Genomic DNA, 278,349 nt, shown 5'->3' on the forward strand with positions numbered 1-278,349 from the left:
ACTTTTGTATGCATGATTTTCTGTTTTCTTTTCTGCATTCTTTTTCGGACTTCATTTACCTTCCAGTTAGGAATTGCTCCGGATAGTATAATTTTTTTAATTTTTTCTCTAAACATAATTTCAACAAATTGTTTTAATAAATTTTATTATTTTTTTAATATATTTATTATTGGATTAATTTCGATGAATTTCCTTATTATTACTCTAAAAAAGTATATATAAATATTTTAATGGAAAGAAATATATTTTGTTTGAATATTATTTTTTAGTAGCAAGTCATACTCACCCATCATTTGTAAAAAAAATTAGCTCCCTAAATCTTTACTATTAAAATATATACATAAATATATTAATTGATTTATAAAATATAATTATTAATTAATTAAATAATGAATAATACTATATTGGAAAATTCAAAATTTTTGAAGTCCTTAACAAATGGAACCTTATATAATTGCATAGGTTCTTACCAATATTGCACATGTTTAATCAGGTGTCTCATACTAAAACACAATAGGTTGTTAATTTGGGGTCTATCAGTTTAAGCACATAATTTAAAACGTGTTAAATTAAATCATTAAATATAATTATTAATTAAAATAAGACCATAAGTGTATTAAAAAAATAAATATAAACCTATATAACGATTAATTATATAATTTTTCAATTTTTATAAATATATATATATATATATATATATTAAAATAAATAATAAATTTGTTAATCTTTTTATTTATTCACTTTTAAATATTTCAATATAGTTAATCTTTTTATTTATTCACTTTTAAATATTTCAATATATATAACTTAAGAAAAAACAAAAATTAAGAGAAATATTAAAAATTAGATATATAATTTTTATAATTTATTAATTTAAAAATATTTTAATAGATATAGTATAAAAAATATTTTAACTAACATTCTTTTAAATTAATTATTAAGTTAGGTTTTAATATTTTGTAGTTTTAAAAATAATTTTATTAAGTTTGTTTTTATACCTAATTTATTAGTTTATTGGTTTGTATTATAGATAAATTCATAAGAATTTGTATCTATAATTAAAATTTATAACTCAGATTTTAAAAAAATGGTTCATTTATCTCACTGTACAATTGAGAAAGTGTTTTTGAACTAAAATTTATTTATTTATTTAATAAATAAATAAATAAAGATTATGACAATTATTTTTAAATAAATATTGTTTAAGATTATTATGTGATAAAATTGTGTTGATCCTTACTTTACGAAATCTCAAACTTAATTGAGTTGTCAGTCAAAGGAATTGTTGTTATATGGACTGAAATTTAATGTAGATTGGAGTTAAAGATATAATATTTTTAAAATCTAAAAAACATGATATTTATAAAATCTCATATTACATGCATACAAGATAAATGTAATATTAGAAAGGTATGAAATTTTAAAAAATAAAAAGGGTAATATACGATTATCTATACATTTAACTAATTAATAACTAAGTTTGAAATATCTTTATATATAATTTTTTTTAAACTGTATTTTTAACATTTTTTTTAATTACTCTTTATACATTTAATTTTTTTTGTTTCAATTTATACCTTAAATATTTAAAATTATTTAAAATATTATAAAATCGTTTGTTTTAAAAATATGTACAAATTTCTCTTATACGTGGTATATCATTTTTTAAGTTTTATTGTGAAAAAAACTTTTACCTTCATCTTGAGATGTCTTCATTAACTCTATTTTCAAATGTCTCATCTTCTAGCTAGTCTAGTGGTAAAAAGAGGTGTATACTAACCCTAAGTTAATGGGTTCGAGCTCATCAGACGACAAGTTCTGTGCCTGGTTAAATGTTTAAGTGTGTTTGCGGAGTACATACTTAATATGTTGTCCCATTTCTTTTCAAAAAAAAAACTCTATTTTCAAATGACGACGCATCTGCTCTATTTCATTTGCATACTAAGACAATAACCAAATTGTTACTCATTCGTTTTTTTTTTTCATATTTAGATATTGTGTCTTTGTGTTGTAACATCAAAATCATCTATAAACAAAAAATAATAAATAATATTAATGTTGAAGGAAATGAAAATATTTAATAACCATATATATTAGTTAAAATGTAAATAATATGATAAAATTATAAAATATGATACCGTAAACAAACTCGTAATATTATTGAATCGGTCAACTAAATAAAACTTACACAAAAAGTGTGGCTATCCCTTAGTGAGAATGAATTGAGAGGGAGAATTAATGTAGTTTGATTTAAAGACAAAATTAATTTATTAGTCAAAATAAACTATAATTCAAATATGATAAAATATAACATAGTTGGAACCTTAGACTATATAATTTTAAATTAGTTATCAAGGTGTTCAAATTTCAACCATTTTTCTAATAAGAATTGTTCATATTTAAAGTTTGAAAGAGCTTAATTATTTTAAACAAAAATAAATATAAAAGTAGCAATTTCAATAAAAAAAAATAAACATACATGAAACAATTCAAATAAAATAATCTATAAGGAGATATTTAAAACTTAATTAAACTTAACATTATATAAATCTGGCCTAAAAAGAGTGAAAGGGTAATAAATGAGCATACCTTATAAATTGAAAAAATAAAATACAATAATACATAAAATTATTTATCAACATCAAAAACAATGACGTCCAAGTTCTCTTCTTGCACCAGCAACAAGAAATCCAGTCTCATGATGACCATTGTTCTGTGTTAGTATTTTAATCTATTTTACAATTTCAACAACATTTTTATATATGAATAATTATGTGTTTATATATATATACAGTAGGATTAATGGTGATAAAAGTTGAAGGCAAGATTTGCATCGAACAGATACCCGTTGATTTTATTGATTTTATTGATTTTATTGACATTCCTACCAGCAAAACAAATTGCTTGAAATATTGCAAGCAGAAGTACAATGGCAAAGGAAAATTTTATTACATTATTGATTGGAAACAATATAGATGTGATTGCTCTTACAAATGCAAAAAAATTTAGGGGCGCTTGGTTCAAATAAGGGAATGAGAATAGGAATGGGATTAATAGATGTGTGGAATGAGATTGGGTATGATTGATAGAAGAGTAGTGTTTGGTTAAGAGCAGTAATAATTACCATTACCATTGAAAGTGTTTGGTTTGGTTTAAGGATTATTATTGATAGTATTTTATTTGTACAATAATTCATTTTATAATTAATTTTATATATTTATAATTTAATATACTTATAAATTTATTAATTTTATTTATTAATATTTATTAATACTCAATTAAAAATTATATAAATAAATAAATAAATTTAGTATATAGTTGTAAAATAAATAAATATAAAAAAGAAAAATAATTAGTCAAACTAAAATAAATTATTAATAAGTTTGATATTACATTTTTTTTCTCTATATTATATTTTTATTAATTATTATCATGATTATTGATGATTATTGATGTAGTTTGATTGGTTTATATTATAAATTTTAACATGTTTATTTGAATAAAATTAATTTGATAATTATCAATTTATATTAATATATTTTTTGATACGTAAAAATTTATTATCTATTACTAAAATTAATTAAATGAGAAATATTAAAATTATAAAATACCATGTTAAATAAAACAATTAGAAACAATAAATATGAAGTGAAATTATATATATATATTTTTTATAAATACGTGAAAACAACCATCATCCCAATTAATAAAACAACAATTCTTCTGTTCTCTTCCTAAATATATAAAAGTATTTAAAGTACCTAATACAACAAATAGAAAATTAACATAAACTTAACATAAATTGCATATTCCATACATACTTCATGGATTGGAAGATGGTTGAACAAACCCAAGCACATAGGATCGTCTCATATGACTTGGCAACGCGAACATAACTTCTGCTTTCGCAGGGTCCTTGTAGTAAATTTCAACAATTTTACCAACATCTATTTGAGGTATACCGATGCTAATTAGTTCATCAATAACATCCTGCATCTTTGCAGCACTTAAAATTCAGATTTAGATTCAGCAATCAAAGCATTTGTAACAACATTATATTGTGATGCCATTTGGTCACAAATGGAATCAAATTTGGTACTAAAGTTGTCCAACTTTGAGTCAATCCTTTGTTGAAGAGGTTCTAATTTTTTCTTCTTGTGGAAACTTTCCCTTCTCGGTGAAAGTTTGTTTCTTTTCTTGGATGATTTGTTGTTTGATGAAATTGTACGTGAGCCTTGTGAGTGAGAGACGGCAACGGGTTCATCTTCACCATCCGATGAAGAATTCACAATCACATTCTTTTGCCAACTAGGATCCATGCTTGCGTCAAATATATCTTCAGCTCCGAGCCCTGTTGCCCTATCTTTACCCCACACCATGTCTAGTTTACGCAAATATGGGAATGTAAAATCCCGCAACCCAATGGCATTTGGGTGAGTCTATACAAAATAAAATAACATAACATTCAGAATATGTAAAAATAAATAGAAAGAACTATCAAAGTAAACGCTCAATAAATAATCGAAGAGAGTTTAGAACGTCTTACCAGACACCATTCATCAAACCACTGTTTTTCACATTTGATCTTATGCTCAACCTCATCCCACTGACAACCACTTTGCATACACATCTCCGCAATGGGATTGTACTTGCCTTTAAGATTTTTTTTATCTTTGATTCAATGTGAGGAGTAGCTTCTTTATTGAAATCGGGAATCTTACGTATTATCATCTTACGTAGTTGACCCATGTAATTGTTCTTAAATCCAGAGTCTACTTTCCATAATGGATCACAAGCTAACTCTTGGAGGGCATCAATCAAAGCATCAACCTCATCATCAGTCCAAAATTGTTTGTTTTTTCCACGTCCACAATAAATAGGTGTAGATGTAGACATCCTACAAAAAAAAAAACAATAATAACAGAAAATTGAATACAATATATAAACTTTATTAAATATAAGTTATAATTACAAAATTTCTAAAATATATGAAAATCTAAAGCACAATAAATGAATTATAGATATAAAAAACTATCAAGTACAAATCATTCAAGAATTAATTCAAATCACGTTGTTGTCATAATAAGCATAAGAAGCAAACACTAATCAACATTATTGTCATTGGATCTAGTGGACCACATGTTATACATATTAGTAGCAATATTATTTCTAAATTCTAGCCACTCATTACTTGGATTAATTTGTGTAATATGTTCTACTTCTTCGTCATCATCACTTTCCTCATCATTGTTCTCTTCTTCTTCTTCTTCAATAATTGACTCTTGTGGATCGACACTCATATATTTGCGAATCAAGTTATGCAAAAGACAACATGCCATTATGATGCGAACTTGGATTTGAATGGTAAAGAATGAAGGGGATGCAAGAATCTTCCATCTTCCTTTTAACAACCCAAAACATCTTTCTATAACATTTCTAGCTTTGGAATGCTTCATATTGAAGTATTCCTCTGGGGTCTCTGGTCGATGTCCATCAAATTCTTTCAGATGATATCGTTGTCCTCGATAGGGAACAAGAAATCCTTTTGCATTGCAATATCCAGAGTCAGTCAAGTAATAACAACCTTCATTGTTGAACAATAAATACATATTGAGTAATATGAAAAAATGAAAATACAATTTACATTGATGAATAAATATATCAATGCAAATTACCTAGAGGGACTCTTAAACCATTAGGTCTTGAAATTGCATCGCGAAGTACGCGACCATCATGTGCTGAACCCTCCCACCCAGGCAATACATATATAAATTGCATTTTTGGGCAACACGCCTAATACGTTTGTTGAAATACAACCTTTTCTCGTGCGATACCGAGATTTATTCTCATTAGGTGGTGTAACTTTAATTAACGTTCCATCTAATGCTCATAAACAACCCTAAAAATTGAAGGAGTTTATGATTAGCCACAATAGTCAACCTTACATAAACTAATTATTTACTCTATTTTTTATGTATTATAATATTAAAATACCTGAAAACATTTCCATCTCTCATCGCGACAATCCTGAGAGATAGGTTCTGGCTTCTTCAATAAAATTGGATGTAATTTCAAAATTGCATGAAGAACTGAATGGAATTGTCGACTCACAGTTTCTGTACTACGGTAAAAAAGTAGAGAAATTGTTCTACTTTTTTTATGATGGGACAAGATATATATAAACATTGCTACAACTTCCTCTATTGATGTGTTTCTAGTCGGCATCAAACCTCCAATATCTCTTACCATATCACACAATACTATAAAGGTTGCCCTATCCATTCGAAGTTCACTAATGCATGCCGCATCATACTCAATTGTCAATCTAGCCATCCATATAGTTCGAGAGATTATTTTTTCTTCTTTTGTTTTAATATCACGAATCCTTTCTCGAATGTAGGAACACATGATTACATAAGATTGAGCAAATAAAAAGATCAAGATATTGTTTGTTGTTTGTTGAACCAATAATAACTTCTTTAGTTTTCGTTGTTGTTCAGTAATAGGAGGGCGAGCCATTTTCAGTAATAATGAAGATGAGCTGATGAGAAATAAGAAAAATAATAATATTCAACTATGAGAATCACACAAAACCAATATATATAACAAAAACAACAATATTAACCGGTAAAATACTCAAAATATATTAAATCACACATAACAAACATAATTTATATATATCTACTCAAATAAAGGAAAATCAAATTATATCTACTCAAATAAAGGAAGATCAAATATATCTACTCAAATAAAGGAAGATCAAATATATCTACTCAAATAAAGGAAGATCAAATATATCTACTCAATTAAAGGAAAATCGAAATATATCTACTCAATTAAAGAAAAATCAAAATTATTTGTACTAACCTGGGAACTGAGAAGATGAGAAGCAAGAACCTGTCAAAAAAACATGGAGAAGAGAAGAATAGAGAAGACGATAAAAGAGAAAACATAAAAATAAAAATAATAATAATAAATAATAATAATAATAATAATAATAATAATAATAATAATAATGGAGAAAGTGGACGTAGTAAAAGGGGGAGTGGAGAGATTGGAAGGGTTTCATTCCCCCAATATTGAGGGGATTGAATGATTCCCGTATACCCGGGAATCAAATTTACTGTTCATCAATTAAAACCACGTACCAAACATCTATATTTATTCCCTTTCCCATTCCAGAGTACAAAAACCACGTACCAAGCACGCCCTTAATAAATAAAGGTAAATCAATAATACATTAAACCTGAATTATGTTCCCATTTTCTAAAATTGATTTTATTATTGTATATATAAATATTTAGCTTTGTACTAATAAAAATGCTCAAACTTTCAAAATTTTAACTATAGGACTAGTGACCTTACTTCTTTAAGCTTAAACTTAATTATTTGAAAAATGATTTTTGGCCAAATAAATGAAAAGAATTGAAGTGAGAACATTGATAAAAAAAAATAAAACATCAAATTAGTAGTCTTAAGAAAGCAAAAAAAAGTGCAAAAACACTATAATTCATTTAATTAAGGATCAACTAAACAAAGTTTTTATTTTTATTTTTATTCATTTTGACCAATAATCAAGCTATTTTAGGTACTTTGACTTTGTGGATCAAAGACAATCATTCGATTAATTAAATGTTTTAAGTGGTCTAAATGTAAGTTTTGAGGTTTATTTTATACAGGGTAGGGCAATGTGGTAAGCCCAAACACTAAGTGTGTGTTCCTAAGGCAAAAATGAATAGGAGGGATGTCAACGGTACCTTACCCGTTAAGTAGTGGTTAAGTAGTGAGTATTCATCCCCGAATCCGATTATCATTTATAACCGATCCCGACAGTATTTCTCTTCATATCCCCATCCTCGACAGGTACCCCATTACCGATTAAGTTTTTATAAGATAATATAAGTTGAAGAATAAGAATCATAACTTTATTGAATAATAAATAATTTTAAAATTAGTAAATCGAAATGTTGAAAAAACAAATAAAAACATTACTTACTTTACCTACATTTTTATATTGTAGGTGTTGATGAAGATAACAATTTTATTGTAGAGGTGAAGAAACATGTTAAAATGAAGTTTGAAAAAAAATTAAAGAATAAAGAGAAAAAAGATGTAGAAAAATAACATTTTGTTATTTAAAAGAAAAGTTAAAAATAAAGATTTAAAGAGTAAAGAAGAGAGTAATAACTTTTTTTTTTTTAGAATATTATAAAATAAAGTTGAGGTGAAATGCATGTGAATAAGAACAAAAATAAATGATGTATCTATATATATATAATGATGCTTAATTTTTAAAGTGTCCAGATTGCCGGGTCGAGAGCTGTGGTTAATTTGGATATTTATGTGAGAGTAAATGGATACTTGGATCGGATTGTGGGTTGACCCGCCCATAAACTTAAAACGGTTAAAAATAATTTTAAAAATTTATTTGTAGGTTTCGAACTTGGAACCTAACAAAACAAGTACAACCCTTTAACCAACTAGGCTAACAACACTTTATATTTAAGATTCAACACCAAATTTGATGAACGCGAGACATTTTAACAATAAAAGTTCAAATTTTTAACTAACTAATCTATATATATATAATGATGCTTAATTTTTAAAGTGTCCGGATTGCCGGGTCGAGAGTTGTGGTTAATTTGGATATTTATGTGAGAGTAAATGGATATTTGGGTCGGATTGTGGGTTGACCCGCCCATATACTTAAAACGGTTAAAAATAAATTTAAAAATGTTATTTGAAGGTTTCGAACTTGCAACCTAACAAAACAAGTACAACCCTTTAACCAACTAGGCCAACAACACTTTATATTTAAAATTCAACACCAAATTTGATGAACGCGAGACATTTTAACAATAAAAGTTCAAATTTTTAACTAACTAATCTATATATATATATAATGATGCTTAATTTTTAAAGTGTCTGGATTGTCGGGTCGAGAGCTGTGGTTAATTTGGATATTTATGTGAGAGTATATGGATACTTGGGTCGGATTGCGGGTTGACCCGCCCATAAACTTAAAACGATTAAAAATAAATTTAAAAATGTTATTTGTAGGTTTTGAACTTGCAACCTAACAAAACAAGTACAACCCTTTAACCAACTAGGCTAACAACACTTTATATTTAAGATTCAACACCAATTTTGATGAACGCGAGACATTTTAACAATAAAAGTTCAAATTTTTAACTAACTAATATATATATATATATATATATAATGATGCTTAATTTTTAAAGTGTCCGGATTGTCGGGTCGAGAGCTGTGGTTAATTTGGATATTTATGTGAGAGTAAATGGATACTTGGGTCGGATTGTGGGTTGACCCGTCCATAAACTTAAAATGGTTAAAAATAAATTTAAAAATGTTATTTGTAGGTTTCGAACTTGCAACCTAACAAAACAAGTACAACCCTTTAACCAATTAGACTAACAACACTTTATATTTAAGATTCAACACCAAATTTGAGAACGCGAGACATTTTAACAATAAAAGTTCAAATTTTTAACTAACTAATCTATATATATATATATAATGATGCTTAATTTTTAAAGTGTCTGGATTGTCGGGTTGAGAACTGTGGTTAATTTGGATATTTATGTGAGAGTAAATGGATACTTGGGTCGGATTGTGGGTTGACCCGCCCATAAACTTAAAACGGTTAAAAATAAATTTAAAAATGTTATTTGTAGGTTTCGAACTTGGAACCTAACAAAATAAGTACAACCCTTTAACCAACTAGGCTAACAACACTTTATATTTAAGATTCAACACCAAATTTGATGAACGCGAGACATTTTAACAATAAAAGTCAAATTTTTAACTAACTAATCTATATATATATATAATGATGCTTAATTTTTAAAGTGTCTGGATTGTTGGGTCGAGAGCTGTGGTTAATTTGGATATTTATGTGAGAGTAAATGGATACTTAGGTCGGATTGTGGGTTGACCCGCCCATAAACTTAAAACGGTTAAAAATAAATTTAAAAATGTTATTTGTAGGTTTCGAACTTGCAATCTAACAAACAAGTACAACCCTTTAACCAACTAGGCTAACAACACTTTATATTTAAGATTCAACACCAAATTTGATGAACGCGAGACATTTTAACAATAAAAGTTCAAATTTTTAACTAACTAATCTATATATATATAATGATGCTTAATTTTTAAAGTGTCCGGATTGCCGGGTCGAGAGCTGTGGTTAATTTGGATATTTATGTGAGAGTAAATGAATACATAGGTCGGATTGTGGGTTGACCCGCCCATAAACTTAAAACGGTTAAAAATAAATTTAAAAATGTTATTTGTGGGTTTCGAACTTGCAACCTAACAAAACAAGTACAACCCTTTAACCAACTAGACTAACAACAATTTATATTTAAGATTCAACACCAAATTTGATGAACGCGAGACATTTTAACAATAAAAGTTCAAATTTTTAACTAACTAATCTATATATATATAATGATGCTTAATTTTTAAAAGTGTCCGGATTGTCGGGTCGAGTGATGTGGTTAATTTGGATATTTATGTGAGAGTAAATGGATATTTGGGTCGGATTGTGGGTTGACCCGCTCATAAACTTAAAACGGTTAAAAATAAATTTAAAAATGTTATTTGTAAGTTTCGAACTTGCAACCTAACAAAACAAGTATAATCTTTAACCAAATGTGATTGAGATATGGTTTGTCGAGGGATAATAGACCGGTATCATTTGAAAGTGGTTAAAGAAATATGAATAAAATATTTAATTGACTAAAGTGTGAGGTCACGATGTTAATTATTAAAAAATATGAATCAAATATTTGATTGACAAAGTGAAAGTGTAAAGTCACGAAATTGGAGATTCATTCGGAAAAAATATGTGATGAAACATGTGAGAAAATAAGTTGTTTTATCTAAGTGAATAAAATGTGGAATGAGAGCGTTATATTTTTATTTTAATAATTTTAAACATTAAATAAATATTATTATAATTTTTTTAATTTATCCTTATCCGTGTAATCGCACGGAAATTTTCCTAGTTTAAGATAATGTTTGTCATGATAAAGTATTTAAAAGATCATATTAATTTTTAATAAAAAATATTTTATTTTTATTATTAATATAAACGAGTATTGAGTTTGGGTTTCGCACGCTCTCCATCCCCGAATCCGATCGGGTACTTTTTTTCCCTCCTCACGCCCGACCCTGATTTCGAACCCGATTTAAAATATCCGAACCCGACCACCGATTATCCACGGGTATAGGGTATAGGGTATAGGGTATAGGGTATATGGTATAGGGTATAGGGTATAGGGTATAGGGTATAGGGTATAAGGTATATGGTATAGGGTATAGGGTATAGGGTATAGGGTATAGGGTATAGGGTATAGGGTATAGGGTATAGGGTATAGGGTATAGGGTATAGGGTATAGGGTATAGGGTATAGGGTATAGGGTATAGGGTATAGGGTATAGGGTATAGGGTATAGGGTATAGGGTATAGGGTATAGGGTATAGGGTATAGGGTATAGGGTATAGGGTATAGGGTATAGGGTATAGGGTATAGGGTATAGGGTATAGAGTATAGGGTATAGGGTATAGGGTATAGGGTATAGGGTATAGGGTATAGGGTATAGGGGTAAGGATCTGCTGTCCCCAAATAATGTTCCACTTGCTGTCTCATTTATCAAAACAACATAATTTTAATAAATTAGACAAATAAAAAATTATATATATGAAATAAACCCTAAATCCTAAACTCTAAACCCTAAATTCTAAACTCTAAATCCTAAATCCTAAATTCTAAACTCTAAAAAATTATATATATATATATATGACATTTTATTTTAATATTTAATTTTCTTTTTCCTCTTTCCACACTCTTCTCTCTCCTATGAGACAGCAAGTGGAACATTATTTTGGGACAGCAAATCCGAAGCCAGGGTATAGGGTATAGGGTATAGGGTATAAGGTATAGGGTATAGGGTATAGGGTATAGGGTACATCCTTAGTCAATAGTATCCAATGTTATGAATATATTTTCTACTTCGTTTATTGCTTTATTAATAATATTGTTGAAGCTCATATAATGTGTTTATTTATGATGATAATATGTCTAGTTAACATCTGTATAACTTTAGCTAATAATTTGCTAATCTGTATAACTTTAGCTAATAATTTGCTAGTGAATAAGTTTAATTAGTTTCAAAGTTTAATTACTAATTTTGTTAATGAATTAAGTTTTTGATATGTAGTATGAAAATATTAAAATAATATAATGTAATTGTAATAAGGAATTAAGTTATGATATATATGGTATCGTGTACTTAACACTTTTGTGCATTATTTGTATAGTTAATTATAGGTAAAAATGTCTCATATTTTGAATGAGATTGGTCGAAAAATTAATTATATTGAATGTTATATTGAGTTACATAAATGATCAATTAGATATTACGTCGAGTTTATAGAAAAACTAATATAATATAATAATGATAATATTATATATATATATTATCTTAAATTATAACCTTCATTCTTAAACTCAAGATGATAAACGGTTGAACAACTCGAGGTTGAAGACGAGATGTTGAAATGTTGATGATGTATTCTTCAATATTCAGAAACTCGTGAGTTACAAGTTGACAGTGTGCTGACTAATAAACCAGCGAAGAGGTAGAATTCAATAGACATTGAATGTTATGGTGAAATAACAACCGAATGAATTCCGAAATTACTTGTGAGTCTCTAGATCCATCCAATAACGAGATGGAAGTGTGTTGCATAAAAGAAAACCAACTAAAAAGGTAGAATCCCATGAACTTTAAATGTTGGAGTGAAATCACACCTGAAAAAAACTCATCCTAATGAAAACATGGAAATGTGTTGACTAAATAATTAGAAAAAAACACATATGATTGGATTAAGACCAATAAAAATATGAGTATTGATTATTGGGATAAAACAACAACTGAAAACAAAACTCAGATAAAATATGATTACCGAAAAATTAATAACATCGATCAATAGAATTATTTGAAAAAAAATAAATTATTAAAATATAATAATAATTAATAAAGCATTATTAAAGACCTTCCCATAACCTTTATATTAGGGTTGACCGGATATTATAATAGTTATTAAATATAATAATTATTAATTAAAAAGAGATATTAAGTGTATTAAAAATATATGTATAAATCTTTATAACCATTAATTTTTTGATTTTTAAATATTATATATATATATTAAAATAAATATTAAATTAGTTAATCTTTTTCTTTATTCACTTTTAAAAATTTCAATATAGTTATATGTAACCTTTATAATTTAAGAAAAAAAAGAGATATATTAAAAATTATATATGTAATTTTTATAACTTATTAATTTTAATTTTTTTAATATATATTATAAAAAATATATTTTAATTAACTTTCTTTTAAATTAATTATTATAAGTTAAGTTTTAATATATATATATATATATATATATATATATATATATATATATATATATATATATATAAAGAGAGAAATGATTAGGTGAGTGAATGACTTGTCATCCGTGAAAAAATCAAATAATTTCTCTCTTTTCTCTTTTTCCTTCCACTTTTACATTTTCCATGTTAAGTCATTCCCTCTAAATTCTCTCTATCACTTCTCATATATATATATATATATATATATATATTTTTTTTTTTTAAAATTTTTTATTAAATTTGTTTTTATACATAATTTATATCTTGGTTTGCACATAAATTCATAGCATACATGAATTTGTATCTAGTTTAATTAAAATGTGTAACTCAGATTTCAAATAGATGGTTCATTTATCTCGAGAAAGTGTACGTTTTTTAACTAATATTTATTTACTAACTAAAAAACTGAAAAAAAAAATTATGACAATTAGTTTTAAATAAATATTTTACAAATAATGTTTAAGATTATTATGTGATAACATTTTGTCAATCCTTACTTTAATTATCTGGTTGGATACGATCTCAAACAGTCAAACTTGATAGACAATAATTATTGTTATATGGACTAAAATTTAAATGTATAATATATATAAAATCTAAAAATGATATTTATAAAATTTCCTATTGCTTGTCAAAAAAGAAAAAAATGTAATATTAAAAGTTAAGAAATATTTTTAAAAAGAATAAAAAGAATGTTAGTGTAACAAATGAGCTTACCCTTATAAATTGAAAAAAAATCAAATACTATAATACATAATTATTTATCAACAACAAATAATTAATCAATCAAAAACAATGGCGAAGTTCTCTTCTTGCACTGACAACACAAAATTAAGTCTGTGATTACCATTAATTTTTTGTGTTAGTATTTTATTATTACAATTTCAACAATATTTTTACACATTAATGATTATGTGTTATATGTACAATAACAATAGGATTAATGGTTATGAAGCCAAAACTTGTATTAAACCACTTCCTTTACATAGTTACGACAGTCCAATTGGAAAAATTTTTTTATTTAAAGAATGTGAAGAGACTTACAATGGAAAAGGAAAACTTTATATTTTATATTCTTCATTGGGCTCAATATATTACGAATACTAAACTTTATAATTTTCGATGAAATCTTAATAAATAAGGCACTAGGAGAAAAAAAGACTTTCTGTAATGAGAAGTCAACGGTGGTTTACAAATATATTTGGTTTACAAATATATTTAAAAAGCACTAGGGTTAATTAATAATTTACTAGGGTTAATTAATAATTTTATCCCTGAACTTTTTTTTTTCTATTTTCTAAAATTGTTATTAAAGTTCTTTATACTGAATAAAAAATAAATCTAAAATGCTCTCTAACTAACTAACTTTCAAAGCAGAATTTAACTACAGGGATTAAGGACGAGTGACCTGACCTTTTAAAGCTTAATTATTTGAGTCATAATTGTTTTTTCTTTTCTTTTATTTCACTTTTTTAAATTTAAATTTAATATTTCTTTTAAACATTTTGTTCAGTTTTATTTATTTAATTTATTTTATAAAATTTGCTTTTCTTAGGAAATTTATTTTATTACGTGTTAAAAATATTTAAAATAAAATATTATTTTAAAAAATTTTAAATAAATTTTGACAGTTTTAAAATGAATTGATTTGGGTTCAAATTTAAACCAGGCAAGGATTAGTAGTAATCAAATTATAATTTAATTTTTTAGAAATCCGTTTTTAAATTAATTAAAAATATTATTAATTTAAAAACAGAGTCGTGAATTGTTTTTTTGAAAATCAACCCACTAGCATACGTTTACACACATATTTTTAGCCAGAGTTTCTTTTAGTATGTAGTTGAGTGATACTCGAGAAATAGTTTAGTGCTTTATCCTCTGTACCCGTTTTAAAAAAATGGTCTCAACTTATCAATTTGGCTTTTAAAAATCAATTGTATAACGTTTTATTTTAACAAATTATTCTTCCGGTTTAAGACATGCATATGTTTATGCATATTTAAAAATTATAACAACAATTATTTAAATGCTGGTACCTGTTGCTAATGATGACTTTGGAAGAAAATATCTATAGAACATTAGTTTGAAAAGTATTAGGATTTAAAAATCGGTTGTATAACGTTTTATTTTAACCAATTATTCTTCTAGTCCTAAACATACATAGGTTTACGCGTATTTAAAGACTTATAACAACAATTATCTAAATGCTAGTACCTGTTGTTAATGATGACTAAGGAAGAAAATACCTTTAGAACATTAGTTTGAAAACTATTTTTTGTGTGGAAATATCCCAAAAATATTTTAAAATCATTTTTTTATTTTTTGGAATTTTTAGAAAATGGTTTGAGGTTCCAAATTTACAAAAAAAATTGGAATTTGAAAAAATAGGACCAAACAGGCCTTATGACCGCTGTCCTAGGTCCCGTGTTCGTTTTATCGGTCGTGGCTAAAAAAACCATCGGTCTTGGTCGAGAACCCCTCAGTATGGGTTCAGGATCCTCGGTCTAGGTTCAAGATCCTCGGTCGGGGTGTTAAGGCCTCTCGGTCCTTGACTAGAATTCTCGGTCCTATGTGGAAGTCATCGGTCATAGATTTATGAGTTTTCGGTCGGGTGCGAGACTCCCCAGTCTTAGGTTTGACTTCTCGGTTGGACGCCTCAGTCCTAGGTTTGGGTATTCTTAGTCGGGTGCGAGACTCCTCAGTCATAGGTTTGATTTCTCGACCAGATGTAAAAATACTTGGTCGGACCTTTTAGTCCTAGATTAAGCCTCAGTCGAACCTGTCATTCATAGGTTAAATTTTTTTGTCGGACCTCTCGGTCCGGACTGAAGATTCTCGATTAGACTCCTCGATCCTGGTCGGAGTTCTCGGTCCTCAAAAACTTCAAAATTGTAGGTTTTGCAATTTTGATGGAGGCTTGGATTCTTTGATCCAATGGCCTAAGTAGCTTCATAAAGCTCCCAATAATATTTAGAACATCATCCAATGTATCAATCGACCTGGGTGATGATAAATTCATTCAAAATAGTTTATGGCCAAAAATCGGGTTTTGGTTTTAAATATGTTTTGAAGTGTAAGGAGTTTGTCAATAGCTTTTTTATACTTTATATATTTGATTGATATCAAAACATGAACACTCACTGTTAATTAGGACCAATTCAAGAACGTAAATTTTTTAATTATTTTGAAAATTTTGATTTTGATCAAACATGATCAGGATGGGTCAAACATGATCCAAATAGCTATCCAACATCATTAGAAACATGTTGGGAAACTTTTTTAGCTGTTGTTCTTGAAGATTAGTTCAAGAACAGAAAACCCAATTTTTAAATTTTTCCAAATTTAAATTTGGGTTTTACTTTTTAAGACCGATTGATCGATTCTTACTTTGACAAAAAGTTTATAAATAATCCTAAGATCGATTTCCAATAATAAAAAATCAAGAACTAGGCAACATACAAGCTTATGAAAACTGAAATATAAAAATTTCAAATTCAAACTGGAAGTATGAATTAAAGAGTGATTGAAAGCATACCAATGATTGAAAAACACTCCTTAGACCTTAGGGAAACTTTAGGGTTGCTCAAATCGAAACTTTAAGACGTTATGAAAAGATTTTGAAAAATCCGAAAACTTGAAAATTTAATGGCGAATTTTCTATAAATCTTGATTCGAAGCTTGAAAGTTGTTCTCTTGTGTTAGATAAATTAGATAAATAATTAATAAGTAATTAATTATCTAAAAACATTTAACCAGGTTAATTTTTGTGCAGGATAAAGAAAACCAAAAAACAAAGAAGATCAGTTTTCCTTAAAAGACAAATGCAAAATTTAGCAGAACCGAAACCGGTATCATCGGTCTTATAAAAGACAACGCAAATCGGTATTATGTTCGGTTATCTATCAAAGAATTTCAACTGGTTATCTGGATCGGTTCAGTAATAAGAATTGGTTTTACCGCTCAACTAGTTGACCGGTAGTATGATCAATCATTCGTTCAGTCTTTTACTTAAAGGATTGCAACCGGTACTATCTCATCGATCTTATAAAGACGACGCAAATCAGTATTATCTGATCGGTTTTATGTTTGGCCATTTATACAAGAAGCGGAACCGGTAGTGAATCGGTTCGGTAGTAGAAAACGGCTCTACCGCTCAACAAACTGATCGGTAAACTTATCGGTTATGTGTTGTGAAGTGGAACCGGTAAACCAACCAGCAGTCCGACCGGTAGTATCTTCGATTCATAAAAGACGGCGCAATCGGTAGTTTATTCGGTAGTTTATTCGATAGTCTATCCGATATTATACGGAATCAGTAGTTTGACCGGGTTTTACTCTAAGAAGCGGAACCGGTAATATTCATTTAAAGGTAGTTTGACCAGTTATTCACAAAGGGAAAAATCGATAATTCGATCGGTAGTTTGATTGGTCAGATCCAAGAAGCGGAACCAGTTTTATGCTAAGACGACCTTACACTAAGCGCAACCGACAATTTCATCTTTAGTGTTATACAGAACAATTTTAGCAATTACAGAAGGGAGCCTTCACATGTCCAGATTGTATTATTTCCATTTTAATACAAGTCTGATGAAACCTCTTGGGAAACAGAAGTCTGCAAAATAAATTTAGATCACTATTTCGGTCTAAGTCCGATACAGTCCACTTGGAGCATATGATTATCACATTACCCTAGACAAACTAAATCATTAGAAGACAAATTTGCATGCTGAGCTGCTCCTCGGAAATCATTATCAAATTAATGCCATGTTGACTTATTATCAAACAAGATCAGAGGATATCCCAAAGTTGTACTATGCCAATCCTCAACCAATCAGATTCAAGAAACGAAGTACCATCAAGTAAATATATATATCCGTTGAAGAAGAATATGATCGTTGTCATATTCTCTATTTAAGATAACAGAACTCAACCGGATCAACAACCGGACACACCATAACAATTCTGTTGACAAACTCCACAATCGTGCTCACTATTTTCCATCTATTGTTATAAAATTGCTTAAGCTTTTAAATCATTGTGTGTTAGAAATTTAAGTGTATTACAAGTTCATCTATTTTGTGTGAGTGGTGAGCACTAGAAGTTGACAAAATCTGTTTCTGTTCAATAGAGTGAGTTTAATGAGAAGTAAAAAAACGAACCGTCAATTAGCCTTGGATGTTCGATGTAAACATTGTAAACAGTATGAATACTCTGAGTGAATATCCTTCTCAACGTTTGAGAAGAAGGGGTGACGTGTTTCAATTAGTTATAAACTGTTAAAAATATAGACAAACATGTCTTTACGAATTTTTTTTTTGTCTTTTTTAAAAATATTATTTTTAGGAGTTTTTTTTTTATTTTTTTTTTAAAATAAGTTAAAACATTGAAACACATAAAATAAATAAATATAAATTGTACAACTGTAAAAACAAAGAGGACAGGGTTTTAAGCCTAAAATTAGGTATACCCTAATCATTTGAATGAGTTTAGATTGCATTCTTTGTTTTTTAATTATGCAATTTTATTTTATCTCATTGGTTAATAAATTATATTTTTTCTTTTTTTTATTAAATAATATTTAATAGAGAAATGATTGGGAGAGGAAATTTGAAAGAGGGGATGAGAGAGAATGATGTGGCGCAATTTGATTAGCAAAAAAACAAAATTTCTCTCTCTTTTTTCTCTCCCCATCTTTTATCAATTTTCCAACGAGTGATGTAGTGACACATCATTCTTTAAAAATAAAATAAATTAACATTAAATTTTAAAAAATAAAATAATAAATTTTAATAAGAATTTTAATTAAAATTTTATCTATGATATTTATTAGATGATAATGTAATTAATAATTCTAAATTTATTGAATTTATAATTTGTTAATTCAAATTATTTAGTTGATTAAATTTAAAATAAATAATAATAATAATATTTTAGGAATAGAAATAAGATTATGATTAATATTAAACTTAATTATATATGAGTTTATGGATCAGTTAGTCATACATCCTCTTTAAATCATAACCTTCTTTTATTTATCCACCTACGAGGTAGACTTAGTTCTTATTTTACAGTTATGTACTCCAACAATAGTATCCGTCCATGAAGTTTGGAACTATAATATTAGTGAAGAGATTTTTATGATTTATAAAATTCTTCCTTTTACACCGTTTGTGTCATTCGATACGGAATTCCCTAGCACTATCTATAAGCCCGACGTTCCAAACTATTGCCTTTCGAGTCTACCTCCTGAAACTAACTATTTTTATATGAAGGCCAATGTAGACGCCCTTAAGTTAATCCAATTTGGTCTAACACTGTCAACTTTTTCCGACCCTCTTTCCGAATCCGTACTTTCGTTTGTATGGCAGTTTAATATCAAGGATTTTGACGTTGATTCAGATGTTCACAACTCAGACTGTATAGCACTTTTAAAGAATCAGGGTATTGACTTTGCAAGGAACAAAATAGATGATATTGATTCGGGATTGTTAGTCTCTATGTTGACGGATTGTGGAGTGTTGCTCTAAGATTCCTCGCGTTTGGATCACTTTTCATGGTGCATATGATTTTGGATTCATCGTCAAGATTCTAACTGGAAATCCCCTCCCATCGGATCCGATCATGTATTCATGTTCATGGTTCTAGTCATGCAAATATTCGGGGAATCAGTTTTCGACCTCAAACACGTTATGAAGTCTTTTAATGGACTCTATGGTGGGTTAGACAGATTGACGAATACTCTTCAAGTGGAAAGAAGACCGAGCACTCAGAGTCATCAGGCTGGTTCAGATAGTCTTCTTACGATGGAAGTATTTTTTAAACTCCGACAAGATTATTTGGATAAACTTCCCCTTTACAAAATTAATGAATTCAAAAATATTATTCATGGACTTGAGTTATCCTTAATTTCTGCATATCAACCTCACCCTTAACCATGTATATTGTAAAACTCATATTAATATATATAAATGAGATATTTTTAATGTTTTTTCAACGTTAAGTATATTATTTTTTTTAATTCATGTATATATAAATTCTGTAACTATATATATATTAATTAACAAATTATTCAATTATTGTCATGAAAATTAATTATATATATTCATGTTTATGAACAAATATAATTTTTTAAAATTTTATTATTTTAAATATTATTAGTAATTAAAAAATATTCAGGGTTTGTTTGACTGAAAATTAATAACCCATATATTTCTGGATTTGTTTGATTGGTTTATAAGAGATAATAAAGAATTAAAATAAAGAATGAATAATACAAATATTTGAATTGATATTTTAATATAAATTTTAAAAAAAAATGTATAAATTATATTATATCAAACTATTTCTGTTATTTAAATAATGAGAATTTATAGGAGATATAATTTGAAAGTTCTTTATTTTCTCTCATCCGCCTTCTCTCTTCCTTTAGTGTAGGGACCTATCTATGTAGAGGTTTGGTGGTATGAAAACTCGCCCAGAAAATAATTTTTTTTATAAATAATGATATAGAGCGATTTGGGACAGCGAAATTCAAGTGTTTAAGATTTAAGGTTTAGAGTTTATTTAAACATATTATTAAAATATTTAATGTGAGAGTTTGTTATAAATTATTGAGTTATTTTAACCGTTAAAATATCAAAGAAATGAGTAAAATAATAATAGTGAGAATAGGAATAAATGGATAAATTAATTTGTAGATATAGAGAGAAATTATTTAATAAAAGGAGAGATAAATTAATTAATAGGAGGAGAGAATATTCTAAAAGGTGTGTCTTAATTATTATTATATTTTTATTTATTTATTAATTCCACAGGCCACGTAGACCATCGCTCGCTCTCCCAGTCGCTGTCTCCCAGTAGAGATATGTATCATTCCTCTTTTTTTATACAGGTTAAAATGTGAATATACCCCTAATTTTTTAAAAACTTTCAATGTAATTCAATATTTTGTTTTATTCAATTATTAAAAATATAATAAAATTTACTCAATTTATTCAAAAATTTTATGGTTATTTAGTTAAGTCCAACACACCTAATAGATTAGGTCCGTCCCTGCTTTTAGGTACATGCTTTTGATTGAAAATAGGGAGAATTAACTTGTTTTTTTTAATCAAATTAGGATCGACAATTGTAGTAGTAGTCAATCTATTTCAGGCAGAGTCTTAAGCAGGCGGCCACTTCAGACTATGTTGTGAATATCTACTACATATATCCATGATACATGATACACCAGGTCCTTCTTCCATATTAGATTACATGCAAACTAACAGGCAGACCTCTGTCTGGTGCGAACCATAATGAAGCCGGGTTAGACAATGAAGTTAATTGGGAGACTGTAATCGAACCCCGATAGTCAAATCTTCTAATGAAAGAACTGATGTTCGTTCTAAAGTCGTTTTTATCGAGAATTTACAAACTCGAAAACCTATTGAGTAATACTTTTTATTTTTTATTCTTTTTATATCATAATTTGTCATTGATTGTGCTCAAACGATATTTATCAATTTTAATATAAATGAACATTTAAAAAAAAATCTGATTAGTGCCGGCCTGAGGTAGGCTGCCCGAGCCTAGGGCCGCAAATGAGTCAAGTTGGTTGTGAGCTGCTCGCGAATCGTTCGAGTTGAATCGAGTTTATGAATATAAATAAGTATTTTTTCTGAAATATTTGAAAATTTAATTTTAATTCAAATTTTTTGAGTTGAATCGAGTTTGTAGGTAAATAATCGAGTAGAACTCGAACTCAAATTTATACATTCGTTTAAACTCGAGTTCGAGTCGAATTAAAAAATACTCGACTCAACCTGCTCACTTAACTTGTTTGCAGCCTTACACAAACATACAAACCTGCTGATTTTTAACCTAAGAATATCAGCTACATATATAGAGGAGTGAAGAAGATAATTAAAGAGGAAGTTGAGTTAGTAAAAAAGCGAAAAGATTTGTTTTCTTGTTTGAGATTGGGGCCATGATATATGGTCTGCTCACGCCCCTCTATTATAATAATATTATCAAGAGCGACCCTCGCTTTAAATGGCTGTAGCGTTAATTAAACTCTACTAAATCCATAGTAACTAATTAAATTTGTAAAGGTGGAATCAAACAAAGCTAATAATAAATTAGCAAAAGGTAATTCTTTCTACTCTTATATATATTCGGGCTCATAAATCATCTCTATTATTATTATTATTATTATTATTTATAAGAAGCACGATTCTCTTTCCTTCCTGCCTTCATTTTAGATTTGATTTAACAACCACTTTATTTTGTTCTATATGTACACTTTACAAGTAATTTTTACTAGAATTGCATATTTTACAAACTACTATCCATTGAATGTAATAATATACTCCACATTATCATATAATTTATGAATATGAGTTGGGTTGAAATGAGTCAGAATTCAACTCATATATATATTTTCAATAATTGGTAATTTTTTAAATGCACCATACCATGAATTTGACAAAAAGAAAAGAAAAATGAGAAAATGAAGGAGCACAATAAACAATGTACTGGTAAACTAATGCAAAAGAAAAAAAAAACTTTATTTTGAAGTTAAATGTGCAAATATCAACAATTATAAATTAAACTAAGTTCTAACAAATATTATCACAAATTAATCACAATAAAATTAGGTATACAAAAAATAGTAGAAAGGAAAAACCTCAAGTCTTAATAATAAAATTTAACGGTTCCATTTTAACTTTTCGGGTGATTATCATAATTTACACCACAATAAAAAAATTGTGTTTTTCTTTTAATATTAAATTTATTATCATTCTCGTCTCCTTCTGTTTAGAAATCTTAATATTTTTTTTGATTCAGTTGAACTTAACCTCGTTTCATCGGTGAAACCAATAAATTAAAATAACAAGTGAGAAAAGACATAATCTAATTATTCTAGATTTATATAAATAATAAAGACGTAATATTTGTTATATATATATTCCAATATGACTGAAATAGAAGAATGAAACATACAGGAGAGGTGTTAATTTGTAGCTGCTGCCTCCCACTAATTAACTTTATCTTTAGTACGTAAAGCATCTCTCAAAGGAACTCCAATATCCCAAACAAACATGACCAATTAATTCATTATAGCCACAGAAAATCTTTTTTTTTTTTTTATTTTAAAATTTTAACCCCCATAAACATACAACAAAATATTAATAATAGTAAAAAGATAAGACAAGAGAGTGAATCTTATTCCTTGTTTGGACAAGGCCTAATCAACCAATGCCTTTTTGGTACCTATATATATTTAAGATTATATAAGCCATCTGAGAAGTACGTACATACTCTCAATTATTCATAGCTAATTGCTTAATTGATCCAATCTAATATTTAAGTAGTGTTTATGGCCAGTAATTTAAAGACTAAGATGCAGTTTCTTAGGTATTCAATTCATTTCATTTCATATAATGATCATGATCTTAGTAATTTGGAATTTTATTTTCAGAGCAGCTGGTAGTAACAAGCGTGCCATGAGCAAATTAGTTGGTAAGGTAGATAAGCAGCTCAACAAAAGCAAGGTGGAAGAACCGATTAGAAGCCGAGATGGGTGCTGGGTCCCGCACCCTCGCTCGGGAATATACTTTCCAGCCGGGCAAGAGTGGGTCATGAACGACGTCCCCGAGAATGCAGCCGTGTTTAACCGCACCTATTGGCTTAGGAGTGTAGATGGGGTGGACCAATCTGATCAACCTAATTTAATTACCTCGGCTGCCCCTGCCTCCATCTCCTGATCAATTATTGAAATTATACAACTTCTATTTACAACTCAAGGGGAAATATCTTATAATAGTAATAATATGTACCTATAATTAAATATTGCTTTAAATTTGAGTTGCCACTGTTAATTTATATATATATATTAGTTAAATGGTTCAATGTCTAAACTAAACTCTTTATATATGGATTATTACTATAACAATGTTAATAAAATTAAAAATACTCAATAACTTAAATTTTTAAAGATAACAATGAATTAATTAAATAAAAAAAATTTAAACTTCAAATACTCAAAATTTAAATTGTTTTGAATCTAAAACTAATATATCAAGACTATTATATCTATATAAATTAATTATATTAGTTAATAAATTCAATATATTGAATTATATAATTTGATATATTAAAAAAAATATTAATATATTTTTTAATTTTTATATTTAATTATTAATTTATAATTTATTGACTTTATATATATATATATATATATATATATATATATATATATATATATATATATATATATATATATATATATATATATTTATGAGAGAGTAATTAAGATATAAACAGTGAGAATAAAAAAATATATATATTTCTCATTACTTATGATAAAGATGAAAAGGTTGATATTTTTAAGGAGAAAATGTAATATAATTTTATATTAATTTAATTAAATTTAAACATCCACAATTTTCAACTATGAATTTAGGTTCGATTTTTGAAACATTACACTCTTTTTTTTGGTTAATATTGTTAAGAAAATAGATGCTATTTTTTTTTATCTCTTTTATGAAAAGTCTAGTCAAAATTAAGTTTTCATGTACAAGTCATGTTTGGAATTTTGGAAATGTTTATTTAGTAGTAAACATAATTTAATTTCAATGAAAACAACAAAAACATTAAATTTATGCAGTTCTTTGATCTTGTAAAATTTCTTAAGTTAAATAGAATAATGATGAAGGATGCGAATTTTAGGCCACGAAGTCTGAGATATTCTGTTTAACAACCAAATATTCTCTCCTCCCTCTTTTAATTAATTTCTCTCACTCTTCTCCCCTCGTTAATTAATTAATTTATCTCTTATCTCTTTCCTTAATTACTATAATATAGTATATTTAATTAGTGTTTAGAATTTATAATTTAGGGTTTAAATTGGAAGATAAAAAAATTAATTAGTAAATATTTAATGTGAAATATTATTTTTAATTATTTTTCTTCTAACCGAAATCTTAAACCCTACTTAAATATACTTTATAGGTTATACAATAGATTAATTAGTCTAAAAAAGAAAAGAGATAAATTTATTAGTGAGAGTGAGAAAATAAGAATGAAAAGGATGAGAGATAAATTAATTAATTAATAAGGAGAGTGAGAAAAATTAATTATCAAGGAGGAAAGAATATTATGTGATCAAATCAAATATCTAATATTTGCGTCCCCTACCATTATGTTAAATATGCTAAGTTTTTATTTTTTTTTCAAATTTGTGAATTTGAATGGCGAAAATATAATTAGATGAGTTAAATTTAAAATAAAACATTAACTTACATTTGACATACAAAATTATAAATATACCGCTATTATTGTTACACTTATGACCTATTCACTAATTTTGTCCCTAAATTTTATTTTATTTATCATATATATCATTATGAACTTAAATTTTTTTTATAGTGTTTAATTTACATAATTTTAAATTTTAAAATAAATTATAGACATGACTTCAATTAAAAATAAATTAAATTATTTATATCATGTTTTATAACTTTTTTTTCTTTTTTCTTATCTATTTTAGTATTTTTAAAGATTTTTAAAGATTTTTTTAACTTTATATTTTTTAAAATTATTTTTAATTTTATTTTAATATAAATATTATAAAATTTTATTTATTTTATAGATAATATATATTGAGATATTATATATTTAAGGAGAAATGATTGGGAGAGGGAATTTGAAAGAGAGAATAAAGGAGTGAATGATGTGCACAATTTAATTAGCCAAAAAATAATAAAATTTCACTTTCTTCTCTCTATCTTCACATTTTATCCTTACATTAACCAATGATTAGTCTTTTATCTTTACATCAACCAATGATGTAGTTTTTTCCAACCAGTGATATAGTGACACATCATTTCCTCCCTATTCTCTCCCTCAAATTCCCTTTCTCCCATCACTCCTCATATTTAAAATATTGAGATATTATATATTTAAGAAATACTTTATTTAAAATATAAAATATTATTATAGTTTTATATTTTGCAGTTCACTAAATTTATGTATATATATCATTAATTCCCATCAACAAAAACATAAATAATAACTTAAAGCATTCTTTAGTTCTTGCTCTCTATTATCTCTTTAAGGCTTAACTTTATATTCGTTTGAAATCGATCTTGGATAAGGTACGTTTTAATCTTTTATTAATCTTAACCTATGTTAATGAATGGATTTTCATTTCATATCTTTTACAAATTCCTTTAATTAAAATAAATTTTATTAAAAGATATATCATACGTACTTCTCATATAATTATGAGTTAGATGAAAGAGATAAAAACAGATAATAACTTTGAATAAAACCATATATTCTATAAATAAATAAAATATGAGTTGGGTCTATAATAGCAAGAAACTTTCACCCAAAAAAATATATTTGAAGTACTTGATAAAAACAATATACATATACAAAATAAAAGAATAATGTTAAATATTAAAAATATAGACAAACATTCTTTTAGAGAATTTTTTTTGTCTTTGTTAAAAATATTATTTTTAAGAGTTTTCTCATTATTTAAAAAAAAAAACATTCAAACACATAAAATAAATAAATATAAATTGTACAAATATAAAACAAAGAGGACAAGGTTTTAAGCGTGGAATTTCAGTCAAGATTTAATTAGGTGTACTCTCAATAATTTGAATGAGTTTAGGTTGCATTCATTTTTTTTATTTAGATTATCCAATTTTATTTTATCTCATTGGTTAATATATATATATATATATATATATATATATATATATATATATATATATATATATATATATATATATATATATAAATAACTTTTTTTCTCTGTTTTGTTAATTAATATTTAATATAAAAATAAAATAATAATTTTTAATTAGAAATATAATTAAAATTAAAATTTTATCTATGAATATTTATAAGATGATAATGTAATTAATCATTCTAAATTTATTGAATTTATAATTTGTTAATTCAAATTATTTAGTTGATTAAATTTAAAATAAATAAATAATAATAGTAATAATATTTTAGGATTAGAAATAGGAATATGGTTAAAATTAAACTTAATTATATATAAGATATTTTTGGATCAATTAGTTATAAATTCTCTTCAAACCATAACTTTATTTTATTTTTCCACTCACAAGATTTAGTTCTTATTTTATAGTCATGGACTCCAACAATAGAATTCGTGAAGTTTGGAATTATAATCTTAGTGAAGAGATTGATATGATTTATAAAATCCTTCCTTGCACACCGTTTGTGTCATTCGATACCGAATTCCCCGGCACTATCTACAAGCCCGACGTTCCAAACTACTGTCTTTCGAGTCTACCTCTTGAGACTAACTATTCTTATATGAAGGCCAATGTAGACGCTCTCAAGTTAATTCAATTTGGTCTAACACTGTCAACTTCTCCCAACCCTCGTTCCGGATATGTAAGTTCGTTTGTGTGGCAGTTTAACATCAAGGATTTTGACGTTGATTCAGATGTTCACAACTCAGACTCTATAGCACTCTTAAAGAATCAGGGTATTGACTTTGCAAGAAACAAAGTAGATGGTATTGATTCGGGATTGTTAATCTCTATGTTGACGGATTGCGGAGTATTGGGCTCTAAGATTCCTCGCGCTTGGATCACTTTTCATGGTGCCTATGACTTTGGATTCGTCGTCAAAATTCTAACCGGAAGTCCCCTTCCATCGGATCTGATCATGTTCATGGTTCTAGTCAGGCAAATATTCGGGGAATCAGTTTTCGACCTCAAACACGTTATGAAGTCTTTCAATGGACTCTACGGTGGGTTAGACAAATTGGCGAATACTCTTAAAGTGGAAAGAAGATCGGGCACTCAGAGTCATCAGGCTGGTTCAGATAGTCTTCTTACGATGGAAGTATTTTGTAAACTCAGACAAGATTATTTGGATAAACTTCCTCCTTTCAAAATCATTGGATTCAAAAACATTATTCATGGACTTGAGTTATCCTTAATTCCTGCATATCAACCTCAACCTCAACCTCATTATATTCTTATACCTTATTATTAATCATGTATATTGTAAAACTCATATTAATAGAAATGAGATATTTTTAATGTTTTTTCAATGCTATAAGTATATTATTTTTTGAATTCATGTATTTATAAAGTATATGTATTATCAAATCATTGCATGAAAAATAATTACACATATTCATGTTATGTTTATGAACAAATAAAGTTTTATAATTTTAAATATTATTAGTAATTAAAAAATTTATGGGTGTTTTGTTTGACTGAAAATATACAGCCATCATATATTTATGGGGTTTGTTTGATTGGTTTACAAGTTAAAAACAAATATTTGAATAATTTTCAAATAATGTATAAATTATATTATATCAAATTATATAAATAAGGAGAGATTATAGGGAGGGAGGGAGAATTTGAAGACAAAACAATTGTTTTATTTTCTCTCACAAGACTATGTTCTTGTCAATATCCACCACCAGGTCCTTCTTCTTCTTCTTTTTCCATATTAATTAGACATTTTCAATCTCACTATAATTAATGAATGAAGCCGGGTTAGACATTAATGAAGTTAATTCGAGCCCCGATAGACAATAGACAAATCATCTTCGAGTGAGTACTACTGATTGTGCAATATTATTTATTACCCACACTCAGGGTCGAGATGATTGATGAATTGGAGGGAGGATATGCCACAACTTCATCACACAGACCTGGAGATCTGCCTTTTTTTTTTTCTTTTGCAAAACAACTTTGTATTTTTCATAATTTTCTCCTTCATGCTTTGTACTATGTAAAATACAGTACTTCAAACAACCATGTTATCTCTTATTTTGTCTTTCTCAGAACACCATCAAACCAATTAGCAATTAAAAAATAGTTAACAATTAAAAATAAATATGTATAATTAATTAATCATGAAGTGTAAAATAATTACCATCCCCAAAATAACTTAAATACGTTTTAAAATATTACTTTATTTAAGTCAATATTAAAACAATATATTTTAAAAAAAATTTAAATATTTATTTTTATTCAAAACTAAATCCACTCTGAAAATATATATACCATATATTTCTAGGTTTGTTTGATTGGCATATAAGATATACTAGAGAGTTAAAATCAAGAATTAATAAAAACAAGTATTTGTATTGTATATCAATATATTTTTAATAAATAATAATATTATTTTTAACAAAATGTATAAAATAAATTAGTTTCACAAATACTTACAAGTGTTATTAATATTTCAAAAATTATGTTACTTTAAAAAAAAAAATTATATGCAGGTATATATATATATATATATATATATATATATATATATATATATATATATATATATATTATAGTTAAATATATTTAAGATCTTTATTTCATATATAAACATATGAAAAGAACACCATATTTACCTACTAACTTACTCAATGTTTCAAATTTACTTATAAATATTTTTAAATTGAACCCTAAGACGGGGAAAAAGCTTAGACCAAAAAGACCACAAACCATTTCACCAATACAATTTTTAATAATTAGATCATATGTTTAATATATATTTAATTTTGTTAATTAATAATTTTATTATAAAATAAAATTTAATAAATTATTTGAAAATATGATTTGTATTGAATTTTTTAATAAGTTTAATTATTTTAATTTGTATATATATTTTATTTGAAGTCAGATAATTATATATTTTATAATATAATAATAATTTTTTTAAATAAAATTAACTATTTTAATATATATATATATATATATAATTATATTTATAATATATTATTATTTAAAATATATATAATTGTTTTCTTATTTACTAGAATATATAAGTTACTAAGTTTTGCCTATTATTTATTTACTAAACCAAAACTGAATATAAGAGATTATGATAATTATTTACAAATAAATAGTTTACAAATAATATTTTAAGATTATCATGTGATATAACAACTACTGAGCTGAGATCGTTTATTTTCACGCCAGCTTCCATAATTTAAAAAAATAAATAAACTTAATTGAGTTGGATGATTTCTTTAAGTAAATAATTACGTGTACTGAAGTTTAACTGTTCTTTTAAGTCAAAAGTTGTAATATTTATAAAATCTATAAAAGACCTAATATTTATAAAATCTCATATTACTTTTCATAAAGTAAAAATATTATATTAATTAAAAGGACAAAGAAATATTAAAAAAAGAAAAGAAAGGGATACCATAAATACCCTTATAAATTCACTGATCACCAATGTGAAGAAAGAAAATAAAAATACACAGCTATTTGAAACAAGAAAGAATCAATTACGTACCAATGGCCAAGTTCTCTTCTTTCACCAACAACAAGAGTTTCAACCTCATGATCACCATTGCTTTCACTTGTTAGTATTTTACTACTAATTAATTATCTTACTATTTCAACAACATTTTTTTTACATATTAATTAATGATTATTATGTGTTTAATTATATGATGAACAGTAGGATTAATGGTAATGACAGCTGAAGCCGAGACTTGTATGAAAACGCTACCCTTACTTAGTTATGACATTCCTACGGACAAGAAAAATTGCTTTAAAGAATGCCAGGAGAATTATAATGGCAAAGCAAAATTTCATCTTGTTGTAATTTGGGATCAATATATATGTGATTGTTATTACGAATGCAAAACTTTATAATTTTTTAGTGAAAGTTTAATAAACAAGGGTTAATTAATAATTTACCCCTGAACTTTGTTTCCATTTTCTAAAATTGTTTTTAAGTTGATTTTGCTATTTGTATTAACAGAAAAAAAAAAAAAATCTGAAATGGCTCACTAAATAAATTTAAAATTTAACTATATTTTGATATTTGCATTGTCATTTATTTTTCTTAAACTGATACTAATTATATGAGTATTAGCTAGATATAATATTTTTAATTAGTTAAAAACCTAACACTAAATTATAATTAATTTTTCATATTAATATTAATAAATAAAATTTAGTAAAAGAGTTATAAATAATATTATAAAAAATAAGAGATTACATATCTAAAATTTAATAGTTCAAATGTGTTGTTTATTATGTCTCTAATTTCTCATAATGTAAATTATGATCGGATAATTCTAATCCTTAATGAAAATTAAAAAATTTGATTAAAAAACCATTTATCACTTAAGTTATCTTTACTAAAAAAAAATATTAATAAAATATCTTTGAAAATAAAATTTTCAAATTAAAAAAAAAAAAAAAAAAAAAAAAAAAGACTAATCCCATTATATTTATTTTCTACAAGTGTAACTCATTTAGTAAAACTTATGTGAGAGAAAATAGAAATTATTAAGAACTTGTTGAAGTGTGGGATGATCATTATTCTTATTAGTTATTAGTACTGTAGAGTTAATATTATCTATAAACTTTAATACAAAATTGATTCTCAACCATTTAGTTAGGTAAAAAACATATACACCTTTTTATTTTCTGAATTAATTATTTCATGTTAAAGAATATAAAATGAACCAAGTGGTATAACAACATGAACTCACGTCCTAAAGATTTTTATTCAAATTTTCACTCCGAATTATTATAAATGAAAAGGATAAATTGACCCCCACCTATTTTAATTGAGAGCCAATGTTTTGAAATAAATACAGTTAAAGAGTTGAAATAAAATTTTTATTGTAAAATTGGAGTTTTTTCAAATGGTAAGTGTTTATTTTTAATTACATCATTAAGTATCAAATTTATTTATAAATAATAATAATAAATAACACTATATAAATAATAATTACAAAATTAATTATAAGAATTTATTTATTTAAATAATTAATAATATATTTTTTAAAATTTTTAAATATAAATTAAATATAAGAAACCAAATTAAGATTCTTATATATAAAATGAAATTTAAGTATGCAATTAATCATAGTTTTAAAATGTACTGTTTCATATGGGTACAATCAGTCAAATCGCGAAACGGGTGATGAAATGTTTAGACTTTTAATATAAATACGATTACCTTTTTTTTTTTATAAAAATTAAAAAAAAAAACCTCAAACAGAACATTTACGGTTAAAAAATGAGTTATCATTTTAATGAATCTCTTTGTTTCATTCTTAAGTCCAAATAATCAACTGAAGTAAACTTTAATTAAGCTTCAATATATTTCATACTTTCTCTCTCTCTATATATATAATATATTTAATTAATCTCAACATTTATTCATCTGTAAAAATTATTTACAAATACAAATTTTTATTTAAATTGATTAATTTAATGATATTTTTATTTCAATCAATGAATTATCTAATTTAAAAATAAGAAATATATTCTATATATTTTAATATTTGATTATTAGTTACTAAAGTAACACATTTTCTTTATTTAAATATTATTAAGGAGGTAAATAAGTGTTGATAATAGGGAGAGTGTAAAAGTATGATTAACTCAAAAGTCATAATATATAAACGTAAATCCACGTGTCATTTAAATTAATATATATATATAACAATATTAAGTGATTTAGTGATAAAAAATTTATAATTCATCTTAAACACAAACATTTGAATTTTAAAACAAAAGCATTTAAGTACTTGCATAAATGAATTAATGTATATAATTGAAAAGATGTAATATTTATAAAATCTGTATTTTTAACAATAAAAAAGTAAACAAAAGAGATATATTATAATTGAAAATATATACATTTCATTAATTAAAGGGAAGATGAATAAATGTGAGGAAGATAATGAGCCTAGCATTCTTTTATAAATTGACAAATTAACCAAATGTGAAGATATAGAAGAAGAAAGATCAAAGTTGTTTTTATCAAATAGTTATAGAGATCAAAAACAAAGACTCAACCAAAAGCAATGGCCAAGTTCTCTTCTTGTAGCATCAATATCAATGTGGTCACATTTGTTTTCTCAGGTACCATTGCTAATGAATCATCTTACAATTTAGATAACATTTTTCAGATGATATATACATATGAGACGGTTAACGATGACGACGTGTTTATATGTGCAGTAGCGTTAGGATTAATGATAACGATGACGATGGTTCATGCCGAAAGGGATAGTATTCCTATCAACAGAACTTGTATTGCCCGATTTGAGATCAATACTTGCAAACCTTCCACCTGTCAGCCAGAATGCCTTAAGAAGTACAAAGGAAATGGATTTTGTGTTTCTAGTGGATTCGGCCCTCTTACTTGTGCATGCACTTACAACTGCAATACTCTATAGTTTCTTTCACAAATATTGTATTCTCTTGTGCTATCTTAATGTAGGAGTCATTATGTCTTGAATTCTTGATAAAATAATAATTTTATTTTAGAAACTATATCAAAATATTTATTGAATTTTGTTAGAAATTGTAAAAAAATTATGATACGATCAACACTTCAGCTTAAACCTGGTTCGGTTTTGAGTTATTTAAATAACTCAAAAAATTCATCATTTACTCACTCTCATTCATCAAATCATTTTATTAATTAATCAAAATATTAAAATAACTTCTATTTAAAATTATTATGGCAACAGAAAAAAAATCCAGTCTCACGATGACCAATGTTTTTTGTGTTAGTATTTCTATATATATTTTACAATTTCAACAACATTTCTATATATGAATAATTATGTGTTTATATGTATAGTAGGATTGTAGGAATAGTGGTGATAACAGCTGAAGCCAAGATTTATATCAAACCTTTTAATAAGCAGTAGTAGTAGTCTATCCTTTTCAGACAGAGTCATAAGCAGGCGGCGGCTTCAGACTATATAATATGTCGTCAATATCTACTACTACATATATACACTGTGATACAATATTACTTATTACCCACTCAGGATCCAGATGATTGAATTGGAGGTAGGATATGCCACAACTTCATCACACAAATGTTCTGTATTTTTCCTTTTGCAACTTATAACTTAAAAACAACTTTGTATTTTTTTTCATTTCATGTTTTGTAAGAAAATTATCATCCCCAAAATAATTTAAATACGTTTTAAAATATTAGTTTATTTAAGTCAATATTAAAACAATATATTTATAATTTTGTTTTTGTATAAATATGTTTTTTATTCAAAAATAAATTACTATGAAAAAATTATATATATATTTAGTTAATTTTTAACATTTATTCATCTGTACAAATTATTTACAAATACAATTTTTATATAAATTGATTAATTTAATGATATTTTATTTCAATCAATGAATTATCTAATTGAAAAATAAGAAATATATTCTATATATTTTAATATTTGATTATTAATTACAAAAGTAACACAATTTTAAGGTGGTAAATAAGTGTTGATAATAGGGAGAGTGTAAAAGTATATATGATTAACTCATAAGTTATTATAAACGCAAATCCACTTGTCATATAAATTAATATATTTATATAAATATAAATAAAAACATTAAGTGATTTAGTGATAAAACTTTTATAATTCATCCTAAACACAAATATTTAAATTTAAAGTTTTTAAATGGTTTTAAAACTATTCATTTATGTACTTGCACAAATGAATTAATGCATTTAATTCAAAAGATGTAATATTTATAAAATCTGTATTTTTAACAATAAAATAAATAAATAAATAAATAAAAGAGATGTTGTAATATTATAATGGAAAATATATACATTTCATTAATTAAAGGGAAAGATGAATAAATGTAGAGGAAGATAATTAATTAGCCTAGCATTCTTTTATAAATTGACAAACAAAGACTCAACCAAAAGCAATGGCCAAGTTCTCTTCATGTAACATCAATATCGATGTGGTCACATTTGTTTTCTCATGTTAGTATTATTCCTACCATGGTTAATTAATCATCTTACAAATTAGATAACATTTTTTTAGATAATATATACATATTAGACGATTAACGACTATGACATGTTTATATGTGCAGTAGTGTTTTGATTAATGATGATGACGATGTCTCATGCCGAAAGGGAAGTACAAAGGAAATTGACTTTATGTTTCGAGTGGTTTTGGCCCCTAGTTGTGCATGCACTTACAATTGCAGTACTCTATAGTTTCTTTCACAAATATTTTATTCTCTTGTGCTATCTTAACGTAGAAGCCATTTAGGCTTGAATGCTTGATCGATAAAATAATAACTTTATTTTGAAACTATATCGAAATATTTATTAAATTTTATTAATTGTAAAATAATTATGATACAATCTCATTTCAAATTAAGTTTAGTTCGGTTTTAAGTTATTTAAATAACTCAAACAAAATATTATTTCAATTTTTATTTCTTTTCTCAAATAATTTAATTTATTAATCAAAATATTAAAATACACTCTATTTAAAATTATTATTTATTATATATATATATATATATATATATATATATATATATATATATATATATATATATATATATATATATGACTTTTTATTAAAATTTTTTTTTTTCAAAATCACTTCCCATCATCAATTTTCTTTCTCTAGGTTAGCCCTTAATTACTTCATCATGTGAGAGAACTGAATTAGTAATCATTTTAAAATATGAATTAGGTTATTTATTAGATTAAAAATATTTAAAATTGAAAAAAAAAAATGAATTAACTATATAACTAGTAAACACACTTAATCATTTGATGAGTCGTAGAATTTGTCGTATGAAGACCTTTGAATTCATGAACTCTTTTGTGTTTTTATGACTTTTATTATATTAACACTACGTCGTGTTTCACAAAAATAAATATTTAAAATTAAATAAATTTAATATTTAAAAAAATATTTATGAATATTTATTTCAAAAGAATAAACGTGATTCAATCAATCCCATACCTTCAACTAAATTTATAAATATAAATGAACCATATTAAATATTATGGTTCTAATTTTAGTCTAAGAAATTCAATATTTATTTATTAAAAAAGTAAAATTATTTTAAAATAATGGTAATAATTACATATTAATAATAATGTAAATTATAAAAGATATAATATTTATAAAATCTATAAAAGAGACAATCTTGTATTTCTTAAAAAATAAAAAATATTAATAAAATAGATATGTTTTAAGAAAAATAATAATAATAATAAATGTCTTACAAATAGAAAAAATCAAATAGTTAGAGAAAATTGATCAAAGTTTTCTTGTTACACCATTTATTAGTTGGCATGACAATGAGACGTGGCATGGCAATGAGATGGTGAATGTATCTCCGTTCAATTTTATTTCGAAAATTTATTTTTACTATTATTTTCGTTCCGTAGATTTTGGAAAATCCCCGCAGGACACGGTTTATATTCATATTTTCTAAATAAAATATATAATAAAATTATTTAAATGTATTTTTTAATATAATATATCGTAATATATTAAAATTTTATATTATTATACAGAAAAAATTTAAAACTCTTAAAAAATAGAATTATTAATAAATAAATATATTGATAATTTTATATATTTAATTGTGTTTATAATTGTTCGGAACAGAATCAGGATGAGATCGAGACGAGACGGGGACACAAATATCATTCTCAGTCAACTACCGGTCAAACCAAAGAAAAATCGCCATAAACGAGACAATTCGATTCGGTTACCGTAAGACGGTTTTAAATTGTCATCCTAATACACAACAATCCTAATACACAATAGTATGTTGACCCCAAATGTAATGCAATCGATCTATACATTAGCATAGAACTATCTTAGAGGACCCTTAAAAAGAATTTGAAATATGATTTTGTTAAAATTTAAAAACTAAATCCATTGCGATCTTGCTAATAGAGAGGATAACTAATAAACTAAATTAGATTAATTTTATTAAATTTATATTAATCTATTATATATATTTTTATTATTTTTAAATTATTCAAAAAATTTAAAAGAAATAAAATTTGCATTAGAACCATAAATATCTAATTTCGGGTTGAACCTCCCCGGGTCGGTAAGTAGGTTTGGGCTGCCCTCTAATATTATTATTTTTTCAATAGAGGTAACATAGAAGCAGGAGGGTGAAAGAAAGGAAATGTGAAGGGAAGAAAAGTGAGAGAGATTCTTTTTTTTTATATACAAAACTTGGTCTTTGGGCTGCCCAGGGGTGGGTCTGCCTATAGGGTTGTTGGGCACGCCCCCTGGCCGGCTCTTCCCTGACCATGACCAATAGTATAAACAACTTCGACATCATGATCATTAATTAGTCATTACCTTTGTTTTATCATGTTAGTATTATATTATTGCTAATCTTACAATTTCAAAACATTTTTTACATATTAATGACTATGTTTTTTATATGTGCAGCAGCAATAGGATATTCAACTTTACCGCTATAATTGAGTTCAATCGTTGATCTCAATTTCATGTTAGGTAGAATAAAATTTGTCTCACGATTTCCTATTCCAATTGTCTTGTTTCCGACAGATTTTTTTTTTTTTGTTTCACCAATAATCAACCTTGTAGGTTGGGAAGGCCGTCCCATTCTTGAGTGAGCTAGAGCACAACCATTTTGAAATGCGTTTATCATTTCGGCTTATTCTATTTCAGAGATTTATTTTTACTATCGTTTTTGTCCCGTTCAATTTTGGATAATTCTCACGAGCACCGTTAAAACATATTACCTAAAAATTACAATTTTTGTTTGATACAACTATATAAATTATTTTTTTAATATTATATATATGGTAATATATTTAAAATTTAAATTATTATAAAAAAATAAATTTAAAATTCTTATAAAATATTAAGAATAAATATATATATTAGTGATGTTATATATTTAATTTTGTTTATTAATGTTCGGGACATAATTGAGTTGAAATAAAAAAGGAGACACAAATATCATTTCATTCTCATTCCCGGTTAACTACTGGTTTGATAGTCCATAACAGCTTCGACTAATGAAGCTCCGTTTTGACAATTAGATCGAAAACCACGAGGCGAATTAAAATATTCATACCTAATGGTGTAGGTATATTTATTTAAACAATATATCAATTTAGTAGAGTAACTACATAAACTTTAAACAAAATTAAAAAATGGGAGAAATGTCAATTTTATGCACAAAGTTGGGGTGAGGTGTCAAATTTATATATTAAATTGTAAAATTATATATATATATATATATATATATATATATATATATATATATATATATTTAAACTTGACAAAAATGTTATCGGTGTTAAAATTTGACAACTGTATAATAATAATAATTAATTTTTAATCCACATCATCTGCCATATGTATTAAATTATATATGTTTTTAATACACATCAGCATTGGTAACAACAAGAAACTCAAGGTCCAGATATTAAATTATATATTCCACTGGTGTTCTTGAGGACGACGATGAACTCTGGGTCGGAATAGGAGGGGAATTTGATTCGATCCGGAATCGTCTTTCGGTTGGAATTCCGCCGGTGGGAATTACCCCCATTCCTTACGGATAGAACAACATACGAATCGTAATCTAATCCATATTATCTACAATCACTCGAAGGATCTAGGATTTCCCAGATTCAGAGTCAAAATTATTTATTCGTACAAAGATAAAGTGGTGAATTGAGCTATAAAAATGTCTACTTTCGGACTGGTCTCGACTCAGACTCAGACTCAATGATCGGTTGCCACCATTCTTGTCGACGATGAATTCGTGAACGAATTCTTTGAAAGGAATCGAATCGGTTAGATAACATGAGGATCATGTTCACAGAGGAATTGGCGAAATTGGGAATAGGAGTTTGAAAATAAATGTGGGTTTATTCTTGTGGATTGATTTATTAGGGTTTCTCGATGAACATGAACAATGAACAAAGTGTTAAACCGTAGAGATGAGTTGGATTAAAACAATATATTTAATATCTTACATGGATTAATATTTTTTAATAATTATATAGTTGTAAAAAAAAATTTAACACGGTTAACTTTTTCAGTTAAATAGAATAAATTTGATCCATTTTGTCAAGTTTATATATATAAATAAAATTTTATAACTTAATAAACAAATTTGAAACTGTTGTCCAACTTTATACATAAAATTTGTTGGGTTTTTGTTTCCTTAGTCTATGAGGAAAAGCCCAGCAAATAGGCCCATTTGGGCCCCACTTTATTCATTTATTTGAGAGCAATATAAAAGGGGAGAAATCTTCTTTTGCAAGAAATAAGAGCAAAAGAAAGAGAGAGAAAATCAAGAAAGAAAAGAAGGAAAAACTTCAATTTCAGCAGCCTTAGTATTTTGATGATTGCTGGAGTTTGCACCGTTGGATCGTTCTAATTTTTGGACAGCAGCTTCACAACTTCTGGGCCAACATTCTGAACGGTGGAGATCGGATTCTGAGGTCTGGAGGTCGGAGTTTTGTTGCCGGAACAGTAGCAGTTGTTTTTGGTGATATTTTTCCTTTATTGTTCTTTAATTGTTTCTATATCCTTGATGTGCATGTTTCCAAGGGTATTATGAATTTGTATGCCTCTAGTATTGTCTAGAGAAGACTTTTGTATTGCTCTCTTACTGGTGATAGTGGATTTTAAGCGGCACTAGGTGTCCCGTGGTTTTTACCCATTGAGGGGTTTTCCACGCTAAAATTCTGTGTTGTTTGTGTGTGCTTGCTTGGTGTGTTACTCACTATTTTAGGGCCGTGTTGATTGCATTTTGCATACCTATTTGTTAGCTTCCTCACATGTTTAAACGGTTTGGGAAAGTGTTGCCAAACGTAGGATAAATTTCGTATTTGTTGTTTACTGTTGTGGTGCATTTCCATCAAAGTGGTATCAGAGCCTTGGTTGCTTATTTGTGAATTGAACTGTTTGAACGATGGAAACTAATACAAGTAGGATGATTAATTTGAATGGTTCAAATTATCATGTTTGGAAGGCAAAAATGGAAGATCTCCTATATGTGAAAGATTATTACTTACCTGTTTTTGCTACTGATAAACCTGAGAATAAAACTGATGCAGAATGGACTATTTTGCATAGACAGGTTTGTGGATATATTCGGCAATGGGTGGAAGATAATGTGCTGAATCATATTATTGGGGAGACACATGCTCGTACTTTGTGGAACAAGCTTGAACAGTTGTATGCTCGGAAGACTGGGAATAATAAACTGTTCTTGATTAAGCAATTGATCAAGTTACAGTACAAAGATGGCACTCCTGTTACAGATCACTTAAATGCGTTTCAGGGCATTGTGAATCAGCTTTCAGGAATGGGTATCAAGTTTGATGATGAGATTCAAGGTCTATGGCTACTTGATACATTACCGGATTCTTGGGAGACTTTTAGGGCATCCTTGTCCAACTCTGCACCGGATGGTATTATCACCATGGAATTGGATAAGGGCAGTGTTATGAATGAAGAGATGAGAAGAAAGTCACAGGGTTCCTCTTCACAATCAGATGTCTTGGTCTTTGAAAAGCGGGGGAGAAGTCAGAGTAGAGGTCCGGGTAACAAAGGAAATCAGCGTGGTACTAGCAGCTCCGGTAAAGGGAAGTATGCTAATATTGAGTGTTACTATTGTGGTAAAAAGGGGCACACAGTAAAGTTCTGCAGACAGGCAAAGAAAGAGAACAAGATGAAAAACTACAACAACCAAAACAACAATCAAAGGAAAGATGACGATGGCAGTGACAAGGTTGAAGTGAATACTATCACTAATGATTTCTTTGTTTGTTGTGATGATAATTTGGTGAACTTTGCACATGATGAGGCGAGTTGGGTGATTGACAGTGGAGCTTCGTGTCATGTTACATCACGAAGAGATTTTTATTCATCTTACACTCCAGGTGATTTTGGGGATGTCAAGATGGGTAATAGTGGGCTATCAAAGGTTGTTGGCATTGGAGAAGTCTGTTTGAAGTTTGATACTGGGATGGAGTTGGTTTTACAAAATGTAAAACATGTCCCGGATATGAGATTAAATTTGATTTCTACAGGTTTACTTGATGATGATGGGTACAACAACTACTTTGGTAATGGTTTGTGGAAACTCACTCGTGGTTCTTTGATTGTGGCAAGAGGTAAAAGGTGCTCAAAGTTGTATGTGGTACAACCGAAGATCTCCAAGAGCATTGTTAATGCTGTGGAGAATGCTGACATGACTGAGATATGGCATAAGAGACTTGGTCATATGAGTGAAAAGGGCATGGCTTTGTTGTCAAAGAAGGAAGTGTTATCAGGTGTAAATGATGTCCAGTTGAAGAGGTGTTCTCATTGTCTTGCAGGTAAACAAAACAGAGTTTCTTTCAAGAGCCATCCTCCCTACAGAAGAGAGAGCATACTTGATCTTGTTCATTCTGATGTTTGTGGTCCTATGAAGACAAAAACACATGGTGGTTGCTCATATTTTGTCACATTCATTGATGATAACTCCCGGAAGGTATGGCTTTATACTTTAAAGTCTAAAGATCAAGTTTTAGATGTGTTTAAGCAGTTTCATGCCTCAGTTGAGAGAGAGACTGGAAAAAAGCTCAAGTGTATTCGGACAGACAATGGAGGTGAATACATTGGGCCATTTGATGCTTACTGTAGAGAGCATGGTATTCGGCATCAAAAGACTCCTCCAAAGACACCACAGTTGAATGGCTTAGCAGAGCGGATGAACAGAACATTGGTTGAGAGAGTCAGATGTTTGCTTTCACATTCAGGGTTGCCGCGTTCCTTTTGGGGTGAAGCGTTGAACACGACGGTACATGTTATTAATCTAACCCCTTGTGTTCCTTTACAGTTTGATGTTCCTAACAGGGTTTGGAGCGGAAAAGATGTTTCTTACAGTCACTTGCGAGTCTTTGGATGCAAGGCATTTGTGCATATTCCCAAAGATGAAAGGTCAAAGCTTGATGTGAAGTCTAAGCTTTGTGCGTTCCTCGGCTATGGCGATGATGAGTTTGGATACAGGCTTTATGATCCAGTTCAGAAGAAGCTTGTTCGAAGCCGGGATGTTGTGTTTATTGAAGATCAGATTTTGAAGGATGTTGAGAAGACAGAGACAATTCCTCGACATAGTGATGATCTTATTGATTTGGGTCCAGTTCCTCTACAACATGTTGACACACAGGTTGGAGATGATGTTCCTATTGATGACCATGGTGCTGATGATGTTGATGCTCAAGAGCGAGATGTAGATGAAGTTGTTCATCCAGAGTTACCAGTTCCAGACATGCCACCATGTGTTCCACTCAGACGGTCTACGAGAGATCATCATCCTTCTGTACGTTATTCTGCAAATGAGTATGTTCTTCTCACTGATGAGGGGAAGCCTGAGTGTTATGCAGAAGCTATAGAAGATGAGCATAAGAAAGAATGGGCTGAAGCTATGCAAGATGAGATGGATTCCTTATGTAAGAACAATACTTATGAGTTGGTGAAGTTGCCTAAAGGCAAGAGAGCATTGAAGAACAAGTGGGTTTATAAGGTGAAGACTGATGAGTTCACCTCACAACCTAGATACAAAGCTAGATTGGTGGTCAAAGGATTCAGCCAGAAAAAAGGTATTGATTTCGATGAGATTTTCTCTCCGGTTGTGAAGATGGGTTCTATTCGGGTGGTTCTCGGTTTAGCGGTCAGTCTTGATCTTGAGGTTGAGCAGATGGATGTCAAGATAGCTTTCCTTCACGGTGAATTGGATAAAGAAATCTATATGGAGCAGCCTGAAGGGTTTCAGGTAGAAGGTAAAGAAGACTATGTGTGTAGACTTCAGAAAAGTCTATATGGGATGAAGCAGGCACCGAGACAGTGATATAAGAAGTTTGAGTCTGTTATGGGGGAGCAAGGCTACCGAAAGACTACTTCAGATCATTGCGTTTTCTTTCAAAGGTTTGGTGATGATGATTTCATCATTTTATTGCTTTATGTTGATGACATGCTTATCGTTGGCAAGAATGCAGGAAGAATTGCTAAGTTGAAACAGCAGTTGAGCAAGTCTTTTGCAATGAAAGACTTGGGGCCAGTGAAACAGATTCTTGGGGTACGGATCACTCGAGATAGAGCTGCCAAGAAGTTGCATATGTCACAAGAGCGATACATTGAGAAGGTGCTTTGCAGGTTCAACATGAACAAAGCTAAAGTGGTTAGTTCTCCTCTTACTACCAACTTTAAGCTAACAGATAAAGATTGTCCTACTTCAAAGGAGGACATTGAAGATATGGATAAGGTTCCATATGCCTCAGCGGTTGGTAGCTTGATGTATGCTATGGTGTGTACAAGGCCGGATTTAGCTCATGCAGTTGGTGTTGTTAGTCGGTTTCTATCAAATCCTGGTAGGAAGCATTGGGAAGCAGTTAAATGGATTCTCAGATATCTGCGCGGTACTTCCAAATTGGGTATCACATTTGGAAATGAAAAGCCGATGCTTATGGGATACACAGATTCTGATATGGCTGGAAATAAGGATAACATGAAATCCACTTCTGGATATTTGATGACATTTGCAGGGGGAGCTGTTTCATGGCAATCAAGATTGCAAAAGTGTGTGGCCTTATCGACAACAGAGGCTGAGTATATGGCAGCAACGGAAGCTTGCAAAGAACTATTGTGGTTGAAAAGATTTCTGCAGGAGCTTGGCTTCAAGCAACAGCGCTACGTGGTTCTTTGTGATAATCAAAGTGCAATACACCTTGCTAAGAATTCCATGTTTCATAAGCGAACGAAACATATTGATGTGCGGTATCATTGGATTAGAGAATCTCTTGAAGATGGGTTATTTGAACTTGATAAAGTTCACACTGATGATAATGGTTCCGATATGTTGACAAAGGCATTGGCAAGGGAAAAGTTGAAGGTGTGTTGTTCGATCGCCGGGATGGCGAACCCTTCCTCATAGTCAGGAAAAGGGGGAGATTTGTTGGGTTTTTTGTTTCCTTAGTCTATGAGGAAAAGCCCAGCAAATAGGCCCATTTGGGCCCCACTTTATTCATTTATTTGAGAGCAATATAAAAGGGGAGAAATCTTCTTTTGCAAGAAATAAGAGCAAAAGAAAGAGAGAGAAAATCAAGAAAGAAAAGAAGGAAAAACTTCAATTTCAGCAGCCTTAGTATTTTGATGATTGCTGGAGTTTGCACCGTTGGATCGTTCTAATTTTTGGACAGAAGCTTCACAACTTCTGGGCCAACATTCTGAACGGTAGAGATCGGATTCTGAGGTCTGGAGGTCGGAGTTTTGTTGCCGGAACAGTAGCAGTTGTTTTTGGTGATATTCTTCCTTTATTGTTCTTTGATTGTTTCTATATCCTTGATGTGCATGTTTCCAAGGGTATTATGAATTTGTATGCCTCTAGTATTGTCTAGAGAAGACTTTTGTATTGCTCTCTTACTGGTGATAGTGGATTTTAAGCGGCACTAGGTGTCCCTTGGTTTTTACCCATTGAGGGGTTTTCCACGCTAAAATTCTGTGTTGTTTGTGTGTGCTTGCTTGGTGTGTTACTCACTATTTTAGGGCTGCGTTGATTGCATTTTGCATACCTATTTGTTAGCTTCCTCACAGGTTTAAACGGTTTGGGAAAGTGTTGCCAAACGTAGGATAAATTCTGCATTTGTTGTTTACTGTTGTGGTGCATTTCCATCAAAATTGACATTTATCCCATTAAAAAATATTTATCATATAATAAATTATTTTTGTAAGAATTTAACCAATTTAAAGACTAAAAATTAAATTTAGTTACAAAAATTAGATTTAACATTAATAAATGTGAGTATAGTCTTCAGACTAAATTGGAGTTAACATTAATAAATTTAATTACAAATGTTTTGTACTTGAGATTACATGACAATATATTAGACTCTATTGTGTTTAATTATATGTATTGAGGGACGGTTCAAATAAGAGAATAAAAATAGGAATGTGATCGATAGATATGGGAAATTCTATGATTAATATAAATGTAGTGTTTAGTTATGGATATTAATCATTCACAATCTCATTGATAACTTTGAGATATTTCTATTTTATTGATAATGTTTTTATTTATTAAAGAGAAATTATTACTATTATTTTATAAATAAAATTAGAATAATATTTTTATTTTATTTTTTATTATATTTTATTAAATTAAAAATATAAAAATATTATTATTTTTATATCATAATTATTTAAAATATATTAAATATTGAAATGTGTCATAATTTAATAAAATATAAATATTTAATATCTTATCATATTAATTAATAATATATAGTACTGTTTTGAAAATACTAATAAAAAAATATAAAATATAGTTGAATGATTCACATTTTTTTCTAATTTTATATAAAAAAATTATCCATTAAACATAAATAATATAAGTTAAAGTCTTTAAAATATTATATATTAATAATACATTATAACTTTTTACTTAATAATATATATTAAAATTATATATTATAACATGTGGTATAATTTTTTTTATAATATTTTTTATTAAAATATTTCATATTTAATTTTTCTAATATTTTTTAAATATTTTTTTTATATAAATTTGTCATTTTATTTTTAAATTTTAATTAATTTTTTATAATTTTATTATTAATATATAATATGTAAAATTAATTATATAAAAATGATTTTATTATTTATTAAATTTGTATTTAAATAATGTTTTGATATTATTTAAATAAATGAAATAATTTCTTTAAATAAATAAATTAAAAAAATATATTATAATTTTAATTATAAAAGAATATCTAATATAATTATAATATATATATATAATATTATAATTATATTTATGAGAGAACCTGGAGAAGGATCATTATAGAAGTGAGAGTTCATCACAAATGAATAAGATTCATTCTTTCAATTTAGAGAGGAATGTTTTTGAGTATCAGTTAATTAATTAACCAAACACCTCATTTTATTATAGTATAATTATATTTTAATTTAAATTTTAAAAATTATTTTTAAATAATTTATTTAATATTAAATTTATTTTAAAAAAGAAATATTTTTTTTAAACATAGAATGACAAAATAAATACATTGAAAGTACAAATATGTTTAAAGAAGGATATAAATCTATTTTAAAAAAGAAATAAATATATTGAGCTTAAAATGACAAAAAAATAAATATATTAAAAATTCAATATGTTTGAAGAAGGAAATAAATCTATTTGTAAAAAGAAAATAAATCTATTAAGTTTCAAATATGTTTTAAGATGAAAATAAATTTACTAAATTATTAAAATTTGTTAATTCATTAATAATAAATGCATAATCTAATTTTTTATATTTCTGAAAATTTAGTTAATTTAATTTTTGAAATAGAAATTAAAGTCTTTATTTATTTCTTTATATATATTAATTTATAAATATTAATATGGTATCTCATTATATACTAATATATCAAAATTTTGAAAATCTCATATATTTACCGTACCAAAAATTTCGAAATATGTATCAAATTTTACCTTTATTTTGATATACCGAAGAAATAATATTTTGTATATTGTGATACAATATTTTTAATATTCCGATAATATAGTAATTTTCTGGCCCCTAAATATATATGAAAGGAAATATAATCTGCAAAGAAAAAATTAAAAATGATGGTCTAAACTTTAATTTTTTTTTATTGAACCTCAAACTTGTAAGTATATATATCTGAAATTTAATGAAATGACAATCATATCTAACAATAATAACGCCATTTAGGATAGCAAATATTTTTAATTCTCTTAATTTTTATATATTAAGATAATTCTTTTTATGATAACAAATATATCTTATTTTCTCGTCATTTATGCAGATACGTTTAAAGTTGATATATTTAATTCAAAAGATGTAATATTGATAAAATCAAAGATTTAATATTTATAAAATCTCTTAGTTTCAAAAGAGGAATGGAGTAATAAATTAAGGAAATGTGAATAATACGCAAGGAAACACATTTATTTATAAAATCTCCTAATTTCAAAAATAATATTTGAGTAATAAATGAGCATGCCCTTATAAATTGACAAAGCATGTTTGAATGAAATGCAAGAAAACCAAGTTATTTATCAAATCAACTGTCGGAAAACAATGGCCAAGTTCTCTTCTTCCATGAGCAGCAGCATCAACTTCAACCTCATGATCATTACCCTTTTCTCATGTGAGTACTAATGATCTTATAATTTCAACAACATTTGTACATTTAACATATAAATATTGATATGTGAAATAGTGCTAGGATTAATGATGATGAGGTGTGAAGCATCGAATAATTGTGTGATCTTACTACAACGCGGTGGTTGCAACCTTGCTTCCTGTCCGGTGGAATGCTTTCAGAAGTTTAAGGGCAATGGCGTTTGTATTAATAATAAGTGTAACTGCCAATACAAATGCCCCGCCATGAATCCCCTTCCCGTCCATATCTAGTTTATGTTTATCATCTTTAATCTTTTATATATCATCTATCCGAGATAGGATATTTAGTTGCGAATGCTTGATAAAATAATCATTTTGATTTTGTACTCAATTTTTTTAGAAAATAATCTATTACAATCAATTTTGGAACTAATCGGAAGTAGTGGAATATAAGATAATGGTGTGCGGAATGATTGATATAAATATTTGTTTGATCGAGCAAAGCAATTCATTTTGTATGGAGATAAAAGTAGAAGATTTTTCCATAGAATGAACAAACAATGGAGTCAAAGGAATAAAATTGTGCAACTAAAGAACCTAAATGGGGACTAGATTGATACACTCAAGCCATTGACTCCTCCAATAGCCATTTTTATGTATGGAAATAATATTATGTATTTAGAGAGAATCAAAATTGAATGTGATATAAAATATTTGTCATAATAACCGCTATACAACTATTATAAATTTATAATATTTGAAAAGTAAAGATATATACAATTTTAATGTATATAGGTAATACACTTTTTTTTTTTTAATATAAAGCCTAATACAATCCTTATTTAAGTCTCTATCTCTAAAACCTAGTATAATTATTTATTATGACCTCTTTAGCTTGTACTATATTGAAGGTTTTTGTTTTGGTTTCGTAAAAAAAACAACTTTCTGGAAAAAAAAAAAAAAAAAAAGGTTTTTAGGTTTTTAATGTGTAAATTATATTATAATATTTTTTAGTGGATGAAATTAGTAATTTAATTTAAAAAATGATAATAATATGATAGATAGAGAATTTATAAAATAAAATAATTAAAAAAATCTAAAAATAACTCATCAAAACAAGCTCCAACAAATATAAAAACAAACCTTTTTTTTATTATCTCTAATATAAAACAAATTTTTTTTATAAACTTTCATTTAATATATATGCATATATTTATAAAAAAAATATGCGTTTTAGCTAGCCCTTTAAAAAAAATTAAAATATATATATATAAATTTAAAATAAAAATAAAAATTTGATTATGCGTTTTAGCCCACTTTAGCACACAAATGAAAATCATTCTCCAAAATTAATCGTTCAACTTCCCAAACTAATCTAGTTTAATGTTTAAACTCATTTTTTTATTAAATTTAAATTCATTATATATATTTAAATTATTATTTTTATAAATTTGATATATTTAAATTGTTATTTGTATAAAACAAATTATTTATATATTTAATATATATTTTAAATTATTATTTTTATAAATTATTATTTATATTTTGATATATATTTTAAGTTATTATTTTTTATAAATTTAATTATTTATATTTTAATATATAAATATTTACATTTCAATTATTATTTATATAATAAAATAAATATTCTCTTTAGCATTCTAATAAATAATTAATAAATATTAATAAATTTAAAATATTTTAATCATAATCATATAATAATTAACCATTCATAAAAATGATTACAATCATCATTTCTTTAAATTTTTGAAAGACGTACTCAAATTTTGAATGATCTTCAAAATGGACATATTATTGTAAAGTATTAAAAAAATTATTTGAAAATATTGAAAACAAAGCATTAACACATACAATTATTCCATACAATGAGTAAAGTGGAATATTTGAGGTGACTATATTGCACGTTACAAAATAAATAATGGTTCTTGGAAATATGGCAACAAACATATCGTTGACCTATGTAAATGTTTTTATTCTTGTGGAAAATAGTGTCGATATCAATCTCCATGTTCACATATAGTTGTTGGTTGTATAGTGTGCAATCTCGATTGGGTTCAATACGTTGATACATATATATATCACAATTTAACTACACTTTCTATGATGTGGCAGCATGATTTTCACCCCACACCTAACGAATCATATTCAACGTTTCCAATAACACATGATTGGGAGAAATATGGTAGTCTTGTTCCCAATGAAAATTTGAGAAAGAAAAAAAAACAACGAGGTTAAAGTCAACGTATTCGAATCTAAATTGATAACTCACGAAGGACCATCATTTGTGAGAAGTGTGGCCAAGAAGATCATACGAGACGTAATCAACGATATCTTGAGCAAAATCGTCAATAATTTAGAAAAATGATGATTGTAATCGTTTTGTGAATGATTAATTATTATATTATTATGGTTAAGATATTTTAAATTTATTAGTATTTATCAATTATTTATTAGAATGTTAAAATGAATATTTATTTCATTATATAAATAATAATTGAAATGTAAATATATATATATTAAAATATAAATAATTAAATTTATAAAAAATAATAATTTAAAATATATATCAAAATATAAATACTCAAATTTATAAAATAATAATTTAAAATATATATAAAACATAAATAATTTAATTTATACAAATAAAAATTTAAATATATCAAATTTATAAAAGTAATAATTTATATATATATATATATATATATATATATATATTATATAAATTTAAATGTAATAGATAAATAAATTTTAAAAAAAAACTAAAAAAAATAAATAAAGTAAATTAGTTTGGAGAATTAGAGGAAAATAAGGTTTTGAAAATGGTTTGACAAGTGCCTCCATCTGGCCGTCTAGGACCGCCACTCCCCGGACACACAATACTTTAAACTTTCCATGAGATAAGATTTTCCAAAAAAATTTATATTTATACACCTTGTTTGTTTCTATCCATGAATTTAAAAAAGGTAAAGACTATTAGTATTATTATTGTTTTTATTTAAAATTAAATATATAATTTTAGACTTTTAGTATATATAGTTTTAGACTTTTAGTATATAAACCAAGTGATTAGTTTAGTTGAAAGTTTTAACATTGTCAAATTCATTTATTATTTTAAATTTTTATGAATCCATTTTGATATAAACTTGTGTTTCTGTACAATAAATAAATAATTTATTTATAATATTTAAAATTAAGCCAATTGAAAATATGGTGAAATTTTTTCTTACTAAAAATAAAAAAATTTCAATATGTATTTATAAATCTAAAATTGAGAAATGGTCCACCCTCTTTTGCATACATAAAATATGTGAAAATATCAAATATAGGATAGTGACATAAGTTAACTTACTGACTCTATTGACTATTGACTTTTATTTATTTATTATTATTGTATTTATATGGTTGTTTATTAAAAAATTTATTCCATAACATTTTCTCTTAGAAATATGTGTTAATTTTACAACATTTTCTTATAGAAATTTGTGTTAAATTAAAATAATTAATAGACTATTTTTTTTTGTCATACATTATAATTGTGTTTCTATATTAAGTAGCATCAGAACATATCTTTTTTGGAAATATAATATATATATATATATATATATATATATATATATATATTATAAATCCTCACTTGTCTGTCTCTTGGACGATTTTTTTGGGATAACAATTTTTAGGTTGTCTTATTTTTGTTGATACTTAGCCCCAAAATACTAGTCACAACTAAACATATCCGGTAAGTTATGTTGTACATATTTGAACTTAGGTCATTATTGTAAATTGTCATTGTGTTATTTTCTAACATTGTAAGTTTTATTATAATATTATAGAGTGGTATTTCGGTGATATTTTATTTTTATTTTTTGTTGAAATTCTTTTCTACTAAGACAGAATGTTCTATCTTGTTTTTAGTTGATTTGGTTTTATAAAATACTTAATAATTTGAATTTAAATCTATTTGCTAACCCTTTTAAAAATATAAATATATAATAAAAGTACTAACTTTATTAATTTAAATAAATAATAAAAAGATTATTTTTAATAAATGTATTTTTGAAAATATTAAATGAAATTTATATTTATAATATATATAACAATAATAAGATTAATCATTATATATTTAATGTTTTATTAATAAAAAAATATTATTTGAGAGAAAATAAAAAAGATGATTTTCTAAAATTTAAATTTGTTTATCAATCTTATTTTAATCTTCTTTTAACCCAACATAAAATTTTCAACTATATTTATTCAATAAAGTTAACCTTTTTATATTCTTTAATGAATAATATCTAATACTCACTAAACTAATATATAAAATATAAATTTACAAAAAAAATTCAAATAAGTGAAATTTTTAATATTTTACTAATTAAATAATATTTTATTACTAACTCATTTATATAACCAATACTCTAACTTTTCAATATAATAATTATTTTTTATCTAATTTTTTATAATCTTTTGAAGTTTGTCAAAAAAAAAAGAAAAATATTTTAACAAATTATAACATAATATTATTAATTTATATTTATAATTAGAGAAGTGATAGAGAGAGAATTTGGTGAGAGAATGACTTAGCATCACCTTCATTTGTTGGAAAATGTAAAAGTGAGAGGAAAGAGAGAAAAGATAGAAATTATTTGATTTTTTCAGCGAATAAAATGATGTCAAGTCATTCTCTCACCAAATTCTTTCACTTAATAATTTTTCTTATAATTATATATATATATATATTAATATGACTAGACACTATAATTAATAAATAATTATGAAAATATACTAATTAATATATAATTAAAAATTCAGACAAATCACTCATTTTGGAACGAAGACCTAATAATTAATGGGTTGGTTGAGGCCCAATATTATTAAATATTGTAACATTTGTAACCCTAGATTTACACAAGCCTCCTTTTATCATAATTTTTATCGCCGTACATTCTTTATATTCTTGGTCATCTTTCAATTTGATTTCAGTGAATGCGTTAGGAATATTTTTCTTTATCAAACTCATCGTCGAGTGTGTATATGTGAAGTTTGTCATCGATAATTTCTTTCATTGTGTCCCGATTGTGAGTTCTTCTTTCTTTCACGTTATATTTATATTAAATAAATCACATTCTTACTATTGACTTTGAATTTTGATTAGTTCAACACCAATTTGATGTCGCAAACATATTGTCGATGTCCTATCGTTTTCAAAAAGGTATTTTCATTGTCTTCAATTTGATTTTTCAGAAACTCTAACTTAATTGTTTTATTCTAATTTTTTTTAGACAATGGTTTATTCCAGGAAAAAGTTAGCTTGACATCCAACCGTGTGATATTAATTTTAACAAAATCCTTTCAATCTGAATCGAATTTAATATGCCGCTTGTGAACTCAGAGCCACGTCCTGTTATGTCTCCGACCAGTGTCGGCCTCCGTTCTCTTTTGCATCTTGAATCCCGTCTCTATGAAATACACTCTCATTCATAATTCCGTGTCGGTTTTCGTGATGATCGGATTAGGGTACAGTCCGTATGACCGATAAATACAAGCTTTTACGGTTGTTATAGAGTCTCGTGATTCAGATGGTAAGAGTAGGTTTCATACCCAAATTTACCCAATCAGAAGCCCTTCTTCTTCTTGGAGGAGAATTTAAGATGCTCAGATGCATAAGGTCACGCATTGGATAATGAAGAAAGACACAATGGAGAGATATTGTTAATGTGGTTAACTTTGGTGTGTTTGAAGGTCCGTTGAGAGTTGAGAGTAAGTGTGATGACTGATAACAATAGTTTAATTAATTGTAATGTTAGTTTAAAAACTTCTAATTGGTTTGATGTAAAACTTCAATGAGAGATGTAATTGTATGACAAACAATTTGAATAATACATGTTTTAGTTTATATTTGTTCTTCAATATTTTAATATGGTATTAAAACACAAAGTTTGAAAGTTCAGTCTAAGAGAGGTTTTATTTTATTAATATTGAAAAAAAAACATTTAATAATTCCTCTCTTTTACTTTATTATTACAAAATATATGCATTTAATAATTCTCTATTTTTAAAGTTTTTATTATTAAGTTATTATAAATAACTTTTCTAATTATTAATATCTTTTAAAAAATAGTTATATATATTTGTTAGATATATAAATTTATTATTATATAAATTAAGTTTGTTATATATATATAACTTTTTTATAATTATAGAAGAATATATAAAATTTTAAAAGTTAATATATATATATATTAATAAAATGAAAAAAATAATAATTGTTTTTCTTTTGTTCTTTTTAATAATTTATTCTCTTTTATTTATTATAAAATTTAAAAAAATTAATAATAATTATTATTCAAACTAAAATAAATATAGTTAGATGTATTATATTTAATTAAAACATTGATTCATTTTATTTATTATGTTTGGTTAATCGATTATAATGTAATTAAAAAATGACATAATTGTTAAAGTTATACAAAAAAAAAAAAAAAAAAAAAAAATCTTTTTAATGAAATCATTGTTAATTTATTATATAGATATCATTTATAACCATAATCCTTTGAATATTCCTTCAAGTATTCACCCTATTCTTGGAACCATTTGATTGAAGTTTATTTTGTTACTGTAATTCTCTTTGTTCTTCTTATTCATATTTCTTTCTTAATACTTCTACTTATTATTATCATAAAATAACTGTTTTATCTTGAGAAAATAAAAATAAAATTATAGAAATACAATATAATATAATATTATACCTACATCGATATACACCAAATCTGATAAAGATTACTAGTAGATTCAGGTTGAAAAAGTATGAACTCCTAATTTTCGTTTCAGAAATTTGAAAAAAAAAAACTAATTTCAATACAAAAAATCTAAAAAATATTATATTATTAGATGAGAGTGAAACTCATAATCTTCATAGAAAAATTATTTAAATTAATTTATTTAAAATTAATTTTAAATTTAACGATTTTAAATAACTACAAATTTAATTATTAATCTCAATAAAAAAAATATAATTTCAAATTATTTTATTTTATAATTACATAATTAATTAAGTAAACATACTATATATATATATATATATATATATATAATATTTTATATTAGCATCATTTGAGTTGGTTAGACATACAGCTCTAGGCTAAGGGATTGATTCTTAAAAATCACATATAGTGTAAATCATAATCATCAAAGTTCATATGTCAAAAATTATTTTTTATTTTTTATTTTTTTAAGTTGATAAATATGAAAAAAATATTCAAAATTTTATACATAAATCAAATTTTATAACTAAAATAACAAATATAACATTTATATCCAAGTTTGTACATAAAAATGACATTTCTCTCTTATTGAAATACAATAGTGTATTAGGGAAAAAATGTTAAAATTAGAATACTCTATTATATATATATATATATATATATATATATATATATATATATATATATATATATATATATATATATATATATATATATATATATATATATATATATATATATATAATATTTAATTATTTATTAATAATCAACCCACTAACCCACTAGTATAAGAATTAATGAATAGTTACAGCATCCATCTAGACAAAATATTAAATAAATTGTTTAAAGCACAATGGTTTTTAAATTATTATTTATTAAAATACTAAAATCGATTATATGACATTCATCTATCAATGAATATCTATAATTATTTTTTTTCGTTAAAAATGTAATATAATCCTTAATTTCTTAAAATATTAAATTAATTCTATACTTTTTTTCTTCTAATTCATAGAAAATTGCAATAAAATATACTTTTACCTATTCGTAAATTCGGATTCATCAATCTGTCCGTTGTATGCAGGTACAATCAACTATAAAAAAAAATTCTAAGAAGTTAGAATACAAATTTTCTCATGACTTTGGCTTCATCACTTTCGGCTTTGAGGATACAGTTAATAAACTAGTAGAAGAGGTTTTTGAACGATTCTAACTCTTGAATCCTAGCATTGACCTCTCGATCACATACTAATCAAATTTCAACCCCCAAAGATTGATGAAGAAGAGATTGCACTGACATTGAAGTTCATGAGACTCCTTATTATGCATTGACCTCTCGATATAATTTTTGTTGCTCTAAGTCTTGTTTTGATGAGATTTGAACTCATAGCCAAATTAAAATTTTAAATTCATATCTTGAACCACCAAGCGACAACCATTTATGTTTAAAATCACAATAAATATATAACTAAACATTTTGATATTTTTAACAAATGGGTTGCCCTGAAGAGTGGGCTGCCCTAGCCCGAGGGCTTGTCGGGCTTATCCCAGGGCCGGCCCTGGTTATATATAACAACAAATATTGACAAGATAGGAAGTAACTTTATATTTTTTGAGAGAAGAATGCCAATTTTATTATCGAACTATAACGGAATATTCACGTATATTACTGAAATAATTTTTGTTCGTTCATACTTCATACCACTATAGTTGAGTTTAATGTTCATCTATGTCAGTGCTGGACAAAAACATCCAAACCCGTTAAAAGATGATATGTTTGATTGACATATCATTTTTTTAAAATTAATATATATTATATATTTATTTTTATTCACTATTTCTAAATAATAAAACTTAATTTACATTTTCAAATACATTAATCAAACAAATTATACATTTTGAGAAACATTCACAATAATTCACTTATTTTTTAATTAATATATTTTCAACATTTATTTTTATTAACATTTCTAAATAATAAAATCCGTTAATAAAATAAATGTTAAAAATATATTAATTAAAAAAAAGTAAATTATTGTTAATTTCTCTCAAAAATGTCTAAATGATTTAGTTAATAATTTAGTTAATGACTTTGAAAATATAATTTTATTATTATTTAGAAATTATGAATAAAAATAAAAATATAATATATCTATTAATTTTTAAAAAAAATGACATGTTAATCACATGTGTTATCATTTAACGGATTTGAATGTTTTTGTTAACCAGTAATATAGATGAATATTAAGTTCAATTATAGTGTAAAGGTGAACATAATATGGGTTTACCCAAACCCAACCCTAACCCAAACCCAAAATATCAATTCGGGTTGGTTAATATGGGTTGGGTTGAGTATGGGTTGAGTTTAATTTGGGTTGGGTTATGGTTACCCAAATTACCCAAATTATATAAATTTAGTTTAATTCTCTATTATTAATCCAATATAAACTAATCATCTTCCAACTTTAAGTCGAACATGTTTTTGACATGTTTAACATATTTTTCATACGTTTAACACGTTTTGCACACATCTAACACATTTTTAATATTTTTAACACGTTTCACTTATAACATGTTTTTCACACGTTTAACACGTTTTCACATTTTTGACACGTTTTCACGTTTTTGACACGTTTAACACGTTTTCACGTTTTGACACGTTTAACACGTTTTTGACATGTTTAACGCATTTTCACACTAATAACACGTTTTTCACGTTTTTGTCACGTTGAACACGTTTTTGACATGTTTAATACGTTTAACGCGTTTTTGACAAGTTTAACACGTTTTTGGCACGTTTAACACGTTTTTAACATACTTAACACGTTAAAACGTTTTTGATAAGTTTAACACGATTTTCACGTTTTTGGCACGTTTAACACGTTTTAAACATATTTAACACGTTTTTGATAAGTTTAACACGATTTTCACGTTTTTGGCACGTTTAACACATTTTTGACATTTTAACACGTTTTTGATATGTTTAACATGTTTTTCACACGTTAACACGTTTTTAATATTTATATCACGTTTTCACACTTAAAACATGTTTTTCACACGTTTAACACGTTTTTACGTTTTTGGCATGTTTAATAAGTTTTTGACATGTTTAACACGTTTTCATACTAATAACACGTTTTTGTCACGTTTAGCACGTTTTTGATATATTTAATACGTTTAACGCGTTTTTGACAAAATAAAACACGTATTTTTTTACGTTTTTTGCACGTTTAACACGTTTTTAACATAACTAACACATCAACATGTTTTTGATAAGTTTAACATGGTTTTCACATTTTTGGCACGTTTAACACGTTTTTAATATTCCAACACGTTTTTGATATGTTTAACACGTTTTCACACGTTTAGCACGTGTTTCACACATTTAATATGTTTTTCACGTTTTTGGCATGTTAAACACGTTTTTGACATATTTGACACGTTTTTCACACATTAACACGTTTTTCACATTTTGGTACGTTTAATACGTTTTTGACATGTTTAACATGTTTTTCACGTTTTTCACATTCTTAACATGTTTAACATGTTTGTAACATGTTTAATACGTTTCTAACATGTTTAACACGTTATTCACGTTTTTGGCACGTTTAACACGTTTAACACGTTTTTTTACATTTTAACACGTTTTACTCATTTAACATATTTTTGACATGTTTAACATATTTTTTTTGCACGTTAACACGTTTTGATAAGTTTTAACACATTTTCGTCACGTTTAACATGCATGTTTTTGGCATTTTTGACACGTTTAATATGTTTTTCACACATTTGACATTAAACGTGTGAAAACATATTAAACGTGTCAAAAATGTGAAAAACATGTTAAACGTGTCAAAAACGTGTTAAACGTATCAAAATGTGCCAAAAACGAGGAAAATGTGTGAAAACATATTAAACATGTTACAAACGTGTTAAACGTGTTAATAATGTGAAAAACGTGAAAAACATGTTAAACATGTCAAAACGTGCCAAAAACGTGAAAAATGTGTCAAAATGTGTTAAATGTGTCGTAATCGTGAAAAATGTGTCAAACGTGTTAAACATGTTAAAACATGAAAATAGTGTCCAACGTGTCAAATGTGTTAAACGTGTTGAGTGTGTGAAAACGTATTAAACGTGTCGAAAAGGTAATAAACGTGTCGAAAATGTGAAAAATGTGTCAAAAACGTGTTAAACGTCTCAAAACGTGGAAAATGTGTTAAACGTGTCAAAACGTGTTAAACGTGCCAAAATGTAAAAAACGTGTGAAACGTGTCAATAATGTGAAAAACGTATTAAACGTATTAAACGTGTTAAACGTTTCAAAACGTGTCAAAAATGTGGAAAACGTGTTAAACGTGTCAAAACGTGCCAAAAACGTGTGAAACGTGTAAAAAATGTGAAAAATATGTTAAACGTGTCAAAACGTGCCAAAATGTGTCAAAATGTGTTAAATGTGTCGAAAACGTAAAAAAATGTGTCAAACGTGTCAAATACGTGTTAAAAACGTGTTAAACATGCCAAAAACATGAAAAACGTGTTCAACGTGTCAAAAATGTGTTAAACGTGCCAAAAACGCGTTAAACGTGTCAAAAACGTGTTAAACGTGTGAAAAACGTATTAAAAATGTCAAAAACGTGTTAAACGAATAAAAATGTGTTAAATGAGTCAAATACATGTTAAATAAAAAAATAAAAATAAAATAATTTGGGTTACCCATCCCATACCCAACCCATACCCAACCTATATTAGGAAATAATATGGGTTGAATTATAAGTTGGGTAAATTTAATTTGGGTTGAATATGGGTTAGGTAATACGGGTTGGGTTTACCCGTTTGCTATATATATATATATATATATGATGGAAGGTTAATTTGTATAAAACACTTTTTAATGACAAGGTGAATTTGGGCGCTATTGATTTGACTACCCAACTCTCGTGTTATGTAATGAAGGAGTTGTTGACAGAAGAAGAAGATTCGACTCTAGTATGTATTTTCTCTATTCCTTTTCATTGATATATTGCTACAATATAGAGTGTATTAATAGTATAAACAACTTGAACACTGTGTATTTGTCATTATATATGTCGTCTTCTTCCAATATTCCTATGCCATGTTTCTATCTTTCAATGAAGACAGGATAATCAACTTCAAATATTGCCATATCTCTTTAAGATGTCGTGATACGCTAGTTTGACATTCAATTGGATTAACAAATAATTGTGATCCATGTCTTCAACTTCTTTCATCTCCCAATCCCAAGATAATCTCTAGAGATAAAAGATTTTGTTTGTTGATGGATTCATCAACCGGTAACTCAAATCTTTATTCTTAACATTCTAGAGCTTACTCACTTTTAATTAGAAAATTTGAGAAAAAAAATTATTCTTCATTTCAATAGTTGCCAAAATAATATTTTTTTCAAATAGTTTGAATCTTCCTTCCATCATCAAAACTGACTGAAAAAATCCTTTTGAATAAATGGTACAATACTTCCAATATATATACATAATCTTCAATCTCCTAATGTTGTCTTCTTTTTTCAATGCCACATTGTAGTTAATTAAGATAACTAGCTTCCAGGATTAATATCAAATTCATAGTAATATTTAACATTAAACACAACATTGAATGAGGTTAAGAAGGAAAAGATGATGAAATAAAAAGTGAAAATTGCATAACATTTTCCACCACTAATTAAGACAAAGTTAGAACCATTTGGTGTATGACCTTTATGTTTAGAAAGCAAATGATTGTTTTTGCAGTAATCATGTTATCAACATCAATAATGGGTGAAGTGTTTTTTTTTTTTTTTTTTTTTTTTTGCAGCAAAACCTGAAAGAAGAAGAGAAAGAGCAAAACATGAATGAGGAAGAAAAAGAGCAAATCGGGAATGAGGAAGTAAAAGAGCAAAACATGAATGGGGAAGGGGAAGAAGAGTGATCATGGCCAGAATTTGATACTACATTTTTCCATCGTTTGTTCAACTTATAAATTATACCCCTGATATTTATACTATTTGGTGAAGATGGATTGATTGGTTTCAGGAGTTATTTTTGAGGTTGGTGATATTATTATATATTATTGTAGGATAAACTCATCTATTGTTTTAAATTATTTTTATTTTATTAAAATTCTATGTTTACTTATTTAGGCGAGTCATTTGAAATACTTGTTATAAGAGTTGGTTTGATGTAGAATTATTTATGATTTTTTTGTGTGTAGAAGGAAAATTAGTAGTAACGAAGGATCACTAAAAAAAATAGATGATAACAGATTTTAAATATTTTTTTTTATTTTGTGTTTTAAGTGATAAAGACATGACATCATGCATGCCACATATTTAAAAAAGATGTTATATTTTAAAATTTGATAGCTACTTTAATTAAAGGTGTATTTTAAAAATCACTTGTGAATTTTTTATTTATTTTTTGTCAAGGAACTTGCAAATCTTTCAATTAAATAATAAAGATGTAATATCTATAAAATCTAAGATGTAATATTTATAAAATCTGATACAAGAGGGAATGAATAAATAAATAAATAAATAAATGAGCATCCGTGCATGTATACACTTATAAATTGACAAACCAAATTAATGTGAAGAAAGATAATAAGACTTAATTAAAGGTGTTTATTATTAAAAAAAAAAAACAATGGCCAAGTTCTCTTCATGCACCACCAACAACTTCAAGCTCATGATCACCCTTGTTTTATCAGGTTAGTATTAATTATAACTTCTTCTTTTCATCATTTAGTTAGTATATAAATTAGATTGTTAATTAATCATGATGTTTATATATATGTGCAGTAACGCTGGGATTAATGGTGATGACGGGTGAAGCCCACCCAGATTATGGATATCATTGCTCCATCATAACGAAAATCGGTTATTGCGACACACCTATTGGCCAAGAAGGGCATGGGACCTGCCGGATAGATTGCGCTGTGACGTACGGGGGCAGTGGTGAATGTATATGGCGTGGTGTTAATAAAGGATTATGTAATTGCAGAATCAATTGCCCAAAATCTCCTCAAAACCCAAAGTCGCCTCCAAGTATCTTCTTTTAATCCCCTCTAGCTAGTTATCTCTCCAATGAGTTGTTTATTTAAGAGTTCTGATATTTGTGTAATAAAATGATCATTTGATTTTGGACTTTAAAGAGAAAAAGTTAGTCACTTAATTTGTTAATCAAAACATACATAAAGAGATCATTGGAAGATAAGACATTCAGTGCCAAAAGATTAACTTCAAGACTTGAAAAATGTGCTATATATATAATAAACATTTTATTATATAAGGAAAATTAGTAGTAACGAAGGATCACTAAAAAAATTCGTACGACGAGAATTTTTTGGCGACAGAATCTTCAATTTCTTTCCCAAAAACTTGTACATTCTCATATTCAACCAAAATTGCGTCAGAATCAAGATCGTCGGCACATTTGGCACGCTCGATACAATCGACATAATCGACACGGTCGACGGCTTGTTCGACACATTTAGCACGGCAGCGCGATTCGATTTATTTAGTAGTCGGTTATGGAAAACGCAGTTGGAGTAAAGATCGTCGGCACGTATGACACGTTCGGCACGACCGGCACCGCCGAAACCTCCCTCCCTCCTCTTCGCCGTAGGGTTTCGAACCTGTTCTTCCATCTTTTCCTAACCCTGCTTCGAGTTACCAAAAACCTCCGTTCCTTTTATATATATTCTACTTACCTCTTAAAATCCTTCAACTTAAAATTACACACAATTACACAACCAAATCATACCCAAAAAAAAATAAACTAAAAAAACAAGCTAAAAACATTCCAATTTAAAACTATAGTCAAAGAAGCTAAATACAATAATAATAAAATTTGAGAAATCCAAACCATACACATGAAAATTTTAAAAAAAATTAAAAAAATAAAATTGCCAGATGATGATGACCACGAGACGAACAAGACCACTCCAATATTACTATAATAAAACTTACTAGTAGTTTAGGGATAAATATTAGGAGAACTACGAACTTAACGACAATTATTCTTATAATCCAATATGGACAACACCAACTTATAACATTGGTTTAGTTGTGATATGGACAACACCAACTTATAACATTGGTTTAGTTGTGATATGGACAACACCAACTTATAACATTGGTTTAGTTGTGACGAATATTTTGGAGCTAAGTACGAAACAAAGATTATCTAAAACTTTATTTAATGATAAAATTTCTCTGACGTAAAAAGTCACCGAAGAGACCACAGGCGATGCGACGAGATTTAGAATATATATATATATATATATATATATATATATTCTAATTTCAAAATAAAATATGGTCTCACACTGCTAATAAATATAACACAATTTTAAAAATTGTACAAAGAAAATAGAATATATTAATCATATTAATTTAAGTATTTAACACATGTTTGAGGTTTCTATAGAATATCTTGTAAATTTTAAAAGGGGAGAATTCTGGAATAATTATCTTAATAATCAACCACCATATTATAAATACAATAGTAATAATAATAAAAAATAGTCAACAGAGTCAACAAGTTATCTTATGTATGAGTCATGACTCATGAGAGTTCTCTTATTTAAAAAAATAAATAAATAAAAAATAATTTCACCCACAATACTTCTAAAATCTATATACATGATCATTTCCTTTTATAATTCACTCAAATTATTCTATAAGAAAAAACAAATTAACTTATTTCTTTTTCAAGAAATACAATATTCTAACAATATTTTTTTATTAAATGACAAAATATTACATACAAAAAAAACGTTACTCAATAGAAAATAGGTTATCGTCGAAAAATAAAGTCTTAGTAACCTAGTTGGTTAAAGGGTTCTACTTGCTTTTGTTAAGTTGTAAGTTCGAAACATACCTTTAGTATTTTTAATTTTATTTTTAACCGTTTTAAGTTTATGGGCGGATCAACCCACAATTCGACCCAAGTATCCAAATTAACCACAGCTCTCGACCCGGCAATCCGGACACTTTAAAAATTAAGCATCATTATATATATAGATATCAATAATATTTTCAGCCCAGTAAAAAAAAATTCCTGGATTCGCCCTTAGTTATCGAGTTTGTAATTCTCTAGAAAATGATTAATTCACCCGAGCGACTCTGTCGACTTTCAAAAACTAATATAAAAAAAGTGTCATAATAATATCATTATATATATACGTATCGAACAACTAAGATCATTGAAAGTTCGATAATTGAATCTATCCTTCATTAAATTAAACCATCGCCAAGTCCCATTTCCAATTACTTATTACCACCAATGAATGATGATGGATCTAATATCGGAAGATAAGTGTTTGCAAAGTAAGATAACTGCAACAGATCGAGAGAGTCATCCACATGACCAACAGTACTATAGTTAAGTAAGATGAATCTCAAAAACAATACCTGCTCGATTATCTTCTTTACCAACAACAACAAGAAGCTTAATTAGACCATTTTAGTGACAAAAGGAAGCGCCAAAACTCAGAACCCGGATTCAGTTTACAAGAACTTGATCGATCAGGAGAGAACATAGTACAGTATATGTTTCTAATTGAAGCCATACATTTCTTTACTGGTGGAAGTGTAAAAAGATTCTAAAGTCATTCTAATTCAATATTCCATTACCAATTTCCCTTCACTTAAATCTTTCAAAATATCATATAGAAATATCTATTAAATTAAAATGATTGATATATTCTATTTTCTGTGTCATGTTTAAAATTGTGTTTCTATATTAAAGTAGTTTTAGAGCCTAACTTTTTTGGAATTAGAATATATATATATTTTCAATCTCGTCACTTGTCGGTTTCTTTGGCGACGTTTTTACGTCGGAGAAACTCCGTGCATGGCTAAATATATTTTAGGTTATCTTGTTTTGTTTTTGTTGATACTTGGCCCCAAAATACTAACATGGTAAGTTTTATGATAGTAATTGGACTGATATCTCAGCCATCATTATGTTATATATTTTTTCGAGTTAAAATGGGACGGTATGATATCATAATAGTTATTCTTAATTTTAAAAAATAATAATAATAAAAAAATTGTCCTCACTAAACAAATATATAAGTTATAGATTAAAAAAGGTTTTTAACTTTTCAAATAAGTAGAAATTTTTATATTTTACTAATTAAATAATATTTTATTACTTTCTCATTTATATAATAAATACCTTTTCAACTTCTCAATATAATAATTAATTTTATCTAGATTTCTATAATCTTTAAAGTTTGTCAAAAAGAAATAAATTTTAACAAATTATAACCTAATATTATTAATTTATATTTATAATTATATATATATATATAGTAATTAATATGGCGAGTCACTAATCAATTGACTCATATATTGACTTAACAAAATGATAATACTCATTCTTCACTTAAATTAAAATTCAAATTATAAGATTGAGTGACACTATAATTAATTAATAGTTAAGTATATGTTATGAAAATATACTAATCAAAATATAATTAAAAAATTAGGCACATCATTTTTTATCTGGTTTCATTTCATATAATGTACGGAGAGAAAACGAAGACCTAATAATTGTTGGGCTGGTCGAGGCCCAATTGTATGTATACGTAACCCTAATTATACACCGCCTCTTTTTATCATTTTTTACTTGCATACTTTTTTAAGTACTAGGTGCTCTCCTATTTTGATTTTGGTGAATGCATTAATATTTTTCATCATCGAATGTGTATTTGTGAAATTTGTCATCGACAATTTCTTTCATTGTGTCTTGATTGTGAGTTTTTTTTCTTTCATGTTATCGATTATATTAAATAAATTAACATCTTACTATTGATTTTGAATTTTGATTAGTTCAACGCCAACTTGATGTCGTAAATAGAGTGTGATCATGTTTTAAAAATGTATTTTCATTTTTGTCTTCAAATTGATATTCCACCAACTCTAATTTACTTTTTTTTTTCTTTTTTCAGACAATTGGTTTATTACATGGAAGATGTTAACACAATATGTTACCGTCATGATATTATTTTAAAAAAAATGTTTTCAATATGAATCGAATCCAAAGTCCTTTGTGATCAGGTTTTTGAATGCTCCAATTCTTATTTAGATAATTCTTTAATCTCAGTATATTTCTAATTTTTTTGTTATCTGAAATTTTAATTCTTTAATCAGTCTATCTAGGTTGTCCTTTCTTGGCTTCCGGCCAAGCCCTCACACGCAGCTTGTCCTTTCTCTATCTAATCTCATAAGACCCTGATTTTTCCGAGCCTACGTCAATCAATATCAGGAGTTCAGGGGTTGATGAATCATGGTTCTTAGAGATTGTTGAGGAATTTGGAAAGGACACACATTTTTATTATGTATATGAACAATTATAAGTGTAAAAATTAGTCAATTAGTTAGTTTAAAAACTGCTTAGTTAGTTTTATGTGAAACTCCTATATAAAGGAGAGATGTAATTGTTTGGCAAACAATAATAATACATTTTTCAGTTTATACATTTTTACAAGATTTTAATATGGTATCTCAAGTTCATTTGAAGGCCAATAAAATGAAGCCACTAGTGTTAGCAAAGAAGAAAGGGACATAAATATGGGCACCAGAAGTGAATGATTTGGTCTACATCTGGAGTTGAAGCTCTTTTTACACCCAAGTTTGTTATTGGGTGACAATAAGAAGAGAAGCGTCAAACAGATCCGTAGTTGCAACATCCTTACTAACAGTACTAATAATAGCTTCCGGATAGAATGCTATCTGTCATAATGGGGGCAGTGGTGAATGTATTGGCGATGCCTCCAAGTCATGATCTCTCCAATGGGTTGTTTATTTAGTTCATCTGATTGTTTAATAGATGATCATTTGATTATAGAGTTTATAGACAAAAAGTTAGTCACTTTTGTTAATCAAAACATAAAGAGATCAAAGATTACAAGAAATTTTGGAACCAATTGGAGGTATTGGAAAGATAAGACATCAATGCTTTGAGTCTTCAAAGACCAAAGAAAGAAACTCTGATGGAATACAAAAAAAAAATGAAGCAGCTAAGAAAGAAACCTAGTATCCACCCTTGAGATCATTGACAACATCATATGGAATAGGAGTGACGGTCTCTAAGGTTGCACCCTCGACCATGAAGCCTGGTTTTGGTCCTTTTGGTTGTCTCTTAGTGCTTATGACCTCACCTCTTGCTTTAGCTTCAGCCTTCAACTGGTCATTCTTCTTGATCCTCAATTTGAAATCCTCATTGCATCTAGAAGGCTGAACGTGCTCTATCCGAGCATGGATCCTTTTCTTGATAATCCTGTTACCAACCTGATTTTATGTACAAAATCTCAAATCTTTTAGTTTCAACTATTGATAGATACAATCCCAAAACTCAGAATCAAGTATATGATAACCAGTTCCATCATAAAGTAGCAAAATGGTAAAAAAGAAAACATATTTATGCAACCCTAATAGATTTTAACTAAATTCAACAGACAGACCAATGCAGAATGAATTGCAGACAGTTAAGGGTATTTCCAAATTATAAATGAGCAAATGAAAATAAAGGAAGACAACAAAAGGGCGGACCTGTTTGTTGATTTCAACGCCGATAGCGCGCTTGGTAACGTTCCAGACGCGGCCAGTACGACCATGGTAGAACTTGTGAGGCATTCCCTTGTGAATGGCTCCATTGACCTTGACATCGACATATTCGCCAATGCGGTAGGTTCTCAGGTAAGTGGTCAGATGGATGGTTCCCTTCTTGCGGAAGCCCCTCGCGAAGAGATCCCTCGTTCTTGACCTAAGACCGTGACCCGCCGGCATCCTGCCTCACTTGAGAATGTTTCCTTCTGGGCGACGACCGTCAACAGTCAAAACCTAATTGTGTTTTTAGGTATATAAATGGATCGTCCACTGCTACAGTTAGGGTTTACATGGGCCGATGGCCTTTAAATCAAATAGATTTTATTTCCACTATTAAGCCCACCAAGTAATACCTCCATTATGTTTTGAGATTTGAAAAAAAAAAAAAGTCATGAAAAGAAAATAAAATATCAAAATTAAAAAAAAAAAAAAAAAAAAGTTATTCTCATCCTTATTTGGGGCTGGTTTGATAATGGGTTTTAGGATTTTTAATGGGTTTGGTAAAAAAAAAAAAATTGTTTGATAAAAATATTTGTTATTTAAGATAAATTGTTTAAAATAAAATTTTTATTTAAAATTTAAATTTAATAAAAATGAAGTAATTATATGATCTATTTTAATTAATGAATTAAGTAATTTAATGGTTAAAATAATATTAATATGATAAAAATAAAATACTTTTAGAGTAAAAAAAACTTGGAACAAATAAGATCAAAAGATCTCTGCAAGTTAATGAAAATGAAGTTGATAGAATTAGTTTTTTCATTTTTAAATTGATCATTGTTAGAATTAAATATTTTGTGATCAAATGAAAAAGAGTTGTATGCAAAAATACATTAAAAATATTTATATACGATTAAATCATATTTTGTTGAGTTCAATTACAATTACTCATATACGTTAGGTAGTAGAGAGGAAAGATGTATGTGACATGTCTACCAATTATGAATAGAATATTTACATTCGGATATTTAAAAAAATTACATTTTTGAAACTTATAAATAGTGAGGAGTAAATTTAAATAGCACAGTTATTCCAACTTTTTTTGGGATTTGATTAACCTAAAATGACTTTATCTCGTTAGGTTATAGCATGAGAATGTTTTCTCATTTCAATATCAGGAGTTTGTTTTTATATTTTGTTTTCTTTTTCTTTCTTGTAATTATATATTTTAAGATACAATGATAAATAAGCATATTGATTTCTCATTTGAACCAAATTTGTATATTCTACCTGAATTGGGCTTGCCACATTATACAATAAGGTTTTTAAAATTTTGAGGTAACTTTTAAGATATTACAATTTTATAATTTTAGATAAAGTTAACTAGTCCGATTTTAGGTAAACTTTTAAATAATTAAATTTTTATAATTTGAAATTTATGATAACAAAATTTTACGAGTTTATAAATAATTTTGATTTTATGACTTTATACAATTTTACATTAAAAAGAGTAAATTTATATTTTTAAATTAAAAATATATATTATTTATTCAAATGAATAAATTAATATAATTAATTTTATAAATATAATTATTTTTATAATGTCATTTATTTATTATTATTATTTAAATAATTTTATATTTAACTACATTTATTTTTTTAAATTATTAATGTATAAAATACTTAATTATATATATTATAATAATATATAACTAATATTTTATAAATTAAACCCTAACCGTTTTACGTTTTAAAGTAAGTCTCAATTTTACGAGTTTATAATTGATTAACAATTTTACATAATCTTGATTTTGATAGGTTACCCTCACAAAATATATATATATATATATATATATATAATAAACTATCAATGTTTGCAATTTATGCTAAATAATAATACCACACTGAAATAATACACACTATACTGAACTTAGTCCGCTACTGCATCTTGATCTTGTATACATATTTGTTCTATAGTTTGGAATTTTATATTTCCTATTATTTTTATTATTATTAGAAATTAACTGGAATCCTTATTCATTAAACACTTTATCTAAAAGAGATGATTACTGAGGTCAAAGTTCCTAATTTTTGTTCCTTTTGATAATTATTTTATTATTGAAACTATGTATAACCAATAATTCATATGTAATATAAATAAAATTTAAAATAATTAATCAAACAAAATCAAGCATAAAAATATATCATAATAACATTTTAAAGTAATTTTCTTATTAAACAATGAAGTAAAAATCAAGAGTTCGTTTGATCAATTTTATTTTAAAAAGAAATAGTTTGATAAAATAATAGGTTATTTGAAATTTGTTTTAAGAAATAATTAAAATATTATTTTGTATTTAAAATTTAAAATGAAACAATAATTAAAATTAAAAAAAAATAAGTTAAAAGATTTTGCAAACTTATTAATAAAATATTTACAAAATAAAATAAGTAGTATTAAATAACATTACAAATGTTTTTTTTCATTATCATCTATTAGTAGAAAAAGGCATCAACAAAGGCACCAAACATCTCAAACGTCGTTATTGATAACTTTCAGTAACGGCAAATAATGTCCTTACTATATTAATTCAGTATTAGTAATGGCTTTATTATTGTTACTGATATTAATATTTGTAACAGTATCGTTAAAAAGAGAGCTATTACTAATAGAAGTATCAGTAACAGTTCTATCAATAGCATTGTCGTTACTAATACTAGTATCAGTAACGACTCTCTCTTTATCAATACCGTTATATATAATAATATAAATAACGGTAGTATCAAAAGTATTACCGTTACTGATACTAGTATTATTAATTGTCTTTCCTTTACCAATATCGTTACTGATATTTAAATATATTTCATTTTAATTTAAATTATTAATATACCTATAAACAATATTAAAAATATTAAATATTTGATTCTTAAAAACATTTATATAATTCAAAAATATTATTTGAAATATCATAATTCAAAAATACTTAATTCAAAAATCAATCAATTATAAAAAATTGATTATTAGTTTAATTTTCAACTATAAATATATTTTTACATTGTATTCCTCTCCACATATTATCTTATCACTTCTTACTCTAAAATTATAAAAATGTTTCTTTGTTCTTTTGAGTATTCTTGTGAGTGTAAGTGTTCTTGTGAGTGTTTTCGAGTTTTTTGACTCGATCATTTCTTTGTGAAACCCAGTTATTGTGATTCAGGTACTTTTGTCTAGTTCGTTGTTGTAGTGGTTTTTATGTGCTAAATCTTTTCATGTTCCGTTGTACCCTGGGAAGCAGCCACCGACAAAACTTTTCAACACAAACAGGAAACGGTGAAACTGTTTTAAAGGAACTGTGATTCCACAGGCCTCAGAGCAAACGAGAAGATTTTTTCTTCATCTCTTAAAATATACTATATCTGTTATATTATATTATATTGTATTCATATATTATTTACGTGTAATAATTACGAGATAATATAACCAACACATACGCGGATTATAAATGTTAAATCAAACTAGCCCTGTATGTGTATAAATGGATGCTCATTTATTTATTTCCCACTTTTAAATTGTAGTGTCAAATTTTATAAATATTACATAGATTCACAAGTGATTTTTAAAATATAGCCTTAAAGACAAAGTTAAGTTAAAGTAGGTACCAAATTAAAAAAAAAAAAGTATTTAATTATTTTTACATATATTTAAATTAAACTATTTAATTAATTTTTACATACCTGATATATCATATCAGGTAAACATTTGTTTTCTCGTTAGGTGAAAAAAATAAATTACCTCTTTCTCTTTCCTCCCATTTTTATATTTTTCAACCCCAATGAGATAATTGATACTACATTATTCCCTCCCTCTATAATTAATGTTCATTTTTTCTTCTTTTCTATCTATATCTAAAATATTTTATCTACCATTTCTTTATTTTATTTTATTTTAAAAAGAAGGATTCAATTGTTGATGTTGAGAGTTGGAAAAAGAAATGAGCAGGGGTTAATTTGGGGATGGAGGAAATTAGGAAGAGACTTGACTTAAGAGCTAAACATAAATTCTTTAAAATTTGACATTTTAACAAAATATATATATATATATATATATATATATATAATATATATATATATATATATATTTGCTCTAATCATTTTCAAATATATTAAGAGATCGTCTCTTAATGTGCTTGCCAAATCTTATTCATGGCTCTGAAATCTGAATTCATCACTCAATGAAATAATATTTGGAAGATGCTTGTTGATGGAAAATATAAGTTTTTTTAATTAGGGAAATTTTGTCACGAATAATTTTAATTAAGTGGTTAATATTCAATCTTTCTCGCTCAATCTGGCCCCTGAAACAACATCACTAATTTGCAAAGGCCTTACAGATGAATATATTATAATAAATTTTTTTTTTATAAAATCGTTTAATTCATTTACTAAAATACTATATATATATATATATATATTTATTTTAATTTTTTTTTTAATTTCTCATTATATATTAATATCTTTTAAGTTTTTTTTTTCACAAACATTATAATTTTTTAAAATTTCTAAATTTATAATATTATTAATTATTTAATTAATTAATAAAAATATATTATAAATCAATTAATATTTTTTTTTATTTTTTTTTTATATAATAGATAGTATAATTATATATTTAATATATTTTTTATTTGATTTGGTGTACTATAATCTTTTTTAATTAGTTTGTTTGGCCCACTATTTATTTAATTTGTTTTCATTAATTTCTCTTAATTATTAACCGTCACATGCAATATTAGTTAAGTAATTAGTCATTACATGTAATATTGGTTAAATTATTAATTGTTTAATGTAATAATAGTTAAGTGAAGAGATGTTACATGTATTTATTATTGCTATTTTCCCTTAACATAATAATATGTTTGTTTTTTTTTGTTTTTTTTAATTATCTTAAAGTTATCACAACCCCACACATCATGACCCTCCTCCAGGGCATCCATCTAATTAAAGCGGATGAAAATGATAATTTTATTAAGCATTCATGACAAAACGAGGTCTGTCTTCGGATATATACATATATATATATATATATCTTTAAAAAGATTATTTAAAGATGATAAACATGTATAAATAAACTAGCAATTGTACTGACAGTTACATGAACTAGTCGAACCGTAAACACATCTGGCAATGGGGTTATTACCCTTGAACTTCTGAAAGCATTCTGCCTGGCAGGGACCAGGGAGGCAATTACCGATTTGCAGTTGTCTTACACAAACGATTTTGAAAGGCGCCGGCGCTGCTTCACATGACCTCATCATCATTAACACTATTTCACAAACAAAAAAAACATCCCCCATTAATATATATATATATTAATTCATGTAAAAATGATCAAATTAATTAATTACAAGATTAATTAATTAGTACTCACATGAGAAAACAAGAGTGATGATCATGAAGTTGAAGTTGCTGCTGCAAGAAGAGAACTTGGCCATTGTTTTCCAACAGTTGATTTGATAAATAACTTAATTATGAGATTTTATAATAATAATAAACTTGTCTTTGTGCACGTCTATTTATAAGGTTGCCCTCATTTATTACTTTATCCCTCTTTCTCAAACTATGAGATTTTATAAATATTACAACTTAGATTTTATAAATATTATATCTTAGATTTTATAAATATTACATCTTTTTAATTAAATACATCAAGTTTGTTTCTATCTAGATCATATAGATAATGTTATTATAAAAGGCCTAAAATATGACCATTGAATGACTTGAGATCCGAAATATTAATTCGGATTTAATTGAGATCGGATTGAATTGAAATCGGATTCTATTGAATTTAGATCGGATTAAATTCAGATTTAATTACAATTATCCAAATTACCCAATCTATTTAAAAATTATACTTTTTAATTTATTTTTCTTTTGAATTTCAACTTAATATAATATATTTTTTTACTTATTTTCCATCATTTACTCAACTTTTTTTTCTTTCTTTCTATTTTTTAACTAATTCATATTATAATATTATATATATATATATATATATATTAAAATAATTATATGTTTTTTTTAGTGATAATAAATTTATTTAGTAATAGATTTTTAACCAAAAGAGTTGAATTCCAAATTTAGTGATGAAACATTATAATTCTTTTATAATTAGTTTAGTTTTAGACTCTAAAACTAATTTTAAATTATTTAAAGTTAAAAATATTTACAAATTGCCTGAAAAATGTTATCTAAAAGACATTAGTGACCAAGAAATATATTATTTGATATCACACTCCAACATTATAAAATAACATTATAAAATTTCAAAATATTTATTTCATCAATTAATTTTGCAGATTAGTTGAAATAATTAAGTAATAAAATTATAATTTAATTGATAGATTAATTTTACTTGTTTTTTACTTTATCAGTAATGAATCTATGTATAATTCACCTCGAAAAATATAATTTTTAGATAATTTATTATTATTTTATGTTTTAAGTATTTTTATTTTTATTTTTTTATTACTATTTCTTTTATATTTTATTGATGTATTCAAGAGAATATTTTATTTATCAACGCCCAGCGACACTCTAGCGATTCGAATGTCACTTGCTATTATCAACATTCAGCGACACTCCGACGATTCGAACGTCACTTGTTGTCATCAACATTCAGCGATACTCCGACGATTCAAACGTCACTCATTGTCATCTATATTCAGCGACACTCCGGCGATTCGAACGCCACTCGCTGTCATCAATATCCAGCGATACTTCGGCGATTCAAACGTCACTCGCTGTCATCAACATCCAACGACACTCCGGCGATTCAAACGTCACTCGCTTTCATCAATATCCAGCAACACTCCGACAATTCAAACCGTCACTCGCTGACATCAACATCTCATCCCATCGGCAACACCCTCTTCAATCTCTGCCCAAGGCTCTATTGCACCCATCTATGTTACATCCCGTAATTAGGTGGCTGACATACTCATCAAGGCGATTCGAGGAAGTATGTGGCAAGTTGGGCAGTTTCAACATCTACTTCCCAACATTTTATCTCAGATTTTGTTTTCGTATAGAATTCACTATGAAATTATTAGAGATAAATAATTAATCGTGAGAATAGGGATAAATTAATCGGTAAAAATGGAAAGAAAAATTAATTAATAAGAGAAAAGAGAATATTCGGTATTTAAAAGGAATATTCTGTTTTCGCGGCCCCAATTCGCGTTCCCTATCATTACTCTCTATATATATAAATACAATTTTTAAATTCCCTCCTCACATCACACCACGTTATACCTTTCTTCAATTCTTGGTCCAAATTTTCTAACTCAATCATTTCTATATATCCTATAATATAATTATAGTTGAGTCAAATTTAGGAGAATATCCATTTTATATCTTTTATACATTTATTTGCAGACAGAACAGGGGCATCGGTTAACACTGAAAGATGTGCGACATATTCTTGATTTGCGTCTAAATTTGATATCAGATGATGCATTGGACAAAGATGGATTCAAGCATTATCTTGGTGGTGGTGAATGGAAACTCAGCAAAGGATCAATGATTGTAGTAAAAGGGAAGTCGTGACACTCATTGTACAGAACACATGTGAAGGTACTCAAAGATGATCTGAATGCAGTACAAGCTGAAAGCTCTCTAAATCTGTGGCATCAACGCCTTGGCCACATGAGTGAGAAAGGGCTGCGAATTCTGGTGAGGAAGTTGCACATTCCCTCAACCAAAGATGAGGTTCTGGATCTAAGCGACTACTGCCCATTTGGTAAGCAACATCGAGTCTCTTTTAGTCAGACATCAGAAAAAAAAACATAATGTGTTAGACTTGATTTATTCTGATGTGTGTGGTCCTTTTGAAGTGGAGTCATTGGGTGACAATCGATATTTTTTAACATTTATTGATGATGTGTCTAGAAATGTGTGGGTTTATTTTATGAGAACAAAAGACCAAGTATTCAATTACTTTCAAGAGTTCCATGTCATGGTAGAAAGAGAGACAGACAGTAAGCTGAAATGTCTTCGCTCTGATAACGGGGGAGAGTATACCTCCAAGGAATTTAAAGCATACTGTACCAAATATGGTATTCGACATGAAAAGACAGTGCCTGGAACTCCGCAGCACAATGGTGTGGCTGAGAGAATGAATCGCACCATTGTAGAAAAGGTGAGATGCATAGTGAAGATGGCAAAGTTGCCAAAACAGTTTTGGGGAGAAGCAGTTCGCACAGCCTGTATCTCATAAACAGGTCGCCATCTGTTCCTTTGAAATTCGAGATACCAGAAACAGTATGGTCTAAGAAGAATGTTTCATACTCACATCTAAGGGTGTTTGGATTCAAAGCATATGTGCATATTCCAAAGAAACAAAGATCCAAGTTTGATGATAAAGCAACTCCATGTATTTTCCTTGGATATGGAAATGAAGAATTTGGGTACAGGTTATGAGACTCAAAAAAGAAGAGAATTGTCAGGTGCAGAGATGTTGTGTTCTTTGAAGATCAGACAGGGATAAGTTAAGAAATCAACGAGAATTCAGAGAGGGTTGATGAGTTCATAGAACTCATACCAGTTCCTTCATATGTACAGTCAGCAGTAACAAATGAAGATGAACATGATGAAGAAGTTGCTGAAGAAACCTCTGACATGAATGGTAGTAATGATGATGATATTGTTAATGATGCTTCTATGCAGGGGGAGCAACATCATCAAGTGGAGCCAGAAGAGCCCCAAGTAAGAAGATCAGAAAGAGAGCACAAACCTTCTAAAAGATACCCTTCTTCAGAGTATATCCTGTTGACAGAAGAAGGAGAGCCAGAAAGTTTTCAGGAGGCACAAGCTCATAAAGACAAAGTTAAGTGGCAGGATGCAATGAAAAACGAGATGAAGTCATTGCAAGAAAATGACACATATGAGCTTGTGGAGCTTCCTAAGGGCAGAAAGGCCTTGAGAAATAAATGGTGTTCAAGCTAAAGAGAGATGAAAATGGAGAACTTATGAAGTACAAAGCCCGACTGGTTGTAAAGGGTTTTGGACAGAAATAGGGCATCGACTTTGAGGAAATTTTCTCATCAGTGGTAAAGATGACTTCCATTCGTGCAGTGTTAGGTCTAGTATCTGGCCTAGATCTTGAACTTGAACAACTTGATGTAAAAACTGCATTCCTTCATGGTAACCTTGAAGAAGAGATCTATATGGTGCAACCAGAGGGATTTGAAGTGAAAGAAAAAGCGAACATGGTTTGCAAATTGAAGAAGAGTCTATATGGTTTGAAACAAGCCCCGAGACAGTGGTACAAGAAATTTGACTCCTTTATGATGAGTCATGGGTACCAGAAAACCAAGGTAGATCCATGTATTTTCTTCAAAAGATTTCCTAATGGAAAATTTATAATCATTTTACTTTATGTTGATGATATGTTGATTGCAGGACAGGATGCTCTATTTATAGCTATGTTGAAGAAAGAGATGTCCAAGACATTTGAAATGAAAGACATGGGTCAAGCACGCCAGATATTGGGCATGAAGATTACTCGTGACAGAAAGGCTAAGAGACTTTGGTTGTCACAAGAGAAGTACATTGAAAGGGTGCTTGAAAGATTCAACATGCAAGGAGCAAAGAAAGTAAGTTGTCCACTTCCTAGCCATTTGAAATTGAGCAAGAAGTTGTGTCCATTAACAGAAAAAGAAAAGGATGAAATGTCAAGTGTGCCATACTCCTCAGCTGTAGGGAGTTTGATGTATGCAATGGTTTGCACTAGGCCAGATATAACTTATACAGTCGGTGTGGTAAGCAGATTCCTTTCTAATCCAAGAAAACAACATTGGGAAGCAGTGAAATGGATCCTTAGATATCTAAGAGGCACTTCCAATTTGTGTTTGAGTTTTGGAAATGGTGAACATGTGCTAGAAGGTTACACTGATTTTGATATGGCTGGAGATCTGGATCACAGAAAATCCACTTCAGGTTATGTGTTTACTTTTGCAGGGGGAGTCGTGTCATGGAAATCCAAATTGCAGAAATGTGTGGCTTTGTCAACCACAGAAGCAGAATACATTGCAGCCACTGAAGCTGGTAAAAAGTTATTGTGGTTGATTAGATTTCTCTTGGAGCTTGGTATGTAACAAGAAGGTGCAGTTGTTTTCTGTGATAGCCAGAGTGCTATAGATTTGAGCAAAATTCTACATATCATTTCAGAACTAAGCATATTGATGTGAGATTTCATTGGTTAAGAGATGCAATAGAAAGCCAGCAGATCAAGCTGAAGAAAATTCACACTGATAAGAATCCATCAGACATGTTTACGAAGATAGTTCCAAAAGACAAGTTTGAGCTTTGTTGTCGGCTTGTCGGCGTGAATACCAAGTGATGACTTGAAGATCGGTGTGCCTCTCTCCGTGGGATGGAGGGGGAGATTGTTGGGCCTTATGGGTCCATCCCAATTAGGCAATATAAAAACCAAATAAACCCTAATTTTGTTTCTCTCTCTACCACAATTTTTAGTGAGAGTTCTGTGAAGAGATCAAGAGAAACAGAGTGAAGAAAATACAGAGGAAGAAGAAGAGAAGAAGATATAGAGGAAGAAGAAGAGAAGGAGAACAGAGTATCACCTTCTTTGTCTTGATTACCCTCAGGTTCATTTCTCTCTTATTTGTAAAGAGAATTTCATGTTTTCTCAAACCTTGATTTGTTTGGGTTTGAATGAAATTAGTTTCTCTGTATGTATACCTCAACTTTAGGTTCAAAGTTGAGAAGAACAATTGTATCGGTTTCTTACTGATTAGTGAAATCTGTTGGTTTTGCCCCTGGTTTTTTACCCTCCGTGTTGAGAGGGTTTTCCACGTAAATCTGGTGTTCTTTATTACTTTGCTGATCTGCTAGTATGATTTGGTTGACTTGTGAAATTAATCAGATCAATTGAATTCAATAGGAAAGTATTATTCAACTTGAAATTCCTAACAGAGTGACCCTCCGACGCTGGACATTTCAACTAGGGCATTCCATATCTCGAGAACGTAATGTTAGTGAACGAAAAATGTATCCATTAACTTAGTATAGTCCTAAATAACTAATCTCGTGTATAACTTTTTCTTCTTTTTTCATTAAAAATATAATTTTATAATGACAATCAGAAAAAAAAAAAAGAAATTATAGACAAATACAAGTATACAGAAAAATCAAAATATTATAATCATATACTTAGTACCTTAATTAATACATAATACTTATTTTTTTTTTAAAATAGGTCTGCGGATATGGCCCCGAAGATTTGTTCCTTTAGTCTGCGGATTTGTTGAACTTACCCTAGGGCAGACCCTAAGTGGGTGGCGGTGCTAAGAATGGTGCCGACCTAGTCTAATTTGAGGCACTTTGTGTCATACCTTCAAACTTGTCGGTGGCGGTGCTAAGAAAGGTGCCGACCTAGTCTAATCTGAGGCACTTTGTGTCATACCTTCAAACGTGTCATATCGTGTCATATCGTGTTGAGGCTAGCATTTATGCATATTGTATTGTATCGAGGCTCATTCAAATTATCATTATCCACATACTCATTTGTACCGTGTTACCATGTGTCGTGTTAACTCGTTCTCAAATCCGTTTATATCGTATTTTGGCGTGTTGTACTAGATCATACTTAAATTGTTTATATTATTATTACATATAATTTTACTCTTTTTAAAGAATTTTTCACGCTTTTTTTTACTTTTATTATTATTATTATTATATATTAGGGTCATTATGGTGAAATTAACCGATTAAATCGAAATTAATTAGATTTATTCAAACTATTATAAACACAACTAAATAGTCTTTTTTTTTTACAAACAAATATTAAATCAATACTAAACATTTGAATTGCAATTTTAAGACACCAAAATATGCGTTAATATTAATATAATATTTTATATAAGAAACAAATATTAAAATAATATTTTGAAAATATATCAATAAATTATATTTTATAGGAAAAAATGTTTTTTTTATTAGAGATAGTGTTAAATTACAGAAAATTAGTTAAATTATAAATAGCTAGTTAATTTAAAATTATAGTAATTGATAATAATAAAAATATATTAATTAAAAATATATTTCTAGTTATTGAAAAAGATATAAAATGATAATTTAAAATGTATAAAAGATATAAAATGGATATTCTCCTAAATTTGACTCAACTATAATTATATTATAGGATATAGAGAAATGATTGAGTTAGAAAATTTGGACCAAGAATTGAAGAAAGGTATAACGTGGTGGTGTGATGTGAGGAGGGAATTTAAAAATTGTATTTATATATATATATAGAATAATGATAGGGAACGCTAATTGGGGCCGCGAAAACAGAATATTCCTTCTAAATACCGAATATTCTCTCTTCTCTTATTAATTAATTTTTCTTTCCATTTTTACCGATTAATTTATCCCTATTCTCACGATTAATTATTTATCTCTAATAATTTCATAGTGAATTCTATACGAAAACAAAATCTGAGATAAAATGTTTGACTCCAATAACTTTTTTTTTCTTTTTTTTTTATAGCAAAAATACCTCCTTCATGAAACTAGATTTACTATGTATGAATAGGGCAAGGATCCCGTTCCATGTAGCCCTATGTGTACCCTTTCTTTGAATTTTTTTTTTAAAATTACTCGTTTAAATTATTGTATTTGTGTTTATAAAAATTAAATCTTTTATTAATTTTTCAAAAGATACATAGAGTGGAACATCAAATCTGACCGTATGAATATGCTAATTTAAGAAGGAAAAAAAAATAAAATGGTTGAGTTTTAAAAAATATATATTATAAGTATATGAGTATATGATCATCTAAATATTATTTAACATTAAATTATTTAATTTATTAATTAAAATATTTTTATTTTTATTATTAAATTTAAATTATAAGTACTAAATAATATTTAATAATTTATACTAAATATATCAAATAATTATATTTTCTATGAAACAAACTTTTTCAGATTTCCCAAGTTATTAAGTAGTAGCTTGTATTTAAATTTATGTCAGGTTTGTTTATTCATATAGTCTATATTTACAAAAAGAAAAAAAGAAAAAAGTGTGTAATTGAGAAAATCCTACATATTAATTAGAGTAATATATATATAATCACACCCACTACAATTTATCGGATTCTCTTACCGTAATGTACAACCTCTATGTGTGTTTAAACAGGTCAAATTGTTAATTTATGATTGACATATCCTTGAAATTAACTTGAATAGGTTAATTAAACAAATTAATTAAGATAAAAATTGATACATACAAGTCTGTTGTTAAAAGTGTTATTTATAACATGGTAACTAATTAAGCTAATTGGTTGGTAATGTTTGGGAAAATAAAAAATTTGGTCACAAGGGGTTAAGTTAGGATGGCAACGGGTATCCTACCCGCCGGGTAGTGAAATACCCATCTCCGAACCCGATTTTCATTTTAATATCCGACCCCGACCCCGAACCCAACGGGTATCTCTATTTAGATCCCCATCCCCGATTTGTAGGGTACCCGATACGGTATCCCATTACCCGATTAAAGTGTAAAATTATATTTATTATTTTTAAAATATACAAAATATTAAAAAAAAAATATTTTTTTTTAATTAACATATTCAGACTAAAATAATTTTAAACTATTATAAATTAAATCTAATATCTTAACTAATATGTTATTACAAAATATAAATGACCAAAAAATATTAATAAATATTGAATACTTAAACAACAATATCATTCATACTACATAATATAAATTCATTCATACCACAAAATATAAATAAATAAACTTAAAACAGACACAACAATATATATTTAATTAAACATAAACTTCAAAATATTCATCAACAAGACAGTTTTCTCAAAAAAAAAAAAAAAAACATATTTTTTGAAGAGAGTCTTGTAAAAGTTACAGAAATGTCACCTTTGTTGCTGTTAAAACGGAATAAGAAATTACAAAATAGAGATCGAAGATTAAGTTAATAAATAAATATAGGATTATAAAAGTTAAAGAAAAAACATAACTTTATTAAATAATAAATAACATTAAACTAATAATATCAAAATTTGAAAAACTCAAATGAAAACATTACTTACTGTAGATGTTGAACAAAAATTAGAAAGAACATTGAAAATAGAAGTTGAAGAACAAAACTAAAGAGAATGTTGAAAATAGAAGTTGAAGAACAAAACTACCGAGAACGTTGAAGATAAAAGTTGAAGTGAGGTTGAAAAAAATAAAAAATGAAGATTAAAAGTCATGACTAATGAGAGAGAAACAATTATTAGAATGATATTGGTCGTGACTTATGGTTTTGGGTAAAGAGAAAATAAATACTATATTTATTGTATTGTAATGATGGTTAAGAGGTGGAATTTGAAAAGTTATTTAAATTTTAACAATATATATATATATATATATTAATATTCGGGTATCGGATTTGGGTTTCCAACACTATCCATCCCCGATCCCGAACCCGATCGGGTAACATTTTTTATTCCCCATTTCCGACCCTGACCCCGAACCCGATTTTAAATACCCGAACCTGATCATCGGGTACCCACGAGTATCGAGTATACGGGTACCCATTACCATCTCTAGGTTAAGCACACGGACCTCTTAATGAGGCTATGGATATTAACCTATTTTTGTTGTAGACTAGAATAGGGGATTGGTTGATAATATTTTATAAAACTAATTTAGTTAATTTTTATTTATTTAATTTATTTAATGATAGTTACATCTTTACTTTTAAATAAGAATATAATTATATTTTTAATAAATAGTAATAAAAAAATAAAAATAAAAATAAAAATACTTAAAACATAAAATAATAATAAATTATCTAAAAATTATATTTTTCGAAATGAGTTGCACATAGATTCATTACTTACTGATAAAGTCAAAAACAAGTAAAATTAATCTATCAATCAAATTATAATTTTATTACTTAATTATTTCATTTAATCTGCAAAATTCATTGATGAAATAAATATTTTGAAAGTTTTCATTACAAAAAACATCAATTTTATAATGTTGGAGTGTGATATCAAATAATACATTTATGGGGCACTGATGTCTTCTAGATAACAATTTTCAGCCCATTTATAAATATTTTTAACTTTAAATAATTTAAAATTAGTTTTAGAATCTAAAACTAAATTAATTATAAAATAATTATAATGTTTCATCACTAAATCTAGAATTCAACTAAAATTTATTACTAAATAAATTTATCATCACTAAAAAAAACATATAATTATTTTAATATATATATAACTTTAAAAAATCTAATTTATGATATATATAAATATAATATTATAATATATGAATTAGTTAAAAAAAAATAGAAAAAAAAAAGTTGAGTAAATGATGCGAAAATAAGTAAAAAATATATTATATTAAGTTGAAATTCAGATAAAAACAAATTAAAAATTATATTTTTTTAAATAGATCAGATAATTTGGATAATTCTAGTTAAATTTGATCTCAATTCAATCCGAATTAATATTTCGGATCTCAAGTCATTCAATGGTCATATTTTAGGCCTTTTATAATAACATTATCTATATGATCTAGATAGAAACAAACTTGATGTATTTAATTAAAAAGATGTAATATTTATAAAATCTAAGATATAATATTTATAAAATCTAAGTTGTAATATTTATAAAATCTCATAGTTTGAGTAAGAGGGATAAAGTAATAAATGAGGGTAAGAGTATAAATAGACATACACAAAGACAAGTTTATTATTATTATTATTATTATAAAATCTCATAATTAAGTTATTTATCAAATCAACTGTTGGAAAACAATGGCCAAGTTCTCTTCTTGCAGCAGCAGCAACTTCAACTTCATGATCATCACTCTTGTTTTCTCATGTGAGTATTAATTAATTAAGCTTGTAATTAATTAATTTGATCATTTTTACATGAATTAATATATATATATATATTAATGGGGGATGTTTGTTTATATGTGAAATAATAGTGTTAATGATGATGAGGTCATGTGAAGCAGCGCCGGCGCCTTTCAAAATCGTTTGTGTAAGACAACTGCAAATCGGTAATTGCCTCCCTGGTCCCTGCCAGGCAGAATGCTTTCAGAAGTTCAAGGGTAATAACCCCATTGCCAGATGTGTTTACGGTTCGACTAGTTCATGTAACTGTCAGTACAATTGCTAGTTTATTTATACATGTTTATCATCTTTAAATAATCTTTTTAAAGATATATATATATATATATGTATATATCCGAAGACAGACCTCGTTTTGTCAGGAATGCTTAATAAAATTATCATTTTCCTCCGCTTTAATTAGATGTCTCGGCTCTGAGACGGGGCACTATATAAATTTAAATTTTGGTAAGTAAATTATTATTTTTTTATTTTAATTAATAAAATAAATATAAATAATTAATATATTATAAATAAGGGAACTTAAAAAGAAGATAAAAAAAATTAATTTTATAATATATATTTAATATTAAAGGAAAAAAGAGAAAAAAATAATATTAATAATATAATATTATTAAATATTAAAAATTGAGGGCCCTATAAAAATGAGGCTCAAAGTAACCTTATTTAAAGTTCATTTTTTCCAAACTAACCTAGTTTTTTTATTTATTCCCAAACTAACCTAGTTTACTATTCAAACTCAATTTTTTTTTATTTATTTATTCTTTTTACATTTAAAATTCATTATATATAAAACTAAATTATTTATATTTTGATATATAATTTAAATTATTACTTTTATAAATTAAATTATTTATATTTTGATATATATTTTAAATTATTATTTTTATAAATTTAATTATTTATATTTTGATATATAATTTAAATTTAATTATTTTTTATAAATTTGATTATTTATATTTTAATATATATATATATATATATATATTTACATTTTAATTATTATTTATATATAATAAATATTCCATTTAACATTCTAATAATAAATGCTAACAAATTTAAAATATTTTAATTATAATAATATAATAATTATTTATTCATACAAATGTTTTTAAATTTATCAATTATTTATTAAATATAATAACATTTTTAATTAATATTTTAATCCTAGAAATATGGTAATCTTTTTATTATATTTAATAAATAATTGATAAATTTAAAAACGTAAATATTTAATTATTATATTGTTATGGTTAAAATATTTTAAATTTATTAGTATCCAACAATTATTTATTAGAATGATTTAATATTTATTACACTATATAAATAATAATTGAAATATAAATATATATATATTAAAATACAAATAATTAAATTTATAAAAAATAATTAAACTTAAATTATATATCAAACTATAAATAATCTAATTTATAAAAATAATAATTTAAAATATATATTTTAGTTTATATAAATAATAATTTAAAATATATATCAAAATATAAACTTTATATATAATAAATTTTAAATGTAAAAAAATAAAAAAATAAATAAAACTTAAATTTGAATAGTAAACTAGGTTAGTTTGGGAATGAATGAACAAACTATGTTAGTTTTGGAAAGTGAACGCCAAACAAGATTACTTTGCGAAACCGTTCCTATTCAACTGCATTATTGTCTTACCCTAGGACCGGCCCTAAAGGGTCATGATGTGTGGGGTTGTGAAAACTTTAAGAAAAAAAATTACGTTAACTTCATAATTAATCAATCAAAAAAAACACATATTATTAAGTTAAAGGAAAATAGCAATAATAAATACATGTAACATCTCATCACTTAACTATTATTACATTAAACAATTAATAATTTAATCAATTTTGTGTTAAATTTAAAATATAAAATATTATTAACCTAGTTGATTAAAGAGTTATACTTGTTTTGTTAGGTTGTGAGTTCGAACCATACCTATAGCATTTTTAATTTTATTTTTAACTGTTTTATGTTTATGGGCGGGTCAACCCACAATCCGACCCAAGTATCCATTTACTCTCACATATATATCCAAATTAACCACAGCTCTCGACCCGGCAATCAGGACACTTCCAAAATTAAGCATCATTAAATATATATATATATTAGTAAGTTAAAAAGTTGAACTTATATTGTTATAACGTTCCGCGTTCATCAAATTTTGTGTTGAATTTTAAATATAAAATGTTATTAGCCTAGTTGGTTAAAAAGTTGTACTTATTTTGTTAGGTTGCGAGTTCGAACAATACCTATAGCATTTTTAATTTTATTTTAACCGTTTTAAATTTATGGCGGGTCAACTCACAATCTGACCCAAGTATCCATTTACTCTCATATATATCCAAATTAACCACAGCTCTCGACCCGGAAATCTGGACACTTTCAAAATTAAGCATAATTATATATGTTAGTTAAAATGTTGAACTTATATTGTTACAATGTTCCACGTTCATCAAATTTGGTGTTGAATTTAAAATATAAAATGTTATTAACCTAGTTGGTTAAAGAATTGTACTTGTTTTTGTTAGGTTGCGAGTTTAAGATCAGATCTAGACAATTTCTAGATTTGACAATGAAACAATAATTGAATTACAAACAATAACAATAATCAATTAGCGCCTACAGCGTTTTTGCTTTTATTCTACTTGTGACCTTCTCAAACGAAATATCCCATATATGACAGAGCTTTCTATTCTCTTCAATCCTTTCGATTCCTCTCCAGGATTGAATGAGTGCATTTCCATCTGAAGTTATATCTCTCCAAATATCTTCAGCGGTTCTACTTTTTCTACTGTGAGTTCTTGAATTTCTTTCTTTCCAGATATTGTAGATTACTGCTCCAAAGTAGCATTTCAACATACTTACATAAAAGGATCTTCCTTTTGCTTTATTCTTCATCCACTCTTGGATTTCTTCCCATATTCTTGGAAAGTTGATGATGTTCATGTTTGCAGCTTACATCCTCCAGATTTGTATTATAAAAGAGCATTCCCCAAATAAATAGTTTATGCTTTCCTTAACTCCCGAACATAGGACATAGTTGATATCAGGAATGTTTATATATTTTCAAATTCTGTCTTTTGTTGTTAACATTTTCCTGTATACCAGTTAGAGAATAAATTGGTGACGAGGAATAATCTTTGGAGACCATACCACATTATGTCAATCTACCTCCTTTCCTCTTGTTCTAACCATTTCCATGCCTTTCCTGTAATAAACTTCTCATTGCTTTCTGTTTTCCAGCTTATTTCATCATTATTTTCATTGAGTTGTTTCTGCCTCATTAGGTTTATGATTCTATCACCTTCAGGAATACGCCTCAAAAGTGAATCACATCTACCTTCATATACATCTCTAAATGAGTACTTGATGTATTCTCTTCTAACTCTGTTTCCTTGCATTTCTTCTTTGAATATAATGGGAATATTATCCAGCCAAGGATCATGCCAGAATAGTACTCTTCCATTTCCAATTGTGATTTTCACCATTTGAAATGCATCTTTTCTTGTTTTTAGAATTTTCTTCAATGACCATGCCATTCTTTCGTTGATGCTTAGTGTCCAGATACTTTTCTCTTCTTTCATAAATCTTGTATGCACCCATTTGACCCATAGGGAGTCTGCTTTTGGCTCCAACTCCCATAAGCTCTTGATGGTGAGGGCTTTGTTCCATTCAACACAACTTTTTATTCCTAGTCCTCCTTCTTCTATGGGAGTGTAAACATCCTCCCATTTGACTTTTTTTCCCTCCTCTGCCTTGTGTTTCCTATATGTAGTCTCTCATGATTCTATCGAGTTCAACCATTACTTTCTTTGGGATGACTATCTGTTGTGCCCAGTAGTCAATAATTCCAAAAATTACTCTTTTAACGAGCTCGATTCTACTTGCATAAGACAGTTTTTTCGTAGCCCAACCCAAGACAGAATTTCTAACCTTTTCTACCAGTTGTCTAAAGTGATTATATCAGAGTTGTTTTGATGACAGGGGTACTCCAAGGTATTTCACTGGTAGTTCACCTTCCTTGATTCTCATAATATTGAAAATATTTTCTTTCTTTTCTTCATTAACTCATCCATAGAAAGCCTGACTTTTGTCCTCATTGATGTATAAACATGTAATACTCGAAAAGATTGTTAGAGCTTCTTTGATTATACTAACAGATTCAACATCCGCATAAGCCACAAAAAATAGATCATCTACAAAACATATATGGGTTATTGCTTCTTCTTTGCAGTACTGGTGAAATTTAAAATGATGACTTCTCAGAAGCATTTTTAAAATACAGTCAAGAATTTCCATTATTAAGACGAATAGGTAAGGAGATATAGGGTCTCTTTGCCTTACTCCCCTTTCACCCTTGAAAAAGCCTCCATGAATACCATTCATGCTCACAACAAAGTGAGGAGTGAAAACACATTGCATAATCCAATCAATGAAAATAATTGGAAAACCTGCAGCAATGAGGAATTCGTGGATTGATCCCCATCTGATCGAGTCAAAAGCTTTTTTAATGTCAATTTTGAAAGGCACACGTGGCGATATGTTTTTCTTGCCATATCCATTCAATAAGCTCTGCATGAGTAGGATGTTATGGGAAATAGAGCGTTTGGGAATAAATGATGATTGCCATAATCCTACAAGTTTATCAATAACTGTTTTCAAACGTTGCGAAATAATTTTTGAAATAATTTTGTAAATAACATTGCAGCATGAAATAGGACGAAAGTCCTGAATTTTTTCCGGAATTGAATTCTTAGGAATCAAATTCAACACTGTGACGTTCCATTGCTTCAATATTTTCCTGTTTTGGAAGAATTCCAAAACCCCTTCGCTTACATCTTTACCCACTATTTCCCAGTTTTCTTTAAATAAATTCGCGTTGAAACCATCTATGCCTAGGCTTTTATCCCCTTTCATCGAAAACACAGCTTTTCTAACTTCTTCCATACTGACTCTTGTAATCAATTTGTTACCACTTTCTTCACTGATTTTCCTTTGCACAATCTGTTGAAGCAATCTTCGGTTGTCCTCTATTATTGTGCTAGTTTCTGTTCCAATCAGCTCTTTGTAGAAACTTATTGCTTCCTCATGAACTGACTTTTGTCCCTATAAAACATCTCCATTTGAGTTTGTGAGCCTTATGACCTGATTTTTGAAATTCATTGATGAACATTTTTTATAGAAGAAAGAAGTATTCTTGTCTCCTAATGAAAGCCAATTTTCTCTAGATTTTTGTTTAGCAAAACTTTCCTCTTTAGAACAGAGGTCTCTGAATCGCGTAAGAGCCTCTTTTTCCTCTTCCCTGTTATAAGGTAGATTTGGAGCTCTTAGTGCCTTGCTTTGTATTTCCTCCAGTTTCGTTCTGGCTTCCTCTACTCTTTTAGAAATCCCACTATATTTTTTCCGGTCTAGTTTATTCAGCTTCCCTTTTAGTAATCTTAGTTTCTCACAAACTCTAAACATCTTTGTTCCATTAATTCTGATGTTCCAAGTTTCATTAAGGATTTTATTAAATTCTTCATCTTTCATTCAGAAGTTGAAGAACTTAAAAAGTCTTTTCTGTTTTTTCTCCTTTTCCTAAAAGAATTTCAAAGGGCAGTGATCAGAGATACCTGGTTGCAAAACCTGGATTTGGCTTCTTGGGTAAAATTCCACCAATTTTTCATTCACTAGGCCTCTATCAATTCTGCTCTTTCTCATGGTGTCCGTCCCTCTTGTAGTTGACCATGAAAATAGATTACCTGAGAAAGACGGTTCAATGCAGTTTATGTCTCGAATGCATTCATTGAAATCCTGCATGTCTTGTGTTATGTCTATCTCAGGTTCTCTTTCATTTCTGAATCTTGTAACGTTAAAATCTCCCATAATAACCCACGGTTCGTCGTCCGTAATGCTTCTTCTTAAATCATTCCAAAGTGTCTTCCTCTCTGTCCCAGAGTTGCTTGCATAGACTACAGCAAATAATATTTTTACCCTTGTCACTAGATTGATAACCTCTATCAAAATAACTTGCTTGCTTTCAAAAAAATTCTTGATTTCAACCCTTCTTTTATCCCATCCTACCCAGATTCTACTTTTAATCCATCAGAGTTATGAATAAATTCCCATTATTCTTTGAAGCAACCTTAGACAACATTCTCTATTTGACTTTGTCTGACTTTTGTTTCAATAATTCCAAATATTGTGATTTCATTCTTTTCTGTTATTCTTCTAACTTCTCTTCTTTTTATAGGGTCATTTAACCCTCTAATATTCCATTTCATTAAGTTCATTAATGAAAAGAAGATGTTCCAGCTTTACTTCCCTTTCCTTTACTTTTTCTTCCTTTCTGTTTTTCCCCTATAGCAGGGCTATAAGGAATTGTATTTCCTTAATTTTCTTACCTTCTTGTTTTGGGATTTTTGTGTTTCTCTGGTCAACTTTTTTTGAATTGGAGATTGTACAGTTTCAATCGATTTAGCTGCCTCTTCTTTATCTTTCTCATTTCCTTCACCCACTTCCCCTTTCTTGCTTTCTCCCACACTTTCCCTTTCCACAACCTTTCGGTATTGCTTCTTGCTTCCAGTTCAAATTTCTTTGTTACCTCTTCATTCTCAGCATTTAATTCTGAATCTCTTACCACTCTATCTTCCTTCCCCTGTTCTAACGATTCTTGCTTCCAGTTCAAGTTTCTTTGTTAACTCTATCAACCTTTCTCTTTGCTTAAAACGATTTGGCCTTTCTTTCCCAGTATCAATAATTTCGTTATCTGATTTCTAAGTCCTTTCAGATTGACCCTTTCATTAAAATCAACCCTCCATTTCCTCGGGTCTGTTTCTTTACCCAATACTTTCGCTGCCATTCTTTGCATTTTTCCTGTTTCACCCAGATTTTCTGCATTAATTCTTTCTCTTTCCAATTCTTTCTGAATTATTTTCTCTGCTTCTTCGTCTGAGTCAAGTATCTCAATAGTCTCAAGTTGAATTTGATTCCCATTAGAATCCGAGTTAATGACCTGTGCATTTTTATTTCCTAGACTATTTTCCAGAACTACTCTATCTTTTCCTAGAGCATTTCTAGACTATCACAATCTAGGCTATCAGCATGTATTCCACTAATAGTTCTATTATCATTTTCATTCATCTCATGAGTGTTATTGGGATTAGTAAAAAACATACCTGGCGTGTTGACTATAAAATCTTTACTATTGCTCTTGATCACGTCAGTCAGATTTCCACCATTTCCTCCTGGCTTTGGAGACCCATAATTTTCAAAGAGTATATTCGTGTGATTCTCTTCTGAGCTTATGTGGAGGTTAATTGCATTCGAATTTTCTATCTTAGGATCAGGGGAGCATGTGTTGGATTCACCCATTGCCCGATTAAGAGAGTTGGTCGGGCTTGTACCAACTGTTGACAAAGAGTGAATTTCCCGTACTGCTGAAGCTACAATGTTTGCAAAAGTCATATTTAAAGTGGCCGACACGGACGGATTCGTGTCAGCGAAGCTTTTAACAACTTTACAGTACACATAGGTTTGAATTTGATTTCCTGATGTACTCTAGTCTTGACCGAAAGATCGATGAGAAGATTTAGTAGATTCTGCGAAAAGACGACCCTTCCGACTGAGAGATGAAATTACGACGCACACGGAACACAGATTGCACAAATCGCACAGATGACACAGTTCGCACGGCAACGAATGGTGTGTGATTTCTTTGCGACTGCGATCGAGGGTTTCTTCAATGACGATTACGACCGCGACGGCATATCGCGACACACACGGCACGCTGATCGCACAGTTAGCACTTCACCTAGGGTTTTGTCGTCGAGAGAGAGCATTTTTATTTTTATTTTTAACCTTTTTAAGTTTATGGGCGGGTCAACCCACAATCTGACCCAAATATCCATTAACTCTCACATATATATCCAAATTAACCACAAATCTCAACCCGGAAATCCGGACACTTTCATAATTAAGCATAATTATATATATATATATATATATTTGTTAGTTAAAAAGTTGAACTTATATTTTTACAACGTTCCGCGTTCATCAAATTTGGTGTTGAATTTAAAATATAAAATGTTATTAGCTTAGTTGGTTAAAGAGTTATACTTGTTTTTTAGGTTGCGAGTTCGAACCATACCTATAGCATTTTTAATTTTATTTTTAACCGTTTTAAATTTATGGGCGGGTCAACCCACAATCCGACCCATTTATTATTTACTCTCACATATATATCCAAATTAACCACAGCTTTCGACCCGACAATCCGGACACTTTCAAAATTAAGTATCATTATATATATAGATGACTAAAATATAATATTGCATGTGATGGTTAATAATTAAGAGAAATTAATGAAAAGAAATTAAATAAATAAAAAATAATATTAATCATAATTTTAACAAATTAAAATATATAAATATATTAAATATATAATTATACTATCTATTATCTAAAAATATATTTATATAATTGAGAGAAAAAATATATTAAATGATTTATAATATATTTTTATTAATTGATTAAATAACTAATAATACTATAATTTTAAAAAAATTAAAAATATTCAGTTATGCGATGATTTTGAGGTTGATATTTTTTTGGATAAAAATATTTAAAATGTATTAATATATAATAAGAAAATTAAAGAAGAAAAAAATTGATATAATATATTTATCCGAAAGTAAGGCCTTTGCAAATCGTTGATGTTTGGAGTACACAAGATGATTGAGTGAGAGAGATTGAATATTAACCAATTAATTAAGATTATTCATGACACAATCTTCCAAAAAAAAAAACTTATATTTTCCATTAATAAGCATCTTCCAAAGATTATTTCAATGAGTAAATTCAGATTTCAGTGCCATGCGCGTGGAAAATATGTGGCAAAGCACATTAATATATATATTAGAGCAAATATATATATATATATATATATATATATATATATATAATTATTTTTCTCAAGAAAATAGAGATTCTATTCTTAACACTGTAAAACAAGAAAACAATAGCCTGAACATGCAGTTTATACATTAGCAATTAACATCATTGAACACTTCACGGGAAGGTTCAGTGATAATAGTGATACAATTAGAACATTATTACAGAATCTAAGGTGTAAGACACTTTCAGATTTTAGATGGTATAAAGATACCTTTCTAAGTAGAGTAATGGAACTACCAGAATGCAGTAATGTGCATTGGAAATCCAAATTTATTGACGGCCTCCCTAGTCTATTCGCTGAAAGGTTAGAAGAAACCTCAAAAAGAGTCATTCAATGATACCATATGAAAACTATACATATGGTGTATTAATAGATACTTGTATACAGGAAGGACTAGCCTTATGTAATGAAATAAGGTTAAGCCAACAAATTAAAAGACATAGTCAAAATAAAAGACAACAATTAGGTCAATTTTGCCAACAATTTGGTATAGATAGCCCTACATCTAGAAAAGAGAAAAGGGTGAAATATAATAAATTTTACAAATATAGAAACCACCCCGAAAATACTCAGACATAAAACATGAAAGGAGGGAAGAAAAGGTTAAAAACAAGTCAAAAATTTTCAAAAATGAAAAGAAATGCTACAACTGTGGAAAATTTGGACACACATCAAAATAATGTTGGGCAAAGAAAAAAATTAATAATCTTGAAATCCCAGAAGATACAAAAAGATTAATCATCCAAACTCTACAAAACTCAGAATCTGAAAAATCTAATTCAGATTAAATACCTAGTGATTCTGAAATTCATGACCTAGATAATGAAAACATTTCTAAATCAAGCTCGGAAGACTCTGAATGTGAGCCTTGCCGATCAGGATTAAGTTGTCCTAAAAAAGAAATAAATAACCTAGATCAAAATATTGACAAATCAGAATTATATAGAATCATATCTCAATTTTCAGATATGAAAGTTAATGTTTTAACATCAAATCATGCTTTTGAATTACTAAAAGCCATCAAAGACCCAAAATTAAGAATGCAGATCATAGATCAGTTTAATTCTGAAGAATAAAATTCATCCTCTAAATATGAAGAGCCAGAAGAAAAGAGGTTCAATTATAATAATCATAATAAATCTTACACTATGAGTGAAGTAATGAATCAACTTAGACACAAGATTCAAAACAAAGAAGAGAATACAATCCTCACAAATCTTTACAAAGAAATTAATAATTTAAAGGAAGAAATTAAGATATTAAAAAAGAAGAATATTATACAAGAGTCTAGAATAACTAAGCTTGAAGATAAACCTAGCGAAAATAATCAATATGATGACAACAAAGCAGAAATTGAAGAAAATATCTTCTCAGAAATTTTTTTATCAACAATAGAAATGGTTAAATCCCAAAAATGGCACATAAAAATAGCTCTCCTAATAGATAATCATTATACAAGGTCATTTACTGCTCTTGTTGATAGCGGAGCAGATTTAAATGTTATTCAGGAAGGACTAATCCCTACTAGGTATTTTCATAAAACAAGTCATACCCTGTGGCATGTAGGGGGGATAAACTCCAAATCCAATATAAGCTTCCAAAAGCCTATATATGTACTGATAATAAATGCATTCCTCAAAGTTTTATACTTGCTAAAGATATATCAAATCAGGTCATACTTGGAACTCCATTTTTAAACACAATCTACCCTATTAAGATAATTAATAATAAAGGTATTACAGGAACCTTCCAGAAACATGATATTTTTCTAGAATTTATTGTGGAATCGTTTACTAAAATGTTACATAGTATATATGATAATATCAAAGCAAAATAAGATCAAATATACTTTCTAAAGCAAGAAATAAGTTTAATAACAATAGATGAACAACTAGAAAATCCTAAATTACAAGAAAAAATAGCTCTGCTAAAAGACCAACTTTCAATAGATATTTGTAATGAACATCCTAATGCATTCTGGGATAGAAAGAAACATATAGTTTCACTACCATATGAGGAATCTTTTAATGAAAAGAATATTCCTACAAAGGCAAGACTTTGCCAAATGAATTCAGAATATATGGAATTATGCAAAAAGGAGATAGATACACTATTGCAGAAGGGGTTAATAAGTCCATCACAATCACCCTGGTCATGTACGGCTTTCTATATAAATAAACATTCAGAAGTCGAAAGAGGCGTGCCAAGGTTAGTAATAAACTATAAACCCCTAAACAAAGTATTAAAATGGATTAGGCACCCAATTCCTAATAAAAAGGATCTGTTAGATAGACTATATGATAGTTTAATATTTTCAAAGTTTGATTTAAAATCAGGATATTGGCAAATTCAGATTGAAAAATCTGACAGGTATAAAACAGCCTTCAATGTCCCTATAGGACATTATAAATGGAATGTAATGCCTTTTGGATTAAAAAATGCTCCATCCGAATTTCAAAAAATTATGAATAATATCTTTAACCCTTATAGCACATTTATAATTGTTTACATTGATGACATATTAGTTTATTCAAAAACAATTGAAACTCGTTTTAAACATTTAAATATGTTCAAAACAATAATAACTCAAAATGGATTAGTAATTTCTAAACCAAAAATGAATCTTTTCAAAACAAGAATAAGGTTTTTAGGTCATATCATTGAAAAGGGAAATATTACTCATATTAATAGAAACATAGAATTTGCGGAAAAAATCCCTAACATGATCACTGATAAAACACAGTTACAAAGATTTTTAGGCAGCCTAAATTATGTGGCTCCATACTATAAAAATTTAACAGAAGATATATCAATCTTATATGAAAGACTGAAGAAGAATCCAAAACCATTGTCAAATCATCATACAGAGGCTATTAAAAGAATTAAAAATAAAGTAAAGGTACTTCCTTGTTTAATGATAAGTAACCCAAATTGGGAAAAGGTAATTGAGACTGATGTTTCTGACATAGGATTTGGAGGAATACTAACTCAATTAGATCCAGAAACAAAACAGGTCTATCTTGTCAGGTTCCATTCAGGGAAATGGAACAATTCTCAAAAGAATTATGCGACAGTCGCCAAAGAAATTATGGAGATAGTCAAATGGGTTTTAAAATTCCAAGATGATTTATATAATCAAAAATTTATTATACGAACAGACTGCAATGCAGCTAAATTCATGTTCCAGAAAAATTTAAACATGATGTATCAAAACAAATGTTCGCCAGATGGCAAGCTCATTTAGCCCCATTTGATTTTGAAATAAAATACAAAAAAGGGATAGATAATAATCTTCCTGGTTTCTTGACCCGTGAATTTTTAAATTTACAGGAATGAGCGGAAGGGGTTATGAATCTTTCTCTAATAGAGGAAGAGGATCCTCCTCTATCAGAGGAAGAGGTAGGGGCAGAGCACCAGAGATAATATCTCAATATGGTAAACAAAAGCTGATAGCAATGGATTTATCCCAAAGTACGGACAGTCAAAAAGACAATCCAAAGTACGCCAGAATACTGGGAGATGAAGAATCAAAATCTAATAATATTGGATTTATGAGAAATGAATATAAAGAAATTATATTTCTCCTAGAAGAAAAGGACCTTAAATGGAAGAATGAGCCATGGACAATAATGCAAAGGTATTTGGATAATACATCCACACCATCAAGGACTTACAAGACCCGTATATTCTACGAACAAATACTTATTCAAAGTGGGTCATGTGAAATATCACATTTCTCTGGGCCAAACAAAGAAATTTATAATTTCAGCAAAATAATAATAAAAAAGACAATTTCGTTGGAAGATTGGGGAATATCCCCAATGAAAGAAAGAGAATTGTCGTTTAATAAGACGACAACAATCAAATTTAATTATTGGGATTATTGTGATGCCTTCACTAAGGCACTAAATTATGAGAATAATAAATATAAACATTCCTGGTTCATCAAAGTATGTGCAAATGTCTATAGAGGAGATATTCTCCACTGGTTCATAGACTGGTTTTACTGTTTTGGTCATAGCCCAAAGGTTTTACTAGAAGAAATCAAGGTTCTATTTGATAAATGGAGCGAGGTATCTCCCCAACTTCTGAGAAAACAAGAAGCTAATTTATATATTGAAATAATAGCTTCATGTTTCTTTTTTACTGAATTTTCCATTCCATGGATTTGGAAATGGATTCCTGAATTTGGTTATACCAAAACAGGCATTCCCTGTATGTTTAGGTCATCTCATTATAAATTTTGAGATAAAATGATGAGAATAGATCAGAAAACAAAGGAGCGATTCGGGAAGGAGACAATGGACCTCCTACACCAGTAAATAAGTATGTATGAAGAAAAACGACAAGTAGCGGAAGCACCGTCCCCGTTTGATTATATCTCCAAAAAATTTCGAATGAGGTCAGAGAACTTATCAAAGAGTCAGATGATATCTGCATATATTGAAGAAATGAAGAAAGACTTTATGTCTAAATTTGAAGATGATAATAAATCAAACAAATCAGATTCAACTATGGCATCTGATTATCTCCAAGACGCTCAAAGTGATGTCGCCATTGAAGACATTTTCGAAGCAATCAAAGACACCTTGGTTGAAAAAATTTCAAGAAAAGACGTTGGATCATCATCATCCAGCCAGTTCAAAATTTAAAGAAAAACAAGATCCGAAAGATGCGGAAAAAACTTATCCCGGGAATCCCGGGAGGGACTGTTTGCAGAGGAAGAAGACAAGATCCGTAATTTGCGAAAAAACTTATCCCGGGAATCCCGGTAGTCACTGCTCAAGTTTTTAACTTTTGTTTAAATGTTTTACTATAAATAGTTGTTTATGTTGGGTTGGAAGGGGAGGCGAAAACGACCCTTGAAGTCTCTATTGTACTCTCTAACACCATCACCCAGTTGTAATATATTTGAAGTATCATCAATAAAAGTTTGGAGGACAGTGTGTTCATCCTTCAATTCCGGGTACGTTCCAAATCTTACTACGTATTTAATTATTTGTTTTAAATGTCAAGCCTAATAGGCTAATCAAATTAGGTGTTGATCATGACCGCTAACTACCCTACCTAAAAAAAAGTAATTAATAAAAAATTAAAGTTTATCTTAGAAGTTTGAATAGACATCTAGCAAGGATTTGAAGTGTCGATCCCTTTTATAAAATGGTACTTTAATTTTGTGTTCCTGTTTAGTCCTATTTGGCCACTGTTTTAGCATGATGGACATTATGAAACTTTAAATTAAAGTTAAAGTTAAGTATTATAATTGGTTGATGCCTATATATATATATATATATATATATATATATATATATATATATATATATATATATATATATATATATATATATATATATATATATATATAATATTAAAGTTTAAAGAATTTATGTTTAGCTCTTAAGTCAAGCCTCTCCCTAATTTTCTCCATCCCAAAATCAACCCGTTTATTTCTTATTCCAACTCTCAACATCAACAATTCAATCCTTCTTTTTAAAATAAAATAAAGAAATGGTAGATAAAATATTTTAGATATAGATTGATAAGAAGAAGAAGAAATGAACACGGATGGTTTTGAGATGGATGGAGAGAAATGAAAAAATGTTTACACTTTTTTTATTTTATTTTGTTTCAAGTGATAAAGACATGACATGTCACATATGTAAAAATAATTAAATAATATATTTTTTAATTTGGTACCTACTTTAAGAGTGTATTTTAAAAATCACTTGTGAATCTATTTATTAAATGATAAAGATTGTAATATTTATAAAATCTGACTACAAATTAAAAGTGGGATATAAATTGACAAACTAAATGTTAAATGTGAAGAATGATAATAAGAGATAAAGTTGTTTATCAATCTGATAGATAACAATGGCCAAGTTCTCTTCATGCACCACCAACAGCTTCAGGCTCACATTTGTTTTCTTAGGTTAGTACTAATTTTATAATTTGACATGTTTTCATTTAGTAAATAAATTGGAGTGCTAATGAGAAGATATTTATATGTGTAGGACTTATGATTAATGGTGATGAAGGTCAAGCTCAAGATAGGATACTTGCTTTGTCTTAAACAATTTGGGGCATACCCAAATTTAAATTTTGGGTCCTAAAATAAAAAAAATAAAAAAAAATTAATTTTAATAATATAAATTGAGATATAAATGATTAATATATTATAATACGAAAATAAGAGATTAAAAAGGAGAAAAATAAATTATATATATAATATATATTTAATATTAAAGGAGAAAAAAAATTAATAATATAATATAAAAAAATGTGAGCCCTGTTATTTTGATTTTAGACTTTACAGAGAAAAAGTTAGTCAATTTTGTTAATCAGAATTCAGAACATAAACAAATAAAGATTACAAAACAAATTCAAATCAATTGGTACTAGAAGATGATTCTAGTGGGATTTTAGAGTGATCTTATCATGAACAAAATGTGAAGGATTTGATATGTATATAATAAAACATTTTAAGATAATTATAAGAACTTTTGGAAACAAATAAATATTTGTTTGATTTAGTATTCATCGAAATTCCAAACCCAATCACCATGGAAAGACAAGACCATACAAATTTCTTTGATAATTTGTCAGAAGAGAAATTACAAGGAATGTCAAGTCTATAGTGTAAACAAAACTTTGATAATTCACTATCAGTGCTTTGATTCATAAACAAAAAGAGTCTTCAACCAAAGAAAGAAAATCGGATGGAATACAAAAAAGAACCAGCTAAGAAACCTAACCTAGTATCCACCCTTGAGATCATTGACAACATCATATGGAATAGGAGTGACGGTCTCTAAGGTGGCACCCTCAACCATGAAGCCTGGTTTGGGTCCTTTTGGTTGTCTCTTAGTGCTTATGACCTCACCTCTTGCTTTAGCTTCAGCCTTCAACTGGTCATTCTTCTTGATCCTCAATTTGAAATCCTCATTACATCTAGAAGGCTGCACGTGCTCTATCCGAGCATGGATCCTTTTCTTGATAATCCTGTTACCAACCTGATTTATGTACAAAATCTCACATCTTTTAGTTTTTGATAGATACAATCCCAAAACTCAGAATCAAGTATATGATAACCAGCTCCATCATAAAGTAGCAAAATGGTAACAAAGAAAACATATTTATGCAACCCTAATAGATTTTAACTAAATTCAACAGACAGACAGACAGACAGACCAATGCAGAATGAATTGCAGACAGTTAAGGGTATTTCCAAATTATAAATGAGCAAATGAAAATAGAGGAAGACAACAAAAGGGCGGACCTGTTTGTTGATTTCAACGCCGATAGCGCGCTTGGTAACGTTCCAGACGCGGCCAGTACGACCATGGTAGAACTTGTGGGGCATTCCCTTGTGAATGGCTCCATTGACCTTGACATCGACATATTCGCCAATGCGGTAGGTTCTCAGGTAAGTGGTCAAATGGATGGTACCCTTCTTGCGGAAGGCCCTGGCGAAGAGATCCCTCGTTCTCGACCTAAGACCGTGACCCGCCGGCATCCTGTCTCTCTTTCACTGTTTCTTTCTCTGTTGATTCAGGGCGACGAGCGACGGCAGTAAAACCCTAGAATTGTGTGTTCAGGTATATAAATGGATAATAGTCCACTACAATTGTTGTTACTTCATTGTAGTAACATGCTTTACATGGGCCGATTGGCCTTTAAATTAAACAGATTTTTACTTCACTTATAGGCCCACTAAAAATTACTTACATTAAAATCGAAATTTTACATAAAATATTAATAATAATTAAAAAAAATAATATATATATATATATATATACTAGTTAAAAGTACTAATATATATATATAATAAAAATTATAAAGTAGGCTGAATTATTTATTTATCAATTTTGATGAACAGTCTTAAAAATATAATATATACAACATTATATTTACCGGCTTTATATCGGGGGAATTTTGACAAATTTCCCTTATAGTAGGCTTATTTCCAAATTTAGCATAGGCATAATAAATTTTGTAAAATTAACCTTTTTGTCATGGGTAAAAGACAATTCTACCCTTAATTAAAAATTTGGGTTATTTATGTTTCTTTTCCCCCCTCTCCTCATTCCCTTTCAGTTTCTCCTCGACCATTTGGTTTCCTTTCTCTCATTTCAGTTTCTCCCATTTCAGTTTCTCTTCCGACGATCCAAGCGAAACAACGAAACAAAGGAAGCCGATCGATCAACTCCCCGAGGTCAACGCCGGAACGCCTTCATCATTTAAGGTGAGTTATGCCCGTTTTTCCATCGTTTTCCTTGCAATAATGCTGAAACGAAAGATTGGTTTAGAGTTTAGGGTTTGGTTTAAGATTTTAAATGGTGGCTGAATGGTTTAGGGTTTAATATGCATTTGTCGTAGGCGTCGCAGACGAATATGCATCTGTCGTCTGCGAATATGCATCTGTCGCCTGCGAAAATTGCGCATCTGTCACCTGCGAAAATTGCGCATCTGTCACCTGCGAAAATTGCGCATCTGTCGCCTGCGAAAATTACGCATTTGCGCCTACGAAAATTGCATTTACATGTGTTGAGTTCTTGTTGTTGAGCAAAAAATAAAGTAAAATGTTATTGTCCTTTGTGTTTTGTAAGATAAAGTATCATTTTTTTTCTTTGTTTTTTTCAAGGAAAGTGAACCCTGCTTCCCTGAAGAAGTACAGTGATATGGGGGAGAAATGTCTAGAGGAGCATGGGGTTGACAGGCCGTCAATTGGAGATGTTTTGTGGAATTTGGAGTACGCTCTCTAGCTTGAGGAATCTTCATCGGCTCTGACAGAACCGAAAGACAACAACACGAACCATATTCAAGGAATTGCATTGAATCCTCCACCTATGGAGGCGTTTGATAACAACAGCGCAAGTAGGGTGGAGGGTGCGAGTTATGGGGAGGAAGATGTGGCGACAAGTGTTGTTTTCTCGCAGCTAGTAAATCCTCGTGAAAGATAAAGGTTTTTGCTCGTGAGAATTGGGTGCATTTATACTTAAAATTTGTTATTTCTTTCTTATCATTTGGTGATAATAATATCTTAGTTGATCACTGAAAATTATATATATATATATATGTGTGTGTATATTGGATCTATGTCTCTTCTACGTACATTGCTTAGAGAAATCTTGTCAGTTGAACTAGCTCCATAAAGGTTCACAATTCATCTAATACTCTATAAGTTCAGTCATTCTACAATTGTTACATTATGTGTTGACTCACTTCTCCTTTCAAATCAGATAAATCTGGATTTTAATCTATGATGGAAACTAGCTTGACGATAGCTGAGTCTTTGTGATAGTAAACTACTTAGTAAAACAGGACAGACACCTTTTGTTTTTGTTCCTACACTGGAATATTGTAAAAGGTATTAAATAAACTCGTCAAAGATGTTTAAAAGAAAAATATGATTGAAACAATATGAAATGAGTAGAACACAGTAGAAGAATTTGGATGCATCTTTTTTCTTTTGGATTTATGATTGATTCTTTTGTCTTCATACTCGCTACAAAAGGCATAGAGGAACTTTTTTTAATATAATCATCATTTAACATAAATTAAACTTAATATGTCTCTATTTTTTGGTAACTTACTCAAATGATATAATATATGTTTTATTTATTTGATAATTTATTTTAACAAAAATCTCAAGATCTTAATAAAATCAAAGACAAACACAAGTTACATCCCACAACATAATTAACAAAAATAGAACAAAGTTGACATTATTCATCATCTTCCCACGACAGAATACAAACGAGATGAAACTACTTGACTTTCTTCTTCTCCTTGATTGACGATGAAGATGATACAACACCAATTCTGTAGGGGTCGACACTGTAAGTGTACTGCTGAATAATGGCGAAAAAACCCATCTCCAGACACACCAACACATTCTGATACGCCTCTTCAATTTGCTCCACATCAATCCAAATATGATGGGATTTTATTACCCCATGGCAACTAGAATCTCAAACACAATCCCCTGTTTTGTTTGTACACAATAGATTGAATGATTCACAAATATAATTATTTGAATCCATATTCAAACGGAAGGTTAGAATATTACCTGCCAGAAACAGAAGAAGACAATTCCCTTGATGCACAAAATTTCGTTAGAGGGCTATGTGGTTTCAATTCTTTATCAAACACATGGTAAAAGATCACAAGAGAATACAAGGCAAGTGAGACTGAAACGTTTAAGATAATAGTGAATGTCCAGTTAATCCAACTCGGATATATTCCCATTCTTTGAAGAACTATCATCAAGATTGAACATACAAACTGCCATGTCCACTACTTTAGAAGCTTTAGCGATTGGTTATTCAACCGAACTGTATGGGGCTGCAATTAGTATAAAAAGAACCACATGTTTGAAACAGAGGAAATAAAATCTTCAAAAACTACACCCAAAATAACAAGTTTTACCCACCTGAAAGAGAATCATTGGAAACGAGTGGTGAATTTCTCTTCCTTTTACCCCATCTGGAACTATGTTCTTTCTCAAGGATATGTTCCAAATAGTTATACATCAACGCCATAAACTTAGCAATCATCTGCATTTATAACAACAACAGAATAATCTCCCATTGGAATTACAAAACCCTTAAAAATGTTTGATACTATACTTACCAAAGTTTCATAGCATTCCTTGATTTATTCAAGAAAAGTAAAATAAGAACCGCTCCATGTAAATTGTAACAAACAAGTGTAGGATACAACAACATATAAAGGATCCATGAGAATGATAACCAATATAGCATTTTGTTCCTTTGGTTCCCTCCAGCATAATATATGTGTCAAGACTAATTAAGTAGAAACCAACAGTGTAATCACCAAGCAACAAGTTGTTGCAATATAAGTCATTTGTGATGAATGCATATTTCCTTAATAACTGAGAACCTGCATTACAGTTTTAAAACTTCAACCCTTAATAACTAGATTTGTTGTATTATTCACGGGCAGATTTCAGAAAATTTCATGAGATTCTAAATCTAAAAGTTAGAAATAAAAGTGTATGATCAAAGTAACTAGGATTCCGAGTAGAATCGCGCAAACAATGAAGGTTGTGAACTCCGACAGGCGAAAAATGTATTTTCGCAGACGACATATGCATTTTTCGCAGGCGACAGATGCATTTTTTGCAGGCGACAGATGCATTTTTCGCAGGCGACAGATGCATATTTCGCAGGCGACAGATGCATTTTTCGCAGGCGACAAATGCATTTTTCGCAGGCGACAGATGCATATTAAACCTTAAACCATTCATCCACCCCCAAAAACGCTAAAACCCTAAACTATTATTCCATTTCAGCATTCATGCAAAGAAAATGACAGAAAAATGAGCATAACTCACCTGAAATGATGAAGGCATTCCGGGGCGTTGCTTCGGGGAGTTGATCTATCGGCTTCATTCGTTTCGTTGCTTCGCTTAGAACGTCGGGGGAGAAACTGAAAGGAGGGAAAGAAAAAACAAAGGTCGGTCGAGGAGAAACGGAAAGGGAATGAGGAGAGAGACGAAAAGAAATAGAAATAACCCAAATTTTTAATTAAGGGTAGAATTCTCTTTTACCCATGGAAAAAGGTTAATTTTGCAAAATTTATTATGCCTATGCTAAATTTGGAAATAAGCCTATTATCAGGGTTATTTCGTCAAATTTCCTTATATGGGTCATTTTTTCCTATTTATTTTTTATTTAAAAATAAATTATTTATATTATATATATTTATTTACAAAATCTATATTATATTAAAATTAATTAAAATGTTTAAGCATAACAATAAAAATAAATATTAAAATAAAAAATAAATAAATAAATGTTACTCAATAAGTTATCGAACTTATAAATATTTAGAAGAACGAGTAACTCTACGACGGACTCTACTAATTTTCCAAGAATATCAAAAAATTGTCATAATAATATTATTATAAATGATATCTCATTATCTCACCAAGGTAACCCAATGGTTATAATCAATTTAAAAAAACAAAATGTCACAGGTCAATTTTAACTAAAAACGCTTTAAATAGAAGTGAGGGTCATAGTTGTAATGTGTCACGCTAATCCTCCTTAATTCATAAAAAAATATCATTATGGATGATATACATCGGACGAGTGCAATCACTAAAAGTTCGACAAAAAGCTAATGTACTAGTCACTCATCGACAATGCAAAAAAAGTGAATTGTCGATTTAACTTCATCGTCACACATACTCTAGTTACTAACCGTAATACAATATTTTTTCATGCACATATCATCCGTAAGAATACTACCGTGAATAATGCTTCATCTAAAGAACGAAATCTTAGATGGAATATTTGACCCTTAAAGTTTATGCCAACAAAAATTATATGAAATCGTCCTAACGAACAATTTGTAGCAATACCCCACATAGAAATTATTCAAGTATTGTCAACGTATATCGTTAAGTTCAAACGGGGACCCTTGTTTACGTCCTACCAAAAGTAAAACTTTATTATGAGATAAACTCTCCATATTGTTTAATCTTCTTTTATATTTAAACCAGCTAGCGAAACTACTAGATCGATGATCAAACATATCATTAACGGTGGCATTTGTGTGTATATATATAACAATGAAAACAGGATACGTCGTCGCTAAACTTTTGACAATACACCAAACGCCGTCTCAAAAACTTATCGTAAAACTATTCTCATAATAAATTTAGACTACTTACAAAATTTTTCCACATAAAATAAATCTTTAAACACTACATCATCCTACTGGATAATTAAACATTTGGTGAATAACCTATCCGATCATGATCCTATTCAAATACTATTAGGTTAGTTACAAGTCTAATTTAAATATATATAAATAATTATTTTTATAAATTTAATTATTTATATTTAATATATAACAACATTTTTAATCTAAATCCAATCTCTTTTACTCCTTTCCTATATAACCTACATGTATAACATTCACTCAACTAAATTAATTTACTTTTTTCCATTCATTTTCAAACTTCAATTTTCAATTTTTTTACAATTATAACTTTCTATTAAATAAAATCGAAATTTAATTATTTATATTATATAGATATATTTAAATTATTTTTATAATATATATATATATATTATTTTTATTAATTTAATTATTTATGTTTTTAATATATATTTATATATTTAAATTATTATTTTATATAATATAATAAATATTAATTAAACAGTTTCAAATACATATTTTTTATTACACTATTATTTATTTAAAATATATAAATATATATTAAAATATAAATAATTAATATCTTCTTTCCAAGCAAGTTTATAAAATAAGAGATAAATTATTATGTATACATTTAAAACTCTTAGATAAATTTTATTATTTATATTTTAATATATACATTTAAATTATTATTTTATATAATATAATAAATATTAATTTAATTATTTTCATAAATACTTATGAATAGTATAAGAGAAATGATTAGGTAAATAATTAAGTGGTTCAATTTAATTCGTCAAAAAAATAATCAATTTCTCTCTTCTCATCCTTTATCATTTTATCTTTTATCATTTTTTCACCGTTAGTGATGTAGTGACACGTCTCTTCTCCGTTTCATCTCTCAAATTTTATTCCTCCATTACTTCTCGTAATATAATAACTTAATAATTAATAAAAATTATTACAATTATCTCCTTTTAAATTATTGTAATCTTATTTATTATTAAAAAAATAAATAAATAAAATATTAGATAACAAATAATATGTTGGTTGTCATAATTAATTTTAGAATAAATAATATATGTGTTAATATTGAAAAAGAATTTTGTAAATAAATATAGACAAAGTGACATTTTAAATTATGTATATAAAATTAACCCTCTTCATTAAATTCAAAAATATAATTAGAAAATGAAATAGTCAGGAAAAATATTATAAAGATTAGTAATACTAAAATATTTAACAAATAGTTTTCTGATTAGTAAATATTAATTATATTATATAAAATAATAATTTAAATATATAAATATATATTAAAACATAAATTATAAAAATAATAGTTTTAATATATAAGTATATATAATATAAATAATTAAATTTATTTAATAAAATATTATATTGTAAAAAATAATATTTAAAAAACTGAATTTCAACTTTAATTAGGTTAGTTTGTAATCTAAGGAACAAGATAAGATAGTTTTTAAAAATAAATTCCAAACAATATTATATTTATTTTTTATAATAAATATTTTTTCTAAGTTATTTTTTTATATTTCTTATGCAATATTTTTTTTTCTTTTCTACTTTATAAGATTGATTATACTAAACTGTATTAGGATTATAATTTATGTTCTTTTCTTCTGCATACTAATTTACTAAATTGAAAAAAATATGAAGATGGTAAATATCCTATCAAAGAATAGAGAATAAAATAAAGTATGAGATCTTATTAATTTTATCAAGTTAAATTTCAATTTCATTATAATTTTCTTTACATCTGATATGGTGCATGTTTAGGTTTAGTTGCGATTTTGGTAGTCTTGGTTTTAGAAAAAAAAAAAAAAAAAAAAAAAAAAAAAAAAAAAAAAAAAGAAAAATGAGAGAATGACGTGTCTAAAAGATATAGGTCAAGTAGAATGAAAATAATAATAAAAAAAATTATTTTTTTACTAATTATATTGTGCCACGTCATTCTTTCTCCTAAATTACCTCTACCTATAATTTATTTAAAAAATTAATAATAATGAAAACAGATTTTTATTCAATATAATTAGTTATTCACATAATTTGTAAAAAAACCCAGAATCAAAAGTTATTAACATCCTTATTTGGGCTTGGTTTGATATTATTGGGTTTTAGCCTTTTAAGACTTTAATGAGTTTTGTCTTTAAAAAATTCTTATTTGATAAAAATATTAGTTATCTAAGATTTGTTTAATATAAATTATTAAAATATTTTTTATATTTAAAATGACTAGTAATAAAATAATAAAATAATGTTATTATTAAATAATTTTATAGTTAGAATGATATTTATATGAGAGATTTTTTTGTTTTTTTAAATCATAAAAAGACTAATACGTCATTGTTAAAATTAGATATCTACATGCTAAGATGAATTCAGCCAAAAAAAGTTAATTTATTACCTACGACTTTTTTTTATTTATCTTTAACTTTTTTTAAAATAATATTTATAAGTCTCCTTTCTTTACACTAAAATTTATCTTTCTTATCGAGCTTATTTGTCATTTGTTTTTTTTTTCTCATATCCTCAAAATCCTTATCACTTGTGACATTCGAAATTGAAATTGTATATTTAAAAATGAAAATGAAAACTATGAAATTAAGAACAAAGATTTCGAATAGATAGATCATAATCAAACATGATAGTCAAACATAAAAGAAACATATATATTATAATATATATATTACTAGACATGATCTATATAACTTTTTGAATAAACAGGGATTTCATTGAAAAGAAACAAACATAATTCTGATAATCTCTGTTAATCAAACATTCTATGATCTGTCTAATTTATTATTTGGATGGTTGGGAGTCTGTAATCAATTCCTACGCCCAATACCAAGCCTGAGCTCCAAATCCAATTCTTCTTCTTCATTCGCAACAGCAACATGATCAGCAATATCAGTAACAGTAGCACGACCAACACGAGAAGAAGAAGATCCAGCAGTCGAGTTTTGGTAGGTGACAGGGGTTTCAACAGAAGGAACAATAATCGGACCGGCATATGGATAAGAAATCGGGGGCGCCATGGAAATGGGATGTGAAATTAGCGAATTAGAGGAAACATTATGAGTCCTCCAGTAGGGGTGTTGATAATTCATGGGGGGAGGAATGAAGGGCATTAAAGGCATGCCCCTACAATAACATCTAGGGACTGGCTGCAAAGGAACCAGATCACCAGCAGAAGGAGGCATGAACTGCGAATGCTGGTGGCGGTTGCGGTGGTGGTGGTGGTTGCGAGACACCCGGTCGTGATGAGTCCGGCTGCCTCCTGCCTGAAAACGATTGGCAATCTGATGACCACCCAATGCACTTCCAGAATTGAAAGTTTGATAGCAGAAAATGCACATACACATCCACTGGTCCATCAAGGAGGGATCCACGAGGGACCTCACGTTTCTCCCCCCGTCGCCCAAGTAATAGTCACCGTTCCTTCTGCCTGAGCCATTTCCCCCGAGGTTTTGCATGTCTGGTTCTACTGTTTTTCACTATAAAATATGCTATATTTATACACTAAAACATAGAGAAAGTTAAAGAAAGTGAATACTTTTTATAAATATATTTTACTAACCACACCCTATACTATTTACTATTTACTATTTACAAATATCATTTTTTTTTATTCAAAAAAACCCATATAGTATATGACCTTTTATTTAGTAGCAAAATCAGTCAAATTATCTATTTATTTAACCTACTCCATAATATGGTTAAGCATAAATTATGCTTAAATAATCATTTGATCCGATATAAATTATAGCGCTACCGACAAAACACCTTTAAATGAATACTATGATTAGTTCAAAATCGAAACCTAACAATCAATTTAATTTATATATATACGACAAAAACGTTAAAAAAATAAAAATGCGGTTATTACCATTTAATTGCGCAATCTTTTCAATGTGGTAAAGAATTCAAAATAACCTAATAATTCATATCTATGTTCTCTTAAACTAATTCAATACTTAATATTACAAAATCATAGAAAGTATATACTCTAGGGATTTTTTGAAAATAAAAAAAGTCAAGTACCAAAATGTATTTCACTTGAAAAAATAGATCATGTTAAAACAATTACTATTTTTTCTTACATGTGTAAATCTAATAAATGTAAGGATAATCTCAGCAAAAAGTAATATTAATGGTTAGAGATAATATAATTAATTAAATAAAAATAAAAAAATAAAAATACATATACTTTATATAAAATACATCTTTTTACCCAATAAAAATAGTGTTGGAATGATTCATGTATATCTATTTATTACAAAAGTAAAATAAATATGTGGTGATATTCACAAAATATATCTTAAATATATATCCATTAATTGTACTTTAATTATATATATATATATATATTTATATAAATATTCAAACAAAAATCATGGAGCCTAATTTGAACATTGGTATTTATCCTAATAAACTTTTCATTAAAATCTTCAAAGTTAAAATTGACAACTGTTTTTATCATTTGTTATTTAGATTTTTAAAATCTTAATTTAATCTATTTTTTATATGCTATTTTTGCTTTTTTTTGCTTTATTTAATATATTTGTTGTTGAGATTTTTCAAATTCTGATTCAAATTATTTTTTTAAATTATTTTAATTTATGATAATATAATAAAGAAAGACTTTTACTATTATAAAAAAAAAAGTATATATATAAATATATATTTACATAAACTTTTTAATTTTTTTTTTAAAAAGTCAATGAAATATCATTTATTCGTGACGACAAAAGTGATAAAAAAACACAAATGTTTATCTAATTACCAATCACGCCTAAAACACAACGAAACAAAGTTAACCATTTCTTAATTATTACTTATTACCTCTTTTCACTGTTTTTGTCCTAATTTTTACAGCAATTAAAACATACTTTATTTTATTTATTACGATTATATAGTAATAACCCAATTTAAATTTGAAGAGTTATATATGAATAGATTACTTAGTATATAAATAGGTTTAAATATATATATATATATATATAGTTAGATACTCTAATTATTTTTTAAAACAAAATTTATTTCATAAATAAATTAAAAAAAGTTAAATACAATAATATATATATAAGCAATGAGAAGCCGATAACCATCAATTGAGGATGAAACAAAAACAACTAGAAATGAAAATCCTCCGGCTAAAATGGTGTACAAGTGACACTATATCAATAATGCATCAAACGGTTGATAAAAAAAAAAGCTTACCTTTACACAATTAAATGAAACCAAATCGAGTCAAATTTTACAGAACATAAACAAGCTTATTAGTGAAACAGTGACGATGACAAAACTAAAAGTACATTAAAACAAAACAAAACCTCACTTAACCTCACATGGAATATGCTCACATAATTAAATACTCTACAAACTAAACTTAATTATATACATAAATTTGTAATTTTATCATATTTTGTATTTGTATCAAAAAATCCTTTGATAGCTTACAATTATTAATGTGTTTTTGGAGGAAAATAATATCAATAACAAATGTTTGACCAATTTCAAAACTTAGGTAAGTATATATGTTTGTATCAGTAGAGTCCAAGACTCAAAGTCCACATGCTCTCGTCTTTTAAAGTCTCAATCCCTCCTAAAAATAAAAAATTATTATTATTATTATATATATATATATATATATATATATATATATTACTTTATTTAAATGACTTGTTATTTTGTGGATATGAATATATTTTTGTGTGAAAAGCTTAATAGTTCTATTATTGAAATGCACATTATTATTATTATTATTTTTTTTTGCAGAGGATTGAGATAGGATGTTAATGCGGACACTAATAGTTACTAGTGAAGGCAATAAACGGACAATTTTACACAATTTTTTTAGATTATATTTTAAGATAATTTTTTTTAGTAGATATTGATCATATAATTAGCTTTAGGCTACATGCTTTACCAACTAACAATTTTTGTAAAATAATGCGGTCTTTTGAATGTATATATCATTTTCTTTACCTGAATTTCATGTTCATATATAATTTTACAATGATTAAATGATCATTCTTTTTCTAACTGTAACTTTGTCTAGCTCTAATTCTATTCTATATGTTGAGTCCATTCTTTAAAACTTGTAAAAACAATAACATTTTATTTTATACTATTATATATATTTAGACATATTTGGGATTATTGAGAAGGAGATGGGTAACTAAGATGATCGTGAATCAACCCAACTCACTCATGTGATCTTTCTACAAAAATAACTCAATTGTAAATCTTGAAAATTAACAAGAATTATGGTAATGAGATAGATAGATTGTAATAGAAAAGCCTAAATGTAATTAATCTATTTGTGCTATTGGAATTTAAAGAAATCATAAATTTGAAATCCAAACATAGAATAGATAGATAGATAGATAGATAAAATGGTAAACAAAACATGTCCTAGAACTTAGAATGAAAACATGAAATAAAGATAACATTATTGAGTAATATTTCTGGTAATCAATTCCTACTCCCAATTCCAAGCCTTAGCTCCAAATCCAAATCCATCTCCTGATTATGCACTAAACCAAGATCAACACCAGTAGTAGAAACAGGAACAGTTTGGCCGCCATGTGAGCCACCACCACCACCACCGCCGCCACCACCACCACCGCTACCACCACCACCGCCGCCGCCACCACCACTACCGCCACCACCACCAGCCGCGGCCGCCATTTGCTGCTGAAGAAGAAGACCACGATAATAATTCACGAACGGGTAATTAAAAGAAGGGTAATACCCGCCAGCCCGAGAATGAAATCTCGGGTCTGGGCCAGAACCCAGGTCACGAGGAGCCGTGATCTGACTCCGCTGGCGGGGCACGCGGACATGAGGCGACCGTCCAATGATGTTAATGTTGTCACGCGACTCAAAACGGTGGGCATTCTGATGACCACCCAATGCCCGACCCGAATTGAAAGTTTGAGAGCAAAAGATGCATTTATACTGCCACTGCCCCATCATAGACGGATCGATCCGATATATGTTTATGCCGCCTCCTCCTCCGCCGCCAAAGTTGTTCAGGCCGCTGCCGCCGCCGCCAAAGTAGTTCAGGCCGCTGCCGCCGCCGCCAAAGTTGTTCAGGCCGCTGCCGCTGCCGCCAAAGTTATTAGTACTGTCACGGCTGTACCCGGAGCCGGAGCCGGAGCCGGAGCCATATCTTCCAGGATTTTGCATGTCTCCTGATCTCAAGGTTATTAATTAATTTTACTACTGATGAGTGTAAAATGTGAACTAAACTATGCTATATATATACTAGAAAAAGAAGAAAAAAAAAATTAATTTTTTATTTTTATGGACATGTATAGATAAGGGACACTCCTAAACTATTAATTTATCACTCACTACCACCCTATACTATTTAGTACTAATTTACAAATACCATCATTTTAATGGATTTTCTTCATAAAGTTTATGACCTATTTTTTATTAACAAAATCAATGAGACTTCATTGCAGATTATGTATTTATTGATTTTTGAAGATAATGCAAACATCTTTTCCAATCATCCAATCACATATGTAAAACAAATATTTAACCAAATATTAGCGAAAAACATAATATAAGAATCAATGTCGTATATACATACGACAAAAATACTATACACGCGCAAAGATCGCTATATATTAACGTTTAATCGCAAAAGTTTTGACTTGTAAATGTACATAGCTATATTTGCTATCATTTTTAATATAAGAATCTAACATTTTTATTTTTTCATGATTTATGTTTATATTTTTAATATTTAATGATGTGTGCTTTATTAAATCTTACAAAATTTATAACTTTTCTGGAAAAAAAAAAGCAAGTACTAAAATGCAATCCTGGAAAAAGAGTCATAATTAACAATGTCAATATTTTTTATAAGGTTACTTGTAGAGATAATGTAATTAATTGGATTTCAAAATAACTGATAAACCACCCCACAAATTATATTACTTTGTAATTTAAAACACATATAAAAAAAACAAATATTTAACCAAATAATAGCGAAAAACATAATATAAGAATCAATGTTGTTATATATATATATATACACGCAAAGATTGCTATTAACATTAATTTAATAATTAATCGCATTGAGTTTTACACTTGTAAATGTATAGCTATATTTGCTATTATTTTTTATATAAGAATCTAACATTTCTATTTTTTCATAATTTGCGTTTATGTTTTCAATATTTAATGATGCTTTATTAAATCTTACAAAATTTATAACTTTTCTGGAAAAAAAAAAGTCAAGTACTAAAATGCAATCCTGAAAAAAAAATTAAGTCATAATTAACAATGTCAATATTTTTTATAAGCTTACTTGTATAATGTAATTAATTGGATTTCAAAATAACCAATAAACAACAGCCACAAAATTATATTATTTTGTAAAGTGCATGTAACTACAAAATAAATTATACTGTTTAAATTATTTATGCATCTTTCTTCTTTCTTCTGTTACAAAAATAAATACTAGGTATATACATCTTATCATTGACAAATCTGATGGATGTGAATGATTTTTTTTTTAATTTGTTAATATATATAATTAAGATATATTAAAAATATTATCTCATTTAAATTAATATTTGAATAAAATACTTGAATATATATATTTTAATTTTTTTTTCACATTTCTGTAACTTGATGTTATCTCTTTTTCAACTATGTCTTAATTTTGGCACCAATTTCATTTTCTTTTTCAGATATTGATTTTCTTTTAAGATTTTTTTTTAAATTTTTTTTTAGCTTAGTACGTATACGGATAGGTTGAAAAACTTTTTCTTTTGGTCTGTAGTTAGAACAATTGAATATTAAATTAATTTAGTTGGAGATGGATTCAGAATTTTATTATATTTTATTTTATTTAGATTCAACCATTCTTTTGATAGATTCCAACTATTTAATATGTGGAGAAAAAAAAAAGAGAACATTCAATAACAAATGTGACCAAATTCAAAACTTGTAAAAATATCTTTTAATTGACCAATAATATATATATATATAAATATAATATATATATATAATATATATATAATATATATATATATAATATATATATATATACCATAATTTATTTTTTCGAATCAGCTAGTGTGATCACATGTTTATGGTTTTCATTTAATTTAATTTTAAAACGTTTTTAATAATAATAATAAAAAAAATCTTTTACTAGTACATGAAGATAAGAAACTAAAATTCTTACCACTTTTAATTACCACAAAAAGAAAAATATTATATAAGGATTTTTGTCATGTATTTCTTGCCCATAATTAATTGACTTTATTAAAAATATAACAAAAAATGGAAGTTTATCTTAATTTCTCTAATCCCAAATATTTATGTGTTATTTTCAATACTTTTATAAAGAATACTTCAATTTAATTTTAAATTCACTTAATAGTTTAAATGATAAAAGTGATGTATAAGAGACCCCAAATTCTTTCTAATTTGCTGAGTTGTAAAAAAGCATAATTTAGTATTGATAGAAAAGTTCATAGGTTAAGTTAGGTCCTCAATCATGCATATTGTATCCAATATTTTCAAGCAAGAGTAGTCCAGAGAGTCGCTCGTTAAGAAGTTAATTGAAAACATGGATATATTTCAAAACAATGTCATTTAATATAGGAAGAATAGGTCAGATCAATAAACTAAACTAAAAAAATCTCTCTTTATTTTTCTTTACATGAAATAAAATTTGGGAGGTAAAAAAATGAGCATGAACGAGATCAATTGATGAAAAAAATACATAAAAAGACTACCAGGGCTCCATGGTGTACCCTACACGAGACTTATTGTAAAAGACCAAGATTTTCTTGTTGGTATGAGCTTTACTAACGATGGAGAGCCAAAACCTCACATGAGAAAAATTTATAACATGCAATTAGAATGAAATAGCGTAAATAAAATATTAAAATTTTGGTGTAGGTGTAAAAGAAACAAGCCAAATTTTTAGAATTCGTCGGGCAACATTAATAAATTTAATTATTGTCTTATTATTATTACATGTTAGGTAAAATTTTAAGATTTAAAATTTAACTAATTTAAAATTATACCAAAAGACAAACTCCTTAGTCTTCTTCTAAATTATAAAATCACACTATTTTAAGAATAATTTAAAATTTTAATTATGTTGGTTGTGACTAATTAACTATAAATAAGAGACATTATATATAAATACTACCCATTCAAAGTATATATATATATGCAAAATTATTTCCTTTATATGAATTAAACCAAGAAGAAAATTAGAGTGAATAAGAAAATGATTATGTTAAATTGGATAGTGTCTTAGACCTATGAAAATAATGAAATGTTTGGATCCTCATGAGAATAAGGTAATGAAATGAAAAATATATGAGATGAGTAGTGAAAATAAGAAAACGAAAAATAATAATTCTATATTGAAAAGATGTTTCCAAACACTTTAGTAAACTGTAATAAACTCCTAAGAGAAAGTAAAAAAAAAAAAAAAAGCAATAAAATGGTAGAATCAACATCAATATTATTTTACTAGTTAACATTGGTTTGAGAATCGGTCCTTTATGTTTTGGGTATGACTAGGGAAGTATGGATCAATATGTCCCCAAGCTTTTATTTTTCAAGATTTTCTTCTTTATTAATTATAACCCTAATAATCATTGTTTATATTTTATATATATATATATATATATATTATAAATACTTTTATTTTTATTGTTGTAATTATAACACAAAGTAATTTCTAATATATTATAAATAATTAAACAAAATAAATTTTAAATTGTTAAATTTATTATTTTAACAAAGTTAACATACAAATAATAATGTTGGAAAAAAGGATAGGTATATGTTGAGACATGATAAAGAAAAGAGAATAATAAGAATAAAATAAATTAAATAAATATTTACGTAAAAATTAAAAACGAAAAAAACATGGATTAAGTATAATTTTATTTTGTGTTTATTAAATCATAACTAAAATTATATATTTATAAGTCAATTCTAAAGCCCAAATATCAAATAGCTATATTTTTTTTTATCGCAATGCGAGCAAGTTTAGGCCCAAATCCCTAAGTCCTGATCAAAACTCATATGGATCAATATAACTCTAATAATTAATAATGTTAATCTACCAGGGTTTCTCAAATGACAAAAGCCTAGACGAAGACGGACCCAAGAATTCATATTAGGGTGGGCTTAAATTTTTTGTAACAAATTATATATCAAAAGAAAAAGAAGACGTTATATTATAAATATTTAAATAAGTTGAACTATACCGGATTTTGAAACATAAAATTCATCTATAATATATATATATATATATATATATATTTATTGATAAATCTCGTTCAATATAGACAGTTAAAGAGTCGGCAAAAAAAACACTATCAATAAATAATATTACTGAAAATGTTATTGCGAAGTCCGTCTTCACATTTTCATTACTGAAAATGTTTGCTTTGTAGTAGTAAAAATTGTAGTTTTAAAATTAAGTAAATGTTTTATTAAAAAGTTATATTGAAATTAAAAAAATTAAAAAAAAAATTAAATAATATTAATATTATAAACTCTTTAAAGTGTAATATTTAATCCAACTTAATCAAATTAGTTATAAACATAATAAAGTTAATCAATATATAAATTAAGAACATGGATATTAGTGAAGAGAAATTAGAAAAAAAAAACAATAAAAAATTATTTTTTTGAGAATTAAAAAAATAAATATAAAATTTTTAAATAAAAATAATTAAATAATATAAAATTTGTAGAATATTAAATTAATGAAACAAAATTTTTAAGATATTTATCGAAATAAATTGTCAAGGATAATCTATAATATATAATATATATATATATATATATATATATATATATATATATATATATATATATATATATATATATATATATACCATTGTTGGAAAGGAATGAGAAGTAATAGATCTAAGATTTTAAATTTATTATATATATATATAAGAAGTGAACTTAAGTCCATAAGTATATACGTAGATTCCTGCCTAAGACAATGAAGGTGAGAATTTGATTCTCAATTAAAATTTTTAAATTAAAATAATTATTAAATTTTAAAAATTGTGTTAACTTCATAAATTAAAAATATATTAATAATCTTAACTTAAAAAAAAAATATTATAAGTTATAAAACTAAGAATATATTATTTTAGTGTTTGGAAAGAACAAAGACATAGTAAATATTATCTCAATGCATCCATAGACAAATTGAGGGGAACACAATTGTCTATATTTGTGTATTTTTCAAAGTACAAATGTTTAGTATGCTTGAATATAAATATATATATATATATATATATTCGAAAAAAATCTTCGGAAAGTCTTACTGTGGTTCGTGCAGGGGCGGATCCAAGTACAAGTCTGTTCGGGCGGTAGTCCGGATAGTCTAAAATATTTTGTATGTATTTGGCAATAACAATAGTAAATTATAGCTATTAATGATTACCCGCCGTTAAAAGATACTAATGATAGTAAAATTGATAGATTTTTTTAATGAAAAATTATCCGGGTAAATTTTAAATCCTGGGTCAGTGATTACCCTATTTGCAAGTTTTTTCAAAAAAATTAATATGATTGAATACATATTGCTAATGAAAAAAAAAAGGATTTCTGTTCAGTTTTGAAGCATATCCTGCTCGTTCTGTTTCACAGGCGTTTGTTTGGATATTTGACTTTGAGATTGTTTTTTCAAACCAATTTTGATGGATAGGAATCGCAATCTTAAAATGACAGAAATTTTGAACGTTTATTATAATATTTGGAGGTGAAGAACAACATGGAGGCAGGCTATTGGTGGGTGAAACAAGCTCAAAATTTGGCCTATAAAAACTCTCAACAACATTTCTCAATCTTCTTCCCAACTCTGTTATGGCACAAGAAATGACAAAATTGAAGCGACCTCAAATTGAAGCGACCTCCTGAGTGGTGGATTAAAATTAAAATTGATGCTGTAATTTTGCACGATGATTATGATGCAATTGCAGCATGTATTGATCGTCATAACCTTTGAAAAGTTGTTTTTTTAAGTTAGTTGTAAAATGGGAAACATCAAGTTCTACATGCATAAAGGTATTGCAATTCAAGATGCTATTGTTTTTGCCATCAATTTGGACTTTCAGAAGATCATCATTGAATCTATTTCGACTAGGTATCCATAGATTATTCACAAAACTGCAGAGGATATTTATGTTTTTTGTAGTCCTAGACAGTTCATGAATTTCAACTTCATCAAATTCAGTGACAATAGATTTGCAAATGTTGTTCTAAATTTAAAAAATTAAAAATAAAATTGGTAATCTTAGTCACAGTTGAATTTGTAATCTCAATTAAGAACTTGATTGAAATATAATTGATGAAAAAAACAAAATAAATAAATATATATATATATATATATATATATATATATATATATATATATATATATATATATATATATATATATACTAGTAATATAGGGGAGCGAAAAAAGTGTAGCAAATGTGTATTGAATGATGTATCATTTTCTCTCTTTAATTTTAAATTGTACATGTCAATATTTAATAATTCTTCTTTCTTAAACTTTTTATTATTTAAAAAATTTATTTAATAATTTATCTCTTTAATTTTTTATTAAAAAATTATTATAAATATTTACTTTATTTGAAATTGAATAATAAGATAAATTATTTAAACTTAAACTAATAACTAATATTCAACTTAGATAAAAAGAAAATCTCAAAGTAAGTTTTAATATTATTTAATAATTAAAATACATTTATAGTTGCATGTATAATAATTAATTTTTTTTTTATAATAATAAAAATTAAAAAGATAAATTATTAATTTTTTTAATAATAAAAATTGTAAAAAAAATATATTAAATGTGACATTTTAAATATTTAAGAGAGAAAAAATATAAGTATTGAGAAGAGAGAAAAATTAACTAAAGTAAATGTTTTTAATTAATTATTATTTATTTTAATTTGAATCATTATTATTATTGAAAATAAATTTAATTTTTTTAATAAATAAAAGAAAATAAATTATATAAAGAGAAATAATTAAAATGCGTTTACAATAATTTTAAAAAAGAATATTTATAATAATAAAAAATTAAAGAGATAAATTATTAATTATTTTTTAATAATAAATTTTTTATTATTATTAAATACTTCTTATAATTTAAGAGAGATTGAGAAAATGTAAGTAATTATAAGAGTGAGAAAATTATTAATGAAAAAAAAGAGAAAAATAAATATATACTTAATTAGCGCTCTATATCTTAATAGCGATATTATTTGTTACTCTTTCGTTATAAATATTTTGCTCCACTATCATTACTATATATATATATATATATATATATATATATATATATATATATATATTTTTTTTTTTTTTTATAAAATATAATTTAGCATTTAAAATTATTTGATTCTGTTAAGTTCTAAAAGCCAACCTAATTTAAATTGTCATGTTTAAATAGATATGCATGTTTTCCAAATAATAATATAATTAAGTTTAAAGTGGTAACTTGCTATTTTGAAAGTGTTTATTGAGGAAACCTAATTAGTTTGAATTGGATTGCGGGAGAAATTATAGAGAATTTATGTATCTGCAACTGTTCCTATTAAGGGATTAATGACGTTTATTCCCAACTAAATAATAGTTCCTCTTAAGATGAATATTTTTATCAAATTTTAATTTGATTTTTTTATAAAATTGTATATTCTTTATTAAAATAAATGTAAATTCTAATAATGTGTTTATGTATTATGCCGTCAATATAAAGTTTGAAGAAACATAAAAAAAAATCGTATACTAGAGTAGTTATAGAGTTTTTATCATAAAGTTTATATATGGTACCTAAGCAGAATAAATATATAATATTTATTTATTTCACTTAATATTATAAATTAATAAAAGTATTCAAACATAAATTTCTTTGAAGCCTCCCCTGGATATATTTGGTATTCTCTCTGGAATGAATACACAAAAATATATATCATTAAAAAAAAATTATTTTGAATAAAAAAGATGACAAATTTATGGTAAAAAATTTTAATCTTTCGAATTAGGAAAAATTTGATCTCTCTAAAACTATTAAAGATTCAGATTTTAATTATTTGACTTTGAAAAATAATTTATCTTTTTTTTTATTAGGTTTTGTTTGTTTTTGTTTTATTTTATATGTCAATTTATTTACAATATTATTATTATTATGTTAATGATAATAAGTACTCTAATAATATTAATAAAGTAGTTTGAATTGCCAACATATTTTGGGTTGGTATGTTTGATATTTGTTTTAGTCAACTTTATTTTTAAATTATTTGATATTATATTATTAAAAAATAACAAAAGAAAATTATTTAAACAGAACTAATTAAATAACCTAAAGAGAATTTATATCTTAAAAGAAATATATTACTAGTATATATCAATTTATTTTCTTAGTTCGGGCTTAAGTCCAGTAAATCTCAACCTAAATTTAAATATGCCCTTATTTAAATTTTCTTTATCATTAAATTGAATAAGTTTAGGATTAGTTCGATGATCTTGAAAAAGTACAAGGGTTAGAATAGATTTATGGCCGTTTTAGGCTTATGAAGGTATAAAGAAGGACCCGTACCGCTTTGTTTATTTCTTTCTCTCTCTAGAATACGTGTGCTGCGTACATTTACAAATCCATTCGAGAAAAACCCAGCATCGCCTCTGTGAATCTCTGCTCACCTGTCTAGGTTAACCAGTTTTATTATTTTTATCAGATCCATTCTCTAGTTCACTCTCAGGCGCCATCGGACCTCCTCTTGATATTATCGCCTTCCAATATTTTTCACTTATTTCGATCTCTAGATAGATCGATCCTTGGAACAATTCGCCTCCATAAGAATCATCCATTCATTTACTTATCTTATAAATATTAAATTATGTTACTGATAGGTGTATCGATCTGTATCGGATGCTAGAAAGGGAATGGAAAGATTGATTAAGCTATCTAACAGAGATTGAAGATGCCTGGTTTAGCTCAGACAAATTATCAACAATTCACTAATGAAAGTTTTGTATCAGGCCAGTTATCTTGCTCTAATGGATCCGTTTCCGCTAATGGATTTTGGTCAAACCCTAGGGATGATGTTAACTACTGCCAACTCCAGAAGGTCTGGATTCATTTGTTGTGAATTGATAGGAATCAGCATTGTTTCTTGATGTATTAGACTTTAATTAGGATCTTTACTATATTTAAAATACTATATCTCTTTGTATGGTCAATAAGTTGCTGTATAATTTCCAGTCTTATAGTACTACAATTGGATGAAAACAGATTACATACTACTACCTTCTTTGGTCCAAATTATGAATGTAGCTAATTATATTTATTGAATGTAGTTTCTGATATAGCTACCAAATGTATCTGCATGTTACTGGTAAAACATTAGACATTACATTTTAAGAGTGTTGAAGCAAATTATGGATTTTATGTTTAGCTAAGTTGTAGCTGGGTGCTAATAATGCATTTCTTTTTGGCAATTGTAGTTCTGGGGTGATTTGTCGATACAAGACAGGCAAGAGCTCCTACGGATTGACAAACAGACGCTTTTTGAACAAACTCGTAGAAATATGTACTGCTCCCGCTGCAATGGGTTATTGCTAGAAGGCTTTATGCAAATTGTTATGTATGGCAAGTCCTTACATCTGGAAGGAACAGGCAAGCAAAATCTTTGCCTTGGACCAGGAACTGCTATTAATCAAAATAATAGTGACCTGTGTACACCAGAAATTTCTATAGATGAAGCTCAAGATCCATCAGTCCATCCATGGGGAGGTCTGACCAGTACTAAGGATGGGATGCTTACCTTGTTGGACTGTTATTTATTTTCAACGTGTTTAATTGGACTACAGAATGTATGTCATCCAATGCAGGATGTTGATTTCATCTCTCATCTCATGTAGTAATGCTAGTTTTTTTCTTTTGGTATTTTCCATTTTATGTCGTCTTACTGTATATTTTAACCAGGTATTTGATAGTGCACGTGCAAGAGAGAGGGAACGTGAATTACTTTATCCTTATGCTTGTGGTGGGGCAGGTCGAGGTTGGATAAGCCAGGGTATGATGGGCTACAGCAGAGGGCATGGAACAAGGGAAACATGTGCTCTGCATACTACTAGACTTTCGGTTGATACATTGGTGGACTTTTGGTCTGCACTTGGTGATGAAACACAACAATCTCTTCTGAGGATGAAAGAGGAGGATTTTATAGAGCGACTCATGTACAGGTGTGTCATTGACTATGTATTTTTATTCCTATTCACAAATTGGTAGTTTCTTATTCTTACTTTTATTTGGGAGTTTGTTTCCTCATAAAAGAATATAAATACAAACAAGCCTCTAACTTGCATAGGGTATGTGTTTTGGCCCTAAACATCAATTTGATGACTTTGCTCCTTAACTTGCAAAAAGTGAGGGCTTAATCATTTGACATAGTACATACAACACATTACAAAGGTACTACATAATTTTAGTTTTATGTGAGTTGACCGCACAAGAAAGGGAGATTTTTGTACAGGTTGTAATTTCAACACTAGCTTAAGTTTTTCTGCCACTTGGTACTTTTGAGCAGCCAATTGTCAGAACAATGAAGAAAAACATTTGTTTCCAATTTCTCATTTTGTGTGTCCCCCATTTTTACTTTTCAGGAGTATATTAACTAAGCTTAAGATTGAAAAAAGTCGTGAGTCGTGACCAGGAAAAAATGATATTTTTGTCGCATAAGAACAGATGGAGAAAATAGTTTACTTGTCAGTAATGTTAAATGTTAAACTTTTGAAACACATCAAGTAGGGGTTGAACCAGCTACCTTATGCTGCTTCTTAAGTAGACACTCCAACCATTGAGCTACACTACATTGGCTAGTAATGTTAAACCTGCCAGTCAAAACTCAACAATTTTTTTTTCTGTAATTGGTCCAATCATTTATCCATCTGGCTAATATTCATAATTGCACCATCTTCAACTCTTCTCAGGATTATTTTTCTAGCTTTTGTAATGTAATACATGGGGAAAAGCTGTTTGAGTTTCAAATAAATTATTTCAACTACCCTCTCATTCTTATTTGTCATGATCATTCTTTAAATACTAGGTTAACCACTCAATGAAACTTATAGGACATCAGTAATTTTTTTTGCCTTGCTAGCTTTCTTGTACCTTTCTTCTGCTTTTGTAATCACTTTATTGGTTTCTAGAAAATCTAATCGGGTTATTTGTTATTCTATGGAATCTTTTTGTTTATTCTACAGGTTTGATAGCAAGAGATTCTGCAGGGATTGCAGAAGGAATGTTATACGTGAGTTCAAGGAACTAAAGGAACTAAAGCGTACGAGAGAGCCTCGCTGTAGCAGTTGGTTTTGTGCGGCTGATACAGCCTTTCAGTATGAGGTGCGTTTCAACCATTTTTAAATACGCTTAGATTTCAGTCTGTCTTGATTGCATGTACAATGTACATGATTATTTATGGAGTTAAGACTTTGTAACACAATTCAGCTCCTCATGTTGGGTGCATCTGGTATATGTAAGATTTTAAGTTACTTTGATGTTTTCTTTATGCTTATACTTCTTCTGCTTAATTTATAATATGCCTGTAAAGTTTGAAAATCTCCGTTCCAGCTAGTAAAGGTCATTACAATGTCTCGTTTTTCATTCAAGATGTTTCATACATAAAGAATTCTTACTCTCTTATTATTCAGGTATCTCATGATTCAGTACAAGCTGATTGGCAACAATCATTCACAGATAACACTGGAGCATACCATCATTACGAATGGGCCATTGGTACTGGTGAAGGGAAATCTGACATTCTTGAATTTGAAAATGCTGGAATGAGTGGAAAGGTTCATGTTAGTGGCCTAAATCTTGATGGCTTGAATGCTTGCTATATCACACTCAGAGCTTGGAGAATGGATGGCCGCTGCACAGAACTTTCTGTGAAAGCTCATGCTTTGAAAGGTCAACAGTGTGTGCATTGCAGGCTTATGGTAGGTGATGGTTATGTTACAATTACTAGAGGAGACAATATTAGAAGATTTTTCGAGCATGCTGAAGAGGCTGAGGAAGAAGAGGTACTAAACTTCTCCTGATGCTGATTATGTTCTCTTTTGCATTGAAAACTAAATTAGGAAGTGGTAATAGAGTACTAATCAGTATTATTTGCCAACACTCAGGATGATGATTCTGTTGATAAGGATGGAAATGAACTAGACGGAGGATGTTCTCGTCCACAAAAGCATGCCAAGAGTCCTGAACTCGCTCGTGAATTTCTTGTAGATGCTGCAACTGTTATTTTCAAGGAACAGGCATGTTAAAAAACTTGACTGTTATTGTACTCTATATTACATTTACTTTGTGTCAGGAATTTTCTTGAGAGAAGTTACACAATATGGTTTGCTCATCTAGCTGCTAAAAACAAATATATGGCATTCTTAGAAGAGATAGAATAATACAAGATGGATAGCACAATGTGGTCTAAACAAACTGTTATATAGGAGCACACTCAAAAACATAGTCAACAAAAAGAATTTCTTGTACCCTCAAAAGCATAATAATGTATGTTGCGTCATTTATTTGAACAGCCTTTGAACTTGTATAAACCGATAGTTTGTTTGGTATGCTGGAAGTTTTGCTATTTCACATGCATGTTGATCACGAACTTCTCTAGACCCCGGATTCACACCGTAATCCCAGTCATTGGTATGAGGCCTGTTAGATCATGAGCTTTTTTACTCTTAAACGGAGGAATCTAAATATTTACTATAATGCAATTCCTATGGAAATAATTCAATAGTCAGCTTGGGAAGTACTCTATTCTATAATCATAGGGGATTCTCATTATTAGGGTGTTATGGCTTCATTTGCTCAATATAGGGAAATAAGAAAAAAAAACATGAATCTGGGTAACTTTATTATGTGAGTTAATTGCTGGAAAACAAAGACCTTATTCATCAGCGCAGTGATGATTGGTTAAGATCTTCCTTTTCTGATTGTACCCAATTTGCGTACAAGTAACTTTGAGACTAATTAATTGTGTTTGTCAACTTTCAGGTTGAGAAGGCATTTAGAGAAGGAACTGCGAGGCAAAATGCTCATAGCATTTTTGTATGTCTTGCTCTCAAACTGTTGGAAGATCGTCTTCATGTTGCATGCAAAGAAATAATTACACTAGAAAAGCAGGTAAATTTTATTATGTACCGCATTTATAAACGGGATGCAAGATAGAATGTCCCCAAAAGTTTTCTACCAAAAAAGGAATCAAGTTTTCATTTATGTTGCAGACAAAACTCCTTGAAGAGGAAGAAAAGGAGAAGCAAGAAGAGGAAGAGAAGAAGGAGAGAAGAAGAGCAAAAGAAAGAGACAAAAAGCTGAGGAGGAAGGAGAGATTGAGGGAAAAGGACAAGGAGAAGAAATCATTTGAGGAATCTTCTTCCGAGTCAAGTCAGAGTCCCACTGGTACTGATGTTTCAAAGGAAGAAGTTTTGATAAATGATGATGATGATGAAGATGAAGATGATGAGTGTAATCTGATTAACAATGAAGAAGAGGTAATATGTGGATCAGACGAGGCTATTCCATGTGTAACAATCACCTCAAACATGGGAGATCACACAAATGATGGCTCTGACATGGAGCCTATCAGTGGGAATGGTAAAAGTTCCCATAGCCTTGAGAACCTGAATTTGTCTCACCAAAAAATGGCTTGCAGAAAGGACTTTGAAGTGGATCCAAACTTGAAATGCACCGACATGTGGCGTCTTAAAGTTGCTTCTGAAAATGGAGTCTCGGGTATATCTGAGCCAAGACAGAATGGATGTGATACTGAAACTCTTGCAAAGAGCACCAAGGGGATGAACACCAAACAACTAAGAAGTAGCAGTACAATCAAGTTAAATGGTAAAAATAATAATGGGCATTCAGTTGAAAGGCTCTACTGTCCAAACTGCCGGGTACGCAACAACAGATATGACTTTCATGCTTGCAACTGTAGTCAACGCAATGACTATAAAGTTAAGGTAGACAGACATAGGGTGGAAATGAAGGAAGAACATGCACCAGATATGTCAAAGCCTTTTTATCGGGCTAATAAGGTAAACCCAATTGAGCACACACGTGAATATGGTGGAAGGCTGAAACCCAAGCCTCCAGGTGCCAGAAAAGTTTGGGAACCAATGGAATCGCAGAAAAAACATCCCAATAATAGTAACAACTCAGAAGCTGCTGATGAGGCTATTGGGCTTTCTTCTTCATCTACAGTAGATGATCAATCTGTTGGTAATAAATCAAGTAGTACTCTTTCCATATCATCTGTTGTAGTAGTTGCTGGTTGTGGGGTGGTAAATGAACAAGTGAATGAAGCAACAAATGAGGACGATGTTGAAATTGAAGTTGAACCATGTATTAACAGCATGTCAGGCTCTGATAACTGTTCATCAAGTGAAGGGGACAAGATAACACCTTTTTCAAGTTCCCCGAACCCAGACTCTTCCTCATCTTCCTCTGACTCTGATGATGCTCCAGTTCATGTTCAGAATAGTAACAATGGAAGTCTGGATAAAAAAGATGGTACAAAGGAGGACATGGAGAGAGGTGAGTCTAATATGCCAATAAGGGCAAATGTTATTAGCGGTCAACAACATCATCAAGGGATGGTTCATCAGCAGATTCATAGTCAGAGAATGCATGTTCCGATATTTCAAGCACCTTCAACAATAGGATATTACCATCAAGTCCCTCCTCCTGTTCCTTGGCCTTACCACCACCATCACCCAGTATTTACTACTCCTATTGGATATGGAATAAATGGGAACCCGCACTACATACAGTACGGTTCTTCACTACATCTCCCCCCTTCTATGGTGGTAAGCCCTGGTCCGTTGCCTGATTATCAGCCGATTGCTAGATCTAATAATAATAATAGTAATGGGATGGAATCATTGAATCAAACTAAGATGATGATGATGATGCCTAAGCAGCAGACACAGCCTAGTGAGACTCACAAGGAAGCAGAATTACAACCAACAAAGAGAAATAATGAGAATTCAGGGTTTTCTCTGTTCCATTTTGGTGGTCCGGCAGGGCTTTCAAATCATCATAATGTGGGGAGTAAAGAAGGGCTTGTTGAGGAACTATCTTCGAAATTCTTGGTGAATCCGGTTGGTGTTGATGGTTGTGATAAAAAAGAGAATAATATTATGGAAGAGTATAATTTGTTTGCGGCAGCAGGCAATGGCATCAGATTTTCCTTCCTTTAATAAAGGTACTACTCTACTACTGGGTGGTTGTGAATTCAATCCTCCTCCAGTTCAGCACTTATAGTTCAAGTAAGTATGCTGTAAGTTGAAACTCAATAATCTCTTTTTCCTACAAAGTTTTCAGCATATATAAGGGTTTTTTTGGTTTGGTTTTGTTTTGTTTTGTTTTTTATTATTGTCTACCATTATATTTGCCAATTTCTCAATTTGCCTCAGTTTTGGTGGTGATGTGGTGGAGTTTTTATTAGTAGATCTACAGTTTTTATGCACTTTTGGATTTGAAATCATGAAAATTTTGGATATTTATTTGCTTAGAACTTGGAAAAGAACATGAAACTTTACTTTGTCATAATTAGATGCATCTATTTTTATGGTCTTTTATAAAAGTATATAGTAAATGCATTTAGATCATCATATGATTTTATTGTTTCTTAGCTGAGAGGTGGATTAGGATCTTGAGATTGTTCATTTTTGAAATCTTTGTAGCTTATTATTATTTAGCTATTATTTTTTTTATACATTTAACATGATTAAAAATGTCTATAATGTTTAAAGGACAAAAATAAAAACCATAATTGTCCAGTTATTAATTATGACTAAGTTGAAATTATGGTGTCACTTTGAGGAGCAATTTTGGACTTATTATTATAGTTGTTCAATTAATGAACTAAGTTCTCAGTGACCTTGGCCTGAATTCAAATGTAACCAAAATAAAATCTCACTTATAATTGGGGTATAATTGATCTTTATAATGAGCTTTGTTACAAGAGCTAATAAAAATAAAATAATTGATTTTTTATAAAATAAGTCAAATATTTAAGTATGTATGATGCTGCTTCTACTATTTATATATTTTAGCTATAAAAAAATGATTTTTTTGTTTTTTTCAACTTTTAATATAATATATTAATACATTTTAAAAAATATCTTAAGACCTAATAAAATAAAATTTTACATATTTTAATCGATTGTGCAGAGATATAAAAAAAATCTGAACATAGTTAGTGTAATGTTGGCTAGAATTCTTTTCTATTCAATTTTTCAAACTACCCATTTGTCATTTTTTTTTGGGTAAACTATACACTTTTTTTTTTTCTTTTTTAATCAATAAAATTAATTTAAATATTACATATTAAATTAAAATATATTATTAAAATTAAAATAAAATAGATTAAATAAAATGTATTCCAATAGAAGTAAATATATTTTTTGGAAATGTATTTTATTTTAATAAGTTAGTTTGTCTGAGTTTAATATTTATGTATTTTATTTTTTATTTAGTATATTTTATTTAATGTTTATATAATGTATTATTTTTTTAATAAAATATGTATTTTCTTTTAATAAGTTTAACATCTCTTTATATCTTATTTTATTTTGTGTGTAATATATTTTATTTGAATGTTGATGTAATATATTTTATTTAAATGTCTATAATATATTTTTTTGATTAAATATATATTTTATTATCAATAAATTTATAATAATTTATTGATAATGTATTTTTTTTAATGTCTAATATAATATAATATATTTTATTTTAATATATAATTTTTATGTTAATTTTTATTTTAATTATTTAATTTATGATAAGTTAAACTTATTCAAAATTATTAAATTAAAATATATATTTTATAATATTTAATTTAAATTTTATTGTAGTTTAATTATTTAAAGAGAAAAAGATGAGTTGATTAAGAAAAGAGGATTGAAATATGGGTAGTTTTAAAAAATGAAAAGAAAAAAAAAATTTGAATAAAAACAAAATGGGTCCGTTTTCATGTTTTGGGCCCTTATTTTGTGTTTTTAGGGTGCAGATCAGATCAAATATATTTCATTCAAACAAAAAAAATATAAAAATCAATTTGGGGGGTCCAACTTCAATTAAGACAGATGTAAAATATTAGTTTTCGGGGTCCAACTCTCTTTATTATTAAGTAGTATATTATTTAATATAATGAAATATAAATAATTTTAATATTATAACTTCATTATTAAAAAAAATATTTTTATTAATTATTATCATTTTTACTATAATTTTAATTAAATATATCATCAATTTTATACAATTAATTAATAACATTTAAACTAAATTATAATTAGTTTTATATATTAATCAAAATCTCATTCATTATTATATTCTGATATAGTTTATTACTCTCATAAAAAAACGTCTTGAGTAGACTTTATATTAAAAATAGGATCCACATAATCATGTTAACTTTCTTTTATAAATAAACCTTAATTTATTTATTTTTAAAATAATCAACTTGAATACTTTTAAAACAGTACATAAAACTTTAATAATTATAAATTAAAGCCAAAAAAAACTCTTTGAATATTTTTTAATATTCATTCCCCACTCATCCTTTTCATGAATTAACAATAAAACTTGTAAAAGTGGTTAAAATCTTTTTGCCATTATAATAAAAATTATATTTACCAAACACATCTGTTTCATGTTCTCTTTTGAAACATTTAGCTCATAACAAATAAAAACTACCAGAACTGATACAAGCATGTTGAACTGGCAAAATTCGAGATACTGCGTAACCAAGTATATATCTTACTTAAGAATGGTAAGTCTGCACCGCGATGGAAAAGTAAAGAATACGTGGGCGTGGGGTGTCACAAGCTCAGTTGAGAAAACAAAGAGGGCACAAGGTCCACGACAGACCATGCAAGACCCACATATTGAACAAATCTAATACCCGTGTCAACATCAAATGATTCATGGGCTGCCGAAAACGATAATGAAACCAACACCTTCTGAATGTAACCTGTTTGCCTTTTTTGTTGTGGTTGTTCATCCAACCTTTTTTCTGCCATCCCTAAAGAGGAAGAGGAAGAAGAGGTGGTACTATTGGCGGCATTCACTAGTGCTGGGATATAGCCACTTGACCTAATTGGAACTCCTGTCGCGTTTGCAAGAATCGGGAGACTCCATTTGGCAAGAGCCTTGCTGCAGAACTTAACTATCAGGATGGTCGGGATTCCCACAAATATTCTCTCCACAAACACAGGGATTGTCAGACTGGGTGTAAATAATCGTGCTACATTTTCGTGATGGAATTCCTGGAAGGTTTGTTGGACGCCCGATACCTACATATTTTCATATTAGATCCCAAATAAAGTTGAAGGAGAAATCAATCATGTTTCCAGCTAAAATATATGCAATATACGTATCTTCTAACTCTTAGCATTGTTAGGAATAAATCAAACGCATTATCCACTAACAACAATTGGACATCTTGTCTTTGTTAGTATCCAGGAAGGATCTGTCGGGTAATAAGAATAACTTGCCATTTTTTCCGAGAAAAATGTAGCAATCTCTTTCTAGATGGGGAGAAACATCATAAGCAGTTTATTTGCAAATAAAACTAAGAATACAGCCTATTTCAAAACTCGTATCTCAATGAAAATTTGTCAAAAGATAAAATTAAAAGTGATTTTTTTTTAAATTATTTTGTAATTTTTTACTTTCAGTATAAAATTATTTTTTGGATCATTATTCAGAATTTTGGCAAACATAACAAATATCATTTTTTAGGATGGTCTTAGTTCATATAACATGATAACAAATAGGCCCTACAAGTGACCTACTATTGGTTGAGTCTCTTTTTCCCCTGACCATCATAGGGAACCCCACAACAGGAGGATCCTTCAGGTTCCAACATCGAGCAAATCCAGAAAAAAAGCTCATAGCAAGATTAAGTTACAGCAAAATAACTTTAGCATCATGTTGATGATCCAGGATGGGATACTAAGCTATATAAAAGAACTGTTATATGATCCCCTGTCCCAGTGCAAACTAAACTTACAATGTGCTTGGAAGTAATTGTAATGGGTCTTGTTAGTGGTTTGGGGTTATTTGGATAACCAAATAGGCTATTGAAAAGTGGGTGTATTTTGGTCGAATGATTTGATTGATGAGAGGAAATAACCCAAACCGAATAAAGCCAAAACAACAAGAATATCAGCTACATAGAAGGGCAAGCCCCTATAGAGGGTTGAAGCATCATTTCCCATCTTACTTAATCAAATAAAACATTAGAATTCTTCAGAACTGAAATCAGCACATTTCAACTCTAGGTAAGACTCATGCCTTGCACAAATGAGCTTGTTTCGTTGTTAAAGCTAAAAGAAAATCTTAAACACCAAACAAGGCCAGATATATAACAGGTAAGGCACATCTTCCACTCCACGCGACTATTAAATGTAGGTTGTTTTCAAGTTGTCCATTAATGAATAAATAAACTGACACTATCTCCATGTGAAACAAAAATGGAAAAGGGGTTCTATCATCTGTCTTACTAGAGCAAAATGACTCATGAAGATTATGAAGAGATGCACTTACAATTCCGAGGGCAACACCAGTGAATGCTGTGTGAAACTCAAAGCTTGGGGTTGGACGCTCTGGTGTTGGGTAAGCAAAAAGCCACAAGAAGCTGAGGGCAGTCCAAAACGATGTCACTGTCAAGAAGCAAAGTTAAAGATACATCACCAGTATCGAATAATGCAATTTGTACCAAATAAAAAAGAAGCATTGCTGACCGACTAGTATTTATCTAAATAAGCCTTGAAATGTGCTAAATTTGAGATAACTATTGCTAGTACAATTTTTGCATAGGCAGTAAGCTAAATCAATCTTAAAAACCCTACATCCAGACTACTATCGCTAGGTTAACTTGAGAACCCTTGTCACTGGGCCTATGACTCTTGTCCGTCTTCTCAAACCTACTAATGGTCTCAATTATATCATATTGAAGTTTAGGTTCTTATGGGTGTGTTTTCTCAATGGGTTTTGCCCAATTTTCAGAGGAACACTAGTTCAACTGCTTGCTCTTCTTCAAATTTAGCATAACATGTATCATTTACTCTTTACAGCTTAGTTCATCTCAATGATTAACTTCTTCCAGGCTTTATCATAATAGCTGTGTAGTTTCCATTTTTTTTTATCATGGCAGAAGCATAACTAAGATGGATTACTTAGCCTCTTTGGAAACCTTTAATGCTTTTTACTATTAAAAAAAGAAGGATGGAAGAACTTACCATTTTGGCCTGAAACTACAAAAACATCAATATAATCATCTACAACAAGCCAAAATGCAAGAATTGCCAATCCAAAAGCCAGGCCACCAATGATGTCAATCAGACTATGCATTCCCAGGTAAATCCTTCCTAACAAGAGAACCAAGCTTCAATTAGAAGCAGTGGTTGAACAAAAAGGAAAGAAGCCACATCCAAGTGATGTTTTACCTAAGCCAATCAGACCAACAAAACCGCAAACCATGAAAAATGCAGTGAATTGAACATAAACATCCAATTCTTCACCATAAGATATGATATAATATAAAAGATATCTGCGTAGGCACCAGAATAAAAAAAGAGAGCATAAATGTTGAAGCAGTGCATATAAAAAGGATACAAAATAAATAAATAAATATATATATGAGTACCCAGATAAGCATACTGTGTTAAGAGTATGAGAAGAAGGTAATCCATATTCCAAAGCATTTTCTTCCTCCCCTTTTGTAGCTGTAACTCTCTTAACAGGAGGAGAGCTTGGTCTTGGAGCTGATACAATATCCTGTTTTAAGAATTACAAAGATTTAGAAGATAAACAAATCAACATAATTTAAATAAATAGAGGACCGACCTTAACACAGTTCCCTATGTAATCACAAAATGCCATCAATAGAGTCATCTGCCGAGCCAACTTCCCATGCCCACTCTGTAAACCGAAAAGAATTAGTTTTTATAATACTAAACCAGAGAACCCACAAAAAAAAAAAGATAATCGGAGCTTACCCAGAAGAGCACCGGAAGAAAAGCAGTGTAGAAAGGAACAGAAACGACACACGAAAGAACTGAGAAAAAGATATCTAACCATCGATTTTTGTATTTCTGGAACGCGGAGAATTACATAATCATAATCAGACGTTGTGAAACAGTAACAAACAAGAAGTTATGTTAACAATTGACCTGGATCCGTATGATAATAGGAATGCCTGATGCAACATGATACAAAACCCAAGGTTGTGCGAGCGATCTAAGTCTCTGAGTAAGCTGAAGCATTGAAGAGAGGACAATCCATGTCACAACACCACCGAACACCGCCACCTGCCATCCGGGTATACTATCCATCCACCGCCGGGAAACTTACTGTTTCAATACTAGCAAAAAGGGTAACTTTCCCTATTCGCTGGACCCTGAACCTGGCAAAGGAGAGAGAGAGGAAGAAGCCGAGGAGGGTTCCAAGTTACGACTTTTTTAGGTGATGTTTACATAATCAACTTTTCGAATATGGCCGGCTGGGTTTTCATTGAAATTCAATTTTTTTTTTTTTTTTTTTTTATTTTTGACAAAGTAGCCTAATATTGAAGGATGAAACTTAAGAGGAGAGTTTCATGAAGCTTGTTTTGACATTAATTTGTTGAATAGTCCAATATTTTTTTTTTTTTTTGCATTTTAAATACTAATAATAACATTATATCTGCTTACATCATTTAATTTTAAATATTTTATTTATTTTTCAAATAATCTAAATTAACCCAATAATTCATATAATCTGAATTAACAACAATCCCAACAGCTCATGCTCATCCAAGATCTTAATTTTGCATGGCTTCTAAAAGACTTGACTTAGAAAAAACTTCATCAATAAAAAATTTAAGATTATCTTAGATTACATTCTGAAATAAAAATAAATAAAAAAATTAAATGTTGGTGATATATTCTAATGCACCTGACAACCCAATTTTATCTTTCCTAACATAGCAATGAAAAGTGAAAGTAAATCACTCAATAACGTGTTTAATGGTAAAAATAATATTATATATATTTTTTATTTTAACAACCTTAAATCATTTTATAATTCATTAATGAGCCCCATGTGCTTCATTTATTTCATCTATTTATAGCCACAAAAAGAGAAAATTATAAAGCACAGAATAAGCCCTTAACCTATTTTATATTTTAACATTCTCACTTAAACTTTTATTTATTTATTTATTTATAGTTTTGTTGAAGATGACATAACTTGATAAACTTATTTTAATTGAAAAGTGATTAATGATAATCAAATCATTAGATATTCTTAAAGATTTCAACCATTTTTTTAATACAATTGAATTTTCCATTCGTATTAATATTATGTTATAAATTTCCATCACAATTATATTTAAGATCATAAAAAAGTTTTAAATAAAAGGTGTGATCGAAAATAAATGAATACTTGAAAATAAATGAATACTTGATCTTATTATGGGTTCATCCAGTACATAAATTTGAAACGTTTAAAAATTAAATTAAAATAATATATATATTTAGTTTAAGACTTTATATTTTAAATTTAACTGAATTTTATAAACGTGTAACATCCTAACAATATAATTTTAACTTTTTAATAACAAATATATATATATATATATATATATATATATATATATATATATTAATATTTTAGATATTTGGATTGGATCGTGATTGACTCGCCTATAAAATTTGTAACGGTTAAAAATAAAATTAAAAACGTTATATGTATGTGAATGAGACGTTGATTGACCGAAATGTGAGGTCACTATATTAGAGATCGATTGTAAATTGATAGTTGATTTGCCGAAAAGTAAAAGGTGTTTAAAAATGTGAGGTCACCAGATGGAGATGTCAATTGAGATTTTTGTGGTTGGTTTGGCAAGGGATAAAGATGTGTGAAAATGTGTGAGGTCACAATATTAGTACTGAGAGTTGTCCATTGAAAAAAAGAATATTGGTGATTAAATGTGTGACTAAGATGGTTGTTTGACCGAAGTGTAAAAGTGAGGTCCCGAGATGAGAGCTCGATTGAATTGGTAGTTGGTTTGTTAAAGTGATAATAAAAATGTTATGGTAAAAATGAGATGATTGATTTGCAAAATATTAGAATTGAAATCAAGAAATTAAGAATTAAATATTCATTGGAGAACCAAAAAATATTGGTAGTTAAATACATGAATGAATTTGTTGATTTATCGAAAAAATGAGGGTAAAGAAGTTAATGATAGGATGAGACTGGTTAGTTTTGCCAAAAATAATGTTAAAAGATGTTAGTACGGTTAAGATGATTGAGGGTAAAAGTGAAGTAACGGGATTAGTAATATGAATTAAATGAATGTCTTTATATCAATGTAGTTATTTTTTTTTTATATAAATAACAAAAATAATGATGAATGAGAGGAGAAAAATGATCACTAAGTTGTCTCAATCATCGAAGCCAAATCGTGTTCAGACTATAGATGTTGATGGCGAAGAGGATAATGAAGGCGATGCTAACGAACATAAGAAGGTTAGTATTGTTATTTTAATTTTGCAAATGTAATTTTTCTATTTATACTGTGTTAAAAGATTATTATACTAATTTTTTTGAATATATATAATAACACAGTATTAAAATTTTAAATTTTACATTAGCATAAAGTCAGATGACTAACACTTGTTTCCTTAATTTATATTTAGTTAAATATTAAAACATAAAATCAAATAAATAATAAATTAAAGAAAATAAGTTATATAACAATTTTAATATCATTTTATAACCTTTTTTTATATATAAATTAGTATATATATTAATTTGAATAAAAACTGTTGTAAAATTATTAAATTAGTGAAAACATATTTATAAGGTTGCAAAATTTGAATGAAAAGTGTTAGAAACATATCTTATCGTTTATATTCTTATTATAAACGATAAGATTCTATAGCATCGGACTCCAGACGAGTCGAACCCAACTTTCCTTCTTTTCAATGGCCATGCAGTTAAGAGCTATCGGTCCTCCGCCACCACTGCCTCCTCCACCCATTGCCGGAGACAGCAATCCCGCTGCTGTTAGTTTATCCTTTCAAGAAACGGGCCGACGCCCATCATTTGCTTCTCTGACTCTTTCAGCCAATTATCAAACCCATAATCTAAATTCATCCACTTATGCATCTATCCTTGATCCCTGTGAAGATGCCAGCTTCGGCAGACAAGTACACGCCCATGCGATTAAAATGGGTTTTCTTGGGGATCAGGAGTTTGTGGAAACCAAATTGCTTCAGATGTATGAGAGGTGTGGATGTTTTCAGGATGCACTCCTTCTGTTTGATAAAATGCCTACCAGAAATTTATATTCCTGGACAGCCATTCTAAATGCTTATGTAGCTTATGGGTTTTACCAAGAAGCTTTCTATTTATACCAGGACCTCATGTTTGAAGTAGAAGTTCTCGATTTCTTCGTTTTCCCAGTTGTCTTGAAAATGTGTGGCGGCATTGGGAATGTCCAAATCGGAATGCAGGTTCATGGATTGGTCATAAAACATGGCTTTATTTCCAACACTTACGTCAGCAATGCCATGATAGATGCTTATGGAAAATGCGGGAGACCGGATTTTGCTAAAAGAGTTTTCAGCAGCATGAAGAAGAGAGATCGTGTGACCTGGAATTCGATTATAACCTCCACCGCTTCTAATGGGATGGTTTTCGAGGCGTTGGAGTTTATTGAGAAAATGTCTTTAGATGGAAAATTAGAGCCGAATCTTGTTACTTGGAGTGCATTGATCAGTGGATTCTCTAGGAATGGATACGACAGAGAAGCAATTGAGATGCTGTCGAGAGGGTTTGAGCCGAATGCTCAAACATTAGCTAGTGTTCTTCCTGCTTGTGCTAGACTCGGGGATCTTAAGCTTGGGAAAGAGATTCATGGTTATGTAAGTAGGCATGGATTCATGTCCAACTCGATTATCGTAAATGGTTTACTCGACGTTTACAGGAGATGTGGCGATATGGACAGCGCTATGAAGATATTTCGCAAGTACTCGTTGATGAAAAACACGGTCTCGTTCAATACAATGCTTGTTGGATACTTTGAGAATGGAGCCATTTCAGAGGCAGAGAAGTTATTTGATGAATTGAAGCGTGGAGGAGGAGGAGGAGATGATATAATAAGCTCATGGAACACGATGATTTCAGGATATGTGGATAACTCGATGTTTGATGCTGCCATAGATATGTTTATAGAAGTATTGATGAAAGATCGAGTTTGGGCAGATACTTTTACCTTCGGAAGTGTTCTCACAGCATGTGCCGAATCCTGTTCTTTAAGATTAGGTATGCAAGTTCATGCCATGGCTATTGTTAGAGGTCTGCATGTAAATATCTTTGTCGGGGAAGCATTGATTGACATGTACTGCAAATGTCGAGATATAGAAGCTGCTCGAAATGCTTTCGAAGGTGTTCTCGAAAGAGATTTAACAACTTGGAATATCTTAATTTCAGGATTTGCCTATTGTAATCTGATTCATGATATTGACAATGCTCTTCTAAGGATGAAAGAGGAAGGATTGAATCCGAACATCTACACAATGAACGGAATTATGGCTGGACTAGTTGAAAACGGAAATTTTCATTCCGCCATGGAATTGTTTTCAGGAATGCAAGGTTTTGAATTAAAGCCCGACGTTTACTCGGTTGGAATAATGTTACCAGCATGCTCGAAATTGGCATCGGTAGAGAGAGGGAAACAAATTCATGCGTATTCAATTAGATTTGGACTTGAATCAGATGTTCATATTGGATCAGCAATTGTTGACATGTATGCAAAATGCGGAAAACTAGATCATGCATTGGCTTCCTATAATAGAATATCAAATCCTAACCTAGTGGCTCAAAACACAATGCTTTCAGCATACGCAATTTACGGTTACTGGAACGAAGGAATCAATTTCTTCAATAAAATGCTAGAGAATCATGTGATACCTGACAGCGTGACGTTTGTTTCAGTTCTATCTCTGTGCATAAACGCAGGGGAGGTTGAGACCGGTAAAGAGCTGTACGATTTGATGAGAAGTTACAATGTTGAACCAACACTGAAACACTTGACATGTATGGTGGATCTTCTGAGTCGAGTAGGTAGGGTGAAGGAAGCTTACAGGCTTGTGAAGGAGATGAGTATGGAGCCTGATGCAGTGACTTGGGGCGCACTGCTTGGAGGATGCGTCCTGTTTGGCGAAGTGGAGATTGGAGAAGTTGCAGCGGAGAAGTTGATCAGTTTGGAGCCGGATAATAGTGGAAATTACGTAATGTTGGCGAATTTGTACGTTGCAGCTGAAAGATGGGATGATGTAGCAAAGACGAGACAGTTGATAAAGGAAAAAGAGATGCAGAAGAATAGATCTGGATGTAGTTGGATCGAAGATAGAAACGAGATTAATGTATTTATTGCATGCGATACCTCACATAAGAGAACTCAGGAGATGTATTCCATACTCGATACTTTAACCATACATATGCGCCACGCCTTCTCACCGTAACTTTGCACTTGCAGGTTCAAACAAAGAAGAAGATGCAAATGCCATCATACTGTCTTATAGTACTAAACCCTTGTTTATATATACATAATTTAAAATAAAAATATATAACAAACTTACCTAACTTTTTTTTACAAAAACCTCAACGACAAAATCATAACAATCAAACTTCATATAATACCAAGACGAAGGATTCGTAACGGTCGTTTAAAATTCTACAATTTCTCTCAAACCCGTAAACTTAATAGCATCAATCTATATATAAGATGAAGCTTGATCATAAACAATATATATTTTATTTTATTTTGAATTATTTATAAAGTTGGTTGTAGTACAATTTTTAAATTTAAAAACAAATAAATCAATAACCCATAATTAATAACCTCTTACATCAAATTATTCAAATTATCAAAACATAATGCACTTTTTTTACTGGAAAAGAAGAAGGATTTACAGGGTCACATTACTGGAAGAATTAATTTAAAATCACTGTAAATAACAGTGAGTAACTATCTTTTTTACTAACAAGAATTAAGAACTCAAGAACCTTAATGAAATAGTACACAATGAAAATCTGTACAAAGTATAAAACATCAAATGCCTCTCAGTTCCTTTTTGTCTCGCTGTGTACATGTAAAAAACCGTCCAACTTCCTCCGATTTCTTATCAAAGATATAACAACTAGTAGTATTGGAGAGAGTAAGTATTTAGTAAAATCTAAACTCTGACCTCAGCATAATCGGTCATTCAGTCAGTCGGTCTGGTCCTCCATCGAACATTCACATTTATGTACCACTTAAGGTATCACCTTCATATTTTGTATCTGTACATACAAGTACCACCCTTCCAGAGTCCTCCAATTAAGTTCGTCAGGTTAAATATTTCAATTTAATGCATAATGCACCCGTTCAAGCAAACGCACGACGTCATTAGTTGTAAAAGTTTGTTTCGAACTTGGTAATGGTTTTTCTGTTTCATCAGGAGGACCATATAACACGTCTTCTTGCTGCATGCTAGTTAGTTCTAAGAACTGTGCTAACATATCACCATCCAATATCAGTGGTAACCCAGCCTGCCAACAAGAATTTAATGTAAATCACAAGTCCACTATCATAATCCCCAAAAAAATGTTTTAATCATGTAAAGCCTCCACCCAATAAATGTTTCCAAGATATGCAATTTGAAAACTGTTGACTGTGAATGCAATGAAGATAAATATAGAGAGAATATAGTGTTGTATGTCTTACAGAAGTTCCTCGAGAGCGAAAGTCACTGTGATCATTTCCCAAGATTGGAGCAGTTAGTTCATGAACAACCAGTCTAGATTGCAAATCTTCTAAAACTCTATGCTCTTCCCTGTAACAGCATGATCTTTTTAGTGATCAAATACAACCAATAAGCTAATTCTTTGACAAAAGAAAATGAATTCAATGATGAAAGAAAGATCCATATCATAACATCAACCAACTGAATAATCTGTTCCTACAATCCTAGCCATTTGTCATTCTACACATTTCCGTTGGCATGCCTTAGTCCACAACCGCTCACAAACTACTTAAAATTGACCCGAAAGAAAAGGTCATCAAATGTGTTTGTCTAGGCTACCCCCACATAAAAAAACATTTCATTATATATATGGATGTCACCTTCTTTGAGCACCAATCATTCTTTCCAAGTACTAATCTTCCAGAGAAAAACAGTATAATTATTGGGCTTAAGTCAAACCCATTATAGTGTGTGACAAGCTATTATCACTTTTGTGGAAAGGGAATGATGGTGTAATTATCTATATTGAAAATAACAATAATACCTTGATATGGGAATGAAGACAAAAATACTTCCTAAAAGCGTACTAGCCATAATACTGTTGTTTGATAAGCCAATCGTCGCATTAGCAATATCAAAGCCCTTTAATAAATCATCTGCCGGAAGCTTGTATGAAAATGACCCCTGAATCAAATAAGAAGGTGAAAACTTCATCCATATATTTAATTGATATGCAAAATAATGAAACAAGAACTTCAAATCAAATAGCTATCCCATTATTATGAGTAACACAATGATGGTGGATTTTATTTTTATTTTTAGAACGCTGGGTTCCGCAACTCCTTCGGAGTGCGACTAGTCCCCGCGGGCTTCAGTCCCCGCAGGTGAAGCCTGCAAACACAAGCAACCAATTTAACAAGACGTGTCAAACGTGCCGCCTAATGGGCTCGAACCCAAGCATAGGAAGCTGGGGATATCCACCTCTTTTTACCGCTAGGCTAGAAGAGGGGATAATGAAGTTAGTTTTATAACCTCTTTAAGTCCACGAGAAAATGTGTGGCATTGCATTCATGTATTTGGTTAATATATGCAAATGTTGAATAAACATACATCCATAGTTGCTCACTATAATGAGTACGAAACCAAGAAGATTTTTAACTCCATGAGAAGCTGTGTGACAGTTATATGGACTTGTGCAATGAGGGCAATAAAGCTTACACACAGCAAGGAAAATATGGGCAGTAACCATTTTTGGGATTTGTCACCTTCAATTGGGTGGTTATTCTGATCATAATCCAAATTCAAAATGCAGGTGAAACTCGTAGTTGTCTATTTCCTAATCGAACTATGACTGATATACATGAACTATTCATTAGGATTTGCTTCTTACTTCATAATTAAAAAGAAATTGAGCAGCCTTATTAAACTCATATGCAGATAAATTCTGTAGTGAATTCAGAAGAGCCCTCCACTCAGCCTTCCAATATAATTTAAAAAGGAGAGTATCAAGAATAGCAGACATTGTTATAACCGTAAAATTTAACTTCTCAAGGAAACATTTTCCTACACGATGACATGGACCATCTATATGAATCCTCTTTCCTTGAGATGCTAAAAAGTACTTACAAGCAACTCGTATTTTCAAGTAAGTTCTTGTAGACCATTATATTCTTTCATGTAAGCTCTTAGAGCCTTTCAATCAAGAATTATGTCATCTTCCACTAGACAAAGTTGAGTTCAACACTCATAATAGTTTTGCTACTTCTTTGCTTTCCTTTTTGGTATGTGGTATTTTGTCACAACACTCTTAAAAACTGACAAAGTAAAAAGAAAAAGTGACTTTGATTACATTTGGTATGAAAAGTGTGATTGAGTTAGATGAAGCTTTTTATTAAGTGAAAAGTGTAGGTAAAAAGTGTTTCATTGTGAAAAATAATTATTGTGGTACAGAATAAATTTTAGATTATGATATTTTGCAAAGTATTTTAAATTAGTTTTAGACAATGTGATAAAATTACATAGCAAAAAGGCTCATTTTAATAAATCTTATTTCAACAGAGCAATTAGGTGCAAAAGATTGTTCTATTTTACAGATCTCCTTCAACAAGGAGGCATGCACAAGTAGGACTTTGAAAAACGTAAAAGCTTTTCCAAAACTGAACTAAAAAATATTAGAAGCCGTGACTACTGGAAGGCAATACTTTTCAAGAGTCAAAGACATTAACCATCTACCAATTTTCAACAAAGCATCTCTTTAGGTTACTAGGTCTCACCTTGCTTATACACATGCATATTTCACCCATATAGAAAGAGCAACACCGCATTAAATTACTTTCTGGACTTGCATTATCTGCAGGACATAATAATAATAAGTTAACATTAGCTCTATTCTTCTCATGATAAAAACAGAAGAATTAATCAATTTGATTTATATGCTGATAAGAACTCAAACTGATGAGATGCAATATGGCATGCCAGAAATTTCAGATTTTTATTTGCTCTTGATTTATTTTTATTTTTGTCTACAAAACCTAATGAACAAGAATAGAATAAAGAATTAATCAATTAATAAAGACAAAATGAAGCAGAACAACATGAGATTTACATATATCTTTATTTTGTTTACTTTTTATGATTCTCAACTTGGATTACTAGGCTATAAAACAACAAAAAGGAAATAAGTTTTGGATTCATCAGTCTTGGGAATCAGTAGTATTACGATTAGATTAAGCAGTAAAATGTAGGTGCTCTGTAAATTCTAACATAAACAGTGCCTCCATAAAATCAACAAGATAATCTGAGCTTGGTATAGAACCTTATAAATCCAGATAGAACAAATCAAGATCATCCAATTAATCCAGAAAATAGTAGTCTCCTAGAATACCAACGGAGGACTGAAAGGCATGCGTTTCCCACTTGACATAAAATCCTTTAAAATTTTCTAGAAGGGTCCAAGCAAATTAAATCTATTAATCCTCTTCCACAACTTTGCAAGTAATCAAAAATCAATATCTGGTAGTGAGCCATAAGTATCCAAAGCATGGCAACTTTATGATCTGATTCATACACTCATATTCTACAAAGTTCATAAAACTTTCCTTAATATGCTTTACAGCATGTGATCTTGCAGTTTCTTCCTCAAAATTCATTCCCCTTCTCTCAACCAGAATGTCCCAAAAGGTTGATAAAACTTATTTTTCCATATTCCTTAATGTTGAATCCCAAAAAAGCATGCCATCAATGAATCTACTCCTCAGTACCCAAACTAAGTATTTTCCTCATGAAGACAAATTTATAAGTATTCCCTTTATTGTATATGATATCTGAAGCACAAAGTCCACCAAAGTAACCCATGAGAGGAGTTGTGTGTGCCTTGTGATGACCCTTGCAAATGGTTCACAATTGTTAGATGTTGCTCATACAACAAATATGCTTGCAAAATATCTTGCCTAGAGTGTGGCTCATTGTCTCTCAGCAGGTTGGGATCATTAACAGCATGTTGGGCTTCACTAATTGTCTTGAGTTTTCTTAAAATTCAAGTAGAATTTTATCTAAACATAATGATGAATAATTGAAATTCATAAATATACAAATTCCTTCTCAACATGTATTTTAGTGTTCTTGATACAGAAAATAAACTCTTATGTAGGGAAGATAAATAGAAGGTTTTTTTAAGAGGAGAAACCTACTCTAGGATCACTTACTTTTTTATGAATCTTCACTCTCAAAAGTGTCAGAAGCAATACAGACAAAACAGGTTTCATGTTTCCTTCTTTTTGATGTCATGTGAGGCGGTTAGATATATAGGGATGGATTAACATTTAGGAAACATTTATTAGTTTCATAATGGGATTGTTTCAAATGAAGTGCATAAAAGAGTACCTTCTAACTGGTTTGAACTTGACAAGACAGTGATACTCCCCAGGCGATCTGATACAACAGCAGTATCAACATCCATTAGAATACAATCAGCTACCAGCCTCTGAATTGGATCACAGTATAGTTGTTCTAGTTTCCTAGCATCCTGAAATATACAGAAGAAATTAAATACAGATCATCAAATAAACGAGTTTTTTCTAGCCTTCTGTGCACTTTGTTCGTGCAAGGATGTGAGTGGAAATTTGTTATATAATAACATCTACACGAAATATTTATATACTTATATCTTTTCTATTGCAATAAATATTTTTTTGGATAGATCAAAATATGCCTTGTCACTTACCTCATGATAGGTGAAAAAAAGGACTCCATCACGGCAGTCTCCCACAGCAATTCTAGTAATGTGCGAGGTCAAAGTCGTAATCATAAACCGTGTTCTAGCAACAGCCAATCTCCTAACCCTTTGGAAATTATCGTTGGGAAATCCACATACATAAAACTGAAAACAAATATATGTATATCAGTAATAGCATATCAATGAAATTTATTATAATTAGAATTTGAGTTTAAATATTCGACATCAGGTATGCTACAGAAGACTAACAGTTCTGGTAAGATATCTGAGTACTAATATTGTATTAATAATACTTTATTATCCTTAATTAGTATATTCCTCTAAAATATTGGAAAGTCTACCATAAATAGATATGATTCATTGATAAGAATAAGATCTTAAGACTATAAGGAAGTTTTCTGTATATAAGTATACAAGATATTCTTCTTAGTTTTGAGAAACATACATGGTATCACAACCACATCTCTAAAATCACAAGAAACTCCCTTAAAATCTGTTTCTCTTCCAGTTTTCAGCCTGGCATCCAAGCCTTTTCTGTCCATGTCTGGAATTTCAGATTAAGCTTCTTTTGTTGCCCTCATTTACCAGCATAGTGCACCAACTCAATGACAAGAATTATCTTCAATAATCTCAATGCCATCTTGATGTTCATTTGTAGCAAAGGGAAGGATGACATTCTGACTGAGGTGTTGTCCCCTCCTTTCACACATGGAATGCAAAGAACCACATGGTGATGTCTTGGATCATCACTATGACAGTAGAAATCAGGGAGAAATTTCTCCTACTGCTGAATATGAACAAATTTGGGATGATACTACAGATTCTTACTCCTTCAGAGTTCAGACAATACCTCTGAACTGTTCGAGATTGCATCAACATTACACAATGTACGACAAAGAGAGCAATGCGAAACAATACTTACCCACTCTTGGCTATGAAAGCAAGTCGACATGTATGAGGTACACAAACTAGACAGTGCCTATGATTCTTCAATGTATCTCAAAATCATTGAACAAAAAAAGGACCTTTCAGATTCTTCCAAGTCTCATCAACACTTCCCACCAAAGCTTAATTATGCCTCTGTTGAGCACCAGCGAGGCGTTCTTGAAATTCACAGGAGGGTAGACAAGAAATAACTAAAAAGGCGTTCTCCTAGATCCAAAAAATGCAATTTCCTTGGGTTCACGTGACTAAAAAGACCTACCACACTATGTGTCTTGTCTCATTTGAGATATAATCGTTACTACTATAATTCCAATGTCCAAATGAGGATCTAAGGGAACATAAGACTTGGGACACGGACAATAGCAACATTCCTGCCTCCGCCAAATAAGTCCAATAATCTGCCTTCACCTAGTCTTCAAACACATAATTCTTCGACCCCACCAACAGCAAAAGAGGTGTGTGTACACCAAACGAAATAAGGCAGTATAGTATAACCCACATCTGGCACCCATCCAAGAGCCAGAGCCAAACGGATCCAACTCCAGTTGAATATCATTCAGATACACACTCCCTTGACCATACACAAACTGACAAAGCGAAAAAAGCGTATGTTTGTCTACTATTTTCTCCTGTACAAATAGAAAGCATATAGCTCCAACCTTGCAGGACTTTGTAGTCTTGAAAAGAAAATGTATCTATCAGAGAGGTTTTCAATGATTTATTTGCCTGCATCTTAATCGTCTCAAGCTATATAAACATATTTCTACTCCTGATTTCAATATCTTCTTATTTTTGTGAAAAGATTTCAATATATCTTACTTTTATCAAGTAAAAGATGATCTGATATACCCTAACATTATCAAGTTTCAAGACTGTATAGCTGCTTTAGCACTACAACATGGACAAAATGTTTTCAAAGATTTCTTCAACTAATGTTTTTTTGCTGCTCCTAAAGACAGCATTTAATGTAGCCACAGCCCCTAATTGTTTCATAGGAAAGCAATTTACTTAATAAGAAAACTTCTCAAACTTATAATTGGCCATAGATACTTACCGCATTGCCAGCTGAGGCTAAGAAATAGCGATCAAGGTACGGACAAACAGCAAGGACCATTCCAGTCCACATAGTAGAATAAGCTAATTTGAGATGCCATGCTTCAGTTTCTTCCAGTTTAACTCCGTCAGAACTATTATCATCTGAGCTGCTGCAAAGGCTACTGCATGATAAATTTTCAACTGCATATCCAACTGCTTCAGGGCAAGGTGAAGCTCGCTGAGAAGATGAGCCAGCTTTTGAACAAAACGTCATAGAAGCAGTATCTGAATTAGGTGTATGTTCAAGGCTCAAAACTATGAGACGGCCCCTTGTACTGCAACAGAATACATTGAGTTGGTTATGTAACTAAAAACCATGCAGTCTCCAGAGAATTACTAGCGATAATTCTAGTATAACTAGTATCATATGATGGATAAACAATCAGAAACGTGCATTTTAATATTCACAAAAATGCATAGCTTCATAAAATCCCAAGAGCTATGTGGATATACTTTCTCTGGAAAGAGCAGGGGAGCAGTGAAGTAAATGCAGCAATATTCAAAAGTTAAGAAGATACTTAAAGGCATCAGTAATTGCAGTAGCATCTACTTACCTTTCTGCTTCACCACTGGGCATTATGGCTGGACCAGTCCAAATGCTTGTGCCAACAACCAGGACTAATTCGCTTCCAACTCTTACCAATTCCATGCATTTTCCTGTTTCCCCAGGTTGAAGTCTAAATGATGATAAAATACAACCACTTAAAGGATCTACACAGCATATATCAGATAACGATGAATCATGGCTTAGTTCAGTCCTAGTCCTCATCACAAGCAATAGCCTACTTTCACTGTGGTATAAAACCTTTGTAGGAGTGCCTCCGAGATGAAATTTCTGAACATTCAGTCTTTTACTGTGTACCATTTCCACCTAAAGACGCAAAAAGGAATCACATTGTAGAAGTGCATTAATGGACAACTGAATGAGGTTAAATGGTACTTCCTAAAAGGCGAACAATAGAAAAGAAAATGTGTGTCTTGCAAGTGATTGAATGTTTTATATTTTGATTTATTAGTACATGAGTATATGACTCATCTTCCATTTGTCATAATGAACATATAAGGCACACATCCAACTTCATCCATGAAAGGGAAAATCTACCACCAAAAACTATGCAAACAGAAACTAAATCACAAGGAATAGTTGACTTTTGAAGTTCAAAGAAGTATCAAAATGTTACTAACAAAGATGGAGAAGTATCAAAATGATTCCAGTATTTATCATACTAAATAGCATGGTTCAATAAGTATACCAGTATACCATTAATACTCATTACACAAATAGGAGACACCTCCAAGTAATTGATAAAGTGAATTAAAGAAGAGGAAAGCTTTTAGAAAACATCAGTAAGAGTACTATTCTAGGATCAAAAAAATACTATTATATTACAGATCATGAAAACAAAGTAGAAATACAATAAGGTATAGCTAGAACAAACATAATCATGTAAATAGAAGACACAGCATAAGATGATGCAAAAGGGCCAAATGTTTGATAGATTGGCTTCCAGGAAAGTGACTTGATAAATAAATCCCTATATAACTTTGAAGATGTGAAAAGGAAAACCAACTCTTTATATGGATCATATATGAACAAAGAAATAGAACTTAAATCATCTACTGACCATAGTGAAATCCATTCTGTTGAAATTAACTCAATCATTCTAAAGATACACTCGATCAACCAGTTAGAATTCTTGTGTTAAAGAAAAGCTGCACCAAATAGTTTAAACAACAAACGTCTTCTGTATAACTTACACAAAAAGGAGCTCTATAGGTCATAGCATGTGCCTTCTTTTGCATGAGTAAATTTAACAATTTGAAATGAAGCAATTAGATTATTGTGTCATCAAGAGATTTGTGCCATATGTCTAAACAATAAACATCTGCATATTGTTTATCCATTAAGGCACTTATTTTATACAAGTAAATTTACATTGAGACTTGACAATAGAATTAAGTAGTTCTGCATTGATAATCCAAAACCATCATTGATGGTATTGTTAAATATAAAGTTGCTACGCTCCCCCCACCCCCCTAACCCTCCTTTATATGAAATAGATAATATATTAGCTTACGTAATTGAAAGGATCGTTCTTTCCCAATTATGTTGGCCTCAAATGGACACCAATGAACATCATTGTGTTTGTTCCAGGTCCGACTAATAATGAGATGATTTTTTAATCTTCTGAGTTTAGAAAGGTGGTCTTTTAAAGACAAGCCATAATTGTGATGGAATAGAAAAAAGTCATTGCCCTAGAAAAAACATTGATTTTCAAGTATCTTAATTTGCTAGCGAACGCATCCATATTTCTAGCTTCATTGGGATAATAAATTTGACATAAACAGCATCATGTAAAGTTTAATACAACATAGATATCTTGATGTCATGAAAGGGAATCAATGAACAGTAACATAAGAGGAAAAGAAGTCCACAAGAGAATTAAACAAATTGTTGTTTACTTACCAAATGAAGGCTATTCTCTGCAACAAATAAAATTCCTTTGGGACACTCACTACAACATACAGGGGTTGCATGTGTTGACGGTTCGAAAGAGATGGAAGTATATGAGAGGCCATGCCTATCAGTTTGCAATAACCAAGGCCTATCGCTGAGGGCTATTATGTCAGCATCAATGGAATCACTCAATGGAATAAGGAAAGCAGGTGTAATTCCTATTCTGCGTACAGCAATCAACTGAAGAAGAACATGTTCGTTATTATAACCAAGAGGTGTATAAGAGGCGGATAATTTTTGTTCTGGAGCTCTAAATAAGTCATTATCCAAGTTTACCAAACGGGATCCAGTATTAGGCCCCTGACTAAGTGATTCTGATGAAGAAATAGCAGAGTCACTTGGCCACTCAAATCGTAGTAGCATCCCATTCCTTAACCCAGAAAGGACATAAAGTCTATCAACTAATACAAGCCTCACATCTTGAGGGACACATCCACTAATTGTTGTTCCCATTGAATTTGTTAACGAAATAATTCCAATTGCTAGCTGACTCAAACATTTGCCAGGCAGGAAACAAAGAACCTCGACTGAAGGCTTATGTGTACCAATAACAAAGGTGTTACTAATATCAACTCCAGGTGGAAGATTATAACCATAACCACTATCCATTGAATTAGTACGAGCAATTGACTGTTTTCGCTGAAAATTGATTGAAGGGATCGAAATACAAGATAATTCATTTTCTAATTTTATGCGTTGCATTTCATATACTTCAACGTCACCATTTAATTGTCTGACTCCAAGCAGAAACAAGAGACAAGGACTTGAAGTAGCTACTATTATGAAGTTGTTCCCAATAGCACCTAGGCTGATGTTAAATTTGTCAGGCAACCAGGTTGTACAGGTTGGGGAAGATGATGAAACACCTTTAGGATGAGCAGTAATAGTTGGCAAACAAAGCCTGACAGCATTCTGGTATATCTGAACCAACATACAATCCCTGATAAGACCACAAGCCAGGGTACAAACATCAGGCTGAAAACCAACTGAATCAGTCACATCAGTAAAACTCAATCCAACAGATAACACACGGGTCTGTTCAACAAATGATAGCACTAGGAATGAATGATAAGCATCTTTTACTTGCATTTTGAGAGTCCAAGTACCTGTTATGCCCTGATAAATAGGAGCAGTTCTTAACAGCCTTTCAACACTAATACCACTACGAATAATCCTTATTGATCCCTCTGGAGCCATTCCACAACAGGCAAATATTTGAGCTTGCTTCTCATCATGGAAATCCACAACTGACATGTCCAATATTGGAGCAATGTTTTGAATAAGACTCCCATAGATAAGCCTTCCCTCTTCAACCTTCAGAATCATCCCATCTCCCATATCAACAAGGGCAGCTAAAAATCCACCTTCAACCCAAAGGAGCACCTTGCAAATAAGATTTTTATAGAGGCATTCAGAAACATCAACCCTAACCCCGTCATGATCAGAACAAACTTCAAGTGCAAACAGTTCTCCACTATCTACACAAAATATCATCCTTGGATTTGACTCATTTCCAGGCTCCCAGCTCCATGAGCACACATGTCTAGAGGTTGGACGCACGGGGCTCATCTCGCTATCTATATTCATGGGATCGTTATCTTTACCCATGTCTCTTAGCTTCAGTAAAGCAGAGGCAGCCACGCTAAACATACCATCTTCATCAGTATCATGTAGTCCACATGATTCCTCAATAAAAGTATGTTCCTCCACTGCAGTAGTAAGAGAACCTAAGCTAGTTCTATATACACAACAAGGATTATGAGCATCCCTAAGATCCATTAAAAGAAGATCACCAGCCCTTAATATGAAAGCAAAACCAGACAAATGAGGAACTTCAACAACATTAAGTGCTAAAGGCCCTGCTTCTGCATATTGACTTATCAGTTCAATACTATGTTTCTTCATGTCCCACTCCAGCAATAAAAGCTCGTTATTAAAAGTTCCCCTCCTGCAGATGTTCTAAATACTCTTAAACACTACCAAAAGAGGTTGTCTGAACATGGAAAACAAATAAGATATCTAAATACTATTGTTTCAAGTTTTTTCACTGAGATTCTACATATTGTACACCTACCGATTCAGAAGAATGGCCAAAACAGGGATGTAATCCTCAATTGGTTGACAACATTGTGTGGAAATAAAGCACATGCTCCATATAGTACCCGAAATAATAGAAGCTACACCTCCGGATGGATCTTTTGAAGGATAAATAATGCTCTGACACAGTTTATAGTAGAATATCAGTGATTGTTAATAAGATTCCAATCTCTTTTCATTTCCTTAATCAACAATATAACAATTGAAGCTTTTCCATTATTAAAAAGTTCCTCAAACAAGAAAAGAAAGTTAACCTGTTCAATGGCACACTCATCACAAGGTGAAAAAAAAAACATTGCTAAACGGTCATCATAGGCGCTGGCAGCAATTAAACGGCCACTGCAAAAAATAATTATCATGTTACTAAGCATAGAGACGGAAAGAATAAGCAAAAAGGAAATAAACCAGTGCAGTTAGTAAATGAGGGAACTATATAACTCTTTCAGGAACCGCTCTTCGTGGAAGAGTTCTCTTAAGCACTACAAATTTATAGAAGCATTTTATTGATCTACCTAATGTAGAAAACTATCAGTTCTCAAACATCTTAAGTTACTTAATTTTGCAACTAAAATATAACATCCCTTGCCAACAAAGAGCCATCCAATGATCATGCTCCCTATTATCTGAGATTTCATTATACTTGCTAGAGTGGCGGAGAATCACTTCTGGCCTCACTGATAGAAGGATCACCTTCCATTGCCGACTCTCACTTGTTGAGGGGGGCAGACTGGTTAGCCTTGAGGAATCCATTTCGCAAGTTACCATCCATCCAGAGACTGACGACAAGTTTTATTGGCTCCTCATATTTCAACACCAGTGTCATCTACCATGCGACCCACCAAGGGGCGCTAATGTCGGTCCCCTTGGAAGGAAGTGTAGAAAGCTTCCATCCAGGATTTTTCTTTTTTGGCCTGGGAAGCAATTCGTTGGAATATTAACAACTGTCAAACTTAAAAGTAAGGGAATGCACATGGCTAGTAGATGTTGCTTCTGCATGAGGAATGAGGAAACTATTGACCACATTCTCCTCCATTGTAATCTTTCCAGAGATATGTGGCCCTCCTGCAAAACATTCTCAAATTCCAATGGGACATGCAGCTCAAAGTTGCCGATTTCTGGAATAACTGGACTTGATGGGCATCAAGCAATAACATCGCCGCCGATGGCTGAAAGACTATCCCTCTCATCATGTAGTGGATGATATGGAAAGAAAGGAACAAATAGTGTCGAAAGAATAAAAGGCTTTATGCTTTATGCATTTGCTTCTATTTGAAAAAGAGGATTTTGTAAGGGATGAGAAACTTTTATCTTATTGACATCTATCCTTTTTGTGTTCTTGTTTTCATGATTTTGGCTTTCACCTTCCCCACCCCCCTCTTTGTAATGCTTGAACGCTTCTTGTGTTCCTATTTATTCTAATGAAAAGTTGACCTTTTCAAATATATATGTTGGAGTAACTTACGATGAATGTACAGCTAACATTCTTCCAACTTGATGTCTTGAATTTCCAGGCTCAGCAAGTTCAAGATGTTGCACGGGGAAAAACCTACTCCATCAGTAATTATAAGTAACAAGAATGTTAGTTTGTGGAAATCAAGATTTGCATTATAAAGAAAAGCAAGAATGAGATTGACCAGCTGTATGAGCATCACAGTGAACATACAGAAAATGAAGACAAGGACCTGTGCATTTCATTGGAAAAAGTGAGAATTGTGATCCTCCCAGAATCGGAAATAACAACCAATAGGTCCCTCCCTTGCATCTACATATCATAAAGCCAAATTCAATGAGAGGTAAGAACCTTTCTATAAGGATTCATTATTCTCTTGGTAGATTCATCTGTTTCACCGAAAATATTACAAACAAATGCAAATCATTTATTCAACACAGATGTAGAGAAGGAGACAATCTAACTGACCTGAGGACTTCTTGAGTGAAAAGTCTCATTCCACGGCATGATAGCAAGATCTTTTATTGTTCCAAACACGGGCTGCTCACAAGTAGATTGCACAGTCCCATCATCATCAATAATCACTAACTCTATTGATGTTTCCTGAACAAGATGCAATTTACATCAGGTAGATCTTCAAGTAGTAAAACCATATGAGAATATTAATAATATGAAGGTGGCAATGATATAGATTAAATGTAGTGAACAATGCAAGATAAACCTTATTCTGGGCTGGAGCAAAAATAGCGAAGAAGTGATTGTGTAGATGCCTAGAAAACTATTAAGAATTACTAAGAACCCCCTAGGACACATTTGGAAGTCCATTCGAATAACTATAAATCCAGCTAGAATAAATATGCATTATGCATAGCTGGTTCATAATTTCCTGATCTTTAAAATGTTCACCTCTGACCTGGTCTCATAATTAGACATCTCACACCCTGATTAAGGGTTCAAGACATAAAAAACCTAAAATAAAAGGATTCTCAAATTCACGAAATCAAAATACAGAACCCCAAATTCGCCTGGCTTCAAAAGCAAGCCTTGCGTGCTAACCGTTAGTCGCAATATGCGGATAAGAGAACAGGCAAAGAACGAGTTCGAAGAGATAGACGGTTACCGACCTTGCCGAAGACAACGTCGTTAGACGAAGGGGATCGGATGTGTCCTTTAACGACTTGAAGAACAACGCTGCCTCTCAAGACGCACTTGGCGAGGTAGTGAACACCACCACTGGGGACCAAGGAAGAGGAGCCGCCGGACTGGTTCGACGAGGACTCTTCCGAAACCGCCATGGAAAAAAGAAGCTTCTTCTAAGCTTCTAGGTTTTAAGCCGAGAGGAGTGTATGATTTCGCAAAACCGCGAAGCGACTGATGAGCTCGTTTCTTGCTTCTCGCCCATGTGAGAGGGCCCGTTTGATTGTAGCGATAATGCTTCGATCTTCGAGTAGTAGTTTGCTCAACCCAAATATTGCAATTTGTTATTTTATAACTTTATTTCAATCAGAACTTGCTTGAACTTTAAGCAAACAAAAATAAAATAATAATTGCCTAAAACTAAAAGTTTTTTAATAGTTTTATTTTAGTTTGATCAAATAAAACATTTTATTTAATATAATATTATGAAATTGTAGAGAGGGTTATTTTCTTTATTTTTATTTTTTTAAGAAGTTAGATTATTTATGTAAAAAATAATAAAAAAATTTGGGATGAATAGAATGATCATAAATAAAATTTGAGCTGATAATTTTTACTGCGGTACCAAAATGAATAAAAAAAGTTAGTTCTAATAATATTTAATTCATTTATAACATTTGTAATTTTATTGTCTGCATATATGTGTGAAATATATATGTTGTTTAAATTTCCAATAAATAGTTTTAATTGGTTGTCTATATAGTATTCAATTATTTTATTTATTACTCTATAAACTATAAACGTTTAAATATTTAGTGTGTTTGAGGTATGATGGTGAAATGTCTACATTATCTTAATATAAATAATATTTAAATATTTTGATAACTTGGCTTTTTTTTACTTATTTAAGGTCTTAGGTTGTTTGTTTTGATTGGTTTTTTCACATAAAAAATTATCGTACCATTAATTTTCAAAATCTTCCTAAGTCAGTTGGCGGTTAAATACAGATCTGATATAATTGGTACGATATAAGACATTTATCACTAGACTAAATAGACATATTTAAAAAATATCAAAACAAGTATGTATATAATATTGTAAGTCGGTTAAATCATCGGTTTTTATTATCTAAATCGTCCAGCAAACTGGTTATGATCGGTACAGGAAATCATGAACCGATTAAAACTCAGCTTGATTGTTTTATAATTATTTCGATTGATGTTTCTTTGATTCAATTCAATATTTTTTTATTTTTTTTATTTGGATTGCACGGTACTTTTGGTATTCGATAAAATAATAAAATATTAGAAAATCTATCTACTTTAATTTATTAATGATACGTGTTATTTTATCTGTGTTATTTTATCTATGGTTATTTTATCTGAAAACATACCTATCTATGACTATATATTTTATCTGAAAACAAATGCATTCTAATGATGCATTAAAATGTACACAACTAATTAAACGACTTTACAATAATGTTAGATTGGAACTATAGTTTTAACTAGTTTTTAAGTATGAAAACATAAAATTTGGTATTTAATAACAACTAGCTTACATGTCTTGATTTAAACACAGTAATTATGGTTAAGCCAATTACATACATAAAAACCTAGAACACCGATAAATGGGATATTTATGTATCATATATAAAAACCTAAAACACCCATAAATGAAATGATGAATAGACATGATTATTTTTAGACAAAAAGAAATGAGGTATAGATACTCTACTATTTTTTCATAAATATATTTTTAAGGATTTTCAAGGTCTGAAGTGAATATACATAATTTGAATTCACAATTTGAATAAATCAAATTCGAATTTCATTTTCAGTTTTAAATCGAATTTTAAAGCAATCCGAATTCAAATATGGGTTTTGATTTTCGAGTTGGGGTTTTAATTCAAAAATCAAAACCGAAAATCGAATTCATTTTTTTAAAAATATATATTTAATTATATATTATATAATTTATTGAGTATAATTAAATAATTATATATATTTTATTATATATTATATTAAAAAAATTAATTTCGATTTGAATTCGAACTATTCGAAATTCGAAATCGTATTCAGTTCGGTTTTATTAAAATTTATTCGAATTCGATTCGATTTTTGAATTAACTAAAAAAAAATCGAATAACTCGAACCGAGAAACTCGAATAACTCGAAAACCGAACCAATGAACATCCCTATTCATGTTCACCCGGTTAAAGTCGATCTATGTTCTCGAAAACTTCACTACAACAATGAAAGAGAAGGTGATGAAGCGTTAATTGTTCAACCTTAACTAATTAATTTCCCAATTTTACAATAACTTAAAAGATTACCTAAATTGCAAGTCTAAAATAAAATCAAAACTATAAACTTGTAAAAATACAAATTCAATATAATTAAAAAAAATCAAAACTATATGTAAAATTCATGAGATAAAATAAGATTAAAAACACACATCATACTTCAAAACATAAGCACTTGTATTTATCCAACCAATAATACAACAATTGAACTCATGCTCCAACAAAACCCTAATTATCCCACACAATAGATAAGTAACCCTTGTGTTTCACTTATGCCAAAAACCTTGAAAAATTACATTTTGGCAAAAATATATTGATCAAAACATCTTGATAAGTTTACTAGTTTATATGTTGATTAGAATTAGTTAAAAGGGTTATTTTAATATATTCGAGGACTGGATAATAAACCCGTGGCCGTGGCTGTTGTTTCTGGTGCAAATGGGAACTGTGAAAGCGGTGGTTATAATCTCCGGCGACGGCGATCATAATGTTAGAGGATCTCTTCAGTTCGTCCAGGACCTCAAAGGTACATCTCTATCTCTGTAATTATTCAGTAATTATCCTTCTGTCGATGTACACAGACAGAGAATGGTTGTTCTACAGTTGTTGATTTTGATATGAAATACTCACACGCGGTTAGTAATTCACAGGAGGTATTACTCATGTAAAAGGGAGGATTGAAGGACTGACTCCAGGACCTCACGGTTTTCATATTCACGCCCTCGGTGACACCACCAACGGCTGCAATTCCACCGGTCTCGTTCTCTTCCCCGTTACTCATGTTCTATTTTATTCATTGGATTGACTCTGCCTGTTCTTTTTATTCTCTAATATGCTGTTGTTCTCTTGTGATTTTCAGGGCCTCATTTCAATCCGCTTAACAAGGAACATGGATCCCCTACGGATTTGGTTAGGCATGCTGGTGATCTCGGTAATATCGTTGCTGGTCCAGATGGTATCCTGTTGACTACTTGTAGTTTTCTCTTTTATTCACTTCTCCATTTTCAATTCATTGATGATGTGTAATTGCATATTTGATTTATTTCTCAGGAGTTGTTGAGGTTTCAATCTCGGACACACAGGTATAATTCATAGTGTTAGTATGATGACATGAACTCGGCCTTGTTGGAAATATCTCATAAGTTTTCCATTACACCAATGAAACTATATGGAAATCCAAAATAATTTAATTCATATTTGACTTGAATAATTCATTTGATTTTCATTGTTTCCTTTAATATCATCATTCATAGACATGAAATAGTGCATATGCATTCATGGCGAAGAAAAAAATTGAGAGTTTTTGTATTATTGTTGGAGAGAAAGAAAGTTGTTCTTCCTCCACCATACATGGTGAGAATTGTGAGAGAACCTATTGAGAAAGAAATCATACTTTTATAGGGGAGATATTTAACTGGACAGGATCCTGTGCTTCTTCCATAAAAAGGTTTTCCACTTAAAGTATTTGTGTTATTCTTCTATTCTCTACATTTCTATTTTGTGTTTACAAAACAAAAAATTCAATATGTTTATTCCCAATAATTTATTTACATCTGGGTCTGTCCACGTGAAAATGAAAATAAATAAATTATTAACCACGTGTGGAAACTCATCCAATACCTTTTTCATATTTTTTCTGTCTTTCTGATTCGGAAATTGTAGATTCCATTAAGCGGGCATCATTCCATACTAGGAAGGGCAGTTGTCGTTCATGCAGATCCTGATGATCTTGGAAGAGGTACACTTCTTGAATAAGATTGATGTTTTCCTATTGTATTTGGCAATGTCATTGGATTCATAGTAACTTCCCAATCATGTTGTTTTTTTGTAATCATACAAATTGAAAATGGTGCAACAGGTGGACATCAACTTAGCAAGACAACCGGAAATGCTGGCGCTAGAGTTGGATGTGGTAATAACCTATCACTTTTTTCCTTCTTCTGCTAATTTTTGGTTTTCTTGCTACGAACAAGTGTACACTAACTAGCTACAGTTCAATTGAATTCTTAGCACTCCACTCCAGTATATATGTGTATTCTGGATTTTCAAACAAGTTATTAGCAGATGCATCTCTTTCTACTGATTTTAATCTTTCCTTTGCTAAAAATAAGTGAAAAGTAAAACAGAGGCTCATTTGTTACAGGTATCATTGGGCTTCAATCATCAGTCTAGGGTAAGCAACAGGTTTTTGCACATTCAAGAAAAAAGAGAGTAACAACTTTGCGTAGCCCACAACCAATCTGGCACGCAACCTGCAATTCCCTTGTTTGTGAGTGTAACTTTAACGTTAAATCAACTTTAGTGTGTGTTGGTCTTTTGTTTGAATACTATCTATCTCAACTATGAAAGAGACATTCTATTGTATATTCACAGATTGCAGATTGCTATATTATTCTTGGTGTTACCACTCTATTTAACCATTTAATGTAATTTGTAACAAAATACTATGTTTGGAGTAAATGATAAACTCTGCATTTTTTTTTTAAATGATATAAACTCCTCTGAGCTAAATTGAAAATCAAGACCAACTTTGAACATAAAAATGCATATTTAGTAGAGATTAATGATAGTAGGTCGGGTACAATTATTTGGCGTGGCGATCCGAGACGTTTCAAATCAACTACGTGATAGTTGCGCCTCTTGCTCTCTGTCCTAACTAAAACCGCGCCGTGGTTATTATGTGCTCACATGAACTCATAATTAAAAAAATTATATTAAAAATGTTTAAAAAAATAAAAATAATATATGAAGGATGTCATAGAGACATGGGTTCAAATTTTTGTGATTTAAAAAAAAAAAAAGGGTGAACTCTTTTGATTTAAAAAGGAAAAGAAAATGGGTGATTGTATTAGGCTTTGGTATTTTAGGGGCCCATCATATCTTTATGGAGTGGAGGTGCCTCAACGGCCAAATTCTTCCACCTTTGCTAATTAATGTAATTGCCTCATAAAAGTATTATTCCTCTGTGAATCTCTCTTTCTCTCTATCCATCTCTCGTGGCAGCAATGGAGCTTCGCGCCTTGCAATCTCCTTCCATAAGAGGAACACAACCATTTATTCATACAGGTTTAAGAGAGAGACCATTTTTCACCGCTAATCCCATCCAAATTCTCAGACCTAAGAACAACCCAAATGCCCGAAAGCTCCACTTACTGAATACAACAACTGTTTGGGCTTCACCTTCTTCAGGTACTAAAAAACTCACTAGATTTAATTGCTATGCTTTGAGTTGTTTCAGTAGTTGCTGCATTGCCAACCAGTAATCATGTTTGATCGATCTTTCCCTGGTATTCACTGTTGTAACATAATTGATTCACAATGCTTCAATGAAAAAGAGTCTCACTTAAAAAAAAAACATAATTGATTGGATCATCTTTCTAATTACTACAGAGAAGTTATGATTTATATTTCATTTGTTATGCATCTCCTTAGGAGCCAAGGTAGTAGTTAAGGCAATTCTAAAAGACGGTGATGCAAAAGATGAAGGACTAGTGTTTGTTGCTGGTTCCACTGGAAAAGTTGGTTCTCGGACTGTAAGGTACTTGAGATGTCTTTCTCCTTGTAATATAATACATAAATTTTAATATCAAAAATTTTCTAAGAATTCTTGCCGCCACACTTTCGATCAGGGAGCTTCTGAAGTTGGGCTTTAGAGTTAAAGCTGGCGTTCGAAGTGTCCAGAGAGCAGAATCTCTTGTTCAGGTATGTTTATTATGAAATAGTAAGTAATTCTTTTGCATGTTTCTCTTAAAAATTGATTCACATTGTGAAAAAATGTAAAAATTGCAGAGTGTTAGACAGTTGAAGCTTGATGACGGGACTCAATGTAAGAGAATACATCATTTATTCTTTCTTACTGATAATTTATAATGCAGTTTTGAAAGTTTATTTTTACTGTGATGCTTTTTCTCATATGGAAAATAACAGCATTTCTGTTTGGCCTTTAGCCCAGCTATTGAGAAGCTTGAACTTGTAGAGTGTGATTTGGAAAAGAGAGATGAGATTAAGCCTGCACTTGGCAAGGCTTCGGTTGTCATTTGCTGCATTGGTGCGAGTGAGAAGGAGGTTTTCGATATTACTGGGCCTTATAGAATTGACTATCAGGCTACAAAAAATCTCATTGATGCAGGTATAGCAAAGCTAGTAGTAAATAATAAGAACTTCCTGGATATGCTACAGAAGAACCACATGCTTATCCTCAACTTCTATGTATATAAATTCTTCTCAATCAATTTAATTTTGGGGGAGATGAAAGAATGAGATTCAGAGAGAAATGATACCAGGCGATCTATAGCTTCCATGTTCAATATACAAAGTAACTTCTGTTTGTGTGTGTACAGCAAAATCGGCAAAAGTTAACCACTTCATTTTGGTTACATCTTTGGGAACAAACAAGGTTGGATTCCCAGCAGCAATTCTAAAGTAAGTATCGAGATTTGTTTTTACTCTGTAATTAGCTGTTTTCAAATGAAAAAAAAATCCGAATTTAATGTCAAATAATATATGGTTCTTTTGGTTATGTCTCAAAAGTTTGTTCTGGGGAGTTCTGATTTGGAAGAGACAGGCAGAAGAAGCACTTCTAGCTAGTGGTCTTCCATATACAGTGAGTTCTTACAGAATTGTCTGTAGAATTATAGCATCCATATTTCTATTGCTAAACAGTGGCTGAGATAACTGATTTTATAACTTTATTTGTACCCTTCAGATAGTGAGGCCTGGAGGGATGGAGAGACCCACTGATGCTTACAAAAAAACTCATAACCTGACTCTTTCTGAGCAAGACACACTGTTTGGTGGTCAAGTTTCCAATCTTCAGGTTAGATTTTGGACCGTGTCTCAAAATGAAGATTTGAATTTTGAACTGTTATTGTTAAGTATGGAAATTTTAATCTACATGTTAGACAAAGACTTAAGATCCGCAATTCTTAGCATTTCAAGTTGGATATTTTTCTCTGTAAAATCCTTAGTAGGAAAAAGGATTTGAACTCTTCATTGGTCTTTTTTTGTGTGTATTTAGCCTGTTTCTCAACCAACATGATCAGCTACTTTGTTATTTATCTGTAGGATGTTTATTCTTGTTTTTTTGTTGAGATAATGGGTATTGAAATTTGTTATGATTTTGATTTTACCCCTCACCCCTTGAACTTTTGAGTTATATTTATATTTTACCGCCACTTAACGAACCTTTACTAACCACATCAATCCTTGGAAGTTTGTTGGCAAGCAGCTGATGTCGTTTGCGGGGTCCAAATTAGGGGTAAAATCAAAATCGTAAAATAGTTTCTGTGTGTGGGTACCAAATCTCTTTGTTTTTTCATATCAGGCCTGTGAGGGTTATGCTAGCCAGCAGCCACCTCCGGGAAGAAACTCGGGTTACAAAAAAAAATTTCACTCTTGTCATAATGGAATATTAGCTTTTTTTTGAAATGTTAAAGTTTGTATCAATAGAGTTGTGGATACAACTTCTAATAATACAAACAATGTCTATAACCAAGTTATGAGCACGTGACCTCAAGTGTTATTCATTGAACAAATCAACCATCAAATTGTACTGTTTTAGCTTGTTAAGATAAACAATGGTTTGGTAGTGTTCCTTAGTGAGTCTAGCCAATGCAATAGATGCCTTCTTTCCTGCATGTTATCATGTTTTTCTTCAACTGGAAGCAACTATTTCCGTACTGACTATTCTGCATAGAAGAATTTATTTTCTTTGAGAAACACAGTTTTTCTTTGGCTTACGTGTTGATATAGCATCAATTAAGCACTGACACTAAGCATAAACAAAGCAGTAGATCCTATTTGGTCTTAAAATCCCGGCCATACACACAACACATAATTAGTCCAAATTGCATAGAAGAATTTCTATTTGAATAATGAGTTTAATAAAATGTTTATAATAATAAGAGGATTAACAAACTATACATGCTTTTTCCATGTCTTTTCTTTTTGTCTTAGGATGGATCATTTTATTCAAAACAAAAAATCTTTATTGTTTCTTACATGTCAGGTAGCAGAACTCCTGGCCTTTTTGGCCAAAAACCGCAGCCTCTCTTACTGTAAAGTTTTAGAAGTAATTGCAGAAACAACTGCACCCTTGACGCCAATTAACAAACTCCTAGAAAAGATCTCATCTGACCGCGTTGAAGTTAAATCAGTAAAGGTAAATTCCCTTCCCCAGTTTGGGAGATAATCAGGAATCAGACAGATGAAAACAATGGACTGTAAAAAGTTTATAAAATGTCTAAAGTTAAGTTAGTTTTCATAATCAATATTTAATGTCTGATATTGAAAGTAATGCTATAATATAGTCCATGCGGTCTTTGGCAGGAAGCAGAAACAGATAATCCTCCACAGCCTACTATTGTTTCAAAAGTTGTTACATCTGAGCCTTTAAGCATTCCTACCAAGAAAGAAGAGAGCAAGGAAGAACCAAAAATAGTCAGGCCCCTTTCTCCATATTATTCGTGAGTGCTCTTTAATTCTAGACTAGCTGTACCTAATAAGAAGCAAAAATATATGTTATAGCTGTGTTTATATTGGTGTTTCTTTCTATCTCATATCTAAAGGTATGAAGATTTGACACCACCTACATCTCCTACTCCAACTCCTCCAAGCAGTTCTTCTGGGACTGCAATAGAAGCTGAACCAAAAGTAGTGAAGGCATACCCATTGTCACCTTACGCAATGCAAGTCTCTTTTGTCAACTATAACATATATCTTTGTTTTATGTGATCACTCGTGCTATTATAACATGTCTTTGTTTTATGTGATCACTCGTGTTAAAAACCATGCTCTTCACAAGGTCAACTTTGTCAACATCTCCACCCACATGTTTTCTATTGCTAATAAAGATTCTTAATGACAAATGAGTTTAATGCTCTCATTCAAAACACGGCGTGTTCTCTTGTTCTTTGATCCACGTAAAACATCGTGAGATGCAAATGAGTTTTCAAAGTCGAACAAAAAATTGATTGTTGCATTGAACGTCATAAAACCCGTTTAGTTGCAAAAAACTTTCAATAAATAAGAACACATTGACTACCTTGAAACCTTCAGCCCGATTGTGAAACATACTACCATCTGAACCATCCTCTCTCTCGTCGTCACTTGTCAATGGTCTATTCATAAACTTGACGTCAACAATACTTTTTTACATGGAACTTTATACAATGAAGTTTTTTATGACTAAATAACCTGACTTCATTCCTCTTCGCTATCCTAATTATGCGTGCAAACTTCACAAAGCTCTTTGTGCTGCCAAACAAACTTCCCTTGAATAATATACTACCTTGCAATCTTCCCTTCTTTGCATTGGTTTCAAAATCCAAAAACGATTCATCTTTATTACATCGTTATTTTTTTTACGTGAATGATATTATATTCACTAGCAATTCATCTTCTCCTATCTTCTTCATTATCTCTCAACTTAACCACCTTTCCCCTTAATGATCTAGGTCCACTACCTTACTTTCTCGGGATTGAAGTTCGGGATTGAAGTTCACCAATTCACCTTCAGTGTTTTCTCTTTTAATCTAAATATATCAATGACATCCTTCTTCTGAGTCAATATTAGTGACAAAACATCTTCATACCATAATATCTTATGATCACCTTCTCTCTACATGATGTCGACACTCTCTCTATGTCATTTTTGTATTGCAACATTGGTGTTCTCCAATATCTGACACTTTGACTGACATTTCTTGTCAACATGTCTGCCAATTCATGTAGTCTCCTACCAACCCTCATTGGGTTGAAAATAATATTTTGTTATCTTTGTCACACTCCTCATTCATTGATTCCTCATTTGTCCATCACCATCTCTCAATTTATCTGCTTTTTTCGAAGCTGACTGGGATGGTTGTCATGACGATCGTCGCTCCACAACTGGTTTCTGTATATTTTTTGGTGATAACCTTATCTTTTAGAATTCAATGAAACATGTTGTTACTCGGTCTAGCAATGAGTCTGAATACTGAACTCTAGCAATGTCATTGCTGAACTCATATGACTTTAATATTGCTATGTGAACTTTGTATCTCCCCGTCTCAACCTCTCATTGGTGTGACAACAATCGGGTGGCTTTTCTCTTTCCCAATACAGTTTTCCATGCTCGTACAAAGCATATAGGGATTGATTTTCAATTCGTTCGTGAATATGTTTTTCAAGAATCTCTCTTCATCTTATACCTACCTACCGATGATCAGATTACCGACATCCTCACCAAAGAATTTGCGTCAAATCGTTTTGTTCTATTACATAACATACTCACAGTGTGTGCCTCCCTACATTGTTTTGAGGGAAAATGTTCAAGACTCTACAATAAAGAGCGAAGATCAACAAACTCACCCTACTTTGAGTTCCTTAGTTTTCATCTTCTAATTTTTAATGTTGTCAGAAATTTGTACATCTCTCAACTATTTGGTTACTCTTGTTTTATATAAATTCATGCTCTTGTAACTGAAAATAAAGGGAAAAAACACATTCTCAATGTATAGTAGTTTAAGTCTTTTTTATTATTATTTACTTATTATAACCTTATCAAGTTAAACTATGATATATTTATAAATTTTAATTTGTTATCTGTACCTGATTATTCATCATAAACTTTTCATAGGTATGATGATCTGAAACCTCCTTCGTCCCCTTCTCCAAGTCCACCCATATTAAGCCCCCACGGTATGAACCTCTATAAATTTGAAATTCATTTCTAGGTTTTCTTTGTTTTATCTAATCTCTGTTGTAACCTATTTTCTCGACATAGTGAAAAACTTCTCTTTTGTCTGTGATTTTTTCCCGTCTTGAGTTTCCACGTAAATTTGTGTGTTTTTTACATTCTTTTTATCTCTTATTTGTCATCGTTTTATAACAGATACTAATATAGAAGAAATTGTATCATCAAGCCCAACTATTGATGATGCTAAAGCTGAAACGACGATACTGGAGGAGGAGACATCCGAAACCATCAATTCTAACACAGTTGTGTTAGAAGTTCAGACACCTAGTTGGCCCCTCTCTCCTTATACTGCGTAAGCTGGCTGTTAACCCTTCAATTTGGGGAATATCTGGAAACTTATGTAATAGTTAAAACAAGTAACACAAATCAAGAAGGAGATGGGAAACATAAAATGTGCTCTGCGGCTGCAGTTCATCATTCATCATTATCTGACCCTAATCTCACTATCACTTATATACCCACACTTTAATATTGCTTGCAATACCCAAAATTCAAAGACATAAGATAATTACAATGGCCCATTGGCCTTTGATACAATAATAACACATGACAACTTATGAAGTTGAATTTTATTTTACAGCTATGAGGATTTGAAACCTCCTAGCTCTCCAAGTCCCATACCAAGTGGACCTAAACAGACACCTTCAAATGTCTCTGCAACGAATGAAGCTGGATCAGATCTTCTTGGAGGCAATAATTCATCAAAGGATTCAAATTCCGACGAATCGCCAACCACTATGTAAGTACATGTCTATATTACATACCATATGTAATCTGTTAGATGATCTCATCCTCTAAGCTTGTTTGGTGTAGCCTTTTTACCTTTGAAACACTCTCAAATGTCTCTGCAATGCCTGAAGTTGAATCTAATCTTCTTGGAGGCAATGATTCATCACAAGATTCACCAACCACTGTGTAGGTTCATGGGTTAAATTACATATCATCTGATTATTTGCAAAAGAAAATTATTGTTTAATTTTGAAGTTATTCGTGTTAGATAACTAAATTATTCAAGAATCAAAAAACGATTCAGCTTTATTCATTTATCATTTTCCCCAGATTACATCGTTATTTTTGTCTGGATGATATTATATTCACTAGCAATTCATCCACTCATATCTTCTTCATTATCTCTCAACTTAACCACTTTTCTCCCGAATGATCTAAGTCCACTACCCTACTTTCTCGGGATTGAAGTTCACCAATATCCACCTTCGGTGTTTTCTCTTTCAATCCAAATATATTAATGAGATTCTTCTCTGAGCCATATTAGTGACTCAAAACATCTTCATACCATAATCTCTTATGGTCACCTTCTCTCGACATGATGGCGACACTCTCTTTGAGTCATTTTTGTATTGCAACATTGTTGGTGCTCTCCAATATCTGACAAATGCTCAACTTGAACCGACATTTCCTGTCAACATGTCTTCCAATTCAAAGTCTCCTACCACCACTCATTGGGCTGCAATAATATTTCGATATCTTCATCACACTACTCATCATTGGTTTCTCATTTGCTCATCACCATCTCTCGATTTATCAGCTTTTTTCGACTCTGATTGGGATGGTTGTCATGATGATCGTAGCTCCACAACTGGTTTCTGCATATTTCTTGGTGATAACCTTATCTTTAACATTCAAAAAACATGTTGTTGCTCGGTCTAGCAATGAGTCTGAATACCGAGCTCTAGCAATGCCATTGCTGAACTCATATGACTTTAATCTTGCTACGTGAACTTTGCATCTCCCCGCCTCAACCTCCCATTCTCTGGTGTGAGAACATTCATATTGCTTTTCTCTCTACCAATACAGTTTTTCATGCTCGTATGAAGAATAAAGAGATTGATTTTCACTTTGTTTGTGAACATGTTGATCAAGATTCTCTTTTCATCTTATACATACCTACCGATGATCAAATTACCGACATTCTCTATTACATAACAAACTCAGTGTGTGCCTCTCAACATCGTTTTGAGGGAAAATGTTAAAAGACTACAATAAAAAGCGAAGATAAACACACTCACCCTACTTGAGTTCCTTAGTTTTCATCTTCTAATTTTTAATCTTAAAATTTGTACATCTCTCCACTGTTTGGTTACTCTTGTTTTATATAGATTCATACTCTTTTAACTAAAAATAAAGGGAAAAAAACACATTCTCATTGTATAGCAGTTAAGTCTTCTTTATTATTATTTACTTATTATAACATTATCAAATTAAACTATGATATATTTATATATTTTAATTTGTTATCTGTACCTGAAAATCTTACTCATCATAAATTTTTCATAGGTATGATGATCTGAAACCTCCTTCGTCCCCTTCTCCAAGTCCACCCATATTAAGCCCCTCCGGTATGAACCTCTATAAATTTGAATCATTTCAAGGTTTTCTTTGTTTTCTCTAATTCTGTTGACCTATTTTTTTGACATAGTAAAAGACTTCTCTTTTGCCTATGACTTTTTTTATCTTTTGATTTGTTATCGTGTTATAACAGATACTAAAATAGAAGAAATAGTATCATCAAGCCCAACTATCGATGATGCTAAAGCTGAAACGACGATACTGGAGGAGGAGATATCCGAAACCATCAATTCTAACACAGTTGTGCTGGAGGTTCAGACACCTAGCTGGCCCCTCTCTCCTTATACTGCGTAAGCTAGCTGTTAACACTTCAATTTGAAATAACAGGGGAATATCTGAAAACTTATGTAATAGTTAAAACAAGCAACAAGGAGATGGCATAATAGTAGATTGAAATGGGGATGAGAACATAAAATGTGCTTTGCGGCAACATTTCATCGTTCATCATTATCTGACCCTAATCTCTCTATCACTTGTATACCCACACTTTAATATTGCTTACAATACCCAAAATCCAAAGACATAAGATAATTACAATGGCCCATTGGCCTTTAATAAAATAATAACACATGACAACTTATGAAGTTGAATTTTATTTTACAGCTATGAGGATTTGAAACCTCCTAGCTCTCCAAGTCCCTTACCAAGTGGACCTAAACAGACACCTTCAAATGTCTCTGCAACGAATGAAGCTGAATCAGGTCTTCTTGGAGGCAATAATTCATCAAAGGATTCAGATTCCGACGAATCGCCAACCACTATGTAAGTTCATGGCTATATTACATACCATCTGTAATCTGTTAGATGATCTCCTCCTCTAAGAGCTTGTTTGGTGTAGCCTTTTTTCCTTTGAAACACCCTCAAATGTCTTTGCAACGCCTGAAATAGAACCAAATCTTCTTGGAAGCAATGATTCATCACAAGATTCACCAACCACTGTGTAGGTTCATGGGTTATATTACATATCATCTGATTATTTGCAAAAGAAAATTATTGTTTAATTTTGAAGTTATTCGTGTTAAATGACTAAATTATCCAAGAATCAAAAAACGATTCAGCTTTATTCATATACCATTTTCCCCAGATTACATCATTTTGTCTAAGTGGGTGATATTATATTCACTAGCAATTCATCCACTCATATCAACTTAACCATTTTTCTCCCAAATGATCTAAGTCCACTACCATACTTTCTCGGGATTGAAGTTCACCAATCCACCTTCGGTGTTTTCACTTTCAATCCAAATATATTAATGAGATTCTTCTCTGAGCCAATATTGGTGAATCAAAACATCTTCAAACCATAATTTCTTATGGTCACCTTCTCTCGACGTGATGGCGACACTCTCTCTGAGTCATTTTTGTATTGCAACATTGTTGGTGTTCTCCAATATCTGACAAATGCTCACTTGAACTGACATTTCCTGTCAACATGTCTTCCAATTCATGTAAGTCTCCTACCACCACTCATTGGGCTGCAATAATATTTCGTTATCTTCATCACACTCCTCATCATTGGTTTCTCATTTTCCCATCACCATCTCTCGATTTATCTGCTTTTTTCGACTCTGACTGGGATGGTTGTCAGGATGATCGTCGCTTCACAACTGGTTTCTGCATATTTCTTGGTGATAACATTATCTTTAACATTCAAAAAAACATGTTTCTCAGTCTAGAAATGGGTCTGAATACTGAGCTCTAGCAATGCCATTGCTGAACTCATATGACTTTAATCTTGCTACGTGAACTTTGCATCTCCTTGTCAACCTCCCATTCTCTGGTGTGAGAATGGTATTGCTTTTCTCTCTGCCAATACAGTTTTTCATGCTCGTATGAAGAATATTAGAAATTGATTTTCACTTCGTTCGTGAACATGTTGATCAAGACTCTCTTCATCTGAAACATACCTACCGATGATCAGATTACCGACATTCTCACCAATATTTTTTTTTGCGTGAAATCACTTTGCTCTATTACGTAACAAACTCAGTTTATGCCTCCCTACATTGTTTTGAGGGAAAATGTTAAAGACTACAATAAAAAAGAGAAGATCAACCAATTCACCCTACTTCAGTTCCTTAGTTTTCATCTTCTAATTTGTAATCTTATCAGAAATTTGTACATCTCTCAACTGTTTGGTTACTCTCTTGATTTATATAGATTCATACTCTTTTAACTAAAAATAAAGGGAAAAAAACACATTCTCATTGTATAACAGTTAAGTCTTCTTTATTATTATTTACTTATTATAACATTATCAAATTAAACTATGATATATTTATATATTTTAATTTGTTATCTGTACCTGAAAATCTTACTCATCATAAACTTTTCATAGGTATGATGATCTGAAACCTCCTTCGTCCCCTTCTCCAACTCCATCCATATTAAGCCCCTCAGGTATGAACCTCTATAAATTTGAATCATTTCAAGGTTTTCTTTGTTTTCTCTAATTCTGTTGACCTATTTTTTCGACATAGTGAAAGACTTCTCTTTTGCCTATGACTTTTCTTTTATCTTTGATTTGTTATCGTTTTATAACAGATACTAATATAGAAGAAATAGTATCATCAAGCCCAACTATCGATGATGCTAAAGCTGAAACGACGATACTGGAGGAGGAGACATTCGAAACCATCAATTCAAACACAGTTGTGCTGGAGGTTCAGACACCTAGCTGGCCCCTCTCTCCTTATACTGCGTAAGCTGGCTGTTAACCCTTCAATTTGAAATAACAGGGGAATATCTGAAAACTTATGTAATAGTTAAAACAAGCAACACAAATCAAGAAGGAGATGGCATAATAGCAGATTGAAATGGGGATGAGAAACATAAAATGTGCTTTGCGGCAACAATTCACCATTCATCGTTATCTGACCCTAATCTCTCTATCACTTGTATACCCACACTTTAATATTGCTTACAATACCCAAAATTCAAATACATAAGATAATTACAATGGCCCATTGGCCTTTATTAAAATAATAACATGTGACAACTTATGAAGTTGAATTTTATTTTACAGCTATGAGGATTTGAAGCCTCCTAGCTCTCCAAGCCCCCTACCAAGTGGACCTAAACAGACACCTTTAAATGTCTCTGCAATGAATGAAGCTGAATCAGACCTTCTCGGAGGCATTAATTCATCAAATGATTCAAATTCCGACGAATCGCCAACCACTATGTAAGTTCATGGCTATATTACATACCATCTGTAATCTGTTAGATGATCTCCTCCTCTAAGAGCTTGTTTGGTGTAGCCTTTTTTCCTTTGAAACACTCTCAAATGTCTTTGCAACGCCTGAAGTTGAATCAAATCTTCTTGGAGGCAATGATTCATCAAAAGATTCACCAATCACTGTGTAGGTTCATGGGTTATATTACATATCATCTGATTATTTGCAAAAGAAAATTATTGTTTAATTTTGGAGTTAATCGTGTTAAATGACTAAAATATTCTTTACATTATAGAAAAAAATTAAAGTAATGGTATTGTAGTATTTTTTAGTTAACAATTTGATTGATGATAGAATATGTATCATTTGATTATCTCATGGAAAAACATTATTATTGTTTCAGATTCGATTATAATGCAGTGACAACATCAGGGAACAGTATGCCCCAGCCTAGTGGTGAATCAGATTTGCTGGGAAACAACAAACATGAAGAACTCAAGCCAAGACCTCTTTCACCTTACGCAATGTAAGTTTATTGCAGACTCTATACATAATTTGGATTCAATTAATGAAAGTTGGTCTTAAATTATGTTACCATACATTTATGGATGGGCAGGTATGAGGACCTAAAGCCTCCATCTTCTCCATCTTCTATCCAAAGCTGATTTAGAGTTGGAAACATTATCCAGCTGAGCAAATAAAACCGGGGCATAGTAACACTAAATAACGCGTTCAAATTTGCTCATTTGTAGAGCAGGCTAAGAAATACTTTGAAAACTTATGATTCGAGGCTGTGGAACACCATTTGGCTACTATGTTTGAGTAATTAATTACTTTGTTGTAAGAATTAGTAGATAGCCAACAAACATTGTCATTGTTTTGAACACTGTCTGGGAATGACTCCAAATTTCTCTTAATGGTTATTATGATCTTCGATAATAAACCCATCGCACGCGCAGATGATACGTTTCCTTTTTAGATCAAGAACACACTTCTTTTTGATTACTTAATGAAACGCCCTGAAGAGAAATGCTCTTTGGGTTCTAAAAGATTATATTCATGGTAAATTGAGACTGCAATATGGAAACAAAGTTGGTAAAATTGTAGTTTAACCATTTTAACTCACACTTAACTGTAATCATATAGCAACACTATATTACTATTCCTCAATGTAAATATTGTTTTTAGTCTTTCAGTTATCATTATTAAATTTCAACAAATTAATTTGAGACATTTATTCTCTTAAAAAAGATTCTGACATTTATATATTTTAGAATTTAGAATTATTATACCTTAAATGAAACAAACTCTTAATCTGTGTGTGTATAGTAGCAGCAAATGGTGCCAAAAAGTGGATATCAAATATCTGGCAACCGCCCATCAACCACACATTCTATATATTTATTTATGTACTTGTAGATCTATATTATATGTATTAGCTAATTTAATAAATAGTCATAATATATGTTTTTGTTTATGTGTGCCTTATTTTTATTTTGGATAATTTTGTGGGAGTATTTATTCCTTATTGTTTATATTTCATATATTATACTGCATTTTAAATTATAGTTTAAAAAGGAAAAAAAAAAATATTTGTTTTTCTCACACTTAATGGACTTTTATTTAGCACATGCTACAAAATCAATCCCCAATGAAACTATTTAAAATTGTTTTTTATCTGGTTATATATCTTGTTTAAAATGATAATAAAGTTAAAATACAAATATATATTCTTATTTTCTTAAACTAATCTATATATTAAAATTTTATATTATTTATATGAAATGAGAGTTTTTTTTTTTTTTTAAATTGAAATGAGAGGTATTAGGGAAATTTGACGAAATGACCGTGCATAATCTTAAATGCGTTGGTGACCCCTTCATATTTTTTTGACGAAATTGTTCCTGTTGCGAGTCGCAACCGGATGCCCTGTGAAAAGTCCACAATCGCGAGACATAATCGGCATTCGTGAGAAGCAACCGCCATTCGCGAGACGCAACCGACAATCGCGAGACGTAATTTTTTCAAAAATAAATTAAAAATAAAAAATAAATTTGTGTCTCGCGATTGTCGGTTGTGTCTCGCGAATGCAAGTTGTGTCTCGCGACTGTGGACTTTTCACATGGCATTCGGTTATGTCTTGCAACGGGAACAATTTCGTCAAAAAAAAAATATGAATTGATCACCAACGCACTTAAAATTATGACGTCTCATTTTAGTTAATACTAGTTTACTGCATTCTTATTTTTAAAGAGGTCTTAATTATATATTATGTTTATTAATATTATTAACATATTTATTTCAAAAGAGGTGAATTGTTTTATCAAATATAAAAAGAAAAAAAAAAATCATTTTCTAACTAAATTTCTGAAATTAATTAAAAAAATTATTCAATATAAGATGGAAATATCAAAACCCTTTCGTAGAGAGAGAGAGAGAGAGAAGACATGGATGAAGATGGCATTGAACTGGCCTTGGCTCGAGCTTCAGAACTCAGGGCCAAGATCACTAACTGCATCCACAAAGCATCGGCTAATCAGACGCTGAACAGTTTACAAGAAGGTCAAGATAGAGAGAATGTAGACACTTACGGGATTCGTTCCAATGGCACTCAAGCGGAAGATGAAGAGGAAGAAGAGGAAGAAGCAGCAGTCGAGAGCCTTTTGAACATACGGGACGCTCTCGAATCTCTCGAAGGCCAGCTCACTTCTTTGCAGGTTCTCTCCTATCGCTTCATATGTTTCGTAATTTGGTGGAATGACGATTATTATTCATTCACACTCATAACTGTCTTGTTGTTGCACATTGATTGAGACCACCAATGCCTGCTTCTGCTTCGGCTTATGGATGCAGATTTCATCTCGCAATCTTGCAATTCACGTGGAATGCGTCTACAGTGCATTCTATAAGAACCTATAAGCATAATTGGACTCTCTTTAATTGTTAGGTTAGGTTAGGTTGTTTTTGATAATCGATTTATTATATGTATACTTCGAATATATGCATAATTTTAGGTCAACTCATCTTATTCAAGGAGTAAGTCTCTAGTTTTTCAATCTTAAGTTGCAGATTAAGTACTAAAGGCCATAGTCTAAGAATTGAAAGTATTTGACAGTGCATTGGTGATTTGTGCCCCTGTTCTTGGCTGTAACTGTTTCCTTTTTCTCAAATAGAAGTGAAACATTTAGTTGTTTACAAAAGTTTGATTTCATTGCTTTATTGTGCTACTAGGCATTGCAGCAGCAACAATGTTACGAAAGAGAAACAGGACTGTCAGAAATTGAATTGAGCCGAAAAAAGTTGCTTAAGAAACTTCAGGAGTACAAAGGCAAAGACTATCAAGTAATCTACGATGCAACAGCTTTTGCTAGTGAAACTGTTGAAGTAGCAAACAATGATCTCCTTCTTCCTCCATATGGACCATATCCCAGCAGGCCACCGCCGCCCAGGCCTTCTTCCCTCTCAGTCTCGCGCAAGTTTGAGCAACACCCAACAACGAGTGATGGTAAAAAGTGTAGAGTTGAATCATCATCAGAAGAAGGAGAAGAAGAGAAGAAGGAGAAGTCAGAATGTGAAGAAGGTAATAAGAAGCAGGCACTAAAAGGGTTGAAATATCTGATCAATGCAGGGACCAAGACAATGCTTATGGTTGTGGGTGTTGTATTTGCTTTGCATTTAACTGGATTTGAACCTAGGGTGGTGAGGAAGAAGAAGAGGGATAAACAGGAGGCATTCAATAATGTATTTGGCATTATTGAGAAAGAGAGAATGATAACGCAATGCCCGGCTGGGAAGGTGTTGGTAGTTGAAGATGGAGAGTCGCGCTGTGTGGTGAAAGAGAGAGTTGAAATTCCGTTTGAAGCAGTTGTTGTTGTTGCAAAACCTGATGTTAGCTTCGGATGCGGTTGAGAGAAAAAACAGGTACTTGATCTTTGTTTTTAGCATCTCTCTGTTGTTGTTGTTGTTTTTGTACATTCTTCTAAATTCACTTTGAACCAACAACTAATGTGGGAAATTTGGTTTCCCTTTATTTTTGTGTTTCTTCATTCCCTTCAGTTTCAACCTTTGAATAAAACAATGGAGAGAGTGCTTTGAAATTTTAATCATTTAGTTTCAAAGATTATATGGTTTTTTTCATTGTTTATCATATGTTAGTTCCACAGATTCTGTTTGTGATGATTGTGTGAGAAATAAGTTAGTTAATTTTGTGTTGAAATAATTACAAAACAATTAAAAAAAAGATGTAACAAATATTCTATATAAAGCAGTTCATTAAGAACAATAATTTGTATTAGAAAACTTGAATAAATGTAAATTTAATAAGCCCATTCTAGCATATAAAATATCAAACAAGTTTTAAATGGTAGCACATATTTCCTCCACTCGTTTATAAACATGGAAAACAACAAAAGAAATCTTCTAGAATTGACCAGAAATTTTGGTATTAGAAAAGTATAAGATTTCATCAAGTTTTTTAACAAATAAACTGATTTGGATAGTTTAAGTTAAGGATCATCACAATAATTTTTTGGGTTTGAATTAAGTTGATACATTTTTAAAATTGATTTTTACTAATTATAGTGTTAATAAATTCGGTATCAAATAATTTTTTTATTTATTTTTAATTAAAGAGAACTAGCGTGACACATAAAACTATAGCCTCCGTTTTAATTCAAAACGCTCTCAGACGAAATATAATCTGTAATACCTAAAGCCATGGATTCACTTCAACTCAAAGCGCTAGATGGAATAGAACCCATATGACATTCTTATCGAAACAAAACTCGTGACATTCCGATCTCTTGATCTCTTAAACTGACTTTTCCCGTCAAATTGAATCCAAAAATATCCAAAATTTTCCATCCCTTAAAAGCAAAATTAATAAGCGTGAACATATTCAATATTCAATGAGGAGTTCCTTTTCGGCTCTATTATCTATCTAATATCTATATCCTCCATTTTCACATTCTCATTCGAAATCAGATTTCTCAGCCATGGCGGACAAGCTATCTCTCCCACTTCTTCTTCCAAACCCTCCTCTTTCAAGACCCTTCTTTCAAGACCCATCGCCAAACCACCTCCAAGTTCCATCTCTGAAGCCATCTCAACCTCAATTGACACCTCTTCTCCAAGACCTTCTCCCTCACAAGAACATAAACACCAATCAATCCCCAATCCCCAGGTTGCGCCGTCGCATAGGAAAGCACAAAGACATGAACAAAGGAAAACCCTGGTCTCACCACCGTCTATCTCCTCAAGGTCAGCTCACTCTTCAAATTCTCATTTCCCCCAATTTTAACATTACTCAACTCCACGAAACCTTGCTCAAATTATTCGATTCTAGAGAAGAAGAAGAAGAAGAAGGAGAAATCGAATTAGGTTTGTCTTACGATGTTCTAGGGATAGTTAAGGGTTTAGGGTTTAACAGGAAATCTGATTTAGCTATTGAGGTTTTCAATTGGGTTCGAAGACGTGATAATTCTAGTGTTTTATTGAATGGTTCTGTCATTGCTGTGATTATAAGCACGCTGGGGAAAGAAGGAAGGGTTTCTGATGCCGTTTCTTTTCTCCATAATCTGTACAAACATGGTTTCCCACTTGATGTTTATGCATATACTTCTCTGATAACTGCTTGTGGAAGTAATGGAAAGTATAGAGAGGCAATTAGATTGTTTAAGCAAATGGAGGAAGAAGGTTGTCAACCCACTTTGATAACATATAATGTAATCTTGAATGTTTATGGCAAAATGGGAATGCCATGGAATAAAGCTATTGAACTTCTTGACCATATGAAGAGTATAGGGGTCATGCCCGATGCCTATACTTATAACACTCTTATAGCTTGTTGTCGTCGAGGTTCTTTGTATGAGGAGGCGAAGAATGTCTTCGAGGAGATGAAATCGGTTGGCTTTCTACCTGATAAAGTCACTTATAACGCGTTATTAGATGTTTATGGGAAGTCTAGACGACCTAAGGAGGCCATGGAAGTTCTTAGTGAAATGGAGCGAAATGGTTTTTCTCCAACCATTGTCACTTACAATTCGTTGATTGCAGCTTATTTGAGAGATGGTCTTCTCAATGAAGCGCAGGAGTTGAAGGATAGAATGGTGGGGATTGGGATTAAACCAGATGTTTTCACTTACACAACTCTATTGTCGGGTTTCGAGAGGGCGGGGAAAGATGAATCGGCCATGATGGTTTTTGAGGAGATGAGGAACTCGGGTTGTAATCCTAACATATGCACGTTCAATGCTCTTATCAAAATGTATGGAAACCGTGGGAAATTCACTGAGATGATGAAGATTTTTGAGGATATTCATTCTGCGAGATGCACTCCCGACGTTGTGACGTGGAACACGCTGTTGGCGGTGTTTGGTCAAAACGGGATGGATTCAGAAGTCTCGGGCGTGTTCAGGGAGATGAAGAGAGAAGGGTTTGTAGCCGAGAGAGATACTTTCAACACGCTGATAAGCGCTTATAGTCGATGCGGCTCGTTCGAGCAAGCGATGGATATGTACAAGAGGATGTTGGAATCGGGTGTAATTCCTGATCTCTCCACTTACAATTCTGTTCTAGCCGCATTGGCTCGAGGAGGGCTTTGGGAGCAGTCGGAGAGGGTTCTCAACGAGATGAGTGAACACGGGTGCAAACCAAACGAGCTTACGCATAGCTCGTTGCTTCACGCTTACGCAAACGGGAAGGCGATCGAAAAGATGCGTTCTTTTCAAGAGAGGATACACTCGGGCGCGATTGAATCGCACGCCGTGCTTTTGAAGACTCTCGTTTTGGTAAATAGCAAGCGCAACCTTCTGACGGAGACAGAACGGGCTTTCCAAGAGTTGAGGAAATCCGGTTGTTGTATCGATATAACTACATTGAATTCCATGGTTTCTATTTACGGAAGGAGACAGATGATCGCGAAAGCGAACGAGATACTTCGGTTCATGAACGATAACGGATTTACGCCCACGCTCACGACTTATAACAGCTTGATGTATATGTACAGCAGATCGATGAATTTCACTCGATCAGAAGAAATACTAAGGGATAATATACTTGCGAAAGGAATGAAACCCGACATTATATCGTACAATACTGTTATATACGCCTATTGCAGAAACGGGCAGCTTAAGGAAGCTTCTCGGATATTCACGGAGATGACTGAATCTGGGCTCGAACCGGATGTCATAACCTATAATACATTTATTGCGAGTTATGCCGCCGATTCAATGTTTGTGGAAGCTATTGATGTTATCGGTTACATGATCAAGCGTGGATGCAAACCGAACCAGAGTACTTATAATTCCATTGTGGATTGGTATAGTAAGCTTGATCGGTTAGACGAGGCGATCATGTTTATTAACAATCTCCGTAAGCTTGATCCGTATGTTTCTAAAGATGAAGAACGTAGGCTGACCGAACGATTGTCGTCGACGTCGAGATGACTTAAAAAGAAATTGTAAACATATGGGAATATAAATGGTTATTCTTTGTGTTCCAGATAGTGTAAATTTTCTTCCTTAAGCTATAGCTATGTTTCTCTTTTAAAGTGTTAAGTGTATGAAATTTTGCAGGAATTAAATTTGTCACAGCTGTTGCTATGTATCAATAGAAATTGTTATTTTAGAGCTTGTTTTATATATATTGAGTTTTTTTGCAAATGGTGGTGATTAATCTTGATATATGATTGAAGGCATCGACTTGATCATTTGATTGCAGATATGGGGAATTGTTTTGATGTATCTGATTTCTAATTTTACAATATTAATTAAGGTCAAGTGCTGACCTATTCCTAATATCAAACACTTACAAAATAATAAAAGTGTCATATTTTTTTTTAAATTTATCGGTTTTTTTTTATCACTGAAATTTGAGTTAGTGTCCATTTTGTTCGGTTTAATATCTTGATTAGTCGAATTATATTTTTCGTCTCAATATTTTGTAATATTCTAAACCGTTGATAGGATAGGTCGTTTGTTGATTATACCCTCTAATTGAGTTAATAATTTTTGTTGATAGGATAGGTCGTTGGTTGATTATACCTTCTAATTGAGTTAATAATTTTTTTTGAATTCGTCATTTTAATTTAAAAAAACACGAAATAATCAAATTTAGAATTATTTTTTTTTTCCAATAAAGAGTAACTGTAATTGGTCTTTTATGTTAGACTCTAAGTTGTATATATATCTTTCCATGATTTGTATGTGTTTTTCAATATATTGATATATTTTTAGTCAATTATTATTTGGCCGGATCTTTATGGCATACCTTACCGAACTTTGAATAAAGAATAATTTTAATTGTCGCTTAAAATATTTGGTAAAAAATTTTCTTATATCATTGTTAGTTCTTCGGCTTATTTTATTTCGATTCTCATTGTTCAATAATTTAAATAAGTTCATCTTTTGAATGACCATCGACCCTCGACCATCGACCCTCGTCAATGCTTACGATCATGAATCATTTCCATTGAAATTTTTTTCATACAATTTGATATATAAATCATTAATTGTTTATTTTGATTTTGTTGTTGTATTATTTACTGATTAGTGTTGTATATGTAATTTTTAATTGAGTTTAATAATAATTAATTTCTTATATATAAAAAAGAAAGGTTCAATTAAACTCAATTTCTTCATAGAGAATAATAATATATACTCTTTAGATGCTAATGACTTTTGATTAATTAGTAAATATAAGCCAACAATTATGAAAAGCTTTTTCTGATAGCAAACTAAGTACGTACTTTTGAATTTGTTTGTTAATTGTTATGCTTTATTCGGATTAAAATGAACTAAAAAATAAATCATATTTTAAATATTTCTTAATATAAATTGCTAAAAGACAACCAAACTAAAATCATATTTGTTAATATTTTATGTTAGTTACATGTCTCACTAGTCATTAATCATTATACAATCTAAGTGGATCAACGACACGTCTCTTTAAGCCTTGTTTGGGATAGAGTTTAATAATTATCATCATGATTTCACTAAACAAATGTTATAATCACACGATTTATAATAACAAACCATATTTCTTCAATTTCTTATTTCTTATATTATAAATATAAGAAATAAAAAAATCACACATACCAAGTTAGCTTATAAAGTAACAACTTATTCTTAGACAATATATAATAAAGTTATTTAACAATAATCAATTACATCACAATTATGAATTTAATCAAAATAATCCAATCTTACTTATTTATGTAATCCTATGAAACAAAACTCTCTTATTTACGGTTTATCTTATTATAGCTTCATTCTGTTTGAAAAAAAAAATAGGATAACGGATTAAGTATGTAGCCCGCAAACACACTTAACCAGACGTAGAACTTGTAAAGATTCGAACCAAAAAACTTAGAATTAGTATCCACATCTCATTGGCGTTAGGCTAGAAGGGGAATTTATAGCTTTATTCTTTATAATATTTTTAATATATTATTATTTTAATTTATAAAATTTAATACGTTAAGATTATGATTTAAAATCAGGTGTCAAGATAGGCCTTCAAAAAAGTTGCCTACTTAGTCTATGAAAACAATTTAAATTAAAAATAAAAAACAATAAATATATAATTTGTTATGAATGGATAAACTTTATAGTTTTTTTATTATCTTAATATGCTTTTAAATAATTAAAATTACAATAAATATTTATATAATTTGTTATGAATGGATAAACTTTATAAATTTTTTTATTATCTTAACATGCTTTAAAATAATTAAAATTACAATAAATATTTATATAATTTGTTATGAATGGATAAACTTTATAGTTTTTTTTATTATCTCAATATGCTTTTAAATAATTAAAATTACAATAAATAATTATATAATTTGTTATGAATGGATAAACTTTATAGTTTTTATTATTATCTTAATATGCTTTTAAATAATTAAAATTACAATAAATATTTATATAATTTGTAATATATATATATATATATATATATATATATATATATATAATTGATATAAAATAAATATATAAGTTTTTCTAAAAAATATATAACTATATATTTAAAATTTTATTATTTATAATTAATCTAATAAATAAACAAAATGAACAAATATTATAAAATTTTAATATCAAAATAAAATAAATAAAGCTAGTTAATTACATTTAAATATTACAATATAATTTATATATCTTGAGGATAGAAATGAACAAAATAATTTGTGAAAATTAGGTTATTATATATATATATATATATATATATATATATATATATATATATATATATATATATATATATATATATATATATATATATATATAATAAAAAACAAACTATTCTCTATCCATTTGAAAACTTTATTTGTAATTTGTAAAATAATAACATTAGTTTTTGAAACAATAATTATTTTTGAGAAATTAAAAACTATATATTAAAAATTATTAGAAGGTAAATATAAAAATAATAATATGTGGAAAATAATAATAAATCCATTAAAATAGTTCAATTTAAAAAAAAAAAATTAAATAAGGAAGAACTAGCCTGACACTTTATTTTTTTTAAAATTAATTTATAAGTGACTAAAAAATCCCACTTTTATTTTTATATATTGTGAAACAATAAAACTAATCATATTTGATAAAAAAAAAATATGTATGATAATTTAAAATTTATAAAAAAAACTATATTTTATTTATTTATTTATATTTTAAATTATTAATCTGATTTAATCACATTTTATATATCAATTAAAAATAATCCATTTTTTAACTTTGATATTTTGAACATTTAGAAATTGAGTTAACACAATACAACATTACATGATTTATATATCTTTATTAAATGATGTTGATTTAAAAAAAATAAGCATTTTGTTTTCTTCTAAAAAAAAAAATCAATTTCAAGATATCTTTGCACTTTAGAGCTTGTTTGATATGAAGTTTTTTTTTGTTTTTTTTGGGTGGGGGGTTGGGAGGGTTTTCAAAAAAAAAAAAACTATGGTTTGTATAAAATTATTTTATTTTTATAAAATTATTTTTTATCTCTCTACCTTCTTATTTAATAATTAATTTATATTAAAAAAATATAAAATAATTTTAGTATTTTAAATTTTTAATAGATAAATAAATTGATGAGATAGTAATCCCAAATCCCAATAATCAAATATCAAACAAGCCCCCTACTCTCCCCTCTTTGTCACACAAAACTTTTTGAAAAAAATTAATCTTTCTCTTTCTTTAATAATTAAAATATTTTAATTTATATTTTATAATATTAAAATCATTCTTAAATAAAATTAAATATTCATCATAGATTTGGAAATAACTTCCATGAAAGAAACCTTAATTATAAACTAACTCAAATCGTGTGTCAACATCATCATCATCATCATCTCTTAGTTGGCTTGGCTTGGCTTGTTCATATATATGAACAAATAAATATACAGAGAGAGACTTAAGCCTTAGAAAGATGAGTTGGTGGTGGGCAGGAGCAATCGGAGCTGCAAAGGTGATCCATCATTCTTCAATCTCTCATTTCAATTTTGTTTCTAATTCTTCTCAACTTTCTCTACAGAAAAAATTCGATGAAGAAGATGACGCCGCGTCTCTTAAATATCAAAGCGTCGCTCTGATCATCGGCGTCACAGGTATAGTCGGAAACAGCCTCGCCGAGATCCTCCCCCTTTCAGATACCCCCGGCGGTCCTTGGAAGGTCTACGGCGTCGCACGCCGTCCCCGTCCTTCCTGGAATGCAGATTTCCCCGTCGATTATATCCAATGCGATATCCTCGACGCCAACGATACCGTTTCCAAGCTCTCTCCGATTGCTGCCGAGATTACACATATTTTCTATGCAGCATGGACCAGCCGATCTACGGAGGTAGAGAATTGCTCCTTTAACGGCGCTATGTTTCGGAATGTTCTAAACGCTTTGATTCCGAACGCACCGAATCTTCGTCATATCTGTTTACAGACAGGACGGAAACATTACTCTGGACCTTTCGAATTATGGTGGAAAATGCAGTTTCACGATCCACCGCATCATGAAGAACTTCCTCGATTAGATTGTCCTTGTTTCTATTACACACAAGAAGATATTCTTTTCGAGGAATGTTCCAAATCTGATGGTCGAATCACATGGTCGGTTCATCGGCCAGGATTAATCTTCGGTTTCTCTCCTTACAGCTTGATGAACGTGATCGGTTCTCTCTGCGTTTACGCAACAATCTGTAAGCACGAGGGTCTTCCGTTGAGGTTTCCTGGATCAAAGGAAGCATGGGATGGTTATTTCGATTCATCTGATGCAGATTTGATAGCTGAGCATCAGATTTGGGCGTCTGTTGATCCTAATGCGAAAAATGAAGCATTCAATATCAGTAATGGAGATGTATTCAAATGGAAACATTTCTGGAAGATCCTGGCTGAACAGTTTGGTGTTGAAGAAGTAGAATTTGAGGAAGGAGGAGGATTTAGCTTGGTGGAAGCCATGAAAGGGAAGGAAAGAGTATGGGAAGAGATTGTGAAAGAGAAAGAACTGGTTGAAACGAAGCTGAATGAGGTGGGGAATTGGGCTATCATTGATTTGATTTTCAGAGGACCACACCCACTAGATTGTATGAACAAGAGCAAAGAACATGGGTTTTTGGGTTTCAGGAATAGTAAGAATTCTTTCATCAGTTGGATTGATAAGATGAAAGCTTACAAGATTGTGCCTTGAATATTGATCATCCATCCATTCAAAAGACTGTGAGTTCTTGTTTGTTAATGTTGTTTTTGTATGTGAAATCAAAATAATCAGACATTATTGCAATTTACAATAAACATGTTTAATTTTCTTAATATTGTTTGGGGTGAATCCCCTAAACTATGTAATTGTCTAGATATTGCTTTATTTATGATTGAACATGCATTGTTTTGTTTCATTAGGTCTCCTAGAACTTGTGGTTACATTACATATGGTTTGAAACTCTTGGCTTGTGTTCTTTTTGGATTTTTTGATATTGAATAATCTTCAATAAATTTATTTAAAATCATTTTTTTAGTTTGTGCATTCCAATCTAGACTAGATTAAAGATGTTCAGAAATGTATTGAGAAAAAAATTCCTTGTATTAGTACCAAATTTAGAATTTTTTTATGCTCACTTCTACTTTAACATTCAATACACTGGTTTTCATAAAATTTAACTAAAAAAAGTGTTTCAATATTTATACTTAAATAAAGCATATTTCAAAAATTATTTAATTTAAATTAATATCTTAATATAAAAAAATATATCTCAATAATTTTTTTTTTTAATTTTTTTTTTCCAAATTCAGATTCAGCTAAATTTTCCAAATTGGGCCAAAATATCAAGAATTTTATTTGTTTTTGTTAAATGATAGAACAAGTGGGGACACACAATTTGTTTAGTTAAATGACAGAATAAGTGGGGACACCCAATTCATTAGTGTTTGATTTTAAAAATATATATATTTATATTATATTATTATTATTATATATTAATCAAAATATTTTAAATAAAAAGTTTAATTTGAAATTAATTAGATTATAGGGTATACTTTAAAACATATTATACAATTATATTACAAAAGAAATAAGAATAAAAAAAGTATTTTTTTTGTACAAACATCACATAAACCATGCCAAAATTATAAACTTGAATATTAAAATCTCAATTGCATGAAAATGCATTTTTTATTTTATTTAATTTTTTTTAATAAAGGAGAATTAGCAAAATGTATTTTTTTTAAATATAAAAATAACTTATTAAAAATAAAAATAAAAATAAAATTATAATTAAAATTGGAATTGAAATTAAGAATATAATTAATTTTTTTAATAACTTAAAATAAAATTATAATTTAAATAAATATATATATATATATATATATATAATTTTTAACTTTAAGACTTCAGTTATTTAAAATTAGAATATATAATAATAAAAAGAATGAAACCCGGAGTTAGTAATTGGATAGGGTTGTAATAATCGACCCGGATGAATTCGGGTCTAGGTCTCGCCGTCTCTACTACTGTCTATCTGATTCTGATATAGTGAAGAGAGAATAGAGAAGTAACAATCGGTGAAGTAGATATGGATCTTTTCTCATCGTCGGCTTCGATTGCGCAGAGAACGTGGGAAATCGAGAACAACATTCACTCCTTGGAAACTCACGTTCCATCATCATCCTCTTCGGCGGCGGACTCATCTGATTCGATCTTCAATTACGACGATGAGGCTCAGAACAAGGTCCTCAGGGAGAAGCCATGGACTAACGACCCTCACTACTTCAAGCGTGTCAAGATCTCCGCTCTCGCTCTTTTGAAGATGGTTGTTCACGCCCGCTCCGGCGGCACCATCGAGATCATGGGCCTTATGCAAGGAAAGACTTACGGAGACACCATCATAGTCATGGATTCGTTTGCTCTCCCTGTTGAAGGCACGGAGACTAGGGTTAATGCCCAGGAGGACGCTTATGAGTACATGGTCGAATATTCCCAGACGAACAAGCAGGTTTTTTTTTAAATTTTATTTAAACATCTTTTGTTTGAAACATTACTTGAATCTGGTTGGTCATATTCAAAATTTGAAACCCCAGTTCCACTTCCGTGGAATTAGTGTTTTCAGCACTAGGGAATATAAGTTAGGTTTTCCTTTGGCAATGCAGCTATTTCCAAACATTTTCTGGTGGCGTTTTCATTTATTTGATTAGATTAGAATGAGTAAAACCCAGAAGGTATAGTGGTGATTCCAATCCCATAGCTAATGCCAGAAGAAAAAAATAGTAGTTTTCATGGTAGTTGAAGAGATATTGAAGAAAACAGATGAGATTATATCTAGTGTTGTTATGCTCTAAAGTCTAAACCAAGACTATCTTCAGCTCTGCCTTGTCTTCATTAGGAGACAAGATCAGTTAAATCATTGAGTTGAATCAAAATAACAATTTTGTTCTTGTAAGCTTTCATTTGCTAACACCAGTTTCAGATGGGATCACATTTTGGAAACTCGAGTATCTGAACTGATTCGACAGTAACTTTCTATTAGATCCAAATACTTATTAGATGAAAAACCGCCAGCTAATTTCTGAATGTGTTGGACTAAGTTCAGTTTCCAAGAAATCTGATACAGAAAGTGTTTTTTCAAATGAAGCCAATAATTGTATTTTAGTAACTCGTAGATTTTCAAATTCACTTTTCCTTATATATGGGGGGTATAGACAATTGTTTGGCTGAAGTGTGGATACCTGTCATAGATTTGAACACACATTTTCTACTTGACATTCATGCCCTTGAGGTTTGCTCTTATTATTGGTTCTTTAGGCAGGAAGGTTAGAAAACGTAGTTGGGTGGTACCATTCACACCCTGGTTATGGTTGCTGGCTTTCTGGTATCGATGTTTCAACGCAGATGCTGAACCAGCAGCATCAGGAGCCATTTCTGGCTGTAGTGATTGATCCAACTAGGACAGTTTCGGCTGGAAAGGTTGAGATAGGGGCATTTAGAACATATCCAGATGGCTATAAGCCAGCTGATGATCCTGTTTCAGAATATCAAACCATCCCCTTGAACAAGATCGAAGACTTTGGCGTACACTGTAAACAGGTTATATTATGTTTGTTTTCAAATTCGGTTAGATTAGAGATCTTCTTTGATGCATGCATGTATGTATGTATGTATGTTTCAGAATATCTTTTGCTGAGTTTGTTTCTTGATATGCACAGTATTATGCACTGGATATAACATATTTCAAATCATCACTTGACTGTCACATCTTGGATATGTTATGGAATAAGTACTGGGTGAACACTCTCTCCTCATCGCCTTTGCTGGGAAATGGAGACTATGTAGCTGGACAAATGTCTGATTTGGGTATGTCCGCCTTTTCAAATTCTAATCATTGGTGCTGTATGTTGCAAGCTCTAAATGCTAATTGATTAACTTTTCTATTATATATTATCATGCAGCTGAAAAGCTAGAGCAAGCTGAAAATCATTTGTCACATTCACGATTTGGGCCTCTTATAACTCCTTCTTCTTCAAGGAAGAAAGAGGTTAGTGGATACATATATATTATATGCTTTCTCTTTACAGAAGGATACTTGTTTGATGGTCTGGTATTTGATTCGATTTTGTTGAATTGCAGGAAGAAAATGAACTTGCGAAAATAACTAGGGACAGTGCAAAGATAACGGTTGAGCAGATTCACGGATTAATGTCACAGGTGGGTCTTTCTTCTCTTTCCAACTGTTTTGTGATTTTGGATCTTCTAATTATACCTAATAATCACATTCTCTCTTTGATCAGGTTATAAAGGACATACTATTCAATTCAGTTAGACAGCCCAGCGGTGGCAGCAGCAGCAGCAGACACAGTTGCTGTGAACATTCTTCTGGTCCTGAACCTATGGTTGAAACCTAATCAAAATCCTCAATGGATTAGCAACTCTGTTTCTGACATATATTTTCCTCTCTCTTTAAACCCCTACCCTAAACCTTGACGTTTTTTTGCTCTCTGTGAATTGAAGAAAGCTAAGGATATTCAGCAGCTTATTCTCCCATGGGTTTACTTTGCCAATTGCTTTTGCTTAGGTATGTTTGATACAATTCAGTTTATATGTTCCAGCTTATTTGCTGCTAATTGGTTTGATGGTGTTATGAGAGAGACAAAATAAGAGATAACATGGTTGTTTGGAACTGTATTTTACATAATACAAAGCAAGCAAAGCATGAAAGGAGAAAATTATGAAAAAATACAAGGTTGTTTTTAAGTTATAAGTTGCAAAAGATAAAAGAAAGAAAGAAAAAAGCCAGATCTCCGGGTCCGTGTGATGAAGTTGTTGTGGCATATCCTCCCTCCAAGGCTCCAATTCAATCACCTGGACCCTGAGTTGTGGGTAATAAATAATATTGCACAATCACACATTTGAAGATTTGCCTATTGTCTATTGGGGCTCGAATTAAGTTCATTAATGTCTAACCCGGCTTCATTCATTAATTATAGTGAGATTGAAAAGAACATAGTCTTGCGAGAGAAAATATAAAGAATTGTTTTTTCTTCCTATTCTCCCTCCCTATAATCTCTCCTTATTTATATAATTTGATATAATATAATTTATACATTATTTTAAAATTTATATTATTATTTATTAAATTTTTTAATTCAAATATTTGTTTTTAACTTGTAAACCAATCAAACAAACCCCATAAATATATGATGGCTTAATTATATATTTTCAGTCAAACAAAACACCCATAAATTTTTTAATTACTAATAATATTTAAAATTATAAAACTTTATTTGTTCATAAACATAACATGAATATGTGTAATTATTTTTCATGCAATGATTTGATAATTAATATATATATGTACTTAGTAGACTAGACTTTATAAATACATGAATTCAAAAAATAATATACTTATAGCATTGAAAAAACATTAAAAATATCTCATTTCTATTAATACGAGTTTTACAATATACATGATTAATAATAAGGTATAAGAATATAATGAGGTTGAGGTTGGGGTTGAGGTTGATAGACACGAATTAAAGGTAACTCGAGTCCATGAATAATGTTTTTGAATCCATTGATTTTGCAAGGAGGAAGTTTATCCAAATAATCTTGTCGGAGTTTACAAAATACTTCCATCGTAAGAAGACTATCTGAACCAGCCTGATGACTCTGAGTGCCCGATCTTCTTTCCACTTTAAGAGTATTCGCCAATTTGTCTAACCCACCGTAGAGTCCATCGAAAGACTTCATAACGTGTTTGAGGTCGAAAACTGATTCCCCGAATATTTGCCTGACTAGAACCATGAACATGATCGGATCCGATGGAAGGGGACTTCCGGTTAGAATCTTGACGACGAATCCAAAGTCATAGGCACCATGAAAAGTGATCCAAGCGCGAGGAATCTTAGAGCCCAATACTCCACAATCCGTCAACATAGAGATTAACAATCCCGAATCAATACCATCTACTTTGTTTCTTGCAAAGTCAATACCCTGATTCTTTAAGAGTGCTATGGAGTCTGAGTTGTGAACATCTGAATCAACGTCAAAATCCTTGATGTTAAACTGCCACACAAAAGAACTTACATATCCGGAACGAGGGTTGGGAGAAGTTGACAGTGTTAGACCAAATTGGATTAACTTGAGAGCGTCTACATTGGCCTTCATATAAGAATAGTTAGTCTCAGGAGGTAGACTCGAAAGACAATAGTTTGGAACGTCGGGCTTGTAGATAGTGCCGGGGAATTCGGTATCGAATGACACAAACGGTGTGCAAGGAAGGATTTTATAAATCATATCAATCTCTTCATTAACATTATAGTTCCAAACTTCACGAATTCTATTGTTGGAGTCCATGCCTATAAAATAAGAACTAAGTCTTGTGAGTGGAAAATAAAATAAAGTTATGGTTTGAAGAGAATTTATAACTAATTGATCCAAAAATATCTCATATATAATTAATAAGTTTAATTTTAAACTTATTCCTATTTCTAATCCTAAAATATTATTATTATTATTATTTATTTTAAATTTAATCAACTAAATAATTTGAATTAACAAATTATAAATTCAATAAATTTAGATCATCTTATAAATATCATAAATAAAATTATAATTATAATTATAAAATTTACGAATTAATTTGTTTTTTTATATTTAATTAAATGGTTTATAATAGAGATGGAAGTGAATATATTAAATATTAATTTAACCCAACAAAGAGAAAAATAAAAAAGTAATATATATATTATATTAACCAATGAGATAAAATAAAATTGGATAATATAAGAAAAAGAAAAAAAAGAATGCTATCTAAACTCATTCAAATTATTAAGGGGTATACTTACTTAAATGTATAGAAATTCTATGCTTAAAACCCTGTCCTCTTTGTTTTTTAGTTGTACAATTTAAATCTCAACCATAATCCTAATTTTAATCCTAAATTATTATTATTATTATTTATTTTAAATTTAATCAATTAAATAATTTGAATTAACAAATTATAAATTAAATAATTTTAGAATTTTTTAATTACATTATCATCTTATATTTATTATAGACAAAATTTTAATTATAATTATAATTATAATTAAAATGTATTATTTCATTTTTATTTTAAATTTAATGATTTTTTTGTTTAATTAGATGGTTTATAATATAGAATGAAGTAAATATATTAAATATTAATTAACAAAACAAAGAAAAAATAATTATATATGTATATATTAACCAAGAGATAAAAAAAATGCAATCTAAACATATTCGAGGTTTTTTTTTATATAGTTTTACAATTTTTATTTATTTATTTTATGTGTTTGAATGTTTTAAATTGTTTTTACAATAATTAAAAAACTCCTAAAAATAATATTTTTAACAAAGACAAAAAAAAAATATCGTGAAAACCTACAAAACTATATTTAAATATTATAGATCCAATTTATATTTATTTATTTATTTATATAATATATAGTTTTATTCATAGTTATTCTCTGTTTTTATCTCTTATATCTAACTTATTTTCATATTAAAAGTTTGATTTAATTTTAATAAAATTTAATATTCTATTGAAATTTATTTTAATTAAAGTATTGTAAAATATATGAAATGAAAATCCATATAAATACGTTAAGATTTAAATTATAAATTCAATAAATTTAGATCATCTTATAAATATCATAAATAAAATTTTAATTATAATTAAAATGTATTATTTCATTTTTATTTTAAATTTAACGATTAATTTGTTTTTTATATTTAATTAAATGGTTTATAATATAAAATGGAGGGAATATATTAAATATTAATTTAATAAAACACGAAAAAAAAAAGTAATATATATATATATATATTAACCAATGAGATAAAATAAAATTGAATAATCTAAAAAAAAACAAAAAAAAAAAAAACAATGGAATCTAAACTCATTTGAGATTCAAATGATTGAGGGTATGTATACCTAAATTCTACGCTTAAAATTCTGTTCTTTTTGTTTTTAAGTTGTACAATTTTAATCTTAACCATAATCCTAATTTTAATCCTAAAATATTATTATTATTATTATTTTAAAACTTAATCAATTAAATCATTTGAATAGATTTAATAAATTTAAAATTTTTACTTATATTATCATCTTATAATTATTATAGACAAAATTTTAATTTTAATTATAATTAAAATGTATTATTTCATTTTTATTTTAAATTTAACAATTAATTTCTTTTTTTTTTTTGTTTAAATAGATGGTTTATAATATAGAATGAAGTGAATATATTAAATATTAATTAACAAAACAGAAAAAATAATAATATATATATTTATATATATTTATTAACCAATTAGATAAAAAAAAATTAATCTAAACTCATTCAAATTATTGAGGGTGAATTGATTAGATACTTTTAAGTATATTATTGGAACGCTTAAAACACTGTTTGTTTTTTATAGTTTTAGAATTTTTATTTATTTATTTATTTTATGTGTTTGAATATTTTAAATTATTTTTAAAATAATTACAAAACTGCTAAGAATAATATTTTTATCAAAGACAAAAAAAATACTATTTTTCCCGTAAAAACCTACAAAACTATATCAAATATTAAAGACTCAATTCATATTTATTTATTTATTTAGTTTTAAATACTATTCTTCTTCTTTATATAATTTATAGTTTTATTCAAAATTATTATATGTTTTTATTTTTTTCATCTAACTCATAATAATATCAAAAGTTTGATCTATTTTTTTTTAATAAAATTTAACATTCTACTGAAATTTATTTTAATTAAAGTATTGTAAAAGATATGAAATGAAAATCTATGTAGTCGCTTTAAGATTTATGCGAAAAATTAAACGTACCTTATTCTTCCAAGAACGATCCAAAAAGAGTATAAAGTTAAGACTCAAAGAGAATTGAGAGCAAGAAACTAAAGAATATTTTATGTTATTATTTATGTTTTATTGATGAGAATTAAGATATATATACATAAATTTAGGAAACATCCTTATCCTTAGTTAGCAAAATATAAAACTATAATAATATTCTAAACTTTAAATAAAGTATTTCCTAAATATATAATATTCCAATATCCTAAATATATAATATCTCAATATATATTATCTATAAATTAAATAAATTAAATTTTAAAATATTCATTTTAAAAATAAAACTAAAAATATTTAAAAAAAAACATAAAGTTAAAAAAATCTTTAAAAATGTTCAAAATACTAAAATAGAAAAGAAAAAAAAGTTATAAAATATGATATAAATTATTTAATTTATTTTTATTTGAAGTCATGTCTATAATTTATTTTAACATCAATAAAATTTAAAATGAGCTATTTTCATTCATTTTAGACTTATTAAAATAAGTAAATTAAACACTATAATTTTTTTTTTAAAGTTCATAATGATATGATAAATAAAATAAAATTTATGGACAAAATTAGTGAATAGGTGTAGCAATAATAGCGGTTCTTGTATATTTCAAATTTTTTATGTCAAACAAAGTTAAATTTGTTTTATTTTTAAATTTATGTCATCTAATTATATTTTCGCTACTCAAATTCATAAATAAAAAAAAATAAAACTTAGCCAATTTAACTTAAGAAATTTTTCCAGGTCAATGGAGTAGGTAAAACTAGTATTTTTGTTGTTTTAAATTGAAAGTTAAATCATGTTAACTACTATATGAACATTTCCAAACATAACTTATACATTAATGTACTATCTACATTACACTTAATTTTGACTAGGCTTCTCATAGAAGAGATAAAAAAAAAATAGCATATATTTTCTTAACAATAATAAAAAGAAAGAAAGAGTGTAGCGTTTCAAAAATTGATCCTAGATTCATTGTTGAAAATTCTGGATGTTTAAATTTAATAAAATTATATTAAATTGTTTACATTTCTCCTTAAAAATATCAACTTTTTTTTTTTATCTTTATCATAAGTAATGAGAAATATTTTTTGGTTATTCTCACTCTTTATATCTTAATTTCTCTCTTATAAATAATATATATATTAAGTCAACAAATTAATAATTAATAATTAAATATAAAAAATATATTAATATTTATTTTAATTATATTTTGTTTAATATATCAAATTATATAATTTAATATATTGAGTTTATTAACTAATATAATTAATATATAAAGATATAATAGTCTTGATATATTAGTTTTAGATCCAAAATTTAAATGTCGAGTATTTGAAGTTTAAATCATTGTTATCTTTAAATATTTAAGTTATTAAGTATTTTTAATTTTATCAACATTGTTATAGTAATAATTCATATATAAAAAGGTTTAGTTTAGATATTGAACCATTTAACTAATATATATATATATATATATATATATATATATATATATATATATATATATATATATATATATATATATATATATATATAAATTAACAGTGGCAACTCAAATTTAAAGCAATATTTAATTATACGTACATATTATTACTATTATAAGATATTTCCCCTTGAGTTGTAAATAGAAGTTGTATAATTTCAATATGTATTATTAATCGAGGAGATGGAGGCAGGGGCAGCCGAGGTAATTAAATTAGGTTGATCAGATTGGTCCACCCCATCTACACTCCTAAGCCAATAGGTGCGGTTAAACACGGCTGCGGACGTCGTTCATGACCCACTCTTGCCCGGCTGGAAAGTATATTCCCGACCGAGGGTGCGGGACCCAGCACCCATCTCGGCTTCTAATTGTTTTTTCGACCTTTGTTGAGCTGCTTATCTACCTTACCAACTAATATTTTTATGGTACACCTGTTACAATTTTGTTAAATATTCAACTTATACACTTTTCTCTCAATTTTTAAACACTTTCAATATATACCAAATATTTGAGGAATTCCTTCCTAATAATGTTCAGATGTGACTTCAGCAGAATCACCGCACATTGTATTTTATTATTGATGCCTCAATTATTCCCTTGGCCTTAAAATACAAGTCTCAACAGGTTAGAACAGAGAATTCTCAAACAATCAAAATGTTAAAACTGTATAAATTACATTTTTTTTTCAAATCATAATCCCATTTTGCTGATTTCCTATATAAGTCTTCGGATATCTCATCTAGATAGATTCCATAATTATTTTATTATTTGTGCATGTCTTAACAAGGAAATGTCAAAAACCCTGAACGGAAATTGATTTATTGAAGCGGCAATAGTTGAGTCAACACTTTTCATGAAATCCATAGAGGTAAGAAAAAATATAAACATAAATGTGAAATATAAACACTTTTAAATAAATTCATGAGTTACCGAGTCTTAAGATATGAAATATTTTCCCTCCCAATTTGCACTATCTGGTGATGGAAGATTGTGAATCATTTGATTTTTTTTATTTTTATTTTTGCATATTGATGCATAAAATATAAAAATGGTTACTCTATAATAGGGAAGAAGATCTCCAAAGTCTCATTTTAAGTTGTCATGTGGTTAGGTAGTCGAAAAATAAAATATTAAAAATTTTACTTACAATGTCATATGTCTTTAAGTCTTAAGATGATAAACTAAATAATTTCATTTCTCTTTGAAGTGTCGGAAAAAGAATCTATAAGTTTAGGGATTAACTATATACCTGCATATAATTTTTTTTTTTAAAGTAACATGATTTTTGAAATATTAATAACACTTGTAAGTATTTGTGAAACTAATTTATTTTATACATTTCGTTAAAATTAATATTATTATTTGTTAAAAATATATTGATATATAATACAAATATTTATTTTTGAAATATATGGCTCATATATTTTCAGATTAAATTTAGTTTGGAATAAAAATATATATTTTTGTTTTTTATTTATGAATATATTGTTTTAATATTGACTTAAATAAATTTGGAGTTTTTATTTGATGTAATGGACAAAATGAGAATGAGTGCGAAATGGATTGGTTGAATTAGATTTTACATCTCGACAATTAAGTTTTTTGTCACTGTTAATAGAAGTTCTCAAGGATTTTTCGAGAGCTCTAGAGGGATAGACAGTGTGTTGTCATCTATGCCCACATATATGATGTCCTTATTCATTCTCTCTAAGAGTGTGGCAGTGAAAATGGAAAAAAATAATGTGTAATTTCTATGGGGATCTTCAAACTCATCGTTTTATCATTTAGTTAATTGAGATAAGGTTAAATGTTTTAAAGATTAAGGAGGTATAGATTTTCGTAATCTTATTTATTTTAATAAAGCTTTTTTTTTATCAAAATGAGTAGATTTGCAATGGACACTACAAGGAAAATAAGGCATTTGCGATGTATATTTCCTACAGAATTTCCGATGAATATAGAATTAGTGACATATTATCCATTTGTATTATAAATGTCAGTATTTCGGTCGTCAGTAAATCTTTCGACGAATATTAAATCCGTCATAAATATTTGTGACGATTTTTCCCACGAATTATTTCATTGAAAATTTTTCGTGGAATATTCATAGAAAATTTCTTAATTTCATTGGAACTTTTTCATAGGAATATACGTCATAAATTAATATATTACTTTTAAATTATATTTTATATTTTAATTTTATTTTTCTTAATTATTTCTCATAATGCACAAACTAATTGAATATCAATAAAAGACTATCTCAATTATATATGAATTAAATTTTAATAATTAGAATTAAAAAAAACTAACTATCTTAAAAGTATCATGTTTAAATTTCTTAACAAAAAAAAATCACTTAAATACAAAGAGAGATTTCACTTTAATCAGAGATCATTTTTTCCCTTAAATCTTTTTAAACTCAAACCGATGTAGCCTTTTGACCTTGGCATCTCTAATTTGCAACCAAATTGTTTGTTTGTTAGTCTATAAAATAAATGCATAAAAAGACATTCACAAGAGAAAGATAACATGTCATGAGACAGATCTTTTTTCATCCAAAAACTGATTGTAAATACTATAGTATCATTGTTTTTCTAGACTATGTTTTTTTTTCTAGCGAGGCTAGCACAACATCTCACTGTTATGACCTACTTCAATCAAGTTGTTCCTAATTGGAGTCAAACATAAGACATCGGTCTCTTAGTTTAATACTAGCTCTTACTACTTGAGACATATATGACAGCCTAACCCAAGGTGAGATGGAAAAAATATATCTTACAATTTTCAACAATAGTGTTCTTTTACCAAAATTCAGTCATAGTAATGATTGCCTTACCTCATTAACTGGTTCAATTTTCTGATTCAGAATGTTGCATTCCTTAGCATATTCATAAAGATGAAACAAGATAACAACCTGTCAAGTTTCTAAGAACCACCAAACAAAAAATCTCAGTATAATGGAAGTGATAACAAAGTGATTTAAGCAAGCTTCCACTTTAAGAAATTTAACAAAATAATGTAAGCACAAAGTAACATGTTAGGATCGGAATCACCGAACGAGACTGGGGTTTCGCTAGGCTGAACGCTTAAACACACGTCGGTTGATAATAACCATGTTAAAAATTGATTATCTCGTTTCTATTCTTCACAAGTTGTCACAAACTCTTGAACCGAGTTCAAGTGCGGAAATGTTTATTTCAACTTGAAGCAATACGAAAATATTAGGATAATGCGAAAAGAACACAAGACACAAGAGATGTTTATGTATGTTCAAAGTAAACTCTCCTACGTCACCCCTTCTTCTCGACCACGAGAATGATACTTTTCTCAACCTTGAGAAAAGTATTCACTAGAAGATTTGGTTAAATATAACACACTTTTACACAACCTAGTCGATCAGTCATGACTTAGTTGTTGTCTGCTTTCGAACTCTTAGCACACACACAACACTTGTTGATAAACACTCTATCAACATAATAAGAACTTGATACAACAATTTTCGATATGAAGACACTCTCACACACAAAAAATATGTTGAAATAAAAGCTTGAATATATTTGTAGAGAGAGAGTTTTTGATTAACAAGAGAGCTCTGAACTTCAAGTCTCTTCTACTCTGTTCTTCCTTTTAATCTTCTTGTATATGCAAGGCACAACAACGATCATATCTTTATCTTTTTTCAACGGACATGTTGACTTCAAATAACACTAGTCCTTTTTTGATTGGCGGAGCTGATTAATGCTCTCACAACATCTCACGTAGGCTTATTATATTTTAGGGCAAATTACCTGGGCGGCCCTCGAATTACCTCGATCGCTTACTTTTGGCCCTCAAATTAATTTTTGAAACAAATCGCCCCTTCAACTTTTATAAAGGTTACTAATGGCCCTTCCGTCAACTTTTTAGTTAAACATAACGGCTTAAGCTTAAAATATATTTTTTATATATATTATCTTTAATCTTATATTTTATATTTATATATATAATTATTAAATCGTTTATATATAATATTATATATATATATATAGGGCTGCAAATGAGTCAAGCTACTCGTGAGCCGCTTGGTCAAAGCTCGGCTTGAGCTTGACTTTGACCGAGCTCGAGCCGAACTCGAGCCGGCTCGTTTAAAATTCGAGTCGAGCTCGAGCTCATATAATGCTTGCTCGATGGCTTGTCGAGCTTTTTCGAGCCTAAGTATATAATATATAATTTTTTTATTTAATATTAAAACTCTAATAATATATTTTTTCCCTCTCTTTTTCTTCAAAGCCCATATGAAAGGCCCATAATCCATAATTAAAACCCTAATTTCTAACACATCTACGACTTTCATCTAATCCCTCTTCTTTATTTCTCATCTAACCTAATCTGACTCTTCATCTAATCGCCTCTTCTTCTCTCATCTAACCTGTTCATCTAATAGACTTTCTTTCCTTCTTTCTAAATTTTCTCTTCCATGCCTCTTCTTTCATTCTTCATTCGTTTTCTCTTCCATATTCACCATTTCTTTCACTCTTAATCTTTTCTTCATTCGTCTTCACATATTTTTTCAGAAGAGTCTTACAGTTACATTACAGGTAATTAAATTTATTTTCTCTTTTTATGATAACTATTGTTTTTGCATTTTTATTTAACTTTGATTTTTTTTACTTTAAGTAAATCCAGCAACAAAGAAAGGAAAAAATTATTTATTGGTGAACTCAGTGGTAAGGTAAGTCTTGTTCATCTTTTTTTCTTAAAAAAATTTATGCTTATATATATTTTTTTATGTATTAGGATAAACTTAGACTTCGATTATTCTATATCTAGGTTGGATGAATATATAGAATAATAATTAGTTTAGTATAAAAAGAAATAAATATGGTTAATATTTTATTTATAATAAAATTATACTTATATTATACTATACTTATATTGAAAAGAGATAAAAAATACTTATATTATACTATATATATTTTTTATATATAATATATATTGTAATATAAAAAAAATAATATATATCTAATATTATCTAAGATAGCAGCTAACATTTTAGCAATTCCAGTGGCTTCAGAAGCAACATTTAGTGCTGGAACAAGAGTCATTAATTCTTACCGTTCATCACTATCTACGAATACAGTGCAAACTCTACTTTGTGGAGGTGATTGGCTTCGACATATAAATGGAATGAAAAAGAAGACTAAAGTAAGTTTTTATAATTAAATTCTTATGTTATATACTGAATTTTATCACTTATTTAATTAATTTTTCACTTTTTCAGAAAGAGAAGACACATCAAGAAATTTTTTTGTCGGTATCTACATCTTAAAGTAAGTTAAATTTTAGTTATTTGTTTTAACATTTATTTTTTATATTAATTATTTTTAAGATTAAACATTTCATATTATTGAATGCAGGTAGTTGTACGTGTGCTATGATTGAAGAACATGAGTTAAAAAGATTAATATATTGAATGTTCAAACAATTTTTATTGTTTTGTACTTTAATTTTTGAATTTTATGTTTTAGAATTTTGATTAGTAATGGTGATTTAATGTTTTGGATTATTATGTTTTAGAATTTTGAATAGTTATGATTGTTTCATATTTTAATTTTGAAATATCATGTTTTTATTAATATGTATGAAAGATTGATATTTTAATTTTATAAATAAATTTGGTTCGAGCTCGAATCGAGTTCGAGCTCGAGTTTGAGCTTGAAAATTAAATTTTTGTTCAAGCTTTCGAGTCGAGCCGAGCTTGTAGGTAATATAGTCGAGTCGAACTCGAGCTCAAATTTATAAGCTCGTTCGAGCTCGAGTTCGAGTCTAGCTAATAAATACTTAATCGAGTCGAGCTCGAGCTTCAGCAAGCTTGAGCTCGGCTCGGCTCATTTGCAGCCCTATATATATATATATATATTATCAAATTTTATATTTATATAATTATTAAATCTTTTATATAATATATAAATAATATATATATATATTATTTATTTTAATCTATATTTATATAAAATAAAGTTTAAAATAATTTATATAATAAATATATATTATCTTTAATTAATTTATATAATATATATTTTAAAAATTAATTCTAGTGCTAAAAATAATTGAGTAATTAGAAGGTTATCATTACTTTTAACCTTTCAAATTATTTTTTAAAATATATATTTTATAAATTATATAAATTTATTTATATATATATATATAATTAATGATTAGAGATAATACATATAATTTATTTTTAAATTTTATTATATATATATATATATAAATAAAAGTAAATAATATATATATATTTATATATATAAGAGATTTAATAATTATATAAATATAAAAATTAATAATAAAAGATATATATATATATATAATATTATATATAAGCGATTTAATAATTATATATATAAATATAAAAAAAATAAAATTAAAGATAATATATAAGAAAATATATTTTAAACTTAAGCCGTTATGTTTAACCAAAAAGTTGACGGAAGGGCCATTGGTGACCTTTTTAAAAGTTGAAGGGGCGATTTGTTTCAAAAATTAATTTGAGGGCCAAAAGTGAGCGATTGAGGTAATTCGAGGGCCGCCCAGGTAGTTTGCCCTATATTTTATAACCGTTTCCCTCTTGTCATAATTATTAATTTATCTCTCATACCATAATTATTAATTTATCTTTTTTAATTAATTTATATTTTATTTTATTAATTTTTATTTCTTAATTATATATTATTTTTATTCATTAATTTTATATAAACTTATATTTAATATTATATATATATATTTATAATATAATAATAATAATAATAATAATAATAATAATAATAATAATACGTATAATATATAATAACGTTTAAATGATTTATTAAACTTAAAATAAAATTATAAATTTCTCTTTTATATTTATTTCTCTCATATTTATAATATATTTTCCTAACTAATTTCCGTTTTGTAATACTAATAATTAATTTATTTTTTATTTTATTTTTCCTCATTTATATATATATATATTTCATATTTTCTTGCACATAATTTTTATATTTTTTTTAATAAAATAAAATTATAAATATTTTAATTTATTTTAAAATTTTATTTTCTTTTTCCTCATTTATATATATATATATATATATATATATATATATATATATATATATATATTTCATATTTTCTTGCACATAATTTTTATATTTTTTTAATAAAATAAAATTATAAATATTTTAATTTATTTAAAAATTAATATTAAGCGTTTCTCACTCCTAAAATCTATATATAGTATATTTTATCATTAATTTTATATAAATATTTTTTTTTCATTTTATTATTTATATAATTAATTTTCTTTTATTCATTATATATTTTATCTATTATAATTAACAAGGATTAAATATTTATAGATGCATAAAAATTTAAATTAAATCCAAAAAACACAAGTGGTCTAATAGTTAAAGTGTTTACATTTAATATTAGAGACTAGTCTCAATTTATGCGAATTTATAAATATGTGATTGTGTATGTGGGTATGAGTGAGTGAATTTGTGGTCGATGTGGATGACATGTGTGAGTCCCTACGTAAATGCGTATGTGAATTTGTGTTTGTGATTGATGAGAAAGACCAAAAGTAAGGGTAAGATGACATATGCGGGTCCTTACATTAATGGAAGGCCAAAAGTAAGGGTAATATATACAAATTGCTCGAACGAAGATAATATCTATAATGATGTTTAAAACTAAAATTTTAGGGTGATATCTACCAATTTTTTACACATTTTATATGAATTTCTCATCAAACTCTCGCGGTACAATCGTCTATCTTTTCTCCTTAGGTATAGTTAACACAAGAATGGGAGGTGGGCGTCGACAACGAAAAAGAGACCAGAGGAAAATATTCGATCTTGATTTGAAGAAAAATGAGAAACGAATGAATACGAGGATTCGAAATTAAAAGGAAGCCAATGATTTTCTACCTCCGTGGATTTTGAAAAGTTTTTTTTTAAAATTTTAAATTAATTAATTTTTTATTTTACACATTTTATATGAATTTTTAATCAAATTCTCACGGTTTATCAGATTCTCGCGTTACATTCGTCTCTCCTTTCTCCTTAGGTTTAAGTCTTCTTAAATCGACACTCCTTTCTCTTTAGGTATAGGTAGAACGAGAAGATGAGGAGGGCAACGCCGACCTGACTGAGAAGGGCGACGATGACGCAACGGAGGAGGGCGACGACACGCAACGGAGGAGGGCGACGACAACGTAAGGGAGACATAGAGGAAAATATTTGATCTTGATTTGTAAAAATGGGAAGCGAATGAATACGAGAATTCGAAATCAAGAGAAAGACGAGTATTCTCTGTATCCGTAGATTTAGAAAAGAAAATAATTTTTTAATATATTTTTACACATTTTATAAATTTGTCTCTCCTTTCTCCTTAGGTTAAGGTATTTTTTAAATTGACTCTCAATTTTTCTTAGGTATAAGTAGCACGAGAAGAGAATGTGGGCGACGACGATGCAATGAAGGAGGACGACGACGTAAGAGAGACCTAGAGGAAAAAATTTGATCTTGATTTAAAGTAAAAAAGGGAAGCAGACGATGATTTGAAATCAAGAGGAAACCCGATAATTCTCTGCCTAGAAGGATTTACAAATTTTTTTAAAATTATTTATTATTATTATTATTTTTTCTATAACAAAACCTAATAAGATATTTTATAATAAAACTATAAATAAAATTGTATTTTAATGAATAATATTAATATTTTGTTTATTTATATATATTTATATATATATATATATATAATAAAAAAATATAATAAATAGATTATATATATATATTATAAAATATATTTAACTCTATATTTTGATATGTTTTAAATAATTGATAAATATTTATTAATTTAATTTATAATATTATTATAAATATATATTTTTTATATAAAATATTATAAAATTGAATTATTATTTTTTTTAATAAAAATAATAATTAATGTTATTGTTTAACTAAAATAAAATTATATATATAATAACACTTAAGTATAAATATATATGTATTTTTGAAACAAGAGTTTTATGGTGTTGACATAAAAAAGATGGTTCAATATTATTTTTTAATAGACATTTCACATATATTTTAATTAATATTTTGACTTTTAATATATAATAAACTGTTTTCGGAATTATAATTATGTACAAAATAGAAAAAAATACAAACATATTTTTCTCAAATATTATTTTCGCCAATTTAAGATAGTGTGATAATTCACGTTAAAAAAAAAGAAAATTTAAATTAAATTAATAGAACGAAAAGACTAAAATTTTGAATAAATGACCATATTTGTTTTATTTTATTTTAATTATATTTAAAAAAAGTTTCTATAAAGAAAAATTATAATAAATTTGAGATTAGATAACTTCACAGAATTAATATTAATAAAAATAAAAATGTGAAAGAATATATACACAATATTAAAATTTCACAAACTTATATATTTAATATATATAGTGTCTAACAATTATGATATTATAAAATTAATATCATACATAATTTAATAGTAAATTTATGTAATAAAATTTAAATGATTATTAAATTTTTATAATTCACGTGTAAAGATGTAAATAAAAAATTGAAACTTAAATGTGTCAATTTTTATATAACAAAATTTAATTAAAATGAAAATTTATGTTTATTGTATTTGATTAAATATTTTTAAACTACTGAATATAACCTCCGTTAATATATTATATAGTGTGATTCAATTTTTTTATATAGAAAATTTGATTTTTTTTATATATTTGTCCGTTGGAATCGCACGGAAATCATGTTAGTTCATTTATTGGAGCCTATTGTACTAAATTTTTCATTGCATAGGATTTGAAATAATCCTGGTATATGTGGTTGTCTTCTTTAGTTATGTCTCTGCTGACGCGAATACGCTGCACGATTGGAGCTAAGATTGATCAGGTAATGTAAAATATTTATTCAGATGCTCTATTTAATAGAACCGGGGCTCATTTAATACCGAATGCATTTAAATAACCGGTCATGCTTCATTAAATAGCCGGAAGCATTTAATACCGGACGCACAACCTTTATATAACCGGAACATTAAATACCGAACGCGCTTCTGGGAAACCGACTGGTAGACATTATTAACTGGTTGAGCTGTCTTTTATAAACCGAAGATACTACCGGTCAGACTACCGATTACGCTTGCTGAGCGGTAGAGCCGATTTCTACTACCGAACCGATCCACTACTTTGCCTACGTGACAATTACGGTATTTTCTCAACTTCCCTAAAATAACAAAACTCTAATTATTATTTGCAGCTGGTGAGATTCAATCATCGGTCACCCATGTGACAAGCATGAGTGATTATCACTACACTACAACACCTTATTACCTTTGAAACAATTAATACATTTGATATGACTTAGCAGTTATATATATAATTTAACTTATATAATTAATTGAACTTAGTTTTATCCATTCATTATTAAAAAAAATTATAAATTATATTCTAACATAACATACTATATTTAACTTCATCCTTAACCAACATGCAAATTAGTGGCCTTGGATCCTGTAACTCCTTTAGTTCCAAAATTGCTTTCTCCAGATACGCAACCAAGTTAATCACTTCTTTTCTAGTATGCAGCAAATAAACATCTAAGTTACTAATACTTAATATTAATGCAACCTCATATCCAACATAACATAGTTGGTGTAGGGTATGATTTTCCCAATAATTTAGAACATATAGATAATAAAAGACATGATATATAGTTATATAATTTACACTACTGCTTTCAAAGGAAATATTAAACAATAGCATAACCGTCTAACGGGCCTGGTTTGATGAAAGGTTATTCCATATCATCCAAATGATCAACTAAAATACCATTTAAAAAAATCACTTACAGTTCAAAGGGAGTATTGAACAATAAACACAAAATAAATAAGCAATTACTTTGTTGAAGAGAAGCTTAGACCTACAAAGTTTGATGTCAAAATCAAAACTGAACACTAGCAAAAATGAATAACAAAAAGTTAATTTGATGAATCTGAGTTTGTCAGCCTTCGTAAAAAAGATCAAAGAAAAATGCCCCATAAAATGAGTGTTCATAATACCTTGCCTATATATGCAAATGTCCTAACATTCGACTTTGGTTGAGAATGTATTACAGTATTCTGAAATTAAAACTCGAATGAGATGATTTGCTCTAGTTTTAGAAGTAATATATCTAGCCTATGATTGTAATTGTTAGAGAATTCAATTCAGAAATACATTTCACAATTTTCATCATCTTCTTCTCTAATTCTACCGCCTAATGATCATACATTGGAATACTAAAAATCACAAATCTTCAGTTGTGGAGCAGTACTTCCATCCAATAATGTGTTCTCCAATGAAAGAAGTATCAACAACTAACTATAAATCTAAATCTAGGTTAAATAGTAAGTTCAAGAATACCATTGAATGACATGAGTAACTGACTCTTGATATTAGTTGTTGGAAGAAGAAACGTTAATGTAATTTACACAAATAAATCCATATATAAAAGATATAACAGAGCACAAGAAAGGTATTACAATTTGATAAGAAAGAAAGAAAGAAAATCGCCTATGGATCGTCTTCTTTCTTCAGCAAAAGTCCTAAAAAAGTACATGTGAATTGGTAAGAACTAACAAGTCCTAAAAAAGGCCTTACGCTTATTTATAATAAGAAAGTGGTATAGATCAAGGGAAAAAGGCCTTACGTTTCCAATATCAAATTCAGCATCTTGGAGATAACGGTTGAGCAGATTCACGGATTAATGTCACAGGTGGGTCTTTCTTCTCTTTCCAACTGTTTTGTGATTTTGGATCTTGTAATTATACCTAATAATCACATTCTCTCTTTGATCAGGTTATAAAGGACATACTATTCAATTCAGTTAGACAGCCCAGCGGTGGCAGCAGCAGCAGCAGACACAGTTGCTGTGAACATTCTTCTGGTCCTGAACCTATGGTTGAAACCTAATCAAAATCCTCAATGGATTAGCAACTCTGTTTCTGACATATATTTTCCTCTCTCTTTAAACCCCTACCCTAAACCTTGACGTTTTTTTTGCTCTATGTGAATTGAAGAAAGCTAAGGATATTCAGCAGCTTATTCTCCCATGGGTTTACTTTGCCAATTGCTTTTGCTTAGGTATGTTTGATACAATTCAGTTTATATGTTCCAGCTTATTTGCTGCTAATTGGTTTGATGGTGTTATGAGAGAGACAAAATAAGAGATAACATGGTTGTTTGGAACTGTATTTTACATAATACAAAGCAAGCAAAGCATGAAAGGAGAAAATTATGAAAAAAATACAAAGTTGTTTTTAAGTTATAAGTTGCAAAAGAAAAAAGAAAGAAAGAAAAAATCCAGATCTCCAGGTCCGTGTGATCAAGTTGTTGTGGCATATCCTCCCTCCAAGGCTCCAATTCAATCACCTGGACCCTGAGTTGTGGGTAATAAATAATATTGCACAATCACACATTTGAAGATTTGCCTATTGTCTATCGGGGCTCGAATTAAGTTCATTAATGTCTAACCCGGCTTCATTAATTATAGTGAGATTGAAAATGTCTAATTAATATGGAAAAAGAAGAAGAAGAAGAAGGACTGGATCATGTATGTAGTAGATATTGACGACATAGTCTTGCGAGAGAAAATAAAAAGAATTGTTTTTTCTTCATATTCTCCCTCCCTATAATCTCTCCTTATTTATATAATTTGATATAATATAATTTATACATTATTTTAAAATTATTCAAATATTCAAATATTTGTTTTTAACTTGTAAACCAATCAAACAAACCCCCATAAATATATGATGGCTTAATTATATATTTTCAGTCAAACAAAACACCCATAAATTTTTTAATTACTAATAATATTTAAAATTATAAAACTTTATTTGTTCATAAACATAACATGAATATGTGTAATTATTTTTCATGCAACGATTTGATAATTAATATATATGTACTTAGTAGACTTTATAAATACATGAATTCAAAAAATAATATACTTATAACATTGGAAAAACATTAAAAATATCTCAAATCTATTAATATGAGTTTTACAATATACATGATTAATAATAAGGTATAAGAATATAACGAGGTTGAGGTTGGGGTTGAGGTTGATAGACACGAATTAAAGGTAACTCAAGTCCGTGAATAATGTTTTTGAATCCATTGATTTTGCAAGGAGGAAGTTTATCCAAATAATCTTGTCGGAGTTTACAAAATACTTCCATCGTAAGAAGACTATCTGAACCAGCCTGATGACTCTGAGTGCCCGATCTTCTTTCCACTTTAAGAGTATTCGCCAATTTGTCTAACCCACCGTAGAGTCCATCGAAAGACTTCATAACGTGTTTGAGGTCGAAAACTGATTCCCCGAATATTTGCCTGACTAGAACCATGAACATGATCGGATCCGATGGAAGGGGACTTCCGGTTAGAATCTTGACGACGAATCCAAAGTCATAGGCACCATGAAAAGTGATCCAAGCGCGAGGAATCTTAGAGCCCAATACTCCACAATCCGTCAACATAGAGATTAACAATCCCGAATCAATACCATCTACTTTGTTTCTTGCAAAGTCAATACCCTGATTCTTTAAGAGTGCTATGGAGTCTGAGTTGTGAACATCTGAATCAACGTCAAAATCCTTGATGTTAAACTGCCACACAAAAGAACTTACATATCCGGAACGAGGGTTGGGAGAAGTTGACAGTGTTAGACCAAATTGGATTAACTTGAGAGCGTCTACATTGGCCTTCATATAAGAATAGTTAGTCTCAGGAGGTAGACTCGAAAGACAATAGTTTGGAACGTCCGGCTTGTAGATAGTGCCGGGGAATTCCGTATCGAATGACACAAACGGTGTGGAAGGAAGGATTTTATAAATCATATCAATCTCTTCACTAACATTATAGTTCCAAACTTCACGAATGCTATTGTTGGAGGCCATGACTGTAAAATAAGAACTAAGTATTGTGAGTGGAAAAATAAAATAAAGTTATGGTTTGAAGAGAATTTATAACTAATGGATCCAAAAACATCTCATATAAAATTAAGTTTAATTTTAATCATATTCCTATTTTTAATCATAAAATATTATTATTATTATTTATTTTAAATTTAATCCACTAAATAATTTGAATTAACAAATTATAAATTCAATAAATTTAGATCATCTTATAAATATCATAAATAAAATTATAATTATAATTATCATTATAAAATTTAACGATTATTTTGATTTTTATGCTTAATTAAATGGTTTATAATATAGAGGGAAGGGTATCATAAAAGGTAATATATATATATATATATTAACCAATGAGATAAAATAAAATTGGATAATATAAAAAAAAAAATGAGGGTATACTTACTTAAATCTTAAATGTATCCAAATTCTATGATTAAAACCCTTTTCTCTTTGTTTTTTAGTTGTATAATTTTAATCTCAATCATCATCCTAATTTTAATCCTAAAATATTATTATTATTATTATTTATTTTAAATTTAATCAATTAAATCATTGGAATTAACAAATTATAAATAAAATAAATTTAGAATTTTTAATTACATTATCATCTTATATTTATTATAGACAAAATTTTAATTTTAATTATAATTATAATTAAAATGTATTATTTCATTTTTATTTTAAATTTAAAGATTTTTTTGTTTTTTATGTTTAATTAAATGATTTATAATATAAAGTGAGTGAATATATTAAATATTAATTTAAAAAACACGGAAAAAAAGTAATATATATTATATATATAAATAAATATATATATTAACCAATGAGATAAAATAAAATTAGATAGTCTAAAAAAAAAAACAATAGAATCTAAACTCTTTCAAATTATTAAAGGTATATCTACTTGAATCTTGACCTAAATTTTAGGCTTAAAATTTTATTTTTTTTGTTTTTTAGTTGTACAATTTTGATAATAATAATAATAATTATTATTAGAGGAGTGATAAGGGGAGATAATTTGAAAAAAGGAATGATGTGTCATTATATCACTAGTTATAAAAAGGATAAAGGGTGGGGGAGAGAAGAGAGATAAATTTTGTTTTTTTTTTTTTTTTCCGTCATTACCTTTAAAATTCTCTCTCCCAATTTATCTCCCACAATCATTTCTCTTATTATTATTCTTTTAAAATTTAATCAGAATAGATTAAATAAATTTAGAATTTTTAATTACATTATCATCTTATATTTATTATAGACAAAATTTTAATTTTAATTATAATTATAATTAAAATGTATTATTTCATTTTTATTTTAAATTTAAAGATTTTTTTTTTGTTTTTGATGTTTAATTAAATGGTTTATAATATAAAGTGAGTGAATATATTAAATATTAATTTAACAAAATACGGAGAAAAAAAGTAATATATATTATATATATATATATATATAAATATATTTATTAACCAATGAGATAAAATAAAATTAGATAATCTAAAAAAAACAATGGAATCTAAACTCATTCAAATTATTAAGGGTATATCTACTTGAATCTTTACCTAAATTCTAATTCTAAGCTTAAAACCCTATTTTATTTTTTTTAGTCGTACAATTTTGAATTATTATTATTAGAGGAGTGATAAGGGAGGGAATTTGAGAGAGGTAATGGGGAGAGAATGTGTCACTATATTACTAGTTATAAAAAAGATAAAGGGTGGGGGAGAGAGAAGAGAGAGAAATTTTGTTATTTTTTCGACCAATCAGAATGCACCACGTTATTACCTTTAAAATTCTCTCCCAATTTTTCTCTCCCAATCATTTCTCTTATTATTATTATTTTTAAATTTAATCAATTAAATCATTTGAATAGATTTAATAAATTTAGAATTTTTAATTATATTATCTTATAATTATTATAGACAAAATTTTAATTTTAATTATAACTAAAATGTATTATTTCATTTTTATTTTAAATTTAACGATTAATTTCTTTTTCTTTGTTTAAATATATGGTTTATAATATAGAATGAAGTGAATATATTAAATATAAACAGAAAAAAAAATATATATATATATATAAACCAATGATAATGTAATCTAAACTCATTCAAATTATTGAGGTTAAATTGATTAGATACTTATTATTGTTATTATTGGACGCTTAAAACACTGTTTGTTTTTTATAGTTTTAGAATTTTTATTTATTTATTTTATGTGTTTGAATGTTTTAAATTATTTTTAAAATAATTAGAAAAATGTAAAAAAATAATTTTAAAAAGAAAAAAAATAATTTTTTTCGTAAAAACCTAACAAACAATATCAAAATATTATAGACCCAATTCATATTTACTTATTTATATAATATATAGTTTTATTCAAAGTTATTATATGTTTTAATCTCTTTCATCTAACTCATAATAATATCAAAAGTTTGATTTATTTTTTAATAAAATTTAACATTCTATTGAAATTTATTTTAATTAAAGTAGTGTAAAAAATATGAAATGAAAATACATGTAACTTTATGCGAAAAATTAAACGTACCTTATTCCTTTATTCCTCCTAGAGCGATCCAAAATGAATATAAAGTTAAGACTCAATACTAAAAAGCAAGAAACTAAAGAATATTTTATGTTATTATTTATGTTTTTGTTAACAAGTATTAATGATATATATACATAAATTTAGGAAACATCCTTAGCAAAATATAACTATAATAATATTCTAAACTTTAAATAAAGTATTTCCTAAATATATAATATTCCAATATCCTAAATATATAATATCTCAATATATATTATCTATAAATTAAATAAATTAAATTTTAAAATATTCATTTTAAAAATAAAACTAAAAATATTTTTAAAAAAACATAAAGTTAAAAAAAATCTTTAAATTTATTCAAAATACAAAAATAGAAAGGAAAAAAGTTTTAAAATATTATATAAATTATTTAATTTACTTTTTAATTGAAGTCATGTCTATAATTTATTTTAACATCATTAAATTTTAAAATTAGCGTTCATTCATTGTAGACTAATTAAAATAAGTAAATTAAACACTATAATTTTTTTTTAAAGTTCATAATGATATGATAAATAAAATAAAATTTAGGGACAAAATTAGTTAATAGGTGTAGCAATAATAGCAGTTATCCTTGTATATTTCAAATTTTTTATGTCAAACAAAGTTAAATTTGTTTTATTTTAAATTTAAGTCATCTAATTCTATTTTTCATATTTAACTTAAGAAATTTTACCAAGTCAAGGGAGTGCGTTAAACTAATATTTCTGTTGTTTTTCATTGAAGGTTAAATCATGTTAACTATTATATGAACATTTCCAAACTTCCAAACATAACTATAAATGTACTATACTATATACATTACACTTAATTTTGACTAGACTTCTCATAAAAGAGATAAAAAAAAAATAGCATCTATTTTCTTAACAATATTAACAAAAAAAAAAAAAAAAGAAGAAGAGTGTAACGTTTCAAAAATTCATCCTAAATTCATTGTTGAAAATTCTAGAGGTTTAAATTTAATAAAATTATATTAAATTGTTTACATTTTTTCCTTAAAAATATATTTTTTTTATCTTTATCATAAGTAATGAGAAATATATTTTTTTATTCTCACTGTTTATATCTTAATTAATCTCTCATAAATATAATATATATATATATATTAAGTCAACAAATTATAAATTAATAATTAAATATAAAAAATATATTAATATTTATTTTAATTATATTTTGTTTAATATATCAAATTATATAATTTAATATACTAATATAATTAATATATAAAGATATAATAGTCTTGATATATTAGTTTTAGATCCAAAATTTAAATGTTGAGTATTTGAAGTTTAAATCATTGTTATCTTTAAATATTTAAGTTATTAAGTATTTTTAATTTTTTATTTTATCAACATTGTTATAGTAATAATTCATATATAAAAAAGTTTAGTTTAGACATTGAACCATTTAACTATATATTATATATATAAAAGTTAACAGTGGCAACTCAAATTTAGGGTTATGTTATTTATACATATTATTATTACTATTACAAGATATTTCTCCTTGAGTTGTAAATAGAGGTTGTATAATTTCAATATGTATTATTAATTGATCAGGAGATGGCGGCAGGGGCAGCCGAGGTAATTAAATTAGGTTGATCAGATTGGTCCACCCCATCTACACTCCTAAGCCAATAGGTGCGGTTAAACACGGCTGCATTCTCGGGGACGTCGTTCATGACCCACTCTTGCCCGGCTGGAAAATATATTCCCGACCGAGGGTGCGGGACCCAGCACCCATCTCGGCTTCTAATCGGTTCTTCGACCTTGCCTTTGTTGAGCTGCTTATCTGCCTTACCAACTAATTTGCTCATAGCACGCCCGTTACTACCGGCTGCCCTGAAAATAAAATTTCAAATTACTAAGATCATGATCATTATATGAAATGAAATGAATTGAATACCTAAGAAACTGCATCTTAGTCTTTAAATTACTGGCCATAAACACTTAAAAATATTAGATTGGAGCAATTAAGCAATTAGCTATGAATAATTGAGAGTACGTACTTCTCAGATGGCTTAAAATCTTAAATATATAGGTACCAAAAAGGCATTGGTTGATTAGGCCTTGTCCAAACAAGGAATAAGATTCACCCTCTTGTCTTATCTTTTTACTATTATTAATAATATATTTGTTGTATGTTTATGGGTGTTAAATCTAAAAAAGAAAAAGAGATTTTCTGTGGCTATAATGAATTAATTGGTCATGTTTGTTTGGGATATTGGAGTTCCTTTGAAAGATGCTTTACGTACTAAATAAGGGACTAAAGATAAAGTTAATTAGTGGGAGGCAGCAGCTACAAACACCTCTCCCGTATGTATCATTCTTCTATTTCAGTCATATTGGAATATATATAATAAATATTACGTCTTTATTATTTATATAAATCTAGAATAATTGGATTATGTCTTTTCTCACTTTTTATTTTATTTTATTGGTTTCAATTATAGAACTTAGTGGTTTCACCCATTAAAACGAGGTCAAGCTCTACTGAATCGAAAAAATTATTAATGTTTCTAAACAGAAGGAGACGAAAATGATAATAAATCTAATATTAAAAGAAAAATACATTTTCAATTATAATTGTTGAAATTGGCACATTTAACTTCAAAAATAAAGTTTTTTTCGTTTGCATTAGTTTACCAGTACATTGTTTATTGTGCTCTCCCTCATTTTCTCATTTTTCTTTTCTTTTTGTCAAATTCATGGTATGGTGCATTTCAAAAATTACCAATTATTGAAAATATATATATGAGTTGAATTCTGACTCATTTCAATCCAACTCATATTCATAAATTATATGATAATGTGGATTATATTATTACATTCAATGGATAGTAGTTTGTAAAATATGCAATTATAGTAAAAATTAGTTGTAAAGTGTACATATAGAACAAAATAAAGTGGTCGTTCAATCAAATCTAATATGAAGGTAGGTAGGAAGGAAGGAAGGAAGGAGAATCGTGCTTCTTATTAAAATAATAATGTACTAACTTATGACTCATGAGCCCGATATAAGAGTAGAAAGAATTACCTTTTGCTAATTTAATAGCTTTGTTTGATTCCACCTTTACAAATTTGATTACTAGAGTTTAATTAAAGCTACAACCATTTGAAGCAAGAGTTTCTCTCGATAATTTAACAATAATATATATATAATTAATGTTGCTTAATTTTTAAAGTGTCCGGATTGTCGGGTCGAGTGCTGTGGTTAATTTGAATATATATGTGAGAGTAAATTGATATTTGGGTCAGATTATGGGTTGACCCGCCCATAAACTTAACACGGTTAAAAATAAAATTAAAAATGATACATGTATGCTTCGAACATGCAACATAACAAAACAAGTACAACTCTTTAACCAAGTGTGATTGTAATGTGGTTTGTCGAGAAATATGAATCAATTGAAAGTAGTTAAAAATTTGATTGATCAAAGTGTGAGATCACGATGTTAAATTTTAAAAAAATATGAATCAAATATTTGATTAATCAAAGTGAAAGTGTAAGTTCACGAGAGATGAGAGGTTAATTCGAAAAAAATATGTGATGAGATATGTGAGAAGATAAATTATTTTACCGAAGTAAATAACATGTGAAATGAGAGCGTTATATTTTTTATTTCAATATATTATTCGTGATTTGTTAAGAATTTTAAACATTTAATACATATTATTATTTTTTTATTAAATATTTTTATCTATGTGCATCAGGGGAATTTTCCTAATTTTGTTAACACCTCAAATTCAGAGCCCAAGTAAGTCTAGCGGGAAATTTGATGGAATAACCCTCCTAAGAGGGTTATTACCACTTTTAGCATGTCATTTATAATTTTATCATTTTTGACCTTTTGCCAAGGCAAAAGGTCAGTTTTACCCTTTATTAAAAAAAAAAAAATTTTGATTTTCATTCTCCCCCGTCGTTTCCCTTTCCCCAGTTCTCCTTTCACTCCCTCTCTCTCGTTTCCAACTTCCCGAAGACGACTGATCAACCCCGAAGACGACGACGAAAATCCCCCGAAACATCGACAACGTCCTCTCCCTCGAACCCTCCCTCGAACCCCGACGAGCTCCGACGACAAACAAGAGCCCCCGATGAGATTCTCAACTCCAGAACGTCGAAGGTGAGTTTATCTTCCCCGTTTCTATCCGTTTCTATCCTAGTTCTCCGTTTTATATCCATGCATGCTATAATGGAGGAATGGTTTAGGGTATTGTTTAGGTTTAGGTATGTGTTTAGGTTTAGGTAGTGTTTATTGTTTAGGTTTAGTTTTGAGTTTAAAATGCTTCTGTCGAAGGCTGTTGCAGGGTTTTGGGTTTATTGTCGATGGCGACGATGCATTTTCGCAGGCGACAGTGCATCTGTCGCAGACGACGGTGCATCTGTCGCAGACGACGATGCATCTGTCGCAGGCAGAATATACTATTGCAGAATATCTGTTGTAGGGTTTTGGGTTTATTGTTGACGAAGAGGCTGTTGATGGTTTGGAGATCAACAAAGAAGCCGAGCAGAATGAAAACAAAGATGAAGAGGCTGCAACAGTTGTTGATAAGAATGCTGAGTTGGGAAAGAAAGAATTGGCCACGAAGAAGAAGAAGAAGGTGGTTTTGGCCAAAAATAGGTTGCAGCAGTTGGGCAAGAAAAGGAAGATGAATGAAGAGGCTGACATGGGAAAGATGAATGATGAAGAGGCTGACATGGGAAAGAAGAATGATGAAGAGGCTGACTTGGGAAAGAAGAATGATGAAGAGGCTGAGTTGGGAAAGAAGAATGATGATGTATTGGTATTGACTCCAACAAGATTTCAGGGACAGAGTTTTCGGAGAAAGAAGAGGTCCACACAATTGGGGAACTATACAGATCCTAATGGAAAATCCTTTAAACTCATTGATCCAGTAACTGTAAATCCTCTTTTAGATTATGATAGTGAACTGTTTGATGATTTGAAACAATGGCTGAAGCTGGAGGATGAAGACAAGATAATAATATAAAATAATTAAAATAAATTAATTTAAATATCTTACAAATGTAAATATTAAGTGAAGTTTACTTCACTTCTATCAGCGCTGAAAATATTGAGCGAAGCAATCTTCACCTGGTAGTGCTTGTTTCACTCATTTGAGTGCTGTAAATCCTCAGGTGAAGCTTGCTTCACCTGGTAGTGCTTATTTTTTTTTTTTGCTGACTTACATGAAGGTATAAATGCTCTTACATTAACATATAAATGTTTTTACATAAATGTGTTAATGATTTTACATGAACATTTATATATATTTAATATATAATTATAGAAAATATAAAATAATTTAAATAATTTTTTTAAAATATCTTACAAATAAATTTAAAAATATTTTGTTTTACAAATTTATTTAAATATATTACAAATTTTTTTTAACATGTTGTTATATATATATTTAATATATAATAATATAAAATAATTAAAATAAATTAATTTAAATATCTTACAAATGTAAATATTAAGTGAAGTTTGCTTCACTTCTATCAGCGCTGTAAATATTGAGCGAAGCAATCTTCACCTGGTAGTGCTTGTTTCACTCATTTGAGTGTTGTAAATCCTCAGGTGAAGCTTGCTTCACCTGGTAGTGCTTGTTTTTTTTTTTTTTTGCTGACTTACATGAAGGTATAAATGCTCTTACATTAACATATAAATGTTTTTACATAAATGTGTTAATGATTTTACATGAACATTTATATATATTTAATATATAATTATAGAAAATATAAAATAATTTAAATAATTTTTTTAAAATATCTTACAAATAAATTTAAAAATATTTTGTTTTACAAATTTATTTAAATATATTACAAAATTTTTTTAACATGTTGTTATATATATATATTTAATATATAATAATATAAAATAATTAAAATAAATTAATTTAAATATCTTACAAATGTAAATATTAAGTGAAGTTTGCTTCACTTCTATCAGCGCTGTAAATATTGAGCGAAGCAATCTTCACCTGGTAGTGCTTGTTTCACTCATTTAAGTGTTGTAAATCCTCAGGTGAAGCTTGCTTCACCTGGTAGTGCTTGTTTTTTTTTTTTTTTTGCTGACTTACATGAAGGTATAAATGCTCTTACATTAACATATAAATGTTTTTACATAAATGTGTTAATGATTTTACATGAACATTTATATATATTTAATATATAATTATAGAAAATATAAAATAATTTAAATAATTTTTTTAAAATATCTTACAAATAAATTTAAAAATATTTTGTTTTACAAATTTATTTAAATATATTACAAAATTTTTTTAACATGTTGTTATATATATATATTTAATATATAATAATATAAAATAATTAAAATAAATTAATTTAAATATCTTACAAATGTAAATATTAAGTGAAGTTTGCTTCACTTCTATCAGCGCTGTAAATATTGAGCGAAGCAATCTTCACCTGGTAGTGCTTGTTTCACTCATTTGAGTGCTGTAAATCCTCAGGTGAAGCAAGCTTCACCTGGTAGTGATTGTGAAGGTTGTGTAGATTGGACACTTGATTGTGAAGGTCTTGCAGTAGATGGTGCAGGCATCACTGCTGAGCATGTTGCTCTATTATGACCTAGACCGCCACATGAGCCGCACCGTCTCCGTTCTTTACGAACCTCACCTTGTGATGATCTACGTTTTGTTGTTGGTCGTCCTTTCTTAATCTTCACGGGGGGTTTTAGGCAGACTCGTTTCTTGATATGTTCGGGAATGTCCCAAGCTTCATTATGTTGAAAAACTGGATAACATGTCTCCGCATAAGCCATGCACCACGATTCAGTTGAGTAAAACCTGAAAAATTATACAGTGATAACATAATTCAACATAACATATATTCAACACAACATAAATTGAACATAACTTATGGAACAAAAATTCTCTAACCTTGCGCACAACTCATATGGAACCGATTTCCGGAAACGGGCAGCAGCCAGGGCATGCGTACAAGGAAGACCAGATACATCAAATACCCTACAAGTACATGTTCGACCCTTGAAGTCAACTTGAAAATCAAATTCACCGTCATGCACATGGAACTGAAATCGATTAAGTGGATAAACGCTGTAGAATCTAGCATTTTCGCCTTCCTCACGTAATAACTTTTCATAATATGGAGATAAATGTTCGTTGTGGTTGGATGATTTTTCTCTTCTATGATAAAACCAATCTTGTATTGTGAATCTTAAATAGTCAGCTAATGTTGTTATGGGATATTTCCTAGCTTCTCTGCACTGACTATTAAAACTCTCAGCGTAATTACTTGTCATTTGATTGTATCGCGAACCGGGAAAAAAAGCACGACTCCATCTCTCCACTCCAATTTGTTCCAAATATTGAGCAATCCTAGGGTCTTTAGTTCTGATCTTGTCAAAATGCTTCTGAAACGTGGTCTCGGTGTATGCACGAGAAGCCAAATCAAACTCAACATGACAGTTATCAGTTTTAAATTTGGCCATTATATTCATTTTGATGTGGTATGTGCATGCACCGTGATGTGCTTCTGGAAAAACCGCGGACAAGGCGTTGGCAATACTTGGGTGTCTGTCGGATATGAAGACGAGATCCGGGACTGATCCAATTGCCAACCTTAGTTGTTGCATGAAATATGTCCAAGAGTTATTATTCTCTGAATCAACGACACCAAAAGCAACGGGATATAGTTGCTCGTTCGCATCCAATGCTATCGCAACCAGTAGTTGACCTCCAACTTTATGCTTAAGGAAGCTGGCATCGATGCACAATACAGGACGACAACATCCTATGAAACCCCTAATTGAAACCCCTAAAGACATGAACATATACCTGAAGTGTCCTTCCTCATCCGTCTGGATATCAGTTATGGTACCTGGGTTCTTCTTCTGCAACATGAACAGGTAGGATGGCAATTCACCATAGGAATCTTCCACAGTTCCTCGCACCGCCATTAAGGCCTTTTCCCTTGACCTCCAAGCCTTATTATATGTCAAAGTTAACCCATAACTTGTATGCATGTCTTCCATTATTTTTTTAGGCATGTGGTCATGGTGATGGTCCATGTATTTACGTTTGATACACTCCGCAATTACCCATGATGGTGCTTGCCTCACATTGTCTTGTCTCGTCAAAATTGAGCATGTGTGTTCTTTTACAAATTTTCTGATCTCAAACATCTCCGAGAATTTTCCTTTCATAGCACGCAATTTCCACTTGCAGTTCTCAGCCATGCATTTTACAAACCAAAGATTTTTTGTTGACTTCACCACTTTAAGGACAAAGTGATTAGACATCGCATGTCTATGCAACCTCAATTGTATTTCTTTTTTGTTATCAAAGAACGTACCCACTTCCAATGAATTTTCAATTAATGGAGCAGGAGTTTCGATCTCGAGTGGTTCATATGAGAAGTAGTGCTTGGTTCCCTCAGTATGGTTGAATGTATTCCTAACATGGGAAGTGCTTGGTTGACTTGGGAAGACATTTTCCGGCTCAAAAACATTTTGCTCCTCACATACATCTCTTTGCTCAAAAACATCTTGCTGCTCAAATATATCTCGCTGCTCAAACACATCCTGCTGCTCAAACACATGCTCAGATACATCTTGTTGCCTTAGGAATATATCTTGTTGACTTGGGAATACATCTTGCTGCTCAAACACATCCTGCTGCTCAGATACATCTTGTTGTCTTGGGAATACATCTTGTTGACTTGGGAATACATCTTGCTGCTCAAACACATCTCGATGCCTTGGTAAGATATCTTGCTGCTCAAATATGTCATTTTCTGGTCTTTCACTTTGTTCAGTTGAAGGTATTGACTTCTCTACTAAGGAGACACATAGCGGGGCGCGATGATTGGGCAGTGAAGACGAGAGTTCTTGTAAATAGAACGCCACATCGCTATCTCCAATGATTGTTGCAGGAGGAGAATTTATCATTAGCATATTATACTTTACCTTGAACACTAAGTCATATCTTAGTTTGTCCACACCAATAGAATTATAGACAATTGAAGCTAACTCTTCATATGTAGCATTTCGGGGTACATTCACACCACGACACGAACTTGAGACAAAAGAACTAACCCCACAATCATCAGTTTTCCAGTCTCCATCAAAGAGTAGAAAAACACCAACATTCATGTGATCTGCAATTGAAAAAAATTCAAAGAAGTCAGTGACAGTGACCAGTCAGTGTTAATTGCAAGGAGGAAAATGCAAGGAGGAAAATGCATCTGTCGCAGGCGACAGTGCATCTGTCGCAGGCGACAGTGCATCTGTCGCAGGCGACAGTGCATCTGTCGCAGGCGACAGTGCATCTGTCGCAGGCGACAGTGCATCTGTCGCAGGCGACAGTGCATCTGTCGCAGGCGACAGTGCATCTGTCGCAGGCGACAGTGCATCTGTCGCAGGCGACAGTGCATCTGTCGCAGACGACAGTGCATCTGTCGCAGGCGGGAAATGCATATGTCGTATGCGACAGATGCACTGTCGCCTGCGACAGATGCATTTCCCGCCTGCAACAGATGCACTGTCGTCTGCGACAGATGCACTGTCGCCTGCGACAGATGCACTGTCGCCTGCGACAGATGCACTGTCGCCTGCGACAGATGCACTGTCGCCTTCGTCACCTTCGTCGGATGTATATTTCACTGTAAAACAAATCAGCCAAGCTCTAAAACCATTATTCCATGACCTAACCTACATCCTAGACTCTAAACGACAAAACCCTAAAACGACGAAGGTCTAACCTGATTGTTGAAGACGTTCCAATTTTGTTGATGATGAAGGAAGGATCCGTTGATGATGAAGGAAGCTTGATGATGAAGGAAGCTTGATGATGAAGAACCTTGATGATGATGAAGGAAGGACGGGGAAAGGACGGTTGGTGGAGAGGAGGGAAAGGGGAGAAGAAAGTGACATTTCAGTAACTGAAATGCGCACTACTGATTTGATTTTTTTTTTTTTTTTAAATAAAGGGTAAAACTGACCTTTTGCCTCGGCAAAAGGTCAAAAATGATAAAATTATAAATGACATGTTAAAAGTGGTAATAACCCTCTTACGAGGGTTATTCCATCAAATTTCCCAGTCTAGCAAGCGGCACCACTCAGATTTTTTATATTTTTTAATATTCATTAATATTAAAAAATTATAAATATCGTTTATATACAACGGAAAAACATGACAATAAAAGAAAAAAAATAAAACATTACTCAATAGGTTATCTCTATGACGGATTCTAATGGCTTTCGGAACGAATCTTATAAAACGTCGTTCTAATAACATTATTAATAATACGCATTGAACGTTTACTATCATTGAAAATTCGACGATATATCTCCTCAACCAGATAGTCCATTAAAAAATAATTTGAATGATAACCCAAATCTATAAGTTTGTTATATTAGCCGCATTAATCCAAAATTTTCAACAACTTTCTAAATACATCACCCAATCAATTTTAGGAATACTTAAAATAAAAAAATAAAAACCTGCTTAGATTGTTCATGTTGATTTATTTTTACTTAATAAGTTTGTACAAAATAGTGTGTAAATAAAATCAAATTAATTATTGGGAGAAATGTCGATTTTATGCACAAAGTTGGAGTGAGGTGTCAAATTTGTATATTAAGTTGTAAAATTCTATCTATGTATATAAACTTGACAAAATGTGTCAAATTTATCCATTTAACGGCAAAAATGTTAACGGTGTTAAAATTTGACAACGGTACAATTATAATAATTAATTTTTAATCCACGTCATCTGCCCTGTATTAAATAATATATGTTTTTAATACACATCAGCATTGCAGTATATTGAGTACTTTTGTTAACAACAAAAAAAACTTAAGGTTCAGATATTCAATTGGTGTTCTTGAGGACGACGATGAACTCTGGGTCGGAACAGGAGGGGAATTTGATTCGATCTGAAATCGTCTTTCGGTTGGAATCCCGCCGGTGGGAATTACCCCCATTCCTTACGGATAGAAAAGATTTCAGTCGAAGTGTTTAATTATATCAGACCTATCAAACCCATTAGGAGCAAGAACAGTTCTGGAGAGAGAAAGTCTAAAATCCATCTTCCATTTTGTTCAATCCAATAACATTCATTTCATCTGCGACCTGATCTACGCTGGAACAGTTCCGGATTTCCCAGAGAAACTGTTTCCCGGATTTCATAAGCATGTCGAAAATCATTGAAGAAGAACAACATATCGTAATCTAATCCATATTATCTACAATCACTCGAAGGATCTAGGATTTTCCAGATTCAGAGTCAAAATTATTTATTACAACGATGAAGTGGTGAATTGAGCTATAAAAATGTCTAGTTTCAGACTGGTCTCGACTTAGACTCAATGATCGGTTGCCACCATGCTTGTCGACGATGAATTCCTAAACGAATTCTTTAAAAGAAGCCGAATCGGTTAGATAACATGAGGAACATGTTCACAGAGGAATTGGCGAAATTGAGAATCAGGAGTTTGAAAATAAATGTGAGTTTATTTATTCTTATGGATGAATTTATTAGGGTTTCAGGATAATGAAGATGAATAATGAACAAAGTGGTAAGCGTAGATGAGTTGGATTAAAACAATATATTTAATATCTGACATAGTTTAATATTTTTTAATAATTATATACTTGTAAAAAAATTTAACACTTTTATGTTAAATATAATAAATTTGATCGTCAAGTTTATATATATAAATAAAATTTTATAATTTAATAAATAAATTTGAAACTATTCTCAATTCTATACATAAAATTCACATTTATCCCATTAATTATTTTGTTTATACAGAATTAAGTAGTTAGATCTCAACATCAGCTACATGGAAAACTCCCGCCATTACCGCGTTCTGCGTTCAGTCGAACCGGCATAATCGATGCTTCTACAGAGTAAGGATAACTAGCAGTAAGTGATCGCATGCGATCGGAGTGAAGAAGAAGAAGAAGAAAAGTTGCATACATCTCGATGAGATATCACAAGGACAAGAGATTTTCCTCTTTCAAATCGAAGAAGCTGGGATTACCATCTGTCTTCCTTCTCTGCATCCTGTTCTTCGTAGCCGGCCTTTACGGATCCACCTTACTCACTCATCAGGTACGTACACCTCTCTCTCTCTCTCTCGTTCAATGATCTCGCATCTCTACCATATTCACATCTTCGTTTGCGAGCGCCTGTGTGTGTATTTGTGTTTACTTATGTCGCTTCGTTCGCAGGATGCTCAAGCCACACAATCGGACGCTAGACCAGAGTATATGTTAAATTTTGTTATTTTTTTTGGCCGTCATTACCTTTAAAATTCTCTCTCCCAATTTATCTCCCACAATCATTTCTCTTATTATTATTCTTTTAAAATTTAATCAGAATAAATTAAATAAATTTAGAATTTTTAATTACATTATCATCTTATATTTATTATAGACAAAATTTTAATTTTAATTATAATTATAATTAAAATGTATTATTTCATTTTTATTTTAAATTTAAAGATTTTTTTTGTTTTTGATGTTTAATTAAATGGTTTATAATATAAAGTGAGTGAATATATTAAATATTAATTTAAAAAAATACGGAGAAAAAAAGTAATATATATTATATATATAAATAAATATATTTATTAACCAATGAGATAAAATAAAATTAGATAATCTAAAAAAAACAATGGAATCTAAACTCATTCAAATTATTAAGGGTATATCTACTTGAATCTTTACCTAAATTCTAATTCTAAACTTAAAACCCTATTTTATTTTTTTTAGTTGTACAATTTTGAATTATTATTAGTAGAGAAGTGATAAGGGAGGGAATTTGAGAGAGGTAATGGGGAGATAATGTGTCACTATATTACTAGTTATAAAAAAGATAAAGGGTGGAGGAGAGAGAAGAGAGAGAAATTTTGTTATTTTTTCGACCAATCAGAATGCACCACGTTATTACCTTTAAAATTCTCTCCCAATTTTTCTCTCCCAATCATTTCTCTTATTATTATTATTTTTAAATTTAATCAATTAAATCATTTGAATAGATTTAATAAATTTAGAATTTTTAATTATATTATCTTATAATTATTATAGACAAAATTTTAATTTTAATTATAACTAAAATGTATTATTTCATTTTTATTTTAAATTTAACGATTAATTTCTTTTTCTTTGTTTAAATATATGGTTGATAATATAGAATGAAGTGAATATATTAAATATAAACAGAAAAAAAAATTATATATATATATATATATATATATATATATATATATATATATATATATATATATATATATATATATATATATATATATATATATATATATATATATATATATATATATATATATAAAAACCAATGATAATGTAATCTAAACTCATTCAAATTATTGAGGTTAAATTGATTAGATACTTATTATTGTTATTATTGGACGCTTAAAACACTGTTTGTTTTTTTATAGTTTTAGAATTTTTATTTATTTATTTTATGTGTTTGAATGTTTTAAATTATTTTTAAAATAATTAGAAAAATGTAAAAAAAATATTTTTTAAAAAAAAAATATTTTTTTCCGTAAAAACCTAACAAACAATATCAAAATATTATAGACCCAATTCATATTTACTTATTTATATAATATATAGTTTTATTCAAAGTTATTATATGTTTTAATCTCTTTCATCTAACTCATAATAATATCAAAAGTTTGATTTATTTTTTAATAAAATTTAACATTCTATTGAAATTTATTTTAATTAAAGTAGTGTAAAAAATATGAAATGAAAATACATGTAACTTTATGCGAAAAATTAAACGTACCTTATTCCTTTATTCCTCCTAGAGCGATCCAAAATGAATATAAAGTTAAGACTCAATACTAAAAAGCAAGAAACTAAAGAATATTTTATGTTATTATTTATGTTTTTGTTAACAAGTATTAATGATATATATACATAAATTTAGGAAACATCCTTAGCAAAATATAACTATAATAATATTCTAAACTTTAAATAAAGTATTTCCTAAATATATAATATTCCAATATCCTAAATATATAATATCTCAATATATATTATCTATAAATTAAATAAATTAAATTTTAAAATATTCATTTTAAAAATAAAACTAAAAATATTTTTAAAAAAACATAAAGTTAAAAAAAATCTTTAAATTTATTCAAAATACAAAAATAGAAAGGAAAAAAGTTTTAAAATATTATATAAATTATTTAATTTACTTTTTAATTGAAGTCATGTCTATAATTTATTTTAACATCATTAAATTTTAAAATTAGCGTTCATTCATTGTAGACTAATTAAAATAAGTAAATTAAACACTATAATTTTTTTTTAAAGTTCATAATGATATGATAAATAAAATAAAATTTAGGGACAAAATTAGTTAATAGGTGTAGCAATAATAGCAGTTATCCTTGTATATTTCAAATTTTTTATGTCAAACAAAGTTAAATTTGTTTTATTTTAAATTTAAGTCATCTAATTCTATTTTTCATATTTAACTTAAGAAATTTTACCAAGTCAAGGGAGTGCGTTAAACTAATATTTCTGTTGTTTTTCATTGAAGGTTAAATCATGTTAACTATTATATGAACATTTCCAAACTTCCAAACATAACTATAAATGTACTATACTATATACATTACACTTAATTTTGACTAGACTTCTCATAAAAGAGATAAAAAAAAAATAGCATCTATTTTCTTAACAATATTAACCAAAAAAACAAAAAAAATAAAGAAGAAGAAAAGTGTAACGTTTTAAAAATTCATCCTAAATTCATTGTTGAAAATTCTAGAGGTTTAAATTTAATAAAATTATATTAAATTGTTTACATTTTTTCCTTAAATGAGCCAATTTTTGATAGTACATTTAAGTTTAAATGACTTTTTATTAATACATACGTCTAAGTGAGCTAGTTGTAAAAGTACATATGAGCTTTTTTTTTTTTTTTTTTTTTATCTTTATCATAAGTAATGAGAAATATATTTTTTTATTCTCACTGTTTATATCTTAATTAATCTCTCATAAATATAATATATATATATATTAAGTCAACAAATTATAAATTAATAATTAAATATAAAAAAATATATTAATATTTATTTTAATTATATTTTGTTTAATATATCAAATTATATAATTTAATATACTAATATAATTAATATATAAAGATATAATAGTCTTTGATATATTAGTTTTAGATCCAAAATTTAAATGTTGAGCATTTGAAGTTTAAATCATTGTTATCTTTAAATATTTAAGTTATTAAGTATTTTTAATTTTTAATTTTATCAACATTGTTATAGTAATAATTCATATATAAAAAAGTTTAGTTTAGACATTGAACCATTTAACTATATATTATATATATAAAAGTTAACAGTGGCAACTCAAATTTAGGGTTATGTTATTTATACATATTAATTATTATTATTACTATTACAAGATATTTCCCCTTGAGTTGTAAATAGAGGTTGTATAATTTCAATATGTATTATTAATTGATCAGGAGATGGCGGCAGGGGCAGCCGAGGTAATTAAATTAGGTTGATCAGATTGGTCCACCCCATCTACACTCCTAAGCCAATAGGTGCGGTTAAATACGGCAGCATTCTCGGGGACGTCGTTCATGACCCACTCTTGCCCGGCTGGAAAATATATTCCCGAGCGAGGGTGCGGGACCCAGCACCCATCTCGGCTTCTAATCGGTTCTTCGACCTTGCCTTTGTTGAGCTGCTTATCTGCCTTACCAACTAATTTGCTCATAGCACGCCCGTTACTACCGGCTGCCCTGAAAATAAAATTTCAAATTACTAAGATCATGATCATTATATGAAATGAAATGAATTGAATACCTAAGAAACTGCATCTTAGTCTTTAAATTACTGGCCATAAACACGATTGGAGCAATTAAGCAATTAGCTATGAATAATTGAGAGTACGTACTTCTCAGATGGCTTAAAATCTTAAATATATAGGTACCAAAAAGGCATTGGTTGATTAGGCCTTGTCCAAACAAGGAATAAGATTCACCCTCTTGTCTTATCTTTTTACTATTATTAATAATATTTGTTGTATGTTTATGGGGGTTAAATCTAAAAAAGAAAAAGAGATTTTCTGTGGCTATAATGAATTAATTGGTCATGTTTGTTTGGGATATTGGAGTTCCTTTGAAAGATGCTTTACGTACTAAATAAGGGACTAAAGATAAAGTTAATTAGTGGGAGGCAGCAGCTACAAACACCTCTCCCGTATGTATCATTCTTCTATTTCAGTCATATTGGAATATATATATATATATATATATATATATATATATATAGAGAAATGATTAGGTGAGGGAATTTGGTGAGAGAATTTGGTGAGAGAATGACGTGGCATAATCTTATTCGCTGAAAAAATCAAATAATTTCTTTCTTTTCTCTCTTTCCTCCTACTTTCACATTTTCCAACCAATGAAGGTGATGGCACGTCATTCCCTCACCAAATTCCCTTACCAAATTCCCTCTCTCTATCACTCCTCATATATATATATTACGTCTTTATTATTTATATAAATCTAGAATAATTGGATTATGTCTTTTCTCACTTTTTATTTTATTTTATTGGTTCCAATTATAGAACTTAGTAATTTCACCCATTAAAACGAGGTCAAGCTCTACTGAATCATCGAAAAAATTATTAATGTTTCCAAACAGAAGGAGACGAGAACGATAATAATGTTGAGAAACGATCTAATCTAAACATGCAATAAAAGAAGATATAAAGATAAAGTGGTAAAAGAATAATAAAGAACACAAGATATAACGAGGTTCGGCCAACAATGTCTACATCCTCGGGGAGTCGTCCATTCTATTGATATTCCATGAAATAATGGTCCAAGTAACCCTAGGTTATAATGTCTCTATTTATAGGAGTACATCAATAAAGGCTTAAAGCCCAATTACAATATATAAACTCTAAAAAATATGAGCCCAAAACCCAACCAATAAATTTAATATTAAAAGAAAAATACATTTTCAATTATAATGGTTGAAATTGGCACATTTAACTTCAAAATAAAGTTTTTTTTCGTTTGCATTAGTTTACCCGTACATTGTTTATTGTGCTCTCCCTCATTTTCTCATTTTTCTTTTCTTTTTGTCAAATTCATGGTATGGTGCATTTCAAAAATTACCAATTATTGAAAATATATATATGAGTTGAATTCTGACTCATTTCAATCCAACTCATATTCATAAATTATATGATAATGTGGAGTATATTATTACATTCAATGGATAGTAGTTTGTAAAATATGCAATTATAGTAAAAATTACTTGTAAAGTGTACATATAGAACAAAATAAAGTGGTTGTTCAATCAAATCTAATATGAAGGCAGGAAAGAAGGAGAATCGTGCTTCTTATTAAAATAATAATGTACTAACTTATGACTCATGAGCCCGATATAAGAGTAGAAAAAATTACCTTTTGCTAATTTATTATTAGCTTTGTTTGATTCCACCTTTACAAATTTGATTACTAGAGTTTAATTAAAGCTACAACCATTTGAAGCAAGAGTTTCTATCGATAATTTAACAATAATATATATATAATTAATGTTCCTTAATTTTTAAAGTGTCCGGATTGTCGGGTCGAGTGCTGTGGTTAATTTGAATATATATGTGAGAGTAAATTGATATTTGGGTCAGATTATGGGTTGACCCGCCCATAAACTTAACACGGTTAAAAATAAAATTAAAAATGATACATGTATGTTTCGAACATGCAACATAACAAAACAAGTACAACCCTTTAACCAAGTGTGATTGTAATGTGGTTTGTCGAGGAATATGAATCAATTGAAACTTGAAAGTGGTTAAAAAAAATATGAATCAAATATTTGATTGATCAAAGTGTGAGATCACGATGTTAAATTTTAAAAAAATATGAATCAAATATTTGATTGATCAAAGTGCAAGTGTAAGTTCACGAGAGATGAGAGGTTAATTCGAAAAAAATATGTGATGAGATATGTGAGAAGATAAGTTATTTTACCGAAGTAAATAAAATTTGAAATGAGAGCGTTATATTTTTTATTTCAATATATTATTCGTGATTTGTTAAGAATTTTTAACATTTAATACATATTATTATTTTTTTATTAAATATTTTTATCTATGTGAATCACAAGAATTTTCCTAATTTTGTTAACACCTCAAATTCAGAGCCCAAGTAAGTCTAGCAAGCGGCACCACTCAGATTTTTTTATTTTTTAATATTCATTAATATTAAAAAATTATAAATATCGTTTATATACAACGGAAAAACATGACAATAAAAGAAAAAAAATAAAACATTACTCAATAGGTTATCTCTATGACGGATTCTAATGGCTTTCGGAACGAATCTTATAAAACGTCGTTCTAATAACATTATTAATAATACGCATTGAACATTTACTATCATTGAAAATTCGACGATATATCTCCTCAACCAGATAGTCCATTAAAAAATAATTTGAATGATAACCCAAATCTATAAGTTTGTTATATTAGCCGCATTAATCCAAAATTTTCAACAACTTTCTAAATACATCACCCAATGAATTTTAGGAATACTTAAAATAAAAAAATAAAAACCTGCTTAGATTGTTCATGTTGATTTATTTTTACTTAATAAGTTTGTACAAAAGAGTGTGTAAATAAAATCAGATTAATTATTGGGAGAAATGTCGATTTTATGCACAAAGTTGGAGTGAGGTGTCAAATTTGTATATTAAGTTGTAAAATTCTATCAATGTATATAAACTTGACAAAATGTGTCAAATTTATCCATTTAACGGCAAAAATGTTAATGATGTTAAAATTTGACAACTGTACAATAATAATAATTAATTTTTAATCCACGTCATCTACCATGTATTAAATAATATATGTTTTTAATACACATCAGCATTGCAGTATATTGAGTACTTTCGTTAACAACAAAAAAAAAAAAAAACTTAAGGTTCAGATATTCAATTGGTGTTCTTGAGGACGATGATGAACTCTGGGTCGGAACAGGAGGGGAATTTGATTCGATCCGAAATCGTCTTTCGGTTGGAATCCCGCCGGTGGAAATTACCCCATTCCTTACTGATAGAAAAGATTTCAGTAGAAGTGTTTGATTATATCAGACCTATCAAACTCATTAGGAGCAAGAACACTTCTTGAGAGAGAAAGTCTAAAATTCATCTTCCATTTTGTTCAATCCAATAACATGCATCTCATCTGCGACCTGATCTACGCTGGAACAGTTCCGGATTTCCCAGAGAAACTGTTTCCCGGATTTCATAAGCATGTCGAAAATCATCGAAGAAGAAGAACAACATATCGTAATCTAATCCATATTATCTACAATCACTCGAAGGATCTAAGATTTTCCAGATTCAGAGTCAAAATTATTTATTACAACGATGAAGCGGTGAATTGAGCTATAAAAATGTCTACTTTCAGACTGGTCTCGACCTAGACTCAATGATCGGTTGCCACCATGCTTGTCGACGATGAATTCCTGAACGAATTCTTTAAAAGAAGCCGAATCGGTTAGATAACATGAGGAACATGTGGGTTTATTTATTCTTATGGATGGATTTATTAGGGTTTCACGATGAAGATGAACAATGAACAAAGTGATAAGCAATAGATGAGTTGGATTAAAACAATATATTTAATATCTAACATAGATTAATATTTTTTAATAATTATATACTTGTAAAAAAAATTTAACACTGTTAACTTTTATGTTAAATAGAATAAATAAAATTTAAAATATTGTCAATTCTATACATAAAATTCACATTTATCCCATTAATTATTTTGTTTATAGTTAGATCTCAACATCGACTACATGGAAAACTCCCGCCATTACCGCGTTCTGCGTTCAGTCGAACCGGCATAATCGATGCTTCTACAGAGTAAGGATAACTAGCAGTAAGTGAGCGCATGCGATCGGAGTGAAGAAGAAGAAGAAAAGCTGCATACATCGATGAAATATCACAAGGACAAGAGATTTTCCTCTTTCAAATCGAAGAAGCTGGGATTACCATCTGTCTTCCTTCTCTGCATCCTGTTCTTCGTAGCCGGCCTTTACGGATCCACCTTACTCACTCATCAGGTACGTACACACCTCTCTCTCTCTCTCTCTCGTTCAATGATCTCGCATCTCTACCATATTCACATCTTCGTTTTGCGAGCGCCTGTGTGTGTATTTGTGTTTACTTATGTCTCTTCGTTCGCAGGATGCTCAAGACACACAATCGGACGCTAGATTACTTGAATCGGTCGTGGAAGAAGAAATAGGTTATGAAAAAGACGATTCGTTGTTCTACGGGGTAACTGGAGAATCCAACGTTTCTTCCGTACGTTATCAGGTGCACTATTTCCCTCCTCTGTTACTGATTCGATTTCATTATATGTAGCGCGGATCATGGTTTCAATGAACTTTTGTACTGATTGACCTAGAAGGAATCTTAACTGGACTGACTTTCTCACTAACTAGACCGAGAGTCTTGGTTTGGTTTTCAATCATCGATTTTCTCCTTGTTTGAAATTATCCATTGTCAATTATCTATTCAGACTTTCAATTAATTGAATAATCCAACTAATGGTTTTGGCTTTAGGTGTTGATTGTATGTCAATAACTAGACTAAGAATTTCCATTCATCCAGATCATTATCAATTGATTCGTCATAGAATATCTCTTGATATTCTGAAATGGGACTACTTATTTTCTTCTGTTTTACCTGTTTCCTTCCCGGATTAGACAAGGAAATGATGAAACTGATTGACCTATGATGAATCTCTTGATGTTTTTTACTGTCCTGTAGTTTTTACTTGTTATCTTTGACAAATTCCTTGCAGGTGCTAAGCTGGATACCTCGAGCATTTTATTTTCCTAAGTTTGCATCGCCAGAACAATGCCAAGCCATTATCGAAATGGCACGGCCAAAGCTTAAACAATCAACCCTCGCCCTCCGGAAAGGTGAAACCATTGAAAGCACGAAAGGTGAAAGAACAAGGTAAGTTTTCACTCATCTTTTACTTTCTCTTGCATTCAGAATGAGATCTTAATAATATATTATGCCTGCTGTTTATCTGGCAGGGCTGATTGCCCAGTATATATATTCCTTGCTCAAGTTCTCCATTTTTATTGCTTCCAAAGTTAATTGACAAGTGCTTTTGCTGGTCCTTTGAGTTTTCTTTACTCAAATTGGATTTTAATCTCTCTGCTTAATACTAAACTAATGATAATGTATTCATATAGCTCTTGATTCATTCTGAAACTAACTTGATTATGTTATTTATTCTAACAGTACAGGCACATTTATGAGTGCATCAGAGGATGGAACTGGAATATTGGACTTGGTGGAGAGAAAGATTGAAAGGGTCACCATGATCCCCAGGAACCATGGAGAGGTAAATTCTAGCTCACATGAGTTTATTTGATCCTGTAAAGAAGAAGAGTAAATAAATTGAGGTGTTGTGCTCTTCTTCATATATCTCAGCAATTGAAATAGTTAATTTTGGCATTACAGGTCAATACTGAGATGTTCTGAGTAATGTCAGGATGTGACAATATTGCAGGCATTCAATATTTTGCGTTATGAGATAGGGCAAAGATACGTTTCTCATTATGATGCATTCAACCCTGCTGAATATGGTCCACAGAAGAGCCAAAGGGTACTACTTTCTGACCATCTTTGTTCTATTTTACATTTAATGCTTGTCTAAGATCATCCCCATGTTTAGCTTCAATTCAGTCAATATACATTTGTAGATTGTTGCAGGTTTAAATTACTTACATGTTTTGTCAAAGTAAATATAATATTAAGATGATCTATGTGCAGACAGCCTCATTCTTGTTGTATTTATCTGATGTGGAAGAAGGTGGAGAGACCATGTTCCCTTTTGAGGTAAATGGTAGATTTGATCTGACTGATATTTTGATCAGATATGATGATGATAGTGCTGAATTGTATTATATAGAATGGTTCGAACATGGATGGGATATACGATTATGAAAAATGCATCGGCTTGAAAGTGAAGCCAAGGGTAGGAGACGGGCTTTTGTTTTATTCATTAACACCGGATGGCAAAATTGACGAGGTTTGTTGTTTTCGCGTGATTAACATGTTCTCAATATAGAAATTAGAAGTGATTAGAAAATTGTTGTGTAGAAATCTCTGCATGGAAGTTGCCCAGTTATTAAAGGAGAGAAATGGGTGGCAACTAAATGGATCAGAGATCAAGAACAAGCTGCTAATTAGCTGATTAATAATCAACATAATAATAATTATAAAATTATTTACCTGTATGTTTGATTGCCATTATCAATCTAGCTATGGCTTGTCATTTTCATTCGACTGTATATACTATATATGAGTTAAGACAGTTAAACACAGTTAAACGATATAAAAAGGTTTTCATATAAAAAAAAAAATGGAATAACTAGTTAAACACATAACCCGCAAATACATTACCAGAAATCTCATGTTATCGAAAAGTTTGTTTTTTGGGTAAAAAAAAGTAGTTAAAATGTATATACGGACAGATTCGATATATAATTAAATAAAATTAGATTGGGCACGCGTTTCCAAATAGGAATGACCAAAGAAAAGATAACCACCATTAACCAAACCATCTTCGTCTTCTTCATTTGGTGGACCATTCTTGAAGCTTCGAAATAGTCATCAACAGCCAGCGAAAGAGGACAGGAAACGACGATCTACAAAGAAGGATGAATTCCGGCATCCTGAGAAATGGCCGGATAATCTCGCTTTCCATTCACAGAACCTGCCTCTTGCTGCACCAAAGGCATTCCATAACGGAATCAATCGGAGCTTCCGTCGTCCGAAATGATAAACACTACTTGAGATCTTATTTTCGTTCATCGCTTTTAAGAAAATCAAGGACCAAAGAGGTCCAATTGCCTGTTCCTGCTCCTGCTCCTGCCAATCCAATTTCTTCATCTTCGAATTTAGGAGTCGTCGGATGGTACTTGGCGATGGTCAAAGCTCGTCCAATTCTCACCAAAAGCATCACTTCTGCCCTAGTTTACACTGCTGCTGATTTATCTTCTCAGGTAAATTAGTAATTAATTGTGATTAATTGTGGAAGGAAGGAACTTATGATTAATCAATAATCATCATCTCTGCAGACAATTTCTAAACCAACATCAGAGAGTTATGATTTGGTGAGGACATCACGCATGACAGCATATGCAATGGTGATTTTGGGACCATCACTCCATTTTTGGTTTACTTTCATTTCGAAAACCTTCCCAAAACGCGATCTTATAACCACACTGAAGAAAATGCTGCTAGGACAGACAATATATGGACCTACAATGACAGTTATCTTCTTCTCATCAAATGCAGCTATAAGAGGTAACCAACAACAACAACACCGCCCTGCAGTTTGATCCCCATTTGAGTTGAATCATAATTTTCAATCTTGTTAGGTGAAACTATACCTGAAATAGTAGCTAGATTGAAACGAGACTTGATCCCTACAATGAAGAGTGGTATTATGTACTGGCCTATATGCGATTTTGTGACATTCAGATTCGTCCCTGTTCATTTGCAAGTAAGTAATTCTCTCTTTGTTTGTGTTTTTCAATTTGCCTAATAAATAATTTAGTTATGTTCTCTGTTGTTGTTACTTACAGCCACTGATGAGCAACTCATTCTCGTATTTGTGGACTACATACATTACATACATGGCAAGCTTAGACAAGGCAAGTACCCATTAAACATTCCTAGTTCTTTTTAGGGTTGATTAACCCAAACATTAACATTGTTAATATTACTATTATTATATGAAAAACATTCAAATCTTGTCAAATGTGCATGCATATATCATTATCAGTTCTAACAAAACAAAACAAAACAAAGCATGAACCAAAAACATAAGAGAGCAAAATAAAATCTTGTTTAGCTAGCTAGGTAGAGGTGCTATGGTGAGTTGTCCTCTTCTTGAATAGAAGTCAAGAAAGGCATATTTCGAAATGGTGGAGCTACACCAAATTTCAAAATATATGCAGTTTCATAAACAGGGCGTAGCTGAGGAATGAGTTGAGCATCCAAATATGAGTCGCATTGGAAGCACCAAACAGAGAGATCACTGTTTCGAAAAAGAGACAGTCAGTCAAAGGTGTATAAATAAAGAAAGAAATGAGGGAGAATGAATGAATACCTGAAGCTTAGTGCAATGCCGTGTGTGGTAGTGTGAAAATGATGAAGCATGTGCTTATTGACGAAACGGCTACAAAAGACATCCTTGCAACATAGGCATAGCCAGTTCTCAGTTGGATTTAAGCAGCTGTGAAAAGTACAAATTTATTTATTATTAGAGTTTGATCAAACAGATGACAGAAATGAAAGAGATGAGAGAGTAATTGACCACCTACCTGGTACAGGGTGTATTGTTATTGGGGATAGGGATGTGAGTTAGATCCGAAGACAAGGAATTCAGATGATCGCAACTGGTTCGAGCTTCCACCCACCCAGATTCGGATCCATGAATCAACATCTCAACATCATCATCATCTGTTGTCCCTTCCGCCGCCGCAGATGAAGAAAACGAAGCACCAGCTTCTTCCTTTGCCATGAATGAACAATCTGATTGATGGGTTTTACCTTTGTCCAATTTTGACGGGCGTCGTGGTGGTGTATAAATAAATAAATTAAAAGTTCCCAAAGGCCCCAAAACGACGTCGTCTTGGTGTATGGATTAAGGTCCAATTTCCAAAGCCCCGAAACGATTCTTGTTCCTGTTCAGACTACAAACCCACTTTTTTATACAAAACTGTGACTAAGTAAAACATTAAATTTTCAATATATATTCATCATCACCATGATTTTATATATATAAAAAAAAAAAAAAAACATAATATGAATATATATGTAATATATATATATATATATATCCTCACCGCTGCTGCTGCTGCTTCCGATCCAATATTGCTGCTAGACCATTATTATCTCGTAATTTGAAGGAACTAGCTAGTTAGGGTTATCAGTCAATTCCATCACCACCTTGGAGCACCGTATCTACCGCGGCCTGACATAAATGCCAATTAATTTCCCGTGAATAGAAGCCCCACCGCGCCATTGACAGGATTGACCGTCCTTCCGCATGCCTTAAACAACAAAGATTGGAAAAGAGCTGCTGATTTTGATAAATATCAATTATAAGTTGTTGTTGTTGTAACGAAGAAAGAGAAGTTACCAGGTGTTTGGAAATCGGGGGGACAGCAGAGAGAAAGGAGATGAAGGCGGCGCCGCCGTAGAATTTGGCTACGAACGAAGAGGGTACGTAGCATTGGCCTGAGCAATGAGCATGAGCGCCGCAGTCTATACTCTGTAGAGACTGTCTCAGAATGGAACTCTCCTTGTTGCATCCTTTCAGAACAGGGGCGGAGAACAGGGGCGAAGCCAAGTACAAGCCGGCCTGGCTGTAGCCCGGGTAGCCTTAAACAGCCTGTATGTATTTTATCAATAACGACGATAAATTATTGTCGTTATTGGTTGTCGTTAAAAGGTATTGGTGACAGCAAACTATAAAACTAGTCCGGATAGATTTTTTTAATAAAAAATTAACCCGGTATGTTTCAAATCCTAGCTCCGCCCCTATTTGAGAGGAACCCTACATCCATTACAAACTCATTCTTATTTTCAATTTCTTTCCTAATTCTTTCTTTGACTCTCTAATATTGTTTAAAACGGATAGATTTGGTGGAAGTAAATACTAAAACTGTTCTTAATTTGGGGTTAAATTATTAGTTTTCGACCCCTTAATTTGTTGCATTACCCCTCCCCCAAATTATTAGTGGTTACAAAATAATATTAAAGTCATTATTGCTCACTTAATAAATACTCAATCTTTATTTATTTATCTATTCAATAATTCATTCACATGTTATATACTATTATTAGTGGAATCTACACACAAAATAAATAAATTATCTTACAACTAGTCTATTCCCATTTGGAAGACATTTTATTGTATTTGCTATTTATGAAATGTCATTTTAATTTATTTTTTTAATTCCCGCTTGTAAGTTTGTCGGTAGATGGAAAATAAAACAATGACCGTTGTCTCCATTGTTAGAGAACCAAGTATAATAAGACTTGCATAAATAAATAAATATATATATTAGGTTTTGGTTGAGCATATTTCAACATTCCAAACTATTAGGCAACAAATTTAGCTCGACTTATGTTTAGTTTCATTTTTGTTCAATTTTATTTAACCAACAATTCAACTAAAATCTAACTTTATTTTTCTTTGTTTCTTTACGGTTTTGTATAACTTATTAAATGAATTTAATGTGTGACTTTAGAAGTTAGGAGAATCAAAACTTGTGGGAGTTGAGTACGGATATAAATACCATTAATTAAGATATAGAAATGTAAATTTATGTGGTATTAATGTTACCAAAAAAAACAATTTATACAAAATGTTTATTGAAATAAAGACAAACAAAAGTTACCAATAATTTTCTTATTTGACGTGCATTTCAGATTTATTATTTAAAACATGATAGACTTTTTTTACCATTTTGTTTTCTTTTGTACAACTATTTATCATATACAAAAGTATTTCAAGCAAATTGGTTTCGTGGTGTAGTTGGTTATCACGTCAGTCTAACACACTGAAGGTCTCCGGTTCGAACCCGGGCGAAGCCATTATTTTTTATTTTTTTTTCTAATAATTGATCATCTAGATATAAATTGCATAAAAAAATTTACAAAAACAAAACTCCCTATTATTTTTTATTTTTTTTCTAATAATTGATCATCTAGATATCAAATTGCATAAAAAATTTACAAAAACAAAACTCCCTAAAAAAAAGATCCAACAATTATGCGAACTCATTTGAGTTCTTGAACAATGATTGTTGAAGTAAAAAAGCCAAAGACTCATTTGAGATCTTAAACAATGATGGTCGAAGTATAGCAAGCTGAACGATTCATTGAAACGATGTTGGAAAAATTTCTAAAAAAAATTATGAACAGTATTTAAAATTATGTTTAGCTGAAGAGTTGTTTATATATATGGTTAAAATAGTGAGAAATTCATACAAATAATGGAAGAATATCAGTAAATTTTTACTCTATAGGAAGATTAAATCGAGTAATTTTTTATTTTAAGAATGAAAAATAATTTAAAATCAGATTATTTCGTCTCATTTGCTACTAAGAAGATGATTGACACTTACTCGAGAAAGGATCACCATCATAATTGGGGTATGAGCAACAATCGATCCACCAACGATTGAGATTATTATTCAGACTATAAAAAATTAAGACGAAATATCCAATCCGCTTAAACAATATGTTTAGACTAGAACAAAAACGCAACATCAAGTGATAAAATAATTAAAAAAAATTAAAGCTTCTTAACAACTTCCCTCTTGAGTTTATTTGTTTTGATTGAGAAAAGAGAACAAATATAAAGAAGCAACGTCCTCCCAATTTTGAATCATACATTATCCATCGAAATACACTTAGAATTATATAAATAATGTATATTCTTACCATTTGAATTACTGATGTCGATTCTATTCATCCATCTTTAAGTAAAATATTTTGAACATTTACCATTTGAATTACTGACGTCGATTCTATTCATCCATCTTTGAGTGAAATATTTTGAACATAAAAAAATAAAAATAAAAAGTAGAAAAAACATTTTTCAACGGTCAATTTTTCAGTGTGGCCAAACCATAACTTCAAAACTATAAAAAAAAAAAACATATTCCAGATAGCTAAATTATTGAATCAACAACCTATATCCAAGGGGTAATATGGTAATTTTACATCAATAACATATATATCTGGCATTTCCTGAACAAAACTACTAAGGACTAAAATATTTTTTATTTAGCCAGAACCGATCCGTATGAGCCATAGTTGTTGCATACTGAGTCCCCCTTTGGTCATTAAAAAAAAAAAACGATACATAAAATATCATGATCCGATCTAATTATTATATCAAGATAAGATAGCATAAATATTAAGTCGATGGTTCATTGTGGTTAAGACACTGAATGCCTCCAGTTCCTGGAAGGCGTACATTTAGCTTCGTCCGCATTACCAGAACCATCCGACGAGTCCGAACCGCTATTGTTATCCCCTCCACCACCACCACCACCTCCTCCCTTGTTCGACCAAATTTTCGAAAACATCCTTTTCGACAACATCACGCCTTTCATCTTCCCAACCGAACCGTGCTTCGTTAAAACCTCACTTCTCCCAATATTCGCACCGATCCTTAGGGCCGCCACCTCAGCCTTCAATGCCTTTAACTCCTCAACCGTCGCCAAAGCATCCCAATCCTCGTCGGCATTTGTAGTCACCGACCTCGCACTCCCGTGGGTCCCGCTATTGTTTAGATCGCGTATACTCTTGGGCAGATCGGGCGTGCTACTACCCGATGTGGCAGCTGCCCTAACTTGCTCGAAAAACAGGACTTGCACAACTACCCTCATCGGAAGCCTCTCGTTTTGAACTGCATGCATGCAAGCTTCAACCGAGAGCTTCTTGCAATCCATAAGCCGGCATATTTTCTTCCTATCACTCTTGCTAATACCAGTGTGCTCCTTAAGGTACATGTCGATTGCTCGATAGATTCCGTCGTGGCCTGGCCTCGAGAAACCAGAGACCATCTCTGCTAGCTCGATGAAAGTCGAAACGGTTAAATTTTGATCCTTGGCTATTTCGGCTAAGTAACCGTCGATTAGCTTTGCCACCATTAGCTTTGAAGCTTCAGATAGAATTCCCGACTCGTTTTCCTGATCTTGCATCATAAACTCCCCGAGGATTTTACGAACAATGGAAACGTCATATTTCGAGACTCCCCCCTCGGGATATGATCTTATCATAAGATCAGCAACGGAAGCTTCCTCCAATTGGCGGCCGATTCTTTTAACCAGCTCTTCTCTTATTGTTTCTCCACAATCGACTGCATTAGACGTCTTCAAAAGTTTGAGCAGGAATTTACAAGGAATGTCTCCTTTCTCTGAGGGCAAGAGCTCCACGAGGATTTCTAAAGCAGCTCGGTATTTCTTAACATCGTCGCGTTCGATCACTCCCTTGCTTAGCCCGGGAAAGTTCCTCGAACAGTAGGCCTTCAAGGCTTCGCCGACGGTTTCACCCGACACAATCGCTTTGCTTTGAATTTTAGCGATAACCTGTTTGAACAAATCGAGATTAAGCTCGCATAAGTCCTCCGCCCACCAATCGTTGGGCACCGAACGGATTCTCATGCCGTTATTATTATTATTTTCGTCGAAGAGCTTTTTCCGGTTATAGGTATACGACCAATCAACTTTCGAAAGATTAACCGAAGCCTTTGAGGCTATAGCGTCGGTACAGAGGTCGACTAACTTTAGATCATCGGACCATGGTAACAGAGACGTAGTCGTTTGAAGAGCGATAATTGAATCCTTCCAGGTTCGGAAGATACTAGAGCCTAGGAAAACATCGATTTTGTAAACCAGATTACCCTTTTCGACAGCTTCGTGCATTTCCAAGTATTCAGCCGCGCAACGAACAGCTATGACGTTGTGAGCATTGAGAGTGACGATCATTCCGTAGCAGAATTTGGCACAGATTTCGAATGCCGTGTGTCCTCCAGGAATGTCGTGTATATCAACATCATTTGCTGTTGAAACCAATTTCTGCAAACGAGAACTCTTCGATAGAAGTGGAAACTGTAAAAAACAAGGAATCATATTTAAACACTAGTCAATAAACAAAGAAGATTGGTTTCTGGATAGGAGATGATCGTCGTACCTTGTGAAGGTAGAACTTCATATCCCCTACGTTAATAACAACATCGCTCCCCAATTCGGTTGCTACATACCTGTTAATCAGGAATACAATGGGAATTACAGAAAAATACCCGGTTCAATATGAGAATTTATAGAAAAATAACCATTTTAATACGATAAACATGAAAAGAAATACCTGTTTCAATATGAGAAATTACAGCAAGATACATTTTTCAATATGAACAGAGAAATACTCAGTTTCAATATGAGAAATTACAGAAAAATACCTTTTTCCCATATGAACAGAGAAATACCCGTTTCAATATGAGAAATTGCACACCAAAAAACCCATTTTAGTATGAGAAATTAAAGAAAAATACTGTTTCAATATGAAAAACATGAAAATACCCATTTCAAGAAGAAGAAAAAACATCCAGCAGTACTATAGCTCATGAAGATTGAATCATGATCTCTCATTATAATACCCGTTTAATATGAATAGAGAAATACTCCTTTAAAATAAAAAATTACCTACAAGTATGAGAAATTACAGAAAAAATATCTGTTTTTAATAAGAAAAATTACAGGTTTCAATATGAGAAATTACAGAAAAAGGTACCAGTTTCAATATGAGAAAAAATACATGTTTCAGTATGAGAAATTACAGGGAAAAAAATACCCGTTTTCAAAAAACAAAATTCAACACAAGTATAGGCTATAGTATAGTATAGCTCATGAAGATTGAATCATGATCTCTCATTATAACACATATTCAATAGAAAAAAGGAATAATGATATAAAATGGAGGAAGAACATGAGAAAGCATTGAGATCTGACCTGACATTGTTGTTCCCTTCAGTTTGGAACAAATCTGTCTTTGACCCCAGCTTCATAAACTTCATCTTGTCTAAAGAACAGACAGCCCAGAATAAACAAGAAGAAGAAGAAGACCAGCAGATTTATTTGTACAGTTGAAAGCTGAAAGAGAGTAGATCTGAGAAAGGGATATATACAGTTTGAGAATGTAGACAGAAACAATCTCTTAAAGATTCTATTGAGAAATTGAAGGGGGGCAGGGGGGAGGGGAGGGTTTTTATTTTCCCCAAGAATGAATGAAAGAGTGTTGTTGAGTTTGAATGAATGGGGTTTAAGAGAAGAAGGAGATGAAGTGATTCATTTGGTCAACTGCAAAGCACAGTGAGTGACCTAGGGTAGGAGACATGGCCAACAGACAGATTGAGTGAGAGTAAATTAATAGTCAAAAATCAGACACACCCATCTTTTTCCTGTGTTTATCAATTTAAAAATATGTAATCCCATCCAAGATTCATTTTCCATTTCTTTAATGCTTCCAACTTGAAGAACCCTCTGCAAAAGGAAAACAGCATCTCGGTATCAGTTCAACAAACCACCAAAACGGCAGACCAGAAGCATCTTCCTTTAATTTTCTTGCTGGGGAATAATTGAGAAGATCAAACTAATATTATTATTTTTTTTATCTTTCTATTTACTCTGCAGCAATCAAAACATTAACTCCCCGATATTTTGAACCCAAAAAAGAATCAGATCAGCAGCCTGAAGATATCAATTAATATATATATATGTATGTATTTGAATCCGTGATTATCATGTGCTGTCGATATGAGAAGAAAAAAAAGGAAATCTATGAATCCGGAATGGAACTGATCGATCATGAACATGAACGAGCTGTCAGCATTATAGCACATGGATAAGCTTTCCAACTCCACAAGCAAAACCCTCCATTTAATTAATTAAATAAATAAATAAAATTACCAAAAGCAGCACATGGGCATGGATGGCTATTAGCTAGGGTACTCACTTTTCAACCAGTTTTGAGACCATTCTCTCGATCGATCAACAGCTTCTAGAGATTTCCATTTTCGTTCTAAAATCAATAGAGAACTAACTTCACACGCGGCATCCTTAGTTAATACCCATTTCTTCTTTTTTCTCCTTCTTCCTTCTTCCTTCTTCTTCAACTTTTGAGGATAAAAGGCAAAAGATGAAACCAGCTCAGCTCGTCTTCAATGCTGCTACTGCATCATTTTCAGCTCTTTTTTCCCCTCTTTTTCTTGCCCTGGTTTTCCTCAGAAAGTGGGAATTGCTCTTTCTCTTTCTTTCTTTATCTCTTTTAGGGCAGAAAAGTTCAGAGTGACTTTGCCCAGTATCATCCACTATCCCACCACTCTCAAGTATCAAAGCAAATATTCAGGGGATGAAAATCTAAGAAATATCAGATTAACTATAATTTATTATTTAGTAAAGTTTTTCTTTCTTTCTTTTTGAGATTTTATTGACCTAATTTTTGTCATGATTTTACAAAGAAAAATTAATCAGAGCTTAAAAGGGTACCCCAACAAATCGTGCTTGTCAATTTGAGTTCATAAAAATGAGCTTTTTGAATAATCTCCTAAAAGAGACATTCTTTTGTCATTAATTCCATATTTCTACAACTTTTTGTCACCATGCATTCTTGATTATAATTACTAGTTGGAGCACACTTTCTTAAATTTAAATATTTTATTCTGGATTAAACAATGTTAGATTGAATACAATACCCATATAATGAATCTCTAACTGAAATTGTTGGAGTGAATTGAAATATTTAAAGGGAGTCAATTTTCAAATAATTGTCTATAAGTGTTTGGTCTCTATTCCACATATCAATACCATTTGCTTCCCTTGGTTTGCAAATCTTCTTTTTTTTCTATCTCTTTTAGTTATCCTCCTAAACAAATCTATCTAGAGATAATTAAAAGTATTCTTTGATACATAAACAAAGAAAAATGTAAAATTCAGGTAAAAAATGGGTTTAAAAAAGTATACAAAAGAGACTCATTAAGGCCTGCCTTCCAAGTTCCAATATACTCTTTGACACACATGGTGCTGACTGTGTCACTATAAAATATATAAACAAGGTCTATACAAATAAGAAATTTGATTCCTAAAAGGAACCCTTTTGATTCTCATTCTCTCTCACACACACATACACACTTTTTGCTTTCCAAGTGGAATTTCTCAAACATAAAGTGGGTACTTCTTGTATAGTATAATAATCAATAATATATTTTCCATATAGTCAACTACATATTTATTTTCTAACATGGCCCAAGTGGCCTTTGTTGTTCTTTAATTAATGAAAAAAAACTAACATAACAACTAATTAAAATGTTTTAATAGAGAATCAAACATATAACTCCTAGTGTTAAGTCCCTTAATACAAGTAATTTATTGTCACTTATGATTTTATTGGTGGGTCCTTTAATATATAAGTCTAATGTGAAAATGTGTTTTCCTTGGTGGGTCCTAATTAATTGGCCTATTTTCTATAAGACTAACTAATCTTTAAATTAATAATGTTCACTAGACAGTTAACTTTTGTGGTGGCAATGACAATTTTATGGACCCTCATTCACTATATATTTGTCCAATTAGATCAAACCTAACTCCCCTTTTTGCATTTCTCTATTTGCATGCAATCCCTAATTTTATGGAGAATCATTCTAAAGTACTTCAATGACCATTGCCAACCTTTTTTCCCCCTAGACATGCAATACAACTTTTTCTTTATTCATTGTCTGGTTTATTTTCACATTTAACACATATAGAAATTTGTCTATGTAAAAACCACTACACTTTTTGTTTGTGAGTGGGTATGGAATCAAATTTGAATATCTTAACTGTATAGCTATAGATTCAATTGCAAAAAGTTTTAATTTTAATTTAGAAAATTAAAGTTAAGTTGTTGTTTTTTTATATATGTTATTTATGAAATAGCACTCATCACTCACTACTTAGCAGACAAGAATCCCACAAGGTCCAAAGTTGAAGATTCACTAGTAATGTCCATAGAGATTTAGCAAGCTAAGATACAGTTGGTGTCTTCTAATAATTAATTAATTAATTAATCTATTATGCCATTTAATCCTAATTAGAGAAAAACCCACATAACAGATTAATTATTAAGCTGTTTAATGGTCTATTTATCATGCAAATATATACAAGGAGCAAAAGAACATCAATCTGCACATGGCTATCATGCCATACTCCATGCTTAGATTAGATCATATTAATCACTCATTAATTTTCCTAATTAATTAATTAATTAATAACCTTGTTTAGGTCATCAAAACCATTTGCTGTCATTGTATCATATGTTGCTGTCATAATGTGTATTGTGCAGTACTAAGTACATTAAAACAAAAGTAATTAAAGTTTTATTTAGCTACAAAAATATTGGTTAATTAAGATCAATACTTGTACTAGCTAATTATGTATCAATTTTCTGAAGAATTATATATTTTTAATTAATATGATCAGTTATGTAAGTATTAATATTTAATACTGCTACTATGGAACCATCCCCACATTATAAATTGCTATTTTTGTATTGAATTTTTATAGTTTTAATAAAATGTATTTAAAAAATGGAATTATTAAATTATATTTATTCTTTTATATTAAAAATTAAGACATATTTTTATAGTTTGGGTCATTTTCTTAATCAAAATTATATAGCTAGAGTAGAGAGTACTAAATTATGAGTTGAGCTTATTTAAATATATATATATATATATATATATATTTCAGTCATGTTATATTCTGTGAAACCTTAATTTAATTTGAATGTTTTAGTGAAAATTAAAATTAAGACCTCAAAACCATGTAAAGATTAAATTCTTTGTATTTGCGATAACTTTTAATTTTTTAATTTTTTTATTTGCGAAAGTACTAATTTAGAGAGGTTAATAAAAGTTTTAATGTTTAAAAATGAGATAAATACATTTTGAAGTAATAAGATATTGACTTGATTTTGAGCTAAATCTTGGTTTGAGAAAAAAAAATATATTTAATAACTAAACTTTTTAAAATATAGATGTTAATTTAGATAAAATAATGTTCTAAAATATATTTTAATTATATTTATCAGTTCAAACTTAGTTATATTTCAATTTTAAATGTTTTCAAGAAGGCTCAATGTATTATTCTAAATTTAAAAGTATTTTATTAGAAAAAAATATTTTATTATATGAATTTTGAATTATACAATGGAGATTTAACTCAAATAAACTTCTTTCTCACATTATTTATTCATTTTCAATCAATTAAATAACTTAATTTATAAATCAATATACATTTTCTTTTAAGATATTAAAAATTAAGAATAAATGGACTCAAAGAGATTGCTTAAAATCTGACATTGAAATAGAGAAAACCCATAAAATGTGGATCAGCAAAGTCTCTAAGCCTCACAAAGAAATAGAGAAAACCCATAAATCTGTTTTTCTTTTCATTATATATTTTAATTTATTGCCAGTCATCGAATCATTTTAAAGATGTTTTAAGTAGAAATTATCTTCAACTTTATGGTAGGGTCAGTGTTACGAATTCCTTCAAATATAAGCCTATGTATATAAATATATGTAATGAGAAAGCTTTTAATTTTTTTTATGTCGTGTATATTCCTCCGTTTATAAAGTGGGCCAGACTTTGCTGATCCATGTTTAAATATGTATTTTTGTGGTCCATCATTATATTAAAAATAGTTACAAAAATAAATAAGATACAATAATTATAATCTTGTTAAGAGAGACATATACTACATGCATTGCACTTTATTTAATAAATTATAAAGAAAAAACCATTTGAACACTAACTAGCATTTCAACTTGTATCCTATATATTGCATGGAAAAATCAAACTTATATATTTCTTTATTCTTCAAAATACAAATGTGATATATTTTCAATATTTAAAGATTTCATTCCAAGGGAAATACATTGTTACAACTTCATATGAGACTTGTATTTGTCATTCACTCGTTAAACTAAAATAATTGGGCATGTCCTAAATGTTTTTTTTAAGATTAAAATTAGTTTTTTCTCTCTTCTTTTTCATTATTTCAATTTTTTCAACCACTTTATTACTATATTTAAAATATCATTTTATCCTTACTAATTTTATTGAATTTTAAAATTTTATTCATTTTTTATCCATTGACACGCTCCGTAATTTTTAACAACTGCGGGACTTAAATGTTCACAAACTCATTCTACCCAAATAATAAACTTAGTCATATTTCATACAGATTTTTTTTACCACTTTAATAAAAAATATGAATAAATCATTACAAGAAAAGTTATTTCAATTAATCTATCATTTTCATAACTAGCTCATCCCTACCTTCAAAGCCTTGTTTCTTGTTTTTATTTAATTATTGGATTAGAAGAATATTCCTCTATAATTATTTGTATCAATTTGCTATGTCAGAATTATCATATTTGACATAAAATTTTGTACTATATTCAAATTTGGACAAAGTTTAAAACATTGGTTACATTATCATGAAATTAAGATATATTTTTATTGAGGTCTTTTAGTTTTTACTATAAAATTCAAATTAGGCCAAAAGTAACGAAGATACGCAATAGTATTATAGAAATCTTATTTTAAGACTTAATGTTCATAATTAAGAATATTCAATTCTAAGTCACAGTTTATTTATATTCATACCAAACTTAATTTTCAAATGGTTCAAACTAATGCATCATTTTTTTTAAGTTTTAATGGAATTTGTTATTATTAATATTTATATTAAGAATCAAAATTATTGAAAAGATTAATTCAATTACATATTAACACATTTTAAATATAAAAAATCTAATAGGTTTTACTATTTTAACTAATTCAACAGTTACTAATCATATTCATGGTTGATTATAATATATTACTAATATATAACTCGGATGGTCAAATATAAAATAATCTTATATATTATATAGTTGTGTATTAATATACAAAGGTGTACAAATCGACTTAATTATCTTTTAAAAAAAATTTGAAAATTTTCTACTAATTAAATTATTTTTATAAAAAAAGATATTATGAATTAATTGTCCACTTTCAATTACTAATTTATATTTCATAACACCAAATTAATATTAAAAAAATATTCAAAATTAATTTATTTAAAAAAATATCCCATCATTTAAAGTGATAATAATATTTATATGATAAATATAATTCAAAAATTCCTCTTATTTTTTTAAAATTAACCTTTCAAATTTCATAAACGTGTGAACTTACAAATTAACCAACTGAATCGTGTACTATAACAAAACGGATTGTGCATTGTAATCATTGAAAAAAAAAAGTATTTCATTATTTAAAGTGATATAATAATATTTATATGATAAATATAATTCAAAATTCCTCTTATTTTTTATATTTAACCTTTTAAATTTTATGCACGGATGAACTTACAAATTAACAAATCGAACCGTTTACTATAACAAAACGGGTCATTTGACATAGTTGTCATGGATAATAGTTAATAATTATGATTATTAATTTTACTGTTATTAAAATTTTATTATTATTATTATTTAATGTGTTAAGAAATATGAATTAGTGTCGTTAATTAGTACTAATCTTAAAATGAAATTTATTTTAATATATAAATACTATTTGAATTGAGTCTCAAATCAACATTTTTTATATAATTTTTGTTAAGTTGAAACTCTCCATTCTACCTATTTTTTTAACAGGAAAAAATGTTAAAAAATGAGAAAAAATGTTATAATAATATTTTCTTTAAAATTGAAAAAAGCAATTGACCTTGTATGGGCTGGCATCCCACTGTGTAATTTTTCATTGAGTTTGAGAAAAATAAATTTATTTTAATATATAAATACTATTTGAAATGAGTCTTGAATCAACATTTTTTATATAAATTTTGTTATGTTCAAACTCTCAATTTTACATATTTTTTAACAGGAAAAAAAAAATTATAATAATATTTTCTTTAAAATTGAAAAAAAGCAAGTGACCTTGTATGGGCTGGCATCTCACTGTTTGATTTTCCAATGAGTTTGAGCTGTACAAAGGCACAAGGCAATGCACATTCTAACTATTTTTTATAAACAATATTAAATATTGAATTACTCAATAAACAATAATAATATTATAATATAATATATCAAATTAAGTACCAGTACCAGTACAATAATAATAATAATAATAATAATAATATGTACATAAAATCCAATTTAATTTAATTTAAATAAATAAATAAAATATTTGTTTTGGGCTTAAAGAGTATCAAATTTAAACCTAATCAAATATTAAGAGTAAACAAACTATAGCCGCGGTTGCTTCGAGGGCACGACGGGGCTTTCCACCACGTCTTCTTCTTCCAGTCGTCTCTTTACTTGCAATTGAAAGTCAACGCTCAATTCCGACACTGCAGGTAGATTGAGATCGAAATTCCGACCCGATCTCCCGACATCCGACAATACAACGTTGTTGTTAGTAGTACCTCCGTCGTAATGACGGCGCTTGTGTCCTCCTAAGGCTTGTCCTGTTGAGAAACACTTGTGGCAGATGGAGCACTCGTGGACACGAGCACTTGTGGTGAGGTTGCAGGGTGTAGAGGGAGGGATTTCGTCGGTGGCGGCGGCGGTGGAGATTTTGGCGGAAAGAGGTGGTTTAGTACGGTGGCTGGCTTTGTGACCGCCTAGGGCTTGGTAGGATGGGAAGGACTTAGCGCAGACTGTGCAAGTGTATGTAGAAGAAGGACGCGTGGTGGTCTCAAGGTGACGATCGGTGACGCCGCGGGCGAGCATGATGAGACAGAGAGCGAGGTATTCATCGTCGTTGTCGGGGGATTGTTTGTTGCGTGTGGTCCAAGTTTCCGAATCCATGGATTTGTCAATGTGAAGAGCCATGGATGGATCTATCTATGTAACTTAGAGAAGAGAAGGTCAATAAACAATTGTGAGAGTGGAAGAGTAGTGAGATTAGGACTCGGGAGGAGTAGTGGTGGTGCTGGAGGACTAACACTACTTTATATATATATATATCCCATCATAATTCATTCTTTTTTTTCAACTTTTTTTTTCCATTTTAGGTTACAATGAATGAATTCTCATTATAATGTTTCATTGCATATTTATATATTTTCATTCATCCAATGGTAAGAAATTGTCTGATTAATTAAAAATAACCTAAATGAAAAACATTAAGAAAAAAGGCCCAATAATATTTGATTGTGTGGTTATTGACTATTTCTGAAAAATGTAACAACTTTATTTGTGTGGGTCTGACCGAAATGCAACTATCTACCCAAGTGGAAAAGTCATTTTTTAAAATCATATTTTTATTTTTTATTTTTGTTAGACAAGACAATTTTAATTATTTCTAATGATTGTAAAAATTATGAACAACGATTCTAACAAAAAAAAAAAAAAAAGTAATTATGAACAACTTAAAAAGTTAAGAGATAACTAAGATGAAAAATAGGAAATTGATAATTGAATTACGGTAATAATTGAATTATATATTTATATTTTATATTATTTTTTTATAAATATTAACTATATTATAATATTTAATAATCTCTAATAATATAATAGGAACCAATTAAGAGTTAAAAAAATAATAATTTATTTTTTTATTTAAAAAAAATTAATTTAACTTAATTTTTCATTTAATTCTTTTCCACTATTTACAATAATTAATAAAATTAATTTAATAAATTTAATACTTAATTTAAAAAATTAAATTATTGATTTCGGTCGGTCCGTTAGCCATCGATGGAACCAAAACTAGTAATCAGTTTGTTAAATAAATGATAAACTGAATTTTTTTTATTTAAAGATCTATATAGACGCAATGCATGCCTTATTTCCTTAAGGCAAAGTAACAAAAGAAAAATCTCTTTATTAATATATACTGAACAATTCTTAGTATTAATATATACTGAACAATTCTTAGTGATGCAATTTATCCATTCACATAAGATCACCATCTGTGGCCACTTAAAAAAACTCAAAAAATATATTTCTCAAATGTTTTGAACCATTTATCTATACCCTAAATTTGTAAAAAAAAAAAACAACAACTAATAAATCAATTAAACTAAGTTATTTTTTTAGTTAAATAACATATTGGGTAGTTGATTTTCATACGCGTACAATGTTTTGTATTTTTCAAACTCCAACCAACTCTTAGGTCTGGACCTGAATTAACCATCTAAACTAATTTTCACAAGTATCATTAAAAATAATTTTTTATCACATTTTTAAAACATAACTTTTAGTACTTACAATTCTCTAATGAATGAGACAAATGTAATATAATCAATAATGATATTTTGTAAATAAAAATTAAAACAAAAGTTTGACTAAAACGTAAAGGTAAAAGTATTTTTTAAACTTATTTTATTTTTCCTTGTTGGATTTGAGTATGTTAACAAATAAGAAAAAATGAGACATTTGTTATTGGTGGATAAGATTTAAAAAAGGAGCGCAGGCGCAAATCTCGCAGTTCCTCGGTCAAAATTTAACTTGAGTTTTATTTTGATTCGAGCTCATATAATACTAGTTATATAATACTAGTTTGATAACTTATCGAGTTTTTTCGAACCAAACAATATATAATATATTATTTTAAATAGTTAACTTAAACTCAAAAACTAACCATAACAATCCTGTCATCATAAAAGTCCAAGCTAATTTCACAATACTAAAGCACTTCACACTCATCATTGTCTAACCATTTTTTAAATCATACTTCTTTTGTTTCATCTCTTTTAATCATTACACTTACCCGACTCTCATCACCCGCCTCTAGTTGCCTCCATTTCCTTCTATCAACCAAAAAAGAGCTCATAGCCCCCATTTTGTTTTATTTTAAATTGAGTTCGAACTTGAAAATTTAATTTTAATTCAAAATTTCCGAGTCAAACTTAATCTTGCAGGTAAATTTTTTATTAAAGTTTGAATTCAAATTTAAAACTCGTTCGAGCCACCAATAGAGAGTGAATCGAGCCAAGGTCGAGATTCAGGCTTGAGTTCGATTTGGCTCATTTATAACCCTAAGTTTTGTAACATTTTGTAACAATGAAACTAGTCATATTTGGAGGAAATTTATAAATAAGTCTATCATCTATTTTAAAATTATGTTATTTGATCTTAAACTTTTTTTTTATATACTCTTATACGCTTCTATTATATATTTAAATAAGTAATTTGTTATGGTGAACTAATTTATCTTGATAAATATTTTGACACATGAATATTTATTATAAAAATACCAAACAGTACTCATCCATAATTCCAATAAAGTTTTCAATTTATAATATGCCAATATGAATGAACTCTTTATAACAAAGTTCAATAATCAAATTAAATATCTTTATAGTAGTAGATAAAAGTCGAGCACTCGTAATAACTTGAAGGACTAAGATATGAGTTTTATGAAAGAAGAAATGGCTCGGAAGAAACGTTGCTAGTTGCTTCGTTAATACATGGAGGAGTGAGGTGATGTCGCCGATCTCTCTCTCTAGATCTTCATCTCTCTTTGCTATTCGAGATCACAAATTCGCCTGAAATTTGATAGATTTTCTAATCTTCTCTTACTTCAAAATTTGTCGTCGATTCTCGAAACATCTCATTCTGGATTTCCTTGATTAACTTCATCCGATGGTGGTCTGCAAATGCCGCAAGGTACTTCTCGTATTTCTTACACCTTCTTATGCAAACAAACACTCGTGCATATATATCGATGACGTGTTAATAGTCGTTCACGGCTGGTCGTCATGATTTACACGCATTTTCCTTAGGTTCAAGTTTTAGATTGAGCAGATTTGGAACTTAGATGATTAGCTTCTGTTGAAATGTAGTGTTGTCCTGTTTCAGTTGATGATGTTTGGATCAGATCGGTTCTGAATTGGGAGAATGAAGTTTGAATTGTTCATGATCCATCTATTTCTTTGAAATTTGGATTTAGGTAGAGGCTGTAGGATTCTACTTACTGGAATGGGAAAATTGGCTGCAGATTTACTTGAATGCGTTTCGTTAATTCTCATTTCAAGCTGCTTGTAGTTTATGTGAACCTAAGGAATGTGTTTGTTTTCAGGCAACCAAGTTGTACTGCTTTGTTCACAAAGTACCAGTGTGTGGAGAATGCATATGTTTTGCGGAGCACCAGATCTGTGTGGTAATGCTTTATTATACCCTTACTTGGTTACAATCTCATTGTATGATTTGGAATTTCTGATAAATTAGGTTCTATCTTCAAAGTTTTTTTTGTTTGTTATTCAACTGGAGTTTGTTACTATTTGTGTTTGAACAGATTTACAATTTGCCACGACATGAGATGTAGTATGAGGATTCTGGTTTGATCAGAATTACTATTTGTTCATGAGTACGAATTGCTGAATTGATAAGTCTAGTTGTAGGAATGCTTCCCTGCTATTTACATTTGTTGGATGTTCTGTTGTTCAAAGTTGTAAGAGCATACAAAATAGTATTAAAAGAAGCTATATCATAAGCTACCAACATTTAAAGCTCTTACAGAACTTTCATGCACATCATCTGCCATAGTATTTAGTTACTGTACCATACACAAAGCTATAATCTTACTAAAACATGATATCTCTGGAACTGTTCACCTCATTGCTTGAGCAATCCTCGGGATAATTCCCTTATGAGATCAAAGGGACTCAAGGAAAGGCTGAATGACTTATCATCTAACAGGCCAATTTTTTCCATAGTCGCCAGAAAACTACATAATGATTCTCCTCAAGACTATCAACCAGTTCTGACTATAATAAACCTAGATCAGTCTCCACAAATTCTCAAACAAAAGCTATTGATCTTGAAAATTTTCATCCATTTTCATTTCCGCCTCAACCTTCCTCATTCTCAAGCTCTTCAAGCTTACTCCCAGAATTTCGAATTTCTACATTCATATCGTCCTCCTTCCCAAGCTAATATATATACTCTCTTTTTTCCATTGGATAAGAAAGCCATCATCTCATAAATTTACTTTTTCCATATTTATGGAGTCTTTCCTTAAACAAATGAAACAACTTATATGGTCAAATCTATGAAAGCACCAATACCATTTACTTTTTCTCACAATATATTTGAGGAACCTAGAAATGCTTGGAATTCAAAATTCATCTATTCCGAGGAAAAAAATCTGACTGGAGGTTATCCGCTGCTTTTTTGGTTGTTCCAGTAAACTTAGTTAGACGGAATGCACAAGCAAGAAAGTTAAGATAAGGTTATCAAGACTAAGCTTATCTCCATTCCTATATTACAGCCCATTTGCAGAGAGTTTATTGCTTTCATGTTAGGCACTTAAAACTCAGAAGGTCATTCCAAATAAATTGTGAGAAATTTGAAACTGGGTATGGATTGAGGCATTGTTCTGCCCTCCTGTAAGAGGGACAGAGATGAAGTGAATGGTGCATAAGCACTAACCTGAAACTGCAGTTCCATGTACAAAGAGATGTATTATAGCGTGCTAGTTATCATGAAATTGTATCAATGGAGGGGAAATCATGGTATGATTTCATAACAGATAAATAGTCAGTAGTATTATTTGTAACTGTTATTCGATCTTTTTGATTTTTTAGTTTTAAGAAGTTGTAGCATGAAGTGTTTTTGTTATGCTAAAACTCAACTCTACCGGTTAGAGGCAAAATGTTTCCTTGCTTTGTGGTATTTCTACTAAGAAATTTATAACCCTCTGTAAATATTGAGAGAAGTTATTATGTAATTTCTTCTTTGTGGTTTACTTTTTTCCCCTTTAAAGTTTCTCTGAAGATATTGAAATGCTAATTTAAATAGGTAACATCAAGATTTGACACATGAAAGTGGAAGTGACAAAACATCATAATGCATTGTACTATTTGTGATAACAAACACTTAACTGTTTGCATCATGAGGGATGTTCTTTTCATTTGATGTAAATTTATTTTTGTTCCTTTTAATTCCAGTAACTTCCTTATTCACATCAGTTAGATTTAATAGGCAAAAAGGTTATTTTTTAGAAGAACAAATACTCTTGACATATGCTTTTTATTTAGTTGACCTGTTCAATACTGAGAAAATTTCCCTTACATCAAGGAAGACTTGATCCCACGATGTCCAATATTAACATGTTATCTTCAGCAAATTATCTTCATTTTTGTTAATACTGGATATTTAGTGACTCAATTTGTTTGTCTGGTCATAGGCTCGAACTTACTCTGAATGGGTAATTGATGGAGAGTATGACTGGCCTCCCAAATGTTGCCTTTGCCTTTCCTCCCTTGAAGAGGGAGCAAATCCTCAAACTACTCGGTTGGGCTGCTTGCGTATGTGATCTTAAAATTACGTGAACGTCATAATGAAGTTCTATGTTATTAGATAATAATAGTTTTTGAAGCCACCTGAATAATATTTTTATATTTCCTTTCCCCAAATGCTGGCTGTTCATGTAGATGTTATGCATACAAACTGCTTGGCTTCACACATCAAAAGTTTCCCTGAGCACACTGCTCCAGCCGGATATGGTTGCCCTACCTGTAATACTTCTGTAAGTTTTTCTTTATGCTGTGGTGAATGAGATCTATAATTCTCAATCCTTTCTTTCACTTCAAATGGTTTCTGCCCCAAAATATATTGGTAAATGTTTTTCACATAGTAAAGTAATAACTGTTGTCTGTTCAACAGTTATAGCAGGACAGCTGTAGATGTTACTATAAATTTATATTGGAAAAGTTGTGGGAAGAGATTATTGTAGCTTGATTTCATGGCAACAAAATTTGACAGATTACATTTCGACAAGTATTGTTATGCTAACCCTCAATTGGGTTTGTAGAACTTTTGAGAAGATGGGGAAAGACTTAAAATTTTTATAGAGATGTTGAGATACTCAGAATTATTACTCTTTTATTATTCTAAAACTTAAAAATAATCTTGATTACAAAAGTTATGCCTTGTTTAATAGGATAATACTAACTAGGGTTTAATAACCTTTCCCAAAACAAAATCTATCATATTGCTGATGCTGCATGTCTTTTCAATATCGGGTTTCTACTTTGTCCAAAAGAAGGAAAATTTATCAGGTTTCTTCTCATTGACCAATATGCATGTCATTGGTTTACAGATATGGCCGCCAAAAATGATCAAGGATTCTGGATCCCGACTTCATTCAAAGCTTAAAGAAGCAATTATGCAGGTAATGTTAAGGGTTAATTCATGTGTATCTATCAGTGTATGAGTTAATGGAAGTACAATGAAAGCTGATGTGAAACCGAATAGAAATTGGAGATAGGAAGAGGTATAGCAGAGAACTAAGAACAAACTGAAATGCATCTTATTCAATAAAGGGGAAAGTCCTTAAATATGCTATGGGGTCATGTATTTATAGAGGTAACTTCCAACATAAAAAAATTGCTAAAATACCAAATCTTATACAAAATACTAACTTCCAATCTAAGCAAAGATTCAAATATTTCTTAATGATAATTCACTTTAATAGCAAATAACATTATGTTTTGCTTAATTTATTAATAGGTTGATTATTTTTGCAAATTGTGATTTGCAGACTGGTCTAGAAAAGAACCTATTTGGTAATCATCCAGTTTCTTTAGTGGGTACAACAGAGTCGTCCCACACAGCACCACCAGCTTTTGCCTCTGATCCTTTAGTAAATCTATCTACCACCGATGGCAACAACTCATCAATAGCAAACGGTTCCAATGTAAAGGCTTCTGTATCAGATATTGTTGAGGTTGATGGCTCTACTATGAAATCACCTTTGACAAGTCCACAGTCGGATTTCATGAAAAGTTCTAGCCCTAGCGTAAGCGAATTTTCTGTCACTAAAGTTTTTTTTTTGTACATCTCAAACTGAATTATATATTGCAAACAAGACAGACACAGGCCGGTGCGACAACTCGAAAGGGTGCATTTCAAGTAGAGAGACAGAACTCGGAGTTTTCATATTATGCTGATGATGAAGATGCAAATCAAAAGAAGTACAGTCGAAGGGGTGTGTGTCTGTTTGTTGTGTATATATATATATATATTTATGTTGTGTCTGAATATATATGGTATAAAAAACTAAAAGAATAGACAATTGTGAATGTAGGTTCTCTCCAGCTAAAGTTTCTTAGAGCATTGATACCTTTCTGGTCAAGTTCATTACCAACTTTACCAGTGACAGCGCCGCCAAGAAAAGATGCTGCAGATGCCCCCCAAGAGGGTAGTGGTGGCCGATCACGCCATCATAGGCCTTCAAGAATGGATCCGAGAAAGATCCTTCTTTTCATAGCTATAATGTAAACTTTTATCTCTTTTCTTTTCTTTCGTATTTTTCTATTATAATTAATTTTTGTTGAACTTGGTGGTGTAGGGCATGCATGGCTACTATGGGTATTCTCTATTACAGAATCTCAGAAGGTGGCCTCGGGGATGAGCCGTTTGATGATGACCAGCTTCAGCAGCTGCAGCAGCTGCAACAGCAGTAAAAGATATCTCAAAGGTTGAGGTAATTTGCTTGGGTTGTTTGTTCATTCATATATACATTTACTGTGTATTTTGGTGACATGAGAATTGCTTATAGGATGGATGATTTTCTCTTCAAAAGATGTTTATTCATATCATCATGCAACTGTTCTTATCTCTTTAAAGTTTTGGTTTAGAATGATGGATGTAATGTGGAGGTTGTTAGAAGAGTCTTTTCTTTCTTTACATGTAGTTTTGTTGTCAGTTTGGAAAAAAGGTAAAATAATAGACTTTAGAACATTATTATTATTATTATCATATTGCTTATTATAGACTAAGTTTGTTTTGGTATGAGGTTACTTATATATATCATTTTCTTTTGTTTGATTTGATGATTTTTCTTCTTCTTCTAGACATGTCTTAAGTGTCTTTTCCATGGAGGATGATTTTGTTGGAAATATACTTATAAATATTTTCAATGCAAATTTCAAATAATCAAAACTTTATTGTCAATGATTTACATAACCAAAAGAATAGAAGAAGCTTCTTATTCAGTGATAATCCACAACATTATGGCTTTGTTCGAAACCATTTTTTCCTTTTTATTTATTCCATTATTATCCATCAATTTATCAACCAAAATATTCTTATACTTTTTCTATTAAAAAAACAAAATATCAATTTTTAAAGTTTTTTTTTTTAAAAGGTCCATCAAATTTTAAAGTTATCTACTTGTTTACTTAAATAAGCTGAATCCAAACAAGCTAAGGTCCATTTGAAAACATTTTTTGGGTCAGGCGATGATAAATATTTAATTAATGTTTTTAGAAGCACTTTTTTTTTCTCATGTGAATATAAATGTGATAAATTATTAAAAATATGTTTAGGTATAACATAGTGTGTAACTTATTTTTTTAATTTTAATTATGAAGGGTCGGTCATTTTATAGATCGTCTGTCGGATATTCAATTTGGTTGATTTTCGGTTCTATTTAGACAAGTTCGATTTAGGCAATTTAGTCAATTTTACTTATACACTTAATTCAAATAACCCTTACAAGACTAACAAAATCTGAAAATGAATAACATTTTATCCTTTCATTACTCAGACTATAAACAAATGAAAAGAACTTTTAAAAATTAAACACAAAATATCAAAAAAAGTAAAAATAAATAAAAATATTTAAAATATGTCATTTAACTATTGATTCTCACTCAAATCATAAGACTTAGCGATCTGCGTAGATTAAAAAGAAAAATGTTCACCTATGATTGCAACTCTCAGATTTCATTCACAATAATCTATTATACAGATTTGCTAATATTCTTTTTCACCTTTTTTTTTCCAAATAACTTTATTGTTTTTGTAATTTTTGTTACATTAATTTTATTATAGAAGAAAAACTAGACCAAGTTATAATTAATACTTATAGCTTAAAGGAAAGAAAAGTGAAAATCAATCAAAGGAAGGCCTATTTATCTATCTATATAAAATAAATAAATAAAAAACATGGGAAATTCCTCCTGCCTATTTGTTAAATCTAAAATATTTTCACATGACCTGGGCACGTACATGCAAAGGATATATAAACAATTAAAATATTGTGGCTCAAAAGTCAGAATTTAGAGATCATATCTAATACCTTTCATCCTTGGAAAATAAATAAATAAACAAAGTAAAGAAAAATCATTTGAAAAATTCAATGTCAACACCCACAAGAAATGATCTACAATAACTATTACTTATAATAACATTTTGACTTATAATAAACAACATTTTGAATTTTATACCCATGATTTAAATAAAAGAAGATTCTCAAATAAACTAATAAAGAATGGGAAGTAAATTAAGGTATAAATAATATATTTAGCAAACTTATAATAAAATCTAGAAAGGGTCTCTATCATTCATAATTTCATATACTACAAATAATATATATATTCCTTCACTTCCAATTTGCTTAGTGGGGAGCACAAAATACAGCCATGTCCACCTTCATCATTTTCTTTATAATAATAAATTTAGCTAATGAACAAGCATCCATTTCAGTTCATTCAATTGGTTCAGAAGAGAGCCAACCCTCATTCATTATTGACCTATCACCTAATGCAGTTTTCAAAATATTTTGTTTTTGTTTTTGTGGAAACTGACTCTGTCTCTAGATTTAAAAGTACAATCAACATACTTCAAAACAAAGTATGACAATTTGAAAACCATATCGCGTTAACCGATCCGAATGTTAACCAATCCGAATTGAACCAATTAGGGTGGTTTTCCGCTTGACCGGGATCAGAAAATCTTGAAACATTTTAGACGGAATTCAGGGGTGCACCAATCTTCCAATTATTTTTTTAATGATAATTGATTAAAATGGTTAATAAACTTATTTAATGTAATAGTTACTTTTAATACTTAAAAATATTATTATTGAATGTTTTTGATATTTGTTATTTTAATAATTTATAATTATAAATATATGAATTATTTTATTTTATTATTTATATTTGAAGTTTAAACTGTTTTTCGATTTTTGTTGCACTGCGAAGAAATTTCCCCGAGAAACTAAGAAAATATATTATTTAACATCAAAACCAGAACAAAAAAACTAAGTCCATCGAGTTGGGTTATGTTATTTAAATAATTTGTTCATATTGAGATCATGAAAAATTTGAGTTATTTGGTGAAAAAAATTTAAAGGGTGCTAATTTGTAATTAAAATTTTTTTTTAATAATATTTTAATATTTTAATTGATTATTTATTTGATGAGAAAATAATAAAAATTTATTATTAAAAATTATTAAAATAATGTTTTTTAGCTGCACAAGGTCAAGAAATAGCAAATTTGAATTTTATGTACCTCTTATAAATAAATAATGGATTGAGGGATGGAAAGACAATACAAGGAAGGTTTTATTTGAAAAAAAAACTTATTATACTTTTTCTTTTGCAAATAAATCCTCACCAGAATAAATAAAAAGTCAATAACATTTTCAGGGTATTAAATTTTATATTTTCTGACTTCACATTTCCCCCAATTTTATAATAGTTGACTTGTGGAAAGTTAGTGCTCTTGTATATTCTCTATTATGGTGCTATAAATTAAAGTCTTTGCATCACTTCAAAACATAGTGTCAACATTCAATATCTATTCTCTATATATTATTTTATGAACAAAACATTTTTTTATATGTTTCACCCACAGGATCCCACATTTTTATATGCATGTCATCCTCATGAAATTTATAAGGTTCATTGGATCTAGAAATGTTATTTTTCCTAATTGAAATAACTAGAAGACTTCAAACAGGTAACTTAAGTTATAAAATTGGTTTCTAAGAGACTAATGTCACCGGTTCAATTTTCACTTAAAATAGTTTAAATTGGAGGGGAAAGTTAAAACAATTTAAATTGGAGAGGAAAATTATGATTATAGAATTATGATTATAAAATCCTATATTAATAAATTAAAAAAATTAAAAACTAATACACCATCAATTATTCATAGACACCATTCATTTCAATTATTTCAATCAAATATCTATAATTATATTTGTTTGCTATACAAAAAATAATAATAGAGAAACTGTTCATTTTCTAATATGGTGCCATTACAAAGTCTAAATAACTCCCATTCTGAATTTACCTAATTTTTAACTAAGATATAAGAATTTATTTAAAATACTAATTAATCATAACTTTGTTTTATGATTCATTAATTATAAACTAATAAAAAATTTAAATAGTATATATACATCAAAAAAATTGTAGTAGTCATCACATATTTTTTTTTTTAAAATTAAGTAAATTATAATATTTTCACTTCCTTTTGTTCACTTTATTTTGTTACTTGTGCCTTTTTAATCAACAGGTGAATGATATTTATTTTTTTTCCAATTTTTGGAATGTCCGGGTTCATGGTTAAATTCTTAATTAAATCAATTTTACACAATTTCTATAGATTTTTAATGCATTAATTTGATTGTTTCCAGTGAACTGGTCTTAATTAATAGCCCCTCTAACCATGTTTAAAGGGGCGTCCCATAATTTATAATTAGACCCTTAATATAAATAATGCACTGTTTTTATGTGAGTTGTTCTTGCTTAGGGCTAATTAACATAAATTAATAATGAGACAGTCACCATCAAGATTAAACAATATAACTGTTTAAAAAAATGAATGAATAAAGAAATCCTTTTGACATTTTGTTGCTTGCTCAAATGGAGTATAAATATGTCTTTTCTTAAACCATATTTTTGTCAATTTCACCACATCTAGAACAGACTTCTAAAATCGATTTCTATAGGAGACAATGGAGCCTAATTGGGGAGAAAGCGAATGGAACGCCTACGGAGGACTATACATGTCGAGCACTAATGAAGAGGAAGATTTAATGGCTCAATTTTTGAACAACTGCTCATTTTCTAAAGAGCAATTATCCGAGGAGGCAATGGATCTTGTCGTATCTAATTCCTCTCGATTAGGTTCAAGAAATTATCTAGAAATGTGTATGAATGGACCTAATGATAATTTGTTGTGTTCTTTCTCACATGAAGAGAGTGTACCTAAGTTATCCTCAAATGATGATCATGGTTTGATTTGCCCTAGTGAAGTCAACAATTTTTTGAGCATGGATGATAATAACACATTTATCATGCCTATGCACATCTTTGTAGAACAAGAAAACCCTAATTATAAGCATATGGGTAACCTAATGGATATGGACGACAATACTATTGACGACAATATTATCACAAAAGGGCGTGAAAACTACTCATCTAGTAACATAGATGATAACCTATTGGAGAATCTCAAGAAGAGGTCACGGCCTCATGTTAATAGTGTGGTATTGTCCTAGCTCATTTTATTTTTTTATTTTTAAATTACTTGTGTGACAAGAAACATAATTGATTTCATTGCATGATAGATGAAGAAGAATTTAAAGGCTAAGATGAGAAAAAGTGTAGCGTTAGAGAAGATCAAACCAAGCTCGATCAACAGTTCAGAAGATGAACCCGACTCCAACACTACTTCTCTAGATTTGAGTGGAAGATTGAACGAAAGTTCAAGCATTAATGGCAAGAGAAGGTTGAAAAGAGGATCTGCAACCGACCCTCAAAGCCTCTACGCTAGGGTAAAGAGCACCAACAATATTATATATATTTATCAATCCAATTTTACATCAAAGTTATTTGTTGAAAATTTCAATGATTTATTTTGTAGAAAAGAAGAGAGAAAATTAATGAAAGACTAAGGATCTTGCAAAGTCTTGTCCCAAATGGCACAAAAGTTGACATAAGCACAATGCTTGAAGAAGCTGTCCAATATGTGAAATTCTTGCAGCTTCAAATTAAGGTTGTTTTAAAACCCTTTTTTTTATGATTATGTAGTCATTTTATATTAATTTACCAATTAAAACTTAATTATGCTATATTTTTATTTATGCAGATTTTGATCTCTGATGATTTATGGATGTATGCACCCATTGCATACAATGGAATGAACATTGACCTTGATATCAATTAATTAATTAATTAAGATCACATTCTCAAACCCTTCAAATTTGTTTGAAGATGATGGCTGCAATAATTATTGGTGGTATTCATACACTAATTATTATAGATATACATCACACAATCAAATAAATTATTTGTATTGTTCTAGCTAGTACATTCTTTGATTCTTGTTTGGAGATTTTTCTAAGTTCATCAATAAGAATATTTAAAATTATATTATTTTTTTGGTGATATTATATTTCTTACCAGTTTAATATGTTTATTGTGTATTCTTTTGACAACATTATTATTTTGTGTTATGCTAAGCTAATATATTTTATTTTGCCATTCAATTAAACCTCACAATAAGATTAATAAATATTTCATTGTATTAAATATTAACAATAGCTAATAAAGGTGAAATTTCAGTATTTGTCTTAAATACACTCAATAAATAAACCACTATTTTAAACAAAATATATTTTTTTCATTTTGTATTTTATTTATAAATTTCTGACTTACTTTTTTTTTGTATTTTCTTAATATTTTAAATAATAAACTTTTTTTTTTATTTTAAATATTATATAACTTTTTTTATATATACAATAGACGTATAAATATAAATGTTCTCAAAATAAGTGTGCATATGCTAGTGCCGTGTATAGCCCATAGTTACTATTTATTAATTTGTCTAGATATTAGGAAATAACAAAATAGTTTATGTTTATTGCATTACTGAATTTTAATCTATCCATTTTTGCTCAAGGTTGGAGACCTATACAAGACATAACTAGAGTTTTTTTTATATATTAAGGATTATAATATTAAATTGTTGGATGTGATCGAATCAAGGAACTAAAATGAATGATTGTTTATGTAAATTATTGACTCAATAATTAAATAAATTTTCAAAAAATGTAATAAAAGAAAATTTATTAAATTATAAGAATAAAAAAAAAGACATTTTTTCATGAAATTATAAATTAAAAAAAATTACATTTTTTATAATAAATATAAATAAAATTATAACCTTTTGTAAATATTATAAATAATGATAATAATTATGATAAAATATTATTTTCTAAAATGTTATGTTATTTTATTTTAGTTAGTGAAAATTATAAAATAAAAAGTAAATTATTTTTTATATTTATATAAAAATGTGATTAAATGTTTTAATTTAAAATATATAATAATTAAAATTTTATTTTTGTTAAACTAAATATATATATAAAAGAATAATTATTAATATGAATATATATTTTATTAACTTTAAAAACTAATATAATTAGTTAAAATATATATTTTTAAAATTTATTATTATTATTTTTTTACTTTTTAAAATTATTTCTATTTAGCTTTTTATTTATTTATTAATATATATTTTAAATAATATAATTAACTTTTTTGATAAATAATAAAATTAATTATTATTTTTATTTAACAATAATAACATAATTTTATATAAAAATATAAAACTACATTAATATTATAAATTAAAATAACAAATATTTATTAATAATTTAAAATATATCAAAATATAGTTAGATTAATTATTTCTATTTCTATTTGAACATATACATATACATTATTAGTATTTATTAATTAATTAATTTATATATATATATATATATGTATATGAATAATTAATAATTAATAATTTTAAAATATAATAATTAATAGTTTTAATTTTGTAATGTTTAATTTCAATTTAATTAAATCACTTTCATTTTTTTATAATATATAAATAATTTAAAATAGAAAAAATAAAAATAAATTAAGTTAAATATATTAACTAATTTAAAGTATTATATATAATATGATAAATTAAAATAATAAATATATATTAATATTAATCATTTTGTTTGATATATATATATTTATATTACTAGTATTTTATTTTATTTTATGCAATTTTGTTTTATATATTTATAAAAATAATTAATAGTTTTAAAACATCAATATAAATAATTAATATATTATTTATTACCTACATTATATTAAAAAATAATTATTATATTATTTTAATTATAGATATTATGAACAAAAAGTTGAATTAACAATTAAAATATTCAAAAGTTGAAAAAAAATATATTTAAAATAAAAATAAAAATATATTTAACTAATAATGATAAGTTTTACAATTAGTAAGAAATATATTTCATATATATTTAATAATTGATGGAACAAAATCAAACACCATGTACTAAAGGTACTTAAGAACAATATTAAAATTGTAATAAAAAAAATAACAATTATTTTTTCTCATTTGTTTAAATATAGTTGTTGATAAAAATTATGTCAACTAATTTATTTCAATTATTTTAAATAAAAATCATAACTATAATTGTGTGTAGATAAAATATTAGATAAATTGTTCATTTTTTAATATTTACAAATGCCTAAATATACAAGTCCCACTCATAGTTTACCTAAATTTTAAGTAAGACAAAAGAGTTTATTTTAAATATCAATTATAGCTTTTTTTATGTTAAACAATTAAAGGGGAGAGATCTTATGTTTTCCTCCATGTGCCCTTATATGTTTCATTTGAAAAGAATCATTTAACAAAAAAAAAAAAAAAAGACAAAGAGAAGACTTTAAACTAGATAGCTTTATTTTTTTTTTCAAATGAAACTTACATGAGCACAACAAGAGAAACAACTTATCCCTCCCCATAATTAAAAACTATAATAAAATATTCAAATATCATATACTTTTGAACAATCAATTGTTCTAATAAAAAAATATAGGTTTTATTGTATCTATGATTTTCACACTATCTTGGAGACAAAATACATTAAGTTTCATGTCTTTTAATTTAACAAAGGAATGATTGATGAGTTTGTACATTATCTTTTGCATGTTCTTTAATATTGCACCCACTCTAATAGATTGTTTTTGCTTGGTATATAAAGTTGTGCACTAAATTGTGTTTAAATGTTTTTTTGTTGAGATTTTTTTTTCTATATATGCGGTGATTTTTTTAATATAACAATGACTATTGTTTATTTAGGGAAACCAAAATATTCACAAAATAGATTACAATAATAGAACAATTTTAATTTTTTTTAGATATTTATAAATCACACATTTATAGAAAAATTCTCAACAAAAAACATTTAAATACAATTTAGACTAATTCACCTAAGATCAAATATTTCGAGCCGGCTTCAGTTAAAATTCATACTTTCTTTCTTGTGTTGCGATCACATAAAAGCATAAACTTTGATGGGATAAAAAAAAACTCCTACGCTGTTGGAGTGTCTGTGTCTTTTAATCGATTAGGTTACCCTCAAATTATTCCCTCCGTGTAGTAACGAGGTGGGTGAGAATGAGAAAGTACAACAAAGATTTAACATAAATATTCAATTTTAAAATCGGTGACCAAGCCACAAGTTTTTTCTTTTTCTAGTTTCGAGAACCGTTAAAGAATAAACCAAATCAAAAGTACCACAAAAATACGTAAATACGTAGTTGTTCATCGTCAAACGAACAACAAATAGATTGTAATCCAATAATTGGTGATATTTCTTTATCAAATAATTAACAAGAAAGAGAACAAGAGTCAACATTGATAAGAATCTATCTTTATTAGTGTCCAGAGTAGATATATGCTAAAAAAGACAAGATTTTTAAGTTTTTATTCCATTATAAGTTGTGTTTAGATGTTTTGTTGAGATTTTTTCTATAAATGTGTGATTTTTTAAATATTTTAAAAAATAAATTTGTTCTATCATTGTAAACTATTTTGTGAGATATTTCGGATTCCCTCAATAAATATTAGTCATTGTTGTTGTTTTTCAAATACCTTTTCAACGTAGTGACGTTATATGACAATACATTTTTTGGTCTCATATTTATAATCAGCCGCCATAAGGACTGAGCCCACTTTAAATGGCCCAATGTTTATCATCATAAATAAAAACTTTTGAATTTGAAATAATTGTGTTTATTATTTATATTGATATTATTAGGTTAAGAAATTATTATTCTTACCAAAATAAATAAGTTAGCCTCTGCTCAATAAATAAATAAGTCTTTGTTTACTCTAAGCATGAAAAAACAAAAAATATAAAGTTACATTTTCTTTGTATTGATAATTAATATAAACACTATTTTTAAAAGTTCTATATGATTTAAAATGAATGATTTTTAAGAAACATACTCAAGCCATCTCACACATAAAATAGAATTATATTGATACCCTCATTTATATAAGGATACAAGTTAAATAATATTATTAAATTTAATTTTAAATCACATTTAAATGAGAATAATCAATGGCAGATCTATGTACAAGAATAGGTAGCCCAATTGTTTTTGTATGTATATGGAAATAACGACGAAAAAATATATTTGTCATTAATGTTTTGCGTCACTAGAGGAAATGAATATTTTAATTTTTTGCTTCATATTATTATCTTCCAATTTGGGTAGATTTCAAATTCTAACTCCGTCTAATAGGATTCCTTGAAATATAAATGCAAAATATTTAAATTATTAGCTATCATTGAAAAGAATAATACTCCATGGAAATGAAAATGTTATGTTTAGCTTACTATATGTAAAATGTCTCCACTTTCAATTTAGTACTCCACACTATAGATTAATTTCAAACAAATCATAATTATTCTCGATAACTTAATTTGACCACCAACGATCTCACGATTCATGCTACTATGATCGACCGATACGATGCATAGCTGCCCTAATCAATGTTAATATGTAAAAGTGTATATTTAAAATTTTAAGAAAGAAAAAAAAAACTGTTTTAAATAGATTTAAACATTGCCACAATCCACATGTAAGGGTTTTCCAAGTTATTAGGCACAACCAATGATGACCAAGTGGTATATGACTATACATATAAATATTAATCATGTGATTGGTCAATTGTCTCGTTACTTAATTAATTAATTAACCAAATCAATGTTTAATGAATATTAATTATGGGATGACATAATCGTACGTGTCTCTACTTTAAATTCCCAACAACCAATATTTTGTTTATTAATTTCATTAAACACGTATAATAATAATAATAATAATGTATCTATGTATGTAATAGTGGTAATCCCACTTGTAACACAGTGACAAAATGACCAAGGTTTAATTGAATTTTATCGAACGATATTGCATGATTGGAATAAATTAACATATGATTATTGGGATGGTTAGCCAATGTAAACGTGTTCAAAGATTTGTCTTTAGATCTTGTGCTACTTTTTAAAAATAAATAAATAAAACTTATTTGATATATATACTAGATAATTAATTATGAATTGAATACATTTATGTTCATTTATTTATAATGTGTTTTAGTTAATCACATTCAATTATCAATACAACAATTCTCATGCTTTATACAAAAGAAATCTAAAAAGAAGTTTAAATTGTTTTTTTTCAGTTAATCTCCATACATAAAAAAAAAATGAAAAAGAAAAAATAGAATAATTGCTATTTCATCTCTATGTATTAGCAAAACGTCCTAATTACAGCAAATGTATAAGAGAGTCTAATTTATTTCTAATTAATTATTCATTACAACAATTTTATAGAATATAAATATAATTAGAAGTGGTACTAATAAAAATTAAAAGCATTGACTAATGTTTATTGAACTGTCAAATTTATTTAATTAAACTTTCTATCTTCTCTAAACAAATATATGATTTTTTTTTTAATTTTTTGATAAATTAATTAATAAGCATGTGGTTGGGGATAAAGAGGACTTTCTGGATGTAAACTCAAGATTAAATTTAATATAACTTGTATGAAATTTTTTGATATTATACATTAGTCCACATGCTTGCATCAAATCTCTTTAATTATTTATAATCAATTTTATGAAAAATATTCAAATTTTATGCCAAGTTTACTTGGTCATAGAATTTTAAGATAAAAAGTTATCTCAATTAAAAATTAGAACTTAAAAGTAAAAAAAAAATTATGGTAAAACGCAAAATGTAACAAAAATGTTAATAATAAATATCGAGCTAAAGATGAGCATCACATGACACACTAAACCAACAAAGAACCCACCTCGTGGTGGGTTGATCAAGCTGAGTTGACCACTTTGTATTCTAGCTTCTTCTTGTCAAACTACGACCACACCATATGGTGTATGGTGTCACGTGTATATATATTTTTATTATATAAATAATATTTGGCTAGACTATATCTTTATTAATTTATTTAACTTTTTCATGTATGTGTATTGATGTCACACTATATTATATTTCACAACAAATTTTAATAATACATATATTTTAATATTTATTTATGTTCATTGTAGTTGCATTAATTTGTTGTCGGGAGTCTCAATTCCCCAAATTAAAGGTAACAATTACACTTAATTTTATATTTGTGATGCAATGCAATCAAAGCTCACATCTAACCTTGTCCATTTGTCTGTCCTTTGATATGATATTTATTTTGTTATTACATAACTATTTAAAAACTATATCCTTCACTATCTTACTACAATTTAAAAATATATATATATAAATGGTGTCTTTTCTTTTCTTACAGCCCACCAATAATTACCAAACGCTTGTCTTCCTTCACATGGGCCTGAGTGTATTCTGCAGGAAGAAAGGAATAAAATTAGGTAATTAGATTTAAGCTCTTATTATTTTATCTCAGTTTCAAATGTGACAGTAATTTTTAACTTGTTTGGTAGGTTTCGTGTAACAACACATAATTGTTTGTTGTATATTGAATTTGGGACATAAGCTTAAACATATAACTAGTTTTAAATATTTTTTTTTCCGTCACTCAAATTTGAGTTGGTGTTTTATTTTGTTCGATGACCCATTTTATTTAGTCGGATCAAATTTTTTATTTTGATTTTTTTTATCCGAATAATTCTCTCAATCTTTAGTGAGTCGTTTGCTGGTCATATTCTTCAATTGTGTTTGTAATATTTTTCGAGTTCGTGTTCATCCCCTTTTTAACAAAAAAAAAAAAAAACGAAATTATCGGATTTTGAATTATTTTTAATATTTTCAATAAAAAGTTATTTGATTTGATCATTAACATGGGCGCCGTTTTACTTTATCCTCTCATTATTTGTACGAATTTTTTATTATTTCGGTCATATATATATAGATGGTCAATTATAATTTGGCAGGGCCTTTCTGACATTTCTTACCAACCTCGTTTAATTATAATTTCAATTGCCGTTAAGAATATTTGGTAAAAAATTCTTTCGATACCGTTTTATTAGTTTATTTGGCTTTATCTACTTCAACCTGAGTTCGTTCGAGCAATTACTTGCATGATTGTTGGATCTTGTATGTATCGAAAATTTTAATTAATTTGTTAATTTTCACTTAATTATTTTTTTTAAATTCATTAATTTTGTATATGGTGTGACTCATACGGTTATTTGCGCATGGTTTATAATAATACCTTACGTGTTACATAAAAACGGAGTCCTCGTGTATGCGCATTTTAATATTTTTTAATTTTTCTTCATTGCCGCCCTTCCTCTTCTTCTTCTTCTTCTAATAGTTAAGTCTCTGTTCTCACTCTCTCTCTTATAAGAGTATTCAATCGCCTACATAGGTTAACACCTCTAGATCCTTCATCATCATCTTCTTTCCTTCTGAATTGTTCAATTCCTTCTTTATTGTGATTACTGATTGAAACTTCAGGGAATTAACAACGAAGGAAGTTCGATTTCCGTTTAGCGGATTCAGGGAGGGAAGATAGCTGATTGTTCACGTGGAGTTTGTGAAAATGCCGCACCGTACGACTTACTTCTTTCCTAGGCAAATCCCGGACAATACTGGATCCAATACATCAGCAAAGCTTTCAAAGGATCACGAGAATATACCAGCACAGAAGAAGAACTTTAATGACGACGGCGATGACGACCTTAGAAGTCAAAAGATCTCCAAGGAGGTTAGGGAAAAATGTAAGAGGAGTACTTCAACGCCATCGTTGGATACTTTCACGGGAGATAAAATTCCTGAAAAGCAACTCTCCGTGTTCTTAAATTGGTTGGCCGATAAGAAAACTCACAAGTCTGGTCACGTGAAAATCAGATTGGAAAGCGACGGAAATCACGATCATGATCAGCTTCTTCTCCCGCCGGAGCAACCACAGCCACAGGTCATTGCTAACGAAACTAATCAGACGGAGGTCGATACTCGGGAGAGGAATGTGGTTCCCTCGAGAGAACCGACTTTCGTCCGGCGCCAGTCATTGCAGAAGCTATCAAGTGAGCTATTGGCGCCTCGAGTCTCCAGAGAGAATTTTGGTTTTGAACGGCAAGTGTCGCTCCAAAGATTGTCCAGTGGGAGTAGTTATGGTGGAAGTATGTTTTCAGGGACAACAGTAGATGAGAATTATTCGAGCAGCGTAAAGGAGGATTGGCAATCCTCCTCGACTTCAAGAAGAAGAGATGATGAGGTGAATGATCACAACAAGAGAGGGACGTTGATTCAGAGGTCGCGAGAGAGCTTCTGTTTACAGCTCAATTTTGCGAAAAGACTATCGAATGAAGCTTCACTTGCCGGTGAATACCTACTTCTTCAAGATTTTTGTGGACCAGAGGTTGTGGGTGTTCCTTATAATGCAGAGGCAGTCTCCTATCGGCTATGGGTACTATTATTAATATCTCTTCTTGATTAAGGTGTTATTAGTAACTAGGATTCTCTGATTGCTATCTAATTGCTTTAACTTTCTGTCCGGTCAGATCAGTGGCTGCTTATCCTACTCTGATAGGATCTCAGACGGCTTCTATAATATTCTTGGAATTAATCCAAATTTATGGGTGATGTGCAATGACCATGAAGAAGGTAAGCGACTGCCATCTCTAGTGGCACTTAAAGCTGTTGAACCCAGTGATCCATCAATGGAGGTAGTTATTATTGATAGAAATGGAGATTCCCGTCTTAGGGAGCTAGAAGATAAAGCACAACAACTGTATTTTACTTCAAAACGATCCTCTGTGTTGGTTGAGAAACTGGGGAAGCTTGTTGCTATTTACATGGGGTAGTTTAGTTCTTATTGTTTCTTAGCTTATTGCTTCTTCATTTTGTCTCTGTTTAACAGTTACCTATTGAAATTTAAGGGGGATGTTCCCCACGGAACAAGGTGAACTAAATGCACGCTGGAGATTGGTTAGCCAAAGACTCAAGGATCTTCAGAGCTGCATTGTGCTTCCAATTGGTAGCTTGACATCAGGTCTTTGTAGGCATCGAGCTATTCTTTTCAAGGTGACATGTCTAAATTTCGCAACTCAAACTCTGAAAAAGAAAAAATAATGTTATCTGATTGATTTTCTGTTAACATAGATTATAATTGAAGAAATTACATGAATTTTAATTGACTAACTAATATGAATTCTTTTGCGGCTCTCAATAGGATAAGCCACACCTTATAGTCATGTTTCTATGTATAACAAAACTCTTTGTAAGTTTGGAGTGAATAAGTGGGGACTATTTGATAAAATAAAAAATTAAATACTGAAATTTGAATATATTAAATGAATTAGTATAAAATATTATTACAAATATATTTCAGATCTAATTTTAAGTATAGATATTATTATCAATCCAACTTACTTATAATTTGTTTAGAGTTTTGGGGCTCTTTTTTCTTTTTTCTTTTAGTTTAGTTTTGAAAAGTTAGCACAACCCCACCCTCATAGGGCATAGTATCATATTTATGTAATTTGTTAGGTGGATGGTAGTGGTTTCCCATTAAGATGATATATCAAGGACCAATTACATAACAATTAAATTGGTCTTCCCCTTTTATCTTTAATTCGATCCATTTTTCACAGATAAAATAATTAGCTCAAGTCTTCATTTAACTTTTTTGCAATACCTGATTCTGTTCTTCCATTAGATGGTAATGTAATGAATGTCTGAAGTCGGTTAACTTACTAAATTGTGTATGAAGGATGGTGCTGGCTAAATTCAACTCTATGACTACGAATTCAAAGAATGGTTCTCACAGACTATGTTCATGCATGTTTTTGCAGAAATTGGCCGATTATGTAGGCTTGCCATGTAGAATAACACGAGGTTGTAGGTACTGTGTTTCAGACCATCGTTCTTCCTGCCTTGTTAAGATTGAGGATGAATACAAGATTTCCAGGTAGCTATTTCTATTGTTCTCATAGCCTTCTCTCTAAATTTGTGTTATCCAATAGTATTTATAATTGTGCTTACTTGGCTAACTACCCATGATAAGTTGGTAATGGGCACATTTGTAGCATTTCAAATGTGATTCAAGTGTAGTTACTGTGCTAACTATGGGGCGGATGCAGTGCATACATTTCTTATTACTTATGAAAATTTCCAATGAATTACCTGAGTATTGAAGATTTTTAAACTAAATTGAAGTTTGGAACTGTTGTATCTGAAATTGTGCTTGGATATTCAGGTATAGTAGAAATAGACTGTTGAATGAAATTTTGTTAAATTTTTTTATATGCTATTCTTGTATTTCATTCATCACAAGACTGATAGTGTCTATTAACAGGGAATTCGTAGTTGATCTAGTTGGTGAACCTGGGAACATCCGTGGTCCAGATTCCTCGATTAATGGAGGAGCCTCTTCAGGGCTTTCACCTTTTAAAGTTTCTCACCTTAACAAATTTCAACATCCCTATGTGGATAATGCATCATATCAGCAAATGTTGAGCTCAAAGCATGCATGTATTACTGAAAGCTCTCCATACTCAGGTCATTTTTGTATTTTGGTGTTCTTCCTAATCCTTTCAGCATGATTACTGATTTTGCGATGGATATGTGAAATGGTTTAGGGAGGAAGATGGAAATAAGAAATACATATGCATGGAATAACAATGATTAAATGCAACAGATGATAAGGAGCATGATAAGGATACTCGTTAGGGGAGGTTCTAGTATGAAATTTCGAAATTCTGAACAGTAAAGTGAAGTTATAAAATCTACAAAGCTTACCTATTTCTATCCAAATTCAATAAGTTCTCAAGAAGTGCAAAAATACATAAAACAGTTAAACTAATCTAAGTTTTGGTATTTTTCTATCTATCAAATAGTCTATAAGCATAGGCATGAAACGCGCTGAGAAGTTATAGAACAAAAGAAATAGATGTGTTCAAAATCATCATATTGTCATGGATCCAAAGAAGAAAACATAACCAGGTGTTCGGATTCTACATTTTTCTGAAGTAAATTCATTTTGTGTGGTAAATACTTCTGCAGATGATCGAGAACAGAGTGTTATCTGGCAGAAGAATCCAAATAAAGCTGGTCTAATCCCGAGTAATGATTTCTGCATAAGAAATGCATGCAGAGATAGGGATCCTGGTGTGGTTGAATCATCAGAAGATGGATACTCGGGAGCTGATGGAGAAAATACAGTCTTACAGCATGGTCACAAGACGGAGACAGCCTCGACTGCTGCAACTTCAGCAATAGTTGTGACAACAAGACATCCTGAACTGAATTCATCCTCACCCAATTCATTGGATTCAACAAGTCCTTGTGTCACTTTACCAAGATACTTGAATCTTGAACCTTCTCTTGCAATGGATTGGCTTGAAATCTCATGGGATGACCTGCACATCAAAGAGCGAGTTGGATCTGGTACTCCTACTGCTAGTTTGTTTATGCTAAAATATTCTCTTTATCAAAGGCTTTATTATAGTTTCTCTCGAAAGCATTTACTTCTAGTAGTAAGCTCTTTGTTGTTGTTTCAGGCTCTTTTGGGATAGTACATAGAGCAGAATGGCATGGATCGGTTAGTGTTTCTTCTCCTCTCAATGAAAATTTTAGTAGAGGGAGTCTAAGGACAAAGATCAGTGACAACAGTAATGTTAACAAATGGGTGTTTGGTAATTGTACATGATTCTAAGTTATGTTTGGTTAAAATTGGTGTTTGTTTTGAAGGACTTAAAAAGATGAATTGAGATTATAATTTTATTTTTTCATTGATGGAAAAAATGCTGTAATTTTTCCTTAATTTTTCTCCTATTGAGTATGTAAGAATACTTTATTACTGATTTCAATATATAGGATGTTGCTGTGAAGGTGCTAACAGTTCAGGATTTTCAGGACAATCAGCTAAAGGAGTTTTTGAGAGAGGTATTTGTATACAGGCCAATCACAGATGACTTTTTCATTTTCATTTGCTTTTGTAGTTGATGGTTTGATAGAGACAATTGATTTAAATAATGGAGCAATTATTATAAAATGAAAGCTGGTTCTTTCTCAGGTTGCAATTATGAAACGTGTTCGTCATCCAAATGTGGTGCTCTTCATGGGTGCTGTCACAAAGCGTCCACATTTATCGATAGTGACAGAATATCTTCCTAGGTAGGCTATTGATCACAGAATCCTTATAATGAATAATTTCCTTGTCCAATTAGTAGTTTAGGACATTTGATTGTGAAACAGGGGTAGCTTGTTCCACCTTATTCATCGGCCTGCTGCGGGGGAGATGATAGATCAAAGGAGGAGACTACGCATGGCTTTGGATGTGGTTTGTACTTGATAATTAAGGGATTAATTATAAAAAAAGATTGCTGTTTGAATTTTTTTATATATGCAGGCCAAGGGCATCAATTATCTTCATTGCCTTAACCCTCCTGTAGTACATTGGGATCTGAAATCCCCGAATCTGTTGGTTGATAAGAACTGGACCGTAAAGGTACAAATATAATGTCTCTTCAGTAATTGACATTTTCTTGTTCTTTTCTGAGGCTCTCTAGCTCTTCATGTTTAGGTAGGTGATTTCGGGTTGTCTAGATTCAAATCCAGCACCTTCATATCATCAAAATCTGTGGCTGGAACGGTGAGATAGATTTAAAATTTGTGAATATTCATTTTTGGAGTTATTGTAGACTAGTGTTGCAATAATATTAATGATTTTCAGCCGGAGTGGATGGCTCCGGAGTGTCTTCGTGGAGAACCCTCAAACGAGAAGTCGGATGTGTACAGTTTTGGAGTTATTCTTTGGGAGCTTGTGACCATGCAACAGCCTTGGAATGGACTTGGCCCAGCTCAGGTTTATAAGTTAAACATTCATTCACTTTTAGATGACATTTTATTTATTTATTTATTTATTTGATTTGATTTGGATTAGGTGGTTGGAGCAGTTGCTTTCCAAAATCGAAGATTGACAGTCCCAGCCAATACGACACCTTTATTGGCTTCTCTAATGGAGTCATGTTGGGATGAGTAAGTTTTCTTCAATTAAGTTTGCTCATTACTGATAATTTTTATTATTTTCTTTTAAAACAAAGTGCAAAATGATCATTACAACATTTAGAAAAGGAGATTAAACATTTGGGGAACAGCCAAAGATGTTTATCATCATAACAACATTTTGTTTTGTTTGAATTAATATAGTGATCCAGCTATGCGGCCTTCGTTTACCAAAATAGTGGAGACACTAAAGAAGCTTCTCAAGTCTCCTTTGCAGTTGATGCAGATGGGAGGGCCAATAAAATGAACAAGAAGCAGCAGAAGGAGGATGATGATTCCATAATTAAAGACCCTCTATATATTCTTGTTCTAATATTCTTCTTTATAATATTGCATTAGGATTGAATAAACACTTTGTTTGGCCATATATTAATTAGAGAGAATGAGAGGAGATAGAGCAACTGTCCCTGGTTGTGTTTGTGAGTAATAACGGATTACAAGCATTAATCCTGCTCTGTTGGAACACCGAATGAGTCAAGGTGAACCAGAAGACTATCCGAGAAGATGTCGACGATGCAGGTAGCCACGGCGGGGATAGCCTGACGGTTGAGCTCTTAGCCATGAAGAAATGTAGGAACTTTGTTGTCATCTTCACGGCAATATCTCCGACTGTCCTTCCCATTATGTCTTTTAATTCAGCTGTTATAAGAGGAGACACAGACAGTCAGTCAGACAGACATAAAACAAAGTAAGTAAATACTAAGAAGAAAGGAGAAGAAGAAGATTTATTTACTTACTGCTGGTGTTGATTCTGTCGGTATTTGATAGAACAAGAACAAAGAGAAAGAGATTGACAATTACAAACATGTAAAATGTTATCTTCTTCTTTATCATCATTTTTGTCTTTCCTCTTAATCTCATGAAAGAGGATAAGCCTGATATTGTCCACACTTGCTGCATTTCTCTATTCATGTTCTTTGTTCAAATGATGATATGAAAATGAAATCATTATAATTCATTAAAATCCAATTTATATGCATTATTATCAAACTGGGGATAATATTTTAATGTGTTTAGTCAAAAGTCAATGGAATAAGTCAGTCAACCATTTAATTGAATTTGGACTCCAAGGAAACTCCAACCAAACATCATATCATTTTTATTTATAAAAAAAATTAATTAATAAGTAATATAAAATAACACCAACAGCATAGATACAAAAAAATATTATTTAAATATCAAATTAAATAAACAATTAATAAAATTAAAATACAGCCAATTATTTGTTAAGAATCATTTCAAGAAGCGAACCAATGAAATAATATTTGAAAAATCTTTTATCAAATATTTTGAAGCCAGTTAAAATTATTCATGAATAGAATAGGTCATGGCAAATAATAATTTAACATTTACATAATAAAAAAACTCATACAAATCATTATCATAGTTTCATCCTAGCTGTTCATAGGATTTAATATTGAGAGTTTGAGACAATAATGAATACATATACTCATTTGTGCTCTATTCAATTATGATATTAATTTATTATTAGTACTTAATGGATGTTCATTTTATTAACTCATTTAAAAAATATGAAATTATTGAGTATATATTAAAACGAAATTATCTAAGAAATAAGTAGTTTTAGATGATCAATATTTATGTCATATAAAATTATCTTTAAATAATTATTCAATACTAAATATTTAAGTTAAAATTATAAAACATAGTCTTTTTATAATGGCAAACGGCTCCACATAACATAAATTGTCAATGGTTTTTCAACCATTCTCGTACATATAATAATGGCTATATAACGTGTAGATCAAGCCATCCAACTAAGATCCCAAATAAAAATCAAATTAGAAAAATAATTATGTATCTATCAAGTCTTAAAATTCTTTGGTTTAAAAAAAATAATTATATATCTATCAAGTCTTAAAATTCTTTGGTTTAAAATTAAAAAATTGGGTTACTTTAATTAGAGAATAAATTCCTACTTAAAATGAAATTATTAGAGTTTAAAATCACTCTATTTTTTAATGTATTTATTGTATTAAAAGAGTTAGAAAATAATTATTCAAAATATGTACATATAAATATGATTGTTGAGATTATTTATTTATTTATATATATATATATATTAAATTATATTGTTAATAAAATAATTAAATATGATTATAAATTTATTTATTTTAATTTATAAAATTTAAGCTAATTAATATGTTAAATATATAGAATGGGTAGGAGTAAGAATTTTAATTATTTAAAATGTGTTTAGTATAATTTACAAATAATTGTTAAGTTGGTTTATTAGGTTAAACTATAAAGATTCTCGTATATAAACATACAAATATATAAGCGAAATAATTAAGATAAAATTTAAAAAATTAATTTTTTTATAAAAAAAAGTTGAATCACAATATATAATATATTAATTGCCATATTAAATAGTTTTAAAAAACTTAATCAAATATAATAAACATAGAATTTACCTTTTTATTATATAAAAAGATGACACATTTAAATTCTATTTTTTTTTACAACTTTACATATAAATTATAAAAAAAATAATAATCAATTAAATTTTATTATATAAATTTTATTATTATATTATGTTTGACATGAATTTTATAATATCATAATTGTTAGACATTATTTATATAAAATATATAAGTTTGAAAATTTTGAATAGTATGTATGTTAATTTTTAAATTTTTTTTAATATTGTGTGAAGTTATCTAATCTCATATTTATTATAATTTTTTTTATAATAATTTGTTTACATCTATCTTTCAGTATATGCCCTAATTTGTTATATATATCTCGGTATTTATATTAATAAAAATCGAGAGGTTTGTGTATATATCTCGGTTTTAGCCTTAATTTTTCCTGAGAGGTATACATAAATATCTCAGTTTTGACCCCGATTATCAAGAGATTATTTCATATCTCTCGGTATGCCTAAATTTTTTTTATAAAAATATTTAACACATTCATCTAGATTAAAATTATACACAATCCCAACTCATCCTTATAAGTAACTCTAGACACATCCTAATTATCATCCAACACAAACAAACATATATACATATACAAACACAATTATATTATACAGTTATAAATTAAACACAATCGCTATACTTCAAAATAATACACACTTGATTAGTTTAGTTAGGAGTTTAGACAAACTAATTATAAAGTGAAACATCAATTAGTTTAACAAATTAAGAAGTCAAATACCGAAAGATTTCTAAATATCTTTCGGCATTACCATTCAATATCGAAAGATGTTTAGAAATCTTTTGGTATTTGACTTCTTAATTTGTTAAACTAATTGGTGTTTCACTTTATAATTAGCTTGAACAACATTAATTTAACATATTTTATATCCTTAAAACATTACACAATCCCAACCAATCCTTATAATCAAACTCTATACATATCCTTATATCATCAAACACAAACATATATACATACACTTGATTAGTTTAGGAGTTTAGACAATCTAAGATAGTGAAAAACCAATACCGAAAGATTTACCAAAACTTTCGGGTTTTATATGGAATGTTGAGAGATATGTTAAATATCTTTTAGTAATGACCTTAACTACATATTTTTTTGGAACAACCAATACCAAAAGATGTATATACATCTTTCACTACTACCACATCTCAATACTTAGAATTATTTTTTGTTTTTTTAAGAGCAAATACCGAAAGATTTTAGAATAATTTTTTCTACTATCCCATCCCAACACTTAGATATATTTTCTATTTTTTTGGGAAGAGCCAATACCGAAAGATGTTTGAATAACTTTTGCTACTACCTTATCACAACACTTAGAATTATTTTCTTTTTTTTAGAAAGAGCCAATAGCGAAAGATGTTTGAATAACTTTCGCTACTACCCCATCCCAACACTTAGAATTATTTTATATTTTTTTAAGAGCCAATACCAAAAGATTATATACATTTTTCGCTAATACCCCATCCCAATTACACTTATAAATATTTCTGTGTTTGGGGTATTCCCGAGAGTTTTATATAAAATCTTCGGTAAAAAATTATATTACCGAAAGTTTTATACACATCTCGATTTAATCTATCGGTAAAGATCTCTTTTTCACTAGTGAAGTTCACACACGCATTTACGTAAGGACTCACATATGTCATGTTATTCACTCTTAATGTGAACAATCATTCTCCCATCCTTCAAAGTTGTAATTCACACTCACAAACACCATCACTTTCATTTTAATATTATACCTATTCACTCTTAATGTGAACAATCATTCTCCCATCCTTCAAAGTTGTAATTCACACTCACAAACACCATCACTTTCATTTTAATATTATACCTTCTATCACTTGAGACTAGAACTCTGGTCTTAGATATGAAATGTGAACACTTAACCACTAGATCGCATGTAATTGTTGATTTTAATTTAAATTATATATATATATATATAATCATTATTAAAAAATAATATATAAAATAAATAATGAATAAAAGAAAATTATTTAATTGTATAAATAATAAATATGAATAAAATATATAAAAATATTTTTTTTTTAATTATTTGGAAATTTGAATTAAAAATTAAATTAAAAATATTTTTAAAATTTAATATATAATTATATTAAATTAATTAAAAAATGTTAAAATAATGGAATAATGGATAAAAGATATAATGAATAAAAAAAATTAATTAATTATACAAGGTATACAATTATTTTTTTAATAAATTATTTAAATTTTTTAATTAAAGACTAAAGTAAAAATATTTTTAAAATCTAATATATAATTATATTAAATTAAAAAAAGATTTAAAATAAAGGTGTATATAATAAATATGGAGAAAAAATAAAATATATATTTTAACTAAAATTAAAAAATTATTTTTAAAATCAATTTAATAAATATGAAGACTAATTATCTAAAAAAGATTTTTCATCTCTTTTAATTTAATTTTTTTAGTTGGTGACTGTTCATATTATTTTATAAACGTTGGTATTATTCGCGACGATTTTTTTAATCTGATTCTCTCTGTCTCATAAAGTGGGTCGTGCGCTGTGATGCAAGACCTGCTAATTTAAAACTTTTCAAACTTAAGCGTTTTTATATATATATAAATAAATGTGTTGTTTTAAGCTATTAATTTTTTTTAAACTAATATATTAAATTAGTTAAACGTGATAAATGATAAATTTTTAAAATTTTATATAAGAATTCACGTTAATTATTAAAACTATATGATATTTAT

At 29.2% G+C, this 278,349-nt stretch overlaps 28 protein-coding genes, 1 long non-coding RNA gene, 1 other non-coding gene and 1 pseudogene across 39 annotated transcripts; 17 read left to right on the top strand and 14 right to left on the bottom strand.

Moving 5' to 3' along the window:
- Positions 1-23,802: 23,802 nt before the first annotated feature.
- Positions 23,803-24,218, top strand: LOC124929675. The gene is made up of 2 exons (XM_047470076.1): positions 23,803-23,868; positions 23,933-24,218. Exons 1-2 carry the CDS (start codon positions 23,831-23,833, stop codon positions 24,216-24,218), a joined length of 324 nt encoding a protein of 107 aa, XP_047326032.1. The 5' UTR covers positions 23,803-23,830.
- A 3,406-nt stretch (positions 24,219-27,624) lies between these two features.
- On the top strand, positions 27,625-28,503 carry LOC124929677 (probable CCR4-associated factor 1 homolog 11). Its single transcript, XM_047470077.1, has one exon. It carries the CDS (start codon positions 27,625-27,627, stop codon positions 28,501-28,503), a length of 879 nt encoding a protein of 292 aa, XP_047326033.1.
- Positions 28,504-66,121: 37,618 nt separating this feature from the next.
- LOC124931558 (60S ribosomal protein L21-1-like) lies at positions 66,122-67,089 on the bottom strand. The gene is made up of 2 exons (XM_047472051.1): positions 66,805-67,089; positions 66,122-66,543 (listed from the first exon to the last, which is right to left on the bottom strand). Exons 1-2 carry the CDS (start codon positions 67,039-67,041, stop codon positions 66,286-66,288), a joined length of 495 nt encoding a protein of 164 aa, XP_047328007.1. The 5' UTR covers positions 67,042-67,089; the 3' UTR covers positions 66,122-66,285.
- A 31,199-nt stretch (positions 67,090-98,288) lies between these two features.
- Positions 98,289-99,312, bottom strand: LOC124930953 (60S ribosomal protein L21-1). The gene is made up of 2 exons (XM_047471330.1): positions 99,002-99,312; positions 98,289-98,735 (listed from the first exon to the last, which is right to left on the bottom strand). Exons 1-2 carry the CDS (start codon positions 99,236-99,238, stop codon positions 98,478-98,480), a joined length of 495 nt encoding a protein of 164 aa, XP_047327286.1. The 5' UTR covers positions 99,239-99,312; the 3' UTR covers positions 98,289-98,477.
- A 2,180-nt stretch (positions 99,313-101,492) lies between these two features.
- LOC124929678 lies at positions 101,493-102,606 on the bottom strand (annotated as a pseudogene).
- Positions 102,607-107,261: 4,655 nt separating this feature from the next.
- LOC124929679 lies at positions 107,262-107,909 on the bottom strand. The gene has a single exon (XM_047470079.1). The coding sequence runs from the start codon at positions 107,907-107,909 to the stop codon at positions 107,262-107,264; it is 648 nt and encodes a 215-aa protein (XP_047326035.1).
- A 3,004-nt stretch (positions 107,910-110,913) lies between these two features.
- On the bottom strand, positions 110,914-111,630 carry LOC124929680 (keratin, type II cytoskeletal 1-like). The gene has a single exon (XM_047470080.1). The coding sequence runs from the start codon at positions 111,628-111,630 to the stop codon at positions 110,914-110,916; it is 717 nt and encodes a 238-aa protein (XP_047326036.1).
- Positions 111,631-120,086: 8,456 nt separating this feature from the next.
- LOC124928979 lies at positions 120,087-126,893 on the top strand. Its single transcript, XM_047469232.1, has 8 exons — positions 120,087-120,596; positions 120,973-121,341; positions 121,454-121,713; positions 122,734-122,872; positions 123,181-123,552; positions 123,655-123,786; positions 124,532-124,660; positions 124,762-126,893. The coding sequence occupies exons 1-8, from the start codon at positions 120,450-120,452 to the stop codon at positions 126,733-126,735; spliced, it is 3,522 nt and encodes a 1,173-aa protein (XP_047325188.1). The 5' UTR covers positions 120,087-120,449; the 3' UTR covers positions 126,736-126,893.
- Positions 126,894-129,278: 2,385 nt separating this feature from the next.
- LOC124932080 (lipid phosphate phosphatase delta) lies at positions 129,279-133,011 on the bottom strand. Its single transcript, XM_047472686.1, has 8 exons — positions 132,721-133,011; positions 132,547-132,642; positions 132,395-132,469; positions 132,195-132,325; positions 131,995-132,098; positions 131,788-131,916; positions 131,093-131,208; positions 129,279-129,837 (listed from the first exon to the last, which is right to left on the bottom strand). Exons 1-8 carry the CDS (start codon positions 132,880-132,882, stop codon positions 129,364-129,366), a joined length of 1,287 nt encoding a protein of 428 aa, XP_047328642.1. The 5' UTR covers positions 132,883-133,011; the 3' UTR covers positions 129,279-129,363.
- Positions 133,012-135,475: 2,464 nt separating this feature from the next.
- Positions 135,476-138,087, top strand: LOC124931889 (pentatricopeptide repeat-containing protein At2g21090-like). Its single transcript, XM_047472467.1, has one exon. The coding sequence runs from the start codon at positions 135,520-135,522 to the stop codon at positions 138,061-138,063; it is 2,544 nt and encodes an 847-aa protein (XP_047328423.1). The 5' UTR covers positions 135,476-135,519; the 3' UTR covers positions 138,064-138,087.
- Positions 138,088-138,537: 450 nt separating this feature from the next.
- LOC124932804 (splicing factor 3B subunit 3) lies at positions 138,538-153,123 on the bottom strand. 2 transcript variants are annotated; one of them, XM_047473485.1, is made up of 15 exons: positions 152,790-153,123; positions 152,134-152,268; positions 151,898-151,977; positions 151,678-151,761; positions 150,470-150,554; positions 150,193-150,335; positions 148,068-150,066; positions 146,155-146,471; positions 145,560-145,875; positions 143,549-143,704; positions 143,209-143,350; positions 141,600-141,676; positions 139,871-140,010; positions 139,308-139,416; positions 138,538-139,132 (listed from the first exon to the last, which is right to left on the bottom strand). In XM_047473485.1, exons 1-15 carry the CDS (start codon positions 152,958-152,960, stop codon positions 138,944-138,946), a joined length of 4,143 nt encoding a protein of 1,380 aa, XP_047329441.1. In that variant the 5' UTR covers positions 152,961-153,123; the 3' UTR covers positions 138,538-138,943. The 2 variants fall into 2 exon arrangements, with proteins under 2 accessions (XP_047329441.1, XP_047329442.1); XM_047473486.1 differs by lacking the exons at positions 150,470-150,554; positions 151,678-151,761; positions 151,898-151,977; positions 152,134-152,268; positions 152,790-153,123 and having other exon boundaries at positions 148,068-150,077; positions 150,193-150,315.
- A 2,377-nt stretch (positions 153,124-155,500) lies between these two features.
- LOC124931288 (superoxide dismutase [Cu-Zn] 2) lies at positions 155,501-157,468 on the top strand. Its single transcript, XM_047471721.1, has 7 exons — positions 155,501-155,633; positions 155,758-155,862; positions 155,967-156,062; positions 156,158-156,189; positions 156,770-156,845; positions 156,966-157,019; positions 157,251-157,468. Exons 1-7 carry the CDS (start codon positions 155,546-155,548, stop codon positions 157,277-157,279), a joined length of 480 nt encoding a protein of 159 aa, XP_047327677.1. The 5' UTR covers positions 155,501-155,545; the 3' UTR covers positions 157,280-157,468.
- A 584-nt stretch (positions 157,469-158,052) lies between these two features.
- LOC124929264 (protein TIC 62, chloroplastic) lies at positions 158,053-170,313 on the top strand. 8 transcript variants are annotated; one of them, XM_047469583.1, is made up of 25 exons: positions 158,053-158,296; positions 158,540-158,645; positions 158,737-158,809; positions 158,897-158,933; positions 159,060-159,236; positions 159,448-159,529; positions 159,638-159,710; positions 159,813-159,923; positions 161,115-161,267; positions 161,435-161,571; positions 161,674-161,793; positions 163,725-163,786; positions 163,980-164,136; positions 164,425-164,583; positions 164,658-164,759; positions 166,140-166,201; positions 166,345-166,501; positions 166,815-166,973; positions 167,050-167,151; positions 168,550-168,611; positions 168,756-168,912; positions 169,237-169,395; positions 169,472-169,573; positions 169,791-169,913; positions 170,004-170,313. In XM_047469583.1, the coding sequence occupies exons 1-25, from the start codon at positions 158,113-158,115 to the stop codon at positions 170,050-170,052; spliced, it is 2,865 nt and encodes a 954-aa protein (XP_047325539.1). In that variant the 5' UTR covers positions 158,053-158,112; the 3' UTR covers positions 170,053-170,313. The 8 variants fall into 8 exon arrangements, with proteins under 8 accessions (XP_047325539.1, XP_047325542.1, XP_047325540.1 ...); XM_047469586.1 differs by lacking the exon at positions 169,472-169,573; XM_047469584.1 differs by lacking the exon at positions 167,050-167,151.
- Positions 170,314-171,789: 1,476 nt separating this feature from the next.
- LOC124930760 (plastid division protein PDV2-like) lies at positions 171,790-173,490 on the top strand. The gene is made up of 2 exons (XM_047471113.1): positions 171,790-172,104; positions 172,619-173,490. Exons 1-2 carry the CDS (start codon positions 171,835-171,837, stop codon positions 173,294-173,296), a joined length of 948 nt encoding a protein of 315 aa, XP_047327069.1. The 5' UTR covers positions 171,790-171,834; the 3' UTR covers positions 173,297-173,490.
- An 829-nt stretch (positions 173,491-174,319) lies between these two features.
- On the top strand, positions 174,320-177,027 carry LOC124929047 (pentatricopeptide repeat-containing protein At5g02860). Its single transcript, XM_047469311.1, has one exon. It carries the CDS (start codon positions 174,382-174,384, stop codon positions 176,830-176,832), a length of 2,451 nt encoding a protein of 816 aa, XP_047325267.1. The 5' UTR covers positions 174,320-174,381; the 3' UTR covers positions 176,833-177,027.
- Positions 177,028-180,714: 3,687 nt separating this feature from the next.
- LOC124931029 (3-oxo-Delta(4,5)-steroid 5-beta-reductase-like) lies at positions 180,715-182,273 on the top strand. The gene is made up of 2 exons (XM_047471417.1): positions 180,715-180,859; positions 180,926-182,273. Exons 1-2 carry the CDS (start codon positions 180,821-180,823, stop codon positions 182,066-182,068), a joined length of 1,182 nt encoding a protein of 393 aa, XP_047327373.1. The 5' UTR covers positions 180,715-180,820; the 3' UTR covers positions 182,069-182,273.
- A 1,117-nt stretch (positions 182,274-183,390) lies between these two features.
- Positions 183,391-185,958, top strand: LOC124929479 (COP9 signalosome complex subunit 5b-like). The gene is made up of 6 exons (XM_047469849.1): positions 183,391-183,866; positions 184,673-184,954; positions 185,074-185,221; positions 185,317-185,402; positions 185,495-185,572; positions 185,656-185,958. The coding sequence occupies exons 1-6, from the start codon at positions 183,447-183,449 to the stop codon at positions 185,767-185,769; spliced, it is 1,128 nt and encodes a 375-aa protein (XP_047325805.1). The 5' UTR covers positions 183,391-183,446; the 3' UTR covers positions 185,770-185,958.
- Positions 185,959-186,835: 877 nt separating this feature from the next.
- On the bottom strand, positions 186,836-187,720 carry LOC124929681 (probable CCR4-associated factor 1 homolog 11). Its single transcript, XM_047470081.1, has one exon. The coding sequence runs from the start codon at positions 187,718-187,720 to the stop codon at positions 186,836-186,838; it is 885 nt and encodes a 294-aa protein (XP_047326037.1).
- Positions 187,721-203,483: 15,763 nt separating this feature from the next.
- LOC124933024 lies at positions 203,484-203,997 on the top strand. The gene is made up of 2 exons (XR_007098805.1): positions 203,484-203,528; positions 203,612-203,997. It is a non-coding gene; the product is annotated as an uncharacterized LOC124933024 (long non-coding RNA).
- Positions 203,998-204,831: 834 nt separating this feature from the next.
- Positions 204,832-205,716, bottom strand: LOC124929682 (probable CCR4-associated factor 1 homolog 11). The gene has a single exon (XM_047470082.1). The coding sequence runs from the start codon at positions 205,714-205,716 to the stop codon at positions 204,832-204,834; it is 885 nt and encodes a 294-aa protein (XP_047326038.1).
- A 4,141-nt stretch (positions 205,717-209,857) lies between these two features.
- Positions 209,858-210,285, bottom strand: LOC124928729. Its single transcript, XM_047468976.1, has 2 exons — positions 210,223-210,285; positions 209,858-210,158 (listed from the first exon to the last, which is right to left on the bottom strand). The coding sequence occupies exons 1-2, from the start codon at positions 210,258-210,260 to the stop codon at positions 209,873-209,875; spliced, it is 324 nt and encodes a 107-aa protein (XP_047324932.1). The 5' UTR covers positions 210,261-210,285; the 3' UTR covers positions 209,858-209,872.
- Positions 210,286-220,227: 9,942 nt separating this feature from the next.
- Positions 220,228-230,663, top strand: LOC124929683 (probable prolyl 4-hydroxylase 9). Its single transcript, XM_047470083.1, has 10 exons — positions 220,228-220,422; positions 220,542-220,576; positions 228,306-228,465; positions 228,590-228,721; positions 229,212-229,369; positions 229,664-229,766; positions 229,935-230,030; positions 230,198-230,263; positions 230,337-230,456; positions 230,528-230,663. The coding sequence occupies exons 1-10, from the start codon at positions 220,294-220,296 to the stop codon at positions 230,615-230,617; spliced, it is 1,089 nt and encodes a 362-aa protein (XP_047326039.1). The 5' UTR covers positions 220,228-220,293; the 3' UTR covers positions 230,618-230,663.
- A 285-nt stretch (positions 230,664-230,948) lies between these two features.
- LOC124931788 (protein SYM1-like) lies at positions 230,949-232,216 on the top strand. The gene is made up of 4 exons (XM_047472339.1): positions 230,949-231,432; positions 231,508-231,736; positions 231,811-231,935; positions 232,018-232,216. Exons 1-4 carry the CDS (start codon positions 231,088-231,090, stop codon positions 232,099-232,101), a joined length of 783 nt encoding a protein of 260 aa, XP_047328295.1. The 5' UTR covers positions 230,949-231,087; the 3' UTR covers positions 232,102-232,216.
- Positions 232,217-232,279: 63 nt separating this feature from the next.
- Positions 232,280-232,983, bottom strand: LOC124932492 (histone deacetylase 6). The gene is made up of 3 exons (XM_047473131.1): positions 232,759-232,983; positions 232,545-232,670; positions 232,280-232,472 (listed from the first exon to the last, which is right to left on the bottom strand). Exons 1-3 carry the CDS (start codon positions 232,956-232,958, stop codon positions 232,304-232,306), a joined length of 495 nt encoding a protein of 164 aa, XP_047329087.1. The 5' UTR covers positions 232,959-232,983; the 3' UTR covers positions 232,280-232,303.
- A 1,982-nt stretch (positions 232,984-234,965) lies between these two features.
- Positions 234,966-235,039, top strand: TRNAV-AAC. The gene has a single exon. It is a non-coding gene; the product is annotated as a tRNA-Val (tRNA).
- A 1,060-nt stretch (positions 235,040-236,099) lies between these two features.
- LOC124931533 (BTB/POZ domain-containing protein NPY2-like) lies at positions 236,100-240,317 on the bottom strand. 2 transcript variants are annotated; one of them, XM_047472018.1, is made up of 4 exons: positions 239,969-240,317; positions 238,966-239,496; positions 238,151-238,220; positions 236,100-238,068 (listed from the first exon to the last, which is right to left on the bottom strand). In XM_047472018.1, the coding sequence occupies exons 2-4, from the start codon at positions 239,028-239,030 to the stop codon at positions 236,392-236,394; spliced, it is 1,812 nt and encodes a 603-aa protein (XP_047327974.1). In that variant the 5' UTR covers positions 239,031-239,496; positions 239,969-240,317; the 3' UTR covers positions 236,100-236,391. The 2 variants fall into 2 exon arrangements, with proteins under 2 accessions (XP_047327974.1, XP_047327975.1); XM_047472019.1 differs by lacking the exon at positions 239,969-240,317 and having other exon boundaries at positions 238,966-239,695.
- A 5,923-nt stretch (positions 240,318-246,240) lies between these two features.
- Positions 246,241-246,943, bottom strand: LOC124932997 (zinc finger protein 1-like). The gene has a single exon (XM_047473720.1). The coding sequence runs from the start codon at positions 246,873-246,875 to the stop codon at positions 246,288-246,290; it is 588 nt and encodes a 195-aa protein (XP_047329676.1). The 5' UTR covers positions 246,876-246,943; the 3' UTR covers positions 246,241-246,287.
- A 2,495-nt stretch (positions 246,944-249,438) lies between these two features.
- On the top strand, positions 249,439-254,766 carry LOC124932575 (zinc finger protein-like 1 homolog). The gene is made up of 9 exons (XM_047473228.1): positions 249,439-249,656; positions 250,069-250,149; positions 252,178-252,298; positions 252,425-252,519; positions 253,093-253,164; positions 253,534-253,791; positions 253,866-253,980; positions 254,080-254,269; positions 254,344-254,766. The coding sequence occupies exons 1-9, from the start codon at positions 249,633-249,635 to the stop codon at positions 254,456-254,458; spliced, it is 1,071 nt and encodes a 356-aa protein (XP_047329184.1). The 5' UTR covers positions 249,439-249,632; the 3' UTR covers positions 254,459-254,766.
- Positions 254,767-258,746: 3,980 nt separating this feature from the next.
- LOC124929684 (transcription factor bHLH139-like) lies at positions 258,747-259,960 on the top strand. Its single transcript, XM_047470084.1, has 4 exons — positions 258,747-259,280; positions 259,362-259,568; positions 259,658-259,789; positions 259,883-259,960. The coding sequence occupies exons 1-4, from the start codon at positions 258,747-258,749 to the stop codon at positions 259,958-259,960; spliced, it is 951 nt and encodes a 316-aa protein (XP_047326040.1).
- Positions 259,961-267,491: 7,531 nt separating this feature from the next.
- LOC124931365 (serine/threonine-protein kinase CTR1-like) lies at positions 267,492-273,401 on the top strand. Its single transcript, XM_047471812.1, has 15 exons — positions 267,492-268,542; positions 268,637-268,935; positions 269,015-269,159; positions 269,930-270,045; positions 270,433-270,635; positions 271,140-271,523; positions 271,637-271,677; positions 271,953-272,021; positions 272,152-272,252; positions 272,334-272,418; positions 272,488-272,586; positions 272,662-272,730; positions 272,812-272,943; positions 273,022-273,116; positions 273,288-273,401. The coding sequence occupies exons 1-15, from the start codon at positions 267,676-267,678 to the stop codon at positions 273,388-273,390; spliced, it is 2,808 nt and encodes a 935-aa protein (XP_047327768.1). The 5' UTR covers positions 267,492-267,675; the 3' UTR covers positions 273,391-273,401.
- Positions 273,402-273,425: 24 nt separating this feature from the next.
- Positions 273,426-274,055, bottom strand: LOC124929685. Its single transcript, XM_047470085.1, has 2 exons — positions 273,881-274,055; positions 273,426-273,782 (listed from the first exon to the last, which is right to left on the bottom strand). Exons 1-2 carry the CDS (start codon positions 274,053-274,055, stop codon positions 273,517-273,519), a joined length of 441 nt encoding a protein of 146 aa, XP_047326041.1. The 3' UTR covers positions 273,426-273,516.
- Positions 274,056-278,349: the final 4,294 nt, after the last annotated feature.

Source organism: Impatiens glandulifera, chromosome 3 (assembly GCF_907164915.1).
Source record: "Impatiens glandulifera chromosome 3, dImpGla2.1, whole genome shotgun sequence".
Classification (NCBI taxonomy): Eukaryota; Viridiplantae; Streptophyta; class Magnoliopsida; order Ericales; family Balsaminaceae; genus Impatiens; species Impatiens glandulifera.

Coding starts and splice junctions, on each gene's coding strand:
- LOC124929047 (XM_047469311.1), top strand. CDS start 174,382: ATGGCGGACAAGCTATCTCTCCCACTTCTTCTTCCAAACCCTCCTCTT.
- LOC124932080 (XM_047472686.1), bottom strand. CDS start 132,882: ATGGATAGTATACCCGGATGGCAGGTGGCGGTGTTCGGTGGTGTTGTG. Junction 131,917..131,994: donor TGTTGGTCTGATTGGCTTAG/GTAAAACATCAC, acceptor TTCTCTTGTTAG/GAAGGATTTACCTGGGAATG. Junction 129,838..131,092: donor CTGGTGTTGCCCTCGGAATT/GTAAGTGCATCT, acceptor GAAAATATGTAG/GTATCGGGCGTCCAACAAAC.
- LOC124931889 (XM_047472467.1), top strand. CDS start 135,520: ATGGCCATGCAGTTAAGAGCTATCGGTCCTCCGCCACCACTGCCTCCT.
- LOC124929675 (XM_047470076.1), top strand. CDS start 23,831: ATGGCCAGTAATTTAAAGACTAAGATGCAGTTTCTTAG. Junction 23,869..23,932: donor ACTAAGATGCAGTTTCTTAG/GTATTCAATTCA, acceptor TTTTATTTTCAG/AGCAGCTGGTAGTAACAAGC.
- LOC124929264 (XM_047469583.1), top strand. CDS start 158,113: ATGGAGCTTCGCGCCTTGCAATCTCCTTCCATAAGAGGAACACAACCA. Junction 159,711..159,812: donor CTAGTGGTCTTCCATATACA/GTGAGTTCTTAC, acceptor TGTACCCTTCAG/ATAGTGAGGCCTGGAGGGAT. Junction 164,584..164,657: donor GACGAATCGCCAACCACTAT/GTAAGTACATGT, acceptor TGTTTGGTGTAG/CCTTTTTACCTTTGAAACAC.
- LOC124932575 (XM_047473228.1), top strand. CDS start 249,633: ATGGTGGTCTGCAAATGCCGCAAG. Junction 249,657..250,068: donor TGGTCTGCAAATGCCGCAAG/GTACTTCTCGTA, acceptor GTTTGTTTTCAG/GCAACCAAGTTGTACTGCTT. Junction 253,981..254,079: donor AAAGAAGTACAGTCGAAGGG/GTGTGTGTCTGT, acceptor TTGTGAATGTAG/GTTCTCTCCAGCTAAAGTTT.
- LOC124928979 (XM_047469232.1), top strand. CDS start 120,450: ATGCCTGGTTTAGCTCAGACAAATTATCAACAATTCACTAATGAAAGT. Junction 121,714..122,733: donor ATAGAGCGACTCATGTACAG/GTGTGTCATTGA, acceptor TTTATTCTACAG/GTTTGATAGCAAGAGATTCT. Junction 123,787..124,531: donor CTGTTATTTTCAAGGAACAG/GCATGTTAAAAA, acceptor GTCAACTTTCAG/GTTGAGAAGGCATTTAGAGA.
- LOC124931788 (XM_047472339.1), top strand. CDS start 231,088: ATGAATTCCGGCATCCTGAGAAATGGCCGGATAATCTCGCTTTCCATT. Junction 231,433..231,507: donor CTGCTGATTTATCTTCTCAG/GTAAATTAGTAA, acceptor TCATCTCTGCAG/ACAATTTCTAAACCAACATC. Junction 231,936..232,017: donor TCGTCCCTGTTCATTTGCAA/GTAAGTAATTCT, acceptor TGTTACTTACAG/CCACTGATGAGCAACTCATT.
- LOC124932997 (XM_047473720.1), bottom strand. CDS start 246,875: ATGGCTCTTCACATTGACAAATCCATGGATTCGGAAACTTGGACCACA.
- LOC124930760 (XM_047471113.1), top strand. CDS start 171,835: ATGGATGAAGATGGCATTGAACTGGCCTTGGCTCGAGCTTCAGAACTC. Junction 172,105..172,618: donor GCCAGCTCACTTCTTTGCAG/GTTCTCTCCTAT, acceptor TTGTGCTACTAG/GCATTGCAGCAGCAACAATG.
- LOC124929679 (XM_047470079.1), bottom strand. CDS start 107,909: ATGCAAAACCTCGGGGGAAATGGCTCAGGCAGAAGGAACGGTGACTAT.
- LOC124931365 (XM_047471812.1), top strand. CDS start 267,676: ATGCCGCACCGTACGACTTACTTCTTTCCTAGGCAAATCCCGGACAAT. Junction 271,524..271,636: donor CAAAGAGCGAGTTGGATCTG/GTACTCCTACTG, acceptor TTGTTGTTTCAG/GCTCTTTTGGGATAGTACAT. Junction 272,253..272,333: donor GTGACAGAATATCTTCCTAG/GTAGGCTATTGA, acceptor ATTGTGAAACAG/GGGTAGCTTGTTCCACCTTA.
- LOC124931029 (XM_047471417.1), top strand. CDS start 180,821: ATGAGTTGGTGGTGGGCAGGAGCAATCGGAGCTGCAAAG. Junction 180,860..180,925: donor GAGCAATCGGAGCTGCAAAG/GTGATCCATCAT, acceptor CTTTCTCTACAG/AAAAAATTCGATGAAGAAGA.
- LOC124929680 (XM_047470080.1), bottom strand. CDS start 111,630: ATGCAAAATCCTGGAAGATATGGCTCCGGCTCCGGCTCCGGCTCCGGG.
- LOC124928729 (XM_047468976.1), bottom strand. CDS start 210,260: ATGGCCAGTAATTTAAAGACTAAGATGCAGTTTCTTAG. Junction 210,159..210,222: donor ACTAAGATGCAGTTTCTTAG/GTATTCAATTCA, acceptor TTTTATTTTCAG/GGCAGCCGGTAGTAACGGGC.
- LOC124932804 (XM_047473485.1), bottom strand. CDS start 152,960: ATGGCGGTTTCGGAAGAGTCCTCGTCGAACCAGTCCGGCGGCTCCTCT. Junction 150,555..151,677: donor ATGTTAGCTGTACATTCATC/GTAAGTTACTCC, acceptor TATTTTTTGCAG/TGGCCGTTTAATTGCTGCCA. Junction 140,011..141,599: donor TATGCATGTGTATAAGCAAG/GTGAGACCTAGT, acceptor TATTTGATTCAG/GGGTCATTTTCATACAAGCT.
- LOC124929479 (XM_047469849.1), top strand. CDS start 183,447: ATGGATCTTTTCTCATCGTCGGCTTCGATTGCGCAGAGAACGTGGGAA. Junction 185,403..185,494: donor CTTCTTCAAGGAAGAAAGAG/GTTAGTGGATAC, acceptor GTTGAATTGCAG/GAAGAAAATGAACTTGCGAA. Junction 185,573..185,655: donor TTCACGGATTAATGTCACAG/GTGGGTCTTTCT, acceptor CTCTTTGATCAG/GTTATAAAGGACATACTATT.
- LOC124929681 (XM_047470081.1), bottom strand. CDS start 187,720: ATGGACTCCAACAATAGAATTCGTGAAGTTTGGAACTATAATGTTAAT.
- LOC124932492 (XM_047473131.1), bottom strand. CDS start 232,958: ATGGCAAAGGAAGAAGCTGGTGCTTCGTTTTCTTCATCTGCGGCGGCG. Junction 232,671..232,758: donor AACAATACACCCTGTACCAG/GTAGGTGGTCAA, acceptor TACTTTTCACAG/CTGCTTAAATCCAACTGAGA. Junction 232,473..232,544: donor GGCATTGCACTAAGCTTCAG/GTATTCATTCAT, acceptor TTTTCGAAACAG/TGATCTCTCTGTTTGGTGCT.
- LOC124929682 (XM_047470082.1), bottom strand. CDS start 205,716: ATGGCCTCCAACAATAGCATTCGTGAAGTTTGGAACTATAATGTTAGT.
- LOC124929683 (XM_047470083.1), top strand. CDS start 220,294: ATGAGATATCACAAGGACAAGAGATTTTCCTCTTTCAAATCGAAGAAG. Junction 220,577..228,305: donor CAATCGGACGCTAGACCAGA/GTATATGTTAAA, acceptor ATGCGATCGGAG/TGAAGAAGAAGAAGAAAAGC. Junction 230,457..230,527: donor CGGATGGCAAAATTGACGAG/GTTTGTTGTTTT, acceptor ATTGTTGTGTAG/AAATCTCTGCATGGAAGTTG.
- LOC124931533 (XM_047472018.1), bottom strand. CDS start 239,030: ATGAAGTTTATGAAGCTGGGGTCAAAGACAGATTTGTTCCAAACTGAA. Junction 238,221..238,965: donor GAAGGGAACAACAATGTCAG/GTCAGATCTCAA, acceptor CCTGATTAACAG/GTATGTAGCAACCGAATTGG. Junction 238,069..238,150: donor TGAAGTTCTACCTTCACAAG/GTACGACGATCA, acceptor TGTTTTTTACAG/TTTCCACTTCTATCGAAGAG.
- LOC124929685 (XM_047470085.1), bottom strand. CDS start 274,055: ATGAATAGAGAAATGCAGCAAGTGTGGACAATATCAGGCTTATCCTCT. Junction 273,783..273,880: donor CGACAGAATCAACACCAGCA/GTAAGTAAATAA, acceptor CTCTTATAACAG/CTGAATTAAAAGACATAATG.
- LOC124929684 (XM_047470084.1), top strand. CDS start 258,747: ATGGAGCCTAATTGGGGAGAAAGCGAATGGAACGCCTACGGAGGACTA. Junction 259,281..259,361: donor GGCCTCATGTTAATAGTGTG/GTATTGTCCTAG, acceptor ATTGCATGATAG/ATGAAGAAGAATTTAAAGGC. Junction 259,569..259,657: donor CTCAAAGCCTCTACGCTAGG/GTAAAGAGCACC, acceptor TTTATTTTGTAG/AAAAGAAGAGAGAAAATTAA.
- LOC124931288 (XM_047471721.1), top strand. CDS start 155,546: ATGGGAACTGTGAAAGCGGTGGTTATAATCTCCGGCGACGGCGATCAT. Junction 156,190..156,769: donor TTTCAATCTCGGACACACAG/GTATAATTCATA, acceptor CGGAAATTGTAG/ATTCCATTAAGCGGGCATCA. Junction 156,846..156,965: donor TCCTGATGATCTTGGAAGAG/GTACACTTCTTG, acceptor ATGGTGCAACAG/GTGGACATCAACTTAGCAAG.
- LOC124931558 (XM_047472051.1), bottom strand. CDS start 67,041: ATGCCGGCGGGTCACGGTCTTAGGTCAAGAACGAGGGATCTCTTCGCG. Junction 66,544..66,804: donor GCGTTGAAATCAACAAACAG/GTCCGCCCTTTT, acceptor ACATAAAATCAG/GTTGGTAACAGGATTATCAA.
- LOC124930953 (XM_047471330.1), bottom strand. CDS start 99,238: ATGCCGGCGGGTCACGGTCTTAGGTCGAGAACGAGGGATCTCTTCGCC. Junction 98,736..99,001: donor GCGTTGAAATCAACAAACAG/GTCCGCCCTTTT, acceptor TACATAAATCAG/GTTGGTAACAGGATTATCAA.
- LOC124929677 (XM_047470077.1), top strand. CDS start 27,625: ATGGACTCCAACAATAGAATTCGTGAAGTTTGGAATTATAATCTTAGT.